At 64.4% G+C, this 218,462-nt stretch overlaps 4 protein-coding genes and 117 non-coding genes across 128 annotated transcripts; 43 read left to right on the forward strand and 78 right to left on the reverse strand.

Moving 5' to 3' along the window:
• The first annotated feature begins 8,245 nt into the window (after positions 1 to 8,245).
• Positions 8,246 to 15,126, forward strand: LOC100337909 (low affinity immunoglobulin gamma Fc region receptor III-A-like). Of its 3 annotated transcripts, none has more exons than XM_002715247.5 (5): positions 8,246 to 8,350; positions 8,954 to 8,974; positions 9,323 to 9,580; positions 12,801 to 13,055; positions 14,349 to 15,126. In XM_002715247.5, the coding sequence occupies exons 1-5, from the start codon at positions 8,311 to 8,313 to the stop codon at positions 14,534 to 14,536; spliced, it is 762 nt and encodes a 253-aa protein (XP_002715293.1). In that variant the 5' UTR covers positions 8,246 to 8,310; the 3' UTR covers positions 14,537 to 15,126. The 3 variants fall into 3 exon arrangements, with proteins under 3 accessions (XP_002715293.1, XP_008262395.1, XP_008262397.1); XM_008264173.4 differs by having other exon boundaries at positions 8,248 to 8,350; positions 9,326 to 9,580; XM_008264175.4 differs by lacking the exon at positions 8,954 to 8,974 and having other exon boundaries at positions 8,268 to 8,350.
• Positions 15,127 to 17,098: 1,972 nt separating this feature from the next.
• On the reverse strand, positions 17,099 to 17,172 carry TRNAN-GUU (transfer RNA asparagine (anticodon GUU)). Its single transcript has one exon. It is a non-coding gene; the product is annotated as a tRNA-Asn (tRNA).
• Positions 17,173 to 23,128: 5,956 nt separating this feature from the next.
• Positions 23,129 to 23,200, reverse strand: TRNAG-UCC (transfer RNA glycine (anticodon UCC)). The gene has a single exon. It is a non-coding gene; the product is annotated as a tRNA-Gly (tRNA).
• Positions 23,201 to 23,821: 621 nt separating this feature from the next.
• TRNAL-CAG (transfer RNA leucine (anticodon CAG)) lies at positions 23,822 to 23,904 on the forward strand. Its single transcript has one exon. It is a non-coding gene; the product is annotated as a tRNA-Leu (tRNA).
• Positions 23,905 to 25,712: 1,808 nt separating this feature from the next.
• HSPA6 (heat shock protein family A (Hsp70) member 6) lies at positions 25,713 to 28,617 on the reverse strand (the record flags this gene model as incomplete). The annotated part of the gene is given in 13 exon segments (XM_008264181.4): positions 25,713 to 26,637; positions 26,640 to 26,728; positions 26,731 to 26,773; positions 26,775 to 27,002; positions 27,004 to 27,054; positions 27,057 to 27,191; positions 27,193 to 27,217; positions 27,219 to 27,287; positions 27,289 to 27,478; positions 27,481 to 27,641; positions 27,643 to 27,764; positions 27,767 to 28,129; positions 28,132 to 28,617. Coding segments are annotated over 13 exon segments (2,109 nt in total), but the record flags the coding sequence as incomplete, so codon positions are not given.
• Positions 25,713 to 38,073, reverse strand: FCGR2A (Fc gamma receptor IIa). 4 transcript variants are annotated; one of them, XM_008264177.4, is made up of 5 exons: positions 37,952 to 38,073; positions 37,602 to 37,622; positions 37,071 to 37,328; positions 33,903 to 34,157; positions 25,713 to 29,163 (listed from the first exon to the last, which is right to left on the reverse strand). In XM_008264177.4, exons 1-5 carry the CDS (start codon positions 38,034 to 38,036, stop codon positions 28,943 to 28,945), a joined length of 840 nt encoding a protein of 279 aa, XP_008262399.4. In that variant the 5' UTR covers positions 38,037 to 38,073; the 3' UTR covers positions 25,713 to 28,942. The 4 variants fall into 4 exon arrangements, with proteins under 4 accessions (XP_008262399.4, XP_051714401.2, XP_008262402.3 ...); XM_051858441.2 differs by lacking the exon at positions 25,713 to 29,163 and adding an exon at positions 31,937 to 32,597; XM_008264180.4 differs by lacking the exon at positions 25,713 to 29,163 and adding an exon at positions 31,937 to 32,854.
• On the forward strand, positions 28,966 to 29,036 carry TRNAG-GCC (transfer RNA glycine (anticodon GCC)). The gene has a single exon. It is a non-coding gene; the product is annotated as a tRNA-Gly (tRNA).
• Positions 29,337 to 29,408, reverse strand: TRNAD-GUC (transfer RNA aspartic acid (anticodon GUC)). Its single transcript has one exon. It is a non-coding gene; the product is annotated as a tRNA-Asp (tRNA).
• A 7,587-nt stretch (positions 38,074 to 45,660) lies between the features above and the next one.
• TRNAE-CUC (transfer RNA glutamic acid (anticodon CUC)) lies at positions 45,661 to 45,732 on the reverse strand. The gene has a single exon. It is a non-coding gene; the product is annotated as a tRNA-Glu (tRNA).
• A 327-nt stretch (positions 45,733 to 46,059) lies between these two features.
• TRNAG-UCC (transfer RNA glycine (anticodon UCC)) lies at positions 46,060 to 46,131 on the reverse strand. The gene has a single exon. It is a non-coding gene; the product is annotated as a tRNA-Gly (tRNA).
• Positions 46,132 to 46,800: 669 nt separating this feature from the next.
• Positions 46,801 to 46,872, reverse strand: TRNAD-GUC (transfer RNA aspartic acid (anticodon GUC)). The gene has a single exon. It is a non-coding gene; the product is annotated as a tRNA-Asp (tRNA).
• A 750-nt stretch (positions 46,873 to 47,622) lies between these two features.
• On the forward strand, positions 47,623 to 47,705 carry TRNAL-CAG (transfer RNA leucine (anticodon CAG)). The gene has a single exon. It is a non-coding gene; the product is annotated as a tRNA-Leu (tRNA).
• Positions 47,706 to 49,065: 1,360 nt separating this feature from the next.
• On the forward strand, positions 49,066 to 49,136 carry TRNAG-GCC (transfer RNA glycine (anticodon GCC)). Its single transcript has one exon. It is a non-coding gene; the product is annotated as a tRNA-Gly (tRNA).
• Positions 49,137 to 50,977: 1,841 nt separating this feature from the next.
• On the reverse strand, positions 50,978 to 51,049 carry TRNAE-CUC (transfer RNA glutamic acid (anticodon CUC)). Its single transcript has one exon. It is a non-coding gene; the product is annotated as a tRNA-Glu (tRNA).
• Positions 51,050 to 52,117: 1,068 nt separating this feature from the next.
• Positions 52,118 to 52,189, reverse strand: TRNAD-GUC (transfer RNA aspartic acid (anticodon GUC)). Its single transcript has one exon. It is a non-coding gene; the product is annotated as a tRNA-Asp (tRNA).
• A 742-nt stretch (positions 52,190 to 52,931) lies between these two features.
• Positions 52,932 to 53,014, forward strand: TRNAL-CAG (transfer RNA leucine (anticodon CAG)). The gene has a single exon. It is a non-coding gene; the product is annotated as a tRNA-Leu (tRNA).
• Positions 53,015 to 54,377: 1,363 nt separating this feature from the next.
• On the forward strand, positions 54,378 to 54,448 carry TRNAG-GCC (transfer RNA glycine (anticodon GCC)). Its single transcript has one exon. It is a non-coding gene; the product is annotated as a tRNA-Gly (tRNA).
• A 2,254-nt stretch (positions 54,449 to 56,702) lies between these two features.
• Positions 56,703 to 56,774, reverse strand: TRNAG-UCC (transfer RNA glycine (anticodon UCC)). Its single transcript has one exon. It is a non-coding gene; the product is annotated as a tRNA-Gly (tRNA).
• Positions 56,775 to 57,416: 642 nt separating this feature from the next.
• Positions 57,417 to 57,488, reverse strand: TRNAD-GUC (transfer RNA aspartic acid (anticodon GUC)). The gene has a single exon. It is a non-coding gene; the product is annotated as a tRNA-Asp (tRNA).
• Positions 57,489 to 58,209: 721 nt separating this feature from the next.
• Positions 58,210 to 58,292, forward strand: TRNAL-CAG (transfer RNA leucine (anticodon CAG)). The gene has a single exon. It is a non-coding gene; the product is annotated as a tRNA-Leu (tRNA).
• A 1,377-nt stretch (positions 58,293 to 59,669) lies between these two features.
• TRNAG-GCC (transfer RNA glycine (anticodon GCC)) lies at positions 59,670 to 59,740 on the forward strand. The gene has a single exon. It is a non-coding gene; the product is annotated as a tRNA-Gly (tRNA).
• Positions 59,741 to 61,977: 2,237 nt separating this feature from the next.
• TRNAG-UCC (transfer RNA glycine (anticodon UCC)) lies at positions 61,978 to 62,049 on the reverse strand. Its single transcript has one exon. It is a non-coding gene; the product is annotated as a tRNA-Gly (tRNA).
• Positions 62,050 to 62,691: 642 nt separating this feature from the next.
• TRNAD-GUC (transfer RNA aspartic acid (anticodon GUC)) lies at positions 62,692 to 62,763 on the reverse strand. The gene has a single exon. It is a non-coding gene; the product is annotated as a tRNA-Asp (tRNA).
• A 721-nt stretch (positions 62,764 to 63,484) lies between these two features.
• On the forward strand, positions 63,485 to 63,567 carry TRNAL-CAG (transfer RNA leucine (anticodon CAG)). The gene has a single exon. It is a non-coding gene; the product is annotated as a tRNA-Leu (tRNA).
• A 1,375-nt stretch (positions 63,568 to 64,942) lies between these two features.
• TRNAG-GCC (transfer RNA glycine (anticodon GCC)) lies at positions 64,943 to 65,013 on the forward strand. Its single transcript has one exon. It is a non-coding gene; the product is annotated as a tRNA-Gly (tRNA).
• Positions 65,014 to 66,874: 1,861 nt separating this feature from the next.
• On the reverse strand, positions 66,875 to 66,946 carry TRNAE-CUC (transfer RNA glutamic acid (anticodon CUC)). Its single transcript has one exon. It is a non-coding gene; the product is annotated as a tRNA-Glu (tRNA).
• Positions 66,947 to 67,267: 321 nt separating this feature from the next.
• Positions 67,268 to 67,339, reverse strand: TRNAG-UCC (transfer RNA glycine (anticodon UCC)). The gene has a single exon. It is a non-coding gene; the product is annotated as a tRNA-Gly (tRNA).
• A 642-nt stretch (positions 67,340 to 67,981) lies between these two features.
• Positions 67,982 to 68,053, reverse strand: TRNAD-GUC (transfer RNA aspartic acid (anticodon GUC)). The gene has a single exon. It is a non-coding gene; the product is annotated as a tRNA-Asp (tRNA).
• Positions 68,054 to 68,774: 721 nt separating this feature from the next.
• On the forward strand, positions 68,775 to 68,857 carry TRNAL-CAG (transfer RNA leucine (anticodon CAG)). Its single transcript has one exon. It is a non-coding gene; the product is annotated as a tRNA-Leu (tRNA).
• A 1,365-nt stretch (positions 68,858 to 70,222) lies between these two features.
• TRNAG-GCC (transfer RNA glycine (anticodon GCC)) lies at positions 70,223 to 70,293 on the forward strand. The gene has a single exon. It is a non-coding gene; the product is annotated as a tRNA-Gly (tRNA).
• Positions 70,294 to 72,533: 2,240 nt separating this feature from the next.
• TRNAG-UCC (transfer RNA glycine (anticodon UCC)) lies at positions 72,534 to 72,605 on the reverse strand. Its single transcript has one exon. It is a non-coding gene; the product is annotated as a tRNA-Gly (tRNA).
• Positions 72,606 to 73,247: 642 nt separating this feature from the next.
• On the reverse strand, positions 73,248 to 73,319 carry TRNAD-GUC (transfer RNA aspartic acid (anticodon GUC)). Its single transcript has one exon. It is a non-coding gene; the product is annotated as a tRNA-Asp (tRNA).
• Positions 73,320 to 74,040: 721 nt separating this feature from the next.
• TRNAL-CAG (transfer RNA leucine (anticodon CAG)) lies at positions 74,041 to 74,123 on the forward strand. The gene has a single exon. It is a non-coding gene; the product is annotated as a tRNA-Leu (tRNA).
• A 1,379-nt stretch (positions 74,124 to 75,502) lies between these two features.
• On the forward strand, positions 75,503 to 75,573 carry TRNAG-GCC (transfer RNA glycine (anticodon GCC)). Its single transcript has one exon. It is a non-coding gene; the product is annotated as a tRNA-Gly (tRNA).
• Positions 75,574 to 77,434: 1,861 nt separating this feature from the next.
• TRNAE-CUC (transfer RNA glutamic acid (anticodon CUC)) lies at positions 77,435 to 77,506 on the reverse strand. Its single transcript has one exon. It is a non-coding gene; the product is annotated as a tRNA-Glu (tRNA).
• A 318-nt stretch (positions 77,507 to 77,824) lies between these two features.
• Positions 77,825 to 77,896, reverse strand: TRNAG-UCC (transfer RNA glycine (anticodon UCC)). Its single transcript has one exon. It is a non-coding gene; the product is annotated as a tRNA-Gly (tRNA).
• Positions 77,897 to 78,529: 633 nt separating this feature from the next.
• TRNAD-GUC (transfer RNA aspartic acid (anticodon GUC)) lies at positions 78,530 to 78,601 on the reverse strand. The gene has a single exon. It is a non-coding gene; the product is annotated as a tRNA-Asp (tRNA).
• Positions 78,602 to 79,322: 721 nt separating this feature from the next.
• On the forward strand, positions 79,323 to 79,405 carry TRNAL-CAG (transfer RNA leucine (anticodon CAG)). Its single transcript has one exon. It is a non-coding gene; the product is annotated as a tRNA-Leu (tRNA).
• Positions 79,406 to 80,782: 1,377 nt separating this feature from the next.
• On the forward strand, positions 80,783 to 80,853 carry TRNAG-GCC (transfer RNA glycine (anticodon GCC)). Its single transcript has one exon. It is a non-coding gene; the product is annotated as a tRNA-Gly (tRNA).
• A 1,861-nt stretch (positions 80,854 to 82,714) lies between these two features.
• Positions 82,715 to 82,786, reverse strand: TRNAE-CUC (transfer RNA glutamic acid (anticodon CUC)). The gene has a single exon. It is a non-coding gene; the product is annotated as a tRNA-Glu (tRNA).
• A 321-nt stretch (positions 82,787 to 83,107) lies between these two features.
• TRNAG-UCC (transfer RNA glycine (anticodon UCC)) lies at positions 83,108 to 83,179 on the reverse strand. Its single transcript has one exon. It is a non-coding gene; the product is annotated as a tRNA-Gly (tRNA).
• A 633-nt stretch (positions 83,180 to 83,812) lies between these two features.
• On the reverse strand, positions 83,813 to 83,884 carry TRNAD-GUC (transfer RNA aspartic acid (anticodon GUC)). Its single transcript has one exon. It is a non-coding gene; the product is annotated as a tRNA-Asp (tRNA).
• Positions 83,885 to 84,592: 708 nt separating this feature from the next.
• On the forward strand, positions 84,593 to 84,675 carry TRNAL-CAG (transfer RNA leucine (anticodon CAG)). Its single transcript has one exon. It is a non-coding gene; the product is annotated as a tRNA-Leu (tRNA).
• A 3,295-nt stretch (positions 84,676 to 87,970) lies between these two features.
• Positions 87,971 to 88,042, reverse strand: TRNAE-CUC (transfer RNA glutamic acid (anticodon CUC)). The gene has a single exon. It is a non-coding gene; the product is annotated as a tRNA-Glu (tRNA).
• Positions 88,043 to 88,363: 321 nt separating this feature from the next.
• Positions 88,364 to 88,435, reverse strand: TRNAG-UCC (transfer RNA glycine (anticodon UCC)). Its single transcript has one exon. It is a non-coding gene; the product is annotated as a tRNA-Gly (tRNA).
• Positions 88,436 to 89,068: 633 nt separating this feature from the next.
• TRNAD-GUC (transfer RNA aspartic acid (anticodon GUC)) lies at positions 89,069 to 89,140 on the reverse strand. The gene has a single exon. It is a non-coding gene; the product is annotated as a tRNA-Asp (tRNA).
• Positions 89,141 to 89,856: 716 nt separating this feature from the next.
• Positions 89,857 to 89,939, forward strand: TRNAL-CAG (transfer RNA leucine (anticodon CAG)). Its single transcript has one exon. It is a non-coding gene; the product is annotated as a tRNA-Leu (tRNA).
• Positions 89,940 to 93,233: 3,294 nt separating this feature from the next.
• Positions 93,234 to 93,305, reverse strand: TRNAE-CUC (transfer RNA glutamic acid (anticodon CUC)). Its single transcript has one exon. It is a non-coding gene; the product is annotated as a tRNA-Glu (tRNA).
• Positions 93,306 to 93,620: 315 nt separating this feature from the next.
• TRNAG-UCC (transfer RNA glycine (anticodon UCC)) lies at positions 93,621 to 93,692 on the reverse strand. Its single transcript has one exon. It is a non-coding gene; the product is annotated as a tRNA-Gly (tRNA).
• A 633-nt stretch (positions 93,693 to 94,325) lies between these two features.
• TRNAD-GUC (transfer RNA aspartic acid (anticodon GUC)) lies at positions 94,326 to 94,397 on the reverse strand. The gene has a single exon. It is a non-coding gene; the product is annotated as a tRNA-Asp (tRNA).
• A 729-nt stretch (positions 94,398 to 95,126) lies between these two features.
• On the forward strand, positions 95,127 to 95,209 carry TRNAL-CAG (transfer RNA leucine (anticodon CAG)). Its single transcript has one exon. It is a non-coding gene; the product is annotated as a tRNA-Leu (tRNA).
• A 1,369-nt stretch (positions 95,210 to 96,578) lies between these two features.
• Positions 96,579 to 96,649, forward strand: TRNAG-GCC (transfer RNA glycine (anticodon GCC)). Its single transcript has one exon. It is a non-coding gene; the product is annotated as a tRNA-Gly (tRNA).
• A 1,847-nt stretch (positions 96,650 to 98,496) lies between these two features.
• Positions 98,497 to 98,568, reverse strand: TRNAE-CUC (transfer RNA glutamic acid (anticodon CUC)). Its single transcript has one exon. It is a non-coding gene; the product is annotated as a tRNA-Glu (tRNA).
• A 318-nt stretch (positions 98,569 to 98,886) lies between these two features.
• Positions 98,887 to 98,958, reverse strand: TRNAG-UCC (transfer RNA glycine (anticodon UCC)). Its single transcript has one exon. It is a non-coding gene; the product is annotated as a tRNA-Gly (tRNA).
• A 633-nt stretch (positions 98,959 to 99,591) lies between these two features.
• TRNAD-GUC (transfer RNA aspartic acid (anticodon GUC)) lies at positions 99,592 to 99,663 on the reverse strand. The gene has a single exon. It is a non-coding gene; the product is annotated as a tRNA-Asp (tRNA).
• A 729-nt stretch (positions 99,664 to 100,392) lies between these two features.
• Positions 100,393 to 100,475, forward strand: TRNAL-CAG (transfer RNA leucine (anticodon CAG)). The gene has a single exon. It is a non-coding gene; the product is annotated as a tRNA-Leu (tRNA).
• A 1,369-nt stretch (positions 100,476 to 101,844) lies between these two features.
• On the forward strand, positions 101,845 to 101,915 carry TRNAG-GCC (transfer RNA glycine (anticodon GCC)). Its single transcript has one exon. It is a non-coding gene; the product is annotated as a tRNA-Gly (tRNA).
• A 1,847-nt stretch (positions 101,916 to 103,762) lies between these two features.
• On the reverse strand, positions 103,763 to 103,834 carry TRNAE-CUC (transfer RNA glutamic acid (anticodon CUC)). Its single transcript has one exon. It is a non-coding gene; the product is annotated as a tRNA-Glu (tRNA).
• A 315-nt stretch (positions 103,835 to 104,149) lies between these two features.
• TRNAG-UCC (transfer RNA glycine (anticodon UCC)) lies at positions 104,150 to 104,221 on the reverse strand. Its single transcript has one exon. It is a non-coding gene; the product is annotated as a tRNA-Gly (tRNA).
• A 1,415-nt stretch (positions 104,222 to 105,636) lies between these two features.
• TRNAL-CAG (transfer RNA leucine (anticodon CAG)) lies at positions 105,637 to 105,719 on the forward strand. Its single transcript has one exon. It is a non-coding gene; the product is annotated as a tRNA-Leu (tRNA).
• Positions 105,720 to 107,088: 1,369 nt separating this feature from the next.
• TRNAG-GCC (transfer RNA glycine (anticodon GCC)) lies at positions 107,089 to 107,159 on the forward strand. The gene has a single exon. It is a non-coding gene; the product is annotated as a tRNA-Gly (tRNA).
• Positions 107,160 to 109,013: 1,854 nt separating this feature from the next.
• On the reverse strand, positions 109,014 to 109,085 carry TRNAE-CUC (transfer RNA glutamic acid (anticodon CUC)). The gene has a single exon. It is a non-coding gene; the product is annotated as a tRNA-Glu (tRNA).
• A 318-nt stretch (positions 109,086 to 109,403) lies between these two features.
• Positions 109,404 to 109,475, reverse strand: TRNAG-UCC (transfer RNA glycine (anticodon UCC)). Its single transcript has one exon. It is a non-coding gene; the product is annotated as a tRNA-Gly (tRNA).
• A 633-nt stretch (positions 109,476 to 110,108) lies between these two features.
• Positions 110,109 to 110,180, reverse strand: TRNAD-GUC (transfer RNA aspartic acid (anticodon GUC)). Its single transcript has one exon. It is a non-coding gene; the product is annotated as a tRNA-Asp (tRNA).
• A 716-nt stretch (positions 110,181 to 110,896) lies between these two features.
• On the forward strand, positions 110,897 to 110,979 carry TRNAL-CAG (transfer RNA leucine (anticodon CAG)). Its single transcript has one exon. It is a non-coding gene; the product is annotated as a tRNA-Leu (tRNA).
• Positions 110,980 to 114,270: 3,291 nt separating this feature from the next.
• Positions 114,271 to 114,342, reverse strand: TRNAE-CUC (transfer RNA glutamic acid (anticodon CUC)). The gene has a single exon. It is a non-coding gene; the product is annotated as a tRNA-Glu (tRNA).
• Positions 114,343 to 114,660: 318 nt separating this feature from the next.
• TRNAG-UCC (transfer RNA glycine (anticodon UCC)) lies at positions 114,661 to 114,732 on the reverse strand. Its single transcript has one exon. It is a non-coding gene; the product is annotated as a tRNA-Gly (tRNA).
• Positions 114,733 to 119,526: 4,794 nt separating this feature from the next.
• Positions 119,527 to 119,598, reverse strand: TRNAE-CUC (transfer RNA glutamic acid (anticodon CUC)). The gene has a single exon. It is a non-coding gene; the product is annotated as a tRNA-Glu (tRNA).
• Positions 119,599 to 119,916: 318 nt separating this feature from the next.
• TRNAG-UCC (transfer RNA glycine (anticodon UCC)) lies at positions 119,917 to 119,988 on the reverse strand. The gene has a single exon. It is a non-coding gene; the product is annotated as a tRNA-Gly (tRNA).
• A 633-nt stretch (positions 119,989 to 120,621) lies between these two features.
• Positions 120,622 to 120,693, reverse strand: TRNAD-GUC (transfer RNA aspartic acid (anticodon GUC)). Its single transcript has one exon. It is a non-coding gene; the product is annotated as a tRNA-Asp (tRNA).
• Positions 120,694 to 122,857: 2,164 nt separating this feature from the next.
• On the forward strand, positions 122,858 to 122,928 carry TRNAG-GCC (transfer RNA glycine (anticodon GCC)). Its single transcript has one exon. It is a non-coding gene; the product is annotated as a tRNA-Gly (tRNA).
• Positions 122,929 to 124,775: 1,847 nt separating this feature from the next.
• TRNAE-CUC (transfer RNA glutamic acid (anticodon CUC)) lies at positions 124,776 to 124,847 on the reverse strand. Its single transcript has one exon. It is a non-coding gene; the product is annotated as a tRNA-Glu (tRNA).
• Positions 124,848 to 125,168: 321 nt separating this feature from the next.
• On the reverse strand, positions 125,169 to 125,240 carry TRNAG-UCC (transfer RNA glycine (anticodon UCC)). Its single transcript has one exon. It is a non-coding gene; the product is annotated as a tRNA-Gly (tRNA).
• Positions 125,241 to 125,900: 660 nt separating this feature from the next.
• On the reverse strand, positions 125,901 to 125,972 carry TRNAD-GUC (transfer RNA aspartic acid (anticodon GUC)). The gene has a single exon. It is a non-coding gene; the product is annotated as a tRNA-Asp (tRNA).
• A 2,167-nt stretch (positions 125,973 to 128,139) lies between these two features.
• Positions 128,140 to 128,210, forward strand: TRNAG-GCC (transfer RNA glycine (anticodon GCC)). The gene has a single exon. It is a non-coding gene; the product is annotated as a tRNA-Gly (tRNA).
• A 1,847-nt stretch (positions 128,211 to 130,057) lies between these two features.
• On the reverse strand, positions 130,058 to 130,129 carry TRNAE-CUC (transfer RNA glutamic acid (anticodon CUC)). Its single transcript has one exon. It is a non-coding gene; the product is annotated as a tRNA-Glu (tRNA).
• A 321-nt stretch (positions 130,130 to 130,450) lies between these two features.
• Positions 130,451 to 130,522, reverse strand: TRNAG-UCC (transfer RNA glycine (anticodon UCC)). Its single transcript has one exon. It is a non-coding gene; the product is annotated as a tRNA-Gly (tRNA).
• A 642-nt stretch (positions 130,523 to 131,164) lies between these two features.
• TRNAD-GUC (transfer RNA aspartic acid (anticodon GUC)) lies at positions 131,165 to 131,236 on the reverse strand. The gene has a single exon. It is a non-coding gene; the product is annotated as a tRNA-Asp (tRNA).
• Positions 131,237 to 135,325: 4,089 nt separating this feature from the next.
• On the reverse strand, positions 135,326 to 135,397 carry TRNAE-CUC (transfer RNA glutamic acid (anticodon CUC)). The gene has a single exon. It is a non-coding gene; the product is annotated as a tRNA-Glu (tRNA).
• A 321-nt stretch (positions 135,398 to 135,718) lies between these two features.
• TRNAG-UCC (transfer RNA glycine (anticodon UCC)) lies at positions 135,719 to 135,790 on the reverse strand. The gene has a single exon. It is a non-coding gene; the product is annotated as a tRNA-Gly (tRNA).
• A 633-nt stretch (positions 135,791 to 136,423) lies between these two features.
• On the reverse strand, positions 136,424 to 136,495 carry TRNAD-GUC (transfer RNA aspartic acid (anticodon GUC)). Its single transcript has one exon. It is a non-coding gene; the product is annotated as a tRNA-Asp (tRNA).
• A 721-nt stretch (positions 136,496 to 137,216) lies between these two features.
• On the forward strand, positions 137,217 to 137,299 carry TRNAL-CAG (transfer RNA leucine (anticodon CAG)). The gene has a single exon. It is a non-coding gene; the product is annotated as a tRNA-Leu (tRNA).
• Positions 137,300 to 140,587: 3,288 nt separating this feature from the next.
• TRNAE-CUC (transfer RNA glutamic acid (anticodon CUC)) lies at positions 140,588 to 140,659 on the reverse strand. Its single transcript has one exon. It is a non-coding gene; the product is annotated as a tRNA-Glu (tRNA).
• A 318-nt stretch (positions 140,660 to 140,977) lies between these two features.
• Positions 140,978 to 141,049, reverse strand: TRNAG-UCC (transfer RNA glycine (anticodon UCC)). Its single transcript has one exon. It is a non-coding gene; the product is annotated as a tRNA-Gly (tRNA).
• Positions 141,050 to 141,682: 633 nt separating this feature from the next.
• On the reverse strand, positions 141,683 to 141,754 carry TRNAD-GUC (transfer RNA aspartic acid (anticodon GUC)). Its single transcript has one exon. It is a non-coding gene; the product is annotated as a tRNA-Asp (tRNA).
• Positions 141,755 to 142,480: 726 nt separating this feature from the next.
• Positions 142,481 to 142,563, forward strand: TRNAL-CAG (transfer RNA leucine (anticodon CAG)). The gene has a single exon. It is a non-coding gene; the product is annotated as a tRNA-Leu (tRNA).
• Positions 142,564 to 145,857: 3,294 nt separating this feature from the next.
• TRNAE-CUC (transfer RNA glutamic acid (anticodon CUC)) lies at positions 145,858 to 145,929 on the reverse strand. The gene has a single exon. It is a non-coding gene; the product is annotated as a tRNA-Glu (tRNA).
• Positions 145,930 to 146,244: 315 nt separating this feature from the next.
• On the reverse strand, positions 146,245 to 146,316 carry TRNAG-UCC (transfer RNA glycine (anticodon UCC)). The gene has a single exon. It is a non-coding gene; the product is annotated as a tRNA-Gly (tRNA).
• Positions 146,317 to 146,949: 633 nt separating this feature from the next.
• On the reverse strand, positions 146,950 to 147,021 carry TRNAD-GUC (transfer RNA aspartic acid (anticodon GUC)). The gene has a single exon. It is a non-coding gene; the product is annotated as a tRNA-Asp (tRNA).
• Positions 147,022 to 147,750: 729 nt separating this feature from the next.
• On the forward strand, positions 147,751 to 147,833 carry TRNAL-CAG (transfer RNA leucine (anticodon CAG)). Its single transcript has one exon. It is a non-coding gene; the product is annotated as a tRNA-Leu (tRNA).
• Positions 147,834 to 151,120: 3,287 nt separating this feature from the next.
• On the reverse strand, positions 151,121 to 151,192 carry TRNAE-CUC (transfer RNA glutamic acid (anticodon CUC)). The gene has a single exon. It is a non-coding gene; the product is annotated as a tRNA-Glu (tRNA).
• Positions 151,193 to 151,510: 318 nt separating this feature from the next.
• On the reverse strand, positions 151,511 to 151,582 carry TRNAG-UCC (transfer RNA glycine (anticodon UCC)). Its single transcript has one exon. It is a non-coding gene; the product is annotated as a tRNA-Gly (tRNA).
• A 633-nt stretch (positions 151,583 to 152,215) lies between these two features.
• TRNAD-GUC (transfer RNA aspartic acid (anticodon GUC)) lies at positions 152,216 to 152,287 on the reverse strand. The gene has a single exon. It is a non-coding gene; the product is annotated as a tRNA-Asp (tRNA).
• A 729-nt stretch (positions 152,288 to 153,016) lies between these two features.
• TRNAL-CAG (transfer RNA leucine (anticodon CAG)) lies at positions 153,017 to 153,099 on the forward strand. Its single transcript has one exon. It is a non-coding gene; the product is annotated as a tRNA-Leu (tRNA).
• A 3,287-nt stretch (positions 153,100 to 156,386) lies between these two features.
• TRNAE-CUC (transfer RNA glutamic acid (anticodon CUC)) lies at positions 156,387 to 156,458 on the reverse strand. Its single transcript has one exon. It is a non-coding gene; the product is annotated as a tRNA-Glu (tRNA).
• A 315-nt stretch (positions 156,459 to 156,773) lies between these two features.
• Positions 156,774 to 156,845, reverse strand: TRNAG-UCC (transfer RNA glycine (anticodon UCC)). The gene has a single exon. It is a non-coding gene; the product is annotated as a tRNA-Gly (tRNA).
• A 1,415-nt stretch (positions 156,846 to 158,260) lies between these two features.
• TRNAL-CAG (transfer RNA leucine (anticodon CAG)) lies at positions 158,261 to 158,343 on the forward strand. Its single transcript has one exon. It is a non-coding gene; the product is annotated as a tRNA-Leu (tRNA).
• A 1,369-nt stretch (positions 158,344 to 159,712) lies between these two features.
• TRNAG-GCC (transfer RNA glycine (anticodon GCC)) lies at positions 159,713 to 159,783 on the forward strand. The gene has a single exon. It is a non-coding gene; the product is annotated as a tRNA-Gly (tRNA).
• Positions 159,784 to 161,637: 1,854 nt separating this feature from the next.
• On the reverse strand, positions 161,638 to 161,709 carry TRNAE-CUC (transfer RNA glutamic acid (anticodon CUC)). Its single transcript has one exon. It is a non-coding gene; the product is annotated as a tRNA-Glu (tRNA).
• Positions 161,710 to 162,027: 318 nt separating this feature from the next.
• Positions 162,028 to 162,099, reverse strand: TRNAG-UCC (transfer RNA glycine (anticodon UCC)). The gene has a single exon. It is a non-coding gene; the product is annotated as a tRNA-Gly (tRNA).
• Positions 162,100 to 162,732: 633 nt separating this feature from the next.
• Positions 162,733 to 162,804, reverse strand: TRNAD-GUC (transfer RNA aspartic acid (anticodon GUC)). Its single transcript has one exon. It is a non-coding gene; the product is annotated as a tRNA-Asp (tRNA).
• Positions 162,805 to 163,520: 716 nt separating this feature from the next.
• TRNAL-CAG (transfer RNA leucine (anticodon CAG)) lies at positions 163,521 to 163,603 on the forward strand. Its single transcript has one exon. It is a non-coding gene; the product is annotated as a tRNA-Leu (tRNA).
• A 3,291-nt stretch (positions 163,604 to 166,894) lies between these two features.
• On the reverse strand, positions 166,895 to 166,966 carry TRNAE-CUC (transfer RNA glutamic acid (anticodon CUC)). Its single transcript has one exon. It is a non-coding gene; the product is annotated as a tRNA-Glu (tRNA).
• A 318-nt stretch (positions 166,967 to 167,284) lies between these two features.
• Positions 167,285 to 167,356, reverse strand: TRNAG-UCC (transfer RNA glycine (anticodon UCC)). Its single transcript has one exon. It is a non-coding gene; the product is annotated as a tRNA-Gly (tRNA).
• Positions 167,357 to 168,771: 1,415 nt separating this feature from the next.
• On the forward strand, positions 168,772 to 168,854 carry TRNAL-CAG (transfer RNA leucine (anticodon CAG)). Its single transcript has one exon. It is a non-coding gene; the product is annotated as a tRNA-Leu (tRNA).
• A 3,296-nt stretch (positions 168,855 to 172,150) lies between these two features.
• Positions 172,151 to 172,222, reverse strand: TRNAE-CUC (transfer RNA glutamic acid (anticodon CUC)). Its single transcript has one exon. It is a non-coding gene; the product is annotated as a tRNA-Glu (tRNA).
• A 318-nt stretch (positions 172,223 to 172,540) lies between these two features.
• On the reverse strand, positions 172,541 to 172,612 carry TRNAG-UCC (transfer RNA glycine (anticodon UCC)). Its single transcript has one exon. It is a non-coding gene; the product is annotated as a tRNA-Gly (tRNA).
• A 633-nt stretch (positions 172,613 to 173,245) lies between these two features.
• Positions 173,246 to 173,317, reverse strand: TRNAD-GUC (transfer RNA aspartic acid (anticodon GUC)). The gene has a single exon. It is a non-coding gene; the product is annotated as a tRNA-Asp (tRNA).
• A 716-nt stretch (positions 173,318 to 174,033) lies between these two features.
• TRNAL-CAG (transfer RNA leucine (anticodon CAG)) lies at positions 174,034 to 174,116 on the forward strand. The gene has a single exon. It is a non-coding gene; the product is annotated as a tRNA-Leu (tRNA).
• Positions 174,117 to 175,481: 1,365 nt separating this feature from the next.
• Positions 175,482 to 175,552, forward strand: TRNAG-GCC (transfer RNA glycine (anticodon GCC)). The gene has a single exon. It is a non-coding gene; the product is annotated as a tRNA-Gly (tRNA).
• Positions 175,553 to 177,399: 1,847 nt separating this feature from the next.
• Positions 177,400 to 177,471, reverse strand: TRNAE-CUC (transfer RNA glutamic acid (anticodon CUC)). Its single transcript has one exon. It is a non-coding gene; the product is annotated as a tRNA-Glu (tRNA).
• Positions 177,472 to 177,792: 321 nt separating this feature from the next.
• Positions 177,793 to 177,864, reverse strand: TRNAG-UCC (transfer RNA glycine (anticodon UCC)). The gene has a single exon. It is a non-coding gene; the product is annotated as a tRNA-Gly (tRNA).
• A 660-nt stretch (positions 177,865 to 178,524) lies between these two features.
• Positions 178,525 to 178,596, reverse strand: TRNAD-GUC (transfer RNA aspartic acid (anticodon GUC)). The gene has a single exon. It is a non-coding gene; the product is annotated as a tRNA-Asp (tRNA).
• A 721-nt stretch (positions 178,597 to 179,317) lies between these two features.
• On the forward strand, positions 179,318 to 179,400 carry TRNAL-CAG (transfer RNA leucine (anticodon CAG)). The gene has a single exon. It is a non-coding gene; the product is annotated as a tRNA-Leu (tRNA).
• A 1,353-nt stretch (positions 179,401 to 180,753) lies between these two features.
• Positions 180,754 to 180,824, forward strand: TRNAG-GCC (transfer RNA glycine (anticodon GCC)). Its single transcript has one exon. It is a non-coding gene; the product is annotated as a tRNA-Gly (tRNA).
• Positions 180,825 to 182,705: 1,881 nt separating this feature from the next.
• TRNAE-CUC (transfer RNA glutamic acid (anticodon CUC)) lies at positions 182,706 to 182,777 on the reverse strand. Its single transcript has one exon. It is a non-coding gene; the product is annotated as a tRNA-Glu (tRNA).
• A 2,724-nt stretch (positions 182,778 to 185,501) lies between these two features.
• On the forward strand, positions 185,502 to 185,575 carry TRNAN-GUU (transfer RNA asparagine (anticodon GUU)). Its single transcript has one exon. It is a non-coding gene; the product is annotated as a tRNA-Asn (tRNA).
• Positions 185,576 to 187,527: 1,952 nt separating this feature from the next.
• On the reverse strand, positions 187,528 to 194,673 carry LOC100338913 (low affinity immunoglobulin gamma Fc region receptor III-B-like). 3 transcript variants are annotated; one of them, XM_002715249.5, is made up of 5 exons: positions 194,568 to 194,673; positions 193,944 to 193,964; positions 193,337 to 193,594; positions 189,679 to 189,933; positions 187,528 to 188,305 (listed from the first exon to the last, which is right to left on the reverse strand). In XM_002715249.5, the coding sequence occupies exons 1-5, from the start codon at positions 194,605 to 194,607 to the stop codon at positions 188,118 to 188,120; spliced, it is 762 nt and encodes a 253-aa protein (XP_002715295.2). In that variant the 5' UTR covers positions 194,608 to 194,673; the 3' UTR covers positions 187,528 to 188,117. The 3 variants fall into 3 exon arrangements, with proteins under 3 accessions (XP_002715295.2, XP_008262404.2, XP_008262405.2); XM_008264182.4 differs by having other exon boundaries at positions 193,337 to 193,591; positions 194,568 to 194,672; XM_008264183.4 differs by lacking the exon at positions 193,944 to 193,964 and having other exon boundaries at positions 194,568 to 194,660.
• A 14,889-nt stretch (positions 194,674 to 209,562) lies between these two features.
• On the forward strand, positions 209,563 to 209,645 carry TRNAL-CAG (transfer RNA leucine (anticodon CAG)). Its single transcript has one exon. It is a non-coding gene; the product is annotated as a tRNA-Leu (tRNA).
• Positions 209,646 to 211,776: 2,131 nt separating this feature from the next.
• On the reverse strand, positions 211,777 to 211,848 carry TRNAE-UUC (transfer RNA glutamic acid (anticodon UUC)). Its single transcript has one exon. It is a non-coding gene; the product is annotated as a tRNA-Glu (tRNA).
• Positions 211,849 to 213,030: 1,182 nt separating this feature from the next.
• Positions 213,031 to 213,113, forward strand: TRNAL-CAG (transfer RNA leucine (anticodon CAG)). The gene has a single exon. It is a non-coding gene; the product is annotated as a tRNA-Leu (tRNA).
• The last annotated feature ends 5,349 nt before the right edge of the window (positions 213,114 to 218,462 follow it).

Here is a 218,462-nt window from a genome sequence, read left to right on the forward strand (position 1 = left end):
GTGCAGGGCCCAAGCACTTGGGCCATCCTCCACTGCACTCCAGAGCCACAGCAGAGAGCTGGAGTGGAAGAGGAGCAACCGGGACAGAATCCGGCGCCCCAACCAGGACTAGAACCCGGTGTGCCTGCGCTGGTGGAGGATTAGCCTAGTGAGCCACGGTGCCGGCCGGCTGATAGTTTGTTATTAAAGCACGAGTTTCATGCTTATAACTAATGCTTAACCCTTAGAGGTAAATTGGCCAGCTCTGCTAGAAAATCCCATTGCTTCCCAAAGCTGCCGATTGGCTTTCCCCGGGATTTTGAGAAGACAAAGGCTACTTCCGCAGTGTCTGGACCCTAGCGCTGGAACCAGCTTTGGGATCAGCTTGAGTGCGTCCACTTGCAGAGAGGCAGCGGTCCTCGGGAAGGAAGGGCCTTGAGGTCTCAGCCCCGTCAGACTGAAACCGAGACCCGGGCTTCCTTCCTGTAGCACGCCACCCGTGCTCCTCTTCTGAAACTAAACTGTGCGGTTTGGGCAGTCTAAGATGCTCTGAGGTGCGGTGACACACAAGATAGGGTTTATAAGCCACTCTCCCGGAAAACATCAAATTTCTGGAAACTTCTTCGTGTCAGGCACTAGTTTAGTAACCAAAGCCAGCATAAGCAGGCTGTGGGTTAAGCTGCACCGCCAGGGCGGTTTGATTCCCTGCAGTTCTGCTCCCTTGCGTCTGCCTCTGCCCGTGTCTGGCGGTGATCTCTCCGTGGGCTCGGGGCTGCGGGGGATGCGCCTCTGGGACGTCTGTTTCCGCACCTCTCTGTGCGCCTTGTGCTGGGGCGTGTTCCAGCTGTTGCTAGGACCCGGTGTTTGTGAACCTGCGCTCCTTCCTTCCAACTTCCTTTCTTGTTCTGGGGTTTCATCTGCCTCAGTTTCCCCATTGGTTCCCCTCGGCCTCCCACCCCCATGTAAAGTCTTCGTCTCTTTTCCTCCGGCACCACGGCTTTCCTCTCCGATTCTTTCCCTCGCTGTAGAAGACGTGGAACAGTGACTGCTCTCTAGTAAGTGATTTGCTGCCTGTTGCATTTGTAGCTCAGAGCCTACTACGTCTCCTGATGGATGCGAAACAAGCAAGTGCTGAGAGGCAACGAAACGTCTCTGTGCCTCTCTGTTCCCATGGTGGAGCAGTGGTGCCGCCAGCAGCAAGGTCGGGGAGCCCTCTTCCCTCCATGTGACGCTCACGCGCGTTTGGCCACAGGGGATCTTGGCAAACATCCTGTCCACTTTCTCAATGCAGAGACGGAGGGGCTGAGCTCCGGTCAGCTTCCACAGCTGACCCCGAGTCAAGTGGCCAGGCCTGGAGCTCCCGGCCTCCGGGTCTGTCTCCCTCTTCTCCACTAAGAGAGCCGCTTCCTCTCCTCTGCGCCATTAGCTCCTCTGGGGAGGGAGCTTCTGACCGGCGCAGCAGCAGCCGCTCGGAAGACACCCGTGTACTCAGAGGGACGGCTGCGACTGAGGGTCACAGCTGTGACTTGCACTGCCTTAAACGGTGAGGAAACCTACTTCCCATCGTGAGATACCTGGACAGGCTGCTTCGGAGGCCCGGTGATGTGACTGACCCCACTGGGGTCGCCCTTGGACGTGAGCAAGCGCCTCCTCTTCAGGATTTAGCCTTCCGGGAGAGACACTAATGGGCCAAGCCTGGGTTGCCCGCCTGTCCCCCACCCCAGCTGCCTGGCTGTCTGCTGGGGCTGCCGCCACCAGCACACAGAACGGTGGCCTTGACAGCAGCTGTGTCTCCTCTCTCGGCTCTGGGAGCTAAGGCGTGAGCCCCAGGTGCAGGCACCCACTCTCCATTCTGCCCTCCAAGGTGCTGTGGCTCGGGCCTCAGGGTGGCCCTTGAGTCCTAAGATCTGAGAAAGCGGCCCTTGACTCCATCCCGAGGGTGAGAACCCTGTCTCCCGAGCAGGGCTTCCCTTCTACCTGCTCAGACCCACGGAGGACAGGGTCCTCCCTTCCTCCAGGAAACCAACAAAAGCCAGGGCTTTGCCACACCCTGAGTGGCTCAGATCAATCAGGTCCCACCTGAGCATATGGAGATGCAGTAGGATCCTGAATAAGGGGCCGGCACTGTGATACGGCAGGGCAGGTTAGGCGGAGTCCCGGCTGCTCCACTTCCCAGCCAGCGTCCCTGCTGAGTCCTCGTGGACAAACACTGCCAGTGCTGAGGATTCGCCCAGCCACGAATCCAGAACCTCCGAGCTCAGCGAGGCCCCTGGCGTTGCTTGACAAGCCTTTTCCCGTGGTTGGGAACCTCGGTGACCCCTTCACATAGGAGCAGTCGCCCCTTTCCCATTCACCACAACGACTGCCCTGCATCTTCTCTAGGGCCCAGGTCCTTCCTGACCACATCCTTCACCCGTTCTTTCTCCAGCAGTGCAGACCCCCCACCCCCAACCCCAGTCAGGGAGATCAGGGCTGTCAGATATAAACTGCTCTACTTACTCAGTATCTCAGAATGGACTCGCGTGTGCATCTCACCCTGTCCCCCATGCCATCAGCTCCGAGGGAGAGGTAACTGGTTCAGAAGCAGCTCTTGTTATACCCAGTTCGATTGTCCCCAAAGACCACCAAGGAGCCGATACCGCTGTAAAACACATGAGAGTTTTATTACAGGTCCGGGCCTGGGCTCTCAACTATCACCGATGCAGTGGATTTGAATTGAGAGCCCCGACTCTTGAGTTAACAGGGTTTTTATAGGGTTTTTAGAGGCATTCTATACGTTACAGTACCATTTAGCAAATCATCTCATTCCGTGGGAAATTCAAAGAACCTCTCTTGGAACTGATTAGTGCATCCAGTGGCGGGCATGGGCCTAGTAAAGGTGGTTGGATGGCTTTGGGGCTGATGTCTTTTAAATTGATTGGCTGAAGTACAGGGTCCGAGCTGCTGGGGTGTAGTGCCAAACCGTAGGGTCTTGGGAAGTTATCAGTCACCTTAATTGCCTTGAGAAGACACCAGGAACTCTAAGTATTTCTCTGTTATCTGCTAATTGGCTGTTGCTAGGAGAGTTTATTGGAAGGGGAGTTCATTGATTTATTTTTAGGAGCTTCTGGCTCAGGGTTCAGGGCCTGGTCAAGGCTGAGTTACAAGATGGAGGCCTCTTTTAAAATAGTTGCACCTTGATCCAGGCTCAGGTCTCTCACTCCCCACCCTGTTCTGTTCCAGTCTCTCCAGGAGTCACACTTACTTCGCCAGGACTCTCCCTGGCAGGCATCCAGCTTCTCCCGTTCTGTTGTCTTCTTCCCGAGGACATAGAAACACATTCCAGCTTCACCTCCGTTACAACGAGCTCTGTTTCCTTGGTCCCCTTCAGTTACCACCCTTGCTTTGCCATTTTTTTTTTTTTTTTTTTACAGGCAGAGTGGACAGTGAGAGAGAGAGAGACAGAGAGAAAGGTCTTCCTTTTGCCGTTGGTTCACCCTCCAATGGCCACCGCTGCAGCCGGCGCACCGCGCTGATCCTGGCAGGAGCCAGGAGCCAGGTGCTTTTCCTGGTCTCCCATGGGGTGCAGGGCCCAAGCACCTGGGCCATCTTCCACTGCACTCCCTGGCCATAGCAGAGAGCTGGCCTGGAAGAGGGGCAACCGGGACAGAATCCGGCGCCCCAACCGGGACTAGAACCCGGTGTGCCGGCGCCGCAAGGTGGAGGATTAGCCTATTGAGCCACGGCGCCGGCCTGCTTTGCCATTCTTAACGTGTGGCTTGTGACCCTCAGTTGTAAGGAACTGCATCACGATCAGACGTCTGGAGCAAGGGGGTTTCTTGGCTGGAGACGAGACAGGTCAGCCCCTGCAGCTGCGGTGCCGACTGGAGTCTCAAGCACCTCCCGTCCTCCCACGCGACCTCCCGTCCTCCCACGCGGATCTTCTTTCCAAGCAAGCAGGTGTCGCTTCCTGAGGATTCAGAAGAGACGCTGGTGGGCCAGGCCTAGTCCCAGGGCTGCCCGCCAGCTGCCTGTCGATCTTCTGGGGCGGCCACAATAAATGGCACAGAATGAGTGGCTTTAGCAACAGACATTTCTGTGCTCACGATTCTGGAAGCCTAAGTCTGAGATCAAGCTGCTGGCGGGGCTGCTTCTCTGAGGCCTCTCGCCCTGGCTTGCAGATGCTCATCCTCTTTCTGTGCTTATCTGTATCCTAAAGTCCATAGGTGTTAGGTAGGAAGTCAGAAATGAGCTTATGTGTGTGTGACAAAGGCCTAAGGAGTTGACATCTAGGTCCGGCACCCGCATCTCAAAGTCATCCCAATAACCTTCCAGGTGCAGCCCAGTATCTGCACTTCAAACATCCTGTCTCTCCCACACAATAACCATCCTTCCTCTAAGGCCAGGCAATGCCAGCCAGGCTTGTCCCCTGTCTGATTACTTCAGGGGGGAAACTCAGAAAGGAATTTTTCGTGTTTACATCCAAAAAGTCCTTTGTTCCAGGAGGAGAAGAGGCGGGAAGGCAAGGCCCATCCTCTTAAAAACCCTGGCCTCAACTGGACTGTGCGCTCAGCCCTCTGCCTCCCTGCTGAGCCGCCCGCCTGGCCTGCCCAGGTGTAATCTCTCCACTCAACCATGTAACCTCGCTCTCCCCCAGTCCGAGTGACTGGGCACTCTCTCCCAGGTTCTATCTGGAGAGGAGCCCATCTGTTCTTACGGATGTCCCTTCCCTAATAAACCTTGCTATTTTGCTTTCCACTACTCTCTATCTCATGCCTGAATTCTTTCTTGTGCAAAGACAAGAACCCTCGCTTTCTCAGGTAACACTAGCAAGGAGAGGGGAGTGGACAGCTGGGAGAAATGTCCCCTCCTCCCCCACAGTGGAGGTTCTGCACAGGAGTGGCAGCTCACCGAAACACTTCATTTCTTCTCAGTCTTCAACCCCAAGAGATCACACTTCTGTCACCCAAACCTGTAATTGGATGGCAGCTGAGGCAGGCCAGGCAGAGCTCCGTACAGTGCCCGTGGCCACATGGAAGGCACTTTCTTGAGCAGGTTTCTACAAACGCTGGTGCTGTTGGCAAAGCCCTCCTTGAGGATGGGCCCTCCGCGAGCTTCCCTGTTCTTTCTCTGGCTCCTCCTGCCCAAACCCCCTGGCCAGTTGTTCCTCCTTTGCACGCTCTGTGAAGCAGCCTGTGCTTACCTCTGCTTCTCCTCCACTCAGGCCTTCCTGCCGTTCCTGCTCCACACTCTCAGAGTTGGAGAAACTGCATCCATGGCGTGTCTCAACAGAGGACCCAGGCCTGGGTAGATCCACGTGGAGCTTTCTCAATGAGTAGGCACCTGCTATGTGTATTTGCAACTTTTCTTAAAAGAAGAACTAAAGCTTTCAACACAAGTGTTGTGTGTGTGTTTTTTTTAAAGATTTATTTATTTATTTATTTACACAGAGAGATAAGGAGAGGCAAAGACAAAGAAGAGTCTCCCATCTGCTGGTTCACTCCCCAAATGGCCACAACAGCCAGAGCTGGACCGATCCGAAGCCAGGAGCCAGGAGTCTTTTCTGGGTCTCCTACATGGGTGCAGGGGCCCAAGGACTTGGGCCATCTTCCACTGCTTTCCAAAGCCATTAGCAGAGAGCTGGATCGGAAGTTGAGCAGCCGGGAGTAGAAACGGCGCCCATATGGGATGCCGCACTGCAGGCGGCAGCTTTACCCACTATGCCACAGCGCCGGCCCACAAGTGTTGTTTTTAAGATTCATTTATTTTCAGTTATCTGAAAGGCAGAGCAACAGAGGGAGAGCCCAATCCACGGACGCACCCCTCGAAATGGCCACAACAGTGAGGTCTGGCCCAGGCCAAGGCCAGGAACCAGGAGCTCCATCTGGGTCTCCCACATGGGTGGCAGGGACCGTAGTACCTGGGCCATTGTCCTCGGCCTCCCCCAGACTCATTTGCAGGAGAGCTGGTTCAGATGGGGCGGGGCTAGGACTCAGACCTGCACTATGGGAAGTGGCAGCTTAACCAGTGCCGGGCCCCTTCAGAGTTCCAAGCATTTGCCACGTTGGGGTCCCCTACACTGTGTCTTCAGTCCCGCCGCCCTGTCGTCTGAGTTCCCGGGCCGCGTGTCTGGACGCCTGCTTGGCACCTTCCCCTGAGGTCTCCACGACCAACCGAACTCAACCGCGCCCAAGGCTGAGGTCATTACCTCCTCCCCGAGTGTGCCCCCGTGAGCAGAGGGGCGGAGGGTGACTCAGAGGCTGTGCCACTGTTTCTCTCTCTCTGCCTGGGTCACTTCCCCTTCCAATCTGATGCATCCCCGGCACTGCATTGGGGGCCACAGGCAGAAGCTGAGTCAGAGCAGGAAATGAAGCCTCGGAGAAGGAAAACGAAAGGGGACGGCCGCCTCGCACCCCGCGTCACGGGGCTGAAACCACTTGCGGAACTGGGAAGAACTGAGAGAGCTGAGGGACGCCCCCGCCCGGCTCAGCGATCGCCCGCAGCCCCGGAGGGGCCTCTGCTGTTGCAGTTTCCCGAGGAAGCAGCTGAGGCACTTGAGCAAGGAGCCTGAGGCTTGCGTTACTGCTCTGGCCTTGCTCGCTCCCGGCCATGTTTGCGGCTGCTCTCGGCGGGGGGCCGTCCCGCATCTAAGGCAGGAAGATGGTGGCCACAAAGAAGGCGAACACGTCCCCGGCGTTGATCAGCTCCGGGCTCGGCATGTTGTGGAAAGGGGAGATCACGTGCTGGGGCTACGCCGACTCTGAAGATCCTCACCGGAGGGAGAGCGAAGCCGGGCATCCTCGCCACCACCGCCCCCGGGAACTGGAACCACACCACGCCGGGTGGGCCCAAATGGGTGTGAGCGCTGCAGCGGCCATCCCTGTGATGGGGGAGGTGCTGCGGGGTTCACCTGGCTGTCACTGGCCCAGGGATTCTCCCACCCTTAGAAGCCCAACTCAACACACCTGAGAAGTACGCCGTGCGCTTTCTTTTAAAACATAAACCTGGTCAGAGCTTGTTTTTAAAGTTTCCACATACTGGCCCTGGTCTGGATTTTTGCAAGATGTAAAGGAACCACTTGAGAAGCAGTAGGGTGGCCACTGTCCAAGGCCCAGTGGGGGAGGGGTCGCTGCAAGAACAGGTGGGTGGCGTGGATGGATGGCGATGGGAAGGAGCATTAACTCCACGCAAGCACGAAACAGGACCAACCAACCCCGAGAAGCAGAGCTTCTGTGATTCGGGGTGGGAAGGGCATGAGTCGGAAGCAGCGGGCAGCTGCGCCTGTGCCAGTCCCTGCCTCCACTCCACGCCCAAGCATCAGGGCCACACCTGTCTGCTCCTCTCCTCCTAGACTTTTCCAAGACAATGACACCTGCCCGGACTCTCAGGAATTCCTGGGAGAGTAGCTCCACCAAGCACAATCACTGGATTGGGGTCTGGGGCCTGGACTGGGGAGGGTGGGGGAGGGTGGGTGCATCAGGGGATGAGAGAGGTCAACAAGCTTCCCACTTCCTGCACCGTTGCTGGTTGGCAGCCCTGGAGCCCTTGGCCACCAGGCCCAAAGACCAGTCGAGGCCCATGGGCCCCTGAGGGGTCTGAGCTAACCTGAGCCGCTGGGGCACAGCACAGCCCTGGGGCCACCGAGGCAAAGGTGAGAGCTGCTGCCCTCGCCTCCCCACCCTGCCCCACCTGTCTGTGCCCCTTTCAGCCTGGCACCAGCGGCTTTGCCCCCTTTGGTCCAGCGCTCGCTCTCTCTCGCTCTCTCTCTCTCTATCAAGGCCCAGCTTTCTTCAGTGTCACACAGAGCAGGTGGAATCCCCTGTGGATTACAGACCCTGGGAAAGGAATCTTTTGCAAGAGACACAGCCAGTGGGCTGAAGATTTAAACACCTCCTTCCTGCCTGCAGGCCGGCCCTGGCTGGGGTGGAGGTGGTTCTGGGCCAGGCAGGAGGGTGAGAAATTCTGAGAAAGGCCCACTGGGCCCCAGCCTGCATCTCAGCTCCAGGCTCTTGCTGCCCACTTCTTGGCACTGGGTGCCCCAAACCCAGCAGAGGGACACAAGCATCCTGATTGCACCTGCTCTGCCAGGTGCCACGTGTCCAGACGGTCAGCTGGACACCCGGGGCAGCAAGGGGGTGCATCCACCCCGGCTGCTCCCCCGGGCTCTTTCTTCCTGTTCCTGCCCTGAGAGAGGCTCGCTTCTCAGAATCTGGAGTCCAGAATCAGATGGGCTTCCTGGAAAAGGAACATGGTGAGTGGCGGACTGGCGGGAGGGGAGGGGCTGTTTCCTTCCTCTTTTCTGGTCCGTGAGTCCCTGCTGTCTGTGTGACTGGCTCACTACAGTGCATCAGCATGGGGCAGCCGCTGCCCCCAGTGGCTCTGCTGCTTCTAGGTAAGTCTTGGTTGCCCCGACTGAGGGAGAAGCTCCAGCTGTCCTGGGTTCAGCATGGACTCCTTTCCATACCGAGGTGGGACCGCCAGCCAGGGACGGGACCTGTACCGTGTCTACCACCGCATTTAGCTTCCAGGACGAACCTGACCCCTGGGGGATGAGAGAGGAGGAACCAGCCGGTTCTGACTGGGGCATAATCAGGGGGTGCAGGGTGAGTGTGAGGCCACTCACCTCCCTCAGGCCTCAGTTTCCCCTGCGGGCACTGAAGAGTGTGGCCAAGGGGGGCTGAGGGCTGGCCTTCCGGGGCCCCTCCGTGAGTTTTCGTTTCCAGCCTTCCCAGGGGCTGGGGTTGAGGTTGTGTCTGTGATTGATCAGGGATCCGTCTGTGTCCTGAATCTGGGAGTTTGCTCAGGGAGCGAGGAGTAGGCAGGGCGCAAGGGTCCTGGTGCAGGTCGGTGCCCAGGGGCAGGCAGCAGCACAAGTGTCCATGAGCGCTCTCTGGGCGCCCAGGGCAGGCGTGAGCGGGGGTCCCAGTTCAGTCCCCACCCGCCGCCCCCGATGGCCGCCGCTGCTCAGGGTCTCATGCGCTCTTCTCTCTTGCAGTCTCAGCTTCCTCGCGGGCTGGTGAGTTTGCTTCATGTCTGGGATTGATCAAGGGAGGCACGTGAGAGCTGGTGGCCACAGGTTGTTGGCAAATGACCATCGCATGGGCAATGGCTGAGGTGGGGCTGGCGGGGACGGTTCCCCCAACATGGTGGGCCTCGTCCCCGGGCTCGTCTGGCCAGTTTTCCTCAAGAGACAGGACAGCCCCAAAGTGGGGCTCCAGGCCAAGACGCTCACAGGCTGAGTCAGTGGCTCTGGCTGAGCTGCCCACGGTGGTTGTGCAACAGGCTCCTTGGGCTTCTCCCGGGGCAGGGCCAGCCGGGCCCCGCCAGCCCCGCGCCCTCACCCCGTGTTCTCCCACCTCTGCAGCAGATGTCCCCAAGGCGCTGGTGCTCCTGGACCCTCCGTGGGCCAGCGTGCTCAAGGATGACCATGTGACTCTCAAGTGCCAGGGGCTTCACCCTGCTGGGGACAACACCACACAGTGGCTGCACAACGGGAGCCTCCTCTCCAGCCAGGCCCCCGCCTACACCATCACAGCTGCCAGGGCTGAAGATGGGGGCGAGTACAGGTGCCAGACGGGCCTGTCCTCGCTCAGCGACCCGGTGCAGCTGCATGTCCATCTCGGTGAGTCTGCGCAGGGAAGAGGGACTGCACTGCTGACAGGGGAGGCGAGCAGCCCTGAAACGCAGGGGAGTCAGGAGCTGATGGAACCAGAGCAAGACGAGGGCATTGCAGACAGAGCAGCCATTCTAGCCGTCCACAGGCCTTCGCAGATGTCCACAGACAGGTCTGGGGCCTTCGCCCCTGCAGGAGTCCCGTCCACACAGCGTGCACACAGGGCAAGGTGCCACCGGAAGTCAGGGCACGGCACTGATGCTGGGGCTGCGACACACAGATCCCTAAGCCACCTCCCAAACCACCCCGAATCCCCTGGTGACGTCTCGCCCCTCCCTGCCCGTCATGCCACACTCAGACGTGCCCTGCAGATAAAGCTGGCCATGTCTCCCCACTCTCAGTGCACGGCTACCATTAAGCATGGAGTGGGAGTCTGTGTGCTCCTAGCAGCATCCAGGCATCAGGTGCGTGGAGGGGAAATATTTGGAGGCAGGGTCTTCCCTGGTATCAGCTTGCAAGCCTGGCTCCCCTTCCATGGCTGCCTCATTTGTGCAACATGTGTGAGTGGAGCAAGCCCGGAGGGAAGGCAGGTGCAGTAGACAGAGGCAGATTTGTAGCCGAGGTTCCGTGAACTGGGCTCATGCAGCTGGGGTGTGTGGCTCCTTTGTCTCTGACCGCCCAGCAGACACGGCCCTCACTCCCCAGAGCTCCAGGAAGGAAGTCAGTGGCCACCTAAGTCCAAATAAAATGGGAAATTGTCAAGAGGCAGCAATAGAGAAATCAAGCCTAGGATTCCTGGGCCTTGAACTCGCTCTAGATCCTGGCTATAGACGTCAGCCCACAGGCTGCAGTAGCCTTGGCCGTGAGCATGACGGTCACCAGGCGACCTCCTGGTCACCCCAGAGGACTCAGTTCTTGGTGTCTCCCTCTGAGAAGCTTTCTGCGCTGGCTCAGGTGCAGTGGCTTTGCTGCACTCTCGCGGGGCTGCAGCCGCTGTCCTCGGCCTGCTGTCACTTACCACAGTGCACTCTGATGACTTCTGAGAAGTGAGTTTCTCTGCAAGACTGTGGATTCCGTGAGGGTGGGGACCACGTGTCTCAGTCATGTGGGCCACCCAGTGTGCACACTGCCTGCACGTTGTGAGTGCTCAATAGAAAGTCGCTGGCCGAGTGTACGCGTGGACATTCACTGAGTCCATGATCAGACTGACTGGAACAGGTGTGGCCCCCAAAGACCACCAGACTACCCTTCAGCCATAGCCTAGCCTCTCTCCTCTGGAAATGTCAGAGATATATACAGCCGTGGCCTTTCTTGGTAATGCTGTATCTTTTTAAATAAAATATTTATTTGAAAGGAAGAGTGACAGAGAGAGACAGACAGAAGACAGATGCAGGCATAGAGAGAGACATAGAGAGTTAGACCCGTTGGTTCATTCCCCAAATGCCTGCAGCAACTTGGGCTAGGCCTGACGCAAGCAAGGATCCAGAGATGGGCCTCCCACCTGTTTGGGCCATCATCTTCTGCCTCCCAGGGCAGGCATGAGCAGGAACTGCATCTGCAGTAGATTCAGCAGTCGCTTCTGGGCCCTCTGATACAGGCCGCACGTGTCCCAAATGGCAGCTTAGCCCATTATGCCACAATGCCTGCAAAAAATGCTGTATTTAGTAAGTAATACAGATTACCTTCTGTTCAGTAAATCTTCCTGCTAGAGAGTCTTCATCAAAACATTTCTACCAGTTTGGTTTAGCGTGAGGCAGAAGACTTTCTAAATTATAGTAAATTTTAGTTGGTCCTTCCTTATTATAAAAGTCATTTGGGTTCAACATAAAAATATATATGAAAATAGGGGCCTGCAGTGGCAACATCCCATATTGGTGCTGGTTCAAGTCCCAGCTGCTCAGCTTCCAACCCAGCTCTCTGTTAATGTGCCTGAGAAAGCAGCAGAGTACGGTCCAAGTACTTGAGGCCCTGCCACCCACAGGGGAGGCCTAGATAGAGTTCCAGGCTCCTGGCTTCCACCTGACCCAGCCCCAACTGTAGTGGCCATTTGGGAACTGAACCAGAAGATTGCAGATTTCTCTCTTTGTTGCTCCCTGTCTCTATGTAACTCTGCCTTTCAAATAAATAAAATTACATATATATATATATATATACACATACATATATATATGGAAGGAAATGGACTTGATTAAAAATATCTGTTTGAAAGGCAGAGGTACAGAGAGGGAGCTCTCCCATCTACCAGTTTGCCTCTCAAATGGCCTCAACAGGTAAAACCAGCAGTCAAGAGTTTCTTCCAGTCTCCCAAGTTACTGCAGGGGCCCAAGGACTTCCGCTGCTTTCCCGGGTGCATGAGCAGGGAGCAGGATTGGAGGTGGAGCAGCTGGGACTTGAACTGGCACCCATATGAGAGACTGTACAGGTGGTGACCTAATCTGTTAGGCCACAGTGCTGGCCTCCTTTATGAATATTCTTTATATTCTACCATTTTCACTGAACATTGTCTCGGGAATGCGTTCTCGTGTCACTGTGTTCAGGTGCCACATCATCTTACATTTCCGGGCCCCTCTTGACCATGACTTCAGGTTCTGAGTCCGACTACTTGGACGGTGGGGGAACAGCTGGCCTGGGGACGTAAGGATTCTCTCCTCTGAAGGCTGTGCTCAGAGATAAGAGGCCCTCGCTGGGGCCTGGATGCTTCAGACACCGCGATTATCGCGGGCACCCCAGCCCCGCCCCCCCATGGTAATACAGCACCTCCTCCAGGGTCCTGCAGCCGCCACCCAGCCACCTTACCCCTGCCTGCTCAGCAGTCTTTCAATAGCTCTACAACTGCCTCTTCCTTCTAAAACCCACCTCTTCTCTAAGGGGCAAATCGGCACTTGCACGGGCAGCGTTCACTGTCTGATCCAGGACCTGCTGTAGTTCCCGGTCCCTGCCATTGCGGGTCCGGGTCCAGCGCGTAGGCAGCCTGCAGAGGGAGACCCCGGCCTCGCTTCTCAGCCACCTCAGCGCTCAGCCCTCTGCGCTCTCCTCACATTCTGACCACGTGGCTGTGTGTCCTCTTCCCCGTTAGATGGAAGGCCTTGGTGGGACGTGCGCGCTGGGGCCCGGCCAGCTTTTCCCCAAAGGGAGCCAGCTGAGCGTGGCCCTGGGGTCCGGCGGTCCGTGTCCCCTTCACAGGAGCTCGCCGTGGAGAGCTGAGGCAAGCGGGTGTCTGTGGTTTCAGGCTGGCTGGTGCTCCAGGCCCCGCGGTGGGTGTTCCAGGAAGGGGAGCCCATTCAGCTGAGGTGCCACAGCTGGAAGAACAATAAGCTGCACAAGGTCACCTATCTCCAGAATGGCAGAGGCCTGAGGTATTTCCATCAAAATTCCGACCTCCACATTCCAGAAGCCACGCGCAACCACAGTGGCTCCTACTTCTGCAGGGGCCTCATCGGGCACCACAACATGTCCTCGGAGACTGTGACCATCACTGTTCAAGGTGAGGACCGCTCAGCCCTAGCGAGCCGGGCCCGTGTGTGGAGCCGGCACTGCCCTCCCCCACCCCCGGGAAGGCAGACTTCTCAGTGTGGGTTCCTCCTGAGACCCTGAGACCGCCAGGGAGGCCGAAGTGCCTGAGGGCGGGGAGGCTTGGCCACTGTGCGTCAGCCTGTTCCTCTCGCATCGCTTAGACGTGTCATCGACTCTGCAGTGGGACAGAGGAGCAGAAGCCACAGCTCCTCCCCTATAAGCACACATGTTCTTGCCACAAGCCATGCTGGGTCCCTATCCTGCTGGCCCATCCCTCCGTGCCCTCCTCAAGGCCCAGCCAAGATGCACCCTGGCAGGAGCCCCTCATCCCCTCGCAGACAGAGTCTGGCTCCACCCTGCCCCTGACTCACCATGGGCCCAAGGGTGGGCCCCCTCATCTGCCTGAGCCTTCTGGGCCTCTCCTGGAGCGGGGCAAGTCGGCCTGCGCTGGGCACCTTTCGCTCTGCACAGTGATGCCAGCTGCACCTCATGACCAGCACGGCGGGCCTGTGCGACGTCGTGGGGTTGCTAATGCTGACTCCACTTACAGGGATGCAACAGAGACGCAGTCAATAAACCAATAATAAAGAAAGAAAGGTGTCTCTAAGGCCATACCAAGAGCTCCAGTGCCTGTGTGTTTAGCCACCAGGAAACATGTAGGAATTGGACAGGCTCCAGAAGCCTACGACAGAGTCCCTCGGGAGACACATCCCATTTTACAGACGACACAGTTATTTGACAACTTCCCAACTGTCACACAAAAGCCAGCTCCAGCCTGACCTGCTGAACACTCCTGTCACCTCCCCACCTGGCAAGCAGAGCTGTGGCCCAGGGTTTGGTGACTGCGCCCGCTCGGGGAGCACTAAGCAGGAGTCAGTAGGAGGAAGCACAGACTTCCCCCAGACATCCCCCCCCCCACTCCCTAGGGCCTGTCTCTTGGCAGGTGTGAGGAAGACCCCCCACTCCCTAGGGCCTGTCTCTTGGCAGGTGTGAGGGAGATACCCTCCCCCACTCCCTAGAGCCTGTCTCTTGGCAGGTGTAAGGAAGATCCCCCCACTCCCTAGGGCCTGTCTCTTGGCAGGTGTAAGGAAGACCCCCCACTCCCTAGAGCCTGTCTCTTGGCAGGTGTAAGGAAGACCCCCCACTCCCTAGGGCCTGTCTATTGTCAGGTGTAAGGATGATGGCCCCTGGTGACCTCACTGATGACTCCACATGTCTGCCTGAACGACTGTCATTGTTCTCATCTCTCTGTACCTCCTCCCAGGTCCAGCAAATCCAGTCATCTCGTCCTCCGTTCTCCCCTGGCACCAGATCGCCTTCTGCCTGGTGATGGGACTCCTGCTTGCAGCAGACACGGGGCTGTACTTCTCCGTGCAGAGAGACCTCCGGAGCTCACAGAGGGCCAGGAAGGAGCACACACTGGGGTGGAGCCTGGGCTCTCAGGACAAGTGACCCCTGACCCTGGGGGAAATGAAAGGGCGGTGGCAGCATCAGAGCTCCGAATGTCCCCCTGAGTTTGCCATGCCCTCATCCCCACCCGGCATCTCTGCCGGCAGGAAGAAGCCCGCAGGGCCCTCCCCAGTGGAAGGAAGAGGCCTGTGATCTCCAAGTGCCAACAGTGATGCCCGGGGGACCCAAATCTCAGAGATTCACAAACCCTCTGTCCAGCCCAACCACTCCCTTGCAGCAAATCAGCTCTGGATGGTGACCCTTTAAATGTGCAGAAGTCGGTGCTGGCCCTGTGGCTCAGTAGGTTAAACCATTGCACACAGTCATCCTGTATGGCCGCACGTTCTAGTCCCAGCTGCTCCTCTTCTGACCCAGCTCTCTGCTATGGCCTGGGAATGCAGTGGAAGATGGATGAAATGCTTGGGCCCCTGCACCTGTGTGGGAGTCCCAGCTCCTGGCTCCTGGCTCTGGATCAGCTCAGCTCTGGCCATTATGGCCATTTGGGGAGTGAGCCAGTGGATGGAAGACCTTTTTCTCTCATTGTCTATAACTCTACCTCTCACATAAATAATAAATAAAATCTTTTAAAAAAATGCATAGACGTTGCTCCTACAAACATGGGTAAGTAAATCAGTGAAGGAATGGTTGCAGTGGAGCCCAAAGCACAGCTGTTGCTGGTTGCTGGTCAGAGACCCCCAGACTCCCTGCAGACAGAGCGTGGGAGCAGCAGGGGACCTCGGCCAGGCAGCAGAAGGCTGAGAAGGAGCAGGGTGGTCCCAGGCAGGCAGACTTCTCTGAGGAGAACAGGGGCCTGGGTGGGGACAGGGGACTGGGGGTGGGGTGGGGGATGGAGAAGAGCACAGCAGCTCGCTGCCCCGCGTTGACCCAAGTGGACAGAGACTTCTCGGTGTCTGGACCGAGAAAGCAGGGCCCGGGAGAGGCACCCAGGAGTGCCGGGGAGGAGCAGGCTCGGGCTGAAGACACTTTTGGGGGGAGATTACAGCGAGGACAGGCAAGGACAACGAAACCAGCTTTCCTGCTTCGGTGTGGAAATCAGGTGCAGCTTGGTTCATGGCACTGATGGCACCAAGGTTCGACCACCAACAGCAAAGGTACTGAGCTCCCCGGAGTTAAGTGACGGCACCACGTCCCTCGGCAGCCAGCTCCCATGGGGGTGGCGGCTGGGGTGGAGAGGCCGTCGTTGCCCACGGAAGAGAGCTTGAGCTCAGCCCCGCTGTTTCCGAAGTCGCAAACAGAGCACTGGGTGATTCCATGAAGCTCTTTGCAGGGTCTTGCCTGCTGCTCTCACCGAGAAGGAAAAAGCCGTGGGAACAAAGCACGAGCAGTCCTCTCTCGCTTTCAGTTCTTGATCAAAATGCCATCAGAGCTTGGCTAGGGTTGATGAGAAGCCCTCTTCCCGCAGCAGCCATTGCCCCACGGGGGGCGTGGATCCGCCAGCACCCTTTCCACAGCTGCCCAGGGGGTGCTGCGGGGGGTGTAGCCGGCGGCGCGGGTGGGCATCCGAGGGGCTCGGAGCACTGGGGCGGGAGGGGGAAGCCGCGGCCAGGCAGGAGGTGGAGGCCTGGGCCCTGGCAGAGCCACAGCCTGACTGCCTGCGTGGTGCGCTATAAAGCAAAGCAATTCGGGGCGATCTGCGACTATTCGGTGAGATTGAGGGCCACACAGGGGCGTTCGGAAACCACGGGCACTCAGCTCACACGTGTTAGTCTAAGCGCTGAAGAGACCAGATGGGCGCAGGCGCCATTCCGTGCAGCAGCTTAACTTCTAGCGGGAAAGACAGGGCCACAGAGGGGGCGCAGGGCAGCGGCTGGAGCTTCGGTCTGGTGGCGAAGGATGCAGAGCAGTTGGCTAGGCCAAAAAGTGGAGAAAGGCCAAGGGTCCCTGGGCCAGGATTTAAAGCCCGAGCCCGGGCAGAAACCAGCGGTTTGGTTCTGTAGGGATCGCAGGGCCAGGGAGGGACGGGAGACAGTCCCGGGGCCCATCAAGAGGGGCACCGCCTCGGCGCCGAGGAAATCATGTGGGGCCCCGCGAGCCGCGGAGGGAGCTTGAAGACCTGAGGTTTGTCTCCCAGGCCTCTCTGGCCGCAGCTAGGAGGGCGGACGCGGAGGAGAGCTGGAGCCAGGGAGGCGGGGAGGCGGGCGCAGCAAGTGCGGCGGCCCCAGCAAGTGCGGCGGCCCCGGGGGAAGCGAGGGTGGGGACGAAGGAGCGCGGTCCCCCGACATCCAGGCGCCGACTCCGGGGGGTGCAGGCAGCGGGGCGCCGCGGGGTAATCCCGGGCTCGCCAACTCGTGCTCAGGTGAGAGCTGCAGGGCAAAGGCGGGCCAGAGCTTTTCAACTTCCTGGTAGCGGCGCCGCCCTCCCTTTCCTGCCTTCATGGTCCTGCAGCCGGCTGGAAGGCGCACTGATGCGAATCAAAACAGTAATTGGGAACCTGAGGGCCGGCCGGCCGAGGTCCCGGCAAGCGCACGGGCAGAGGTCAGAAGTCACAAGTCACAGAGCGGCCGGGCCCCGCCACCAGCGAAGGGCTCATAAAAGAGGTGGGCACGTCCCTGGGTGGGCTCGAACCACCAACCTTTCGGTTAACAGCCGAACGCGCTAACCGATTGCGCCACAGAGACAGGCGGGGGCCGTTGCTGCCGCCAAGTCAGTTCACCGAAAACGCAATTGACGGCGCTGCTTTCGTCTGCGAGTCCTGGGCTCTGCGAGCGCCGCGGAGCCCGCGGGGGCGCGGCTGCTAACCCGAGTGACTCAGGGCTTTTGTCGGCGTCACCGTCCGCTTAGCTCTGCGCCGGCAGCCGGCTTCTACCCAGGAGAGGCCGAGGAAGGGGGAGCAGCAGACGACGAACAAACGAAGCAACTCCGGGAATCCGAAACTGACGGGCTCCGGGGTCCAGGCGCTCAGCTGCTTTCGCTGTTTGAAGATGAACGCCACTAAGCCTTTTGGCTGATCTACATGATTCATGTGTGCATGTGTTCGTGCGTGTTAATTAGCTTATTTGAGAGAAAATCAAAAATGTACTATCGTGGGTCCAGTTTTGTCTGGCAAACGTATCTAAGTCAAGAACAGCGCAGCTGTGGGGTCTTAGCCTCCTGGACAGAACGCAAATGCCTGTAACTTAAGGACCCTGGTAGTCACATATCCAGGTCCCAGTGTCTGACGGCAGAGACCCCTCCCCCTCTAGTTCCTCCCTCCTCAACTAAGGGATCTTCCTCAGAGCTGGGCCCAACAGCCACTCTCCACATTGCCCAAGTCCCAGGGCCCACGCACAGCCTCCTTCCTCTCTGTCTCCACCCCCTGCGCAGTGGGCTCCAGCGCAGGTGCGGGTCAAAGTTTGCAGTGATCCTCAGGGAAGTGAGGATGCATCAGACATGGGTATGCAGGTGCAGTGATTCATACACATGTGTACACGCACACGAGGGAGCCACAAAAAAACTCGTGTACAGATGGAAATAAAAGAGAATTCCAATTAGGAACATGTTGAAGCCCTGGCATATGCTTGCTAATGGCTTTTAAACTGAAATATGGAATTTTATCCTGAGAACTTCTGTGTGAAACAAAAAAATCCTTTCTTTTACAATATTAGGATAGATGATGCTTGTTGTAGCTGTAGTTGTTTCAGTAATTTCTTAAAACAGGAAGCTGCCAAAACAGGAGGGAGGGATTTTGCTCATGTGTGAAGTCCAACTTGAGCTTGACCTCCTTTGTCAGATTAGACACAGAAATAGGACGTTATTACTTTCCAGATTATTCTAAAGACAGACATTTTCTATGCTTCACTTCACGTGTACATAAAAGCAATCTAAAAGAAGGAAGGGAAAAGAGATATTAAGCAGCATTTAGAAAGAGCAAAAGACAAATGCAGGCCAAAAGAAAGCACAAAATGGGGTAGAGAAATAAATCTAAACCACACCGGTTAAAAGTTGAAGCTAATTGTAATCAGTTTTATTCTGCTTAGCAGAGTGATATTAAGATATAAAGAGTCAGAAAGATCACATGGAAAAGAATGGGAAAAGATGCAACTGAAATATTCTAAAAAAGGGGGGGGGTATGGCTAAAAACTATCAGACAGGGATGAAGATGACCACCATATAATAATAAACATGAAACTTAGGATGAACATATAATAATTCTGAATGTCTATATCCAATAAAATCTCATTAAAATGTCAAAGCAGAAATTGTTAGGCAAAAACCAAAATGCACCCTGGTGACCACAGTGAGAGGGTGCCTTGGATTTCTTGCCACACTGGACAAGTCAAGCAGAGAAATGGAAGACATGTATAGCCAGTGCCTATTCTGATTGGTCTGTGCCATGCCTATTAAACCCCTCAAGAAAAGAATCACCTTTGGGGTTCCTCCTTTAGCTCTCCCTTGCACCCCCAAAAGCCAGCCCCCACACCTCTGCTGGCCACAGGAAATTTTAGGCGGCCATTTCTGGGAAAGCCACTCAATGCAACCCATTCTGAAGGCCCTGGACATAGGTCTCCAGGACAGGGCAGTCTAAACTCTGGTCCGTTAGTGGGTGTCCAGTGTCAGCCTGGCCTCTGAAGACTGTGGGGCCTACTAAGAGTCAGTATTACCCTGCAGTCACCCCTGTTTGTGGCTGCTTGTATGCAAACTGCAGCCTCTGTGGGACCTCAGGACTAAAAGTTAGCAATTATAGGGAAAGCAGGCAGGCCACACTGAAGGCATTGGCCAGGTACTGTGGCCTCTGCTGTCACTGCTGGTCCTTCTGGGACAGGACAGAGGCTAGGGGGCCATTGGGAGCAAAAGGGAGGTTTGCATCTAAAGAATGGCTGACGTGTGAGTGAGACTTTTTTAAAAATATTTTTTATTTATTTATTTATTTGAAAAGCAGAGTTATAGGCAGAGAGTGGGAGGGAGGGAGGGAGAGAGAGAGAGAGAATCTTCCATCTGCTGCTTCACTCCCCAAATGGCTACAACAGCCAAGGCTGAGCCAAGCCAAAGCCAGGAGCCACTTCCAGGTTTCCCACGTGGGTGCAGAGACCTGAGCATCCGGGCCATTTTCTGCTGCTTTCCCAGGCACATTAACAGGGAGCTGGACTGGAAATGGAACAGCCAGGACTTGAACCAGCAGCCAAATGGGATGCTGGCGCTGCAGGTGGCAGTTTAACCCTTTGTGTTACAGTGCGGGCACTGGGATAAGACTTTTTTAAAGTCCAGATATCCTGTCACCTCAGGTCTTAACAACATTCATTTAGTAATAGAAAGGATAAACAATACTTGCTCACTGCCAGGCTCCATTCTAAACACACATCACACCTTTTGAGAAATATAATTGTCATGATTATATTACCTGCTTTGCAGGTCAGGAAGTTGAGACAAAGAGAGCCATGCTTGGAACATGGGTAGCACAGCAGAGTTCACAGCTTGTAACCACTACGCTCTGTTGCTTCATCCAGCCTGAATGGGTGGTGCTAACCTAGTTATATATTCAATCCACTAATTAACTTCTGTATAAAAGAGATGGCAAATATATGAAACCTTCAGACAATATTTTAAAGGCTGGAAAATCTGTGAATATAGTTGTTCTTAGTTCAACAGAGGACAAAGGATTCAGCATCATAAACACTACCTTAGGAAAAAATGTCTACTGACTAAGAATATAAGTCACCTAATGACTATGAGTTAATTGAGAATTGGAGGAATGTGGTCCCCAGCAAAAATGGGGCCTTGCCTCTCTCCCAAAGAACTCAGCTCCAACTCCAAATCTCATTCGAGTACATGTGATTGGTGAAACCTAAGTCATGCCCACCCACCATGATCCTAAACAGAAAAAAAAAAAAAAAAAAAAAAAAAAACAAACCCAATTTAAAGAAATAACCTTCCTGCCCCATCCCAACATGGAACCATTAGGGAATGAGGAGACAAAAATTTTTAGAGAATGAGATAGTGGTAGACCACAAATATGAGTATACTGCATAGACTGAGGCAGGGCTGTGTGCACGAACCTGTGCTTAAAAGACAGCCTGTAGCAAGGCGGTAGCAGCAAGGCACATGTTGAGTCCACCTGCCTCCATCCAAAGCCCTGTAGAAAAGCCTCCGACAAGTGCCATAGAGAAATCTTTATACAATCTTAATCACTGGCAATACCCAAGAGAAATCCTGCAATGCCTTGGGTTTCTGACAAGCATGTTGTGACCCAAGGTGAGTCTGGAGACAAAACCATCCTAGAAATCAAAACTATGTGCATCACTCACACAGTTTAATGTCACCAAAGAGGAGCCGGAAATGATGCAAGGGACAGCGGAGCAAAGCGCAAGCCACTGGCTCACAACATCCACCGGCGAGCTTGACGACTTCCGGTTTCACCATTAACTTCTGGTGGATCCAAGGGATGGGACGGGAATCAAGGGGGGAGGGGGGCAGAGTGGGTATTCTGCTTTCTTGTCGAGATGTGGATGTGTAGGTGAGGACCCCCGACCCTGCCACTTGCAATCAGTGACTGAGAAACAGGCTAGTGCATCAGGCGAACCGAGAACCATCAGGTAGGAGTGGGGAGGAGAGTTACAGACTTACTTCATGTCACATCTGAAGCCAATTTCCAATTTAATCAGAGAGATAATGCAATAATAATAATAATAAACAAAAAATCACCATTTTTTTAAAAGTTAAAAACTGATCTGCTATTGAGGTGAGAAAGACTTTTTCCAGGGCTGAACAAGAAAGACACTCTCAGGAAAAATATATGACTACATAAAAACTGAAAACACCAGAACACCAGGTACACTGTGAATAAAAGCAAAAAGCAGTTCTAGTTTCCATTACGGTGGAGTAGCTGGCGTGCACCTAGTGAGAAAAAACAACAAAAGACTCTAGATAAAGCTTTCATAAGAATCTGTTTGAAGGCTGTAGAGCAATCAAATGAGACGGAAAATAAAGAGCATCCAAGCCTTTCAGGTGTCGTTTCTGCGGGCACTCAGGCTGTAGGTCAGCCTGGTTCAAACTTACACAAAAATACCACCTTACGGGTCATAAGCGCCAGGGGAGTGTTGAGAGCTGCCGGGTAGGCTGGAAATTGAAGGAGTAAACCTCAGAAAGGAGAGAGCCACGCAGAAGGAAAACTACCCTGCAAACAAGTCTCTCCCCAAATCCTTGCCTCCTCCCTAAATTGGCAGAGGCTGAGCAGAGATTCTAGGGAGAATGAAGTTAAATTCACAGCAGTGAGGCTAAAAGCTGCTAGGCAGAGATTTTCAGAAACCGCCGCACCAGAGAAGAGTAAAACCCTGGAAACAACACAAATGTTCAAAAACCTGGAGGTTTGTTAAAACAATTACGATGCAGCTGCATAGGAGAGCTCAATGAAATTATGGAAGTTTTAGACCAACATTTGACGTCCCTGGAAACACATTTCTAATTAAGCAGGCTGGAAACCACGTTATTGCACAGGTACCTAAAGCCACAAAATGCACGCCGCCAAGAGTGAGCCCACGTGTAAACCGTGGACTGGGGGCGATGACACGTCCGAGTAGACTCATCAGTTCTAAGAAATGTCCCGCGGTGGTGGGAACAGTGAGCGTGGGAGAGGCTATGCGAAGGGGTAGGTGCTTAGAGGAAATCACTGAACGGACTAGTCCTCACATTATTGCTATGAACTAAAACTGCTTTCAAGTACCACTTTTTGGAAACTACGCAGCATGGTTCCAATTTGGAGCTTAAAAACGACACGGAGTAACACAGTAAAAAGCTCAGTGTCTCCCCGTCGGGGAATCGAACCCCGGTCTCCCGCGTGACAGGCGGGGATACTCACCACTATACTAACAAGGACTACCGCTACCTTTGCGTCCTAATATCTGCTTAGGAAAAGGTATTCCAAATTGCCAGCTCAACTTGGTGCGCTGCACCTCTGCTGTCCAAACCATTACGTTATAACAGAAACATAAAACGAGGTCACATGCAAACTTTAATAACCACATTGCATGGTAAAAAGAAACAGGCAATAATGATTTTAACAATACATCTATTTAACGCACTTTCTCAAAAATAGCAGTCGTATTCCAACCGTAAGCAATTCCAGTATTATTGATAAGATGTATTTTAACCCTGGTCTTCAAACTCTGGTATGTATTTTACACGTGCCGGCAACACACTTTACTTGACACGTTAAATTTTCGTCGGAAAAACTTTAGACTTCCAAATTTATAATGAAATAATGCAGTGTCTTAGATTCACTCTCCAACTTCAAGGGCTTACTAGTTCATGGCCACCCTAGGAACCTCTCAGAGAAAAGGAGCCCGTTTCTGAGGCTGGGATTTAGACAAGAGATTCCCAGAATCCGGAAAATCGCAGGTTCCCCCAGAGCTGGCAGTTTCAAAAGAGAGGGAGGAGGGGAGGAAACAAGGAACTCTTTAGAACCTAGTTGCACCGCGTAAAAACAGCAGGGCAGAGACAGAAGGGCAGAAGCATATCTGGATGTGAGGAGAGAGGCAGCCCTGCAGTTCAGTTTCCGTCACGCACAAAATACTTGGAGCATGTATGTTTGTATCTGCTGCGCGCTCACCAGAAAGCAATTAGCGAAAAGAATTAAAAAAAAAAAAAAAACAAAAACACACTTGCGTTGGCCGGGAATCGAACCCGGGTCAACTGCTTGGAAGGCAGCTATGCTCACCACTATACCACCAACGCCGTTAGTTTCGGTTTCCTACAATTCTGTATATAAGAGAAGTGACAGCTGCGCCTCTACGGTCAGTTCCGTCTCTAAAATGCCGAGGGGGAGCCCGCGGACCTTTCGCCCTGTGAGAACCTGTCGACTTCCCTGGTCAGCCCCGCCAGGACGAGGCGTGGGGCTGCGGAGGCGGAGACCGATCGTGCCGCGAGCCGGAGGCTGGGCTCAGCGCGGAGGCGGGAGAGAAAGGCGAACTTAGCTTCCTCAGCCCCTCAGAGCACGGCGCTCGCGGGGGCCGGCTCCGCGTCTCCGCGTCTCCGCACGCCTCAGCACCGCATCCCCTGCGTGAATTTCGGCGACGGCGATTTGTGGCGGAGGGCTTGAGGGAGACCCAGCCCGGCGTGACTGGACCCCTGTTAGAGAAGAGCAACGCTCGAAGGGGCGCCAGGGAGAACGGAGCTTTACGATTTAAAGTGATGAGGAAGTGGGAAACAAGCAAAACTGTCCGAAACAGCTTTATTTTTCCTGCTTTTCGAGGGAATCCAGGGGGCGCGAACAGTAAATAAATACGAAGCCAAACTCTGACAACTTGCTCTGGCAGTCGATGACAAAAGGAAATAAGGGCAGGAACGTTACCACCTGTCAGGATGGCCGAGCGGTCTAAGGCGCTGCGTTCAGGTCGCAGTCTCCCCTGGAGGCGTGGGTTCGAATCCCACTCCTGACAAAGTAATTTCTTTTGGCTGCCTTTCGCGATTCGATGCCTTGGAAAACCGAAAAAGAGAAATCAACAGACTGAATGCCAATGGCAGGGGAGGATATTAATGGGGAAAAATAAACTCTTGAGCTGGTTGTTTCCCAAGAAAAACAATTTTCAGAGATGATGGCAAAAGTGCCACATTCTGATTTGGGAGGAGGCGGATGTGGAAAAAGACTCGTTGACCTCTTAGCAAGAGGGGTGAGGGTGAAGATGGAAGCCTCTTTAGGTTGACTGCAACTTTAGGTTGCAGTTTGCCAACCACAGCTACATTCTCTGTGACCTTCGGAAAGTCATTTGATCCCTCGGAGCCTTACTCTGCTGCCCATAAGATGTAGAATGGATGCAGAATGGATTGAGATATCCCAGGAACTCGTTAGAAATGCACATCTCAGGTCTCCTGAATCTGCATTTCCACATTTCCGCGTGCACAGGACTGTTCGAGAAGCGCTGGATTATCCAGTTTAGGTGCCCGGGGCCAGGAGGACCTTTCACCTGGAGAAACGCCCTCCCCGTTCATCTCACCGTGACCTTTCACTCACTGTCATTCAAGGGTTTTGCGTAATGTGACACTGTTCTTAGGACAGCGTTCACAAAGTTAAGTTAAATATTGTGTCTAAATTACAGAGGATAATGCATCGGTAAGATGAATATGTAAAAAAGTTAGCTGGACCTCAACCAACTGTTCAAGGTTGACACTGCCGGTGATTATCGTGCCAGTATTCTGTATCCCCTGGTGTAACCTGAGCAACACGAGCCCTTCACCGCCTTGGTTTTCTTTGCCACACCTCTGTCTAATCATGAAAAAAGATCAGACAAACCCAAATCAATCAACAATCAACAAAACACCTGACCAGTTCTCTTCCAGAGTCAGGAAAAATGAGAGAAGACAGAAAAGCTGCCATCAACAGCAGGAAAGGAAGGCATACAGTAAGCGAATGCAACGTGATACTTTGCAACAGAAAAAGGACATTGATGGGAAAAAAAAAAAAAAAAAACAACATTTGAATAAAGTCCAGGGTTAATAGTTTTGTACCACTGTCTGCTTCTTAGGTTTGATAGGTTTTGTCGAGTGAGAACAAAGAAACAGAACCACGGCGGGGTGGGGGTGGGAGGGAGTGATGGGCCCACATCAGGTTACTTTAGGTTACTTTCGTTTTGGTAAGGACTAAAGCAGATAGACTTCTTGTTATGCTGACTCGGGCGGACTGTAACCTCAAGTTTCAGAAAAACACTGTTGTTCTGGAATCTGCCTGTCCCCTTTAAGTTTCAGTTCAGTTATAGAGCATTCAGCATGAGTGACTCCATTTCAGATTGGTCTGGTCTGTTGGGGCTCATTGCAGGATCTCAGACCAAAACAGTGGCCTTCCATAATTTCAAGAGAAACTATATACATGCTGTGGGTGTCGTTGTTCCCCCTTGGGGAATACAAGCAGGTTGAGGCAGTCAGTGGTGGAAATTGTGGGAAAATCCAGGAAATGGAGACTGTAATACAGGGCATGTGTGGAACGCCATCCTTTTCTGCAGCTTCTTTCAGGATGAAGCCGGCTGGCACAGGACTTGGGCCAGGTGAAGAGAAAAAAGAACCATTAAAACTAGGAAATGACAACTGAGGACGTGAGCTGTCAGTGCAACCTTCCCACTACCGGCAAGAGAGCTCTCTAAGCTAAACATAATATAGCCTTGCTCTAGCCAAGCCCACTTCATTTCTAAGATAAAAATTTTCTCATTTCTCATAGGATAGATGTAGTGTATATGCCAAAAAATGATTTATTTAAGGATTTATTTTATTTATTTGAAAGAGTTACAGAGAAAAGCAGAGACAGAGAGAGAGGTCTTCCATCCACTGGTTCACTCCCCAAATGGCTGCAATGGCCAGAGCTGAGCCCATCCGAAGCCAGGACCCAAGAGCTTCTTCCGGATCTCCCACGTGGATGCAGAGGGCCAAAGGGCTTGGGCCATCTTTTACTGCCTTCCCAAGCACATTAGCGGGGAGCTAGACCAGAAGTGGAAGCTTAAGCTTTTCTCTTTTCTCTTCTCTTCCGACTCCACCCTCCTCCTCCTCTTGCACTGTCCCCACGCTCTCCTCCCTATCAGCCCTCACACTTCAGCACGGTCTCAATGTGTCTGCCTCAACCCCTTCCCTTTTTCCTGTTTTCCCGGAGAGAAATCACACAGCCTTGTGAATTTCCTTCACATTCCTCTTTCCTCACCATTTTTCTGCTTCCGAAAGCCGAAGCCCCGTCGTGTGCTTAATCAGCTGGAAGGAAAACCAGGGAGTGTTCAGTTTATTTAGATCTGTAACTATATTTCACATAACAAAATCCATACACACAAGTCAGAGACTATGCAAAAAAGGAGAAAATGATGTTAAAGCGCTACCAAAATGTTAATAAAAATTAATCACAAATTCGTTATTGGCTCTGCTGGCTGGGGATACTAAGTAGGAAAAGAGAATTAAAGAGAAAAAAGTCAGATGACAAAGCCTTCAGTTATTAAACATGCTGAGAAGGCAGCTTCCAGCTTTAGGGGGGAAGTCTCCCCCACCTCCCGCAGTTACGGGCAGCGGAAGATGAAGGCTACAGCCAGAGCGGACTTATCCTGAGGGGGCATTCGGTCTACCTCCTCCATAACAGGGCCAGGACTGGGCCGCCCCTGGCACACTGGAGCCCTACAACTGCTGCCCCCAGGGATGCCAGCCCCCCACCCCAGAGCCTAGAGAAGGTGGGGCGACACACTGGCCCCAGCTCGCTCTTCTGATGCTCACACACCTCCCTCTCTTACGGCTGGCTGGGCTCAGCCAGGCGAGGACTTCCTGACACTTGTCTTTGCACTTGCAGCCGGCCCTCTTTGGGAATCTTGCCCTCTTGGGCTTTCATCTCCAAAGGAGCCCTTTCCTGGAAGACGTAGGCCTCCTGGGAATTTTTGGCGGTCGTGCTTGGAGCCTCATCCTCTGCTTTGTACTGCTCAGCCTGACCCACCATCCCCTCCACCTCCTCTTGGCTCAGCTGGCCCCCGTCATTGGTGATGGTACTCTTGTTCGCCTTGCCTGTGCCAGTGGCCAGGACAACTCAGGATGCCGTTGGCATCAAGGTCAAAGGTCACCTCAAACTGGGGGGGGGGGGTCCACGTGCGGCAGGAGAGATGCCAGGAGCTCAGGGCGCCCCCAGCAGGTTGCTGTCGCTGGTCATGGCTCTCTCACCCTCACACACCCGGATCAGGAGCCCAAGGCTGGTAGCAGGGTAGGTGGTGAAGGCCTTGGGTTTGCTTGGTGGGGATGGTGGATCAGCATGGTCATCACCCCACCTGCTGTCTCCAACCCCAAGGGCAGGGGGGCCACATTCAGCAGCAGCCCTGTAGGCCAGGGCCTCACTGGGGTTGGTGCTCTTGTTCAGGCCCTGACAGTTGAAGAATTCCTGAAGCAGCTTGGGGATGCGGGTGGAACCACCCACCAGGATGGGGTCTTGGATCTGGGCCTTGTCCGGCCTGGCTTCCCACAGGGCCTGCTCCACGGGCTCCAGGGTGCTGCGGAAGAGGTCCGACAGTTCTCTAAGCGGGCCTGACTGATGGACGCATGCAAGCCCACGCCCTCCAACAGCGAGTAGCTCTCCCGGGCGGCCTGGGCGGTGGAGGGCAGGGTGCGCTTGGTACACTTGCTGGCGCTCACGTCCTCCCGTGCTTTCTGCGGAAACTCCGCCTCTAAGTGGGTCACCACCCAGGTGCGTGTCTCCGGCCCTGGCCTTCCGCTCAAAGACACCAGAGTGGGTAGTGAGGACCGGCACGTCGAAAGCGCCCCCAGCCAGGTCAAAAGCGAGAAGGTTGCGCTCCGAAGGTTGCGCTCCGCAGCGCTTTGCTGGTGCAGCCCCTAGGCGATGGCGGCCGCCGTGGGCCCGTGGATGATCCTTAGTACGCTGAGGCCTGCGATGGCACCCGCGTCCTCGGTGGCCTGGCGCTGCGCGGCGTCGAGGTAGGCGGGCTCCATGATCGCAGCGTGCCTCAGGGGCTGGCCCAGGTACTCCTCGGCCGTCTCCCTCATCCCGCCTGGCACCATGGCCAAGATCTCCTCGGGGTGCACGGTCTTGTCCTCCCTGCGGTGGGAAACTAGCACCTTGAGCTGGCCGCCCTTGCTCACCACCTGAAAGGGCCAGTGATTTAGGTCAGACCGCCCGGTCACGTCCGTGCACCTGCGGCCTATCGGAGCCGCTCTGCGTCGAACGCCATGTTGTGTTGTGCGTTCAGGGCCGCCTGGACCCGGGCGATGGAGGCCCCGCAGCTGGGCGTGGTGCGGTTGCGAGGGTCGTTGGAGAGGTTCTCCACCCGCCCGCGCCCAGGTCGTGGCGCCCAGGTCCATGGCCACCGCCGTTTGCCCGCGGGCGGACATGGTCCTGGCTTCCCGGGCTCCAGAGGGCGAGCGGGACTCCAGGCCACGGGAGTCGGGGTTGCTCGGCCGCACGGGCGCGCTCGGCGGGGCTGGGCTCCTGCGCTCCTCTCACGCGCCGCGCCCACCGGCTTTCCATCCGGCTCTGGGCACCTGCCGCCGCGACCCTTCCCGCGCTCTCTCGGCGGGCCGGGAGCCCTCAGGCCTGACTGACTCCGCGCCCGGCGCCGCCAGCGGACGCGGCCCCTCGAGGCGGGGCGCCGGGCGGCAGGGCCGGCCTGGCCGCCTCTGACTCGGAGGTGCCGCTAAGAACCGCGGAGAACGTTCGAGCTTCTCGCGCCTGCTTCCGAGGCCAGTTCCGGCGCTAGATTCCCGACCACGCGTTCCTCCTGGGTGGTCGGAGACCGACCCCCGCTGGCGGGCTGCCTCAGAGCGCCGGCCGGAGGTCCGCGGCTCGGGATAAGCCCAACGCGTGTTACCCTGCAAATGGCGACACAGCCTCAGAGCCAGGCGTTAACAGTTGGTTGTTTGCTTAAGTCTTAAAATTTTTATCTTAGTACATGAAGGTAGTGTTTCCAAAAACACTTCGTGGAATGGAACCAGAGACAGAACTTAGGTTAAGAAGGGTCTTTACACACTTTCCCCCGCCTCGGGCATTGGTGGTTCAGTGGTAGAATTCTCGCCTGCCACGCGGGAGGCCCGGGTTCGATTCCCGGCCAATGCACAGTATATTTTTCTTTTCATTTTATTTTTCTTGAGGTTCCCTAAGTTTTGAATTTTAATATGTACAAGCAAAGTCAGCCGAAGACATTGGAGAGTGAACTGCTGTAGTCCCCTGTCCATGCTATGACCTGAAGGGCAGAGAACAAAGTATATTCAGTGGACAGCTTTGCGAACTGAACTGACTTCTTTAATACAGAACATTTTATTAGAGTATTCCTAGTGTTTGAATCTGTACTAAAAGTCAAAACAGACATTGTACGGACATGAATCGAAAGATTCTGAGTAGTAAAACAATCACAACCTCCCCGTCGGGGAATCGAACCCCGGTCTCCCGCGTGACAGGCGGGGATACTCACCACTATACTAACGAGGACGGTGCTGGTAAGCTGTCTCAGCCAAAGAACATGTAGGATATTGTGTTATTGCCCTGCCTCACCCCCCCCCCCCCCACCGGCGTGTTCGCAGATTTTGAAGCTGATTTTCATTTAATAGATTGTTATTTGCTTGACTCAAAATAATTTTCTAATTTTTCAAAAGAGATACTAAAACCTTCTGCTCAGTAAGTGGCTGTTTTCTCCTGTACGGGTTGGAACCCACTGGGAGGCTTTCGGGCGCTTTGTAACAGGGAGGCGCCCCTGAGCCCGATCCCTTGGTCTGCCCTCTCCCGGTGAGCTGGCCAGGAAGAGCCCGCAGTTTGCTGCTTCAGAGGTCAGTTGTATAGGTGGGCGGCCCAGGGAAGAAGGGAATGTTTGAAGATGTGTGCAATGAATTGCTTCCACAGCGGAAAAATCAGACTGCCCTCAACGAGAATCTGTTTCCTAACTGGTGGGAGAGAAGCTGTCGATTTTCGATCCAGGCACTCTTAGAAAAGTCTTGGCCTGCCAGGGGTGGGTGCCAGAGTCGAAGTATGTTAGCCAGGGGCCTGGCAGAATCTTCACCTGGGAAGGGAAAAGATGGCTGTGCGCTGGGGTCTGTGCCTGCCTGTTCAGGGACAGACCCTGAACAGGGACAGACCCTGACAGACCCTGCAAGCCTCAAAACTCTACCCATCAGTGCACAGCCCCAGACCAGGCTGCATATGCGACTGCTTGCGTGGCATCATACAGACGTTCAAGCATAGGAGAGTTTATGAGGTACAACTTTTATACACATACTTAATCATATCCATTTATGCGTAGTAGCTTAGTTTGCTATCTTCAGAAGTGAAATAACGGGGCCTGCAGTGCCGGCATCCCATATGGGCACCGGTTCGAGTCCTGGCTGCTCCACTTCTGATCCAGCTCTCTGTTGTGGCCTGGGAAAGCAGTAGAAGATGGCCCAAGTCCTTGGACCCCTGCACCCACGTAGGAGATCTGGAAGAAGCTCCTGGCTCCTGGCTTTGGATTGGCCCAGCTCTGGCTGATGCAGTCATTTAGGGAGTGAACCAGTGGATTTGAAAGACCTTTCTCTCTGTCTCTCCCTCTCACTGTAACTCTACCTCTCAAATAAATAAATAAAAATCTTAAAAAAAAAAAAAAAAGCAGTGGAATAACTGTTGAAGTCATGACTTCAATACATATTGTGAAGTGGAGGGATGAAGTGCTAATGACAAGTACAGGAAAACCAAGCTGTAGACCACTCTGCCTGTCAAAAAATAAAAAAAAAAAAAAATAAAGTAAAAGGTGGGCGCCGTGGCTCACTAGGCTAATCCTCTGCCTTGCAGAGCTGGCACATCGGGTTCTAGTCCCGGTCAGGGCGCCGGATTCTGTCCCGGTTGCCCCTCTTCCAGGCCAGCTCTCTACTGTGGCCAGGGAGTGCAGTGGAGGATGGCCCAAGTGCTTGGGCCCTGCACCCCATGGGAGACCAGGAAAAGCACTTGGCTCCTGCCATCGGATCAGCGCGATGCGCCGACTGCAGCGGCCATTGGAGGGTGAACCAATGGCAAAGGAAGACCTTTGTCTCTGTCTCTCTCTCACTGTCCACTCTGCCTGTCAAAAAAAAAAAAAAAAAAAAAAAAAAAAAAACAAGGTAATCCAAACTGTATAGTGAGGATACTTCAAAACATTCATGGACAAATAGAATTAAAAGGCAAAATTTATTTTGATACAAATTTTGACATCCTTGGACTGGTTTTTCATAATACGCATACTCATGAACTTTGTTGAAAGACCCCTCACGTAAAGATCTGTGACACCCTACTGTATGTTCTTGAGTAGGCCATTTCACCTATCTGGGCTACAGCTGCCTCAAATTTAAAATGAGAAGATTGGATTCTGTTGTTGCTAAACTCCCCTGGAGCTCAAGTTCTGTTGGGGAGTGGGAGAAGAATTCAGCCAACAGACAAATAAATAAGCATACAGTACATCACATCATGGCAAAAACAAGGGTGAAAAATAAAGCCGGAGAGGGGACTGGTAGTACGGAGAAGTCCCAAAAAGACAAATATCACATGTTTTCCCTGATAGGTAGTAGTTTACATAGAATACAAAAACAATGTATAAGAATGCAATTGACATCTTCCGATTTGATTATTGTCTTTAGCCATTGTCTATACCCCTGTGGAACAGTCATCCTTCTGCTTTTTATTCGTTGAATATTATGGCTAGTGGTGCATCAAGCTTGTGGTTATAAAGCAAACTGAAGTTATGTTGTTGCAAAAATTAAAGGAAAAAGATTGGAAGGAAAGGAGGGACTGGGGGAGGGAGGGAAGCATGGTTATCATCTCACAACTGTATCTGTGAAATACATGAAATATGTTCTCTTTATATTTATAAAAATTTTTAGAAAGGAATATGGTAGAATAAGATTGGATTAAATCATCAAGATGACCTCACTGATAATGTGACATTTGGAGTAAAGTCCTAAGGAGCATTGTCTTAGTCCACTGGCTATTGCTATAACAGAACACCTGCAAGGGGGCAGTTTGTTAAGGAAAGAGCTTTATTTACATCACAGTTCTGGAGGCTGGGGACCCAGGAACCGGCAGCTGCATCTGCTCAGCTTCTGGTGAGAGCCTCATGCTGCTCCACGCATGGCAGGAAAGCAACACAGAAAGGGGACCGTGCTCGTGCAGCAACCAACCCACTCCCACAAGAAAAGCCCGAATCCACTCACAAGGGCTCTGTCCCCATGACCCAACAGCTCCCACCAGGCCCCACCTCCCAACATTATCACTGCACTGCCGACTAGGTCTCCACATGAGTTTTGGTGGCAACAAACCCCACATTCAAACCACAACATTCCAACCTGATAAAGCATGATGTGGGTATTCTTAAGAAAAAAAAAAAAACTCAGACACAGGAAGTAACATAGGCTCTAGGCAGAAGCGTAATTGGCATATTCAAGGAGGAGCCAAAATGAGCAAGACTGTGGGCGAGCAGCAGGGGCTGAGCCCAGTCGGCAAGCCACTGCAGTGGTCTGAGTGACAGCTAACATGCCTCGGCCCAGTGTCGTAGGAGTAGAATCCTGAGAAGCAGTCAGATTGCTGGGTGTATGTTGATGGAGAAGCAAGATCTACTGAGGAGCTTCAGTCCAGGGGCTGCAGCCCAAATGGTGGAGGGAGTCTCCTTGGAACCAGGTGACTCTGAAGGAAAGGCATTGGGGGAAGGAAAGGTGTGGCCTGGGAGATGCTGCCTCTGCTGTCGTCGCGTGGAGCGAGGACTCGTGTGTCCTGAAGGCCCTGTCTCCATCAGACTTTGCGATTCCTCCTGTCCCTCACTGAGCTCTGAAGATCTCCCCGCACAGAGAAATACAGCCCTGTGTTGACTGCAAGCAGGAGTCCCATCACCAAGCAGAAAGTGATTTGGTGCCAAGGTGGAGAGATGGGTAGAACTGCCGGACCTAGTGGGAGAGGCAGAGGGAGCGAGGAATGCAGAAAGTTGCAATAAACCGTGAGCTCCCAAGTGGGGAGCCGACTCTGTAAAAGCCACTCGAGCCAGGGGCTGGGGCAAGGCAGACAGGTAGATCAGGAAGTCTTCAAAGGATCTCTCGGACTTCCCAGACCAAGCGCGAGACAAAGTGATTCCTAAATGGTGACCTTGCGCTCATCTGTTCTGAAGTTAATGTTTGTGTGGGCATCTAGGTTTGGCAAATGCTATAGGAAACAGTGTAAACACATGTTTCTGTTTTTCATTTTTTTTTTTTTTACAACAGTGCTTCTCGAAGCCTTTACTCTGTAATCTGAGCACTAAAGGAGAAGAACACATAGCCCATTCTGTATTCGTCTGAAAAGAGAACCCTTCATTGGGAAAAGCCCCTCACGGAGTTGGGTGACTGGGGAGCCATCGCCAGGCCACCTGGAACCAGGGATCCACACCAGGGCAGCACATCTTCACTCGTCTCCTCTGAGCCCGGGCTGCATTGTATTCACTGAATGTGTCCATCAGAGCTGGCTTGCGATGCCTTCTGAAAAGGCATGAAGAGGACCCCACACTACACAATTTCTCAAGAACGCACAGAGGCCGGGAGCAGGAAAGAGATGCCCAAGCCGACCTGTTTGCCCTCAGCCTGGACTGAGATGGCCAGGAAGCAGGCACAGGCCTCAACACCTGAGAGACAGCGGGATGTGCAACCAAGCGGAGTGGTAGAAAGGGGGAAGGGGGATGATGGATGTCTCTGCTAGATTTTTCTGTGGGGAGGTAAACATGGCTTCTGTCCCTGAGAGTTGAAGCCCCAAGTGAACAACACCCGCTTCTATAACCCAGACGCTAAGCTGGAACAGAGCTGCACGTCCACACTGGGATCAGCTCAGCCAGAATGTTCGGGGATCCCTCAAAGGTCAAAGAGGCCCACTCAGCGGGGTGGAGGGGCTAAAGCCCAAATGGGTAACCTCCTCCCTCCCCCACAGCTTTCCAAGGCCCAAAGCTCCTTGGGCAGCCTTGATCCTCACCTTGGACAGTGATGGTCACAGGCTCTGATGAGTAGGTCAGCTTTCCTATGTTTCCTTTGCAGTAGTAATCACCACTATGGCTACGGTTTGCTTGAGCGATGGAGAAGTTGGTGTCATCATAGGAAAACTTCTTGGCTATTCCATTCTGGTAGAATGTGACCTTGTTCACAGTCTTGTTCCTCCAGCCGTGGCACCTCAGCACGATGGATTCCCCCTCCTGGAACACCAGCTGAGGCGTCTGGAGCACCAGCCACTCTGAAAGACACAAACAGGCAAAGAAAAAATGCTAGGACAGCACAGCCTTTGTATCCTCATGCTCCGGGCTGCATGACTCACAGAACTTGTTGGGCTGTTGTGCAGGGAGAATGGAAGATGTGTCATGCAGACGTGCCCATTCTCTTACAGGCAAAGTATGCTGTTATGTCTATGGGACCCCTAGATAGAAGGTTCCAGAAGTTCTAAAAATGCAGAGGAGATATTAACGATTTTGAAGAATTTACAGCACAATACTTGATTAGGAGAATCAGTGCATTTCAGTAACCGGGGATACAGTATTTGTGGTCTGGGGATTACTAATAAGAGTAACTTATGGGGGTTGGTGCTGTGGCACAAGCAGGTTAATGCCCTGGCCTGAAGCGCTGGCATCCCATATGGGTGCTGGTTTAAGACTCAGCTGCTTTGCTTCCAGTCTAGCTCTCTGCTATGGCCTGGGAAAGCAGTGGAAGATGGCCCAAGGCCTTGGGCCCCTGCACACACGTGGGAGACCCAGAGGAAGCCCCTGGCTCCTGGCTTCAGATTGGCACAGCTCCGGCCATTGTAGCCAGTTGGGAAATGAACCATCAGATGGAAGACCTCTCTCTCTCTCTCTCTCTCTCTCTCTCTCTCTCTCTTTCTCTCTCACTCTTTCTGTGTGTGTGTGTGTGTGTGTGTGTAACTATGACTTTCAAATAAATAAATAAATCTTTAAAAAAAAAACAGTAACTTATGAACAAGTTTCGGGAAGCCAAGGTAGGTTGCCAGTAAGTATATTAGCAATGAAGTAGAACCTTAATGCTGCCAGCCAATGTGTCCTTTTGGGCTGCTATAGCAAAGCATGATAAAATGTCACTACAGAACTGTGCAATCTAAGATCAAGTCACCAGCAGCTTCTGCATCTGGTGAGGGCCCACACCCTGGTTCTTGCTGTGCCCTCACAAGGTGGAAGAGGACAACAAGCTCCCCTGGGTTTCTCTCTGTGTGCGTCTCTCTTAGATTTGTTTATTCATTTTGAAAATCAGAGAGAGACAGACAGACAGACAGACAGATCATCCATCTGCTGGTTCACTCCCCAGATGGCTGCAGTCTCCAGGGCTGGGCCAGGTTGAAGCCAGGAGCCAGAAGCTTCATCCAGGTCCCCCACATGGGCAGTAAGGGTCCAAACTCTTGGGATATCTTCCGTAGCTTTTCCCAGGCCATTAGCAGGGAGCTGAATTGGAAGTGGAGCAGTCAAGACACAAACCGGTGCCCATATGGTGGTGGTTTTTCCCCACTGTGCCACAATGCTGGCCCACCCTTGGCCTCTCCTATAAGGGCATTCATCCCATTCACAGGGACTCCACCCTCATGACTCAAACACCCCCAAACGTCCACCTGCTCACACCATTACCTTGGGGGTCAGGATATCAACATATGAACTCTGGGAGTACATAAACATTCCCGCCCCAGCATACCCTGCGTGCAGTCTTTCATCTACGTAAGACATGAAATGTATGACTGAATTCAGCATTCCATTGTGCCTGACAGGCTGTAAAGAAAGCTTTTAAACTTAAAATCACATTTCCTTCGTGACCTACAAACACCGTCACTCCCACCACCTGCCCCCCTCCGTGAGGGCAGAGCACTCAGATTCCATGATCCAGCTGCCCTGAAAGACAACGCTTCAGTCAACTTACTCCAGAAGGAAACCCAACTGATCTGTGCTGGAAATCAACGCCATAATTGACGATGTCATATTTAAACGAAAATTCACTTGAGGCAGTATTCTGTATAGGAATAATGTCTCTGAGACAGCATGAAACAGAAATCTAAAGTTAGGGTTCTGATTCTGACTCCGTTATTCACCACTGAGCTCTTGGGTTTCACCATCTTAATTGATGAGACTAGATGGTTCCTCATCCTTTGGATGAGGTTTTTTGTTACCTATGTTTTTAGATTTTCACAGGAAAATTCAGAGGTGCCATTGACTGTTTCTAGAGAGGCACTAGAGAGAGGAAGTGTCGCCGCGACGTTGTCATGGGGGGGGGGGGTGAGATTGACCCAGAATTAATCCCATCTCCTTAGAGCACCATCAACATAAAGTGACCCTGTCGTCAGAAACTCTGCAGTAGAGCAACGTCGGGGGATGGCAGAAAAAGTTCACTCTTGGTGTTAAACAGGAGACTCTAAAACACTGGATGCTTATGTAATCTTCAGGGTCTATGCACATAGTGCAACTGAAGCACACTACAATATAAAGGTACTTACAATTTTAGACACTCAGAGGCATGAAACATAGTATCTAAGGGCATTTTCTCTACAGAAGCTACTGAGCTGAATACCATCAGATGGTTACATGGCCCTAAAGCAGATCGCAAGCCTCCCTTAATTCAAACCATCTCATGAATTCTCTTCTGGGTCAAGGCCATTGTAACAGTCTGCGGGAGCTCTACAGGAGCTGTCCTACCGGTGCCCCTCACCTCTGCCCTCACCTTCCACACTGACTGTCTCCTGCCTGCTGCTCTCCAGGCAGAAGGACCTCCTCATCTTTGCCAAGCAAGTTCCTGGCTCGGGAACCTGGCCGCTGTGTGTGCCTCCAACTGCTCTGCTTTTACCCACCGCCATCAGAGTACAGCAGATTTGCCGAGTCAATATTTCCTTCTGCTTCTCTTATACCCCGCTGCTGGCTTCTTGCTCAATCAGGACTGAAGCAAAAGCAACCTAACAAATGCTGATAAGGTTGCTAGTTCCCATCCTCCACATGTATACCCAGCACAGGGCCGGGTGGAGCGGGAAATGAGCGGCCAAAATGGCTCCAAGCGGCTCACAGTGCGGCTTCCCGGGAAGCAGGCACCTCCACCCCCACCCCCACCCCCACCCTGCAGGCCCCGTCTCTGCTGCCCCGCCCACCCCTCCCAGCCTTCCTCCACTGACCCGAAAACACGTGCAGCTGCACGGGGTTGCTGAGCCTGCTGGGGCCTGTCTGGCACCTGTACTCCCCGCTGTCGTTCTTCTTGGCCTTAAACGTGTAGCTGGGCTGCACCTGGCTGGGGATGGCAATGCCGTTGTGGAGCCACTGGGTGGAGTGGTTCCCGGGGCCGTGGGCCCCCTGACACGTCAGGGTCACGGAGTCCTCCTGGAGCACCCGGATCCACGGCGGCTGGAGCTTCAGCACGGCCTGCGGGACCTCGGCTGAGGGGCGGGGGAGCAGGAAGAGATATGAGGGACCCTGGACTTCAGAGGAGCTCCCAGGGGAAGGTGGGGACCTGAGAGCCCTAGCACAGACTCCTTCAAAGATCTGTGTGCTTGCAAGCAGCCTCATTCCCTTAGGTATTTGATGTGTCCAGTGGGAATCGCACCAAGAATCAAATCCCAGGCGTATGTGGGACCCAAACTTGATGCTTGGTGGAACAGACTTGTGGCTTCGCATTGTGGGGGAGGCAAGAAAGCCAGGCGCAGACTCACCAGCTGTCCTGTCCGCAGAAGCTGTAAAAGGAGAGACTGAATGAATGAAGAGCAGAGGAAAAGAGCAAATGGAGTTCTGCACGTGGTGGTGGTGGTGGGTCTATGTGATATCTTGGACTTCTTTCCCCAGGAGCTGTCTCAACAACTTGCCCCCAGTTGGTCTCTTTTAAGGTCTTTTTTAACTCTTCCCCATCCCTTTGCATGGCTATAAATGTTTGGGACAGAATGGACTTCCCAAGGGGTGTGACAGCAGCCCTGACCTTAGCAACCCCTGAAACAGAACACAGCGTCCCCCTCTCTCCTTGCAGTCTGTTCCAAGCTTCCAGGGCCCAGAAGGACCTCCCACTCACCGAACAGCAGCAGAATTGTCAGTGGCTGAAGCAGCCATGGGCTGCCGCGATCCACATTCTGAAACATGTGGTTCTTCAGGGTCATCGCGGAACTGAATCCGCCTTCAGTGGGGTTCAGGAGAAAACCTTAGAAAAGAGGAAGGAAATGACCTCATCTTGTGTAGCCATCACTTATCACCAGACTGTATGTCTGCTAAACACTCAGTAACAAACCAAAGAAGGTGAGTCTGTTGTCAGATAAAGCTCTCTATCCTGTAGCCCCTGTTACGCCCTGTGAAAGCCCTGGAGAGAGGTCGTGGCTGTGCCAGTGAAGACCCTCCTAGAGGAACACCCAGGAACAGACGGACGTCTCAGGTCAACGCTATTCCCACCACACTCCCTGTCCTGTCTTGCTGGCCTTACACAGAAAATTCCAAATGAGTTTCAACCCAGGCAAGACACAGAGCCCTTAAGTCTGCAACCAACAGGCACCAACACTAAACAAAATGGGGTAGCTATCTGCAGAAGACATTTGATCCCAGAGGATCTCTAAATATACCACAGGCCTCTGCCCCTTTAACCCCTACCTCTGCCCCTTTAACCCCTACCCTGCCTCTGCGCCTTTAACCCCTACCCTGCACAGAGACAAGGTTTTCAAGCATAAGAAAGAATTTTGTCAAGAAAACCACAGAGCAATTTCAAATACTATCATACAAAGGAAAACACTGCTTCTCTATACACTTACGTTCTCAACACTTCCTACACCAAATGTGAGGCTTTTTCCAAGCCCAACAATCCTGCAACACCAGCCAGACGCCGTGCAGTTCAATTCCATTCTAACGCTATCTACCTGGAGGCAGAGTCAGATGGCACGGGTGAAGGGCTCAGCCCCACAGGAAACACTTAGGCTTACCCAGTTATTATAGAATAAAGGACACAGACAATGAGGTCTGGAAGGATCCCACATGCAAGAGTTTTTGTCGCTGGGAAGTCGGGGTGCACCCACCACCGGGCATATAGATGCGTTCATAAACTGGAAGCTCTCTGGAACCTCTCTTTTAGGGATTTTTTTAAAAAGATTAATTTATTTGAAAGGCAGAGTTACAGAGAGGTAGAGAGAGATCTTCCATCTGCATCTGCTGATTCACTCCCCAGACGGCCACAACAGCTGGAGCTAGGCCCATCCAAAGCCAGGAGCCAGGAGTTTCCTCCAGGTCTCCCCACACTGAGGACTTGGACCATCCTCTGCTGCTTTCCCAGGTGCATTAGCAGGGAGCTGGATGGGAAGTAGAGTAGCCCATATGGGATGCTAGCACTGCAGGCAGCAGCTTTACCTGCTACGCTACAGCACTGCCCCCTTCTGGAGATTTTTATGGAGACTTCAACATGTGTATAAGCAGTTATTAACTCTTCCCTGGGGGATGGAGGTAGGACTGAAAGTTCTACTTCTCTAACATGGCTTAATTTGTCTGGCAACCAGCCCCTATTTGGAAGCTAGCCAAGAGCCCACCTAAATTAGAACAAAGGCCCTCCTATCCATCAGCAAATCACAAGAGTTTTCAGAGCTCTGTACCAAGAGCTGAGGGCAAAGACAAATACACTGTAGATTTCACATTATTTCACAGCTATATTTTGTACAGATGATTGGGTGGGATAGTTGGGTTGGACAACATGGTGGAAGGGACTCCATGGTTAAAAGTCAGACTATGGATACCATAAGAAGAAAAATAAACAAGTAGAGCCTGGCATCGTGGCATAGCTGGTAAAGCCACTGCCTGCAATGCCAGCACCCCATGTGGGCGCTGGTTCATGTCCTGGCTGTTCAACTTCTGGTCCAGCTCCCTGCTAATGTGGAAAGCAGCAGAATAGGGCCCACGTATGTGAGAGACCTGGATGGAGTTCCTGACTCCTCGTTATGACCCGGCTCAGCCCTGGTTGTTGCAGTCTTTGGGGAGCGATGGAATGTATGGAAGATCTCTCCCTCTTTCTCTCTCTCTCTGTAACTTGATTTTAACTAAACAAATATTTATTTAAAAAAAAATAGACAAGTGGAATGATATTAACCTTAAAACTTGCTATGAATCAAAGGACAAAAATCATCAGGGCAACCTATAGATGGAAGAAAGTATTTGAAAATCATATATGAGGAAAAGTATATCCAGAATATATATAAAGAACTACAAAAAGGTAGTTACAATACCTGACAACTTATAACCTGATTTTAAAAGGGCAGAGGGGCTGGTGCTGTGGTGTAGTGGGATGCTGGTTTGAGTCCCGGCTGCTCCACTTCCAGTCCAGCTCTCTGCTATGGCCTGGGAAAGCAGCAGAAGGTGGCCCAAGTGCTTGAACCCCTGCACCCGTGTGGCAGACCCGGAGGAAGTTCCTGGCTCCTGGCTTTGGATCAGCCCAGCTCTGGTTGTTGCAGCCATTTGGGGAGTGAACCAGCATATGGAAGACCTCTCTCTCTCTCTCTCTCTCTCTCTCTCTGTGGCTCTTACCTTTCAAATAAATAAATAAATTCAGATGCGAGACAGAGAGTAGCAAAGTTTAATGAAGAGAAATACATCTGATAGGCCAGGTGGGTGTCTCAGGAAAGAGCTGAGCTCTGTATTCAGACTGGACTTTTTATGGATACAATTATGGGGCTCCCATTTCTCCTCCCCTTGCCTCTTCTGGGAGGCAGCTGGGTGGAGGGCTTTCTGGGCATGGAATTCCTGAAATCCCTTTTGGGAATTCATCAGCACCAAGTTAGTGGACCTAAGAGTGCCCCCTGGTGCCAGGAAGGGAAGAGTTCCCAAAGCTGTCCCTGAAGGGCTTGGGCTCCACCTACCAACCTTATGGAGCGAGGGCAAGACATCTGATGTATAACTGGCCTGCTTTCAAGGCTTGCTTCTGCATTTTTCCTCACTCACTCCACTACACAGAAATTCCTATTTTCTTCCCCAAGAATCCCCCATTTTCTTAGGTCCTTCTTCCACACATGGGGGCTCATGTTTACTTAGCTACCTAACATAATCATTAGAGAAATGGAAATCAAAACCACAATGAGCTATCAGCTCACACCCATTAGGAGGGCTGCTATTAAAAAATACAGCAACAATACAGAAAATAGCAAGTGCTGGCAAGGACGTGGAAACATCAGAACCCCTGGGCACCGGTGGTAGAAATGTAAAATGAAGCCATTGTTATGGAAAACAGCATGGAGGGTCCTCAAATAATCCAAATAGAATGATCTGATCATGGGCTATGGTTACAGCAAGCCTTGGCTCCTGGACTCATGCAGACATTTAATCACCAAAGCCAGAAGTTAATGCTACTGAGAAGATGAGAACCTCAATCAATTACAGTGTTCGGGTCACTGGGGGGCATGCTCTTTGAAGGTGGATGTTGAGAGGGAGTTGGTTATAGGAGCTTGGGTCAGGCCCAGCCATTCTCTCTCTCTGTTTCCTGGCTTGCCATACGATCATTCCTCTGCACACACACTCCTCCTCCATTGCCATCCTCCAACCTCACCAGACAACCAAACCAAGCTGTAAACCTCCAAAACTGTGAGCCAAAACAAACCTCGTCCCTTCACAACTGGCTTGTTGTACGTATTTCATTGTAATAACCAAAAAGCTGGCCAATACACCATATGATCCTGCAATCTCATTTCTGGGTACATATATATCCCAAAGAAAGAATCTCAAAGACATATTTGCATACCACGTGTATTAACAGAATTATTAGACCAGCCAAGAGATAGAACAAACCCAAATGTCCATCTACAAGTGGAGCAATGAAGAAAATGTGGCATATACATGCAATCGGATATTAGTCAGCCTTAAATAAGGAGGGCAGGCATTTGGTCTAGCAGTTAAGAAGTCTTGGAACGCTAGATTCAATACCTGGCTCCACTCCTGACTCCAGCTTCCTGCTAATACAGACCTGGGAGGGAGCAGTGAGGGCGTAAGGGGTTGGGTTCCTGCCACCTGTGTGGAAGATCTGGACTGACTTCCTGGCCCCTGGCTTCAGCCACAGTTGGGGACCACCGCAGGCATTTAGGGAGTGAACAAGTGAATGGGAGCTCTCTCTCTCTCTCTCTCTCTCTCTCTTCCTGTCTCTCTGTGTCTCTCTGCCTATCAAGTAAATAAATTGAAAGAGAAGGAAATCCTGCCATATGCTACAACATGGACGATCCTCACAGACATTGTGCTAAGTAAACTAAGCCAGTCACAGACAGATATTTGCTGTATGATTTCAAGAGTCAAACTCATAGAAACAGAAAATAAAATGGTGATTGTCACGAGAGGGAGAGGGAAGTAGGGGTTCTTCAGCGGTTATAGAGTTTCTGTTTTAGCAATGAAGAAGGGATAGAGATCTGTTGCACAATAATGTGAATGTGCTTAACACTACTGAACTGTACACTTAAAAACAGTTAAGATTATAAAATTATACATTAGGGGCCAGTGCTGTGGCACAGCGGGTTAACGCCCTGGCCTGAAGCGCTGGCATCCCATATGGTTGCCGGTTCTAGTCCTGGCTGCTCCTCTTCCAGTCCAGCTCTCTGTTATGGCCTGGGAAAGCAGTAGAAGATGGCCCAAGTCCTTGGCACCCACAAGGGAGACACAAAAGAAGCTCCTGACTCTTGGCTTTGGATTGGCACAGCTCTGGCCATTGTGGCCATCTGGGGAGTGAACCAGTGGATGGAAGACCTTTCTCTCTGTCTCTACCTCTCTCTGTAACTTTGTCTTTCAAATAAATAAAATAAATCTTTAAAAGAAATTATACATTACGCATTTTCTCCCACAAGTACAAATATTTTTCAGAGAAAAATGAGGAGATTTTAGAACCATCCATAACCTTTCAAAGCTTCAACAGAGAGCACTTTTTATTTATGTGAGTGTTACCAAGCATAGCTAACCTTTGATTTTTCTGGAAGAATTGATTATTTATGATAATTCCTGGTCAAAACCTCAGTACAAGGCACTGGAGTTGTTTATTCTCTGTGGGAGCCAAAGAGAAAGGGTCCACCTACAGCCAGCAATGCAGCAGCCCTGGGGGTATGGGGGCCAGAGCCCGAAGGGCAGAAATTCAAAGTAGAGGATTGTTTTGTTTCTCACAATATTTTCCCCATGGGAATTATAAGTGGTTCTCCCACTCTGGGTTTTTTCATTATAGGAATTGTAAAGGACCACTGATGCTGAGCAGTTGATCTGCACACACATTTATGTATTTCAAAAATGGGACACTAGGGCTGTTGCTGGTGTAGACAACTGACACTGTTGACACTGGTGTAGAAGGTTAAGTCTCCATCTGCAGCACCAGCATCCCATATGGGTGCTGGTTTGAGTCCAGGCTGCTCCACTTCCAATCCAGCTTCCTGCTAATGCACCTGGGAAAGCAGCAGAAGATGGCCCAAGTGCTTGGGCCCCGCATCCATATGGGAGACTTAGGAGAAGCTCCTGCCTTTGGTCCGGCCCAGCTCCAGCTGTTTCAACCATTTGGGGAGTAAACCAGCAGAAGGAAGCTCGCTCGCTGTCGCTCTCTCTCTCTCTCACCCTCTCTCTCTGCATCTCTGCCTTTCAAATAAATACATTTTTAAAAATGAGACACAAATCATGGAATTATAAATTGATGAACATTTTTGGAGGATATCTTGTCATTATTTTTTGAAATTTGTAATCATTATCATCTCATAATTCCATCTCAGACATATGTCTGAAGAAGCACTTAAATGTGAAACAATATCAACAAGATTATTCACTGTAGATTGTAGTATAAAGGAAAAAACTTAAAGACAGAAGATCCTAGTTGCTACTGAGACTCAGCCTGCTTCTCACTTGAAGTGTTGTGAAACCTTCCAGGCACCGGCCTTGAATTTTTGTATTGTGGTTTTCCTAAGCAACGTCAAATAGGGGAGCTTGCAGCCCTCGGTGTCTGGCACCAATGACTGTGGAGGTTGGAAAGTCCAAAATCAGCAGGGGAGGGGCTGGGACCCCACACTGGAGCCCCTGTTCAAGCCCCCTCTGCTCCACTTCTGATTCAATCACCTGATAATGTGTCCAGAAAAGCCGCAGGAGATGGCCCAAGTGCTTGGCTCCCTGCCACCAACATGGGGACCAGTGCTGTCAGCTGCAGCCATTTGGGGAGTGAACCAGCATATGAAAGATCTCTCTCTCTCTCTCTCTCTCTCTCTCTCTCTCTCTCTCTCTCCTCTCCCTGCATCAGTCTGCCTTTCAATTAAATAAATAAACCTTCAAAACAAAAGTTAGCAGGTTGGAGATCCAGGGAAGAGCTGAAAGCAGTCTGAAGACAGAACTCCCTCTGCGCGTGTCTATGTCCTAATCTCACAGAGACAACAGCCATCGCATTGAGGCCCACCCCAAGGACCTCACTTAACCTTAGCGTCACCATCTCCAGGGACAGTCACACTCTGAGATACTCAGGGGACAAGTAGGACCTTGAGAGGAACAGTACCGTGGAGGAATTGTAGACTCAGAGCCAGGGATGTGGAAGAACGAGTTTGCAGTGGTTTCCTACAGCTAGGGGTGGCTGTGCTTGGAGTTACAAACCGGTGACTCCAAGATGCACTGAGCATCGAGAGCCGAGGGAGCCTGAGTCCACCTAAGAAACGATGCCTTCTGAAACATGACTCCTGGCTGTCCAGCAGGAGTCCGTTTCAGAAGGTTTAAAAGCCAGCTCCTCATGGCGAGTGTTTATGCCCATCTCCCACAGTCCCAGCTCCACTTGCAGTCCAGTCCTATGCTTAAGATGACACTGGAAGGCAGGAGGTGACAGCTGAAGTGCTTGTCCCTGCCACTGGTGTGGTAGATCCAATTGGACCTCTGGGCTTCTGGCTTTGGGCAGGCACAGTACTTGATCCTGTGGCCATTTGGGGAGTGAATCAGCAAATGGAAGATATATCTCTGCCTTTCAATTAAAATGGATATGAATTATGAATATATATTTGCAATTAAGTATACTTTTAAAAAGCCAACTTTTCTAAAGTCTCTAATCCCAAATGAAGTCACACAGACCAGCATTAGATTAGGAGCCATAGATCACCTCATGGTAGGAAAACCAGAGCATCTGCACCTGGAGTAGCGACTCTGAGATGCAACAAGGCCCTTGCACCTGCACCTAATCAAATCCTCAGGGAGAGAAAGCCTAGCCAGTGTGTGTGAGTGGGTCTGCACGCGCGAAAAAGTGTGAGTGGGTGTGCAAACCTGGGCTGCGTGCCAGCGTTGATTTGACAAGTGAAGACATAGGCCAGAGTGCGTGCAGCAACGGCCCCTGTGTGTGAGTGGGGTGCGACTGTTCCTGGATTGCGGCGTCCTGGGTGTGCGGGTGGACGTGTGTTGGTGCATGCGAGCCGGCACAGCCACGGCCACGTCTGGGTTGGGGGTGTTCCGGCTGCCCAGGAGTGTCGCAGAAAGGCTGGCAGGGGCACTTTGGACTGGGCAGGGGAGGCGCGGGAGCAGGGGGACAGCGAGCAGCCTGGAGGTGGGGAGCGGCCAAAGGTCCTGAGGTGGCGCAGCTGGCGAAAAGGACAGCAGCTGAGGGCGGCCGCGGAGGCAGAGGCACAGGGCTGGGGCTGGGGCTAGGGCAGGGCAGGGCAGGGCAGGGCAGGGGCGCGGTGTGCGTTGCCCCATTGCACAAGCAGTTGGCTGCGTGGTTGTGCAAAAGTGGGCGGGCTGTACTGCGGGAGGCAGAGCACACACGCCGGCCCTCCGAGGAAGAAGAAAGGCTTCCCTGACCGGGAATCGAACCCGGGCCGCGGCGGTGAGAGCGCCGAATCCTAACCACTAGACCACCAGGGAGCGTCGGGCTGCGCGTCTGGCCTGGGCCTCTGCCTGCTGCAGCCGGCGCCTGGGTGCCAATGGGCGGCAGCAGCAGCAGCAGCAGCAGCAGCAGCAGCAGCAGCGCCTGGCCTGTCGCGCTACTTCCACGGCCAACCCCCCGGCTGTCCTGCCCGGGCCGGCCGACGGGCCCCCGCCCGCCATCCGCCCTGACCTCAAAAACACACGGCGCGCCTCCGTCTCCTGGCCCCCGCGCACGCCCTGCCCCGCCGCGCTCAGCCGAGTCCGCCCCACCTGGGCGGCCGGGCGCGCGCCACGACCACCGCCTCTGCCAAAAGGTGGGCGCGCTGCGTTGGCCGGGAATCGAACCCGGGTCAACTGCTTGGAAGGCAGCTATGCTCACCACTATACCACCAACGCCTCCCGCCGAGGCCGGCCTGGCCACGCGCCGCCCGGCTTGCCCGGAGCGCCCCGCCGCCCCCGTGCCCCGACGGCGCGCCTCGCCCGCACTTCCCCGCTGCCACCCCAAGGCCGCCCGGCGCCCCGCCGGCCAAGCCCAGCACGCCTGCCCGATCCACGCGCGCGCCCTCGCGCATCCACACGCACGCCAGCCGCTTCTCCGTCTGCGCACGCGCCCGCCTCCGCCCAGCGCCTCCCGGTCTCCTTACTCCTGGGAACCGGCCTCCGGATCCAGCGGAGCCCCGGCGGCGCGCGCGTCCGTATCCGTATCCGTCTCCGCGTCCGCCCTCAGCTGGCTCGTCCAAGCCCTCGTGCACCAGAGGTCCGACGGCCAGGCGACCGACCGCACCCGCAGGCTCGCTCCCCGGCTCGTCCGCGCCCCCTCACCCAGCGCACCTAGCGCACCTAGCGCACCAAGCGCACCTAGCGCACCAAGCGCACCAAGCGCACCAAGCGCACCAAGCCCTGTCGGTCGGTGGCGACCGACCGTGGGCGAGCGAAAACTCCTCGCGCGCGCCGCGCCCTGTGCGCCCAACACGGGTGCGTGTCCGGGGCCCGCAGGCCACACGGTCCCTGGTGCTCCGCGTGCGGGGGCCGGCGTGCGGGGCCTGGCCAAAAAGGGCGGCTTGCCTCCCCGTCGGGGAATCGAACCCCGGTCTCCCGCGTGACAGGCGGGGATACTCACCACTATACTAACGAGGACGGCGGCGGCCACCCTCGGGTCCCCTCGACCCCTCTGCGTCCGCCCGCCCGCCCGCCCGCACCCGACCCCTGCCCTCCACCGCCCACACACCGGCTCCAGGGCCAACCGCCACCCGTCCCCAGTGCCCAGGCCCCGGTCCCCGCAACCTAGTGCCTTCAGCCCCACGTGGACTCCCCGGCCCGGGACCACAACATGCTAGCTTCCAGGAGCATAGAGCCAACCAACCGGAGGACCCAGGGGAAGCCAGGGAGGAGGATGAAGATGAGGAAGAGCAGCAGCAGCAGCAGCAGCAGCAGCAGCAGCAGCAGCAGCAAGAGGAGAGGGGAGAAGAGCCAGCGGAGGGGCACAGCGAGGAAGAGGAGGAAGAGCACCACCAGGAAAACCCAGAGGGAGAGGAGGAGGAGGAGGAAGACCACGACGACCCGGTGGGCGGGGCACAACGAGGGCGGGGGCAGCGCTGCGAACTGGAAGGAGCGGGCGGCCCGTCTGGGATGCGTCCCGGGGGGTGCTGCCGGGTGCCCCGTGCGGCCTCCAGAACCGGGCAGCGGCGCCCTGCAAGCCCCGGGAACCGCGCGGAGCTGCCCCGGGAACCGCGCAACCCGCGCGCCCCGCGCGCCCCGCGCGCCCCGCGCGCCCGGCGGCCTGCGCCCTGGCCCCGCAGCCCAGGGCCCAGGCGGCGCGACGGACCAAGGCCGCAGTCCCTGGCGCGCTCCCCCAGCCAAGGGAACGGCCGCGCCACCCGGCCCGCCGTCAGGATGGCCGAGCGGTCTAAGGCGCTGCGTTCAGGTCGCAGTCTCCCCTGGAGGCGTGGGTTCGAATCCCACTCCTGACAAGCACGCCTTTTTGGCACGCCCGGGCCAGCCTCGCGCCCGTCGTGCAACACGCCGCTCGCCGCTCCGGCTCTCCAGCCGTCGCGAGCGAGACCCCGCCTTGCCGGCCCACACGTGGGACTCGCCACAGGGACCCCGCTCCAACTGGCCAGCGCGCAGGCACTCCCGCCCACCTCTCCCCACCACACCGCTTCTCGGGACCCACCTGCCTCCGAGTCTTCCTGGCTCCTCCGCTCCTCTGCCGCCACCCTCTGCCGCTACCTTCCGCACATTCACGGCCCTCCGCCTCCCAGCCCCAGTCCCCAGATCTCCTCCACCTCTCCCCGCCACCTGCCAGCCCCAGAGCGCTGAACCGACGGGCGGCCCGCCCAGAGTCCTCCCGAGCGTCCCCTAAACACCTGTCTGCAGCCAGCCCACCGAGAGCAGCGCACTTCGGCCGCGTCCCACCTCCTCGCCCTCGCCGCGCACTCCCGCCTCCCGCCTCCCGCCTGCCAGCCTGTCTGCCTGCTCGGGACAGCGCGCTGCCCGGGATCCTGCTCCTCGGAGCCCTTGGCTGACCCCGTGCTCCCGCCTCTCTCGGCCTCAGCACAGCTGCCTCAGGAGGCACAGAGGCCACGAGTCGGGAAAACCACCCGGGGCAGTGGTTGGTGGCCGGCCGAAGGCCCAGGCGCCCTGCGGTCACCCAGCTGCACACGTTGGCTCTCCTCCACGACCCACCGCCTCCCCAGGGGCGGGGCGGGGGGCTCCATGGGCAGGCGCGCCCCACCCAGCGTGGCGGCCGGCCACACACCCGCCTTCAGCCGGTGCTCCTGTTGCAGCCGTGGCTCACACCCGAGCCCACCACCACGGGGACCGCCCCGAGTCACCTGCTCTGACGGGGACCTGGGCAGAGGGCCGGGTCTGGCCGGCTGCATCCTGGCTCTCTCTGGGCTCCAGCGCCCCTCCTTCCCCGTGCCCTGGGATGCAGACAACAACCCAGCAGGAGCTGAAGCTCTGTGCTTCTCTCTCTTTCTCTGTCTGCCTGCCTCTTGCTCTCTAGCTCGCTCTCTCTCTCTCTCTCTCTCGTGTGTGTGTGTGTGTGTGTGTGTGCCTCCCTCCCAAACCCCACCCACCCATCCATCCAAGGCCAACCACCACCACACCACACCACACCACACCCCCTCCAACCCCACCCCAGCCAACCATTCCGCCCATCCTCAACTCTAGGCAGCTTGCCAAGCAGCCTGGGCCCTAGAGGCGCGTGGAGCAGCTCCTTCTGCTTGCGCGTGGTCGCCCTGCTCCACGGAAAGCGGCTGCAACGGAGCAGCTCGTGGTGATCAGCCTGCGGGCCTGTGGCGGCTCCTGGCGGCGCCCGCCGACGGTGCATGGGTGGTTCAGTGGTAGAATTCTCGCCTGCCACGCGGGAGGCCCGGGTTCGATTCCCGGCCCATGCAGCTCCTGCTCCCCTTTTGCTTGGGCAGCCCCAGCAGTGCCTCTGCGCAAGCCGCTCCCTCGGGCTCCTCTCTGGCCAGCCTTGCACCAGCACTCTTGGCACACGCGCTCCCCAGCCCCCCTGGCCGCCGAACCCCGCCTAGCCCAGCGCCAGTGCCTCAGCTCTCGCACCCCTGCCTCCTTCCTAGCCTCTGCCTCTCCTGATACCCACTTCGGGCCCACGCGCTGCACTTCCGACCTCGCCGCTCTGCCGGCCGGCCACTGAGCCGCCAAGCCCCGCCGCTTCGCCTCCCCACACCCTGCTCTCACAACCAACCATCGCCAACGCGCGGCTGGCCCTAGCACCCTTCCACGACTCCTCCCGCCTTCCGGCTGCTGGACAGATGCCGGCCCCCGTTGGGGGCTCACGCCCTGGCCCTAGGCTGCTTGGGATGCCAGCCTCCAGAACGGACACCCGACTCCAGCCCTGCCACGCGCCCCACACACCGCCCCCAGTGCCCAGGGCCGGGCCCCTCCCAACCCACTGCACGGGAGGCTCCACGCCTGAGACTCTGCCCTCTGAGTCCCGTCGACCTGTCGCCCCCGAGACCTGCCCTAAGCGGCTGGGCAGCTCCGCCCTTGCCCTGGAGGTCCTGTGTGGGCACAAGGAGCCGGAGCCGCTACTTGACGAGGGCCGAGCCGGCACAGAGTAGGGCGGAGAACCGCATGCAGGGATCGAGGCGTCAATCGGGACGCAGAGCTCAGAGATGAGGCGGGGATTGGAACGTGCTACCAAATCCGTGGTGGCGTGGCCCGCGACGGGGACCGGGAGGGTCGGTTCCCTCCCGTGTGGAGAGAGCCCACGGTGAAACACCAGCGTATGCCGCTCCCCTCTCCTCCACCTTGTCCCCACACACTGGCTGGCTGTCATTTCGGCTCTCGGGCTGTCCGCAAGCCCTCTCCCACCTCCTCCCGGAGGAGGAGGCTCCCTCACCTATGGCCAGCCGCCGGCATTGCCCAGGGCTCCAGCTTGCCGGCCCTCTCCAGCCTGCTGGTCTCGCATCTGCATCCTGCATCCTGCATCCTGCATCCTGCACCCTGGGGGGTGGAGGCGGGGAGGGGTGCCAAGTGCAGGGCCCCTCTGGGACAGCTCCCACGTGTTCAAGCCCCGAGCCCACCTGGGAGCCTGGATCGGCTCACGGTGGGAAAACCAAAGCAACTGCACCCTGGGCTGCTTGGTGACTCTCAGACCCACGGAGGCCATGGCACGCGGCACCTGGCACCTGGCCCAACGGGCAGGGAGAGAAGGCGTGCCCTCTGTGTCTCTGTGTGTGTGTGTCTGTGTGTGTGTGAGTGTGTGTGTGCGCGCGCACGCAGAAGCACACGCGTTCCTGTGCGTGGTGCCGGCGGCGGTGATGTCGTGAGTGAGGACGTGAGGCCGAGTGCGTGCAGGCACCGGTCCCTGTGTGTGGAGTGGGGTGCGGCTGTTCCGGAATTGTGGCATCCTGGGTGTGCGGGTGGATGTGTGTTGGTGCGCGCGTGCCCACGTCTGGGTTGGGGGTGTTCCGGCTGCCCAGGAGTGTCGCAGAAAGGCTGGCAGGGGAGGCGCGGGAGCAGGGGGACAGCGAGCAGCCTGGAGGTGGGGAGCGGCCGAAGGTCCTGAGGTGGCGCAGCTGGCGAAAAGGACAGCAGCTGAGGGCGGCCGCGGAGGCAGAGGCACAGAGCTTGGGCCGGGGCCGGGGCTGGGGCGCAGTGTGCGTTGCCCCATTGCACAAGCAGTTGGCTGCGTGGTTGTGCAAAAGTGGGCGGGCTGTACTGCGGGAGGCAGAGCACACACGCCGGCCCTCCGAGGAAGAAGAAAGGCTTCCCTGACCGGGAATCGAACCCGGGCCGCGGCGGTGAGAGCGCCGAATCCTAACCACTAGACCACCAGGGAGCGTCGGGCTGCGCGTCTGGCCTGGGCCTCTGCCTGCTGCAGCCGGCGCCTGGGTGCCAATGGGCGGCAGCAGCAGCAGCAGCAGCAGCAGCAGCAGCAGCAGCGCCTGGCCTGTCGCGCTACTTCCACGGCCAACCCCCCGGCTGTCCTGCCCGGGCCGGCCGACGGGCCCCCGCCCGCCATCCGCCCTGACCTCAAAAACACACGGCGCGCCTCCGTCTCCTGGCCCCCGCGCACGCCCTGCCCCGCCGCGCTCAGCCGAGTCCGCCCCACCTGGGCGGCCGGGCGCGCGCCACGACCACCGCCTCTGCCAAAAGGTGGGCGCGCTGCGTTGGCCGGGAATCGAACCCGGGTCAACTGCTTGGAAAGCAGCTATGCTCACCACTATACCACCAACGCCTCCCGCCGAGGCCGGCCTGGCCACGCGCCGCCCGGCTTGCCCGGAGCGCCCCGCCGCCCCCGTGCCCCGACGGCGCGCCTCGCCCGCACTTCCCCGCTGCCACCCCAAGGCCGCCCGGCGCCCCGCCGGCCAAGCCCAGCACGCCTGCCCGATCCACGCGCGCGCCCTCGCGCATCCACACGCACGCCAGCCGCTTCTCCGTCTGCGCACGCGCCCGCCTCCGCCCAGCGCCTCCCGGTCTCCTTACTCCTGGGAACCGGCCTCCGGATCCAGCGGAGCCCCGGCGGCGCGCGCGTCCGTATCCGTATCCGTCTCCGCGTCCGCCCTCAGCTGGCTCGTCCAAGCCCTCGTGCACCAGAGGTCCGACGGCCAGGCGACCGACCGCACCCGCAGGCTCGCTCCCCGGCTCGTCCGCGCCCCCTCACCCAGCGCACCTAGCGCACCTAGCGCACCAAGCGCACCTAGCGCACCAAGCGCACCAAGCGCACCAAGCGCACCAAGCCCTGTCGGTCGGTGGCGACCGACCGTGGGCGAGCGAAAACTCCTCGCGCGCGCCGCGCCCTGTGCGCCCAACACGGGTGCGTGTCCGGGGCCCGCAGGCCACACGGTCCCTGGTGCTCCGCGTGCGGGGGCCGGCGTGCGGGGCCTGGCCAAAAAGGGCGGCTTGCCTCCCCGTCGGGGAATCGAACCCCGGTCTCCCGCGTGACAGGCGGGGATACTCACCACTATACTAACGAGGACGGCGGCGGCCACCCTCGGGTCCCCTCGACCCCTCTGCGTCCGCCCGCCCGCACCCGACCCCTGCCCTCCACCGCCCACACACCGGCTCCAGGGCCAACCGCCACCCGTCCCCAGTGCCCAGGCCCCGGTCCCCGCAACCTAGTGCCTTCAGCCCCACGTGGACTCCCCGGCCCGGGACCACAACATGCTAGCTTCCAGGAGCATAGAGCCAACCAACCGGAGGACCCAGGGGAAGCCAGGGAGGAGGATGAAGATGAGGAAGAGCAGCAGCAGCAGCAGCAGCAGCAGCAGCAGCAGCAGCAGCAAGAGGAGAGGGGAGAAGAGCCAGCGGAGGGGCACAGCGAGGAAGAGGAGGAAGAGCACCACCAGGAAAACCCAGAGGGAGAGGAGGAGGAGGAGGAGGACCACGACGACCCGGTGGGCGGGGCACAACGAGGGCGGGGGCAGCGCTGCGAACTGGAAGGAGCGGGCGGCCCGTCTGGGATGCGTCCCGGGGGGTGCTGCCGGGTGCCCCGTGCGGCCTCCAGAACCGGGCAGCGGCGCCCTGCAAGCCCCGGGAACCGCGCGGAGCTGCCCCGGGAACCGCGCAACCCGCGCGCCCCGCGCGCCCCGCGCGCCCCGCGCGCCCGGCGGCCTGCGCCCTGGCCCCGCAGCCCAGGGCCCAGGCGGCGCGACGGACCAAGGCCGCAGTCCCTGGCGCGCTCCCCCAGCCAAGGGAACGGCCGCGCCACCCGGCCCGCCGTCAGGATGGCCGAGCGGTCTAAGGCGCTGCGTTCAGGTCGCAGTCTCCCCTGGAGGCGTGGGTTCGAATCCCACTCCTGACAAGCACGCCTTTTTGGCACGCCCGGGCCAGCCTCGCGCCCGTCGTGCAACACGCCGCTCGCCGCTCCGGCTCTCCAGCCGTCGCGAGCGAGACCCCGCCTTGCCGGCCCACACGTGGGACTCGCCACAGGGACCCCGCTCCAACTGGCCAGCGCGCAGGCACTCCCGCCCACCTCTCCCCACCACACCGCTTCTCGGGACCCACCTGCCTCCGAGTCTTCCTGGCTCCTCCGCTCCTCTGCCGCCACCCTCTGCCGCTACCTTCCGCACATTCACGGCCCTCCGCCTCCCAGCCCCAGTCCCCAGATCTCCTCCACCTCTCCCCGCCACCTGCCAGCCCCAGAGCGCTGAACCGACGGGCGGCCCGCCCAGAGTCCTCCCGAGCGTCCCCTAAACACCTGTCTGCAGCCAGCCCACCGAGAGCAGCGCACTTCGGCCGCGTCCCACCTCCTCGCCCTCGCCGCGCACTCCCGCCTCCCGCCTGCCAGCCTGTCTGCCTGCTCGGGACAGCGCGCTGCCCGGGATCCTGCTCCTCGGAGCCCTTGGCTGACCCCGTGCTCCCGCCTCTCTCGGCCTCAGCACAGCTGCCTCAGGAGGCACAGAGGCCACGAGTCGGGAAAACCACCCGGGGCAGTGGTTGGTGGCCGGCCGAAGGCCCAGGCGCCCTGCGGTCACCCAGCTGCACACGTTGGCTCTCCTCCACGACCCACCGCCTCCCCAGGGGCGGGGCGGGGGGCTCCATGGGCAGGCGCGCCCCACCCAGCGTGGCGGCCGGCCACACACCCGCCTTCAGCCGGTGCTCCTGTTGCAGCCGTGGCTCACACCCGAGCCCACCACCACGGGGACCGCCCCGAGTCACCTGCTCTGACGGGGACCTGGGCAGAGGGCCGGGTCTGGCCGGCTGCATCCTGGCTCTCTCTGGGCTCCAGCGCCCCTCCTTCCCCGTGCCCTGGGATGCAGACAACAACCCAGCAGGAGCTGAAGCTCTGTGCTTCTCTCTCTTTCTCTGTCTGCCTGCCTCTTGCTCTCTAGCTCGCTCTCTCTCTCTCTCTCTCTCTCTCTCTCGTGTGTGTGTGTGTGTGTGTGTGTGTCTCTCCCTCCCAAACCCCACCCACCCATCCATCCAAGGCCAACCACCACCACACCACACCACACCACACCCCCTCCAACCCCACCCCAGCCAACCATTCCGCCCATCCTCAACTCTAGGCAGCTTGCCAAGCAGCCTGGGCCCTAGAGGCGCGTGGAGCAGCTCCTTCTGCTTGCGCGTGGTCGCCCTGCTCCACGGAAAGCGGCTGCAACGGAGCAGCTCGTGGTGATCAGCCTGCGGGCCTGTGGCGGCTCCTGGCGGCGCCCGCCGACGGTGCATGGGTGGTTCAGTGGTAGAATTCTCGCCTGCCACGCGGGAGGCCCGGGTTCGATTCCCGGCCCATGCAGCTCCTGCTCCCCTTTTGCTTGGGCAGCCCCAGCAGTGCCTCTGCGCAAGCCGCTCCCTCGGGCTCCTCTCTGGCCAGCCTTGCACCAGCACTCTTGGCACACGCGCTCCCCAGCCCCCCTGGCCGCCGAACCCCGCCTAGCCCAGCGCCAGTGCCTCAGCTCTCGCACCCCTGCCTCCTTCCTAGCCTCTGCCTCTCCTGATACCCACTTCGGGCCCACGCGCTGCACTTCCGACCTCGCCGCTCTGCCGGCCGGCCACTGAGCCGCCAAGCCCCGCCGCTTCGCCTCCCCACACCCTGCTCTCACAACCAACCATCGCCAACGCGCGGCTGGCCCTAGCACCCTTCCACGACTCCTCCCGCCTTCCGGCTGCTGGACAGATGCCGGCCCCCGTTGGGGGCTCACGCCCTGGCCCTAGGCTGCTTGGGATGCCAGCCTCCAGAACAGACACCCGACTCCAGCCCTGCCACGCGCCCCACACACCGCCCCCAGTGCCCAGGGCCGGGCCCCTCCCAACCCACTGCACGGGAGGCTCCACGCCTGAGACTCTGCCCTCTGAGTCCCGTCGACCTGTCGCCCCCGAGACCTGCCCTAAGCGGCTGGGCAGCTCCGCCCTTGCCCTGGAGGTCCTGTGTGGGCACAAGGAGCCGGAGCCGCTACTTGACGAGGGCCGAGCCGGCACAGAGTAGGGCGGAGAACCGCATGCAGGGATCGAGGCGTCAATCGGGACGCAGAGCTCAGAGATGAGGCGGGGATTGGAACGTGCTACCAAATCCGTGGTGGCGTGGCCCGCGACGGGGACCGGGAGGGTCGGTTCCCTCCCGTGCGGAGAGAGCCCACGGTGAAACACCAGCGTATGCCGCTCCCCTCTCCTCCACCTTGTCCCCACACACTGGCTGGCTGTCATCTCGGCTCTCGGGCTGTCCGCAAGCCCTCTCCCACCTCCTCCCGGAGGAGGAGGCTCCCTCACCTATGGCCAGCCGCCGGCATTGCCCAGGGCTCCAGCTTGCCGGCCCTCTCCAGCCTGCTGGTCTCGCATCTGCATCCTGCATCCTGCATCCTGCATCCTGCATCCTGCATCCTGCATCCTGGGGGGTGGAGGCGGGGAGGGGTGCCAAGTGCAGGGCCCCTCTGGGACAGCTCCCACGTGTTCAAGCCCCGAGCCCACCTGGGAGCCTGGATCGGCTCACGGTGGGAAAACCAAAGCAACTGCACCCTGGGCTGCTTGGTGACTCTCAGACCCACGGAGGCCATGGCACGCGGCACCTGGCACCTGGCCCAACGGGCAGGGAGAGAAGGCGTGCCCTCTGTGTCTCTCTGTGTGTGTGTCTGTGTGTGTGTGAGTGTGTGTGTGCGCGCGCACGCAGAAGCACACGCGTTCCTGTGCGTGGTGCCGGCGGCGGTGATGTCGTGAGTGAGGACGTGAGGCCGAGTGCGTGCAGGCACCGGTCCCTGTGTGTGGAGTGGGGTGCGGCTGTTCCGGAATTGTGGCATCCTGGGTGTGCGGGTGGATGTGTGTTGGTGCGCGCGTGCCCACGTCTGGGTTGGGGGTGTTCCGGCTGCCCAGGAGTGTCGCAGAAAGGCTGGCAGGGGAGGCGCGGGAGCAGGGGGACAGCGAGCAGCCTGGAGGTGGGGAGCGGCCGAAGGTCCTGAGGTGGCGCAGCTGGCGAAAAGGACAGCAGCTGAGGGCGGCCGCGGAGGCAGAGGCACAGAGCTTGGGCCGGGGCCGGGGCTGGGGCTGGGGCGCAGTGTGCGTTGCCCCATTGCACAAGCAGTTGGCTGCGTGGTTGTGCAAAAGTGGGCGGGCTGTACTGCGGGAGGCAGAGCACACACGCCGGCCCTCCGAGGAAGAAGAAAGGCTTCCCTGACCGGGAATCGAACCAGGGCCGCGGCGGTGAGAGCGCCGAATCCTAACCACTAGACCACCAGGGAGCGTCGGGCTGCGCGTCTGGCCTGGGCCTCTGCCTGCTGCAGCCGGCGCCTGGGTGCCAATGGGCAGCAGCAGCAGCAGCAGCAGCAGCAGCAGCAGCGCCTGGCCTGTCGCGCTACCTCCACGGCCAACCCCCCGGCTGTCCTGCCCGGGCCGGCCGACGGGCCCCCGCCCGCCATCCGCCCTGACCTCAAAAACACACGGCGCGCCTCCGTCTCCTGGCCCCCGCGCACGCCCTGCCCCGCCGCGCTCAGCCGAGTCCGCCCCACCTGGGCGGCCGGGCGCGCGCCACGACCACCGCCTCTGCCAAAAGGTGGGCGCGCTGCGTTGGCCGGGAATCGAACCCGGGTCAACTGCTTGGAAGGCAGCTATGCTCACCACTATACCACCAACGCCTCCCGCCGAGGCCGGCCTGGCCACGCGCCGCCCGGCTTGCCCGGAGCGCCCCGCCGCCCCCGTGCCCCGACGGCGCGCCTCGCCCGCACTTCCCCGCTGCCACCCCAAGGCCGCCCGGCGCCCCGCCGGCCAAGCCCAGCACGCCTGCCCGATCCACGCGCGCGCCCTCGCGCATCCACACGCACGCCAGCCGCTTCTCCGTCTGCGCACGCGCCCGCCTCCGCCCAGCGCCTCCCGGTCTCCTTACTCCTGGGAACCGGCCTCCGGATCCAGCGGAGCCCCGGCGGCGCGCGCGTCCGTATCCGTATCCGTCTCCGCGTCCGCCCTCAGCTGGCTCGTCCAAGCCCTCGTGCACCAGAGGTCCGACGGCCAGGCGACCGACCGCACCCGCAGGCTCGCTCCCCGGCTCGTCCGCGCCCCCTCACCCAGCGCACCTAGCGCACCTAGCGCACCAAGCGCACCAAGCGCACCAAGCCCTGTCGGTCGGTGGCGACCGACCGTGGGCGAGCGAAAACTCCTCGCGCGCGCCGCGCCCTGTGCGCCCAACACGGGTGCGTGTCCGGGGCCCGCAGGCCACACGGTCCCTGGTGCTCCGCGTGCGGGGGCCGGCGTGCGGGGCCTGGCCAAAAAGGGCGGCTTGCCTCCCCGTCGGGGAATCGAACCCCGGTCTCCCGCGTGACAGGCGGGGATACTCACCACTATACTAACGAGGACGGCGGCGGCCACCCTCGGGTCCCCTCGACCCCTCTGCGTCCGCCCGCCCGCCCGCCCGCCCGCACCCGACCCCTGCCCTCCACCGCCCACACACCGGCTCCAGGGCCAACCGCCACCCGTCCCCAGTGCCCAGGCCCCGGTCCCCGCAACCTAGTGCCTTCAGCCCCACGTGGACTCCCCGGCCCGGGACCACAACATGCTAGCTTCCAGGAGCATAGAGCCAACCAACCGGAGGACCCAGGGGAAGCCAGGGAGGAGGATGAAGATGAGGAAGAGCAGCAGCAGCAGCAGCAGCAGCAGCAGCAGCAGCAAGAGGAGAGGGGAGAAGAGCCAGCGGAGGGGCACAGCGAGGAAGAGGAGGAAGAGCACCCCCAGGAAAACCCAGAGGGAGAGGAGGAGGAGGAGGAAGACCACGACGACCCGGTGGGCGGGGCACAACGAGGGCGGGGGCAGCGCTGCGAACTGGAAGGAGCGGGCGGCCCGTCTGGGATGCGTCCCGGGGGGTGCTGCCGGGTGCCCCGTGCGGCCTCCAGAACCGGGCAGCGGCGCCCTGCAAGCCCCGGGAACCGCGCGGAGCTGCCCCGGGAACCGCGCAACCCGCGCGCCCCGCGGCCTGCGCCCTGGCCCCGCAGCCCAGGGCCCAGGCGGCGCGACGGACCAAGGCCGCAGTCCCTGGCGCGCTCCCCCAGCCAAGGGAACGGCCGCGCCACCCGGCCCGCCGTCAGGATGGCCGAGCGGTCTAAGGCGCTGCGTTCAGGTCGCAGTCTCCCCTGGAGGCGTGGGTTCGAATCCCACTCCTGACAAGCACGCCTTTTTGGCACGCCCGGGCCAGCCTCGCGCCCGTCGTGCAACACGCCGCTCGCCGCTCCGGCTTTCCAGCCGTCGCGAGCGAGACCCCGCCTTGCCGGCCCGGCCCACACGTGGGACTCGCCACAGGGACCCCGCTCCAACTGGCCAGCGCGCAGGCACTCCCGCCCACCTCTCCCCACCACACCGCTTCTCGGGACCCACCTGCCTCCGAGTCTTCCTGGCTCCTCCGCTCCTCTGCCGCCACCCTCTGCCGCTACCTTCCGCACATTCACGGCCCTCCGCCTCCCAGCCCCAGTCCCCAGATCTCCTCCACCTCTCCCCGCCACCTGCCAGCCCCAGAGCGCTGAACCGACGGGCGGCCCGCCCAGAGTCCTCCCGAGCGTCCCCTAAACACCTGTCTGCAGCCAGCCCACCGAGAGCAGCGCACTTCGGCCGCGTCCCACCTCCTCGCCCTCGCCGCGCACTCCCGCCTCCCGCCTCCCGCCTGCCAGCCTGTCTGCCTGCTCGGGACAGCGCGCTGCCCGGGATCCTGCTCCTCGGAGCCCTTGGCTGACCCCGTGCTCCCGCCTCTCTCGGCCTCAGCACAGCTGCCTCAGGAGGCACAGAGGCCACGAGTCGGGAAAACCACCCGGGGCAGTGGTTGGTGGCCGGCCGAAGGCCCAGGCGCCCTGCGGTCACCCAGCTGCACACGTTGGCTCTCCTCCACGACCCACCGCCTCCCCAGGGGCGGGGCGGGGGGCTCCATGGGCAGGCGCGCCCCACCCAGCGTGGCGGCCGGCCACACACCCGCCTTCAGCCGGTGCTCCTGTTGCAGCCGTGGCTCACACCCGAGCCCACCACCACGGGGACCGCCCCGAGTCACCTGCTCTGACGGGGACCTGGGCAGAGGGCCGGGTCTGGCCGGCTGCATCCTGGCTCTCTCTGGGCTCCAGCGCCCCTCCTTCCCCGTGCCCTGGGATGCAGACAACAACCCAGCAGGAGCTGAAGCTCTGTGCTTCTCTCTCTTTCTCTGTCTGCCTGCCTCTTGCTCTCTAGCTCGCTCTCTCTCTCTCTCTCTCTCGTGTGTGTGTGTGTGTGTGTGTGTGTGTGTGTGTGTGTGTGTCTCCCTCCCAAACCCCACCCACCCATCCAAGGCCAACCACCACCACACCACACCACACCACACCCCCTCCAACCCCACCCCAGCCAACCATTCCGCCCATCCTCAACTCTAGGCAGCTTGCCAAGCAGCCTGGGCCCTAGAGGCGCGTGGAGCAGCTCCTTCTGCTTGCGCGTGGTCGCCCTGCTCCACGGAAAGCGGCTGCAACGGAGCAGCTCGTGGTGATCAGCCTGTGGGCCTGTGGCGGCTCCTGGCGGCGCCCGCCGACGGTGCATGGGTGGTTCAGTGGTAGAATTCTCGCCTGCCACGCGGGAGGCCCGGGTTCGATTCCCGGCCCATGCAGCTCCTGCTCCCCTTTTGCTTGGGCAGCCCCAGCAGTGCCTCTGCGCAAGCCGCTCCCTCGGGCTCCTCTCTGGCCAGCCTTGCACCAGCACTCTTGGCACACGCGCTCCCCAGCCCCCCTGGCCGCCGAACCCCGCCTAGCCCAGCGCCAGTGCCTCAGCTCTCGCACCCCTGCCTCCTTCCTAGCCTCTGCCTCTCCTGATACCCACTTCGGGCCCACGCGCTGCACTTCCGACCTCGCCGCTCTGCCGGCCGGCCACTGAGCCGCCAAGCCCCGCCGCTTCGCCTCCCCACACCCTGCTCTCACAACCAACCATCGCCAACGCGCGGCTGGCCCTAGCACCCTTCCACGACTCCTCCCGCCTTCCGGCTGCTGGACAGATGCCGGCCCCCGTTGGGGGCTCACGCCCTGGCCCTAGGCTGCTTGGGATGCCAGCCTCCAGAACAGACACCCGACTCCAGCCCTGCCACGCGCCCCACACACCGCCCCCAGTGCCCAGGGCCGGGCCCCTCCCAACCCACTGCACGGGAGGCTCCACGCCTGAGACTCTGCCCTCTGAGTCCCGTCGACCTGTCGCCCCCGAGACCTGCCCTAAGCGGCTGGGCAGCTCCGCCCTTGCCCTGGAGGTCCTGTGTGGGCACAAGGAGCCGGAGCCGCTACTTGACGAGGGCCGAGCCGGCACAGAGTAGGGCGGAGAACCGCATGCAGGGATCGAGGCGTCAATCGGGACGCAGAGCTCAGAGATGAGGCGGGGATTGGAACGTGCTACCAAATCCGTGGTGGCGTGGCCCGCGACGGGGACCGGGAGGGTCGGTTCCCTCCCGTGCGGAGAGAGCCCACGGTGAAACACCAGCGTATGCCGCTCCCCTCTCCTCCACCTTGTCCCCACACACTGGCTGGCTGTCATCTCGGCTCTCGGGCTGTCCGCAAGCCCTCTCCCACCTCCTCCCGGAGGAGGAGGCTCCCTCACCTATGGCCAGCCGCCGGCATTGCCCAGGGCTCCAGCTTGCCGGCCCTCTCCAGCCTGCTGGTCTCGCATCTGCATCCTGCATCCTGCATCCTGCATCCTGCATCCTGGGGGGTGGAGGCGGGGAGGGGTGCCAAGTGCAGGGCCCCTCTGGGACAGCTCCCACGTGTTCAAGCCCCGAGCCCACCTGGGAGCCTGGATCGGCTCACGGTGGGAAAACCAAAGCAACTGCACCCTGGGCTGCTTGGTGACTCTCAGACCCACGGAGGCCATGGCACGCGGCACCTGGCACCTGGCCCAACGGGCAGGGAGAGAAGGCGTGCCCTCTGTGTCTCTCTGTGTGTGTGTCTGTGTGTGTGTGAGTGTGTGTGTGCGCGCGCACGCAGAAGCACACGCGTTCCTGTGCGTGGTGCCGGCGGCGGTGATGTCGTGAGTGAGGACGTGAGGCCGAGTGCGTGCAGGCACCGGTCCCTGTGTGTGGAGTGGGGTGCGGCTGTTCCGGAATTGTGGCATCCTGGGTGTGCGGGTGGATGTGTGTTGGTGCGCGCGTGCCCACGTCTGGGTTGGGGGTGTTCCGGCTGCCCAGGAGTGTCGCAGAAAGGCTGGCAGGGGAGGCGCGGGAGCAGGGGGACAGCGAGCAGCCTGGAGGTGGGGAGCGGCCGAAGGTCCTGAGGTGGCGCAGCTGGCGAAAAGGACAGCAGCTGAGGGCGGCCGCGGAGGCAGAGGCACAGAGCTTGGGCCGGGGCCGGGGCTGGGGCTGGGGCGCAGTGTGCGTTGCCCCATTGCACAAGCAGTTGGCTGCGTGGTTGTGCAAAAGTGGGCGGGCTGTACTGCGGGAGGCAGAGCACACACGCCGGCCCTCCGAGGAAGAAGAAAGGCTTCCCTGACCGGGAATCGAACCAGGGCCGCGGCGGTGAGAGCGCCGAATCCTAACCACTAGACCACCAGGGAGCGTCGGGCTGCGCGTCTGGCCTGGGCCTCTGCCTGCTGCAGCCGGCGCCTGGGTGCCAATGGGCAGCAGCAGCAGCAGCAGCAGCAGCAGCAGCGCCTGGCCTGTCGCGCTACCTCCACGGCCAACCCCCCGGCTGTCCTGCCCGGGCCGGCCGACGGGCCCCCGCCCGCCATCCGCCCTGACCTCAAAAACACACGGCGCGCCTCCGTCTCCTGGCCCCCGCGCACGCCCTGCCCCGCCGCGCTCAGCCGAGTCCGCCCCACCTGGGCGGCCGGGCGCGCGCCACGACCACCGCCTCTGCCAAAAGGTGGGCGCGCTGCGTTGGCCGGGAATCGAACCCGGGTCAACTGCTTGGAAGGCAGCTATGCTCACCACTATACCACCAACGCCTCCCGCCGAGGCCGGCCTGGCCACGCGCCGCCCGGCTTGCCCGGAGCGCCCCGCCGCCCCCGTGCCCCGACGGCGCGCCTCGCCCGCACTTCCCCGCTGCCACCCCAAGGCCGCCCGGCGCCCCGCCGGCCAAGCCCAGCACGCCTGCCCGATCCACGCGCGCGCCCTCGCGCATCCACACGCACGCCAGCCGCTTCTCCGTCTGCGCACGCGCCCGCCTCCGCCCAGCGCCTCCCGGTCTCCTTACTCCTGGGAACCGGCCTCCGGATCCAGCGGAGCCCCGGCGGCGCGCGCGTCCGTATCCGTATCCGTCTCCGCGTCCGCCCTCAGCTGGCTCGTCCAAGCCCTCGTGCACCAGAGGTCCGACGGCCAGGCGACCGACCGCACCCGCAGGCTCGCTCCCCGGCTCGTCCGCGCCCCCTCACCCAGCGCACCTAGCGCACCTAGCGCACCAAGCGCACCAAGCGCACCAAGCCCTGTCGGTCGGTGGCGACCGACCGTGGGCGAGCGAAAACTCCTCGCGCGCGCCGCGCCCTGTGCGCCCAACACGGGTGCGTGTCCGGGGCCCGCAGGCCACACGGTCCCTGGTGCTCCGCGTGCGGGGGCCGGCGTGCGGGGCCTGGCCAAAAAGGGCGGCTTGCCTCCCCGTCGGGGAATCGAACCCCGGTCTCCCGCGTGACAGGCGGGGATACTCACCACTATACTAACGAGGACGGCGGCGGCCACCCTCGGGTCCCCTCGACCCCTCTGCGTCCGCCCGCCCGCCCGCCCGCCCGCACCCGACCCCTGCCCTCCACCGCCCACACACCGGCTCCAGGGCCAACCGCCACCCGTCCCCAGTGCCCAGGCCCCGGTCCCCGCAACCTAGTGCCTTCAGCCCCACGTGGACTCCCCGGCCCGGGACCACAACATGCTAGCTTCCAGGAGCATAGAGCCAACCAACCGGAGGACCCAGGGGAAGCCAGGGAGGAGGATGAAGATGAGGAAGAGCAGCAGCAGCAGCAGCAGCAGCAGCAGCAGCAGCAAGAGGAGAGGGGAGAAGAGCCAGCGGAGGGGCACAGCGAGGAAGAGGAGGAAGAGCACCCCCAGGAAAACCCAGAGGGAGAGGAGGAGGAGGAGGAAGACCACGACGACCCGGTGGGCGGGGCACAACGAGGGCGGGGGCAGCGCTGCGAACTGGAAGGAGCGGGCGGCCCGTCTGGGATGCGTCCCGGGGGGTGCTGCCGGGTGCCCCGTGCGGCCTCCAGAACCGGGCAGCGGCGCCCTGCAAGCCCCGGGAACCGCGCGGAGCTGCCCCGGGAACCGCGCAACCCGCGCGCCCCGCGGCCTGCGCCCTGGCCCCGCAGCCCAGGGCCCAGGCGGCGCGACGGACCAAGGCCGCAGTCCCTGGCGCGCTCCCCCAGCCAAGGGAACGGCCGCGCCACCCGGCCCGCCGTCAGGATGGCCGAGCGGTCTAAGGCGCTGCGTTCAGGTCGCAGTCTCCCCTGGAGGCGTGGGTTCGAATCCCACTCCTGACAAGCACGCCTTTTTGGCACGCCCGGGCCAGCCTCGCGCCCGTCGTGCAACACGCCGCTCGCCGCTCCGGCTTTCCAGCCGTCGCGAGCGAGACCCCGCCTTGCCCCGGCCCGGCCCACACGTGGGACTCGCCACAGGGACCCCGCTCCAACTGGCCAGCGCGCAGGCACTCCCGCCCACCTCTCCCCACCACACCGCTTCTCGGGACCCACCTGCCTCCGAGTCTTCCTGGCTCCTCCGCTCCTCTGCCGCCACCCTCTGCCGCTACCTTCCGCACATTCACGGCCCTCCGCCTCCCAGCCCCAGTCCCCAGATCTCCTCCACCTCTCCCCGCCACCTGCCAGCCCCAGAGCGCTGAACCGACGGGCGGCCCGCCCAGAGTCCTCCCGAGCGTCCCCTAAACACCTGTCTGCAGCCAGCCCACCGAGAGCAGCGCACTTCGGCCGCGTCCCACCTCCTCGCCCTCGCCGCGCACTCCCGCCTCCCGCCTCCCGCCTGCCAGCCTGTCTGCCTGCTCGGGACAGCGCGCTGCCCGGGATCCTGCTCCTCGGAGCCCTTGGCTGACCCCGTGCTCCCGCCTCTCTCGGCCTCAGCACAGCTGCCTCAGGAGGCACAGAGGCCACGAGTCGGGAAAACCACCCGGGGCAGTGGTTGGTGGCCGGCCGAAGGCCCAGGCGCCCTGCGGTCACCCAGCTGCACACGTTGGCTCTCCTCCACGACCCACCGCCTCCCCAGGGGCGGGGCGGGGGGCTCCATGGGCAGGCGCGCCCCACCCAGCGTGGCGGCCGGCCACACACCCGCCTTCAGCCGGTGCTCCTGTTGCAGCCGTGGCTCACACCCGAGCCCACCACCACGGGGACCGCCCCGAGTCACCTGCTCTGACGGGGACCTGGGCAGAGGGCCGGGTCTGGCCGGCTGCATCCTGGCTCTCTCTGGGCTCCAGCGCCCCTCCTTCCCCGTGCCCTGGGATGCAGACAACAACCCAGCAGGAGCTGAAGCTCTGTGCTTCTCTCTCTTTCTCTGTCTGCCTGCCTCTTGCTCTCTAGCTCGCTCTCTCTCTCTCTCTCTCTCGTGTGTGTGTGTGTGTGTGTGTGTGTGTGTGTGTGTGTCTCCCTCCCAAACCCCACCCACCCATCCAAGGCCAACCACCACCACACCACACCACACCACACCCCCTCCAACCCCACCCCAGCCAACCATTCCGCCCATCCTCAACTCTAGGCAGCTTGCCAAGCAGCCTGGGCCCTAGAGGCGCGTGGAGCAGCTCCTTCTGCTTGCGCGTGGTCGCCCTGCTCCACGGAAAGCGGCTGCAACGGAGCAGCTCGTGGTGATCAGCCTGTGGGCCTGTGGCGGCTCCTGGCGGCGCCCGCCGACGGTGCATGGGTGGTTCAGTGGTAGAATTCTCGCCTGCCACGCGGGAGGCCCGGGTTCGATTCCCGGCCCATGCAGCTCCTGCTCCCCTTTTGCTTGGGCAGCCCCAGCAGTGCCTCTGCGCAAGCCGCTCCCTCGGGCTCCTCTCTGGCCAGCCTTGCACCAGCACTCTTGGCACACGCGCTCCCCAGCCCCCCTGGCCGCCGAACCCCGCCTAGCCCAGCGCCAGTGCCTCAGCTCTCGCACCCCTGCCTCCTTCCTAGCCTCTGCCTCTCCTGATACCCACTTCGGGCCCACGCGCTGCACTTCCGACCTCGCCGCTCTGCCGGCCGGCCACTGAGCCGCCAAGCCCCGCCGCTTCGCCTCCCCACACCCTGCTCTCACAACCAACCATCGCCAACGCGCGGCTGGCCCTAGCACCCTTCCACGACTCCTCCCGCCTTCCGGCTGCTGGACAGATGCCGGCCCCCGTTGGGGGCTCACGCCCTGGCCCTAGGCTGCTTGGGATGCCAGCCTCCAGAACAGACACCCGACTCCAGCCCTGCCACGCGCCCCACACACCGCCCCCAGTGCCCAGGGCCGGGCCCCTCCCAACCCACTGCACGGGAGGCTCCACGCCTGAGACTCTGCCCTCTGAGTCCCGTCGACCTGTCGCCCCCGAGACCTGCCCTAAGCGGCTGGGCAGCTCCGCCCTTGCCCTGGAGGTCCTGTGTGGGCACAAGGAGCCGGAGCCGCTACTTGACGAGGGCCGAGCCGGCACAGAGTAGGGCGGAGAACCGCATGCAGGGATCGAGGCGTCAATCGGGACGCAGAGCTCAGAGATGAGGCGGGGATTGGAACGTGCTACCAAATCCGTGGTGGCGTGGCCCGCGACGGGGACCGGGAGGGTCGGTTCCCTCCCGTGCGGAGAGAGCCCACGGTGAAACGCCAGCGTATGCCGCTCCCCTCTCCTCCACCTTGTCCCCACACACTGGCTGGCTGTCATCTCGGCTCTCGGGCTGTCCGCAAGCCCTCTCCCACCTCCTCCCGGAGGAGGAGGCTCCCTCACCTATGGCCAGCCGCCGGCATTGCCCAGGGCTCCAGCTTGCCGGCCCTCTCCAGCCTGCTGGTCTCGCATCTGCATCCTGCATCCTGCATCCTGCATCCTGCATCCTGCATCCTGCATCCTGGGGGGTGGAGGCGGGGAGGGGTGCCAAGTGCAGGGCCCCTCTGGGACAGCTCCCACGTGTTCAAGCCCCGAGCCCACCTGGGAGCCTGGATCGGCTCACGGTGGGAAAACCAAAGCAACTGCACCCTGGGCTGCTTGGTGACTCTCAGACCCACGGAGGCCATGGCACGCGGCACCTGGCACCTGGCCCAACGGGCAGGGAGAGAAGGCGTGCCCTCTGTGTCTCTCTGTGTGTGTGTCTGTGTGTGTGTGAGTGTGTGTGTGCGCGCGCACGCAGAAGCACACGCGTTCCTGTGCGTGGTGCCGGCGGCGGTGATGTCGTGAGTGAGGACGTGAGGCCGAGTGCGTGCAGGCACCGGTCCCTGTGTGTGGAGTGGGGTGCGGCTGTTCCGGAATTGTGGCATCCTGGGTGTGCGGGTGGATGTGTGTTGGTGCGCGCGTGCCCACGTCTGGGTTGGGGGTGTTCCGGCTGCCCAGGAGTGTCGCAGAAAGGCTGGCAGGGGAGGCGCGGGAGCAGGGGGACAGCGAGCAGCCTGGAGGTGGGGAGCGGCCGAAGGTCCTGAGGTGGCGCAGCTGGCGAAAAGGACAGCAGCTGAGGGCGGCCGCGGAGGCAGAGGCACAGAGCTTGGGCCGGGGCCGGGGCTGGGGCTGGGGCGCAGTGTGCGTTGCCCCATTGCACAAGCAGTTGGCTGCGTGGTTGTGCAAAAGTGGGCGGGCTGTACTGCGGGAGGCAGAGCACACACGCCGGCCCTCCGAGGAAGAAGAAAGGCTTCCCTGACCGGGAATCGAACCCGGGCCGCGGCGGTGAGAGCGCCGAATCCTAACCACTAGACCACCAGGGAGCGTCGGGCTGCGCGTCTGGCCTGGGCCTCTGCCTGCTGCAGCCGGCGCCTGGGTGCCAATGGGCAGCAGCAGCAGCAGCAGCAGCAGCAGCAGCAGCGCCTGGCCTGTCGCGCTACCTCCACGGCCAACCCCCCGGCTGTCCTGCCCGGGCCGGCCGACGGGCCCCCGCCCGCCATCCGCCCTGACCTCAAAAACACACGGCGCGCCTCCGTCTCCTGGCCCCCGCGCACGCCCTGCCCCGCCGCGCTCAGCCGAGTCCGCCCCACCTGGGCGGCCGGGCGCGCGCCACGACCACCGCCTCTGCCAAAAGGTGGGCGCGCTGCGTTGGCCGGGAATCGAACCCGGGTCAACTGCTTGGAAGGCAGCTATGCTCACCACTATACCACCAACGCCTCCCGCCGAGGCCGGCCTGGCCACGCGCCGCCCGGCTTGCCCGGAGCGCCCCGCCGCCCCCGTGCCCCGACGGCGCGCCTCGCCCGCACTTCCCCGCTGCCACCCCAAGGCCGCCCGGCGCCCCGCCGGCCAAGCCCAGCACGCCTGCCCGATCCACGCGCGCGCCCTCGCGCATCCACACGCACGCCAGCCGCTTCTCCGTCTGCGCACGCGCCCGCCTCCGCCCAGCGCCTCCCGGTCTCCTTACTCCTGGGAACCGGCCTCCGGATCCAGCGGAGCCCCGGCGGCGCGCGCGTCCGTATCCGTATCCGTCTCCGCGTCCGCCCTCAGCTGGCTCGTCCAAGCCCTCGTGCACCAGAGGTCCGACGGCCAGGCGACCGACCGCACCCGCAGGCTCGCTCCCCGGCTCGTCCGCGCCCCCTCACCCAGCGCACCTAGCGCACCTAGCGCACCAAGCGCACCAAGCGCACCAAGCCCTGTCGGTCGGTGGCGACCGACCGTGGGCGAGCGAAAACTCCTCGCGCGCGCCGCGCCCTGTGCGCCCAACACGGGTGCGTGTCCGGGGCCCGCAGGCCACACGGTCCCTGGTGCTCCGCGTGCGGGGGCCGGCGTGCGGGGCCTGGCCAAAAAGGGCGGCTTGCCTCCCCGTCGGGGAATCGAACCCCGGTCTCCCGCGTGACAGGCGGGGATACTCACCACTATACTAACGAGGACGGCGGCGGCCACCCTCGGGTCCCCTCGACCCCTCTGCGTCCGCCCGCCCGCCCGCCCGCCCGCACCCGACCCCTGCCCTCCACCGCCCACACACCGGCTCCAGGGCCAACCGCCACCCGTCCCCAGTGCCCAGGCCCCGGTCCCCGCAACCTAGTGCCTTCAGCCCCACGTGGACTCCCCGGCCCGGGACCACAACATGCTAGCTTCCAGGAGCATAGAGCCAACCAACCGGAGGACCCAGGGGAAGCCAGGGAGGAGGATGAAGATGAGGAAGAGCAGCAGCAGCAGCAGCAGCAGCAGCAGCAGCAGCAAGAGGAGAGGGGAGAAGAGCCAGCGGAGGGGCACAGCGAGGAAGAGGAGGAAGAGCACCCCCAGGAAAACCCAGAGGGAGAGGAGGAGGAGGAGGAAGACCACGACGACCCGGTGGGCGGGGCACAACGAGGGCGGGGGCAGCGCTGCGAACTGGAAGGAGCGGGCGGCCCGTCTGGGATGCGTCCCGGGGGGTGCTGCCGGGTGCCCCGTGCGGCCTCCAGAACCGGGCAGCGGCGCCCTGCAAGCCCCGGGAACCGCGCGGAGCTGCCCCGGGAACCGCGCAACCCGCGCGCCCCGCGGCCTGCGCCCTGGCCCCGCAGCCCAGGGCCCAGGCGGCGCGACGGACCAAGGCCGCAGTCCCTGGCGCGCTCCCCCAGCCAAGGGAACGGCCGCGCCACCCGGCCCGCCGTCAGGATGGCCGAGCGGTCTAAGGCGCTGCGTTCAGGTCGCAGTCTCCCCTGGAGGCGTGGGTTCGAATCCCACTCCTGACAAGCACGCCTTTTTGGCACGCCCGGGCCAGCCTCGCGCCCGTCGTGCAACACGCCGCTCGCCGCTCCGGCTTTCCAGCCGTCGCGAGCGAGACCCCGCCTTGCCGGCCCGGCCCACACGTGGGACTCGCCACAGGGACCCCGCTCCAACTGGCCAGCGCGCAGGCACTCCCGCCCACCTCTCCCCACCACACCGCTTCTCGGGACCCACCTGCCTCCGAGTCTTCCTGGCTCCTCCGCTCCTCTGCCGCCACCCTCTGCCGCTACCTTCCGCACATTCACGGCCCTCCGCCTCCCAGCCCCAGTCCCCAGATCTCCTCCACCTCTCCCCGCCACCTGCCAGCCCCAGAGCGCTGAACCGACGGGCGGCCCGCCCAGAGTCCTCCCGAGCGTCCCCTAAACACCTGTCTGCAGCCAGCCCACCGAGAGCAGCGCACTTCGGCCGCGTCCCACCTCCTCGCCCTCGCCGCGCACTCCCGCCTCCCGCCTCCCGCCTGCCAGCCTGTCTGCCTGCTCGGGACAGCGCGCTGCCCGGGATCCTGCTCCTCGGAGCCCTTGGCTGACCCCGTGCTCCCGCCTCTCTCGGCCTCAGCACAGCTGCCTCAGGAGGCACAGAGGCCACGAGTCGGGAAAACCACCCGGGGCAGTGGTTGGTGGCCGGCCGAAGGCCCAGGCGCCCTGCGGTCACCCAGCTGCACACGTTGGCTCTCCTCCACGACCCACCGCCTCCCCAGGGGCGGGGCGGGGGGCTCCATGGGCAGGCGCGCCCCACCCAGCGTGGCGGCCGGCCACACACCCGCCTTCAGCCGGTGCTCCTGTTGCAGCCGTGGCTCACACCCGAGCCCACCACCACGGGGACCGCCCCGAGTCACCTGCTCTGACGGGGACCTGGGCAGAGGGCCGGGTCTGGCCGGCTGCATCCTGGCTCTCTCTGGGCTCCAGCGCCCCTCCTTCCCCGTGCCCTGGGATGCAGACAACAACCCAGCAGGAGCTGAAGCTCTGTGCTTCTCTCTCTTTCTCTGTCTGCCTGCCTCTTGCTCTCTAGCTCGCTCTCTCTCTCTCTCTCTCTCTCGTGTGTGTGTGTGTGTGTGTGTGTGTGTCTCCCTCCCAAACCCCACCCACCCATCCAAGGCCAACCACCACCACACCACACCACACCACACCCCCTCCAACCCCACCCCAGCCAACCATTCCGCCCATCCTCAACTCTAGGCAGCTTGCCAAGCAGCCTGGGCCCTAGAGGCGCGTGGAGCAGCTCCTTCTGCTTGCGCGTGGTCGCCCTGCTCCACGGAAAGCGGCTGCAACGGAGCAGCTCGTGGTGATCAGCCTGTGGGCCTGTGGCGGCTCCTGGCGGCGCCCGCCGACGGTGCATGGGTGGTTCAGTGGTAGAATTCTCGCCTGCCACGCGGGAGGCCCGGGTTCGATTCCCGGCCCATGCAGCTCCTGCTCCCCTTTTGCTTGGGCAGCCCCAGCAGTGCCTCTGCGCAAGCCGCTCCCTCGGGCTCCTCTCTGGCCAGCCTTGCACCAGCACTCTTGGCACACGCGCTCCCCAGCCCCCCTGGCCGCCGAACCCCGCCTAGCCCAGCGCCAGTGCCTCAGCTCTCGCACCCCTGCCTCCTTCCTAGCCTCTGCCTCTCCTGATACCCACTTCGGGCCCACGCGCTGCACTTCCGACCTCGCCGCTCTGCCGGCCGGCCACTGAGCCGCCAAGCCCCGCCGCTTCGCCTCCCCACACCCTGCTCTCACAACCAACCATCGCCAACGCGCGGCTGGCCCTAGCACCCTTCCACGACTCCTCCCGCCTTCCGGCTGCTGGACAGATGCCGGCCCCCGTTGGGGGCTCACGCCCTGGCCCTAGGCTGCTTGGGATGCCAGCCTCCAGAACAGACACCCGACTCCAGCCCTGCCACGCGCCCCACACACCGCCCCCAGTGCCCAGGGCCGGGCCCCTCCCAACCCACTGCACGGGAGGCTCCACGCCTGAGACTCTGCCCTCTGAGTCCCGTCGACCTGTCGCCCCCGAGACCTGCCCTAAGCGGCTGGGCAGCTCCGCCCTTGCCCTGGAGGTCCTGTGTGGGCACAAGGAGCCGGAGCCGCTACTTGACGAGGGCCGAGCCGGCACAGAGTAGGGCGGAGAACCGCATGCAGGGATCGAGGCGTCAATCGGGACGCAGAGCTCAGAGATGAGGCGGGGATTGGAACGTGCTACCAAATCCGTGGTGGCGTGGCCCGCGACGGGGACCGGGAGGGTCGGTTCCCTCCCGTGCGGAGAGAGCCCACGGTGAAACACCAGCGTATGCCGCTCCCCTCTCCTCCACCTTGTCCCCACACACTGGCTGGCTGTCATCTCGGCTCTCGGGCTGTCCGCAAGCCCTCTCCCACCTCCTCCCGGAGGAGGAGGCTCCCTCACCTATGGCCAGCCGCCGGCATTGCCCAGGGCTCCAGCTTGCCGGCCCTCTCCAGCCTGCTGGTCTCGCATCTGCATCCTGCATCCTGCATCCTGCATCCTGCATCCTGGGGGGTGGAGGCGGGGAGGGGTGCCAAGTGCAGGGCCCCTCTGGGACAGCTCCCACGTGTTCAAGCCCCGAGCCCACCTGGGAGCCTGGATCGGCTCACGGTGGGAAAACCAAAGCAACTGCACCCTGGGCTGCTTGGTGACTCTCAGACCCACGGAGGCCATGGCACGCGGCACCTGGCACCTGGCCCAACGGGCAGGGAGAGAAGGCGTGCCCTCTGTGTCTCTCTGTGTGTGTGTCTGTGTGTGTGTGAGTGTGTGTGTGCGCGCGCACGCAGAAGCACACGCGTTCCTGTGCGTGGTGCCGGCGGCGGTGATGTCGTGAGTGAGGACGTGAGGCCGAGTGCGTGCAGGCACCGGTCCCTGTGTGTGGAGTGGGGTGCGGCTGTTCCGGAATTGTGGCATCCTGGGTGTGCGGGTGGATGTGTGTTGGTGCGCGCGTGCCCACGTCTGGGTTGGGGGTGTTCCGGCTGCCCAGGAGTGTCGCAGAAAGGCTGGCAGGGGAGGCGCGGGAGCAGGGGGACAGCGAGCAGCCTGGAGGTGGGGAGCGGCCGAAGGTCCTGAGGTGGCGCAGCTGGCGAAAAGGACAGCAGCTGAGGGCGGCCGCGGAGGCAGAGGCACAGAGCTTGGGCCGGGGCCGGGGCTGGGGCTGGGGCGCAGTGTGCGTTGCCCCATTGCACAAGCAGTTGGCTGCGTGGTTGTGCAAAAGTGGGCGGGCTGTACTGCGGGAGGCAGAGCACACACGCCGGCCCTCCGAGGAAGAAGAAAGGCTTCCCTGACCGGGAATCGAACCAGGGCCGCGGCGGTGAGAGCGCCGAATCCTAACCACTAGACCACCAGGGAGCGTCGGGCTGCGCGTCTGGCCTGGGCCTCTGCCTGCTGCAGCCGGCGCCTGGGTGCCAATGGGCAGCAGCAGCAGCAGCAGCAGCAGCAGCAGCAGCGCCTGGCCTGTCGCGCTACCTCCACGGCCAACCCCCCGGCTGTCCTGCCCGGGCCGGCCGACGGGCCCCCGCCCGCCATCCGCCCTGACCTCAAAAACACACGGCGCGCCTCCGTCTCCTGGCCCCCGCGCACGCCCTGCCCCGCCGCGCTCAGCCGAGTCCGCCCCACCTGGGCGGCCGGGCGCGCGCCACGACCACCGCCTCTGCCAAAAGGTGGGCGCGCTGCGTTGGCCGGGAATCGAACCCGGGTCAACTGCTTGGAAGGCAGCTATGCTCACCACTATACCACCAACGCCTCCCGCCGAGGCCGGCCTGGCCACGCGCCGCCCGGCTTGCCCGGAGCGCCCCGCCGCCCCCGTGCCCCGACGGCGCGCCTCGCCCGCACTTCCCCGCTGCCACCCCAAGGCCGCCCGGCGCCCCGCCGGCCAAGCCCAGCACGCCTGCCCGATCCACGCGCGCGCCCTCGCGCATCCACACGCACGCCAGCCGCTTCTCCGTCTGCGCACGCGCCCGCCTCCGCCCAGCGCCTCCCGGTCTCCTTACTCCTGGGAACCGGCCTCCGGATCCAGCGGAGCCCCGGCGGCGCGCGCGTCCGTATCCGTATCCGTCTCCGCGTCCGCCCTCAGCTGGCTCGTCCAAGCCCTCGTGCACCAGAGGTCCGACGGCCAGGCGACCGACCGCACCCGCAGGCTCGCTCCCCGGCTCGTCCGCGCCCCCTCACCCAGCGCACCTAGCGCACCTAGCGCACCAAGCGCACCAAGCGCACCAAGCCCTGTCGGTCGGTGGCGACCGACCGTGGGCGAGCGAAAACTCCTCGCGCGCGCCGCGCCCTGTGCGCCCAACACGGGTGCGTGTCCGGGGCCCGCAGGCCACACGGTCCCTGGTGCTCCGCGTGCGGGGGCCGGCGTGCGGGGCCTGGCCAAAAAGGGCGGCTTGCCTCCCCGTCGGGGAATCGAACCCCGGTCTCCCGCGTGACAGGCGGGGATACTCACCACTATACTAACGAGGACGGCGGCGGCCACCCTCGGGTCCCCTCGACCCCTCTGCGTCCGCCCGCCCGCCCGCCCGCCCGCACCCGACCCCTGCCCTCCACCGCCCACACACCGGCTCCAGGGCCAACCGCCACCCGTCCCCAGTGCCCAGGCCCCGGTCCCCGCAACCTAGTGCCTTCAGCCCCACGTGGACTCCCCGGCCCGGGACCACAACATGCTAGCTTCCAGGAGCATAGAGCCAACCAACCGGAGGACCCAGGGGAAGCCAGGGAGGAGGATGAAGATGAGGAAGAGCAGCAGCAGCAGCAGCAGCAGCAGCAGCAGCAGCAAGAGGAGAGGGGAGAAGAGCCAGCGGAGGGGCACAGCGAGGAAGAGGAGGAAGAGCACCCCCAGGAAAACCCAGAGGGAGAGGAGGAGGAGGAGGAAGACCACGACGACCCGGTGGGCGGGGCACAACGAGGGCGGGGGCAGCGCTGCGAACTGGAAGGAGCGGGCGGCCCGTCTGGGATGCGTCCCGGGGGGTGCTGCCGGGTGCCCCGTGCGGCCTCCAGAACCGGGCAGCGGCGCCCTGCAAGCCCCGGGAACCGCGCGGAGCTGCCCCGGGAACCGCGCAACCCGCGCGCCCCGCGGCCTGCGCCCTGGCCCCGCAGCCCAGGGCCCAGGCGGCGCGACGGACCAAGGCCGCAGTCCCTGGCGCGCTCCCCCAGCCAAGGGAACGGCCGCGCCACCCGGCCCGCCGTCAGGATGGCCGAGCGGTCTAAGGCGCTGCGTTCAGGTCGCAGTCTCCCCTGGAGGCGTGGGTTCGAATCCCACTCCTGACAAGCACGCCTTTTTGGCACGCCCGGGCCAGCCTCGCGCCCGTCGTGCAACACGCCGCTCGCCGCTCCGGCTTTCCAGCCGTCGCGAGCGAGACCCCGCCTTGCCGGCCCGGCCCACACGTGGGACTCGCCACAGGGACCCCGCTCCAACTGGCCAGCGCGCAGGCACTCCCGCCCACCTCTCCCCACCACACCGCTTCTCGGGACCCACCTGCCTCCGAGTCTTCCTGGCTCCTCCGCTCCTCTGCCGCCACCCTCTGCCGCTACCTTCCGCACATTCACGGCCCTCCGCCTCCCAGCCCCAGTCCCCAGATCTCCTCCACCTCTCCCCGCCACCTGCCAGCCCCAGAGCGCTGAACCGACGGGCGGCCCGCCCAGAGTCCTCCCGAGCGTCCCCTAAACACCTGTCTGCAGCCAGCCCACCGAGAGCAGCGCACTTCGGCCGCGTCCCACCTCCTCGCCCTCGCCGCGCACTCCCGCCTCCCGCCTCCCGCCTGCCAGCCTGTCTGCCTGCTCGGGACAGCGCGCTGCCCGGGATCCTGCTCCTCGGAGCCCTTGGCTGACCCCGTGCTCCCGCCTCTCTCGGCCTCAGCACAGCTGCCTCAGGAGGCACAGAGGCCACGAGTCGGGAAAACCACCCGGGGCAGTGGTTGGTGGCCGGCCGAAGGCCCAGGCGCCCTGCGGTCACCCAGCTGCACACGTTGGCTCTCCTCCACGACCCACCGCCTCCCCAGGGGCGGGGCGGGGGGCTCCATGGGCAGGCGCGCCCCACCCAGCGTGGCGGCCGGCCACACACCCGCCTTCAGCCGGTGCTCCTGTTGCAGCCGTGGCTCACACCCGAGCCCACCACCACGGGGACCGCCCCGAGTCACCTGCTCTGACGGGGACCTGGGCAGAGGGCCGGGTCTGGCCGGCTGCATCCTGGCTCTCTCTGGGCTCCAGCGCCCCTCCTTCCCCGTGCCCTGGGATGCAGACAACAACCCAGCAGGAGCTGAAGCTCTGTGCTTCTCTCTCTTTCTCTGTCTGCCTGCCTCTTGCTCTCTAGCTCGCTCTCTCTCTCTCTCTCTCTCGTGTGTGTGTGTGTGTGTGTGTGTGTGTGTGTGTGTGTGTGTGTCTCCCTCCCAAACCCCACCCACCCATCCAAGGCCAACCACCACCACACCACACCACACCACACCCCCTCCAACCCCACCCCAGCCAACCATTCCGCCCATCCTCAACTCTAGGCAGCTTGCCAAGCAGCCTGGGCCCTAGAGGCGCGTGGAGCAGCTCCTTCTGCTTGCGCGTGGTCGCCCTGCTCCACGGAAAGCGGCTGCAACGGAGCAGCTCGTGGTGATCAGCCTGTGGGCCTGTGGCGGCTCCTGGCGGCGCCCGCCGACGGTGCATGGGTGGTTCAGTGGTAGAATTCTCGCCTGCCACGCGGGAGGCCCGGGTTCGATTCCCGGCCCATGCAGCTCCTGCTCCCCTTTTGCTTGGGCAGCCCCAGCAGTGCCTCTGCGCAAGCCGCTCCCTCGGGCTCCTCTCTGGCCAGCCTTGCACCAGCACTCTTGGCACACGCGCTCCCCAGCCCCCCTGGCCGCCGAACCCCGCCTAGCCCAGCGCCAGTGCCTCAGCTCTCGCACCCCTGCCTCCTTCCTAGCCTCTGCCTCTCCTGATACCCACTTCGGGCCCACGCGCTGCACTTCCGACCTCGCCGCTCTGCCGGCCGGCCACTGAGCCGCCAAGCCCCGCCGCTTCGCCTCCCCACACCCTGCTCTCACAACCAACCATCGCCAACGCGCGGCTGGCCCTAGCACCCTTCCACGACTCCTCCCGCCTTCCGGCTGCTGGACAGATGCCGGCCCCCGTTGGGGGCTCACGCCCTGGCCCTAGGCTGCTTGGGATGCCAGCCTCCAGAACAGACACCCGACTCCAGCCCTGCCACGCGCCCCACACACCGCCCCCAGTGCCCAGGGCCGGGCCCCTCCCAACCCACTGCACGGGAGGCTCCACGCCTGAGACTCTGCCCTCTGAGTCCCGTCGACCTGTCGCCCCCGAGACCTGCCCTAAGCGGCTGGGCAGCTCCGCCCTTGCCCTGGAGGTCCTGTGTGGGCACAAGGAGCCGGAGCCGCTACTTGACGAGGGCCGAGCCGGCACAGAGTAGGGCGGAGAACCGCATGCAGGGATCGAGGCGTCAATCGGGACGCAGAGCTCAGAGATGAGGCGGGGATTGGAACGTGCTACCAAATCCGTGGTGGCGTGGCCCGCGACGGGGACCGGGAGGGTCGGTTCCCTCCCGTGCGGAGAGAGCCCACGGTGAAACGCCAGCGTATGCCGCTCCCCTCTCCTCCACCTTGTCCCCACACACTGGCTGGCTGTCATCTCGGCTCTCGGGCTGTCCGCAAGCCCTCTCCCACCTCCTCCCGGAGGAGGAGGCTCCCTCACCTATGGCCAGCCGCCGGCATTGCCCAGGGCTCCAGCTTGCCGGCCCTCTCCAGCCTGCTGGTCTCGCATCTGCATCCTGCATCCTGCATCCTGCATCCTGCATCCTGCATCCTGCATCCTGGGGGGTGGAGGCGGGGAGGGGTGCCAAGTGCAGGGCCCCTCTGGGACAGCTCCCACGTGTTCAAGCCCCGAGCCCACCTGGGAGCCTGGATCGGCTCACGGTGGGAAAACCAAAGCAACTGCACCCTGGGCTGCTTGGTGACTCTCAGACCCACGGAGGCCATGGCACGCGGCACCTGGCACCTGGCCCAACGGGCAGGGAGAGAAGGCGTGCCCTCTGTGTCTCTCTGTGTGTGTGTCTGTGTGTGTGTGAGTGTGTGTGTGCGCGCGCACGCAGAAGCACACGCGTTCCTGTGCGTGGTGCCGGCGGCGGTGATGTCGTGAGTGAGGACGTGAGGCCGAGTGCGTGCAGGCACCGGTCCCTGTGTGTGGAGTGGGGTGCGGCTGTTCCGGAATTGTGGCATCCTGGGTGTGCGGGTGGATGTGTGTTGGTGCGCGCGTGCCCACGTCTGGGTTGGGGGTGTTCCGGCTGCCCAGGAGTGTCGCAGAAAGGCTGGCAGGGGAGGCGCGGGAGCAGGGGGACAGCGAGCAGCCTGGAGGTGGGGAGCGGCCGAAGGTCCTGAGGTGGCGCAGCTGGCGAAAAGGACAGCAGCTGAGGGCGGCCGCGGAGGCAGAGGCACAGAGCTTGGGCCGGGGCCGGGGCTGGGGCTGGGGCGCAGTGTGCGTTGCCCCATTGCACAAGCAGTTGGCTGCGTGGTTGTGCAAAAGTGGGCGGGCTGTACTGCGGGAGGCAGAGCACACACGCCGGCCCTCCGAGGAAGAAGAAAGGCTTCCCTGACCGGGAATCGAACCCGGGCCGCGGCGGTGAGAGCGCCGAATCCTAACCACTAGACCACCAGGGAGCGTCGGGCTGCGCGTCTGGCCTGGGCCTCTGCCTGCTGCAGCCGGCGCCTGGGTGCCAATGGGCAGCAGCAGCAGCAGCAGCAGCAGCAGCAGCGCCTGGCCTGTCGCGCTACCTCCACGGCCAACCCCCCGGCTGTCCTGCCCGGGCCGGCCGACGGGCCCCCGCCCGCCATCCGCCCTGACCTCAAAAACACACGGCGCGCCTCCGTCTCCTGGCCCCCGCGCACGCCCTGCCCCGCCGCGCTCAGCCGAGTCCACCCCACCTGGGCGGCCGGGCGCGCGCCACGACCACCGCCTCTGCCAAAAGGTGGGCGCGCTGCGTTGGCCGGGAATCGAACCCGGGTCAACTGCTTGGAAGGCAGCTATGCTCACCACTATACCACCAACGCCTCCCGCCGAGGCCGGCCTGGCCACGCGCCGCCCGGCTTGCCCGGAGCGCCCCGCCGCCCCCGTGCCCCGACGGCGCGCCTCGCCCGCACTTCCCCGCTGCCACCCCAAGGCCGCCCGGCGCCCCGCCGGCCAAGCCCAGCACGCCTGCCCGATCCACGCGCGCGCCCTCGCGCATCCACACGCACGCCAGCCGCTTCTCCGTCTGCGCACGCGCCCGCCTCCGCCCAGCGCCTCCCGGTCTCCTTACTCCTGGGAACCGGCCTCCGGATCCAGCGGAGCCCCGGCGGCGCGCGCGTCCGTATCCGTATCCGTCTCCGCGTCCGCCCTCAGCTGGCTCGTCCAAGCCCTCGTGCACCAGAGGTCCGACGGCCAGGCGACCGACCGCACCCGCAGGCTCGCTCCCCGGCTCGTCCGCGCCCCCTCACCCAGCGCACCTAGCGCACCTAGCGCACCAAGCGCACCAAGCCCTGTCGGTCGGTGGCGACCGACCGTGGGCGAGCGAAAACTCCTCGCGCGCGCCGCGCCCTGTGCGCCCAACACGGGTGCGTGTCCGGGGCCCGCAGGCCACACGGTCCCTGGTGCTCCGCGTGCGGGGGCCGGCGTGCGGGGCCTGGCCAAAAAGGGCGGCTTGCCTCCCCGTCGGGGAATCGAACCCCGGTCTCCCGCGTGACAGGCGGGGATACTCACCACTATACTAACGAGGACGGCGGCGGCCACCCTCGGGTCCCCTCGACCCCTCTGCGTCCGCCCGCCCGCCCGCCCGCCCGCACCCGACCCCTGCCCTCCACCGCCCACACACCGGCTCCAGGGCCAACCGCCACCCGTCCCCAGTGCCCAGGCCCCGGTCCCCGCAACCTAGTGCCTTCAGCCCCACGTGGACTCCCCGGCCCGGGACCACAACATGCTAGCTTCCAGGAGCATAGAGCCAACCAACCGGAGGACCCAGGGGAAGCCAGGGAGGAGGATGAAGATGAGGAAGAGCAGCAGCAGCAGCAGCAGCAGCAGCAGCAGCAGCAAGAGGAGAGGGGAGAAGAGCCAGCGGAGGGGCACAGCGAGGAAGAGGAGGAAGAGCACCCCCAGGAAAACCCAGAGGGAGAGGAGGAGGAGGAGGAAGACCACGACGACCCGGTGGGCGGGGCACAACGAGGGCGGGGGCAGCGCTGCGAACTGGAAGGAGCGGGCGGCCCGTCTGGGATGCGTCCCGGGGGGTGCTGCCGGGTGCCCCGTGCGGCCTCCAGAACCGGGCAGCGGCGCCCTGCAAGCCCCGGGAACCGCGCGGAGCTGCCCCGGGAACCGCGCAACCCGCGCGCCCCGCGGCCTGCGCCCTGGCCCCGCAGCCCAGGGCCCAGGCGGCGCGACGGACCAAGGCCGCAGTCCCTGGCGCGCTCCCCCAGCCAAGGGAACGGCCGCGCCACCCGGCCCGCCGTCAGGATGGCCGAGCGGTCTAAGGCGCTGCGTTCAGGTCGCAGTCTCCCCTGGAGGCGTGGGTTCGAATCCCACTCCTGACAAGCACGCCTTTTTGGCACGCCCGGGACAGCCTCGCGCCCGTCGTGCAACACGCCGCTCGCCGCTCCGGCTTTCCAGCCGTCGCGAGCGAGACCCCGCCTTGCCGGCCCGGCCCACACGTGGGACTCGCCACAGGGACCCCGCTCCAACTGGCCAGCGCGCAGGCACTCCCGCCCACCTCTCCCCACCACACCGCTTCTCGGGACCCACCTGCCTCCGAGTCTTCCTGGCTCCTCCGCTCCTCTGCCGCCACCCTCTGCCGCTACCTTCCGCACATTCACGGCCCTCCGCCTCCCAGCCCCAGTCCCCAGATCTCCTCCACCTCTCCCCGCCACCTGCCAGCCCCAGAGCGCTGAACCGACGGGCGGCCCGCCCAGAGTCCTCCCGAGCGTCCCCTAAACACCTGTCTGCAGCCAGCCCACCGAGAGCAGCGCACTTCGGCCGCGTCCCACCTCCTCGCCCTCGCCGCGCACTCCCGCCTCCCGCCTCCCGCCTGCCAGCCTGTCTGCCTGCTCGGGACAGCGCGCTGCCCGGGATCCTGCTCCTCGGAGCCCTTGGCTGACCCCGTGCTCCCGCCTCTCTCGGCCTCAGCACAGCTGCCTCAGGAGGCACAGAGGCCACGAGTCGGGAAAACCACCCGGGGCAGTGGTTGGTGGCCGGCCGAAGGCCCAGGCGCCCTGCGGTCACCCAGCTGCACACGTTGGCTCTCCTCCACGACCCACCGCCTCCCCAGGGGCGGGGCGGGGGGCTCCATGGGCAGGCGCGCCCCACCCAGCGTGGCGGCCGGCCACACACCCGCCTTCAGCCGGTGCTCCTGTTGCAGCCGTGGCTCACACCCGAGCCCACCACCACGGGGACCGCCCCGAGTCACCTGCTCTGACGGGGACCTGGGCAGAGGGCCGGGTCTGGCCGGCTGCATCCTGGCTCTCTCTGGGCTCCAGCGCCCCTCCTTCCCCGTGCCCTGGGATGCAGACAACAACCCAGCAGGAGCTGAAGCTCTGTGCTTCTCTCTCTTTCTCTGTCTGCCTGCCTCTTGCTCTCTAGCTCGCTCTCTCTCTCTCTCTCTCTCTCTCGTGTGTGTGTGTGTGTGTGTGTGTGTGTGTGTGTGTGTCTCCCTCCCAAACCCCACCCACCCATCCAAGGCCAACCACCACCACACCACACCACACCACACCCCCTCCAACCCCACCCCAGCCAACCATTCCGCCCATCCTCAACTCTAGGCAGCTTGCCAAGCAGCCTGGGCCCTAGAGGCGCGTGGAGCAGCTCCTTCTGCTTGCGCGTGGTCGCCCTGCTCCACGGAAAGCGGCTGCAACGGAGCAGCTCGTGGTGATCAGCCTGCGGGCCTGTGGCGGCTCCTGGCGGCGCCCGCCGACGGTGCATGGGTGGTTCAGTGGTAGAATTCTCGCCTGCCACGCGGGAGGCCCGGGTTCGATTCCCGGCCCATGCAGCTCCTGCTCCCCTTTTGCTTGGGCAGCCCCAGCAGTGCCTCTGCGCAAGCCGCTCCCTCGGGCTCCTCTCTGGCCAGCCTTGCACCAGCACTCTTGGCACACGCGCTCCCCAGCCCCCCTGGCCGCCGAACCCCGCCTAGCCCAGCGCCAGTGCCTCAGCTCTCGCACCCCTGCCTCCTTCCTAGCCTCTGCCTCTCCTGATACCCACTTCGGGCCCACGCGCTGCACTTCCGACCTCGCCGCTCTGCCGGCCGGCCACTGAGCCGCCAAGCCCCGCCGCTTCGCCTCCCCACACCCTGCTCTCACAACCAACCATCGCCAAAGTGCGGCTGGCCCTAGCACCCTTCCACGACTCCTCCCGCCTTCCGGCTGCTGGACAGATGCCGGCCCCCGTTGGGGGCTCACGCCCTGGCCCTAGGCTGCTTGGGATGCCAGCCTCCAGAACAGACACCCGACTCCAGCCCTGCCACGCGCCCCACACACCGCCCCCAGTGCCCAGGGCCGGGCCCCTCCCAACCCACTGCACGGGAGGCTCCACGCCTGAGACTCTGCCCTCTGAGTCCCGTCGACCTGTCGCCCCCGAGACCTGCCCTAAGCGGCTGGGCAGCTCCGCCCTTGCCCTGGAGGTCCTGTGTGGGCACAAGGAGCCGGAGCCGCTACTTGACGAGGGCCGAGCCGGCACAGAGTAGGGCGGAGAACCGCATGCAGGGATCGAGGCGTCAATCGGGACGCAGAGCTCAGAGATGAGGCGGGGATTGGAACGTGCTACCAAATCCGTGGTGGCGTGGCCCGCGACGGGGACCGGGAGGGTCGGTTCCCTCCCGTGCGGAGAGAGCCCACGGTGAAACGCCAGCGTATGCCGCTCCCCTCTCCTCCACCTTGTCCCCACACACTGGCTGGCTGTCATCTCGGCTCTCGGGCTGTCCGCAAGCCCTCTCCCACCTCCTCCCGGAGGAGGAGGCTCCCTCACCTATGGCCAGCCGCCGGCATTGCCCAGGGCTCCAGCTTGCCGGCCCTCTCCAGCCTGCTGGTCTCGCATCTGCATCCTGCATCCTGCATCCTGCATCCTGCATCCTGCATCCTGCATCCTGGGGGGTGGAGGCGGGGAGGGGTGCCAAGTGCAGGGCCCCTCTGGGACAGCTCCCACGTGTTCAAGCCCCGAGCCCACCTGGGAGCCTGGATCGGCTCACGGTGGGAAAACCAAAGCAACTGCACCCTGGGCTGCTTGGTGACTCTCAGACCCACGGAGGCCATGGCACGCGGCACCTGGCACCTGGCCCAACGGGCAGGGAGAGAAGGCGTGCCCTCTGTGTCTCTCTGTGTGTGTGTCTGTGTGTGTGTGAGTGTGTGTGTGCGCGCGCACGCAGAAGCACACGCGTTCCTGTGCGTGGTGCCGGCGGCGGTGATGTCGTGAGTGAGGACGTGAGGCCGAGTGCGTGCAGGCACCGGTCCCTGTGTGTGGAGTGGGGTGCGGCTGTTCCGGAATTGTGGCATCCTGGGTGTGCGGGTGGATGTGTGTTGGTGCGCGCGTGCCCACGTCTGGGTTGGGGGTGTTCCGGCTGCCCAGGAGTGTCGCAGAAAGGCTGGCAGGGGAGGCGCGGGAGCAGGGGGACAGCGAGCAGCCTGGAGGTGGGGAGCGGCCGAAGGTCCTGAGGTGGCGCAGCTGGCGAAAAGGACAGCAGCTGAGGGCGGCCGCGGAGGCAGAGGCACAGAGCTTGGGCCGGGGCCGGGGCTGGGGCTGGGGCGCAGTGTGCGTTGCCCCATTGCACAAGCAGTTGGCTGCGTGGTTGTGCAAAAGTGGGCGGGCTGTACTGCGGGAGGCAGAGCACACACGCCGGCCCTCCGAGGAAGAAGAAAGGCTTCCCTGACCGGGAATCGAACCCGGGCCGCGGCGGTGAGAGCGCCGAATCCTAACCACTAGACCACCAGGGAGCGTCGGGCTGCGCGTCTGGCCTGGGCCTCTGCCTGCTGCAGCCGGCGCCTGGGTGCCAATGGGCAGCAGCAGCAGCAGCAGCAGCAGCAGCAGCAGCGCCTGGCCTGTCGCGCTACCTCCACGGCCAACCCCCCGGCTGTCCTGCCCGGGCCGGCCGACGGGCCCCCGCCCGCCATCCGCCCTGACCTCAAAAACACACGGCGCGCCTCCGTCTCCTGGCCCCCGCGCACGCCCTGCCCCGCCGCGCTCAGCCGAGTCCACCCCACCTGGGCGGCCGGGCGCGCGCCACGACCACCGCCTCTGCCAAAAGGTGGGCGCGCTGCGTTGGCCGGGAATCGAACCCGGGTCAACTGCTTGGAAGGCAGCTATGCTCACCACTATACCACCAACGCCTCCCGCCGAGGCCGGCCTGGCCACGCGCCGCCCGGCTTGCCCGGAGCGCCCCGCCGCCCCCGTGCCCCGACGGCGCGCCTCGCCCGCACTTCCCCGCTGCCACCCCAAGGCCGCCCGGCGCCCCGCCGGCCAAGCCCAGCACGCCTGCCCGATCCACGCGCGCGCCCTCGCGCATCCACACGCACGCCAGCCGCTTCTCCGTCTGCGCACGCGCCCGCCTCCGCCCAGCGCCTCCCGGTCTCCTTACTCCTGGGAACCGGCCTCCGGATCCAGCGGAGCCCCGGCGGCGCGCGCGTCCGTATCCGTATCCGTCTCCGCGTCCGCCCTCAGCTGGCTCGTCCAAGCCCTCGTGCACCAGAGGTCCGACGGCCAGGCGACCGACCGCACCCGCAGGCTCGCTCCCCGGCTCGTCCGCGCCCCCTCACCCAGCGCACCTAGCGCACCTAGCGCACCAAGCGCACCAAGCCCTGTCGGTCGGTGGCGACCGACCGTGGGCGAGCGAAAACTCCTCGCGCGCGCCGCGCCCTGTGCGCCCAACACGGGTGCGTGTCCGGGGCCCGCAGGCCACACGGTCCCTGGTGCTCCGCGTGCGGGGGCCGGCGTGCGGGGCCTGGCCAAAAAGGGCGGCTTGCCTCCCCGTCGGGGAATCGAACCCCGGTCTCCCGCGTGACAGGCGGGGATACTCACCACTATACTAACGAGGACGGCGGCGGCCACCCTCGGGTCCCCTCGACCCCTCTGCGTCCGCCCGCCCGCCCGCCCGCACCCGACCCCTGCCCTCCACCGCCCACACACCGGCTCCAGGGCCAACCGCCACCCGTCCCCAGTGCCCAGGCCCCGGTCCCCGCAACCTAGTGCCTTCAGCCCCACGTGGACTCCCCGGCCCGGGACCACAACATGCTAGCTTCCAGGAGCATAGAGCCAACCAACCGGAGGACCCAGGGGAAGCCAGGGAGGAGGATGAAGATGAGGAAGAGCAGCAGCAGCAGCAGCAGCAGCAGCAAGAGGAGAGGGGAGAAGAGCCAGCGGAGGGGCACAGCGAGGAAGAGGAGGAAGAGCACCCCCAGGAAAACCCAGAGGGAGAGGAGGAGGAGGAGGAAGACCACGACGACCCGGTGGGCGGGGCACAACGAGGGCGGGGGCAGCGCTGCGAACTGGAAGGAGCGGGCGGCCCGTCTGGGATGCGTCCCGGGGGGTGCTGCCGGGTGCCCCGTGCGGCCTCCAGAACCGGGCAGCGGCGCCCTGCAAGCCCCGGGAACCGCGCGGAGCTGCCCCGGGAACCGCGCAACCCGCGCGCCCCGCGGCCTGCGCCCTGGCCCCGCAGCCCAGGGCCCAGGCGGCGCGACGGACCAAGGCCGCAGTCCCTGGCGCGCTCCCCCAGCCAAGGGAACGGCCGCGCCACCCGGCCCGCCGTCAGGATGGCCGAGCGGTCTAAGGCGCTGCGTTCAGGTCGCAGTCTCCCCTGGAGGCGTGGGTTCGAATCCCACTCCTGACAAGCACGCCTTTTTGGCACGCCCGGGCCAGCCTCGCGCCCGTCGTGCAACACGCCGCTCGCCGCTCCGGCTTTCCAGCCGTCGCGAGCGAGACCCCGCCTTGCCGGCCCGGCCCACACGTGGGACTCGCCACAGGGACCCCGCTCCAACTGGCCAGCGCGCAGGCACTCCCGCCCACCTCTCCCCACCACACCGCTTCTCGGGACCCACCTGCCTCCGAGTCTTCCTGGCTCCTCCGCTCCTCTGCCGCCACCCTCTGCCGCTACCTTCCGCACATTCACGGCCCTCCGCCTCCCAGCCCCAGTCCCCAGATCTCCTCCACCTCTCCCCGCCACCTGCCAGCCCCAGAGCGCTGAACCGACGGGCGGCCCGCCCAGAGTCCTCCCGAGCGTCCCCTAAACACCTGTCTGCAGCCAGCCCACCGAGAGCAGCGCACTTCGGCCGCGTCCCACCTCCTCGCCCTCGCCGCGCACTCCCGCCTCCCGCCTCCCGCCTGCCAGCCTGTCTGCCTGCTCGGGACAGCGCGCTGCCCGGGATCCTGCTCCTCGGAGCCCTTGGCTGACCCCGTGCTCCCGCCTCTCTCGGCCTCAGCACAGCTGCCTCAGGAGGCACAGAGGCCACGAGTCGGGAAAACCACCCGGGGCAGTGGTTGGTGGCCGGCCGAAGGCCCAGGCGCCCTGCGGTCACCCAGCTGCACACGTTGGCTCTCCTCCACGACCCACCGCCTCCCCAGGGGCGGGGCGGGGGGCTCCATGGGCAGGCGCGCCCCACCCAGCGTGGCGGCCGGCCACACACCCGCCTTCAGCCGGTGCTCCTGTTGCAGCCGTGGCTCACACCCGAGCCCACCACCACGGGGACCGCCCCGAGTCACCTGCTCTGACGGGGACCTGGGCAGAGGGCCGGGTCTGGCCGGCTGCATCCTGGCTCTCTCTGGGCTCCAGCGCCCCTCCTTCCCCGTGCCCTGGGATGCAGACAACAACCCAGCAGGAGCTGAAGCTCTGTGCTTCTCTCTCTTTCTCTGTCTGCCTGCCTCTTGCTCTCTAGCTCGCTCTCTCTCTCTCTCTCTCTCTCGTGTGTGTGTGTGTGTGTGTGTGTGTCTCCCTCCCAAACCCCACCCACCCATCCAAGGCCAACCACCACCACACCACACCACACCACACCCCCTCCAACCCCACCCCAGCCAACCATTCCGCCCATCCTCAACTCTAGGCAGCTTGCCAAGCAGCCTGGGCCCTAGAGGCGCGTGGAGCAGCTCCTTCTGCTTGCGCGTGGTCGCCCTGCTCCACGGAAAGCGGCTGCAACGGAGCAGCTCGTGGTGATCAGCCTGTGGGCCTGTGGCGGCTCCTGGCGGCGCCCGCCGACGGTGCATGGGTGGTTCAGTGGTAGAATTCTCGCCTGCCACGCGGGAGGCCTGGGTTCGATTCCCGGCCCATGCAGCTCCTGCTCCCCTTTTGCTTGGGCAGCCCCAGCAGTGCCTCTGCGCAAGCCGCTCCCTCGGGCTCCTCTCTGGCCAGCCTTGCACCAGCACTCTTGGCACACGCGCTCCCCAGCCCCCCTGGCCGCCGAACCCCGCCTAGCCCAGCGCCAGTGCCTCAGCTCTCGCACCCCTGCCTCCTTCCTAGCCTCTGCCTCTCCTGATACCCACTTCGGGCCCACGCGCTGCACTTCCGACCTCGCCGCTCTGCCGGCCGGCCACTGAGCCGCCAAGCCCCGCCGCTTCGCCTCCCCACACCCTGCTCTCACAACCAACCATCGCCAACGCGCGGCTGGCCCTAGCACCCTTCCACGACTCCTCCCGCCTTCCGGCTGCTGGACAGATGCCGGCCCCCGTTGGGGGCTCACGCCCTGGCCCTAGGCTGCTTGGGATGCCAGCCTCCAGAACAGACACCCGACTCCAGCCCTGCCACGCGCCCCACACACCGCCCCCAGTGCCCAGGGCCGGGCCCCTCCCAACCCACTGCACGGGAGGCTCCACGCCTGAGACTCTGCCCTCTGAGTCCCGTCGACCTGTCGCCCCCGAGACCTGCCCTAAGCGGCTGGGCAGCTCCGCCCTTGCCCTGGAGGTCCTGTGTGGGCACAAGGAGCCGGAGCCGCTACTTGACGAGGGCCGAGCCGGCACAGAGTAGGGCGGAGAACCGCATGCAGGGATCGAGGCGTCAATCGGGACGCAGAGCTCAGAGATGAGGCGGGGATTGGAACGTGCTACCAAATCCGTGGTGGCGTGGCCCGCGACGGGGACCGGGAGGGTCGGTTCCCTCCCGTGCGGAGAGAGCCCACGGTGAAACGCCAGCGTATGCCGCTCCCCTCTCCTCCACCTTGTCCCCACACACTGGCTGGCTGTCATCTCGGCTCTCGGGCTGTCCGCAAGCCCTCTCCCACCTCCTCCCGGAGGAGGAGGCTCCCTCACCTATGGCCAGCCGCCGGCATTGCCCAGGGCTCCAGCTTGCCGGCCCTCTCCAGCCTGCTGGTCTCGCATCTGCATCCTGCATCCTGCATCCTGCATCCTGCATCCTGCATCCTGCATCCTGGGGGGTGGAGGCGGGGAGGGGTGCCAAGTGCAGGGCCCCTCTGGGACAGCTCCCACGTGTTCAAGCCCCGAGCCCACCTGGGAGCCTGGATCGGCTCACGGTGGGAAAACCAAAGCAACTGCACCCTGGGCTGCTTGGTGACTCTCAGACCCACGGAGGCCATGGCACGCGGCACCTGGCACCTGGCCCAACGGGCAGGGAGAGAAGGCGTGCCCTCTGTGTCTCTCTGTGTGTGTGTCTGTGTGTGTGTGAGTGTGTGTGTGCGCGCGCACGCAGAAGCACACGCGTTCCTGTGCGTGGTGCCGGCGGCGGTGATGTCGTGAGTGAGGACGTGAGGCCGAGTGCGTGCAGGCACCGGTCCCTGTGTGTGGAGTGGGGTGCGGCTGTTCCGGAATTGTGGCATCCTGGGTGTGCGGGTGGATGTGTGTTGGTGCGCGCGTGCCCACGTCTGGGTTGGGGGTGTTCCGGCTGCCCAGGAGTGTCGCAGAAAGGCTGGCAGGGGAGGCGCGGGAGCAGGGGGACAGCGAGCAGCCTGGAGGTGGGGAGCGGCCGAAGGTCCTGAGGTGGCGCAGCTGGCGAAAAGGACAGCAGCTGAGGGCGGCCGCGGAGGCAGAGGCACAGAGCTTGGGCCGGGGCCGGGGCTGGGGCTGGGGCGCAGTGTGCGTTGCCCCATTGCACAAGCAGTTGGCTGCGTGGTTGTGCAAAAGTGGGCGGGCTGTACTGCGGGAGGCAGAGCACACACGCCGGCCCTCCGAGGAAGAAGAAAGGCTTCCCTGACCGGGAATCGAACCCGGGCCGCGGCGGTGAGAGCGCCGAATCCTAACCACTAGACCACCAGGGAGCGTCGGGCTGCGCGTCTGGCCTGGGCCTCTGCCTGCTGCAGCCGGCGCCTGGGTGCCAATGGGCAGCAGCAGCAGCAGCAGCAGCAGCAGCAGCAGCGCCTGGCCTGTCGCGCTACTTCCACGGCCAACCCCCCGGCTGTCCTGCCCGGGCCGGCCGACGGGCCCCCGCCCGCCATCCGCCCTGACCGCAAAAACACACGGCGCGCCTCCGTCTCCTGGCCCCCGCGCACGCCCTGCCCCGCCGCGCTCAGCCGAGTCCACCCCACCTGGGCGGCCGGGCGCGCGCCACGACCACCGCCTCTGCCAAAAGGTGGGCGCGCTGCGTTGGCCGGGAATCGAACCCGGGTCAACTGCTTGGAAGGCAGCTATGCTCACCACTATACCACCAACGCCTCCCGCCGAGGCCGGCCTGGCCACGCGCCGCCCGGCTTGCCCGGAGCGCCCCGCCGCCCCCGTGCCCCGACGGCGCGCCTCGCCCGCACTTCCCCGCTGCCACCCCAAGGCCGCCCGGCGCCCCGCCGGCCAAGCCCAGCACGCCTGCCCGATCCACGCGCGCGCCCTCGCGCATCCACACGCACGCCAGCCGCTTCTCCGTCTGCGCACGCGCCCGCCTCCGCCCAGCGCCTCCCGGTCTCCTTACTCCTGGGAACCGGCCTCCGGATCCAGCGGAGCCCCGGCGGCGCGCGCGTCCGTATCCGTATCCGTCTCCGCGTCCGCCCTCAGCTGGCTCGTCCAAGCCCTCGTGCACCAGAGGTCCGACGGCCAGGCGACCGACCGCACCCGCAGGCTCGCTCCCCGGCTCGTCCGCGCCCCCTCACCCAGCGCACCTAGCGCACCTAGCGCACCAAGCGCACCAAGCCCTGTCGGTCGGTGGCGACCGACCGTGGGCGAGCGAAAACTCCTCGCGCGCGCCGCGCCCTGTGCGCCCAACACGGGTGCGTGTCCGGGGCCCGCAGGCCACACGGTCCCTGGTGCTCCGCGTGCGGGGGCCGGCGTGCGGGGCCTGGCCAAAAAGGGCGGCTTGCCTCCCCGTCGGGGAATCGAACCCCGGTCTCCCGCGTGACAGGCGGGGATACTCACCACTATACTAACGAGGACGGCGGCGGCCACCCTCGGGTCCCCTCGACCCCTCTGCGTCCGCCCGCCCGCCCGCCCGCCCGCCCGCACCCGACCCCTGCCCTCCACCGCCCACACACCGGCTCCAGGGCCAACCGCCACCCGTCCCCAGTGCCCAGGCCCCGGTCCCCGCAACCTAGTGCCTTCAGCCCCACGTGGACTCCCCGGCCCGGGACCACAACATGCTAGCTTCCAGGAGCATAGAGCCAACCAACCGGAGGACCCAGGGGAAGCCAGGGAGGAGGATGAAGATGAGGAAGAGCAGCAGCAGCAGCAGCAGCAGCAGCAAGAGGAGAGGGGAGAAGAGCCAGCGGAGGGGCACAGCGAGGAAGAGGAGGAAGAGCACCCCCAGGAAAACCCAGAGGGAGAGGAGGAGGAGGAGGAAGACCACGACGACCCGGTGGGCGGGGCACAACGAGGGCGGGGGCAGCGCTGCGAACTGGAAGGAGCGGGCGGCCCGTCTGGGATGCGTCCCGGGGGGTGCTGCCGGGTGCCCCGTGCGGCCTCCAGAACCGGGCAGCGGCGCCCTGCAAGCCCCGGGAACCGCGCGGAGCTGCCCCGGGAACCGCGCAACCCGCGCGCCCCGCGGCCTGCGCCCTGGCCCCGCAGCCCAGGGCCCAGGCGGCGCGACGGACCAAGGCCGCAGTCCCTGGCGCGCTCCCCCAGCCAAGGGAACGGCCGCGCCACCCGGCCCGCCGTCAGGATGGCCGAGCGGTCTAAGGCGCTGCGTTCAGGTCGCAGTCTCCCCTGGAGGCGTGGGTTCGAATCCCACTCCTGACAAGCACGCCTTTTTGGCACGCCCGGGACAGCCTCGCGCCCGTCGTGCAACACGCCGCTCGCCGCTCCGGCTTTCCAGCCGTCGCGAGCGAGACCCCGCCTTGCCGGCCCGGCCCACACGTGGGACTCGCCACAGGGACCCCGCTCCAACTGGCCAGCGCGCAGGCACTCCCGCCCACCTCTCCCCACCACACCGCTTCTCGGGACCCACCTGCCTCCGAGTCTTCCTGGCTCCTCCGCTCCTCTGCCGCCACCCTCTGCCGCTACCTTCCGCACATTCACGGCCCTCCGCCTCCCAGCCCCAGTCCCCAGATCTCCTCCACCTCTCCCCGCCACCTGCCAGCCCCAGAGCGCTGAACCGACGGGCGGCCCGCCCAGAGTCCTCCCGAGCGTCCCCTAAACACCTGTCTGCAGCCAGCCCACCGAGAGCAGCGCACTTCGGCCGCGTCCCACCTCCTCGCCCTCGCCGCGCACTCCCGCCTCCCGCCTCCCGCCTGCCAGCCTGTCTGCCTGCTCGGGACAGCGCGCTGCCCGGGATCCTGCTCCTCGGAGCCCTTGGCTGACCCCGTGCTCCCGCCTCTCTCGGCCTCAGCACAGCTGCCTCAGGAGGCACAGAGGCCACGAGTCGGGAAAACCACCCGGGGCAGTGGTTGGTGGCCGGCCGAAGGCCCAGGCGCCCTGCGGTCACCCAGCTGCACACGTTGGCTCTCCTCCACGACCCACCGCCTCCCCAGGGGCGGGGCGGGGGGCTCCATGGGCAGGCGCGCCCCACCCAGCGTGGCGGCCGGCCACACACCCGCCTTCAGCCGGTGCTCCTGTTGCAGCCGTGGCTCACACCCGAGCCCACCACCACGGGGACCGCCCCGAGTCACCTGCTCTGACGGGGACCTGGGCAGAGGGCCGGGTCTGGCCGGCTGCATCCTGGCTCTCTCTGGGCTCCAGCGCCCCTCCTTCCCCGTGCCCTGGGATGCAGACAACAACCCAGCAGGAGCTGAAGCTCTGTGCTTCTCTCTCTTTCTCTGTCTGCCTGCCTCTTGCTCTCTAGCTCGCTCTCTCTCTCTCTCTCTCTCTCGTGTGTGTGTGTGTGTGTGTGTGTGTGTGTGTCTCCCTCCCAAACCCCACCCACCCATCCAAGGCCAACCACCACCACACCACACCACACCACACCCCCTCCAACCCCACCCCAGCCAACCATTCCGCCCATCCTCAACTCTAGGCAGCTTGCCAAGCAGCCTGGGCCCTAGAGGCGCGTGGAGCAGCTCCTTCTGCTTGCGCGTGGTCGCCCTGCTCCACGGAAAGCGGCTGCAACGGAGCAGCTCGTGGTGATCAGCCTGTGGGCCTGTGGCGGCTCCTGGCGGCGCCCGCCGACGGTGCATGGGTGGTTCAGTGGTAGAATTCTCGCCTGCCACGCGGGAGGCCTGGGTTCGATTCCCGGCCCATGCAGCTCCTGCTCCCCTTTTGCTTGGGCAGCCCCAGCAGTGCCTCTGCGCAAGCCGCTCCCTCGGGCTCCTCTCTGGCCAGCCTTGCACCAGCACTCTTGGCACACGCGCTCCCCAGCCCCCCTGGCCGCCGAACCCCGCCTAGCCCAGCGCCAGTGCCTCAGCTCTCGCACCCCTGCCTCCTTCCTAGCCTCTGCCTCTCCTGATACCCACTTCGGGCCCACGCGCTGCACTTCCGACCTCGCCGCTCTGCCGGCCGGCCACTGAGCCGCCAAGCCCCGCCGCTTCGCCTCCCCACACCCTGCTCTCACAACCAACCATCGCCAACGCGCGGCTGGCCCTAGCACCCTTCCACGACTCCTCCCGCCTTCCGGCTGCTGGACAGATGCCGGCCCCCGTTGGGGGCTCACGCCCTGGCCCTAGGCTGCTTGGGATGCCAGCCTCCAGAACAGACACCCGACTCCAGCCCTGCCACGCGCCCCACACACCGCCCCCAGTGCCCAGGGCCGGGCCCCTCCCAACCCACTGCACGGGAGGCTCCACGCCTGAGACTCTGCCCTCTGAGTCCCGTCGACCTGTCGCCCCCGAGACCTGCCCTAAGCGGCTGGGCAGCTCCGCCCTTGCCCTGGAGGTCCTGTGTGGGCACAAGGAGCCGGAGCCGCTACTTGACGAGGGCCGAGCCGGCACAGAGTAGGGCGGAGAACCGCATGCAGGGATCGAGGCGTCAATCGGGACGCAGAGCTCAGAGATGAGGCGGGGATTGGAACGTGCTACCAAATCCGTGGTGGCGTGGCCCGCGACGGGGACCGGGAGGGTCGGTTCCCTCCCGTGCGGAGAGAGCCCACGGTGAAACGCCAGCGTATGCCGCTCCCCTCTCCTCCACCTTGTCCCCACACACTGGCTGGCTGTCATCTCGGCTCTCGGGCTGTCCGCAAGCCCTCTCCCACCTCCTCCCGGAGGAGGAGGCTCCCTCACCTATGGCCAGCCGCCGGCATTGCCCAGGGCTCCAGCTTGCCGGCCCTCTCCAGCCTGCTGGTCTCGCATCTGCATCCTGCATCCTGCATCCTGCATCCTGCATCCTGCATCCTGGGGGGTGGAGGCGGGGAGGGGTGCCAAGTGCAGGGCCCCTCTGGGACAGCTCCCACGTGTTCAAGCCCCGAGCCCACCTGGGAGCCTGGATCGGCTCACGGTGGGAAAACCAAAGCAACTGCACCCTGGGCTGCTTGGTGACTCTCAGACCCACGGAGGCCATGGCACGCGGCACCTGGCACCTGGCCCAACGGGCAGGGAGAGAAGGCGTGCCCTCTGTGTCTCTCTGTGTGTGTGTCTGTGTGTGTGTGAGTGTGTGTGTGCGCGCGCACGCAGAAGCACACGCGTTCCTGTGCGTGGTGCCGGCGGCGGTGATGTCGTGAGTGAGGACGTGAGGCCGAGTGCGTGCAGGCACCGGTCCCTGTGTGTGGAGTGGGGTGCGGCTGTTCCGGAATTGTGGCATCCTGGGTGTGCGGGTGGATGTGTGTTGGTGCGCGCGTGCCCACGTCTGGGTTGGGGGTGTTCCGGCTGCCCAGGAGTGTCGCAGAAAGGCTGGCAGGGGAGGCGCGGGAGCAGGGGGACAGCGAGCAGCCTGGAGGTGGGGAGCGGCCGAAGGTCCTGAGGTGGCGCAGCTGGCGAAAAGGACAGCAGCTGAGGGCGGCCGCGGAGGCAGAGGCACAGAGCTTGGGCCGGGGCCGGGGCTGGGGCTGGGGCGCAGTGTGCGTTGCCCCATTGCACAAGCAGTTGGCTGCGTGGTTGTGCAAAAGTGGGCGGGCTGTACTGCGGGAGGCAGAGCACACACGCCGGCCCTCCGAGGAAGAAGAAAGGCTTCCCTGACCGGGAATCGAACCCGGGCCGCGGCGGTGAGAGCGCCGAATCCTAACCACTAGACCACCAGGGAGCGTCGGGCTGCGCGTCTGGCCTGGGCCTCTGCCTGCTGCAGCCGGCGCCTGGGTGCCAATGGGCAGCAGCAGCAGCAGCAGCAGCAGCAGCGCCTGGCCTGTCGCGCTACTTCCACGGCCAACCCCCCGGCTGTCCTGCCCGGGCCGGCCGACGGGCCCCCGCCCGCCATCCGCCCTGACCTCAAAAACACACGGCGCGCCTCCGTCTCCTGGCCCCCGCGCACGCCCTGCCCCGCCGCGCTCAGCCGAGTCCACCCCACCTGGGCGGCCGGGCGCGCGCCACGACCACCGCCTCTGCCAAAAGGTGGGCGCGCTGCGTTGGCCGGGAATCGAACCCGGGTCAACTGCTTGGAAGGCAGCTATGCTCACCACTATACCACCAACGCCTCCCGCCGAGGCCGGCCTGGCCACGCGCCGCCCGGCTTGCCCGGAGCGCCCCGCCGCCCCCGTGCCCCGACGGCGCGCCTCGCCCGCACTTCCCCGCTGCCACCCCAAGGCCGCCCGGCGCCCCGCCGGCCAAGCCCAGCACGCCTGCCCGATCCACGCGCGCGCCCTCGCGCATCCACACGCACGCCAGCCGCTTCTCCGTCTGCGCACGCGCCCGCCTCCGCCCAGCGCCTCCCGGTCTCCTTACTCCTGGGAACCGGCCTCCGGATCCAGCGGAGCCCCGGCGGCGCGCGCGTCCGTATCCGTATCCGTCTCCGCGTCCGCCCTCAGCTGGCTCGTCCAAGCCCTCGTGCACCAGAGGTCCGACGGCCAGGCGACCGACCGCACCCGCAGGCTCGCTCCCCGGCTCGTCCGCGCCCCCTCACCCAGCGCACCTAGCGCACCTAGCGCACCAAGCGCACCAAGCCCTGTCGGTCGGTGGCGACCGACCGTGGGCGAGCGAAAACTCCTCGCGCGCGCCGCGCCCTGTGCGCCCAACACGGGTGCGTGTCCGGGGCCCGCAGGCCACACGGTCCCTGGTGCTCCGCGTGCGGGGGCCGGCGTGCGGGGCCTGGCCAAAAAGGGCGGCTTGCCTCCCCGTCGGGGAATCGAACCCCGGTCTCCCGCGTGACAGGCGGGGATACTCACCACTATACTAACGAGGACGGCGGCGGCCACCCTCGGGTCCCCTCGACCCCTCTGCGTCCGCCCGCCCGCCCGCCCGCCCGCCCGCCCGCACCCGACCCCTGCCCTCCACCGCCCACACACCGGCTCCAGGGCCAACCGCCACCCGTCCCCAGTGCCCAGGCCCCGGTCCCCGCAACCTAGTGCCTTCAGCCCCACGTGGACTCCCCGGCCCGGGACCACAACATGCTAGCTTCCAGGAGCATAGAGCCAACCAACCGGAGGACCCAGGGGAAGCCAGGGAGGAGGATGAAGATGAGGAAGAGCAGCAGCAGCAGCAGCAGCAGCAGCAGCAGCAGCAAGAGGAGAGGGGAGAAGAGCCAGCGGAGGGGCACAGCGAGGAAGAGGAGGAAGAGCACCCCCAGGAAAACCCAGAGGGAGAGGAGGAGGAGGAGGAAGACCACGACGACCCGGTGGGCGGGGCACAACGAGGGCGGGGGCAGCGCTGCGAACTGGAAGGAGCGGGCGGCCCGTCTGGGATGCGTCCCGGGGGGTGCTGCCGGGTGCCCCGTGCGGCCTCCAGAACCGGGCAGCGGCGCCCTGCAAGCCCCGGGAACCGCGCGGAGCTGCCCCGGGAACCGCGCAACCCGCGCGCCCCGCGGCCTGCGCCCTGGCCCCGCAGCCCAGGGCCCAGGCGGCGCGACGGACCAAGGCCGCAGTCCCTGGCGCGCTCCCCCAGCCAAGGGAACGGCCGCGCCACCCGGCCCGCCGTCAGGATGGCCGAGCGGTCTAAGGCGCTGCGTTCAGGTCGCAGTCTCCCCTGGAGGCGTGGGTTCGAATCCCACTCCTGACAAGCACGCCTTTTTGGCACGCCCGGGACAGCCTCGCGCCCGTCGTGCAACACGCCGCTCGCCGCTCCGGCTTTCCAGCCGTCGCGAGCGAGACCCCGCCTTGCCGGCCCGGCCCACACGTGGGACTCGCCACAGGGACCCCGCTCCAACTGGCCAGCGCGCAGGCACTCCCGCCCACCTCTCCCCACCACACCGCTTCTCGGGACCCACCTGCCTCCGAGTCTTCCTGGCTCCTCCGCTCCTCTGCCGCCACCCTCTGCCGCTACCTTCCGCACATTCACGGCCCTCCGCCTCCCAGCCCCAGTCCCCAGATCTCCTCCACCTCTCCCCGCCACCTGCCAGCCCCAGAGCGCTGAACCGACGGGCGGCCCGCCCAGAGTCCTCCCGAGCGTCCCCTAAACACCTGTCTGCAGCCAGCCCACCGAGAGCAGCGCACTTCGGCCGCGTCCCACCTCCTCGCCCTCGCCGCGCACTCCCGCCTCCCGCCTCCCGCCTGCCAGCCTGTCTGCCTGCTCGGGACAGCGCGCTGCCCGGGATCCTGCTCCTCGGAGCCCTTGGCTGACCCCGTGCTCCCGCCTCTCTCGGCCTCAGCACAGCTGCCTCAGGAGGCACAGAGGCCACGAGTCGGGAAAACCACCCGGGGCAGTGGTTGGTGGCCGGCCGAAGGCCCAGGCGCCCTGCGGTCACCCAGCTGCACACGTTGGCTCTCCTCCACGACCCACCGCCTCCCCAGGGGCGGGGCGGGGGGCTCCATGGGCAGGCGCGCCCCACCCAGCGTGGCGGCCGGCCACACACCCGCCTTCAGCCGGTGCTCCTGTTGCAGCCGTGGCTCACACCCGAGCCCACCACCACGGGGACCGCCCCGAGTCACCTGCTCTGACGGGGACCTGGGCAGAGGGCCGGGTCTGGCCGGCTGCATCCTGGCTCTCTCTGGGCTCCAGCGCCCCTCCTTCCCCGTGCCCTGGGATGCAGACAACAACCCAGCAGGAGCTGAAGCTCTGTGCTTCTCTCTCTTTCTCTGTCTGCCTGCCTCTTGCTCTCTAGCTCGCTCTCTCTCTCTCTCTCTCTCTCGTGTGTGTGTGTGTGTGTGTGTGTGTGTGTGTCTCCCTCCCAAACCCCACCCACCCATCCAAGGCCAACCACCACCACACCACACCACACCACACCCCCTCCAACCCCACCCCAGCCAACCATTCCGCCCATCCTCAACTCTAGGCAGCTTGCCAAGCAGCCTGGGCCCTAGAGGCGCGTGGAGCAGCTCCTTCTGCTTGCGCGTGGTCGCCCTGCTCCACGGAAAGCGGCTGCAACGGAGCAGCTCGTGGTGATCAGCCTGTGGGCCTGTGGCGGCTCCTGGCGGCGCCCGCCGACGGTGCATGGGTGGTTCAGTGGTAGAATTCTCGCCTGCCACGCGGGAGGCCTGGGTTCGATTCCCGGCCCATGCAGCTCCTGCTCCCCTTTTGCTTGGGCAGCCCCAGCAGTGCCTCTGCGCAAGCCGCTCCCTCGGGCTCCTCTCTGGCCAGCCTTGCACCAGCACTCTTGGCACACGCGCTCCCCAGCCCCCCTGGCCGCCGAACCCCGCCTAGCCCAGCGCCAGTGCCTCAGCTCTCGCACCCCTGCCTCCTTCCTAGCCTCTGCCTCTCCTGATACCCACTTCGGGCCCACGCGCTGCACTTCCGACCTCGCCGCTCTGCCGGCCGGCCACTGAGCCGCCAAGCCCCGCCGCTTCGCCTCCCCACACCCTGCTCTCACAACCAACCATCGCCAACGCGCGGCTGGCCCTAGCACCCTTCCACGACTCCTCCCGCCTTCCGGCTGCTGGACAGATGCCGGCCCCCGTTGGGGGCTCACGCCCTGGCCCTAGGCTGCTTGGGATGCCAGCCTCCAGAACAGACACCCGACTCCAGCCCTGCCACGCGCCCCACACACCGCCCCCAGTGCCCAGGGCCGGGCCCCTCCCAACCCACTGCACGGGAGGCTCCACGCCTGAGACTCTGCCCTCTGAGTCCCGTCGACCTGTCGCCCCCGAGACCTGCCCTAAGCGGCTGGGCAGCTCCGCCCTTGCCCTGGAGGTCCTGTGTGGGCACAAGGAGCCGGAGCCGCTACTTGACGAGGGCCGAGCCGGCACAGAGTAGGGCGGAGAACCGCATGCAGGGATCGAGGCGTCAATCGGGACGCAGAGCTCAGAGATGAGGCGGGGATTGGAACGTGCTACCAAATCCGTGGTGGCGTGGCCCGCGACGGGGACCGGGAGGGTCGGTTCCCTCCCGTGCGGAGAGAGCCCACGGTGAAACGCCAGCGTATGCCGCTCCCCTCTCCTCCACCTTGTCCCCACACACTGGCTGGCTGTCATCTCGGCTCTCGGGCTGTCCGCAAGCCCTCTCCCACCTCCTCCCGGAGGAGGAGGCTCCCTCACCTATGGCCAGCCGCCGGCATTGCCCAGGGCTCCAGCTTGCCGGCCCTCTCCAGCCTGCTGGTCTCGCATCTGCATCCTGCATCCTGCATCCTGCATCCTGCATCCTGGGGGGTGGAGGCGGGGAGGGGTGCCAAGTGCAGGGCCCCTCTGGGACAGCTCCCACGTGTTCAAGCCCCGAGCCCACCTGGGAGCCTGGATCGGCTCACGGTGGGAAAACCAAAGCAACTGCACCCTGGGCTGCTTGGTGACTCTCAGACCCACGGAGGCCATGGCACGCGGCACCTGGCACCTGGCCCAACGGGCAGGGAGAGAAGGCGTGCCCTCTGTGTCTCTCTGTGTGTGTGTCTGTGTGTGTGTGAGTGTGTGTGTGCGCGCGCACGCAGAAGCACACGCGTTCCTGTGCGTGGTGCCGGCGGCGGTGATGTCGTGAGTGAGGACGTGAGGCCGAGTGCGTGCAGGCACCGGTCCCTGTGTGTGGAGTGGGGTGCGGCTGTTCCGGAATTGTGGCATCCTGGGTGTGCGGGTGGATGTGTGTTGGTGCGCGCGTGCCCACGTCTGGGTTGGGGGTGTTCCGGCTGCCCAGGAGTGTCGCAGAAAGGCTGGCAGGGGAGGCGCGGGAGCAGGGGGACAGCGAGCAGCCTGGAGGTGGGGAGCGGCCGAAGGTCCTGAGGTGGCGCAGCTGGCGAAAAGGACAGCAGCTGAGGGCGGCCGCGGAGGCAGAGGCACAGAGCTTGGGCCGGGGCCGGGGCTGGGGCTGGGGCGCAGTGTGCGTTGCCCCATTGCACAAGCAGTTGGCTGCGTGGTTGTGCAAAAGTGGGCGGGCTGTACTGCGGGAGGCAGAGCACACACGCCGGCCCTCCGAGGAAGAAGAAAGGCTTCCCTGACCGGGAATCGAACCCGGGCCGCGGCGGTGAGAGCGCCGAATCCTAACCACTAGACCACCAGGGAGCGTCGGGCTGCGCGTCTGGCCTGGGCCTCTGCCTGCTGCAGCCGGCGCCTGGGTGCCAATGGGCAGCAGCAGCAGCAGCAGCAGCAGCAGCAGCGCCTGGCCTGTCGCGCTACTTCCACGGCCAACCCCCCGGCTGTCCTGCCCGGGCCGGCCGACGGGCCCCCGCCCGCCATCCGCCCTGACCTCAAAAACACACGGCGCGCCTCCGTCTCCTGGCCCCCGCGCACGCCCTGCCCCGCCGCGCTCAGCCGAGTCCACCCCACCTGGGCGGCCGGGCGCGCGCCACGACCACCGCCTCTGCCAAAAGGTGGGCGCGCTGCGTTGGCCGGGAATCGAACCCGGGTCAACTGCTTGGAAGGCAGCTATGCTCACCACTATACCACCAACGCCTCCCGCCGAGGCCGGCCTGGCCACGCGCCGCCCGGCTTGCCCGGAGCGCCCCGCCGCCCCCGTGCCCCGACGGCGCGCCTCGCCCGCACTTCCCCGCTGCCACCCCAAGGCCGCCCGGCGCCCCGCCGGCCAAGCCCAGCACGCCTGCCCGATCCACGCGCGCGCCCTCGCGCATCCACACGCACGCCAGCCGCTTCTCCGTCTGCGCACGCGCCCGCCTCCGCCCAGCGCCTCCCGGTCTCCTTACTCCTGGGAACCGGCCTCCGGATCCAGCGGAGCCCCGGCGGCGCGCGCGTCCGTATCCGTATCCGTCTCCGCGTCCGCCCTCAGCTGGCTCGTCCAAGCCCTCGTGCACCAGAGGTCCGACGGCCAGGCGACCGACCGCACCCGCAGGCTCGCTCCCCGGCTCGTCCGCGCCCCCTCACCCAGCGCACCTAGCGCACCTAGCGCACCAAGCGCACCAAGCCCTGTCGGTCGGTGGCGACCGACCGTGGGCGAGCGAAAACTCCTCGCGCGCGCCGCGCCCTGTGCGCCCAACACGGGTGCGTGTCCGGGGCCCGCAGGCCACACGGTCCCTGGTGCTCCGCGTGCGGGGGCCGGCGTGCGGGGCCTGGCCAAAAAGGGCGGCTTGCCTCCCCGTCGGGGAATCGAACCCCGGTCTCCCGCGTGACAGGCGGGGATACTCACCACTATACTAACGAGGACGGCGGCGGCCACCCTCGGGTCCCCTCGACCCCTCTGCGTCCGCCCGCCCGCCCGCCCGCCCGCCCGCCCGCACCCGACCCCTGCCCTCCACCGCCCACACACCGGCTCCAGGGCCAACCGCCACCCGTCCCCAGTGCCCAGGCCCCGGTCCCCGCAACCTAGTGCCTTCAGCCCCACGTGGACTCCCCGGCCCGGGACCACAACATGCTAGCTTCCAGGAGCATAGAGCCAACCAACCGGAGGACCCAGGGGAAGCCAGGGAGGAGGATGAAGATGAGGAAGAGCAGCAGCAGCAGCAGCAGCAGCAGCAGCAGCAGCAAGAGGAGAGGGGAGAAGAGCCAGCGGAGGGGCACAGCGAGGAAGAGGAGGAAGAGCACCCCCAGGAAAACCCAGAGGGAGAGGAGGAGGAGGAGGAAGACCACGACGACCCGGTGGGCGGGGCACAACGAGGGCGGGGGCAGCGCTGCGAACTGGAAGGAGCGGGCGGCCCGTCTGGGATGCGTCCCGGGGGGTGCTGCCGGGTGCCCCGTGCGGCCTCCAGAACCGGGCAGCGGCGCCCTGCAAGCCCCGGGAACCGCGCGGAGCTGCCCCGGGAACCGCGCAACCCGCGCGCCCCGCGGCCTGCGCCCTGGCCCCGCAGCCCAGGGCCCAGGCGGCGCGACGGACCAAGGCCGCAGTCCCTGGCGCGCTCCCCCAGCCAAGGGAACGGCCGCGCCACCCGGCCCGCCGTCAGGATGGCCGAGCGGTCTAAGGCGCTGCGTTCAGGTCGCAGTCTCCCCTGGAGGCGTGGGTTCGAATCCCACTCCTGACAAGCACGCCTTTTTGGCACGCCCGGGACAGCCTCGCGCCCGTCGTGCAACACGCCGCTCGCCGCTCCGGCTTTCCAGCCGTCGCGAGCGAGACCCCGCCTTGCCGGCCCGGCCCACACGTGGGACTCGCCACAGGGACCCCGCTCCAACTGGCCAGCGCGCAGGCACTCCCGCCCACCTCTCCCCACCACACCGCTTCTCGGGACCCACCTGCCTCCGAGTCTTCCTGGCTCCTCCGCTCCTCTGCCGCCACCCTCTGCCGCTACCTTCCGCACATTCACGGCCCTCCGCCTCCCAGCCCCAGTCCCCAGATCTCCTCCACCTCTCCCCGCCACCTGCCAGCCCCAGAGCGCTGAACCGACGGGCGGCCCGCCCAGAGTCCTCCCGAGCGTCCCCTAAACACCTGTCTGCAGCCAGCCCACCGAGAGCAGCGCACTTCGGCCGCGTCCCACCTCCTCGCCCTCGCCGCGCACTCCCGCCTCCCGCCTCCCGCCTGCCAGCCTGTCTGCCTGCTCGGGACAGCGCGCTGCCCGGGATCCTGCTCCTCGGAGCCCTTGGCTGACCCCGTGCTCCCGCCTCTCTCGGCCTCAGCACAGCTGCCTCAGGAGGCACAGAGGCCACGAGTCGGGAAAACCACCCGGGGCAGTGGTTGGTGGCCGGCCGAAGGCCCAGGCGCCCTGCGGTCACCCAGCTGCACACGTTGGCTCTCCTCCACGACCCACCGCCTCCCCAGGGGCGGGGCGGGGGGCTCCATGGGCAGGCGCGCCCCACCCAGCGTGGCGGCCGGCCACACACCCGCCTTCAGCCGGTGCTCCTGTTGCAGCCGTGGCTCACACCCGAGCCCACCACCACGGGGACCGCCCCGAGTCACCTGCTCTGACGGGGACCTGGGCAGAGGGCCGGGTCTGGCCGGCTGCATCCTGGCTCTCTCTGGGCTCCAGCGCCCCTCCTTCCCCGTGCCCTGGGATGCAGACAACAACCCAGCAGGAGCTGAAGCTCTGTGCTTCTCTCTCTTTCTCTGTCTGCCTGCCTCTTGCTCTCTAGCTCGCTCTCTCTCTCTCTCTCTCTCTCGTGTGTGTGTGTGTGTGTGTGTGTGTGTGTGTCTCCCTCCCAAACCCCACCCACCCATCCAAGGCCAACCACCACCACACCACACCACACCACACCCCCTCCAACCCCACCCCAGCCAACCATTCCGCCCATCCTCAACTCTAGGCAGCTTGCCAAGCAGCCTGGGCCCTAGAGGCGCGTGGAGCAGCTCCTTCTGCTTGCGCGTGGTCGCCCTGCTCCACGGAAAGCGGCTGCAACGGAGCAGCTCGTGGTGATCAGCCTGTGGGCCTGTGGCGGCTCCTGGCGGCGCCCGCCGACGGTGCATGGGTGGTTCAGTGGTAGAATTCTCGCCTGCCACGCGGGAGGCCTGGGTTCGATTCCCGGCCCATGCAGCTCCTGCTCCCCTTTTGCTTGGGCAGCCCCAGCAGTGCCTCTGCGCAAGCCGCTCCCTCGGGCTCCTCTCTGGCCAGCCTTGCACCAGCACTCTTGGCACACGCGCTCCCCAGCCCCCCTGGCCGCCGAACCCCGCCTAGCCCAGCGCCAGTGCCTCAGCTCTCGCACCCCTGCCTCCTTCCTAGCCTCTGCCTCTCCTGATACCCACTTCGGGCCCACGCGCTGCACTTCCGACCTCGCCGCTCTGCCGGCCGGCCACTGAGCCGCCAAGCCCCGCCGCTTCGCCTCCCCACACCCTGCTCTCACAACCAACCATCGCCAACGCGCGGCTGGCCCTAGCACCCTTCCACGACTCCTCCCGCCTTCCGGCTGCTGGACAGATGCCGGCCCCCGTTGGGGGCTCACGCCCTGGCCCTAGGCTGCTTGGGATGCCAGCCTCCAGAACAGACACCCGACTCCAGCCCTGCCACGCGCCCCACACACCGCCCCCAGTGCCCAGGGCCGGGCCCCTCCCAACCCACTGCACGGGAGGCTCCACGCCTGAGACTCTGCCCTCTGAGTCCCGTCGACCTGTCGCCCCCGAGACCTGCCCTAAGCGGCTGGGCAGCTCCGCCCTTGCCCTGGAGGTCCTGTGTGGGCACAAGGAGCCGGAGCCGCTACTTGACGAGGGCCGAGCCGGCACAGAGTAGGGCGGAGAACCGCATGCAGGGATCGAGGCGTCAATCGGGACGCAGAGCTCAGAGATGAGGCGGGGATTGGAACGTGCTACCAAATCCGTGGTGGCGTGGCCCGCGACGGGGACCGGGAGGGTCGGTTCCCTCCCGTGCGGAGAGAGCCCACGGTGAAACGCCAGCGTATGCCGCTCCCCTCTCCTCCACCTTGTCCCCACACACTGGCTGGCTGTCATCTCGGCTCTCGGGCTGTCCGCAAGCCCTCTCCCACCTCCTCCCGGAGGAGGAGGCTCCCTCACCTATGGCCAGCCGCCGGCATTGCCCAGGGCTCCAGCTTGCCGGCCCTCTCCAGCCTGCTGGTCTCGCATCTGCATCCTGCATCCTGCATCCTGCATCCTGCATCCTGGGGGGTGGAGGCGGGGAGGGGTGCCAAGTGCAGGGCCCCTCTGGGACAGCTCCCACGTGTTCAAGCCCCGAGCCCACCTGGGAGCCTGGATCGGCTCACGGTGGGAAAACCAAAGCAACTGCACCCTGGGCTGCTTGGTGACTCTCAGACCCACGGAGGCCATGGCACGCGGCACCTGGCACCTGGCCCAACGGGCAGGGAGAGAAGGCGTGCCCTCTGTGTCTCTCTGTGTGTGTGTCTGTGTGTGTGTGAGTGTGTGTGTGCGCGCGCACGCAGAAGCACACGCGTTCCTGTGCGTGGTGCCGGCGGCGGTGATGTCGTGAGTGAGGACGTGAGGCCGAGTGCGTGCAGGCACCGGTCCCTGTGTGTGGAGTGGGGTGCGGCTGTTCCGGAATTGTGGCATCCTGGGTGTGCGGGTGGATGTGTGTTGGTGCGCGCGTGCCCACGTCTGGGTTGGGGGTGTTCCGGCTGCCCAGGAGTGTCGCAGAAAGGCTGGCAGGGGAGGCGCGGGAGCAGGGGGACAGCGAGCAGCCTGGAGGTGGGGAGCGGCCGAAGGTCCTGAGGTGGCGCAGCTGGCGAAAAGGACAGCAGCTGAGGGCGGCCGCGGAGGCAGAGGCACAGAGCTTGGGCCGGGGCCGGGGCTGGGGCTGGGGCGCAGTGTGCGTTGCCCCATTGCACAAGCAGTTGGCTGCGTGGTTGTGCAAAAGTGGGCGGGCTGTACTGCGGGAGGCAGAGCACACACGCCGGCCCTCCGAGGAAGAAGAAAGGCTTCCCTGACCGGGAATCGAACCCGGGCCGCGGCGGTGAGAGCGCCGAATCCTAACCACTAGACCACCAGGGAGCGTCGGGCTGCGCGTCTGGCCTGGGCCTCTGCCTGCTGCAGCCGGCGCCTGGGTGCCAATGGGCAGCAGCAGCAGCAGCAGCAGCAGCAGCGCCTGGCCTGTCGCGCTACTTCCACGGCCAACCCCCCGGCTGTCCTGCCCGGGCCGGCCGACGGGCCCCCGCCCGCCATCCGCCCTGACCTCAAAAACACACGGCGCGCCTCCGTCTCCTGGCCCCCGCGCACGCCCTGCCCCGCCGCGCTCAGCCGAGTCCACCCCACCTGGGCGGCCGGGCGCGCGCCACGACCACCGCCTCTGCCAAAAGGTGGGCGCGCTGCGTTGGCCGGGAATCGAACCCGGGTCAACTGCTTGGAAGGCAGCTATGCTCACCACTATACCACCAACGCCTCCCGCCGAGGCCGGCCTGGCCACGCGCCGCCCGGCTTGCCCGGAGCGCCCCGCCGCCCCCGTGCCCCGACGGCGCGCCTCGCCCGCACTTCCCCGCTGCCACCCCAAGGCCGCCCGGCGCCCCGCCGGCCAAGCCCAGCACGCCTGCCCGATCCACGCGCGCGCCCTCGCGCATCCACACGCACGCCAGCCGCTTCTCCGTCTGCGCACGCGCCCGCCTCCGCCCAGCGCCTCCCGGTCTCCTTACTCCTGGGAACCGGCCTCCGGATCCAGCGGAGCCCCGGCGGCGCGCGCGTCCGTATCCGTATCCGTCTCCGCGTCCGCCCTCAGCTGGCTCGTCCAAGCCCTCGTGCACCAGAGGTCCGACGGCCAGGCGACCGACCGCACCCGCAGGCTCGCTCCCCGGCTCGTCCGCGCCCCCTCACCCAGCGCACCTAGCGCACCTAGCGCACCAAGCGCACCAAGCCCTGTCGGTCGGTGGCGACCGACCGTGGGCGAGCGAAAACTCCTCGCGCGCGCCGCGCCCTGTGCGCCCAACACGGGTGCGTGTCCGGGGCCCGCAGGCCACACGGTCCCTGGTGCTCCGCGTGCGGGGGCCGGCGTGCGGGGCCTGGCCAAAAAGGGCGGCTTGCCTCCCCGTCGGGGAATCGAACCCCGGTCTCCCGCGCGCGGCGGGGATACTCACCACTATACTAACGAGGACGGCGGCGGCCACCCTCGGGTCCCCTCGACCCCTCTGCGTCCGCCCGCCCGCCCGCCCGCCCGCACCCGACCCCTGCCCTCCACCGCCCACACACCGGCTCCAGGGCCAACCGCCACCCGTCCCCAGTGCCCAGGCCCCGGTCCCCGCAACCTAGTGCCTTCAGCCCCACGTGGACTCCCCGGCCCGGGACCACAACATGCTAGCTTCCAGGAGCATAGAGCCAACCAACCGGAGGACCCAGGGGAAGCCAGGGAGGAGGATGAAGATGAGGAAGAGCAGCAGCAGCAGCAGCAGCAGCAGCAAGAGGAGAGGGGAGAAGAGCCAGCGGAGGGGCACAGCGAGGAAGAGGAGGAAGAGCACCCCCAGGAAAACCCAGAGGGAGAGGAGGAGGAGGAGGAAGACCACGACGACCCGGTGGGCGGGGCACAACGAGGGCGGGGGCAGCGCTGCGAACTGGAAGGAGCGGGCGGCCCGTCTGGGATGCGTCCCGGGGGGTGCTGCCGGGTGCCCCGTGCGGCCTCCAGAACCGGGCAGCGGCGCCCTGCAAGCCCCGGGAACCGCGCGGAGCTGCCCCGGGAACCGCGCAACCCGCGCGCCCCGCGGCCTGCGCCCTGGCCCCGCAGCCCAGGGCCCAGGCGGCGCGACGGACCAAGGCCGCAGTCCCTGGCGCGCTCCCCCAGCCAAGGGAACGGCCGCGCCACCCGGCCCGCCGTCAGGATGGCCGAGCGGTCTAAGGCGCTGCGTTCAGGTCGCAGTCTCCCCTGGAGGCGTGGGTTCGAATCCCACTCCTGACAAGCACGCCTTTTTGGCACGCCCGGGACAGCCTCGCGCCCGTCGTGCAACACGCCGCTCGCCGCTCCGGCTCTCCAGCCGTCGCGAGCGAGACCCCGCCTTGCCGGCCCGGCCCACACGTGGGACTCGCCACAGGGACCCCGCTCCAACTGGCCAGCGCGCAGGCACTCCCGCCCACCTCTCCCCACCACACCGCTTCTCGGGACCCACCTGCCTCCGAGTCTTCCTGGCTCCTCCGCTCCTCTGCCGCCACCCTCTGCCGCTACCTTCCGCACATTCACGGCCCTCCGCCTCCCAGCCCCAGTCCCCAGATCTCCTCCACCTCTCCCCGCCACCTGCCAGCCCCAGAGCGCTGAACCGACGGGCGGCCCGCCCAGAGTCCTCCCGAGCGTCCCCTAAACACCTGTCTGCAGCCAGCCCACCGAGAGCAGCGCACTTCGGCCGCGTCCCACCTCCTCGCCCTCGCCGCGCACTCCCGCCTCCCGCCTCCCGCCTGCCAGCCTGTCTGCCTGCTCGGGACAGCGCGCTGCCCGGGATCCTGCTCCTCGGAGCCCTTGGCTGACCCCGTGCTCCCGCCTCTCTCGGCCTCAGCACAGCTGCCTCAGGAGGCACAGAGGCCACGAGTCGGGAAAACCACCCGGGGCAGTGGTTGGTGGCCGGCCGAAGGCCCAGGCGCCCTGCGGTCACCCAGCTGCACACGTTGGCTCTCCTCCACGACCCACCGCCTCCCCAGGGGCGGGGCGGGGGGCTCCATGGGCAGGCGCGCCCCACCCAGCGTGGCGGCCGGCCACACACCCGCCTTCAGCCGGTGCTCCTGTTGCAGCCGTGGCTCACACCCGAGCCCACCACCACGGGGACCGCCCCGAGTCACCTGCTCTGACGGGGACCTGGGCAGAGGGCCGGGTCTGGCCGGCTGCATCCTGGCTCTCTCTGGGCTCCAGCGCCCCTCCTTCCCCGTGCCCTGGGATGCAGACAACAACCCAGCAGGAGCTGAAGCTCTGTGCTTCTCTCTCTTTCTCTGTCTGCCTGCCTCTTGCTCTCTAGCTCGCTCTCTCTCTCTCTCTCTCTCTCGTGTGTGTGTGTGTGTGTGTGTGTGTGTGTGTCTCCCTCCCAAACCCCACCCACCCATCCAAGGCCAACCACCACCACACCACACCACACCACACCCCCTCCAACCCCACCCCAGCCAACCATTCCGCCCATCCTCAACTCTAGGCAGCTTGCCAAGCAGCCTGGGCCCTAGAGGCGCGTGGAGCAGCTCCTTCTGCTTGCGCGTGGTCGCCCTGCTCCACGGAAAGCGGCTGCAACGGAGCAGCTCGTGGTGATCAGCCTGTGGGCCTGTGGCGGCTCCTGGCGGCGCCCGCCGACGGTGCATGGGTGGTTCAGTGGTAGAATTCTCGCCTGCCACGCGGGAGGCCCGGGTTCGATTCCCGGCCCATGCAGCTCCTGCTCCCCTTTTGCTTGGGCAGCCCCAGCAGTGCCTCTGCGCAAGCCGCTCCCTCGGGCTCCTCTCTGGCCAGCCTTGCACCAGCACTCTTGGCACACGCGCTCCCCAGCCCCCCTGGCCGCCGAACCCCGCCTAGCCCAGCGCCAGTGCCTCAGCTCTCGCACCCCTGCCTCCTTCCTAGCCTCTGCCTCTCCTGATACCCACTTCGGGCCCACGCGCTGCACTTCCGACCTCGCCGCTCTGCCGGCCGGCCACTGAGCCGCCAAGCCCCGCCGCTTCGCCTCCCCACACCCTGCTCTCACAACCAACCATCGCCAACGCGCGGCTGGCCCTAGCACCCTTCCACGACTCCTCCCGCCTTCCGGCTGCTGGACAGATGCCGGCCCCCGTTGGGGGCTCACGCCCTGGCCCTAGGCTGCTTGGGATGCCAGCCTCCAGAACAGACACCCGACTCCAGCCCTGCCACGCGCCCCACACACCGCCCCCAGTGCCCAGGGCCGGGCCCCTCCCAACCCACTGCACGGGAGGCTCCACGCCTGAGACTCTGCCCTCTGAGTCCCGTCGACCTGTCGCCCCCGAGACCTGCCCTAAGCGGCTGGGCAGCTCCGCCCTTGCCCTGGAGGTCCTGTGTGGGCACAAGGAGCCGGAGCCGCTACTTGACGAGGGCCGAGCCGGCACAGAGTAGGGCGGAGAACCGCATGCAGGGATCGAGGCGTCAATCGGGACGCAGAGCTCAGAGATGAGGCGGGGATTGGAACGTGCTACCAAATCCGTGGTGGCGTGGCCCGCGACGGGGACCGGGAGGGTCGGTTCCCTCCCGTGCGGAGAGAGCCCACGGTGAAACGCCAGCGTATGCCGCTCCCCTCTCCTCCACCTTGTCCCCACACACTGGCTGGCTGTCATCTCGGCTCTCGGGCTGTCCGCAAGCCCTCTCCCACCTCCTCCCGGAGGAGGAGGCTCCCTCACCTATGGCCAGCCGCCGGCATTGCCCAGGGCTCCAGCTTGCCGGCCCTCTCCAGCCTGCTGGTCTCGCATCTGCATCCTGCATCCTGCATCCTGCATCCTGCATCCTGCATCCTGGGGGGTGGAGGCGGGGAGGGGTGCCAAGTGCAGGGCCCCTCTGGGACAGCTCCCACGTGTTCAAGCCCCGAGCCCACCTGGGAGCCTGGATCGGCTCACGGTGGGAAAACCAAAGCAACTGCACCCTGGGCTGCTTGGTGACTCTCAGACCCACGGAGGCCATGGCACGCGGCACCTGGCACCTGGCCCAACGGGCAGGGAGAGAAGGCGTGCCCTCTGTGTCTCTCTGTGTGTGTGTCTGTGTGTGTGTGAGTGTGTGTGTGCGCGCGCACGCAGAAGCACACGCGTTCCTGTGCGTGGTGCCGGCGGCGGTGATGTCGTGAGTGAGGACGTGAGGCCGAGTGCGTGCAGGCACCGGTCCCTGTGTGTGGAGTGGGGTGCGGCTGTTCCGGAATTGTGGCATCCTGGGTGTGCGGGTGGATGTGTGTTGGTGCGCGCGTGCCCACGTCTGGGTTGGGGGTGTTCCGGCTGCCCAGGAGTGTCGCAGAAAGGCTGGCAGGGGAGGCGCGGGAGCAGGGGGACAGCGAGCAGCCTGGAGGTGGGGAGCGGCCGAAGGTCCTGAGGTGGCGCAGCTGGCGAAAAGGACAGCAGCTGAGGGCGGCCGCGGAGGCAGAGGCACAGAGCTTGGGCCGGGGCCGGGGCTGGGGCTGGGGCGCAGTGTGCGTTGCCCCATTGCACAAGCAGTTGGCTGCGTGGTTGTGCAAAAGTGGGCGGGCTGTACTGCGGGAGGCAGAGCACACACGCCGGCCCTCCGAGGAAGAAGAAAGGCTTCCCTGACCGGGAATCGAACCCGGGCCGCGGCGGTGAGAGCGCCGAATCCTAACCACTAGACCACCAGGGAGCGTCGGGCTGCGCGTCTGGCCTGGGCCTCTGCCTGCTGCAGCCGGCGCCTGGGTGCCAATGGGCAGCAGCAGCAGCAGCAGCAGCAGCAGCAGCGCCTGGCCTGTCGCGCTACTTCCACGGCCAACCCCCCGGCTGTCCTGCCCGGGCCGGCCGACGGGCCCCCGCCCGCCATCCGCCCTGACCTCAAAAACACACGGCGCGCCTCCGTCTCCTGGCCCCCGCGCACGCCCTGCCCCGCCGCGCTCAGCCGAGTCCACCCCACCTGGGCGGCCGGGCGCGCGCCACGACCACCGCCTCTGCCAAAAGGTGGGCGCGCTGCGTTGGCCGGGAATCGAACCCGGGTCAACTGCTTGGAAGGCAGCTATGCTCACCACTATACCACCAACGCCTCCCGCCGAGGCCGGCCTGGCCACGCGCCGCCCGGCTTGCCCGGAGCGCCCCGCCGCCCCCGTGCCCCGACGGCGCGCCTCGCCCGCACTTCCCCGCTGCCACCCCAAGGCCGCCCGGCGCCCCGCCGGCCAAGCCCAGCACGCCTGCCCGATCCACGCGCGCGCCCTCGCGCATCCACACGCACGCCAGCCGCTTCTCCGTCTGCGCACGCGCCCGCCTCCGCCCAGCGCCTCCCGGTCTCCTTACTCCTGGGAACCGGCCTCCGGATCCAGCGGAGCCCCGGCGGCGCGCGCGTCCGTATCCGTATCCGTCTCCGCGTCCGCCCTCAGCTGGCTCGTCCAAGCCCTCGTGCACCAGAGGTCCGACGGCCAGGCGACCGACCGCACCCGCAGGCTCGCTCCCCGGCTCGTCCGCGCCCCCTCACCCAGCGCACCTAGCGCACCTAGCGCACCAAGCGCACCAAGCCCTGTCGGTCGGTGGCGACCGACCGTGGGCGAGCGAAAACTCCTCGCGCGCGCCGCGCCCTGTGCGCCCAACACGGGTGCGTGTCCGGGGCCCGCAGGCCACACGGTCCCTGGTGCTCCGCGTGCGGGGGCCGGCGTGCGGGGCCTGGCCAAAAAGGGCGGCTTGCCTCCCCGTCGGGGAATCGAACCCCGGTCTCCCGCGTGACAGGCGGGGATACTCACCACTATACTAACGAGGACGGCGGCGGCCACCCTCGGGTCCCCTCGACCCCTCTGCGTCCGCCCGCCCGCCCGCCCGCCCGCCCGCACCCGACCCCTGCCCTCCACCGCCCACACACCGGCTCCAGGGCCAACCGCCACCCGTCCCCAGTGCCCAGGCCCCGGTCCCCGCAACCTAGTGCCTTCAGCCCCACGTGGACTCCCCGGCCCGGGACCACAACATGCTAGCTTCCAGGAGCATAGAGCCAACCAACCGGAGGACCCAGGGGAAGCCAGGGAGGAGGATGAAGATGAGGAAGAGCAGCAGCAGCAGCAGCAGCAGCAGCAAGAGGAGAGGGGAGAAGAGCCAGCGGAGGGGCACAGCGAGGAAGAGGAGGAAGAGCACCCCCAGGAAAACCCAGAGGGAGAGGAGGAGGAGGAGGAAGACCACGACGACCCGGTGGGCGGGGCACAACGAGGGCGGGGGCAGCGCTGCGAACTGGAAGGAGCGGGCGGCCCGTCTGGGATGCGTCCCGGGGGGTGCTGCCGGGTGCCCCGTGCGGCCTCCAGAACCGGGCAGCGGCGCCCTGCAAGCCCCGGGAACCGCGCGGAGCTGCCCCGGGAACCGCGCAACCCGCGCGCCCCGCGGCCTGCGCCCTGGCCCCGCAGCCCAGGGCCCAGGCGGCGCGACGGACCAAGGCCGCAGTCCCTGGCGCGCTCCCCCAGCCAAGGGAACGGCCGCGCCACCCGGCCCGCCGTCAGGATGGCCGAGCGGTCTAAGGCGCTGCGTTCAGGTCGCAGTCTCCCCTGGAGGCGTGGGTTCGAATCCCACTCCTGACAAGCACGCCTTTTTGGCACGCCCGGGCCAGCCTCGCGCCCGTCGTGCAACACGCCGCTCGCCGCTCCGGCTTTCCAGCCGTCGCGAGCGAGACCCCGCCTTGCCGGCCCGGCCCACACGTGGGACTCGCCACAGGGACCCCGCTCCAACTGGCCAGCGCGCAGGCACTCCCGCCCACCTCTCCCCACCACACCGCTTCTCGGGACCCACCTGCCTCCGAGTCTTCCTGGCTCCTCCGCTCCTCTGCCGCCACCCTCTGCCGCTACCTTCCGCACATTCACGGCCCTCCGCCTCCCAGCCCCAGTCCCCAGATCTCCTCCACCTCTCCCCGCCACCTGCCAGCCCCAGAGCGCTGAACCGACGGGCGGCCCGCCCAGAGTCCTCCCGAGCGTCCCCTAAACACCTGTCTGCAGCCAGCCCACCGAGAGCAGCGCACTTCGGCCGCGTCCCACCTCCTCGCCCTCGCCGCGCACTCCCGCCTCCCGCCTCCCGCCTGCCAGCCTGTCTGCCTGCTCGGGACAGCGCGCTGCCCGGGATCCTGCTCCTCGGAGCCCTTGGCTGACCCCGTGCTCCCGCCTCTCTCGGCCTCAGCACAGCTGCCTCAGGAGGCACAGAGGCCACGAGTCGGGAAAACCACCCGGGGCAGTGGTTGGTGGCCGGCCGAAGGCCCAGGCGCCCTGCGGTCACCCAGCTGCACACGTTGGCTCTCCTCCACGACCCACCGCCTCCCCAGGGGCGGGGCGGGGGGCTCCATGGGCAGGCGCGCCCCACCCAGCGTGGCGGCCGGCCACACACCCGCCTTCAGCCGGTGCTCCTGTTGCAGCCGTGGCTCACACCCGAGCCCACCACCACGGGGACCGCCCCGAGTCACCTGCTCTGACGGGGACCTGGGCAGAGGGCCGGGTCTGGCCGGCTGCATCCTGGCTCTCTCTGGGCTCCAGCGCCCCTCCTTCCCCGTGCCCTGGGATGCAGACAACAACCCAGCAGGAGCTGAAGCTCTGTGCTTCTCTCTCTTTCTCTGTCTGCCTGCCTCTTGCTCTCTAGCTCGCTCTCTCTCTCTCTCTCTCTCTCTCGTGTGTGTGTGTGTGTGTGTGTGTGTGTGTGTGTCTCCCTCCCAAACCCCACCCACCCATCCAAGGCCAACCACCACCACACCACACCACACCACACCCCCTCCAACCCCACCCCAGCCAACCATTCCGCCCATCCTCAACTCTAGGCAGCTTGCCAAGCAGCCTGGGCCCTAGAGGCGCGTGGAGCAGCTCCTTCTGCTTGCGCGTGGTCGCCCTGCTCCACGGAAAGCGGCTGCAACGGAGCAGCTCGTGGTGATCAGCCTGTGGGCCTGTGGCGGCTCCTGGCGGCGCCCGCCGACGGTGCATGGGTGGTTCAGTGGTAGAATTCTCGCCTGCCACGCGGGAGGCCTGGGTTCGATTCCCGGCCCATGCAGCTCCTGCTCCCCTTTTGCTTGGGCAGCCCCAGCAGTGCCTCTGCGCAAGCCGCTCCCTCGGGCTCCTCTCTGGCCAGCCTTGCACCAGCACTCTTGGCACACGCGCTCCCCAGCCCCCCTGGCCGCCGAACCCCGCCTAGCCCAGCGCCAGTGCCTCAGCTCTCGCACCCCTGCCTCCTTCCTAGCCTCTGCCTCTCCTGATACCCACTTCGGGCCCACGCGCTGCACTTCCGACCTCGCCGCTCTGCCGGCCGGCCACTGAGCCGCCAAGCCCCGCCGCTTCGCCTCCCCACACCCTGCTCTCACAACCAACCATCGCCAACGCGCGGCTGGCCCTAGCACCCTTCCACGACTCCTCCCGCCTTCCGGCTGCTGGACAGATGCCGGCCCCCGTTGGGGGCTCACGCCCTGGCCCTAGGCTGCTTGGGATGCCAGCCTCCAGAACAGACACCCGACTCCAGCCCTGCCACGCGCCCCACACACCGCCCCCAGTGCCCAGGGCCGGGCCCCTCCCAACCCACTGCACGGGAGGCTCCACGCCTGAGACTCTGCCCTCTGAGTCCCGTCGACCTGTCGCCCCCGAGACCTGCCCTAAGCGGCTGGGCAGCTCCGCCCTTGCCCTGGAGGTCCTGTGTGGGCACAAGGAGCCGGAGCCGCTACTTGACGAGGGCCGAGCCGGCACAGAGTAGGGCGGAGAACCGCATGCAGGGATCGAGGCGTCAATCGGGACGCAGAGCTCAGAGATGAGGCGGGGATTGGAACGTGCTACCAAATCCGTGGTGGCGTGGCCCGCGACGGGGACCGGGAGGGTCGGTTCCCTCCCGTGCGGAGAGAGCCCACGGTGAAACGCCAGCGTATGCCGCTCCCCTCTCCTCCACCTTGTCCCCACACACTGGCTGGCTGTCATCTCGGCTCTCGGGCTGTCCGCAAGCCCTCTCCCACCTCCTCCCGGAGGAGGAGGCTCCCTCACCTATGGCCAGCCGCCGGCATTGCCCAGGGCTCCAGCTTGCCGGCCCTCTCCAGCCTGCTGGTCTCGCATCTGCATCCTGCATCCTGCATCCTGCATCCTGCATCCTGGGGGGTGGAGGCGGGGAGGGGTGCCAAGTGCAGGGCCCCTCTGGGACAGCTCCCACGTGTTCAAGCCCCGAGCCCACCTGGGAGCCTGGATCGGCTCACGGTGGGAAAACCAAAGCAACTGCACCCTGGGCTGCTTGGTGACTCTCAGACCCACGGAGGCCATGGCACGCGGCACCTGGCACCTGGCCCAACGGGCAGGGAGAGAAGGCGTGCCCTCTGTGTCTCTCTGTGTGTGTGTCTGTGTGTGTGTGAGTGTGTGTGTGCGCGCGCACGCAGAAGCACACGCGTTCCTGTGCGTGGTGCCGGCGGCGGTGATGTCGTGAGTGAGGACGTGAGGCCGAGTGCGTGCAGGCACCGGTCCCTGTGTGTGGAGTGGGGTGCGGCTGTTCCGGAATTGTGGCATCCTGGGTGTGCGGGTGGATGTGTGTTGGTGCGCGCGTGCCCACGTCTGGGTTGGGGGTGTTCCGGCTGCCCAGGAGTGTCGCAGAAAGGCTGGCAGGGGAGGCGCGGGAGCAGGGGGACAGCGAGCAGCCTGGAGGTGGGGAGCGGCCGAAGGTCCTGAGGTGGCGCAGCTGGCGAAAAGGACAGCAGCTGAGGGCGGCCGCGGAGGCAGAGGCACAGAGCTTGGGCCGGGGCCGGGGCTGGGGCTGGGGCGCAGTGTGCGTTGCCCCATTGCACAAGCAGTTGGCTGCGTGGTTGTGCAAAAGTGGGCGGGCTGTACTGCGGGAGGCAGAGCACACACGCCGGCCCTCCGAGGAAGAAGAAAGGCTTCCCTGACCGGGAATCGAACCCGGGCCGCGGCGGTGAGAGCGCCGAATCCTAACCACTAGACCACCAGGGAGCGTCGGGCTGCGCGTCTGGCCTGGGCCTCTGCCTGCTGCAGCCGGCGCCTGGGTGCCAATGGGCAGCAGCAGCAGCAGCAGCAGCAGCAGCAGCGCCTGGCCTGTCGCGCTACTTCCACGGCCAACCCCCCGGCTGTCCTGCCCGGGCCGGCCGACGGGCCCCCGCCCGCCATCCGCCCTGACCTCAAAAACACACGGCGCGCCTCCGTCTCCTGGCCCCCGCGCACGCCCTGCCCCGCCGCGCTCAGCCGAGTCCACCCCACCTGGGCGGCCGGGCGCGCGCCACGACCACCGCCTCTGCCAAAAGGTGGGCGCGCTGCGTTGGCCGGGAATCGAACCCGGGTCAACTGCTTGGAAGGCAGCTATGCTCACCACTATACCACCAACGCCTCCCGCCGAGGCCGGCCTGGCCACGCGCCGCCCGGCTTGCCCGGAGCGCCCCGCCGCCCCCGTGCCCCGACGGCACGCCTCGCCCGCACTTCCCCGCTGCCACCCCAAGGCCGCCCGGCGCCCCGCCGGCCAAGCCCAGCACGCCTGCCCGATCCACGCGCGCGCCCTCGCGCATCCACACGCACGCCAGCCGCTTCTCCGTCTGCGCACGCGCCCGCCTCCGCCCAGCGCCTCCCGGTCTCCTTACTCCTGGGAACCGGCCTCCGGATCCAGCGGAGCCCCGGCGGCGCGCGCGTCCGTATCCGTATCCGTCTCCGCGTCCGCCCTCAGCTGGCTCGTCCAAGCCCTCGTGCACCAGAGGTCCGACGGCCAGGCGACCGACCGCACCCGCAGGCTCGCTCCCCGGCTCGTCCGCGCCCCCTCACCCAGCGCACCTAGCGCACCTAGCGCACCAAGCGCACCAAGCCCTGTCGGTCGGTGGCGACCGACCGTGGGCGAGCGAAAACTCCTCGCGCGCGCCGCGCCCTGTGCGCCCAACACGGGTGCGTGTCCGGGGCCCGCAGGCCACACGGTCCCTGGTGCTCCGCGTGCGGGGGCCGGCGTGCGGGGCCTGGCCAAAAAGGGCGGCTTGCCTCCCCGTCGGGGAATCGAACCCCGGTCTCCCGCGCGCGGCGGGGATACTCACCACTATACTAACGAGGACGGCGGCGGCCACCCTCGGGTCCCCTCGACCCCTCTGCGTCCGCCCGCCCGCCCGCCCGCCCGCACCCGACCCCTGCCCTCCACCGCCCACACACCGGCTCCAGGGCCAACCGCCACCCGTCCCCAGTGCCCAGGCCCCGGTCCCCGCAACCTAGTGCCTTCAGCCCCACGTGGACTCCCCGGCCCGGGACCACAACATGCTAGCTTCCAGGAGCATAGAGCCAACCAACCGGAGGACCCAGGGGAAGCCAGGGAGGAGGATGAAGATGAGGAAGAGCAGCAGCAGCAGCAGCAGCAGCAGCAAGAGGAGAGGGGAGAAGAGCCAGCGGAGGGGCACAGCGAGGAAGAGGAGGAAGAGCACCCCCAGGAAAACCCAGAGGGAGAGGAGGAGGAGGAGGAAGACCACGACGACCCGGTGGGCGGGGCACAACGAGGGCGGGGGCAGCGCTGCGAACTGGAAGGAGCGGGCGGCCCGTCTGGGATGCGTCCCGGGGGGTGCTGCCGGGTGCCCCGTGCGGCCTCCAGAACCGGGCAGCGGCGCCCTGCAAGCCCCGGGAACCGCGCGGAGCTGCCCCGGGAACCGCGCAACCCGCGCGCCCCGCGGCCTGCGCCCTGGCCCCGCAGCCCAGGGCCCAGGCGGCGCGACGGACCAAGGCCGCAGTCCCTGGCGCGCTCCCCCAGCCAAGGGAACGGCCGCGCCACCCGGCCCGCCGTCAGGATGGCCGAGCGGTCTAAGGCGCTGCGTTCAGGTCGCAGTCTCCCCTGGAGGCGTGGGTTCGAATCCCACTCCTGACAAGCACGCCTTTTTGGCACGCCCGGGCCAGCCTCGCGCCCGTCGTGCAACACGCCGCTCGCCGCTCCGGCTTTCCAGCCGTCGCGAGCGAGACCCCGCCTTGCCGGCCCGGCCCACACGTGGGACTCGCCACAGGGACCCCGCTCCAACTGGCCAGCGCGCAGGCACTCCCGCCCACCTCTCCCCACCACACCGCTTCTCGGGACCCACCTGCCTCCGAGTCTTCCTGGCTCCTCCGCTCCTCTGCCGCCACCCTCTGCCGCTACCTTCCGCACATTCACGGCCCTCCGCCTCCCAGCCCCAGTCCCCAGATCTCCTCCACCTCTCCCCGCCACCTGCCAGCCCCAGAGCGCTGAACCGACGGGCGGCCCGCCCAGAGTCCTCCCGAGCGTCCCCTAAACACCTGTCTGCAGCCAGCCCACCGAGAGCAGCGCACTTCGGCCGCGTCCCACCTCCTCGCCCTCGCCGCGCACTCCCGCCTCCCGCCTCCCGCCTGCCAGCCTGTCTGCCTGCTCGGGACAGCGCGCTGCCCGGGATCCTGCTCCTCGGAGCCCTTGGCTGACCCCGTGCTCCCGCCTCTCTCGGCCTCAGCACAGCTGCCTCAGGAGGCACAGAGGCCACGAGTCGGGAAAACCACCCGGGGCAGTGGTTGGTGGCCGGCCGAAGGCCCAGGCGCCCTGCGGTCACCCAGCTGCACACGTTGGCTCTCCTCCACGACCCACCGCCTCCCCAGGGGCGGGGCGGGGGGCTCCATGGGCAGGCGCGCCCCACCCAGCGTGGCGGCCGGCCACACACCCGCCTTCAGCCGGTGCTCCTGTTGCAGCCGTGGCTCACACCCGAGCCCACCACCACGGGGACCGCCCCGAGTCACCTGCTCTGACGGGGACCTGGGCAGAGGGCCGGGTCTGGCCGGCTGCATCCTGGCTCTCTCTGGGCTCCAGCGCCCCTCCTTCCCCGTGCCCTGGGATGCAGACAACAACCCAGCAGGAGCTGAAGCTCTGTGCTTCTCTCTCTTTCTCTGTCTGCCTGCCTCTTGCTCTCTAGCTCGCTCTCTCTCTCTCTCTCTCTCTCGTGTGTGTGTGTGTGTGTGTGTGTGTGTGTGTGTCTCCCTCCCAAACCCCACCCACCCATCCAAGGCCAACCACCACCACACCACACCACACCACACCCCCTCCAACCCCACCCCAGCCAACCATTCCGCCCATCCTCAACTCTAGGCAGCTTGCCAAGCAGCCTGGGCCCTAGAGGCGCGTGGAGCAGCTCCTTCTGCTTGCGCGTGGTCGCCCTGCTCCACGGAAAGCGGCTGCAACGGAGCAGCTCGTGGTGATCAGCCTGTGGGCCTGTGGCGGCTCCTGGCGGCGCCCGCCGACGGTGCATGGGTGGTTCAGTGGTAGAATTCTCGCCTGCCACGCGGGAGGCCTGGGTTCGATTCCCGGCCCATGCAGCTCCTGCTCCCCTTTTGCTTGGGCAGCCCCAGCAGTGCCTCTGCGCAAGCCGCTCCCTCGGGCTCCTCTCTGGCCAGCCTTGCACCAGCACTCTTGGCACACGCGCTCCCCAGCCCCCCTGGCCGCCGAACCCCGCCTAGCCCAGCGCCAGTGCCTCAGCTCTCGCACCCCTGCCTCCTTCCTAGCCTCTGCCTCTCCTGATACCCACTTCGGGCCCACGCGCTGCACTTCCGACCTCGCCGCTCTGCCGGCCGGCCACTGAGCCGCCAAGCCCCGCCGCTTCGCCTCCCCACACCCTGCTCTCACAACCAACCATCGCCAACGCGCGGCTGGCCCTAGCACCCTTCCACGACTCCTCCCGCCTTCCGGCTGCTGGACAGATGCCGGCCCCCGTTGGGGGCTCACGCCCTGGCCCTAGGCTGCTTGGGATGCCAGCCTCCAGAACAGACACCCGACTCCAGCCCTGCCACGCGCCCCACACACCGCCCCCAGTGCCCAGGGCCGGGCCCCTCCCAACCCACTGCACGGGAGGCTCCACGCCTGAGACTCTGCCCTCTGAGTCCCGTCGACCTGTCGCCCCCGAGACCTGCCCTAAGCGGCTGGGCAGCTCCGCCCTTGCCCTGGAGGTCCTGTGTGGGCACAAGGAGCCGGAGCCGCTACTTGACGAGGGCCGAGCCGGCACAGAGTAGGGCGGAGAACCGCATGCAGGGATCGAGGCGTCAATCGGGACGCAGAGCTCAGAGATGAGGCGGGGATTGGAACGTGCTACCAAATCCGTGGTGGCGTGGCCCGCGACGGGGACCGGGAGGGTCGGTTCCCTCCCGTGCGGAGAGAGCCCACGGTGAAACGCCAGCGTATGCCGCTCCCCTCTCCTCCACCTTGTCCCCACACACTGGCTGGCTGTCATCTCGGCTCTCGGGCTGTCCGCAAGCCCTCTCCCACCTCCTCCCGGAGGAGGAGGCTCCCTCACCTATGGCCAGCCGCCGGCATTGCCCAGGGCTCCAGCTTGCCGGCCCTCTCCAGCCTGCTGGTCTCGCATCTGCATCCTGCATCCTGCATCCTGCATCCTGCATCCTGCATCCTGGGGGGTGGAGGCGGGGAGGGGTGCCAAGTGCAGGGCCCCTCTGGGACAGCTCCCACGTGTTCAAGCCCCGAGCCCACCTGGGAGCCTGGATCGGCTCACGGTGGGAAAACCAAAGCAACTGCACCCTGGGCTGCTTGGTGACTCTCAGACCCACGGAGGCCATGGCACGCGGCACCTGGCACCTGGCCCAACGGGCAGGGAGAGAAGGCGTGCCCTCTGTGTCTCTCTGTGTGTGTGTCTGTGTGTGTGTGAGTGTGTGTGTGCGCGCGCACGCAGAAGCACACGCGTTCCTGTGCGTGGTGCCGGCGGCGGTGATGTCGTGAGTGAGGACGTGAGGCCGAGTGCGTGCAGGCACCGGTCCCTGTGTGTGGAGTGGGGTGCGGCTGTTCCGGAATTGTGGCATCCTGGGTGTGCGGGTGGATGTGTGTTGGTGCGCGCGTGCCCACGTCTGGGTTGGGGGTGTTCCGGCTGCCCAGGAGTGTCGCAGAAAGGCTGGCAGGGGAGGCGCGGGAGCAGGGGGACAGCGAGCAGCCTGGAGGTGGGGAGCGGCCGAAGGTCCTGAGGTGGCGCAGCTGGCGAAAAGGACAGCAGCTGAGGGCGGCCGCGGAGGCAGAGGCACAGAGCTTGGGCCGGGGCCGGGGCTGGGGCTGGGGCGCAGTGTGCGTTGCCCCATTGCACAAGCAGTTGGCTGCGTGGTTGTGCAAAAGTGGGCGGGCTGTACTGCGGGAGGCAGAGCACACACGCCGGCCCTCCGAGGAAGAAGAAAGGCTTCCCTGACCGGGAATCGAACCCGGGCCGCGGCGGTGAGAGCGCCGAATCCTAACCACTAGACCACCAGGGAGCGTCGGGCTGCGCGTCTGGCCTGGGCCTCTGCCTGCTGCAGCCGGCGCCTGGGTGCCAATGGGCAGCAGCAGCAGCAGCAGCAGCAGCAGCAGCGCCTGGCCTGTCGCGCTACTTCCACGGCCAACCCCCCGGCTGTCCTGCCCGGGCCGGCCGACGGGCCCCCGCCCGCCATCCGCCCTGACCTCAAAAACACACGGCGCGCCTCCGTCTCCTGGCCCCCGCGCACGCCCTGCCCCGCCGCGCTCAGCCGAGTCCACCCCACCTGGGCGGCCGGGCGCGCGCCACGACCACCGCCTCTGCCAAAAGGTGGGCGCGCTGCGTTGGCCGGGAATCGAACCCGGGTCAACTGCTTGGAAGGCAGCTATGCTCACCACTATACCACCAACGCCTCCCGCCGAGGCCGGCCTGGCCACGCGCCGCCCGGCTTGCCCGGAGCGCCCCGCCGCCCCCGTGCCCCGACGGCGCGCCTCGCCCGCACTTCCCCGCTGCCACCCCAAGGCCGCCCGGCGCCCCGCCGGCCAAGCCCAGCACGCCTGCCCGATCCACGCGCGCGCCCTCGCGCATCCACACGCACGCCAGCCGCTTCTCCGTCTGCGCACGCGCCCGCCTCCGCCCAGCGCCTCCCGGTCTCCTTACTCCTGGGAACCGGCCTCCGGATCCAGCGGAGCCCCGGCGGCGCGCGCGTCCGTATCCGTATCCGTCTCCGCGTCCGCCCTCAGCTGGCTCGTCCAAGCCCTCGTGCACCAGAGGTCCGACGGCCAGGCGACCGACCGCACCCGCAGGCTCGCTCCCCGGCTCGTCCGCGCCCCCTCACCCAGCGCACCTAGCGCACCTAGCGCACCAAGCGCACCAAGCCCTGTCGGTCGGTGGCGACCGACCGTGGGCGAGCGAAAACTCCTCGCGCGCGCCGCGCCCTGTGCGCCCAACACGGGTGCGTGTCCGGGGCCCGCAGGCCACACGGTCCCTGGTGCTCCGCGTGCGGGGGCCGGCGTGCGGGGCCTGGCCAAAAAGGGCGGCTTGCCTCCCCGTCGGGGAATCGAACCCCGGTCTCCCGCGTGACAGGCGGGGATACTCACCACTATACTAACGAGGACGGCGGCGGCCACCCTCGGGTCCCCTCGACCCCTCTGCGTCCGCCCGCCCGCCCGCCCGCCCGCCCGCACCCGACCCCTGCCCTCCACCGCCCACACACCGGCTCCAGGGCCAACCGCCACCCGTCCCCAGTGCCCAGGCCCCGGTCCCCGCAACCTAGTGCCTTCAGCCCCACGTGGACTCCCCGGCCCGGGACCACAACATGCTAGCTTCCAGGAGCATAGAGCCAACCAACCGGAGGACCCAGGGGAAGCCAGGGAGGAGGATGAAGATGAGGAAGAGCAGCAGCAGCAGCAGCAGCAGCAGCAAGAGGAGAGGGGAGAAGAGCCAGCGGAGGGGCACAGCGAGGAAGAGGAGGAAGAGCACCCCCAGGAAAACCCAGAGGGAGAGGAGGAGGAGGAGGAAGACCACGACGACCCGGTGGGCGGGGCACAACGAGGGCGGGGGCAGCGCTGCGAACTGGAAGGAGCGGGCGGCCCGTCTGGGATGCGTCCCGGGGGGTGCTGCCGGGTGCCCCGTGCGGCCTCCAGAACCGGGCAGCGGCGCCCTGCAAGCCCCGGGAACCGCGCGGAGCTGCCCCGGGAACCGCGCAACCCGCGCGCCCCGCGGCCTGCGCCCTGGCCCCGCAGCCCAGGGCCCAGGCGGCGCGACGGACCAAGGCCGCAGTCCCTGGCGCGCTCCCCCAGCCAAGGGAACGGCCGCGCCACCCGGCCCGCCGTCAGGATGGCCGAGCGGTCTAAGGCGCTGCGTTCAGGTCGCAGTCTCCCCTGGAGGCGTGGGTTCGAATCCCACTCCTGACAAGCACGCCTTTTTGGCACGCCCGGGCCAGCCTCGCGCCCGTCGTGCAACACGCCGCTCGCCGCTCCGGCTCTCCAGCCGTCGCGAGCGAGACCCCGCCTTGCCGGCCCGGCCCACACGTGGGACTCGCCACAGGGACCCCGCTCCAACTGGCCAGCGCGCAGGCACTCCCGCCCACCTCTCCCCACCACACCGCTTCTCGGGACCCACCTGCCTCCGAGTCTTCCTGGCTCCTCCGCTCCTCTGCCGCCACCCTCTGCCGCTACCTTCCGCACATTCACGGCCCTCCGCCTCCCAGCCCCAGTCCCCAGATCTCCTCCACCTCTCCCCGCCACCTGCCAGCCCCAGAGCGCTGAACCGACGGGCGGCCCGCCCAGAGTCCTCCCGAGCGTCCCCTAAACACCTGTCTGCAGCCAGCCCACCGAGAGCAGCGCACTTCGGCCGCGTCCCACCTCCTCGCCCTCGCCGCGCACTCCCGCCTCCCGCCTCCCGCCTGCCAGCCTGTCTGCCTGCTCGGGACAGCGCGCTGCCCGGGATCCTGCTCCTCGGAGCCCTTGGCTGACCCCGTGCTCCCGCCTCTCTCGGCCTCAGCACAGCTGCCTCAGGAGGCACAGAGGCCACGAGTCGGGAAAACCACCCGGGGCAGTGGTTGGTGGCCGGCCGAAGGCCCAGGCGCCCTGCGGTCACCCAGCTGCACACGTTGGCTCTCCTCCACGACCCACCGCCTCCCCAGGGGCGGGGCGGGGGGCTCCATGGGCAGGCGCGCCCCACCCAGCGTGGCGGCCGGCCACACACCCGCCTTCAGCCGGTGCTCCTGTTGCAGCCGTGGCTCACACCCGAGCCCACCACCACGGGGACCGCCCCGAGTCACCTGCTCTGACGGGGACCTGGGCAGAGGGCCGGGTCTGGCCGGCTGCATCCTGGCTCTCTCTGGGCTCCAGCGCCCCTCCTTCCCCGTGCCCTGGGATGCAGACAACAACCCAGCAGGAGCTGAAGCTCTGTGCTTCTCTCTCTTTCTCTGTCTGCCTGCCTCTTGCTCTCTAGCTCGCTCTCTCTCTCTCTCTCTCTCTCGTGTGTGTGTGTGTGTGTGTGTGTGTGTCTCCCTCCCAAACCCCACCCACCCATCCAAGGCCAACCACCACCACACCACACCACACCACACCCCCTCCAACCCCACCCCAGCCAACCATTCCGCCCATCCTCAACTCTAGGCAGCTTGCCAAGCAGCCTGGGCCCTAGAGGCGCGTGGAGCAGCTCCTTCTGCTTGCGCGTGGTCGCCCTGCTCCACGGAAAGCGGCTGCAACGGAGCAGCTCGTGGTGATCAGCCTGTGGGCCTGTGGCGGCTCCTGGCGGCGCCCGCCGACGGTGCATGGGTGGTTCAGTGGTAGAATTCTCGCCTGCCACGCGGGAGGCCCGGGTTCGATTCCCGGCCCATGCAGCTCCTGCTCCCCTTTTGCTTGGGCAGCCCCAGCAGTGCCTCTGCGCAAGCCGCTCCCTCGGGCTCCTCTCTGGCCAGCCTTGCACCAGCACTCTTGGCACACGCGCTCCCCAGCCCCCCTGGCCGCCGAACCCCGCCTAGCCCAGCGCCAGTGCCTCAGCTCTCGCACCCCTGCCTCCTTCCTAGCCTCTGCCTCTCCTGATACCCACTTCGGGCCCACGCGCTGCACTTCCGACCTCGCCGCTCTGCCGGCCGGCCACTGAGCCGCCAAGCCCCGCCGCTTCGCCTCCCCACACCCTGCTCTCACAACCAACCATCGCCAACGCGCGGCTGGCCCTAGCACCCTTCCACGACTCCTCCCGCCTTCCGGCTGCTGGACAGATGCCGGCCCCCGTTGGGGGCTCACGCCCTGGCCCTAGGCTGCTTGGGATGCCAGCCTCCAGAACAGACACCCGACTCCAGCCCTGCCACGCGCCCCACACACCGCCCCCAGTGCCCAGGGCCGGGCCCCTCCCAACCCACTGCACGGGAGGCTCCACGCCTGAGACTCTGCCCTCTGAGTCCCGTCGACCTGTCGCCCCCGAGACCTGCCCTAAGCGGCTGGGCAGCTCCGCCCTTGCCCTGGAGGTCCTGTGTGGGCACAAGGAGCCGGAGCCGCTACTTGACGAGGGCCGAGCCGGCACAGAGTAGGGCGGAGAACCGCATGCAGGGATCGAGGCGTCAATCGGGACGCAGAGCTCAGAGATGAGGCGGGGATTGGAACGTGCTACCAAATCCGTGGTGGCGTGGCCCGCGACGGGGACCGGGAGGGTCGGTTCCCTCCCGTGCGGAGAGAGCCCACGGTGAAACGCCAGCGTATGCCGCTCCCCTCTCCTCCACCTTGTCCCCACACACTGGCTGGCTGTCATCTCGGCTCTCGGGCTGTCCGCAAGCCCTCTCCCACCTCCTCCCGGAGGAGGAGGCTCCCTCACCTATGGCCAGCCGCCGGCATTGCCCAGGGCTCCAGCTTGCCGGCCCTCTCCAGCCTGCTGGTCTCGCATCTGCATCCTGCATCCTGCATCCTGCATCCTGCATCCTGGGGGGTGGAGGCGGGGAGGGGTGCCAAGTGCAGGGCCCCTCTGGGACAGCTCCCACGTGTTCAAGCCCCGAGCCCACCTGGGAGCCTGGATCGGCTCACGGTGGGAAAACCAAAGCAACTGCACCCTGGGCTGCTTGGTGACTCTCAGACCCACGGAGGCCATGGCACGCGGCACCTGGCACCTGGCCCAACGGGCAGGGAGAGAAGGCGTGCCCTCTGTGTCTCTCTGTGTGTGTGTCTGTGTGTGTGTGAGTGTGTGTGTGCGCGCGCACGCAGAAGCACACGCGTTCCTGTGCGTGGTGCCGGCGGCGGTGATGTCGTGAGTGAGGACGTGAGGCCGAGTGCGTGCAGGCACCGGTCCCTGTGTGTGGAGTGGGGTGCGGCTGTTCCGGAATTGTGGCATCCTGGGTGTGCGGGTGGATGTGTGTTGGTGCGCGCGTGCCCACGTCTGGGTTGGGGGTGTTCCGGCTGCCCAGGAGTGTCGCAGAAAGGCTGGCAGGGGAGGCGCGGGAGCAGGGGGACAGCGAGCAGCCTGGAGGTGGGGAGCGGCCGAAGGTCCTGAGGTGGCGCAGCTGGCGAAAAGGACAGCAGCTGAGGGCGGCCGCGGAGGCAGAGGCACAGAGCTTGGGCCGGGGCCGGGGCTGGGGCTGGGGCGCAGTGTGCGTTGCCCCATTGCACAAGCAGTTGGCTGCGTGGTTGTGCAAAAGTGGGCGGGCTGTACTGCGGGAGGCAGAGCACACACGCCGGCCCTCCGAGGAAGAAGAAAGGCTTCCCTGACCGGGAATCGAACCCGGGCCGCGGCGGTGAGAGCGCCGAATCCTAACCACTAGACCACCAGGGAGCGTCGGGCTGCGCGTCTGGCCTGGGCCTCTGCCTGCTGCAGCCGGCGCCTGGGTGCCAATGGGCAGCAGCAGCAGCAGCAGCAGCAGCAGCAGCAGCGCCTGGCCTGTCGCGCTACTTCCACGGCCAACCCCCCGGCTGTCCTGCCCGGGCCGGCCGACGGGCCCCCGCCCGCCATCCGCCCTGACCTCAAAAACACACGGCGCGCCTCCGTCTCCTGGCCCCCGCGCACGCCCTGCCCCGCCGCGCTCAGCCGAGTCCACCCCACCTGGGCGGCCGGGCGCGCGCCACGACCACCGCCGCTGCCAAAAGGTGGGCGCGGTGCGTTGGCCGGGAATCGAACCCGGGTCAACTGCTTGGAAGGCAGCTATGCTCACCACTATACCACCAACGCCTCCCGCCGAGGCCGGCCTGGCCACGCGCCGCCCGGCTTGCCCGGAGCGCCCCGCCGCCCCCGTGCCCCGACGGCGCGCCTCGCCCGCACTTCCCCGCTGCCACCCCAAGGCCTCCCGGCGCCCCGCCGGCCAAGCCCAGCACGCCTGCCCGATCCACGCGCGCGCCCTCGCGCATCCACACGCACGCCAGCCGCTTCTCCGTCTGCGCACGCGCCCGCCTCCGCCCAGCGCCTCCCGGTCTCCTTACTCCTGGGAACCGGCCTCCGGATCCAGCGGAGCCCCGGCGGCGCGCGCGTCCGTATCCGTATCCGTCTCCGCGTCCGCCCTCAGCTGGCTCGTCCAAGCCCTCGTGCACCAGAGGTCCGACGGCCAGGCGACCGACCGCACCCGCAGGCTCGCTCCCCGGCTCGTCCGCGCCCCCTCACCCAGCGCACCTAGCGCACCTAGCGCACCAAGCGCACCTAGCGCACCAAGCGCACCAAGCGCACCAAGCCCTGTCGGTCGGTGGCGACCGACCGTGGGCGAGCGAAAACTCCTCGCGCGCGCCGCGCCCTGTGCGCCCAACACGGGTGCGTGTCCGGGGCCCGCAGGCCACACGGTCCCTGGTGCTCCGCGTGCGGGGGCCGGCGTGCGGGGCCTGGCCAAAAAGGGCGGCTTGCCTCCCCGTCGGGGAATCGAACCCCGGTCTCCCGCGTGACAGGCGGGGATACTCACCACTATACTAACGAGGACGGCGGCGGCCACCCTCGGGTCCCCTCGACCCCTCTGCGTCCGCCCGCCCGCCCGCCCGCCCGCACCCGACCCCTGCCCTCCACCGCCCACACACCGGCTCCAGGGCCAACCGCCACCCGTCCCCAGTGCCCAGGCCCCGGTCCCCGCAACCTAGTGCCTTCAGCCCCACGTGGACTCCCCGGCCCGGGACCACAACATGCTAGCTTCCAGGAGCATAGAGCCAACCAACCGGAGGACCCAGGGGAAGCCAGGGAGGAGGATGAAGATGAGGAAGAGCAGCAGCAGCAGCAGCAGCAGCAGCAGCAGCAGCAAGAGGAGAGGGGAGAAGAGCCAGCGGAGGGGCACAGCGAGGAAGAGGAGGAAGAGCACCCCCAGGAAAACCCAGAGGGAGAGGAGGAGGAGGAGGAAGACCACGACGACCCGGTGGGCGGGGCACAACGAGGGCGGGGGCAGCGCTGCGAACTGGAAGGAGCGGGCGGCCCGTCTGGGATGCGTCCCGGGGGGTGCTGCCGGGTGCCCCGTGCGGCCTCCAGAACCGGGCAGCGGCGCCCTGCAAGCCCCGGGAACCGCGCGGAGCTGCCCCGGGAACCGCGCAACCCGCGCGCCCCGCGGCCTGCGCCCTGGCCCCGCAGCCCAGGGCCCAGGCGGCGCGACGGACCAAGGCCGCAGTCCCTGGCGCGCTCCCCCAGCCAAGGGAACGGCCGCGCCACCCGGCCCGCCGTCAGGATGGCCGAGCGGTCTAAGGCGCTGCGTTCAGGTCGCAGTCTCCCCTGGAGGCGTGGGTTCGAATCCCACTCCTGACAAGCACGCCTTTTTGGCACGCCCGGGCCAGCCTCGCGCCCGTCGTGCAACACGCCGCTCGCCGCTCCGGCTTTCCAGCCGTCGCGAGCGAGACCCCGCCTTGCCGGCCCGGCCCACACGTGGGACTCGCCACAGGGACCCCGCTCCAACTGGCCAGCGCGCAGGCACTCCCGCCCACCTCTCCCCACCACACCGCTTCTCGGGACCCACCTGCCTCCGAGTCTTCCTGGCTCCTCCGCTCCTCTGCCGCCACCCTCTGCCGCTACCTTCCGCACATTCACGGCCCTCCGCCTCCCAGCCCCAGTCCCCAGATCTCCTCCACCTCTCCCCGCCACCTGCCAGCCCCAGAGCGCTGAACCGACGGGCGGCCCGCCCAGAGTCCTCCCGAGCGTCCCCTAAACACCTGTCTGCAGCCAGCCCACCGAGAGCAGCGCACTTCGGCCGCGTCCCACCTCCTCGCCCTCGCCGCGCACTCCCGCCTCCCGCCTCCCGCCTGCCAGCCTGTCTGCCTGCTCGGGACAGCGCGCTGCCCGGGATCCTGCTCCTCGGAGCCCTTGGCTGACCCCGTGCTCCCGCCTCTCTCGGCCTCAGCACAGCTGCCTCAGGAGGCACAGAGGCCACGAGTCGGGAAAACCACCCGGGGCAGTGGTTGGTGGCCGGCCGAAGGCCCAGGCGCCCTGCGGTCACCCAGCTGCACACGTTGGCTCTCCTCCACGACCCACCGCCTCCCCAGGGGCGGGGCGGGGGGCTCCATGGGCAGGCGCGCCCCACCCAGCGTGGCGGCCGGCCACACACCCGCCTTCAGCCGGTGCTCCTGTTGCAGCCGTGGCTCACACCCGAGCCCACCACCACGGGGACCGCCCCGAGTCACCTGCTCTGACGGGGACCTGGGCAGAGGGCCGGGTCTGGCCGGCTGCATCCTGGCTCTCTCTGGGCTCCAGCGCCCCTCCTTCCCCGTGCCCTGGGATGCAGACAACAACCCAGCAGGAGCTGAAGCTCTGTGCTTCTCTCTCTTTCTCTGTCTGCCTGCCTCTTGCTCTCTAGCTCGCTCTCTCTCTCTCTCTCTCTCGTGTGTGTGTGTGTGTGTGTGTGTGTGTCTCCCTCCCAAACCCCACCCACCCATCCAAGGCCAACCACCACCACACCACACCACACCACAACCCCTCCAACCCCACCCCAGCCAACCATTCCGCCCATCCTCAACTCTAGGCAGCTTGCCAAGCAGCCTGGGCCCTAGAGGCGCGTGGAGCAGCTCCTTCTGCTTGCGCGTGGTCGCCCTGCTCCACGGAAAGCGGCTGCAACGGAGCAGCTCGTGGTGATCAGCCTGTGGGCCTGTGGCGGCTCCTGGCGGCGCCCGCCGACGGTGCATGGGTGGTTCAGTGGTAGAATTCTCGCCTGCCACGCGGGAGGCCCGGGTTCGATTCCCGGCCCATGCAGCTCCTGCTCCCCTTTTGCTTGGGCAGCCCCAGCAGTGCCTCTGCGCAAGCCGCTCCCTCGGGCTCCTCTCTGGCCAGCCTTGCACCAGCACTCTTGGCACACGCGCTCCCCAGCCCCCCTGGCCGCCGAACCCCGCCTAGCCCAGCGCCAGTGCCTCAGCTCTCGCACCCCTGCCTCCTTCCTAGCCTCTGCCTCTCCTGATACCCACTTCGGGCCCACGCGCTGCACTTCCGACCTCGCCGCTCTGCCGGCCGGCCACTGAGCCGCCAAGCCCCGCCGCTTCGCCTCCCCACACCCTGCTCTCACAACCAACCATCGCCAAAGTGCGGCTGGCCCTAGCACCCTTCCACGACTCCTCCCGCCTTCCGGCTGCTGGACAGATGCCGGCCCCCGTTGGGGGCTCACGCCCTGGCCCTAGGCTGCTTGGGATGCCAGCCTCCAGAACAGACACCCGACTCCAGCCCTGCCACGCGCCCCACACACCGCCCCCAGTGCCCAGGGCCGGGCCCCTCCCAACCCACTGCACGGGAGGCTCCACGCCTGAGACTCTGCCCTCTGAGTCCCGTCGACCTGTCGCCCCCGAGACCTGCCCTAAGCGGCTGGGCAGCTCCGCCCTTGCCCTGGAGGTCCTGTGTGGGCACAAGGAGCCGGAGCCGCTACTTGACGAGGGCCGAGCCGGCACAGAGTAGGGCGGAGAACCGCATGCAGGGATCGAGGCGTCAATCGGGACGCAGAGCTCAGAGATGAGGCGGGGATTGGAACGTGCTACCAAATCCGTGGTGGCGTGGCCCGCGACGGGGACCGGGAGGGTCGGTTCCCTCCCGTGCGGAGAGAGCCCACGGTGAAACGCCAGCGTATGCCGCTCCCCTCTCCTCCACCTTGTCCCCACACACTGGCTGGCTGTCATCTCGGCTCTCGGGCTGTCCGCAAGCCCTCTCCCACCTCCTCCCGGAGGAGGAGGCTCCCTCACCTATGGCCAGCCGCCGGCATTGCCCAGGGCTCCAGCTTGCCGGCCCTCTCCAGCCTGCTGGTCTCGCATCTGCATCCTGCATCCTGCATCCTGCATCCTGCATCCTGGGGGGTGGAGGCGGGGAGGGGTGCCAAGTGCAGGGCCCCTCTGGGACAGCTCCCACGTGTTCAAGCCCCGAGCCCACCTGGGAGCCTGGATCGGCTCACGGTGGGAAAACCAAAGCAACTGCACCCTGGGCTGCTTGGTGACTCTCAGACCCACGGAGGCCATGGCACGCGGCACCTGGCACCTGGCCCAACGGGCAGGGAGAGAAGGCGTGCCCTCTGTGTCTCTCTGTGTGTGTGTCTGTGTGTGTGTGAGTGTGTGTGTGCGCGCGCACGCAGAAGCACACGCGTTCCTGTGCGTGGTGCCGGCGGCGGTGATGTCGTGAGTGAGGACGTGAGGCCGAGTGCGTGCAGGCACCGGTCCCTGTGTGTGGAGTGGGGTGCGGCTGTTCCGGAATTGTGGCATCCTGGGTGTGCGGGTGGATGTGTGTTGGTGCGCGCGTGCCCACGTCTGGGTTGGGGGTGTTCCGGCTGCCCAGGAGTGTCGCAGAAAGGCTGGCAGGGGAGGCGCGGGAGCAGGGGGACAGCGAGCAGCCTGGAGGTGGGGAGCGGCCGAAGGTCCTGAGGTGGCGCAGCTGGCGAAAAGGACAGCAGCTGAGGGCGGCCGCGGAGGCAGAGGCACAGAGCTTGGGCCGGGGCCGGGGCTGGGGCTGGGGCGCAGTGTGCGTTGCCCCATTGCACAAGCAGTTGGCTGCGTGGTTGTGCAAAAGTGGGCGGGCTGTACTGCGGGAGGCAGAGCACACACGCCGGCCCTCCGAGGAAGAAGAAAGGCTTCCCTGACCGGGAATCGAACCCGGGCCGCGGCGGTGAGAGCGCCGAATCCTAACCACTAGACCACCAGGGAGCGTCGGGCTGCGCGTCTGGCCTGGGCCTCTGCCTGCTGCAGCCGGCGCCTGGGTGCCAATGGGCAGCAGCAGCAGCAGCAGCAGCAGCAGCAGCAGCGCCTGGCCTGTCGCGCTACTTCCACGGCCAACCCCCCGGCTGTCCTGCCCGGGCCGGCCGACGGGCCCCCGCCCGCCATCCGCCCTGACCTCAAAAACACACGGCGCGCCTCCGTCTCCTGGCCCCCGCGCACGCCCTGCCCCGCCGCGCTCAGCCGAGTCCGCCCCACCTGGGCGGCCGGGCGCGCGCCACGACCACCGCCTCTGCCAAAAGGTGGGCGCGCTGCGTTGGCCGGGAATCGAACCCGGGTCAACTGCTTGGAAGGCAGCTATGCTCACCACTATACCACCAACGCCTCCCGCCGAGGCCGGCCTGGCCACGCGCCGCCCGGCTTGCCCGGAGCGCCCCGCCGCCCCCGTGCCCCGACGGCGCGCCTCGCCCGCACTTCCCCGCTGCCACCCCAAGGCCGCCCGGCGCCCCGCCGGCCAAGCCCAGCACGCCTGCCCGATCCACGCGCGCGCCCTCGCGCATCCACACGCACGCCAGCCGCTTCTCCGTCTGCGCACGCGCCCGCCTCCGCCCAGCGCCTCCCGGTCTCCTTACTCCTGGGAACCGGCCTCCGGATCCAGCGGAGCCCCGGCGGCGCGCGCGTCCGTATCCGTATCCGTCTCCGCGTCCGCCCTCAGCTGGCTCGTCCAAGCCCTCGTGCACCAGAGGTCCGACGGCCAGGCGACCGACCGCACCCGCAGGCTCGCTCCCCGGCTCGTCCGCGCCCCCTCACCCAGCGCACCTAGCGCACCTAGCGCACCAAGCGCACCAAGCGCACCAAGCCCTGTCGGTCGGTGGCGACCGACCGTGGGCGAGCGAAAACTCCTCGCGCGCGCCGCGCCCTGTGCGCCCAACACGGGTGCGTGTCCGGGGCCCGCAGGCCACACGGTCCCTGGTGCTCCGCGTGCGGGGGCCGGCGTGCGGGGCCTGGCCAAAAAGGGCGGCTTGCCTCCCCGTCGGGGAATCGAACCCCGGTCTCCCGCGTGACAGGCGGGGATACTCACCACTATACTAACGAGGACGGCGGCGGCCACCCTCGGGTCCCCTCGACCCCTCTGCGTCCGCCCGCCCGCCCGCCCGCCCGCACCCGACCCCTGCCCTCCACCGCCCACACACCGGCTCCAGGGCCAACCGCCACCCGTCCCCAGTGCCCAGGCCCCGGTCCCCGCAACCTAGTGCCTTCAGCCCCACGTGGACTCCCCGGCCCGGGACCACAACATGCTAGCTTCCAGGAGCATAGAGCCAACCAACCGGAGGACCCAGGGGAAGCCAGGGAGGAGGATGAAGATGAGGAAGAGCAGCAGCAGCAGCAGCAGCAGCAGCAGCAGCAGCAGCAGCAAGAGGAGAGGGGAGAAGAGCCAGCGGAGGGGCACAGCGAGGAAGAGGAGGAAGAGCACCCCCAGGAAAACCCAGAGGGAGAGGAGGAGGAGGAGGAAGACCACGACGACCCGGTGGGCGGGGCACAACGAGGGCGGGGGCAGCGCTGCGAACTGGAAGGAGCGGGCGGCCCGTCTGGGATGCGTCCCGGGGGGTGCTGCCGGGTGCCCCGTGCGGCCTCCAGAACCGGGCAGCGGCGCCCTGCAAGCCCCGGGAACCGCGCGGAGCTGCCCCGGGAACCGCGCAACCCGCGCGCCCCGCGGCCTGCGCCCTGGCCCCGCAGCCCAGGGCCCAGGCGGCGCGACGGACCAAGGCCGCAGTCCCTGGCGCGCTCCCCCAGCCAAGGGAACGGCCGCGCCACCCGGCCCGCCGTCAGGATGGCCGAGCGGTCTAAGGCGCTGCGTTCAGGTCGCAGTCTCCCCTGGAGGCGTGGGTTCGAATCCCACTCCTGACAAGCACGCCTTTTTGGCACGCCCGGGCCAGCCTCGCGCCCGTCGTGCAACACGCCGCTCGCCGCTCCGGCTTTCCAGCCGTCGCGAGCGAGACCCCGCCTTGCCGGCCCGGCCCACACGTGGGACTCGCCACAGGGACCCCGCTCCAACTGGCCAGCGCGCAGGCACTCCCGCCCACCTCTCCCCACCACACCGCTTCTCGGGACCCACCTGCCTCCGAGTCTTCCTGGCTCCTCCGCTCCTCTGCCGCCACCCTCTGCCGCTACCTTCCGCACATTCACGGCCCTCCGCCTCCCAGCCCCAGTCCCCAGATCTCCTCCACCTCTCCCCGCCACCTGCCAGCCCCAGAGCGCTGAACCGACGGGCGGCCCGCCCAGAGTCCTCCCGAGCGTCCCCTAAACACCTGTCTGCAGCCAGCCCACCGAGAGCAGCGCACTTCGGCCGCGTCCCACCTCCTCGCCCTCGCCGCGCACTCCCGCCTCCCGCCTCCCGCCTGCCAGCCTGTCTGCCTGCTCGGGACAGCGCGCTGCCCGGGATCCTGCTCCTCGGAGCCCTTGGCTGACCCCGTGCTCCCGCCTCTCTCGGCCTCAGCACAGCTGCCTCAGGAGGCACAGAGGCCACGAGTCGGGAAAACCACCCGGGGCAGTGGTTGGTGGCCGGCCGAAGGCCCAGGCGCCCTGCGGTCACCCAGCTGCACACGTTGGCTCTCCTCCACGACCCACCGCCTCCCCAGGGGCGGGGCGGGGGGCTCCATGGGCAGGCGCGCCCCACCCAGCGTGGCGGCCGGCCACACACCCGCCTTCAGCCGGTGCTCCTGTTGCAGCCGTGGCTCACACCCGAGCCCACCACCACGGGGACCGCCCCGAGTCACCTGCTCTGACGGGGACCTGGGCAGAGGGCCGGGTCTGGCCGGCTGCATCCTGGCTCTCTCTGGGCTCCAGCGCCCCTCCTTCCCCGTGCCCTGGGATGCAGACAACAACCCAGCAGGAGCTGAAGCTCTGTGCTTCTCTCTCTTTCTCTGTCTGCCTGCCTCTTGCTCTCTAGCTCGCTCTCTCTCTCTCTCTCTCTCGTGTGTGTGTGTGTGTGTGTGTGTGTCTCCCTCCCAAACCCCACCCACCCATCCAAGGCCAACCACCACCACACCACACCACACCACACCCCCTCCAACCCCACCCCAGCCAACCATTCCGCCCATCCTCAACTCTAGGCAGCTTGCCAAGCAGCCTGGGCCCTAGAGGCGCGTGGAGCAGCTCCTTCTGCTTGCGCGTGGTCGCCCTGCTCCACGGAAAGCGGCTGCAACGGAGCAGCTCGTGGTGATCAGCCTGTGGGCCTGTGGCGGCTCCTGGCGGCGCCCGCCGACGGTGCATGGGTGGTTCAGTGGTAGAATTCTCGCCTGCCACGCGGGAGGCCTGGGTTCGATTCCCGGCCCATGCAGCTCCTGCTCCCCTTTTGCTTGGGCAGCCCCAGCAGTGCCTCTGCGCAAGCCGCTCCCTCGGGCTCCTCTCTGGCCAGCCTTGCACCAGCACTCTTGGCACACGCGCTCCCCAGCCCCCCTGGCCGCCGAACCCCGCCTAGCCCAGCGCCAGTGCCTCAGCTCTCGCACCCCTGCCTCCTTCCTAGCCTCTGCCTCTCCTGATACCCACTTCGGGCCCACGCGCTGCACTTCCGACCTCGCCGCTCTGCCGGCCGGCCACTGAGCCGCCAAGCCCCGCCGCTTCGCCTCCCCACACCCTGCTCTCACAACCAACCATCGCCAACGCGCGGCTGGCCCTAGCACCCTTCCACGACTCCTCCCGCCTTCCGGCTGCTGGACAGATGCCGGCCCCCGTTGGGGGCTCACGCCCTGGCCCTAGGCTGCTTGGGATGCCAGCCTCCAGAACAGACACCCGACTCCAGCCCTGCCACGCGCCCCACACACCGCCCCCAGTGCCCAGGGCCGGGCCCCTCCCAACCCACTGCACGGGAGGCTCCACGCCTGAGACTCTGCCCTCTGAGTCCCGTCGACCTGTCGCCCCCGAGACCTGCCCTAAGCGGCTGGGCAGCTCCGCCCTTGCCCTGGAGGTCCTGTGTGGGCACAAGGAGCCGGAGCCGCTACTTGACGAGGGCCGAGCCGGCACAGAGTAGGGCGGAGAACCGCATGCAGGGATCGAGGCGTCAATCGGGACGCAGAGCTCAGAGATGAGGCGGGGATTGGAACGTGCTACCAAATCCGTGGTGGCGTGGCCCGCGACGGGGACCGGGAGGGTCGGTTCCCTCCCGTGCGGAGAGAGCCCACGGTGAAACGCCAGCGTATGCCGCTCCCCTCTCCTCCACCTTGTCCCCACACACTGGCTGGCTGTCATCTCGGCTCTCGGGCTGTCCGCAAGCCCTCTCCCACCTCCTCCCGGAGGAGGAGGCTCCCTCACCTATGGCCAGCCGCCGGCATTGCCCAGGGCTCCAGCTTGCCGGCCCTCTCCAGCCTGCTGGTCTCGCATCTGCATCCTGCATCCTGCATCCTGCATCCTGCATCCTGGGGGGTGGAGGCGGGGAGGGGTGCCAAGTGCAGGGCCCCTCTGGGACAGCTCCCACGTGTTCAAGCCCCGAGCCCACCTGGGAGCCTGGATCGGCTCACGGTGGGAAAACCAAAGCAACTGCACCCTGGGCTGCTTGGTGACTCTCAGACCCACGGAGGCCATGGCACGCGGCACCTGGCACCTGGCCCAACGGGCAGGGAGAGAAGGCGTGCCCTCTGTGTCTCTCTGTGTGTGTGTCTGTGTGTGTGTGAGTGTGTGTGTGCGCGCGCACGCAGAAGCACACGCGTTCCTGTGCGTGGTGCCGGCGGCGGTGATGTCGTGAGTGAGGACGTGAGGCCGAGTGCGTGCAGGCACCGGTCCCTGTGTGTGGAGTGGGGTGCGGCTGTTCCGGAATTGTGGCATCCTGGGTGTGCGGGTGGATGTGTGTTGGTGCGCGCGTGCCCACGTCTGGGTTGGGGGTGTTCCGGCTGCCCAGGAGTGTCGCAGAAAGGCTGGCAGGGGAGGCGCGGGAGCAGGGGGACAGCGAGCAGCCTGGAGGTGGGGAGCGGCCGAAGGTCCTGAGGTGGCGCAGCTGGCGAAAAGGACAGCAGCTGAGGGCGGCCGCGGAGGCAGAGGCACAGAGCTTGGGCCGGGGCCGGGGCTGGGGCTGGGGCGCAGTGTGCGTTGCCCCATTGCACAAGCAGTTGGCTGCGTGGTTGTGCAAAAGTGGGCGGGCTGTACTGCGGGAGGCAGAGCACACACGCCGGCCCTCCGAGGAAGAAGAAAGGCTTCCCTGACCGGGAATCGAACCCGGGCCGCGGCGGTGAGAGCGCCGAATCCTAACCACTAGACCACCAGGGAGCGTCGGGCTGCGCGTCTGGCCTGGGCCTCTGCCTGCTGCAGCCGGCGCCTGGGTGCCAATGGGCAGCAGCAGCAGCAGCAGCAGCAGCAGCAGCAGCGCCTGGCCTGTCGCGCTACTTCCACGGCCAACCCCCCGGCTGTCCTGCCCGGGCCGGCCGACGGGCCCCCGCCCGCCATCCGCCCTGACCTCAAAAACACACGGCGCGCCTCCGTCTCCTGGCCCCCGCGCACGCCCTGCCCCGCCGCGCTCAGCCGAGTCCGCCCCACCTGGGCGGCCGGGCGCGCGCCACGACCACCGCCTCTGCCAAAAGGTGGGCGCGCTGCGTTGGCCGGGAATCGAACCCGGGTCAACTGCTTGGAAGGCAGCTATGCTCACCACTATACCACCAACGCCTCCCGCCGAGGCCGGCCTGGCCACGCGCCGCCCGGCTTGCCCGGAGCGCCCCGCCGCCCCCGTGCCCCGACGGCGCGCCTCGCCCGCACTTCCCCGCTGCCACCCCAAGGCCGCCCGGCGCCCCGCCGGCCAAGCCCAGCACGCCTGCCCGATCCACGCGCGCGCCCTCGCGCATCCACACGCACGCCAGCCGCTTCTCCGTCTGCGCACGCGCCCGCCTCCGCCCAGCGCCTCCCGGTCTCCTTACTCCTGGGAACCGGCCTCCGGATCCAGCGGAGCCCCGGCGGCGCGCGCGTCCGTATCCGTATCCGTCTCCGCGTCCGCCCTCAGCTGGCTCGTCCAAGCCCTCGTGCACCAGAGGTCCGACGGCCAGGCGACCGACCGCACCCGCAGGCTCGCTCCCCGGCTCGTCCGCGCCCCCTCACCCAGCGCACCTAGCGCACCTAGCGCACCAAGCGCACCAAGCCCTGTCGGTCGGTGGCGACCGACCGTGGGCGAGCGAAAACTCCTCGCGCGCGCCGCGCCCTGTGCGCCCAACACGGGTGCGTGTCCGGGGCCCGCAGGCCACACGGTCCCTGGTGCTCCGCGTGCGGGGGCCGGCGTGCGGGGCCTGGCCAAAAAGGGCGGCTTGCCTCCCCGTCGGGGAATCGAACCCCGGTCTCCCGCGTGACAGGCGGGGATACTCACCACTATACTAACGAGGACGGCGGCGGCCACCCTCGGGTCCCCTCGACCCCTCTGCGTCCGCCCGCCCGCCCGCCCGCCCGCACCCGACCCCTGCCCTCCACCGCCCACACACCGGCTCCAGGGCCAACCGCCACCCGTCCCCAGTGCCCAGGCCCCGGTCCCCGCAACCTAGTGCCTTCAGCCCCACGTGGACTCCCCGGCCCGGGACCACAACATGCTAGCTTCCAGGAGCATAGAGCCAACCAACCGGAGGACCCAGGGGAAGCCAGGGAGGAGGATGAAGATGAGGAAGAGCAGCAGCAGCAGCAGCAGCAGCAGCAGCAGCAGCAAGAGGAGAGGGGAGAAGAGCCAGCGGAGGGGCACAGCGAGGAAGAGGAGGAAGAGCACCCCCAGGAAAACCCAGAGGGAGAGGAGGAGGAGGAGGAAGACCACGACGACCCGGTGGGCGGGGCACAACGAGGGCGGGGGCAGCGCTGCGAACTGGAAGGAGCGGGCGGCCCGTCTGGGATGCGTCCCGGGGGGTGCTGCCGGGTGCCCCGTGCGGCCTCCAGAACCGGGCAGCGGCGCCCTGCAAGCCCCGGGAACCGCGCGGAGCTGCCCCGGGAACCGCGCAACCCGCGCGCCCCGCGGCCTGCGCCCTGGCCCCGCAGCCCAGGGCCCAGGCGGCGCGACGGACCAAGGCCGCAGTCCCTGGCGCGCTCCCCCAGCCAAGGGAACGGCCGCGCCACCCGGCCCGCCGTCAGGATGGCCGAGCGGTCTAAGGCGCTGCGTTCAGGTCGCAGTCTCCCCTGGAGGCGTGGGTTCGAATCCCACTCCTGACAAGCACGCCTTTTTGGCACGCCCGGGCCAGCCTCGCGCCCGTCGTGCAACACGCCGCTCGCCGCTCCGGCTTTCCAGCCGTCGCGAGCGAGACCCCGCCTTGCCGGCCCGGCCCACACGTGGGACTCGCCACAGGGACCCCGCTCCAACTGGCCAGCGCGCAGGCACTCCCGCCCACCTCTCCCCACCACACCGCTTCTCGGGACCCACCTGCCTCCGAGTCTTCCTGGCTCCTCCGCTCCTCTGCCGCCACCCTCTGCCGCTACCTTCCGCACATTCACGGCCCTCCGCCTCCCAGCCCCAGTCCCCAGATCTCCTCCACCTCTCCCCGCCACCTGCCAGCCCCAGAGCGCTGAACCGACGGGCGGCCCGCCCAGAGTCCTCCCGAGCGTCCCCTAAACACCTGTCTGCAGCCAGCCCACCGAGAGCAGCGCACTTCGGCCGCGTCCCACCTCCTCGCCCTCGCCGCGCACTCCCGCCTCCCGCCTCCCGCCTGCCAGCCTGTCTGCCTGCTCGGGACAGCGCGCTGCCCGGGATCCTGCTCCTCGGAGCCCTTGGCTGACCCCGTGCTCCCGCCTCTCTCGGCCTCAGCACAGCTGCCTCAGGAGGCACAGAGGCCACGAGTCGGGAAAACCACCCGGGGCAGTGGTTGGTGGCCGGCCGAAGGCCCAGGCGCCCTGCGGTCACCCAGCTGCACACGTTGGCTCTCCTCCACGACCCACCGCCTCCCCAGGGGCGGGGCGGGGGGCTCCATGGGCAGGCGCGCCCCACCCAGCGTGGCGGCCGGCCACACACCCGCCTTCAGCCGGTGCTCCTGTTGCAGCCGTGGCTCACACCCGAGCCCACCACCACGGGGACCGCCCCGAGTCACCTGCTCTGACGGGGACCTGGGCAGAGGGCCGGGTCTGGCCGGCTGCATCCTGGCTCTCTCTGGGCTCCAGCGCCCCTCCTTCCCCGTGCCCTGGGATGCAGACAACAACCCAGCAGGAGCTGAAGCTCTGTGCTTCTCTCTCTTTCTCTGTCTGCCTGCCTCTTGCTCTCTAGCTCGCTCTCTCTCTCTCTCTCTCTCTCGTGTGTGTGTGTGTGTGTGTGTGTGTCTCCCTCCCAAACCCCACCCACCCATCCAAGGCCAACCACCACCACACCACACCACACCACACCCCCTCCAACCCCACCCCAGCCAACCATTCCGCCCATCCTCAACTCTAGGCAGCTTGCCAAGCAGCCTGGGCCCTAGAGGCGCGTGGAGCAGCTCCTTCTGCTTGCGCGTGGTCGCCCTGCTCCACGGAAAGCGGCTGCAACGGAGCAGCTCGTGGTGATCAGCCTGTGGGCCTGTGGCGGCTCCTGGCGGCGCCCGCCGACGGTGCATGGGTGGTTCAGTGGTAGAATTCTCGCCTGCCACGCGGGAGGCCTGGGTTCGATTCCCGGCCCATGCAGCTCCTGCTCCCCTTTTGCTTGGGCAGCCCCAGCAGTGCCTCTGCGCAAGCCGCTCCCTCGGGCTCCTCTCTGGCCAGCCTTGCACCAGCACTCTTGGCACACGCGCTCCCCAGCCCCCCTGGCCGCCGAACCCCGCCTAGCCCAGCGCCAGTGCCTCAGCTCTCGCACCCCTGCCTCCTTCCTAGCCTCTGCCTCTCCTGATACCCACTTCGGGCCCACGCGCTGCACTTCCGACCTCGCCGCTCTGCCGGCCGGCCACTGAGCCGCCAAGCCCCGCCGCTTCGCCTCCCCACACCCTGCTCTCACAACCAACCATCGCCAACGCGCGGCTGGCCCTAGCACCCTTCCACGACTCCTCCCGCCTTCCGGCTGCTGGACAGATGCCGGCCCCCGTTGGGGGCTCACGCCCTGGCCCTAGGCTGCTTGGGATGCCAGCCTCCAGAACAGACACCCGACTCCAGCCCTGCCACGCGCCCCACACACCGCCCCCAGTGCCCAGGGCCGGGCCCCTCCCAACCCACTGCACGGGAGGCTCCACGCCTGAGACTCTGCCCTCTGAGTCCCGTCGACCTGTCGCCCCCGAGACCTGCCCTAAGCGGCTGGGCAGCTCCGCCCTTGCCCTGGAGGTCCTGTGTGGGCACAAGGAGCCGGAGCCGCTACTTGACGAGGGCCGAGCCGGCACAGAGTAGGGCGGAGAACCGCATGCAGGGATCGAGGCGTCAATCGGGACGCAGAGCTCAGAGATGAGGCGGGGATTGGAACGTGCTACCAAATCCGTGGTGGCGTGGCCCGCGACGGGGACCGGGAGGGTCGGTTCCCTCCCGTGCGGAGAGAGCCCACGGTGAAACGCCAGCGTATGCCGCTCCCCTCTCCTCCACCTTGTCCCCACACACTGGCTGGCTGTCATCTCGGCTCTCGGGCTGTCCGCAAGCCCTCTCCCACCTCCTCCCGGAGGAGGAGGCTCCCTCACCTATGGCCAGCCGCCGGCATTGCCCAGGGCTCCAGCTTGCCGGCCCTCTCCAGCCTGCTGGTCTCGCATCTGCATCCTGCATCCTGCATCCTGCATCCTGCATCCTGCATCCTGGGGGGTGGAGGCGGGGAGGGGTGCCAAGTGCAGGGCCCCTCTGGGACAGCTCCCACGTGTTCAAGCCCCGAGCCCACCTGGGAGCCTGGATCGGCTCACGGTGGGAAAACCAAAGCAACTGCACCCTGGGCTGCTTGGTGACTCTCAGACCCACGGAGGCCATGGCACGCGGCACCTGGCACCTGGCCCAACGGGCAGGGAGAGAAGGCGTGCCCTCTGTGTCTCTCTGTGTGTGTGTCTGTGTGTGTGTGAGTGTGTGTGTGCGCGCGCACGCAGAAGCACACGCGTTCCTGTGCGTGGTGCCGGCGGCGGTGATGTCGTGAGTGAGGACGTGAGGCCGAGTGCGTGCAGGCACCGGTCCCTGTGTGTGGAGTGGGGTGCGGCTGTTCCGGAATTGTGGCATCCTGGGTGTGCGGGTGGATGTGTGTTGGTGCGCGCGTGCCCACGTCTGGGTTGGGGGTGTTCCGGCTGCCCAGGAGTGTCGCAGAAAGGCTGGCAGGGGAGGCGCGGGAGCAGGGGGACAGCGAGCAGCCTGGAGGTGGGGAGCGGCCGAAGGTCCTGAGGTGGCGCAGCTGGCGAAAAGGACAGCAGCTGAGGGCGGCCGCGGAGGCAGAGGCACAGAGCTTGGGCCGGGGCCGGGGCTGGGGCTGGGGCGCAGTGTGCGTTGCCCCATTGCACAAGCAGTTGGCTGCGTGGTTGTGCAAAAGTGGGCGGGCTGTACTGCGGGAGGCAGAGCACACACGCCGGCCCTCCGAGGAAGAAGAAAGGCTTCCCTGACCGGGAATCGAACCCGGGCCGCGGCGGTGAGAGCGCCGAATCCTAACCACTAGACCACCAGGGAGCGTCGGGCTGCGCGTCTGGCCTGGGCCTCTGCCTGCTGCAGCCGGCGCCTGGGTGCCAATGGGCAGCAGCAGCAGCAGCAGCAGCAGCAGCAGCGCCTGGCCTGTCGCGCTACTTCCACGGCCAACCCCCCGGCTGTCCTGCCCGGGCCGGCCGACGGGCCCCCGCCCGCCATCCGCCCTGACCTCAAAAACACACGGCGCGCCTCCGTCTCCTGGCCCCCGCGCACGCCCTGCCCCGCCGCGCTCAGCCGAGTCCACCCCACCTGGGCGGCCGGGCGCGCGCCACGACCACCGCCTCTGCCAAAAGGTGGGCGCGCTGCGTTGGCCGGGAATCGAACCCGGGTCAACTGCTTGGAAGGCAGCTATGCTCACCACTATACCACCAACGCCTCCCGCCGAGGCCGGCCTGGCCACGCGCCGCCCGGCTTGCCCGGAGCGCCCCGCCGCCCCCGTGCCCCGACGGCGCGCCTCGCCCGCACTTCCCCGCTGCCACCCCAAGGCCGCCCGGCGCCCCGCCGGCCAAGCCCAGCACGCCTGCCCGATCCACGCGCGCGCCCTCGCGCATCCACACGCACGCCAGCCGCTTCTCCGTCTGCGCACGCGCCCGCCTCCGCCCAGCGCCTCCCGGTCTCCTTACTCCTGGGAACCGGCCTCCGGATCCAGCGGAGCCCCGGCGGCGCGCGCGTCCGTATCCGTATCCGTCTCCGCGTCCGCCCTCAGCTGGCTCGTCCAAGCCCTCGTGCACCAGAGGTCCGACGGCCAGGCGACCGACCGCACCCGCAGGCTCGCTCCCCGGCTCGTCCGCGCCCCCTCACCCAGCGCACCTAGCGCACCTAGCGCACCAAGCGCACCAAGCCCTGTCGGTCGGTGGCGACCGACCGTGGGCGAGCGAAAACTCCTCGCGCGCGCCGCGCCCTGTGCGCCCAACACGGGTGCGTGTCCGGGGCCCGCAGGCCACACGGTCCCTGGTGCTCCGCGTGCGGGGGCCGGCGTGCGGGGCCTGGCCAAAAAGGGCGGCTTGCCTCCCCGTCGGGGAATCGAACCCCGGTCTCCCGCGTGACAGGCGGGGATACTCACCACTATACTAACGAGGACGGCGGCGGCCACCCTCGGGTCCCCTCGACCCCTCTGCGTCCGCCCGCCCGCCCGCCCGCCCGCCCGCACCCGACCCCTGCCCTCCACCGCCCACACACCGGCTCCAGGGCCAACCGCCACCCGTCCCCAGTGCCCAGGCCCCGGTCCCCGCAACCTAGTGCAACCTAGTGCCTTCAGCCCCACGTGGACTCCCCGGCCCGGGACCACAACATGCTAGCTTCCAGGAGCATAGAGCCAACCAACCGGAGGACCCAGGGGAAGCCAGGGAGGAGGATGAAGATGAGGAAGAGCAGCAGCAGCAGCAGCAGCAGCAGCAAGAGGAGAGGGGAGAAGAGCCAGCGGAGGGGCACAGCGAGGAAGAGGAGGAAGAGCACCCCCAGGAAAACCCAGAGGGAGAGGAGGAGGAGGAGGAAGACCACGACGACCCGGTGGGCGGGGCACAACGAGGGCGGGGGCAGCGCTGCGAACTGGAAGGAGCGGGCGGCCCGTCTGGGATGCGTCCCGGGGGGTGCTGCCGGGTGCCCCGTGCGGCCTCCAGAACCGGGCAGCGGCGCCCTGCAAGCCCCGGGAACCGCGCGGAGCTGCCCCGGGAACCGCGCAACCCGCGCGCCCCGCGGCCTGCGCCCTGGCCCCGCAGCCCAGGGCCCAGGCGGCGCGACGGACCAAGGCCGCAGTCCCTGGCGCGCTCCCCCAGCCAAGGGAACGGCCGCGCCACCCGGCCCGCCGTCAGGATGGCCGAGCGGTCTAAGGCGCTGCGTTCAGGTCGCAGTCTCCCCTGGAGGCGTGGGTTCGAATCCCACTCCTGACAAGCACGCCTTTTTGGCACGCCCGGGACAGCCTCGCGCCCGTCGTGCAACACGCCGCTCGCCGCTCCGGCTTTCCAGCCGTCGCGAGCGAGACCCCGCCTTGCCGGCCCGGCCCACACGTGGGACTCGCCACAGGGACCCCGCTCCAACTGGCCAGCGCGCAGGCACTCCCGCCCACCTCTCCCCACCACACCGCTTCTCGGGACCCACCTGCCTCCGAGTCTTCCTGGCTCCTCCGCTCCTCTGCCGCCACCCTCTGCCGCTACCTTCCGCACATTCACGGCCCTCCGCCTCCCAGCCCCAGTCCCCAGATCTCCTCCACCTCTCCCCGCCACCTGCCAGCCCCAGAGCGCTGAACCGACGGGCGGCCCGCCCAGAGTCCTCCCGAGCGTCCCCTAAACACCTGTCTGCAGCCAGCCCACCGAGAGCAGCGCACTTCGGCCGCGTCCCACCTCCTCGCCCTCGCCGCGCACTCCCGCCTCCCGCCTCCCGCCTGCCAGCCTGTCTGCCTGCTCGGGACAGCGCGCTGCCCGGGATCCTGCTCCTCGGAGCCCTTGGCTGACCCCGTGCTCCCGCCTCTCTCGGCCTCAGCACAGCTGCCTCAGGAGGCACAGAGGCCACGAGTCGGGAAAACCACCCGGGGCAGTGGTTGGTGGCCGGCCGAAGGCCCAGGCGCCCTGCGGTCACCCAGCTGCACACGTTGGCTCTCCTCCACGACCCACCGCCTCCCCAGGGGCGGGGCGGGGGGCTCCATGGGCAGGCGCGCCCCACCCAGCGTGGCGGCCGGCCACACACCCGCCTTCAGCCGGTGCTCCTGTTGCAGCCGTGGCTCACACCCGAGCCCACCACCACGGGGACCGCCCCGAGTCACCTGCTCTGACGGGGACCTGGGCAGAGGGCCGGGTCTGGCCGGCTGCATCCTGGCTCTCTCTGGGCTCCAGCGCCCCTCCTTCCCCGTGCCCTGGGATGCAGACAACAACCCAGCAGGAGCTGAAGCTCTGTGCTTCTCTCTCTTTCTCTGTCTGCCTGCCTCTTGCTCTCTAGCTCGCTCTCTCTCTCTCTCTCTCTCTCGTGTGTGTGTGTGTGTGTGTGTGTGTGTGTGTCTCCCTCCCAAACCCCACCCACCCATCCAAGGCCAACCACCACCACACCACACCACACCACACCCCCTCCAACCCCACCCCAGCCAACCATTCCGCCCATCCTCAACTCTAGGCAGCTTGCCAAGCAGCCTGGGCCCTAGAGGCGCGTGGAGCAGCTCCTTCTGCTTGCGCGTGGTCGCCCTGCTCCACGGAAAGCGGCTGCAACGGAGCAGCTCGTGGTGATCAGCCTGTGGGCCTGTGGCGGCTCCTGGCGGCGCCCGCCGACGGTGCATGGGTGGTTCAGTGGTAGAATTCTCGCCTGCCACGCGGGAGGCCTGGGTTCGATTCCCGGCCCATGCAGCTCCTGCTCCCCTTTTGCTTGGGCAGCCCCAGCAGTGCCTCTGCGCAAGCCGCTCCCTCGGGCTCCTCTCTGGCCAGCCTTGCACCAGCACTCTTGGCACACGCGCTCCCCAGCCCCCCTGGCCGCCGAACCCCGCCTAGCCCAGCGCCAGTGCCTCAGCTCTCGCACCCCTGCCTCCTTCCTAGCCTCTGCCTCTCCTGATACCCACTTCGGGCCCACGCGCTGCACTTCCGACCTCGCCGCTCTGCCGGCCGGCCACTGAGCCGCCAAGCCCCGCCGCTTCGCCTCCCCACACCCTGCTCTCACAACCAACCATCGCCAACGCGCGGCTGGCCCTAGCACCCTTCCACGACTCCTCCCGCCTTCCGGCTGCTGGACAGATGCCGGCCCCCGTTGGGGGCTCACGCCCTGGCCCTAGGCTGCTTGGGATGCCAGCCTCCAGAACAGACACCCGACTCCAGCCCTGCCACGCGCCCCACACACCGCCCCCAGTGCCCAGGGCCGGGCCCCTCCCAACCCACTGCACGGGAGGCTCCACGCCTGAGACTCTGCCCTCTGAGTCCCGTCGACCTGTCGCCCCCGAGACCTGCCCTAAGCGGCTGGGCAGCTCCGCCCTTGCCCTGGAGGTCCTGTGTGGGCACAAGGAGCCGGAGCCGCTACTTGACGAGGGCCGAGCCGGCACAGAGTAGGGCGGAGAACCGCATGCAGGGATCGAGGCGTCAATCGGGACGCAGAGCTCAGAGATGAGGCGGGGATTGGAACGTGCTACCAAATCCGTGGTGGCGTGGCCCGCGACGGGGACCGGGAGGGTCGGTTCCCTCCCGTGCGGAGAGAGCCCACGGTGAAACGCCAGCGTATGCCGCTCCCCTCTCCTCCACCTTGTCCCCACACACTGGCTGGCTGTCATCTCGGCTCTCGGGCTGTCCGCAAGCCCTCTCCCACCTCCTCCCGGAGGAGGAGGCTCCCTCACCTATGGCCAGCCGCCGGCATTGCCCAGGGCTCCAGCTTGCCGGCCCTCTCCAGCCTGCTGGTCTCGCATCTGCATCCTGCATCCTGCATCCTGCATCCTGCATCCTGCATCCTGGGGGGTGGAGGCGGGGAGGGGTGCCAAGTGCAGGGCCCCTCTGGGACAGCTCCCACGTGTTCAAGCCCCGAGCCCACCTGGGAGCCTGGATCGGCTCACGGTGGGAAAACCAAAGCAACTGCACCCTGGGCTGCTTGGTGACTCTCAGACCCACGGAGGCCATGGCACGCGGCACCTGGCACCTGGCCCAACGGGCAGGGAGAGAAGGCGTGCCCTCTGTGTCTCTCTGTGTGTGTGTCTGTGTGTGTGTGAGTGTGTGTGTGCGCGCGCACGCAGAAGCACACGCGTTCCTGTGCGTGGTGCCGGCGGCGGTGATGTCGTGAGTGAGGACGTGAGGCCGAGTGCGTGCAGGCACCGGTCCCTGTGTGTGGAGTGGGGTGCGGCTGTTCCGGAATTGTGGCATCCTGGGTGTGCGGGTGGATGTGTGTTGGTGCGCGCGTGCCCACGTCTGGGTTGGGGGTGTTCCGGCTGCCCAGGAGTGTCGCAGAAAGGCTGGCAGGGGAGGCGCGGGAGCAGGGGGACAGCGAGCAGCCTGGAGGTGGGGAGCGGCCGAAGGTCCTGAGGTGGCGCAGCTGGCGAAAAGGACAGCAGCTGAGGGCGGCCGCGGAGGCAGAGGCACAGAGCTTGGGCCGGGGCCGGGGCTGGGGCTGGGGCGCAGTGTGCGTTGCCCCATTGCACAAGCAGTTGGCTGCGTGGTTGTGCAAAAGTGGGCGGGCTGTACTGCGGGAGGCAGAGCACACACGCCGGCCCTCCGAGGAAGAAGAAAGGCTTCCCTGACCGGGAATCGAACCCGGGCCGCGGCGGTGAGAGCGCCGAATCCTAACCACTAGACCACCAGGGAGCGTCGGGCTGCGCGTCTGGCCTGGGCCTCTGCCTGCTGCAGCCGGCGCCTGGGTGCCAATGGGCAGCAGCAGCAGCAGCAGCAGCAGCAGCGCCTGGCCTGTCGCGCTACTTCCACGGCCAACCCCCCGGCTGTCCTGCCCGGGCCGGCCGACGGGCCCCCGCCCGCCATCCGCCCTGACCTCAAAAACACACGGCGCGCCTCCGTCTCCTGGCCCCCGCGCACGCCCTGCCCCGCCGCGCTCAGCCGAGTCCACCCCACCTGGGCGGCCGGGCGCGCGCCACGACCACCGCCTCTGCCAAAAGGTGGGCGCGCTGCGTTGGCCGGGAATCGAACCCGGGTCAACTGCTTGGAAGGCAGCTATGCTCACCACTATACCACCAACGCCTCCCGCCGAGGCCGGCCTGGCCACGCGCCGCCCGGCTTGCCCGGAGCGCCCCGCCGCCCCCGTGCCCCGACGGCGCGCCTCGCCCGCACTTCCCCGCTGCCACCCCAAGGCCGCCCGGCGCCCCGCCGGCCAAGCCCAGCACGCCTGCCCGATCCACGCGCGCGCCCTCGCGCATCCACACGCACGCCAGCCGCTTCTCCGTCTGCGCACGCGCCCGCCTCCGCCCAGCGCCTCCCGGTCTCCTTACTCCTGGGAACCGGCCTCCGGATCCAGCGGAGCCCCGGCGGCGCGCGCGTCCGTATCCGTATCCGTCTCCGCGTCCGCCCTCAGCTGGCTCGTCCAAGCCCTCGTGCACCAGAGGTCCGACGGCCAGGCGACCGACCGCACCCGCAGGCTCGCTCCCCGGCTCGTCCGCGCCCCCTCACCCAGCGCACCTAGCGCACCTAGCGCACCAAGCGCACCAAGCCCTGTCGGTCGGTGGCGACCGACCGTGGGCGAGCGAAAACTCCTCGCGCGCGCCGCGCCCTGTGCGCCCAACACGGGTGCGTGTCCGGGGCCCGCAGGCCACACGGTCCCTGGTGCTCCGCGTGCGGGGGCCGGCGTGCGGGGCCTGGCCAAAAAGGGCGGCTTGCCTCCCCGTCGGGGAATCGAACCCCGGTCTCCCGCGTGACAGGCGGGGATACTCACCACTATACTAACGAGGACGGCGGCGGCCACCCTCGGGTCCCCTCGACCCCTCTGCGTCCGCCCGCCCGCCCGCCCGCCCGCCCGCCCGCACCCGACCCCTGCCCTCCACCGCCCACACACCGGCTCCAGGGCCAACCGCCACCCGTCCCCAGTGCCCAGGCCCCGGTCCCCGCAACCTAGTGCCTTCAGCCCCACGTGGACTCCCCGGCCCGGGACCACAACATGCTAGCTTCCAGGAGCATAGAGCCAACCAACCGGAGGACCCAGGGGAAGCCAGGGAGGAGGATGAAGATGAGGAAGAGCAGCAGCAGCAGCAGCAGCAGCAGCAGCAGCAGCAAGAGGAGAGGGGAGAAGAGCCAGCGGAGGGGCACAGCGAGGAAGAGGAGGAAGAGCACCCCCAGGAAAACCCAGAGGGAGAGGAGGAGGAGGAGGAAGACCACGACGACCCGGTGGGCGGGGCACAACGAGGGCGGGGGCAGCGCTGCGAACTGGAAGGAGCGGGCGGCCCGTCTGGGATGCGTCCCGGGGGGTGCTGCCGGGTGCCCCGTGCGGCCTCCAGAACCGGGCAGCGGCGCCCTGCAAGCCCCGGGAACCGCGCGGAGCTGCCCCGGGAACCGCGCAACCCGCGCGCCCCGCGGCCTGCGCCCTGGCCCCGCAGCCCAGGGCCCAGGCGGCGCGACGGACCAAGGCCGCAGTCCCTGGCGCGCTCCCCCAGCCAAGGGAACGGCCGCGCCACCCGGCCCGCCGTCAGGATGGCCGAGCGGTCTAAGGCGCTGCGTTCAGGTCGCAGTCTCCCCTGGAGGCGTGGGTTCGAATCCCACTCCTGACAAGCACGCCTTTTTGGCACGCCCGGGACAGCCTCGCGCCCGTCGTGCAACACGCCGCTCGCCGCTCCGGCTTTCCAGCCGTCGCGAGCGAGACCCCGCCTTGCCGGCCCGGCCCACACGTGGGACTCGCCACAGGGACCCCGCTCCAACTGGCCAGCGCGCAGGCACTCCCGCCCACCTCTCCCCACCACACCGCTTCTCGGGACCCACCTGCCTCCGAGTCTTCCTGGCTCCTCCGCTCCTCTGCCGCCACCCTCTGCCGCTACCTTCCGCACATTCACGGCCCTCCGCCTCCCAGCCCCAGTCCCCAGATCTCCTCCACCTCTCCCCGCCACCTGCCAGCCCCAGAGCGCTGAACCGACGGGCGGCCCGCCCAGAGTCCTCCCGAGCGTCCCCTAAACACCTGTCTGCAGCCAGCCCACCGAGAGCAGCGCACTTCGGCCGCGTCCCACCTCCTCGCCCTCGCCGCGCACTCCCGCCTCCCGCCTCCCGCCTGCCAGCCTGTCTGCCTGCTCGGGACAGCGCGCTGCCCGGGATCCTGCTCCTCGGAGCCCTTGGCTGACCCCGTGCTCCCGCCTCTCTCGGCCTCAGCACAGCTGCCTCAGGAGGCACAGAGGCCACGAGTCGGGAAAACCACCCGGGGCAGTGGTTGGTGGCCGGCCGAAGGCCCAGGCGCCCTGCGGTCACCCAGCTGCACACGTTGGCTCTCCTCCACGACCCACCGCCTCCCCAGGGGCGGGGCGGGGGGCTCCATGGGCAGGCGCGCCCCACCCAGCGTGGCGGCCGGCCACACACCCGCCTTCAGCCGGTGCTCCTGTTGCAGCCGTGGCTCACACCCGAGCCCACCACCACGGGGACCGCCCCGAGTCACCTGCTCTGACGGGGACCTGGGCAGAGGGCCGGGTCTGGCCGGCTGCATCCTGGCTCTCTCTGGGCTCCAGCGCCCCTCCTTCCCCGTGCCCTGGGATGCAGACAACAACCCAGCAGGAGCTGAAGCTCTGTGCTTCTCTCTCTTTCTCTGTCTGCCTGCCTCTTGCTCTCTAGCTCGCTCTCTCTCTCTCTCTCTCTCTCGTGTGTGTGTGTGTGTGTGTGTGTGTGTGTGTCTCCCTCCCAAACCCCACCCACCCATCCAAGGCCAACCACCACCACACCACACCACACCACACCCCCTCCAACCCCACCCCAGCCAACCATTCCGCCCATCCTCAACTCTAGGCAGCTTGCCAAGCAGCCTGGGCCCTAGAGGCGCGTGGAGCAGCTCCTTCTGCTTGCGCGTGGTCGCCCTGCTCCACGGAAAGCGGCTGCAACGGAGCAGCTCGTGGTGATCAGCCTGTGGGCCTGTGGCGGCTCCTGGCGGCGCCCGCCGACGGTGCATGGGTGGTTCAGTGGTAGAATTCTCGCCTGCCACGCGGGAGGCCTGGGTTCGATTCCCGGCCCATGCAGCTCCTGCTCCCCTTTTGCTTGGGCAGCCCCAGCAGTGCCTCTGCGCAAGCCGCTCCCTCGGGCTCCTCTCTGGCCAGCCTTGCACCAGCACTCTTGGCACACGCGCTCCCCAGCCCCCCTGGCCGCCGAACCCCGCCTAGCCCAGCGCCAGTGCCTCAGCTCTCGCACCCCTGCCTCCTTCCTAGCCTCTGCCTCTCCTGATACCCACTTCGGGCCCACGCGCTGCACTTCCGACCTCGCCGCTCTGCCGGCCGGCCACTGAGCCGCCAAGCCCCGCCGCTTCGCCTCCCCACACCCTGCTCTCACAACCAACCATCGCCAACGCGCGGCTGGCCCTAGCACCCTTCCACGACTCCTCCCGCCTTCCGGCTGCTGGACAGATGCCGGCCCCCGTTGGGGGCTCACGCCCTGGCCCTAGGCTGCTTGGGATGCCAGCCTCCAGAACAGACACCCGACTCCAGCCCTGCCACGCGCCCCACACACCGCCCCCAGTGCCCAGGGCCGGGCCCCTCCCAACCCACTGCACGGGAGGCTCCACGCCTGAGACTCTGCCCTCTGAGTCCCGTCGACCTGTCGCCCCCGAGACCTGCCCTAAGCGGCTGGGCAGCTCCGCCCTTGCCCTGGAGGTCCTGTGTGGGCACAAGGAGCCGGAGCCGCTACTTGACGAGGGCCGAGCCGGCACAGAGTAGGGCGGAGAACCGCATGCAGGGATCGAGGCGTCAATCGGGACGCAGAGCTCAGAGATGAGGCGGGGATTGGAACGTGCTACCAAATCCGTGGTGGCGTGGCCCGCGACGGGGACCGGGAGGGTCGGTTCCCTCCCGTGCGGAGAGAGCCCACGGTGAAACGCCAGCGTATGCCGCTCCCCTCTCCTCCACCTTGTCCCCACACACTGGCTGGCTGTCATCTCGGCTCTCGGGCTGTCCGCAAGCCCTCTCCCACCTCCTCCCGGAGGAGGAGGCTCCCTCACCTATGGCCAGCCGCCGGCATTGCCCAGGGCTCCAGCTTGCCGGCCCTCTCCAGCCTGCTGGTCTCGCATCTGCATCCTGCATCCTGCATCCTGCATCCTGCATCCTGGGGGGTGGAGGCGGGGAGGGGTGCCAAGTGCAGGGCCCCTCTGGGACAGCTCCCACGTGTTCAAGCCCCGAGCCCACCTGGGAGCCTGGATCGGCTCACGGTGGGAAAACCAAAGCAACTGCACCCTGGGCTGCTTGGTGACTCTCAGACCCACGGAGGCCATGGCACGCGGCACCTGGCACCTGGCCCAACGGGCAGGGAGAGAAGGCGTGCCCTCTGTGTCTCTCTGTGTGTGTGTCTGTGTGTGTGTGAGTGTGTGTGTGCGCGCGCACGCAGAAGCACACGCGTTCCTGTGCGTGGTGCCGGCGGCGGTGATGTCGTGAGTGAGGACGTGAGGCCGAGTGCGTGCAGGCACCGGTCCCTGTGTGTGGAGTGGGGTGCGGCTGTTCCGGAATTGTGGCATCCTGGGTGTGCGGGTGGATGTGTGTTGGTGCGCGCGTGCCCACGTCTGGGTTGGGGGTGTTCCGGCTGCCCAGGAGTGTCGCAGAAAGGCTGGCAGGGGAGGCGCGGGAGCAGGGGGACAGCGAGCAGCCTGGAGGTGGGGAGCGGCCGAAGGTCCTGAGGTGGCGCAGCTGGCGAAAAGGACAGCAGCTGAGGGCGGCCGCGGAGGCAGAGGCACAGAGCTTGGGCCGGGGCCGGGGCTGGGGCTGGGGCGCAGTGTGCGTTGCCCCATTGCACAAGCAGTTGGCTGCGTGGTTGTGCAAAAGTGGGCGGGCTGTACTGCGGGAGGCAGAGCACACACGCCGGCCCTCCGAGGAAGAAGAAAGGCTTCCCTGACCGGGAATCGAACCCGGGCCGCGGCGGTGAGAGCGCCGAATCCTAACCACTAGACCACCAGGGAGCGTCGGGCTGCGCGTCTGGCCTGGGCCTCTGCCTGCTGCAGCCGGCGCCTGGGTGCCAATGGGCAGCAGCAGCAGCAGCAGCAGCAGCAGCAGCGCCTGGCCTGTCGCGCTACTTCCACGGCCAACCCCCCGGCTGTCCTGCCCGGGCCGGCCGACGGGCCCCCGCCCGCCATCCGCCCTGACCTCAAAAACACACGGCGCGCCTCCGTCTCCTGGCCCCCGCGCACGCCCTGCCCCGCCGCGCTCAGCCGAGTCCACCCCACCTGGGCGGCCGGGCGCGCGCCACGACCACCGCCTCTGCCAAAAGGTGGGCGCGCTGCGTTGGCCGGGAATCGAACCCGGGTCAACTGCTTGGAAGGCAGCTATGCTCACCACTATACCACCAACGCCTCCCGCCGAGGCCGGCCTGGCCACGCGCCGCCCGGCTTGCCCGGAGCGCCCCGCCGCCCCCGTGCCCCGACGGCGCGCCTCGCCCGCACTTCCCCGCTGCCACCCCAAGGCCGCCCGGCGCCCCGCCGGCCAAGCCCAGCACGCCTGCCCGATCCACGCGCGCGCCCTCGCGCATCCACACGCACGCCAGCCGCTTCTCCGTCTGCGCACGCGCCCGCCTCCGCCCAGCGCCTCCCGGTCTCCTTACTCCTGGGAACCGGCCTCCGGATCCAGCGGAGCCCCGGCGGCGCGCGCGTCCGTATCCGTATCCGTCTCCGCGTCCGCCCTCAGCTGGCTCGTCCAAGCCCTCGTGCACCAGAGGTCCGACGGCCAGGCGACCGACCGCACCCGCAGGCTCGCTCCCCGGCTCGTCCGCGCCCCCTCACCCAGCGCACCTAGCGCACCTAGCGCACCAAGCGCACCAAGCCCTGTCGGTCGGTGGCGACCGACCGTGGGCGAGCGAAAACTCCTCGCGCGCGCCGCGCCCTGTGCGCCCAACACGGGTGCGTGTCCGGGGCCCGCAGGCCACACGGTCCCTGGTGCTCCGCGTGCGGGGGCCGGCGTGCGGGGCCTGGCCAAAAAGGGCGGCTTGCCTCCCCGTCGGGGAATCGAACCCCGGTCTCCCGCGTGACAGGCGGGGATACTCACCACTATACTAACGAGGACGGCGGCGGCCACCCTCGGGTCCCCTCGACCCCTCTGCGTCCGCCCGCCCGCCCGCCCGCCCGCCCGCCCGCACCCGACCCCTGCCCTCCACCGCCCACACACCGGCTCCAGGGCCAACCGCCACCCGTCCCCAGTGCCCAGGCCCCGGTCCCCGCAACCTAGTGCCTTCAGCCCCACGTGGACTCCCCGGCCCGGGACCACAACATGCTAGCTTCCAGGAGCATAGAGCCAACCAACCGGAGGACCCAGGGGAAGCCAGGGAGGAGGATGAAGATGAGGAAGAGCAGCAGCAGCAGCAGCAGCAGCAGCAGCAGCAGCAAGAGGAGAGGGGAGAAGAGCCAGCGGAGGGGCACAGCGAGGAAGAGGAGGAAGAGCACCCCCAGGAAAACCCAGAGGGAGAGGAGGAGGAGGAGGAAGACCACGACGACCCGGTGGGCGGGGCACAACGAGGGCGGGGGCAGCGCTGCGAACTGGAAGGAGCGGGCGGCCCGTCTGGGATGCGTCCCGGGGGGTGCTGCCGGGTGCCCCGTGCGGCCTCCAGAACCGGGCAGCGGCGCCCTGCAAGCCCCGGGAACCGCGCGGAGCTGCCCCGGGAACCGCGCAACCCGCGCGCCCCGCGGCCTGCGCCCTGGCCCCGCAGCCCAGGGCCCAGGCGGCGCGACGGACCAAGGCCGCAGTCCCTGGCGCGCTCCCCCAGCCAAGGGAACGGCCGCGCCACCCGGCCCGCCGTCAGGATGGCCGAGCGGTCTAAGGCGCTGCGTTCAGGTCGCAGTCTCCCCTGGAGGCGTGGGTTCGAATCCCACTCCTGACAAGCACGCCTTTTTGGCACGCCCGGGACAGCCTCGCGCCCGTCGTGCAACACGCCGCTCGCCGCTCCGGCTTTCCAGCCGTCGCGAGCGAGACCCCGCCTTGCCGGCCCGGCCCACACGTGGGACTCGCCACAGGGACCCCGCTCCAACTGGCCAGCGCGCAGGCACTCCCGCCCACCTCTCCCCACCACACCGCTTCTCGGGACCCACCTGCCTCCGAGTCTTCCTGGCTCCTCCGCTCCTCTGCCGCCACCCTCTGCCGCTACCTTCCGCACATTCACGGCCCTCCGCCTCCCAGCCCCAGTCCCCAGATCTCCTCCACCTCTCCCCGCCACCTGCCAGCCCCAGAGCGCTGAACCGACGGGCGGCCCGCCCAGAGTCCTCCCGAGCGTCCCCTAAACACCTGTCTGCAGCCAGCCCACCGAGAGCAGCGCACTTCGGCCGCGTCCCACCTCCTCGCCCTCGCCGCGCACTCCCGCCTCCCGCCTCCCGCCTGCCAGCCTGTCTGCCTGCTCGGGACAGCGCGCTGCCCGGGATCCTGCTCCTCGGAGCCCTTGGCTGACCCCGTGCTCCCGCCTCTCTCGGCCTCAGCACAGCTGCCTCAGGAGGCACAGAGGCCACGAGTCGGGAAAACCACCCGGGGCAGTGGTTGGTGGCCGGCCGAAGGCCCAGGCGCCCTGCGGTCACCCAGCTGCACACGTTGGCTCTCCTCCACGACCCACCGCCTCCCCAGGGGCGGGGCGGGGGGCTCCATGGGCAGGCGCGCCCCACCCAGCGTGGCGGCCGGCCACACACCCGCCTTCAGCCGGTGCTCCTGTTGCAGCCGTGGCTCACACCCGAGCCCACCACCACGGGGACCGCCCCGAGTCACCTGCTCTGACGGGGACCTGGGCAGAGGGCCGGGTCTGGCCGGCTGCATCCTGGCTCTCTCTGGGCTCCAGCGCCCCTCCTTCCCCGTGCCCTGGGATGCAGACAACAACCCAGCAGGAGCTGAAGCTCTGTGCTTCTCTCTCTTTCTCTGTCTGCCTGCCTCTTGCTCTCTAGCTCGCTCTCTCTCTCTCTCTCTCTCTCGTGTGTGTGTGTGTGTGTGTGTGTGTGTGTGTCTCCCTCCCAAACCCCACCCACCCATCCAAGGCCAACCACCACCACACCACACCACACCACACCCCCTCCAACCCCACCCCAGCCAACCATTCCGCCCATCCTCAACTCTAGGCAGCTTGCCAAGCAGCCTGGGCCCTAGAGGCGCGTGGAGCAGCTCCTTCTGCTTGCGCGTGGTCGCCCTGCTCCACGGAAAGCGGCTGCAACGGAGCAGCTCGTGGTGATCAGCCTGTGGGCCTGTGGCGGCTCCTGGCGGCGCCCGCCGACGGTGCATGGGTGGTTCAGTGGTAGAATTCTCGCCTGCCACGCGGGAGGCCTGGGTTCGATTCCCGGCCCATGCAGCTCCTGCTCCCCTTTTGCTTGGGCAGCCCCAGCAGTGCCTCTGCGCAAGCCGCTCCCTCGGGCTCCTCTCTGGCCAGCCTTGCACCAGCACTCTTGGCACACGCGCTCCCCAGCCCCCCTGGCCGCCGAACCCCGCCTAGCCCAGCGCCAGTGCCTCAGCTCTCGCACCCCTGCCTCCTTCCTAGCCTCTGCCTCTCCTGATACCCACTTCGGGCCCACGCGCTGCACTTCCGACCTCGCCGCTCTGCCGGCCGGCCACTGAGCCGCCAAGCCCCGCCGCTTCGCCTCCCCACACCCTGCTCTCACAACCAACCATCGCCAACGCGCGGCTGGCCCTAGCACCCTTCCACGACTCCTCCCGCCTTCCGGCTGCTGGACAGATGCCGGCCCCCGTTGGGGGCTCACGCCCTGGCCCTAGGCTGCTTGGGATGCCAGCCTCCAGAACAGACACCCGACTCCAGCCCTGCCACGCGCCCCACACACCGCCCCCAGTGCCCAGGGCCGGGCCCCTCCCAACCCACTGCACGGGAGGCTCCACGCCTGAGACTCTGCCCTCTGAGTCCCGTCGACCTGTCGCCCCCGAGACCTGCCCTAAGCGGCTGGGCAGCTCCGCCCTTGCCCTGGAGGTCCTGTGTGGGCACAAGGAGCCGGAGCCGCTACTTGACGAGGGCCGAGCCGGCACAGAGTAGGGCGGAGAACCGCATGCAGGGATCGAGGCGTCAATCGGGACGCAGAGCTCAGAGATGAGGCGGGGATTGGAACGTGCTACCAAATCCGTGGTGGCGTGGCCCGCGACGGGGACCGGGAGGGTCGGTTCCCTCCCGTGCGGAGAGAGCCCACGGTGAAACGCCAGCGTATGCCGCTCCCCTCTCCTCCACCTTGTCCCCACACACTGGCTGGCTGTCATCTCGGCTCTCGGGCTGTCCGCAAGCCCTCTCCCACCTCCTCCCGGAGGAGGAGGCTCCCTCACCTATGGCCAGCCGCCGGCATTGCCCAGGGCTCCAGCTTGCCGGCCCTCTCCAGCCTGCTGGTCTCGCATCTGCATCCTGCATCCTGCATCCTGCATCCTGCATCCTGGGGGGTGGAGGCGGGGAGGGGTGCCAAGTGCAGGGCCCCTCTGGGACAGCTCCCACGTGTTCAAGCCCCGAGCCCACCTGGGAGCCTGGATCGGCTCACGGTGGGAAAACCAAAGCAACTGCACCCTGGGCTGCTTGGTGACTCTCAGACCCACGGAGGCCATGGCACGCGGCACCTGGCACCTGGCCCAACGGGCAGGGAGAGAAGGCGTGCCCTCTGTGTCTCTCTGTGTGTGTGTCTGTGTGTGTGTGAGTGTGTGTGTGCGCGCGCACGCAGAAGCACACGCGTTCCTGTGCGTGGTGCCGGCGGCGGTGATGTCGTGAGTGAGGACGTGAGGCCGAGTGCGTGCAGGCACCGGTCCCTGTGTGTGGAGTGGGGTGCGGCTGTTCCGGAATTGTGGCATCCTGGGTGTGCGGGTGGATGTGTGTTGGTGCGCGCGTGCCCACGTCTGGGTTGGGGGTGTTCCGGCTGCCCAGGAGTGTCGCAGAAAGGCTGGCAGGGGAGGCGCGGGAGCAGGGGGACAGCGAGCAGCCTGGAGGTGGGGAGCGGCCGAAGGTCCTGAGGTGGCGCAGCTGGCGAAAAGGACAGCAGCTGAGGGCGGCCGCGGAGGCAGAGGCACAGAGCTTGGGCCGGGGCCGGGGCTGGGGCTGGGGCGCAGTGTGCGTTGCCCCATTGCACAAGCAGTTGGCTGCGTGGTTGTGCAAAAGTGGGCGGGCTGTACTGCGGGAGGCAGAGCACACACGCCGGCCCTCCGAGGAAGAAGAAAGGCTTCCCTGACCGGGAATCGAACCCGGGCCGCGGCGGTGAGAGCGCCGAATCCTAACCACTAGACCACCAGGGAGCGTCGGGCTGCGCGTCTGGCCTGGGCCTCTGCCTGCTGCAGCCGGCGCCTGGGTGCCAATGGGCAGCAGCAGCAGCAGCAGCAGCAGCAGCGCCTGGCCTGTCGCGCTACTTCCACGGCCAACCCCCCGGCTGTCCTGCCCGGGCCGGCCGACGGGCCCCCGCCCGCCATCCGCCCTGACCTCAAAAACACACGGCGCGCCTCCGTCTCCTGGCCCCCGCGCACGCCCTGCCCCGCCGCGCTCAGCCGAGTCCACCCCACCTGGGCGGCCGGGCGCGCGCCACGACCACCGCCTCTGCCAAAAGGTGGGCGCGCTGCGTTGGCCGGGAATCGAACCCGGGTCAACTGCTTGGAAGGCAGCTATGCTCACCACTATACCACCAACGCCTCCCGCCGAGGCCGGCCTGGCCACGCGCCGCCCGGCTTGCCCGGAGCGCCCCGCCGCCCCCGTGCCCCGACGGCGCGCCTCGCCCGCACTTCCCCGCTGCCACCCCAAGGCCGCCCGGCGCCCCGCCGGCCAAGCCCAGCACGCCTGCCCGATCCACGCGCGCGCCCTCGCGCATCCACACGCACGCCAGCCGCTTCTCCGTCTGCGCACGCGCCCGCCTCCGCCCAGCGCCTCCCGGTCTCCTTACTCCTGGGAACCGGCCTCCGGATCCAGCGGAGCCCCGGCGGCGCGCGCGTCCGTATCCGTATCCGTCTCCGCGTCCGCCCTCAGCTGGCTCGTCCAAGCCCTCGTGCACCAGAGGTCCGACGGCCAGGCGACCGACCGCACCCGCAGGCTCGCTCCCCGGCTCGTCCGCGCCCCCTCACCCAGCGCACCTAGCGCACCTAGCGCACCAAGCGCACCAAGCCCTGTCGGTCGGTGGCGACCGACCGTGGGCGAGCGAAAACTCCTCGCGCGCGCCGCGCCCTGTGCGCCCAACACGGGTGCGTGTCCGGGGCCCGCAGGCCACACGGTCCCTGGTGCTCCGCGTGCGGGGGCCGGCGTGCGGGGCCTGGCCAAAAAGGGCGGCTTGCCTCCCCGTCGGGGAATCGAACCCCGGTCTCCCGCGCGCGGCGGGGATACTCACCACTATACTAACGAGGACGGCGGCGGCCACCCTCGGGTCCCCTCGACCCCTCTGCGTCCGCCCGCCCGCCCGCCCGCCCGCACCCGACCCCTGCCCTCCACCGCCCACACACCGGCTCCAGGGCCAACCGCCACCCGTCCCCAGTGCCCAGGCCCCGGTCCCCGCAACCTAGTGCCTTCAGCCCCACGTGGACTCCCCGGCCCGGGACCACAACATGCTAGCTTCCAGGAGCATAGAGCCAACCAACCGGAGGACCCAGGGGAAGCCAGGGAGGAGGATGAAGATGAGGAAGAGCAGCAGCAGCAGCAGCAGCAGCAGCAAGAGGAGAGGGGAGAAGAGCCAGCGGAGGGGCACAGCGAGGAAGAGGAGGAAGAGCACCCCCAGGAAAACCCAGAGGGAGAGGAGGAGGAGGAGGAAGACCACGACGACCCGGTGGGCGGGGCACAACGAGGGCGGGGGCAGCGCTGCGAACTGGAAGGAGCGGGCGGCCCGTCTGGGATGCGTCCCGGGGGGTGCTGCCGGGTGCCCCGTGCGGCCTCCAGAACCGGGCAGCGGCGCCCTGCAAGCCCCGGGAACCGCGCGGAGCTGCCCCGGGAACCGCGCAACCCGCGCGCCCCGCGGCCTGCGCCCTGGCCCCGCAGCCCAGGGCCCAGGCGGCGCGACGGACCAAGGCCGCAGTCCCTGGCGCGCTCCCCCAGCCAAGGGAACGGCCGCGCCACCCGGCCCGCCGTCAGGATGGCCGAGCGGTCTAAGGCGCTGCGTTCAGGTCGCAGTCTCCCCTGGAGGCGTGGGTTCGAATCCCACTCCTGACAAGCACGCCTTTTTGGCACGCCCGGGACAGCCTCGCGCCCGTCGTGCAACACGCCGCTCGCCGCTCCGGCTCTCCAGCCGTCGCGAGCGAGACCCCGCCTTGCCGGCCCGGCCCACACGTGGGACTCGCCACAGGGACCCCGCTCCAACTGGCCAGCGCGCAGGCACTCCCGCCCACCTCTCCCCACCACACCGCTTCTCGGGACCCACCTGCCTCCGAGTCTTCCTGGCTCCTCCGCTCCTCTGCCGCCACCCTCTGCCGCTACCTTCCGCACATTCACGGCCCTCCGCCTCCCAGCCCCAGTCCCCAGATCTCCTCCACCTCTCCCCGCCACCTGCCAGCCCCAGAGCGCTGAACCGACGGGCGGCCCGCCCAGAGTCCTCCCGAGCGTCCCCTAAACACCTGTCTGCAGCCAGCCCACCGAGAGCAGCGCACTTCGGCCGCGTCCCACCTCCTCGCCCTCGCCGCGCACTCCCGCCTCCCGCCTCCCGCCTGCCAGCCTGTCTGCCTGCTCGGGACAGCGCGCTGCCCGGGATCCTGCTCCTCGGAGCCCTTGGCTGACCCCGTGCTCCCGCCTCTCTCGGCCTCAGCACAGCTGCCTCAGGAGGCACAGAGGCCACGAGTCGGGAAAACCACCCGGGGCAGTGGTTGGTGGCCGGCCGAAGGCCCAGGCGCCCTGCGGTCACCCAGCTGCACACGTTGGCTCTCCTCCACGACCCACCGCCTCCCCAGGGGCGGGGCGGGGGGCTCCATGGGCAGGCGCGCCCCACCCAGCGTGGCGGCCGGCCACACACCCGCCTTCAGCCGGTGCTCCTGTTGCAGCCGTGGCTCACACCCGAGCCCACCACCACGGGGACCGCCCCGAGTCACCTGCTCTGACGGGGACCTGGGCAGAGGGCCGGGTCTGGCCGGCTGCATCCTGGCTCTCTCTGGGCTCCAGCGCCCCTCCTTCCCCGTGCCCTGGGATGCAGACAACAACCCAGCAGGAGCTGAAGCTCTGTGCTTCTCTCTCTTTCTCTGTCTGCCTGCCTCTTGCTCTCTAGCTCGCTCTCTCTCTCTCTCTCTCTCTCGTGTGTGTGTGTGTGTGTGTGTGTGTGTGTGTCTCCCTCCCAAACCCCACCCACCCATCCAAGGCCAACCACCACCACACCACACCACACCACACCCCCTCCAACCCCACCCCAGCCAACCATTCCGCCCATCCTCAACTCTAGGCAGCTTGCCAAGCAGCCTGGGCCCTAGAGGCGCGTGGAGCAGCTCCTTCTGCTTGCGCGTGGTCGCCCTGCTCCACGGAAAGCGGCTGCAACGGAGCAGCTCGTGGTGATCAGCCTGTGGGCCTGTGGCGGCTCCTGGCGGCGCCCGCCGACGGTGCATGGGTGGTTCAGTGGTAGAATTCTCGCCTGCCACGCGGGAGGCCCGGGTTCGATTCCCGGCCCATGCAGCTCCTGCTCCCCTTTTGCTTGGGCAGCCCCAGCAGTGCCTCTGCGCAAGCCGCTCCCTCGGGCTCCTCTCTGGCCAGCCTTGCACCAGCACTCTTGGCACACGCGCTCCCCAGCCCCCCTGGCCGCCGAACCCCGCCTAGCCCAGCGCCAGTGCCTCAGCTCTCGCACCCCTGCCTCCTTCCTAGCCTCTGCCTCTCCTGATACCCACTTCGGGCCCACGCGCTGCACTTCCGACCTCGCCGCTCTGCCGGCCGGCCACTGAGCCGCCAAGCCCCGCCGCTTCGCCTCCCCACACCCTGCTCTCACAACCAACCATCGCCAACGCGCGGCTGGCCCTAGCACCCTTCCACGACTCCTCCCGCCTTCCGGCTGCTGGACAGATGCCGGCCCCCGTTGGGGGCTCACGCCCTGGCCCTAGGCTGCTTGGGATGCCAGCCTCCAGAACAGACACCCGACTCCAGCCCTGCCACGCGCCCCACACACCGCCCCCAGTGCCCAGGGCCGGGCCCCTCCCAACCCACTGCACGGGAGGCTCCACGCCTGAGACTCTGCCCTCTGAGTCCCGTCGACCTGTCGCCCCCGAGACCTGCCCTAAGCGGCTGGGCAGCTCCGCCCTTGCCCTGGAGGTCCTGTGTGGGCACAAGGAGCCGGAGCCGCTACTTGACGAGGGCCGAGCCGGCACAGAGTAGGGCGGAGAACCGCATGCAGGGATCGAGGCGTCAATCGGGACGCAGAGCTCAGAGATGAGGCGGGGATTGGAACGTGCTACCAAATCCGTGGTGGCGTGGCCCGCGACGGGGACCGGGAGGGTCGGTTCCCTCCCGTGCGGAGAGAGCCCACGGTGAAACGCCAGCGTATGCCGCTCCCCTCTCCTCCACCTTGTCCCCACACACTGGCTGGCTGTCATCTCGGCTCTCGGGCTGTCCGCAAGCCCTCTCCCACCTCCTCCCGGAGGAGGAGGCTCCCTCACCTATGGCCAGCCGCCGGCATTGCCCAGGGCTCCAGCTTGCCGGCCCTCTCCAGCCTGCTGGTCTCGCATCTGCATCCTGCATCCTGCATCCTGCATCCTGCATCCTGCATCCTGGGGGGTGGAGGCGGGGAGGGGTGCCAAGTGCAGGGCCCCTCTGGGACAGCTCCCACGTGTTCAAGCCCCGAGCCCACCTGGGAGCCTGGATCGGCTCACGGTGGGAAAACCAAAGCAACTGCACCCTGGGCTGCTTGGTGACTCTCAGACCCACGGAGGCCATGGCACGCGGCACCTGGCACCTGGCCCAACGGGCAGGGAGAGAAGGCGTGCCCTCTGTGTCTCTCTGTGTGTGTGTCTGTGTGTGTGTGAGTGTGTGTGTGCGCGCGCACGCAGAAGCACACGCGTTCCTGTGCGTGGTGCCGGCGGCGGTGATGTCGTGAGTGAGGACGTGAGGCCGAGTGCGTGCAGGCACCGGTCCCTGTGTGTGGAGTGGGGTGCGGCTGTTCCGGAATTGTGGCATCCTGGGTGTGCGGGTGGATGTGTGTTGGTGCGCGCGTGCCCACGTCTGGGTTGGGGGTGTTCCGGCTGCCCAGGAGTGTCGCAGAAAGGCTGGCAGGGGAGGCGCGGGAGCAGGGGGACAGCGAGCAGCCTGGAGGTGGGGAGCGGCCGAAGGTCCTGAGGTGGCGCAGCTGGCGAAAAGGACAGCAGCTGAGGGCGGCCGCGGAGGCAGAGGCACAGAGCTTGGGCCGGGGCCGGGGCTGGGGCTGGGGCGCAGTGTGCGTTGCCCCATTGCACAAGCAGTTGGCTGCGTGGTTGTGCAAAAGTGGGCGGGCTGTACTGCGGGAGGCAGAGCACACACGCCGGCCCTCCGAGGAAGAAGAAAGGCTTCCCTGACCGGGAATCGAACCCGGGCCGCGGCGGTGAGAGCGCCGAATCCTAACCACTAGACCACCAGGGAGCGTCGGGCTGCGCGTCTGGCCTGGGCCTCTGCCTGCTGCAGCCGGCGCCTGGGTGCCAATGGGCAGCAGCAGCAGCAGCAGCAGCAGCAGCAGCGCCTGGCCTGTCGCGCTACTTCCACGGCCAACCCCCCGGCTGTCCTGCCCGGGCCGGCCGACGGGCCCCCGCCCGCCATCCGCCCTGACCTCAAAAACACACGGCGCGCCTCCGTCTCCTGGCCCCCGCGCACGCCCTGCCCCGCCGCGCTCAGCCGAGTCCACCCCACCTGGGCGGCCGGGCGCGCGCCACGACCACCGCCTCTGCCAAAAGGTGGGCGCGCTGCGTTGGCCGGGAATCGAACCCGGGTCAACTGCTTGGAAGGCAGCTATGCTCACCACTATACCACCAACGCCTCCCGCCGAGGCCGGCCTGGCCACGCGCCGCCCGGCTTGCCCGGAGCGCCCCGCCGCCCCCGTGCCCCGACGGCGCGCCTCGCCCGCACTTCCCCGCTGCCACCCCAAGGCCGCCCGGCGCCCCGCCGGCCAAGCCCAGCACGCCTGCCCGATCCACGCGCGCGCCCTCGCGCATCCACACGCACGCCAGCCGCTTCTCCGTCTGCGCACGCGCCCGCCTCCGCCCAGCGCCTCCCGGTCTCCTTACTCCTGGGAACCGGCCTCCGGATCCAGCGGAGCCCCGGCGGCGCGCGCGTCCGTATCCGTATCCGTCTCCGCGTCCGCCCTCAGCTGGCTCGTCCAAGCCCTCGTGCACCAGAGGTCCGACGGCCAGGCGACCGACCGCACCCGCAGGCTCGCTCCCCGGCTCGTCCGCGCCCCCTCACCCAGCGCACCTAGCGCACCTAGCGCACCAAGCGCACCAAGCCCTGTCGGTCGGTGGCGACCGACCGTGGGCGAGCGAAAACTCCTCGCGCGCGCCGCGCCCTGTGCGCCCAACACGGGTGCGTGTCCGGGGCCCGCAGGCCACACGGTCCCTGGTGCTCCGCGTGCGGGGGCCGGCGTGCGGGGCCTGGCCAAAAAGGGCGGCTTGCCTCCCCGTCGGGGAATCGAACCCCGGTCTCCCGCGTGACAGGCGGGGATACTCACCACTATACTAACGAGGACGGCGGCGGCCACCCTCGGGTCCCCTCGACCCCTCTGCGTCCGCCCGCCCGCCCGCCCGCCCGCCCGCACCCGACCCCTGCCCTCCACCGCCCACACACCGGCTCCAGGGCCAACCGCCACCCGTCCCCAGTGCCCAGGCCCCGGTCCCCGCAACCTAGTGCCTTCAGCCCCACGTGGACTCCCCGGCCCGGGACCACAACATGCTAGCTTCCAGGAGCATAGAGCCAACCAACCGGAGGACCCAGGGGAAGCCAGGGAGGAGGATGAAGATGAGGAAGAGCAGCAGCAGCAGCAGCAGCAGCAGCAAGAGGAGAGGGGAGAAGAGCCAGCGGAGGGGCACAGCGAGGAAGAGGAGGAAGAGCACCCCCAGGAAAACCCAGAGGGAGAGGAGGAGGAGGAGGAAGACCACGACGACCCGGTGGGCGGGGCACAACGAGGGCGGGGGCAGCGCTGCGAACTGGAAGGAGCGGGCGGCCCGTCTGGGATGCGTCCCGGGGGGTGCTGCCGGGTGCCCCGTGCGGCCTCCAGAACCGGGCAGCGGCGCCCTGCAAGCCCCGGGAACCGCGCGGAGCTGCCCCGGGAACCGCGCAACCCGCGCGCCCCGCGGCCTGCGCCCTGGCCCCGCAGCCCAGGGCCCAGGCGGCGCGACGGACCAAGGCCGCAGTCCCTGGCGCGCTCCCCCAGCCAAGGGAACGGCCGCGCCACCCGGCCCGCCGTCAGGATGGCCGAGCGGTCTAAGGCGCTGCGTTCAGGTCGCAGTCTCCCCTGGAGGCGTGGGTTCGAATCCCACTCCTGACAAGCACGCCTTTTTGGCACGCCCGGGCCAGCCTCGCGCCCGTCGTGCAACACGCCGCTCGCCGCTCCGGCTTTCCAGCCGTCGCGAGCGAGACCCCGCCTTGCCGGCCCGGCCCACACGTGGGACTCGCCACAGGGACCCCGCTCCAACTGGCCAGCGCGCAGGCACTCCCGCCCACCTCTCCCCACCACACCGCTTCTCGGGACCCACCTGCCTCCGAGTCTTCCTGGCTCCTCCGCTCCTCTGCCGCCACCCTCTGCCGCTACCTTCCGCACATTCACGGCCCTCCGCCTCCCAGCCCCAGTCCCCAGATCTCCTCCACCTCTCCCCGCCACCTGCCAGCCCCAGAGCGCTGAACCGACGGGCGGCCCGCCCAGAGTCCTCCCGAGCGTCCCCTAAACACCTGTCTGCAGCCAGCCCACCGAGAGCAGCGCACTTCGGCCGCGTCCCACCTCCTCGCCCTCGCCGCGCACTCCCGCCTCCCGCCTCCCGCCTGCCAGCCTGTCTGCCTGCTCGGGACAGCGCGCTGCCCGGGATCCTGCTCCTCGGAGCCCTTGGCTGACCCCGTGCTCCCGCCTCTCTCGGCCTCAGCACAGCTGCCTCAGGAGGCACAGAGGCCACGAGTCGGGAAAACCACCCGGGGCAGTGGTTGGTGGCCGGCCGAAGGCCCAGGCGCCCTGCGGTCACCCAGCTGCACACGTTGGCTCTCCTCCACGACCCACCGCCTCCCCAGGGGCGGGGCGGGGGGCTCCATGGGCAGGCGCGCCCCACCCAGCGTGGCGGCCGGCCACACACCCGCCTTCAGCCGGTGCTCCTGTTGCAGCCGTGGCTCACACCCGAGCCCACCACCACGGGGACCGCCCCGAGTCACCTGCTCTGACGGGGACCTGGGCAGAGGGCCGGGTCTGGCCGGCTGCATCCTGGCTCTCTCTGGGCTCCAGCGCCCCTCCTTCCCCGTGCCCTGGGATGCAGACAACAACCCAGCAGGAGCTGAAGCTCTGTGCTTCTCTCTCTTTCTCTGTCTGCCTGCCTCTTGCTCTCTAGCTCGCTCTCTCTCTCTCTCTCTCTCTCTCGTGTGTGTGTGTGTGTGTGTGTGTGTGTGTGTGTCTCCCTCCCAAACCCCACCCACCCATCCAAGGCCAACCACCACCACACCACACCACACCACACCCCCTCCAACCCCACCCCAGCCAACCATTCCGCCCATCCTCAACTCTAGGCAGCTTGCCAAGCAGCCTGGGCCCTAGAGGCGCGTGGAGCAGCTCCTTCTGCTTGCGCGTGGTCGCCCTGCTCCACGGAAAGCGGCTGCAACGGAGCAGCTCGTGGTGATCAGCCTGTGGGCCTGTGGCGGCTCCTGGCGGCGCCCGCCGACGGTGCATGGGTGGTTCAGTGGTAGAATTCTCGCCTGCCACGCGGGAGGCCTGGGTTCGATTCCCGGCCCATGCAGCTCCTGCTCCCCTTTTGCTTGGGCAGCCCCAGCAGTGCCTCTGCGCAAGCCGCTCCCTCGGGCTCCTCTCTGGCCAGCCTTGCACCAGCACTCTTGGCACACGCGCTCCCCAGCCCCCCTGGCCGCCGAACCCCGCCTAGCCCAGCGCCAGTGCCTCAGCTCTCGCACCCCTGCCTCCTTCCTAGCCTCTGCCTCTCCTGATACCCACTTCGGGCCCACGCGCTGCACTTCCGACCTCGCCGCTCTGCCGGCCGGCCACTGAGCCGCCAAGCCCCGCCGCTTCGCCTCCCCACACCCTGCTCTCACAACCAACCATCGCCAACGCGCGGCTGGCCCTAGCACCCTTCCACGACTCCTCCCGCCTTCCGGCTGCTGGACAGATGCCGGCCCCCGTTGGGGGCTCACGCCCTGGCCCTAGGCTGCTTGGGATGCCAGCCTCCAGAACAGACACCCGACTCCAGCCCTGCCACGCGCCCCACACACCGCCCCCAGTGCCCAGGGCCGGGCCCCTCCCAACCCACTGCACGGGAGGCTCCACGCCTGAGACTCTGCCCTCTGAGTCCCGTCGACCTGTCGCCCCCGAGACCTGCCCTAAGCGGCTGGGCAGCTCCGCCCTTGCCCTGGAGGTCCTGTGTGGGCACAAGGAGCCGGAGCCGCTACTTGACGAGGGCCGAGCCGGCACAGAGTAGGGCGGAGAACCGCATGCAGGGATCGAGGCGTCAATCGGGACGCAGAGCTCAGAGATGAGGCGGGGATTGGAACGTGCTACCAAATCCGTGGTGGCGTGGCCCGCGACGGGGACCGGGAGGGTCGGTTCCCTCCCGTGCGGAGAGAGCCCACGGTGAAACGCCAGCGTATGCCGCTCCCCTCTCCTCCACCTTGTCCCCACACACTGGCTGGCTGTCATCTCGGCTCTCGGGCTGTCCGCAAGCCCTCTCCCACCTCCTCCCGGAGGAGGAGGCTCCCTCACCTATGGCCAGCCGCCGGCATTGCCCAGGGCTCCAGCTTGCCGGCCCTCTCCAGCCTGCTGGTCTCGCATCTGCATCCTGCATCCTGCATCCTGCATCCTGCATCCTGGGGGGTGGAGGCGGGGAGGGGTGCCAAGTGCAGGGCCCCTCTGGGACAGCTCCCACGTGTTCAAGCCCCGAGCCCACCTGGGAGCCTGGATCGGCTCACGGTGGGAAAACCAAAGCAACTGCACCCTGGGCTGCTTGGTGACTCTCAGACCCACGGAGGCCATGGCACGCGGCACCTGGCACCTGGCCCAACGGGCAGGGAGAGAAGGCGTGCCCTCTGTGTCTCTCTGTGTGTGTGTCTGTGTGTGTGTGAGTGTGTGTGTGCGCGCGCACGCAGAAGCACACGCGTTCCTGTGCGTGGTGCCGGCGGCGGTGATGTCGTGAGTGAGGACGTGAGGCCGAGTGCGTGCAGGCACCGGTCCCTGTGTGTGGAGTGGGGTGCGGCTGTTCCGGAATTGTGGCATCCTGGGTGTGCGGGTGGATGTGTGTTGGTGCGCGCGTGCCCACGTCTGGGTTGGGGGTGTTCCGGCTGCCCAGGAGTGTCGCAGAAAGGCTGGCAGGGGAGGCGCGGGAGCAGGGGGACAGCGAGCAGCCTGGAGGTGGGGAGCGGCCGAAGGTCCTGAGGTGGCGCAGCTGGCGAAAAGGACAGCAGCTGAGGGCGGCCGCGGAGGCAGAGGCACAGAGCTTGGGCCGGGGCCGGGGCTGGGGCTGGGGCGCAGTGTGCGTTGCCCCATTGCACAAGCAGTTGGCTGCGTGGTTGTGCAAAAGTGGGCGGGCTGTACTGCGGGAGGCAGAGCACACACGCCGGCCCTCCGAGGAAGAAGAAAGGCTTCCCTGACCGGGAATCGAACCCGGGCCGCGGCGGTGAGAGCGCCGAATCCTAACCACTAGACCACCAGGGAGCGTCGGGCTGCGCGTCTGGCCTGGGCCTCTGCCTGCTGCAGCCGGCGCCTGGGTGCCAATGGGCAGCAGCAGCAGCAGCAGCAGCAGCAGCAGCGCCTGGCCTGTCGCGCTACTTCCACGGCCAACCCCCCGGCTGTCCTGCCCGGGCCGGCCGACGGGCCCCCGCCCGCCATCCGCCCTGACCTCAAAAACACACGGCGCGCCTCCGTCTCCTGGCCCCCGCGCACGCCCTGCCCCGCCGCGCTCAGCCGAGTCCACCCCACCTGGGCGGCCGGGCGCGCGCCACGACCACCGCCTCTGCCAAAAGGTGGGCGCGCTGCGTTGGCCGGGAATCGAACCCGGGTCAACTGCTTGGAAGGCAGCTATGCTCACCACTATACCACCAACGCCTCCCGCCGAGGCCGGCCTGGCCACGCGCCGCCCGGCTTGCCCGGAGCGCCCCGCCGCCCCCGTGCCCCGACGGCACGCCTCGCCCGCACTTCCCCGCTGCCACCCCAAGGCCGCCCGGCGCCCCGCCGGCCAAGCCCAGCACGCCTGCCCGATCCACGCGCGCGCCCTCGCGCATCCACACGCACGCCAGCCGCTTCTCCGTCTGCGCACGCGCCCGCCTCCGCCCAGCGCCTCCCGGTCTCCTTACTCCTGGGAACCGGCCTCCGGATCCAGCGGAGCCCCGGCGGCGCGCGCGTCCGTATCCGTATCCGTCTCCGCGTCCGCCCTCAGCTGGCTCGTCCAAGCCCTCGTGCACCAGAGGTCCGACGGCCAGGCGACCGACCGCACCCGCAGGCTCGCTCCCCGGCTCGTCCGCGCCCCCTCACCCAGCGCACCTAGCGCACCTAGCGCACCAAGCGCACCAAGCCCTGTCGGTCGGTGGCGACCGACCGTGGGCGAGCGAAAACTCCTCGCGCGCGCCGCGCCCTGTGCGCCCAACACGGGTGCGTGTCCGGGGCCCGCAGGCCACACGGTCCCTGGTGCTCCGCGTGCGGGGGCCGGCGTGCGGGGCCTGGCCAAAAAGGGCGGCTTGCCTCCCCGTCGGGGAATCGAACCCCGGTCTCCCGCGCGCGGCGGGGATACTCACCACTATACTAACGAGGACGGCGGCGGCCACCCTCGGGTCCCCTCGACCCCTCTGCGTCCGCCCGCCCGCCCGCCCGCCCGCACCCGACCCCTGCCCTCCACCGCCCACACACCGGCTCCAGGGCCAACCGCCACCCGTCCCCAGTGCCCAGGCCCCGGTCCCCGCAACCTAGTGCCTTCAGCCCCACGTGGACTCCCCGGCCCGGGACCACAACATGCTAGCTTCCAGGAGCATAGAGCCAACCAACCGGAGGACCCAGGGGAAGCCAGGGAGGAGGATGAAGATGAGGAAGAGCAGCAGCAGCAGCAGCAGCAGCAGCAAGAGGAGAGGGGAGAAGAGCCAGCGGAGGGGCACAGCGAGGAAGAGGAGGAAGAGCACCCCCAGGAAAACCCAGAGGGAGAGGAGGAGGAGGAGGAAGACCACGACGACCCGGTGGGCGGGGCACAACGAGGGCGGGGGCAGCGCTGCGAACTGGAAGGAGCGGGCGGCCCGTCTGGGATGCGTCCCGGGGGGTGCTGCCGGGTGCCCCGTGCGGCCTCCAGAACCGGGCAGCGGCGCCCTGCAAGCCCCGGGAACCGCGCGGAGCTGCCCCGGGAACCGCGCAACCCGCGCGCCCCGCGGCCTGCGCCCTGGCCCCGCAGCCCAGGGCCCAGGCGGCGCGACGGACCAAGGCCGCAGTCCCTGGCGCGCTCCCCCAGCCAAGGGAACGGCCGCGCCACCCGGCCCGCCGTCAGGATGGCCGAGCGGTCTAAGGCGCTGCGTTCAGGTCGCAGTCTCCCCTGGAGGCGTGGGTTCGAATCCCACTCCTGACAAGCACGCCTTTTTGGCACGCCCGGGCCAGCCTCGCGCCCGTCGTGCAACACGCCGCTCGCCGCTCCGGCTTTCCAGCCGTCGCGAGCGAGACCCCGCCTTGCCGGCCCGGCCCACACGTGGGACTCGCCACAGGGACCCCGCTCCAACTGGCCAGCGCGCAGGCACTCCCGCCCACCTCTCCCCACCACACCGCTTCTCGGGACCCACCTGCCTCCGAGTCTTCCTGGCTCCTCCGCTCCTCTGCCGCCACCCTCTGCCGCTACCTTCCGCACATTCACGGCCCTCCGCCTCCCAGCCCCAGTCCCCAGATCTCCTCCACCTCTCCCCGCCACCTGCCAGCCCCAGAGCGCTGAACCGACGGGCGGCCCGCCCAGAGTCCTCCCGAGCGTCCCCTAAACACCTGTCTGCAGCCAGCCCACCGAGAGCAGCGCACTTCGGCCGCGTCCCACCTCCTCGCCCTCGCCGCGCACTCCCGCCTCCCGCCTCCCGCCTGCCAGCCTGTCTGCCTGCTCGGGACAGCGCGCTGCCCGGGATCCTGCTCCTCGGAGCCCTTGGCTGACCCCGTGCTCCCGCCTCTCTCGGCCTCAGCACAGCTGCCTCAGGAGGCACAGAGGCCACGAGTCGGGAAAACCACCCGGGGCAGTGGTTGGTGGCCGGCCGAAGGCCCAGGCGCCCTGCGGTCACCCAGCTGCACACGTTGGCTCTCCTCCACGACCCACCGCCTCCCCAGGGGCGGGGCGGGGGGCTCCATGGGCAGGCGCGCCCCACCCAGCGTGGCGGCCGGCCACACACCCGCCTTCAGCCGGTGCTCCTGTTGCAGCCGTGGCTCACACCCGAGCCCACCACCACGGGGACCGCCCCGAGTCACCTGCTCTGACGGGGACCTGGGCAGAGGGCCGGGTCTGGCCGGCTGCATCCTGGCTCTCTCTGGGCTCCAGCGCCCCTCCTTCCCCGTGCCCTGGGATGCAGACAACAACCCAGCAGGAGCTGAAGCTCTGTGCTTCTCTCTCTTTCTCTGTCTGCCTGCCTCTTGCTCTCTAGCTCGCTCTCTCTCTCTCTCTCTCTCTCGTGTGTGTGTGTGTGTGTGTGTGTGTGTGTGTGTCTCCCTCCCAAACCCCACCCACCCATCCAAGGCCAACCACCACCACACCACACCACACCACACCCCCTCCAACCCCACCCCAGCCAACCATTCCGCCCATCCTCAACTCTAGGCAGCTTGCCAAGCAGCCTGGGCCCTAGAGGCGCGTGGAGCAGCTCCTTCTGCTTGCGCGTGGTCGCCCTGCTCCACGGAAAGCGGCTGCAACGGAGCAGCTCGTGGTGATCAGCCTGTGGGCCTGTGGCGGCTCCTGGCGGCGCCCGCCGACGGTGCATGGGTGGTTCAGTGGTAGAATTCTCGCCTGCCACGCGGGAGGCCTGGGTTCGATTCCCGGCCCATGCAGCTCCTGCTCCCCTTTTGCTTGGGCAGCCCCAGCAGTGCCTCTGCGCAAGCCGCTCCCTCGGGCTCCTCTCTGGCCAGCCTTGCACCAGCACTCTTGGCACACGCGCTCCCCAGCCCCCCTGGCCGCCGAACCCCGCCTAGCCCAGCGCCAGTGCCTCAGCTCTCGCACCCCTGCCTCCTTCCTAGCCTCTGCCTCTCCTGATACCCACTTCGGGCCCACGCGCTGCACTTCCGACCTCGCCGCTCTGCCGGCCGGCCACTGAGCCGCCAAGCCCCGCCGCTTCGCCTCCCCACACCCTGCTCTCACAACCAACCATCGCCAACGCGCGGCTGGCCCTAGCACCCTTCCACGACTCCTCCCGCCTTCCGGCTGCTGGACAGATGCCGGCCCCCGTTGGGGGCTCACGCCCTGGCCCTAGGCTGCTTGGGATGCCAGCCTCCAGAACAGACACCCGACTCCAGCCCTGCCACGCGCCCCACACACCGCCCCCAGTGCCCAGGGCCGGGCCCCTCCCAACCCACTGCACGGGAGGCTCCACGCCTGAGACTCTGCCCTCTGAGTCCCGTCGACCTGTCGCCCCCGAGACCTGCCCTAAGCGGCTGGGCAGCTCCGCCCTTGCCCTGGAGGTCCTGTGTGGGCACAAGGAGCCGGAGCCGCTACTTGACGAGGGCCGAGCCGGCACAGAGTAGGGCGGAGAACCGCATGCAGGGATCGAGGCGTCAATCGGGACGCAGAGCTCAGAGATGAGGCGGGGATTGGAACGTGCTACCAAATCCGTGGTGGCGTGGCCCGCGACGGGGACCGGGAGGGTCGGTTCCCTCCCGTGCGGAGAGAGCCCACGGTGAAACGCCAGCGTATGCCGCTCCCCTCTCCTCCACCTTGTCCCCACACACTGGCTGGCTGTCATCTCGGCTCTCGGGCTGTCCGCAAGCCCTCTCCCACCTCCTCCCGGAGGAGGAGGCTCCCTCACCTATGGCCAGCCGCCGGCATTGCCCAGGGCTCCAGCTTGCCGGCCCTCTCCAGCCTGCTGGTCTCGCATCTGCATCCTGCATCCTGCATCCTGCATCCTGCATCCTGCATCCTGGGGGGTGGAGGCGGGGAGGGGTGCCAAGTGCAGGGCCCCTCTGGGACAGCTCCCACGTGTTCAAGCCCCGAGCCCACCTGGGAGCCTGGATCGGCTCACGGTGGGAAAACCAAAGCAACTGCACCCTGGGCTGCTTGGTGACTCTCAGACCCACGGAGGCCATGGCACGCGGCACCTGGCACCTGGCCCAACGGGCAGGGAGAGAAGGCGTGCCCTCTGTGTCTCTCTGTGTGTGTGTCTGTGTGTGTGTGAGTGTGTGTGTGCGCGCGCACGCAGAAGCACACGCGTTCCTGTGCGTGGTGCCGGCGGCGGTGATGTCGTGAGTGAGGACGTGAGGCCGAGTGCGTGCAGGCACCGGTCCCTGTGTGTGGAGTGGGGTGCGGCTGTTCCGGAATTGTGGCATCCTGGGTGTGCGGGTGGATGTGTGTTGGTGCGCGCGTGCCCACGTCTGGGTTGGGGGTGTTCCGGCTGCCCAGGAGTGTCGCAGAAAGGCTGGCAGGGGAGGCGCGGGAGCAGGGGGACAGCGAGCAGCCTGGAGGTGGGGAGCGGCCGAAGGTCCTGAGGTGGCGCAGCTGGCGAAAAGGACAGCAGCTGAGGGCGGCCGCGGAGGCAGAGGCACAGAGCTTGGGCCGGGGCCGGGGCTGGGGCTGGGGCGCAGTGTGCGTTGCCCCATTGCACAAGCAGTTGGCTGCGTGGTTGTGCAAAAGTGGGCGGGCTGTACTGCGGGAGGCAGAGCACACACGCCGGCCCTCCGAGGAAGAAGAAAGGCTTCCCTGACCGGGAATCGAACCCGGGCCGCGGCGGTGAGAGCGCCGAATCCTAACCACTAGACCACCAGGGAGCGTCGGGCTGCGCGTCTGGCCTGGGCCTCTGCCTGCTGCAGCCGGCGCCTGGGTGCCAATGGGCAGCAGCAGCAGCAGCAGCAGCAGCAGCAGCGCCTGGCCTGTCGCGCTACTTCCACGGCCAACCCCCCGGCTGTCCTGCCCGGGCCGGCCGACGGGCCCCCGCCCGCCATCCGCCCTGACCTCAAAAACACACGGCGCGCCTCCGTCTCCTGGCCCCCGCGCACGCCCTGCCCCGCCGCGCTCAGCCGAGTCCACCCCACCTGGGCGGCCGGGCGCGCGCCACGACCACCGCCTCTGCCAAAAGGTGGGCGCGCTGCGTTGGCCGGGAATCGAACCCGGGTCAACTGCTTGGAAGGCAGCTATGCTCACCACTATACCACCAACGCCTCCCGCCGAGGCCGGCCTGGCCACGCGCCGCCCGGCTTGCCCGGAGCGCCCCGCCGCCCCCGTGCCCCGACGGCGCGCCTCGCCCGCACTTCCCCGCTGCCACCCCAAGGCCGCCCGGCGCCCCGCCGGCCAAGCCCAGCACGCCTGCCCGATCCACGCGCGCGCCCTCGCGCATCCACACGCACGCCAGCCGCTTCTCCGTCTGCGCACGCGCCCGCCTCCGCCCAGCGCCTCCCGGTCTCCTTACTCCTGGGAACCGGCCTCCGGATCCAGCGGAGCCCCGGCGGCGCGCGCGTCCGTATCCGTATCCGTCTCCGCGTCCGCCCTCAGCTGGCTCGTCCAAGCCCTCGTGCACCAGAGGTCCGACGGCCAGGCGACCGACCGCACCCGCAGGCTCGCTCCCCGGCTCGTCCGCGCCCCCTCACCCAGCGCACCTAGCGCACCTAGCGCACCAAGCGCACCAAGCCCTGTCGGTCGGTGGCGACCGACCGTGGGCGAGCGAAAACTCCTCGCGCGCGCCGCGCCCTGTGCGCCCAACACGGGTGCGTGTCCGGGGCCCGCAGGCCACACGGTCCCTGGTGCTCCGCGTGCGGGGGCCGGCGTGCGGGGCCTGGCCAAAAAGGGCGGCTTGCCTCCCCGTCGGGGAATCGAACCCCGGTCTCCCGCGTGACAGGCGGGGATACTCACCACTATACTAACGAGGACGGCGGCGGCCACCCTCGGGTCCCCTCGACCCCTCTGCGTCCGCCCGCCCGCCCGCCCGCCCGCCCGCACCCGACCCCTGCCCTCCACCGCCCACACACCGGCTCCAGGGCCAACCGCCACCCGTCCCCAGTGCCCAGGCCCCGGTCCCCGCAACCTAGTGCCTTCAGCCCCACGTGGACTCCCCGGCCCGGGACCACAACATGCTAGCTTCCAGGAGCATAGAGCCAACCAACCGGAGGACCCAGGGGAAGCCAGGGAGGAGGATGAAGATGAGGAAGAGCAGCAGCAGCAGCAGCAGCAGCAGCAAGAGGAGAGGGGAGAAGAGCCAGCGGAGGGGCACAGCGAGGAAGAGGAGGAAGAGCACCCCCAGGAAAACCCAGAGGGAGAGGAGGAGGAGGAGGAAGACCACGACGACCCGGTGGGCGGGGCACAACGAGGGCGGGGGCAGCGCTGCGAACTGGAAGGAGCGGGCGGCCCGTCTGGGATGCGTCCCGGGGGGTGCTGCCGGGTGCCCCGTGCGGCCTCCAGAACCGGGCAGCGGCGCCCTGCAAGCCCCGGGAACCGCGCGGAGCTGCCCCGGGAACCGCGCAACCCGCGCGCCCCGCGGCCTGCGCCCTGGCCCCGCAGCCCAGGGCCCAGGCGGCGCGACGGACCAAGGCCGCAGTCCCTGGCGCGCTCCCCCAGCCAAGGGAACGGCCGCGCCACCCGGCCCGCCGTCAGGATGGCCGAGCGGTCTAAGGCGCTGCGTTCAGGTCGCAGTCTCCCCTGGAGGCGTGGGTTCGAATCCCACTCCTGACAAGCACGCCTTTTTGGCACGCCCGGGCCAGCCTCGCGCCCGTCGTGCAACACGCCGCTCGCCGCTCCGGCTCTCCAGCCGTCGCGAGCGAGACCCCGCCTTGCCGGCCCGGCCCACACGTGGGACTCGCCACAGGGACCCCGCTCCAACTGGCCAGCGCGCAGGCACTCCCGCCCACCTCTCCCCACCACACCGCTTCTCGGGACCCACCTGCCTCCGAGTCTTCCTGGCTCCTCCGCTCCTCTGCCGCCACCCTCTGCCGCTACCTTCCGCACATTCACGGCCCTCCGCCTCCCAGCCCCAGTCCCCAGATCTCCTCCACCTCTCCCCGCCACCTGCCAGCCCCAGAGCGCTGAACCGACGGGCGGCCCGCCCAGAGTCCTCCCGAGCGTCCCCTAAACACCTGTCTGCAGCCAGCCCACCGAGAGCAGCGCACTTCGGCCGCGTCCCACCTCCTCGCCCTCGCCGCGCACTCCCGCCTCCCGCCTCCCGCCTGCCAGCCTGTCTGCCTGCTCGGGACAGCGCGCTGCCCGGGATCCTGCTCCTCGGAGCCCTTGGCTGACCCCGTGCTCCCGCCTCTCTCGGCCTCAGCACAGCTGCCTCAGGAGGCACAGAGGCCACGAGTCGGGAAAACCACCCGGGGCAGTGGTTGGTGGCCGGCCGAAGGCCCAGGCGCCCTGCGGTCACCCAGCTGCACACGTTGGCTCTCCTCCACGACCCACCGCCTCCCCAGGGGCGGGGCGGGGGGCTCCATGGGCAGGCGCGCCCCACCCAGCGTGGCGGCCGGCCACACACCCGCCTTCAGCCGGTGCTCCTGTTGCAGCCGTGGCTCACACCCGAGCCCACCACCACGGGGACCGCCCCGAGTCACCTGCTCTGACGGGGACCTGGGCAGAGGGCCGGGTCTGGCCGGCTGCATCCTGGCTCTCTCTGGGCTCCAGCGCCCCTCCTTCCCCGTGCCCTGGGATGCAGACAACAACCCAGCAGGAGCTGAAGCTCTGTGCTTCTCTCTCTTTCTCTGTCTGCCTGCCTCTTGCTCTCTAGCTCGCTCTCTCTCTCTCTCTCTCTCTCGTGTGTGTGTGTGTGTGTGTGTGTGTGTCTCCCTCCCAAACCCCACCCACCCATCCAAGGCCAACCACCACCACACCACACCACACCACACCCCCTCCAACCCCACCCCAGCCAACCATTCCGCCCATCCTCAACTCTAGGCAGCTTGCCAAGCAGCCTGGGCCCTAGAGGCGCGTGGAGCAGCTCCTTCTGCTTGCGCGTGGTCGCCCTGCTCCACGGAAAGCGGCTGCAACGGAGCAGCTCGTGGTGATCAGCCTGTGGGCCTGTGGCGGCTCCTGGCGGCGCCCGCCGACGGTGCATGGGTGGTTCAGTGGTAGAATTCTCGCCTGCCACGCGGGAGGCCCGGGTTCGATTCCCGGCCCATGCAGCTCCTGCTCCCCTTTTGCTTGGGCAGCCCCAGCAGTGCCTCTGCGCAAGCCGCTCCCTCGGGCTCCTCTCTGGCCAGCCTTGCACCAGCACTCTTGGCACACGCGCTCCCCAGCCCCCCTGGCCGCCGAACCCCGCCTAGCCCAGCGCCAGTGCCTCAGCTCTCGCACCCCTGCCTCCTTCCTAGCCTCTGCCTCTCCTGATACCCACTTCGGGCCCACGCGCTGCACTTCCGACCTCGCCGCTCTGCCGGCCGGCCACTGAGCCGCCAAGCCCCGCCGCTTCGCCTCCCCACACCCTGCTCTCACAACCAACCATCGCCAACGCGCGGCTGGCCCTAGCACCCTTCCACGACTCCTCCCGCCTTCCGGCTGCTGGACAGATGCCGGCCCCCGTTGGGGGCTCACGCCCTGGCCCTAGGCTGCTTGGGATGCCAGCCTCCAGAACAGACACCCGACTCCAGCCCTGCCACGCGCCCCACACACCGCCCCCAGTGCCCAGGGCCGGGCCCCTCCCAACCCACTGCACGGGAGGCTCCACGCCTGAGACTCTGCCCTCTGAGTCCCGTCGACCTGTCGCCCCCGAGACCTGCCCTAAGCGGCTGGGCAGCTCCGCCCTTGCCCTGGAGGTCCTGTGTGGGCACAAGGAGCCGGAGCCGCTACTTGACGAGGGCCGAGCCGGCACAGAGTAGGGCGGAGAACCGCATGCAGGGATCGAGGCGTCAATCGGGACGCAGAGCTCAGAGATGAGGCGGGGATTGGAACGTGCTACCAAATCCGTGGTGGCGTGGCCCGCGACGGGGACCGGGAGGGTCGGTTCCCTCCCGTGCGGAGAGAGCCCACGGTGAAACGCCAGCGTATGCCGCTCCCCTCTCCTCCACCTTGTCCCCACACACTGGCTGGCTGTCATCTCGGCTCTCGGGCTGTCCGCAAGCCCTCTCCCACCTCCTCCCGGAGGAGGAGGCTCCCTCACCTATGGCCAGCCGCCGGCATTGCCCAGGGCTCCAGCTTGCCGGCCCTCTCCAGCCTGCTGGTCTCGCATCTGCATCCTGCATCCTGCATCCTGCATCCTGCATCCTGGGGGGTGGAGGCGGGGAGGGGTGCCAAGTGCAGGGCCCCTCTGGGACAGCTCCCACGTGTTCAAGCCCCGAGCCCACCTGGGAGCCTGGATCGGCTCACGGTGGGAAAACCAAAGCAACTGCACCCTGGGCTGCTTGGTGACTCTCAGACCCACGGAGGCCATGGCACGCGGCACCTGGCACCTGGCCCAACGGGCAGGGAGAGAAGGCGTGCCCTCTGTGTCTCTCTGTGTGTGTGTCTGTGTGTGTGTGAGTGTGTGTGTGCGCGCGCACGCAGAAGCACACGCGTTCCTGTGCGTGGTGCCGGCGGCGGTGATGTCGTGAGTGAGGACGTGAGGCCGAGTGCGTGCAGGCACCGGTCCCTGTGTGTGGAGTGGGGTGCGGCTGTTCCGGAATTGTGGCATCCTGGGTGTGCGGGTGGATGTGTGTTGGTGCGCGCGTGCCCACGTCTGGGTTGGGGGTGTTCCGGCTGCCCAGGAGTGTCGCAGAAAGGCTGGCAGGGGAGGCGCGGGAGCAGGGGGACAGCGAGCAGCCTGGAGGTGGGGAGCGGCCGAAGGTCCTGAGGTGGCGCAGCTGGCGAAAAGGACAGCAGCTGAGGGCGGCCGCGGAGGCAGAGGCACAGAGCTTGGGCCGGGGCCGGGGCTGGGGCTGGGGCGCAGTGTGCGTTGCCCCATTGCACAAGCAGTTGGCTGCGTGGTTGTGCAAAAGTGGGCGGGCTGTACTGCGGGAGGCAGAGCACACACGCCGGCCCTCCGAGGAAGAAGAAAGGCTTCCCTGACCGGGAATCGAACCCGGGCCGCGGCGGTGAGAGCGCCGAATCCTAACCACTAGACCACCAGGGAGCGTCGGGCTGCGCGTCTGGCCTGGGCCTCTGCCTGCTGCAGCCGGCGCCTGGGTGCCAATGGGCAGCAGCAGCAGCAGCAGCAGCAGCAGCAGCAGCGCCTGGCCTGTCGCGCTACTTCCACGGCCAACCCCCCGGCTGTCCTGCCCGGGCCGGCCGACGGGCCCCCGCCCGCCATCCGCCCTGACCTCAAAAACACACGGCGCGCCTCCGTCTCCTGGCCCCCGCGCACGCCCTGCCCCGCCGCGCTCAGCCGAGTCCACCCCACCTGGGCGGCCGGGCGCGCGCCACGACCACCGCCGCTGCCAAAAGGTGGGCGCGGTGCGTTGGCCGGGAATCGAACCCGGGTCAACTGCTTGGAAGGCAGCTATGCTCACCACTATACCACCAACGCCTCCCGCCGAGGCCGGCCTGGCCACGCGCCGCCCGGCTTGCCCGGAGCGCCCCGCCGCCCCCGTGCCCCGACGGCGCGCCTCGCCCGCACTTCCCCGCTGCCACCCCAAGGCCTCCCGGCGCCCCGCCGGCCAAGCCCAGCACGCCTGCCCGATCCACGCGCGCGCCCTCGCGCATCCACACGCACGCCAGCCGCTTCTCCGTCTGCGCACGCGCCCGCCTCCGCCCAGCGCCTCCCGGTCTCCTTACTCCTGGGAACCGGCCTCCGGATCCAGCGGAGCCCCGGCGGCGCGCGCGTCCGTATCCGTATCCGTCTCCGCGTCCGCCCTCAGCTGGCTCGTCCAAGCCCTCGTGCACCAGAGGTCCGACGGCCAGGCGACCGACCGCACCCGCAGGCTCGCTCCCCGGCTCGTCCGCGCCCCCTCACCCAGCGCACCTAGCGCACCTAGCGCACCAAGCGCACCTAGCGCACCAAGCGCACCAAGCGCACCAAGCCCTGTCGGTCGGTGGCGACCGACCGTGGGCGAGCGAAAACTCCTCGCGCGCGCCGCGCCCTGTGCGCCCAACACGGGTGCGTGTCCGGGGCCCGCAGGCCACACGGTCCCTGGTGCTCCGCGTGCGGGGGCCGGCGTGCGGGGCCTGGCCAAAAAGGGCGGCTTGCCTCCCCGTCGGGGAATCGAACCCCGGTCTCCCGCGTGACAGGCGGGGATACTCACCACTATACTAACGAGGACGGCGGCGGCCACCCTCGGGTCCCCTCGACCCCTCTGCGTCCGCCCGCCCGCCCGCCCGCCCGCACCCGACCCCTGCCCTCCACCGCCCACACACCGGCTCCAGGGCCAACCGCCACCCGTCCCCAGTGCCCAGGCCCCGGTCCCCGCAACCTAGTGCCTTCAGCCCCACGTGGACTCCCCGGCCCGGGACCACAACATGCTAGCTTCCAGGAGCATAGAGCCAACCAACCGGAGGACCCAGGGGAAGCCAGGGAGGAGGATGAAGATGAGGAAGAGCAGCAGCAGCAGCAGCAGCAGCAGCAGCAGCAGCAAGAGGAGAGGGGAGAAGAGCCAGCGGAGGGGCACAGCGAGGAAGAGGAGGAAGAGCACCCCCAGGAAAACCCAGAGGGAGAGGAGGAGGAGGAGGAAGACCACGACGACCCGGTGGGCGGGGCACAACGAGGGCGGGGGCAGCGCTGCGAACTGGAAGGAGCGGGCGGCCCGTCTGGGATGCGTCCCGGGGGGTGCTGCCGGGTGCCCCGTGCGGCCTCCAGAACCGGGCAGCGGCGCCCTGCAAGCCCCGGGAACCGCGCGGAGCTGCCCCGGGAACCGCGCAACCCGCGCGCCCCGCGGCCTGCGCCCTGGCCCCGCAGCCCAGGGCCCAGGCGGCGCGACGGACCAAGGCCGCAGTCCCTGGCGCGCTCCCCCAGCCAAGGGAACGGCCGCGCCACCCGGCCCGCCGTCAGGATGGCCGAGCGGTCTAAGGCGCTGCGTTCAGGTCGCAGTCTCCCCTGGAGGCGTGGGTTCGAATCCCACTCCTGACAAGCACGCCTTTTTGGCACGCCCGGGCCAGCCTCGCGCCCGTCGTGCAACACGCCGCTCGCCGCTCCGGCTTTCCAGCCGTCGCGAGCGAGACCCCGCCTTGCCGGCCCGGCCCACACGTGGGACTCGCCACAGGGACCCCGCTCCAACTGGCCAGCGCGCAGGCACTCCCGCCCACCTCTCCCCACCACACCGCTTCTCGGGACCCACCTGCCTCCGAGTCTTCCTGGCTCCTCCGCTCCTCTGCCGCCACCCTCTGCCGCTACCTTCCGCACATTCACGGCCCTCCGCCTCCCAGCCCCAGTCCCCAGATCTCCTCCACCTCTCCCCGCCACCTGCCAGCCCCAGAGCGCTGAACCGACGGGCGGCCCGCCCAGAGTCCTCCCGAGCGTCCCCTAAACACCTGTCTGCAGCCAGCCCACCGAGAGCAGCGCACTTCGGCCGCGTCCCACCTCCTCGCCCTCGCCGCGCACTCCCGCCTCCCGCCTCCCGCCTGCCAGCCTGTCTGCCTGCTCGGGACAGCGCGCTGCCCGGGATCCTGCTCCTCGGAGCCCTTGGCTGACCCCGTGCTCCCGCCTCTCTCGGCCTCAGCACAGCTGCCTCAGGAGGCACAGAGGCCACGAGTCGGGAAAACCACCCGGGGCAGTGGTTGGTGGCCGGCCGAAGGCCCAGGCGCCCTGCGGTCACCCAGCTGCACACGTTGGCTCTCCTCCACGACCCACCGCCTCCCCAGGGGCGGGGCGGGGGGCTCCATGGGCAGGCGCGCCCCACCCAGCGTGGCGGCCGGCCACACACCCGCCTTCAGCCGGTGCTCCTGTTGCAGCCGTGGCTCACACCCGAGCCCACCACCACGGGGACCGCCCCGAGTCACCTGCTCTGACGGGGACCTGGGCAGAGGGCCGGGTCTGGCCGGCTGCATCCTGGCTCTCTCTGGGCTCCAGCGCCCCTCCTTCCCCGTGCCCTGGGATGCAGACAACAACCCAGCAGGAGCTGAAGCTCTGTGCTTCTCTCTCTTTCTCTGTCTGCCTGCCTTTTGCTCTCTAGCTCGCGCTCTCTCTCTCTCTCTCGTGTGTGTGTGTGTGTGTGTCTCCCTCCCAAACCCCACCCACCCATCCAAGGCCAACCACCACCACACCACACCACACCACAACCCCTCCAACCCCACCCCAGCCAACCATTCCGCCCATCCTCAACTCTAGGCAGCTTGCCAAGCAGCCTGGGCCCTAGAGGCGCGTGGAGCAGCTCCTTCTGCTTGCGCGTGGTCGCCCTGCTCCACGGAAAGCGGCTGCAACGGAGCAGCTCGTGGTGATCAGCCTGCGGGCCTGTGGCGGCTCCTGGCGGCGCCCGCCGACGGTGCATGGGTGGTTCAGTGGTAGAATTCTCGCCTGCCACGCGGGAGGCCCGGGTTCGATTCCCGGCCCATGCAGCTCCTGCTCCCCTTTTGCTTGGGCAGCCCCAGCAGTGCCTCTGCGCAAGCCGCTCCCTCGGGCTCCTCTCTGGCCAGCCTTGCACCAGCACTCTTGGCACACGCGCTCCCCAGCCCCCCCTGGCCGCCGAACCCCGCCTAGCCCAGCGCCAGTGCCTCAGCTCTCGCACCCCTGCCTCCTTCCTAGCCTCTGCCTCTCCTGATACCCACTTCGGGCCCACGTGCTGCACTTCCGACCTGGCCGCTCTGCCGGCCGGCCACTGAGCCGCCAAGCCCCGCCGCTTCGCCTCCCCACACCCTGCTCTCACAACCAACCATCGCCAACGCGCGACTGGCCCTAGCACCCTTCCACGACTCCTCCCGCCTTCCGGCTGCTGGACTGATGCCGGCCCCCGTTGGGGGCTCACGCCCTGGCCCTAGGCTGCTTGGGATGCCAGCCTCCAGAACGGACACCCGACTCCAGCCCTGCCACGCGCCCCACACACCGCCCCCAGTGCCCAGGGCCGGGCCCCTCCCAACCCACTGCACAGGAGGCTCCACGCCTGAGACTCTGCCCTCTGAGTCCCGTCGACCTGTCGCCCCCGAGACCTGCCCTAAGCGGCTGGGCAGCTCCGCCCTTGCCCTGGAGGTCCTGTGTGGGCACAAGGAGCCGGAGCCGCTACTTGACGAGGGCCGAGCCGGCACAGAGTAGGGCGGAGAACCGCATGCAGGGATCGAGGCGTCAATCGGGACGCAGAGAGCGCGAGCTCAGAGATGAGGCGGGGATTGGAACGTGCTACCAAATCCGTGGTGGCGTGGCCCGCGACAGGGACCGGGAGGGTCGGTTCCCTCCCGTGCGGAGAGAGCCCACGGTGAAACGTCAGCGTATGCCGCTCCCCTCTCCTCCACCTTGTCCCCACACACTGGCTGGCTGTCATCTCGGCTCTCGGGCTGTCCGCAAGCCCTCTCCCACCTCCTCCCGGAGGAGGAGGCTCCCTCACCGATGGCCAGCCGCCGGCATTGCCCAGGGCTCCAGCTTGCCGGCCATCTCCAGCCTGCTGGTCTCGCATCTGCATCCTGCATCCTGCATCCTGCATCCTGCATCCTGGGGGGTGGAGGCGGGGAGGGGTGCCAAGTGCAGGGCCCCTCTGGGACAGCTCCCACGTGTTCAAGCCCCGAGCCCACCTGGGAGCCTGGATCGGCTCACGGTGGGAAAACCAAAGCAACTGCACCCTGGGCTGCTTGGTGACTCTCAGACCCACGGAGGCCATGGCACGCGGCACCTGGCACCTGGCCCAACGGGCAGGGAGAGAAGGCGTGCCCTCTGTGTCTCTCTGTGTGTGTGTCTGTGTGTGTGTGAGTGTGTGTGTGCGCGCGCACGCAGAAGCACACGTGTTCCTGTGCGTGGTGCCGGCGGCGGTGATGTCGTGAGTGAGGACGTGAGGCCGAGTGCGTGCAGGCACCGGTCCCTGTGTGTGGAGTGGGGTGCGGCTGTTCCGGAATTGTGGCATCCTGGGTGTGCGGGTGGATGTGTGTTGGTGCGCGCGTGCCCACATCTGGGTTGGGGGTGTTCCGGCTGCCCAGGAGTGTCGCAGAAAGGCTGGCAGGGGCACTTTGGACTGGGCAGGGGAGGCGCGGGAGCAGGGGGACAGCGAGCAGCCTGGAGGTGGGGAGCGGCCAAAGGTCCTGAGGTGGCGCAGCTGGCGAAAAGGACAGCAGCTGAGGGCGGCCGCGGACGCAGAGGCACAGGGCTGGGGCTGGGGCTGGGGCTGGGGCAGGGCAGGGGCGCAGTGTGCGTTGCCCCATTGCACAAGCAGTTGGCTGCGTGGTTGTGCAAAAGTGGGCGGGCTGTGCTGCGGGAGGCAGAGCACACACGCCGGCCCTCCGAGGAAGAAGAAAGGCTTCCCTGACCGGGAATCGAACCCGGGCCGCGGCGGTGAGAGCGCCGAATCCTAACCACTAGACCACCAGGGAGCGTCGGGCTGCGCGTCTGGCCTGGGCCTCTGCCTGCTGCAGCCGGCGCCTGGGTGCCAAGGGGCGGCAGCAGCAGCAGCAGCAGCAGCAGCAGCGCCTGGCCTGCCGCGCTACTTCCACGGCCAACCCCCGGCTGTCCTGCCCGGGCCGGCCGACGGGCCCCCGCCCGCCATCCGCCCTGACCTCAAAAACACACGGCGCACCTCCGTCTCCTGGCCCCCACACTCACACTGCCATGTAGCTGTTAGCCTGCTTCCTAGCCTCTGCCTCTCCTTACACCCATTTCGGGCCCAAGAGCTGCACTTCGACCTCGTCGCTCTGCGGACCACCTCACCGCTTCCTGCTGAGCCTCCATGCCCAGCCGCTTTGCCTCCCCTCAAACTTCGGCTAGGAGACCAGCAAACTTCTGCTCCTCACACTCCACCCTCTTCCGACGCACCCCTCACATCCGGCCTATCCTGAGTTCCCGGTCCCTAGGCTCATACAGCTCCCCTAGTGGTCTTTTGGGCCCGCAGCCCCAGATTCGGCTCTGTTGTCCCTAGTCACACACGTGGCAGGTGCTTGGCTGTCCACAAGCTCCCAATCCCGACCCTCCTCTGATCCTTGCCCTTGCCTGGACCAATTTCCTGTGGAGCCCAGTACCTCTCCGTGTGATGCGTTCCTGACTCAACCACCCTCCTGGACGCCGCCTTGCTCATGGCTTTTCTCTGTCTCACCTGCTACTGCTTCTGTGACGTTCCTTAACCTTGCTATATTGTTTGCTATTTTAATAGCTACATAAATTTTTACAACTATTGCGGTTTTGTTATCTTTTTTGATTTTCAGTGTTACTTTGTGATCGTCTTCATCCTTAGCGAAGCATTGTTTCTTAGCGTTAATTTTGTCTGATTTTGTATAGCTATGTCACAATTCTTGTTGTTAAGAGTATTCCTGGTGAATCCTTTTTCACCCCTTCCCACTCACTATTCGTGCTTCACATCACTTTTGTAAATGAGCAAAATTAATTTTATAGACAACCGTGTGTTTTAACTTGTAAGTTTTGTACATTTATGGTTATTACTGTTGATTATATGTACAGATTTATTTTACTTCTCCATTTTGTACTTTTTTAAAGGTTTATATATTTACTTGAGAGGCAGAGTTATAGACAGAAAGAGGGAGAGAGACAGAGGGAGGGAGAGGTCTTCCATCTGCTGCTTCACTCCCCAAATAGCCACAACAGCCAAAGCTGGGCTGATCTGAAGCCAGGAGCCAGGAGCTTCTTCCAGGTCTCATGCAGGTGCAGGGCCCAAGGACTTGGTCCATCCTCCACTGTCTTCCTGGCACCAGTGCCGCAGGCAGATGCTTATCCTACCATGCCACAGTGCTGCACCCCCCCCAATTTTGTACTTTCTATTGGCCTCAAATTTTAAATTCTTTCTAAGTTCTTCTGTTCTCTCTCTATAGTTTTTTATTATCTTTTAAATCACTATTGTAAACACGGGACGTGGAACATGGGAAATGTTTGTGTATTTAGAATTACCTGGCAAGTATTAACTTTTGACTTCTGCTGCTAATCCAACAAACGTGCTGAATATCAAGTAGTATTTCCTCAACCTGTACTTCATAACTGAGCGAACTGTTCACCATATGTTCGTTACCAATATAGTGTTGCCAATGTTATTTGGCCAAACTGCACAATTAATTTTTTTTAAAAAAAGAAAGAAGCCACATCCACAACTATAATCTATCTCAATTATAATACTAGAAAAGAAACCAAAATTGTAAGTAGGAAGAAAACCCCATAATATATAGAAGGATAGAAGGATGTATCGAGAAATTCGTGGAAAATTGGCTATTATTTCCATTTTTTTCTGTAACACGTTGAGTCCCCCTCATGGGATATACACACACAAGTATAGTGAGTATAATCGCTGCACCTGCATATCTATGTCTGATGCATCCTCACTTCCCTGAGGATCACTGCAAACTTTGACCCACACCTGCGCTGGAGCCCACTGCGCAGGGGGTGGAGACACAGAGAGGAAGGAGGCTGTGCGTGGGCCCTGGGACTTGGGCAATGTGGAGAGTGGCTGTTAGGCCCAGCTCTGAGGAAGATCCCTTAGTTGAGCAGGGAGGAATAAGAGGGGGAGGGTTCTCTGCCGTCAGACACTGGGACCTGGATATGTGACTACCAGGGTCCTTAAGTTATAGGTATTTGCGTTCTGTCCAAGAGGCTAAGACCCCACAGCTGCGCTGTCCTTTAATTGTGCGACACGAAGTTACTTTACCTAGACACATTTTTGTCAGACAAGATTGGACCCACGATATGACATCTTTAATTTTCCCCCAAATAAGCTAATTATACACGCACGAACACAAAAATCATGTAGATCAGCCAAAAGGCTTGGTGGCGTTCATCTTCAAACTGCGAAAGCAGCTGAGCGCCTGGACCCCGGAGCCCGTCCGTTTCGGATTCCCGGAGTTGCTTCGTTTGTTCGTCGTCTGCTGCTCCCCCTTCCTCGGCCTCTCCTGGGTAGAAGCCGGGTCCTGGCGCAGAGCTAAGCCGACGGTGACGCCGGCAAAAGCCCTGAGTCACTCGGGGTTAGCAGCAGCGCCCCGGGCAAGAAGGTGGTGGCCCCGCTGGGTCCACGTCACTCTCAAGGTCCCAGTTTGGCACACAAAGAAAGCGCTAGAAATTTCGACTTCAGTGAACTGGCTTGGCAGTAAGACATGCGCTTGCCTGTCTCTGTGGCGCAATCGGTTAGCGCGTTCGGCTGTTAACCGAAAGGTTGGTGGTTCGAGCCCACCCAGGGACGCAGCTCGCCTCTTTTATGAGCTCTGCCCCCGGGGGGGAGGGGGGAGCCGCGACTGCTCTGTGACTTCTGACCTCTGTCCGTGCACTCGCAGGGACCTCGGCCGGCCCTCAGGTTCCCAATTACTGTTTTGATTCGCATCAGTGCGCCTTCCAGCCGGCTGCAGGACCATGAAGGCAGGAAGGGAGGGCGGCGCCGCTACCACGAAGTTGAAAAGCTCTGGCCCGCCTTTGCCCTGCAGCTCTCACCTGAGCACGAGTTGGCGAGCCCGGGATTACCCCGCGGCGCCCCGCTGCCTGCACCCCCCGGAGTCGGCGCCTGGATGTCGGGGGACCGCGCTCCTTCGTCCCCACCCTCGCTTCCCCCGGGGCCGCCGCACTTGCTGCGCCCGCCTCCCCGCCTCCCTGGCTCCAGCTCTCCTCCGCGTCCGCCCTCCTAGCTGCGGCCAGAGAGGCCTGGGAGACAAACCTCAGGTCTTCAAGCTCCCTCCGCGGCTCGCGGGGCCCCACACGATTTCCTCGGCACCGAGGAGGTGCCCCTCTTGATGGGCCCCAGGACTGTCTCCTGTCCCTCCCTGGCCCTGCGATCCCAACAGGACCAAACCGCTGGTTTCTGCCCGGGCTCGGGCTTTAAATCCTGACGCAGGGACCCTTGGCCTTTCTCCACTTTTTGGCCTAGCCAACTGCTCTGCATCCTTCGCCACCAGACCGAAGCTCCAGCCGCTGCCCTGCGCCCCCTCTGTGGCCCTGTCTTTCCCGCTAGAAGTTAAGCTGCTGCACGGAATGGCGCCTGCGCCCATCTGGTATCTTCAGCGCTTAGACTAACACGTGTGAGCTGAGTGCCCGTGGTTTCCGAACGCCCCTGTGTGGCCCTCAATCTCACCGAATAGTCGCAGATCGCCCCGAATCGCTTCGCTTTATAGCGCACCACGCAGGCAGTCAGGCTGTGGCTCTGCCTGGGCTCAGGCCTCCACCTCCTGCCTGGCCGCGGCTTCCCCCTCCCGCCCCAGTGCTCCGAGCCCCTCGGATGCCCACCCGCGCCGCCGGCTACACCCCCCGCAGCACCCCTGGGCAGCTGTGGAAAGGGCGCTGGCGGATCCACGCCCCCCGTGGGGCAATGGCTGCTGCGGGAAGAGGGCTTCTCATCAACCCTAGCCAAGCTCTGATGGCATTTTGATCAAGAACTGAAAGCGAGAGAGGACTGCTCGTGCTTTGTTCCCACGGCTTTTTCCGTCTCGGTGAGAGCAGCAGGCAAGACCCTGCAAAGAGCTTCATGGAATCACCCAGTGCTCTGTTTGCGACTTCGGAAACAGCGGGGCTGAGCTCAAGCTCTCTTCCGTGGGCAACGACGGCCTCTCCACCCCAGCCGCCACCCCCCTGGGAGCTGGCTGCCGAGGGACGTGGTGCTATCTCTTAACTCCGGGGAGCTCAGTACCTTTGCTATTGGTGGTCGAACCTTGGTGCCATCAGTGCCGTGAACCAAGCTGCACCTGACTTCCACACCGAAGCAGGAAAGCTGGTTTCGTTGTCCTTGCCTGTCCTCGCTCTAATCTCCCCCCAAAAGTGTCTTCAGCCCGAGCCTGCTCCTCCCCGGCACTCCTGGGTGCCTCTCCCGGGCCCTGCTTTCTCGGTCCAGACACCGAGAAGTCTCTGTCCACTTAGGTCAACGCGGGGAGCGAGCTGCTGTGCTCTTCTCCATCCCCCACCCCACCCCCAGTCCCCTGTCCCCACCCAGGCCCCTGTTCTCCTCAGAGAAGTCTGCCTGCCTGGGACCACCCTGCTCCTTCTCAGCCTTCTGCTGCCTGGCCCAGGTCCCCTGCTGCTCCCAGCACGCTCTGTCTGCAGGGAGTCTGGGGGTCTCTGACCGGCAACCAGCAACAGCTGTGCTTTGGGCTCCACTGCAACCATTCCTTCACTGATTTACTTACCCATGTTTGTAGGAGCAACGTCTATGCATTTTTTTAAAAGATTTTATTTATTATTTATGTGAGAGGTAGAGTTACAGGCAATGAGAGAAAAAGGTCTTCCATCCACTGGCTCACTCCCCAAATGGCCACAATGGCCGGAGCTGAGCTGATCCAGAGCCAGGAGCCAGGAGCTGGGACTCCCACACAGGTGCAGGGGCCCAAGCATTTCATCCATCTTCCACTGCATTCCCAGGCCATAGCAGAGAGCTGGGTCAGAAGAGGAGCAGCTGGGACTAGAACGTGCGGCCATACAGGATGACTGTGTGCAGTGGTTTAACCTACTGAGCCACAGGGCCAGCACCGACTTCTGCACATTTAAAGGGTCACCATCCAGAGCCGATTTGCTGCGAGGGAGTGGTTGGGCTGGACAGAGGGTTTGTGAATCTCTGAGATTTGGGTCCCCCGGGCATCACTGTTGGCACTTGGAGATCACAGGCCTCTTCCTTCCACTGGGGAGGGCCCTGCGGGCTTCTTCCTGCCGGCAGAGATGCCAGGTGGGGATGAGGGCATGGCAAACTCAGGGGGACATTCGGAGCTCTGATGCTGCCACCGCCCTTTCATTTCCCCCAGGGTCAGGGGTCACTTGTCCTGAGATCCCAGGCTCCACCCCAGTGTGTGCTCTTTCCTGGCCCTCTGTGAGCTCCGGAGGTCTCTCTGCACGGAGAAGTACAGCCCCGTGTCTGCTGCAAGCAGGAGTCCCATCACCAGGCAGAAGGCGATCTGGTGCCAGGGGAGAACGGAGGACGAGACGACTGGATTTGCTGGACCTGGTAGGAGGTGCAGAGATGAGAACAATGACAGTCGTTCAGGCAGACATGTGGAGTCATCAGGGAGGTCACCAGGGGCCATCATCCTTACACCTGCCAATAGACAGGCCCTAGGGAGTGGGGGGTCTTCCTTACACCTGCCAAGAGACAGGCTCTAGGGAGTGGGGGGATCTTCCTTACACCTGCCAATAGACAGGCTCTAGGGAGTGGGGGTCTTCCTTACACCTGCCAAGAGACAGGCTCTAGGGAGTGGGGGGGTCTTCCTCACACCTGCCAAGAGACAGGCTCTAGGGAGTGGGGGGGTCTTCCTCACACCTGCCAAGAGACAGGCCCTAGGGAGTGGGGGGATCTTCCTTACACCTGCCAATAGACAGGCTCTAGGGAGTGGGGGGTCTTCCTCACACCTGCCAAGAGACAGGCCCTAGGGAGTGGGGGGGGATGTCTGGGGAAGTCTGTGCTTCCTCCTACTGACTCCTGCTTAGTGCTCCCCGAGCGGGCACAGTCACCAAACCCTGGGCCACAGCTCTGCTTGCCAGGTGGGGAGGTGACAGGAGTGTTCAGCATGTCAGGCTGGAGCTGGCTTTTGTGTGACATTTGGGAAGTTGTCAAATAATTGTGTCATCTGTAAAATGGGATGTGTCTCCCGAGGGACTCTGTCGTAGGCTTCTGGAGCCTGTCCAATTCCTACATGTTTCCTGGTGGCTAAACACACAGGCACTGGAGCTCTTGGTATGGCCTTAGAGACACCTTTCTTTCTTTATTATTGGTTTATTGACTGCGTCTCTGTTGCATCCCTGTAAGTGGAGTCAGCATTAGCAACCCCACGACGTCGCACAGGCCTGCCATGCTGGTCACGAGGTGCAGCTGGCATCACTGTGCCGAGCGAAAGGTGCCCAGCGCAGGCCGACTTGCCCCGCTCCAGGAGAGGCCCAGGAGGCTCAGGCAGATGAGGGGGCCCACCCTCGGGCCCATGGTGAGTCAGGGGCAGGGTGGAGCCAGACTCTGTCTGCGAGGGGATGAGGGGCTCCTGCCAGGGTGCATCTTGGCTGGGCCTTGAGGAGGGCACGGAGGGATGGGCCAGCAGGATAGGGACCCAGCATGGCTTGTGGCAAGAACATGTGTGCTTATAGGGGAGGAGCTGTGGCTTCTGCTCCTCTGTCCCACTGCAGAGTCGATGACACGTCTAAGCGATGCGAGAGGAACAGGCTGACGCACAGTGGCCAAGCCTCCCCGCCCTCAGGCACTTCGGCCTCCCTGGCGGTCTCAGGGTCTCAGGAGGAACCCACACTGAGAAGTCTGCCTTCCCGGGGGTGGGGGAGGGCAGTGCCGGCTCCACACACGGGCCCGGCTCGCTAGGGCTGAGCGGTCCTCACCTTGAACAGTGATGGTCACAGTCTCCGAGGACACGTTGTGATGCCCGATGAGGCCCCTGCAGAAGTAGGAGCCACTGTGGTTGCGCGTGGCTTCTGGAATGTGGAGGTCGGAATTTTGATGGAAATACCTCAGGCCTCTGCCATTCTGGAGATAGGTGACCTTGTGCAGGTTTTTGTTCTTCCAGCTGTGGCACCTCAGCTGAATGGGCTCCCCTTCCTGGAACACCCACCGCGGGGCCTGGAGCACCAGCCAGTCTGAAACCACAGACACCCGCTTGCCTCAGCTCTCCACGGCGAGCTCCTGTGAAGGGGACACGGACCGCCGGACCCCAGGGCCACGCTCAGCTGGCTCCCTTTGGGGAAAAGCTGGCCGGGCCCCAGCGCGCACGTCCCACCAAGGCCTTCCATCTAACGGGGAAGAGGACACACAGCCACGTGGTCAGAATGTGAGGAGAGCGCAGAGGGCTGAGCGCTGAGGCGGCTGAGAAGCGAGGCCGGGGTCTCCCTCTGCAGGCTGCCTACGCGCTGGACCCGGACCCGCAATGGCAGGGACCGGGAACTACAGCAGGTCCTGGATCAGACAGTGAACGCTGCCCTTGCAAGTGCTGATTTGCCCCTTAGAGAAGAGGTGGGTTTTAGAAGGAAGAGGCAGTTGTAGAGCTATTGAAAGACTGCTGAGCAGGCAGGGGTAACGTGGCTGGGTGGCGGCTGCAGGACCCTGGAGGAGGTGCTGTATTACCATGGGGGGGCGGGGCTGGGGTGCCCGCGATAATCGCGGTGTCTGAAGCATCCAGGCCCCAGCGAGGGCCTCTTATCTCTGAGCACAGCCTTCAGAGGAGAGAATCCTTACGTCCCCAGGACAGCTGTTCCCCCACCGTCCAAGTAGTCGGACTCAGAACCTGAAGTCATGGTCAAGAGGGGCCCGGAAATGTAAGATGATGTGGCACCTGAACACAGTGACACGAGAACGCATTCCCGAGACAATGTTCAGTGAAAATGGTAGAATATAAAGAATATTCATAAAGGAGGCCAGCACTGTGGCCTAACAGATTAGGTCACCACCTGTACAGTCTCTCATATGGGTGCCAGTTCAAGTCCCAGCTGCTCCACCTCCAATCCTGCTCCCTGCTCATGCACCCGGGAAAGCAGCGGAAGTCCTTGGGCCCCTGCACTCACTTGGGAGACTGGAAGAAGATCCTGACTGCTGGTTTCACCTGTTGAGGCCATTTGAGGGGCGAACTGGTAGATGGGAGAGCTCCCTCTTTGTACCTCTGCCTTTCAAATAGATATTTTTAATCACTCCCCAAAAGAAAAACCGATACAGCGCCCATATAGGATGGTGGAGTCACAAGCAGAGATTTAACCTATGCCACAATGTGGGCCCCAAGATAATCTTTTAAAAAACAAAACCAAAAAGGAAAGTTTTGCATTTATATATCATCTTAGGGAATGGGAGCAAATGCATTTTCATATATATATACACACACATATATATGTAATAAAGATTTATATGATATAAAGATTTGTTTATATATATAATAAAGTTTACTTTTTTGAAAGGCAGAGTTACATAGAGACAGAGAGCAACAGAGAGAGAAATCTGCATCCTGTTTGTTCACTCCCCAAGTGACCACTACAGTCAGGGCTGGGTCAGGTGGAAGCCAGGAGCCTGGAACTCTATCCAGGCCTCCCCTGTGGGTGGCAGGGCCTCAAGTAGTTGGACCGTACTCTGCTGCTTTCTCAGGCACATTAGCAGAGCTGGGTTGGAAGCTGAGCAGCTGGGACTTGAACCAGCACCAATATGGGATGCTGCCACTGCAGGCCCCTATTTTCATATATATTTTTATGTTGAACCCAAATGACTTTTATAATAAGGAAGGACAAACTAAAATTTACTATAATTTAGAAAGCCTTCTGCCTCACGCTAAACCAAACTGGTAGAAATGTTTTGATGAAGACTCTCTAGCAGGAAGATTTACTAAACAGAAGGTAATCTGTATTACTTACTAAATACAGCATTTTTTGCAGGTATTGTGGCATAATGGGCTAAGCTGCCATTTGGGACACGTGCAGCCTGTATCAGAGGGCCTAGAATCAACTCCTGATTCTACTGCAGATGCAGTTCCTGCTCATGCCTGCCCTGGGAGGCAGAAGATGATGGCCCAAACAGGTGGGAGGCCCATCTCTGGATCCTTGCTTGCGTCAGGCCTAGCCCAAGTTGCTGCAGGCATTTGGGGAATGAACCAACGGGTCTAACTCTCTATGTCTCTCTCTATGCCTGCATCTGTCTTTGTCTGTCTCTCTCTGTCACTCTTCCTTTCAAATAAATATTTTATTTAAAAAGATACAGCATTACCAAGAAAGGCCACGGCTGTATATATCTCTGACATTTCCAGAGGAGAGAGGCTAGGCTATGGCTGAAGGGTAGTCTGGTGGTCTTTGGGGGCCACACCTGTTCCGGTCAGTCTGATCATGGACTCAGTGAATGTCCACGCGTACACTTGGCCAGCGACTTTCTATTGAGCACTCACAACGTGCAGGCAGTGTGCACACTGGGTGGCCCACATGACTGAGACACGTGGTCCCCACCCTCACGGAATCCACAGTCTTGCAGAGAAACTCACTTCTCAGAAGTCATCAGAGTGCACTGTGGTAAGTGACAGCAGGCCGAGGACAGCGGCTGCAGCCCCGCAAGAGTGCAACAAAGCCACTGCATCTGAGCCAGCGCAGAAAGCTTCTCAGAGGGAGACACCAAGAACTGAGTCCTCCGGGGTGACCAGGAGGTCGCCTGGTGACCGTCATGCTCACGGCCAAGGCTACTGCAGCCTGTGGGCTGACGTCTATAGCCAGGATCTAGAGCGAGTTCAAGGCCAAGGAATCCTAGGCTTGATTTCTCCATTGCTGCCTCTTGACAATTTCCCATTTTATTTGGACTTAGGTGGCCACTGACTTCCTTCCTGGAGCTCTGGGGAGTGAGGGCTGTGTCTGCTGGGCAGTCAGAGACAAAGGAGCCACACACCCCAGCTGCATGGGCCCAGTTCACGGAACCTCGGCTACAGATCCGCCTCTGTCTACTGCACCTGCCTTCCCTCTGGGCTTGCTCCACTCACACACGTTGCACAAATGAGGCAGCCATGGAAGGGGAGCCAGGCTTGCAAGCTGACACCAGGGAAGACCCTGCCTCCAAATATTTCCCCTCCACGCACCTGATGCCTGGATGCTGCTAGGAGCACACAGACTCCCACTCCATGCTTAACGGTAGCCGTGCACTGAGAGCGGGGAGAATGGCCAGCTTTATCTGCAGGGCACGTCTGAGTGTGGCATGACGGGCAGGGAGAGGCGAGACGTCACCAGAGGATTCGGGGTGGTTTGGGAGATGGCTTAGGGATCTGTGTGTCAGAGCCGGCATCAGTGCCGTGCCCTGACTTCTGGTGGCACCTTGCCCTGTATGCACGCTGTGTGGGCGGGACTCCTGCAGGGGCAAAGGCCCCAGACCTGTCTGTGGACATCTGCGAAGGCCTGTGGACGGCTAGAATGGCTGCTCTGTCTGCAATGCCCTCGTCTTGCTCTGGTTCCATCAGCTCCTGACTCCCCTGCGTTTCAGGGCTGCTCGCCTCCCCTGTCAGCAGTGCAGTCCCTCTTCCCTGCGCAGACTCACCGAGATGGACACGCAGCTGCACCGGGTCGCTGAGCGAGGACAGGCCCGTCTGGCACCTGTACTCGCCCCCATCTTCAGCCCTGGCAGCTGTGATGGTGTAGGCGGGGGCCTGGCTGGAGAGGAGGCTCCCGTTGTGCAGCCACTGTGTGGTGTTGTCCCCAGCAGGGTGGAGCCCCTGGCACTTGAGAGTCACATGGTCATCCTTGAGCACGCTGGCCCACGGAGGGTCCAGGAGCACCAGCGCCTTGGGGACATCTGCTGCAGAGGCGGGAGAACACAGGGTGAGGGCGCGGGGCTGGCGGGGCCCGGCTGGCCCTGCCCCGGGGGGAAGCCCAAGGAGCCTGTTGCACAACCACCGTGGGCAGCTCAGCCAGAGCCACTGACTCAGCCTGTGAGCATCTTGGCCTGGAGCCCCACTTTGGGGCTGTCCTGTCTCTTGAGGAAAACTGGCCAGACGAGCCTGGGGACGAGGCCCACCGTGTTGGGGGAACTGTCCCCGCCAGCCCCACCTCAGCCATTGCCCATGCGATGGTCATTTGCCAACAACCTGTGGCCACCAGCTCTCACGTGCCTCCCTTGATCAATCCCAGACATGAAGCAAACTCACCAGCCCGCGAGGAAGCTGAGACTGCAAGAGAGAAGAGCGCATGAGACCCTGAGCAGCGGCGGCCATCGGGGGCGGCGGGTGGGGACTGAACTGGGACCCCCGCTCACGCCTGCCCTGGGCGCCCAGAGAGCGTTCATGGACACTTGTGCTGCTGCCTGCCCCTGGGCACCGACCTGCACCAGGACCCTCACGCCCTGCCTACTCCTCGCTCCCTGAGCAAACTCCCAGATTCAGGACACAGATGGATCCCTGATCAATCACAGACACAACCTCAACCCCAGCCCCTGGGAAGGCTGGAAACGAAAACTCACGGAGGGGCCCCGGAAGGCCAGCCCTCAGCCCCCCTTGGCCACACTCTTCAGTGCCCGCAGGGGAAACTGAGGCCTGAGGGAGGTGAGTGGCCTCACACTCACCCTGCACCCCCTGATTATGCCCCAGTCAGAACCGGCTGCCTCCTCCTCTCTTGTCCCCCAGGGGTCAGGTTCATCCTGGAAGCTAAATGTGGTGGTAGACACGGTACAGGTCCCATCCCTGGCTGGCGGTCCCACCTCGGTATGGAAAGGAGTCCATGCTGAACCCAGGACAGCTGGAGCTTCTCCCTCAGTTGGGGCAACCAAGACTTACCTAGAAGCAGCAGAGCCACTGGGGGCAGCGGCTGCCCCATGCTGATGCACTGTAGTGAGCCAGTCACACAGACAGCAGGGACTCACGGACCAGAAAAGAGGAAGGAAACAGCCCCTCCCCTCCCGCCAGTCCGCCACTCACCACGTTCCTTTTCCAGGAAGCCCATCTGATTCTGGACTCCAGATTCTGAGGAGCGAGCCTCTCTCAGGGCAGGAACAGGAAGAAAGAGCCCGGGGGAACAGCCGGGGTGGATGCACCCCCTTGCTGCCCTGGGTATCCAGCTGACCGTCTGGAACTCGGCACCTGGCAGAGCAGGTGCAATCAGGATGCTTGTGTCCCTCTGCTGGGTTTGGGGCACCCAGTGCCAAGAAGTGGGCAGCAAGAGCCTGGAGCTGAGATGCAGGCTGGGGCCCAGTGGGCCTTTCTCAGAATTTCTCACCCTCCTGCCTGGCCCAGAACCACCTCCACCCCAGCCAGGGCCGGCCTGCAGGCAGGAAGGAGGTGTTTAAATCTTCAGCCCACTGGCTGTGTCTCTTGCAAAAGATTCCTTTCCCAGGGTCTGTAATCCACAGGGGATTCCACCTGCTCTGTGTGACACTGAAGAAAGCTGGGCCTTGATAGAGAGAGAGAGAGCGAGAGAGAGCGAGCGCTGGACCAAAGGGGGCAAAGCCACTGGTGCCAGGCTGAAAGGGGCACAGACAGGTGGGGCAGGGTGGGGAGGCGAGGGCAGCAGCTCCTCACCTTTGCCTCGGTGGCCCCAGGGCTGTGCTGTGCACCAGCGACTCAGGTTAGCTCAGACCCCTCAGGGGCCCATGGGCCTCAACTGGTCTTTGGGCCTGGTGGCCAAGGGCTCCAGGGCTGCCAACCAGCAACGGTGCAGGAAGTGGGAAGCTTGTTGACTTCTCTCATCCCCTGATGCACCCACCCTCCCCCACCCTCCCCAGTCCAGGCCCCAGACCCCAATCCAGTGATTGTGCTTGGTGGAGCTACTCTCCCAGGAATTCCTGAGAGTCTGGGCAGGTGTCATTGTCTTGGAAAAGTCTAGGAGGAGAGGAGCAGATAGGTGTGGCCCTGATGCTTGGGCGTGGAGTGGAGGCAGGGACTGGCACAGGTGCAGCTGCCCGCTGCTTCCAACTCATGCCCTTCCCACCCGGAATCACAGAAGCTCTGCTTCTCGGGGTTGGTTGGTCCTGTTTCGTGCTTGCGTGGAGTTAATGCTCCTTCCCATCGCCATCCATCCATGCCACCCACCTGTTCTTGCAGCGACCCCTCCCCCACTGGGCCTTGGACAGTGGCCACCCTACTGCTTCTCAAGTGGTTCCTTTACATCTTGCAAAATCCAGGCCAGGGCCAGTATGTGGAAACTTTAAAAACGAGCTCTGACCAGTTTTAAAAGAAAGCGCACGGCGTACTTCTCAGGTGCGTTCAGTTGGGCTTCTAAGGGTGGGAGAATCCCTGGGCCAGTGACAGCCAGGTGAACCCCGCAGCACCTCCCCCATCACAGGGACGGCCGCTGCAGCGCTCACACCCATTTGGGCCCGCCCGGCGTGGTGCGGTTCCGGTTCCCGGGGGCGGTGGTGGCGAGGATGCCCGGCTTCGCTCTCCCTCCGGTGAGGATCTTCAGAGTCGGCGTAGCCCCAGCACGTGATCTCCCCTTTCCACATCATGCCGAGCCCGGAGCTGATCAACGCCGGGGACGTGTTCGCCTTCTTTGTGGCCACCATCTTCCTGCCTTAGATGCGGGACGGCCCCCCGCCGAGAGCAGCCGCAAACATGGCCAGGAGCGAGCAAGGCCAGAGCAGTAATGCAAGCCTCAGGCTCCTTGCTCAAGTGCCTCAGCTGCTTCCTGGGGAAACTGCAACAGCAGAGGCCCCTCCGGGGCTGCGGGCGATCGCTGAGCCGGGCGGGGGCGTCCCTCAGCTCTCTCAGTTCTTCCCAGTTCCGCAAGTGGTTTCAGCCCCGTGACGCGGGGTGCGAGGCGGCCGTCCCCTTTCGTTTTCCTTCTCCGAGGCTTCATTTCCTGCTCGGACTCAGCTTCTGTCTGTGGCCCCAGATGCAGTGCCGGGGATGCATCAGATTGGAAGGGGAAGTGACCCAGGCGGGGAGAGAGAGAAACAGCAGACAGCCTCTGAGTCACCCTCCGCCCCTCTGCTCACCGGGGTAGGGGAGGAGGTAATGACCTCAGCCTTGGGCGCGGTTGAGTTCGGTTGGTCGTGGAGACCTCAGGGGAAGGTGCCAAGCAGGCGTCCAGACACGTGGCCTGGGAACTCAGAAGACAGGGCGGCGGGACTGAAGACACAGTGTAGGGGACCCCAACGTGGCAAATGCTTGGAACTCTGAAGGGGCCCGGCACTGGTTAAGCTGCCACTTCCCATAGTGCAGGTCTGAGTCCTAGCTCCGCCCTTCTGAACCAGCTCTCCTGCAAATGAGTCTGAGGGAGGCCGAGGACAATGGCCCAGGTACTACGGTCCCTGCCACCCATGTGGGAGACCCAGATGGAGCTCCTGGTTCCTGGCCTTGGCCTGGGCCAGACCTCACTGTTGTGGCCATTTCAAGGGGTGCGTCCGTGGATTGGGCTCTCCCTCTGTTGCTCTGCCTTTCAGATAACTGAAAATAAATGATTCTTAAAAACAACACTTGTGGGCCGGCACTGTGGCGTAGTGGGTAAAGCTGCAGCCTGCAGTGCCGGGAAGAAGACACAAAACGGGAGAAGCTGGATGCCTGCCAGGGAGAGAGCCCTGGCGAAGTAAGTGTGACTCCTGGAGAGACTGGAACAGAACAGGGTGGAGAGCTGCTTCTGAACCAGTTACCTCTCCCTCGGAGCTGATGGCATGGGGGACAGGGTGAGATGCACACCCGAGTCCATTCTGAGATACTGAGTAAGTAGAGCAGTTTATATCTGACAGCCCTGATCTCCCTGACTGGGGTTGGGGGTGGGGGGTCTGCACTGCTGGAGAAAGAATGGGTGAAGGATGTGGTCAGGAAGGACCTGGGCCCTAGAGAAGATGCAGGGCAGTCGTTATGGTGAATGGGAAAGGGGCGACTGCTCCTATGTGAAGGGGTCACCGAGGTTCCCAACCACGGGAAAAGGCTTGTCAAGCAACGCCAGGGGCCCCGCTGAGCTCGGAGGTTCTGGATTCGTGGCTGGGCGAATCCTCAGCACTGGCAGTGTTTGTCCACGAGGACTCAGCACCAGCTGTGCTCTGAGCGGCCTCCCAAAACAGCCCTGAGCAGGAACGGGGGTGCACCCACACCCCGCAGCGCCTCCAGAGCAGCTCACCTGGATCCAGGAAACACCCGGAGGAAGGCCCATGGTGTCTGGTGTCGCTGGCTCAGAAGAAGGCCTGAGGTGGCCCTGGCTCATGCTGTTAGGTAGGAAGTCAGCTATGAGCCTATGTGTGAGTGACAAAGGCCTACAGAGATGTCTATGTCCAGCATATGCATCTCAAAGTCATCCCAATAATGTTTCAGGGGCAGCCCAGTGTTCGCATCCTGTCCCGCCCCCTCCTACCCGATAACCTGCTAGGTGGGGGTCCCTGCCCCTTCTGCCTGATAACCCTCCAGGTGCAGCCCAGTATCTGCAATTCAAACTCCCTCCCTGCCCTTCCTGTGACAGGGTTGGTGCCAGCCAATCTTCCTCCTGTCTGATAACTTCAGGGGGAAAACTCAGTTAGGCATTTTTCTATTTACATCCAAAAAGTCCTTTGTTCTAAGAGGAGCAGAGGTGGAAGACAAAGCCCATCTCCTTAAACCACCCCCCTCACCGGCCTCTACTGGACTGTGTGCTCAGCCCTCTGCCTCTCTGCTGAGCTGCCCGCCGGGCCTGGTTAGGTGTACTCTCTGCACTCAAACATGTAACCTCGCTCCTCCCCAGTCCAAGTGACTGGGCCCTCTCTCTCGGTCCCTTCTTGACGCCCTGTCCCCAGTAAAGCCTTATCACTCCGCTCTCTCATGCCTGAATTCTTTCTTGCATGAGGACAAGAACCCCATGGCTTCCCTCTGGTAACAGATCGAGCCTTATTGCCACACATGCCATCTGTGCGCCTGCGTGAACTTGCCCACCCTGCATGTAAGGACCGGAGCTGCCCCTCTCGCACATGTGTTTCCCCCTAAATACACTCATTTCCTCTACTCAGGCAGTCAGGGCTTTGGAAATGATTCCTCACGGTCTCCTTATTCACTGCAAGGAATTTACTTTGTGTGACAAATCCTTGTGGTGCATTTCTTGAGTGACCTCACCAAGAAAGGGGCCCACAGCCTTGGAGGGTGGCTGTGGCACTTTCATGGGATCATCTAAGACAGGGAGCGAAGAGAGGCTCTGTGAGAAAGGCAGACCAGCCTGATTGTCCTTGCTATAGTCCAGGACCAGGATTCCAGTTATCTATTGCCGCATAACAAAGCAACCGAAAGCTAGCGACATAAAACAACAACCCTTTGCTTGTGTAGTTTTGGTTTCTGTGGATTAGCAATTCAGATCGAGCATAGTACGGGTGGCCTCTCACTGACCCACAATGTCTGAGGCCTTCCCTAGGGAGATTCACACAGGTGGGGCTGGAGTCCTTTTGAAGACTCTTCATAACATGTCTGGTTTCTGGACCAGGACGGTTCAAAGGCTGGCTCACTGGGAAGCCTACGTGTAGCATCTCCATGGGGCACCTGGACCTCTTACCTGGGAACTCAGGGTTCCAAGAGCAAACTTCCAACAGAGCAAATGGAAGCTGCCTGGCCTTGAATGAGGAAGGGAGGACCCGTCCTCCATGGGTCTGAGCAGGTAGAAGGGAAGCCCTGTTTGGGAGACAGGGCTCAAACCCTTGCGACAGGGACAAGGGCCGCTCTCTCAGATCTTGTTAAGGGCCACACCGAGGCCTGAGCCACAGCACCTCGGAGGGCAGAATGGAGAGCGGGTGCCTGCATCTGGGGCTCACGCCTTAGCTCCCAGAGCCGAGAGAGGAGACACAGCTGCTGTTAAGGCCATCGTTCTGTGCGCTGGTGGCGGCAGCCCCAGCAGACAGCCAGGCAGCTGGGGTGGGGGACAGGCGGGCGACCCAGGCTTGGCCCATTAGTGTCTCTCCTGGGAGGCTGAATCCTGAAGAGGAGGCGCTTGCTCACGTCCAAGGGCGACCCCAGTGGGGTCAGTCACATCACCAGGCCTCCGAAGCAACCGGTCCAGGTATCTCATGATGGGAAGTAGGTTTCCTCACCGTTTAAGGCAGTGCAAGTCACGGCTGTGACCCTCAGTCGCAGCCATCCCTCTGAGTACACGGGCGTCTTCCGAGCGGCTGCTGCACTGGTCAGAAGCTCCCTCCCCAGAGGAGCTAATGGCGCAGAGGAGAGGAAGAGGCTCTCTTAGTGGAGAAGAGGGAGACAGACCCGGAGGTCGGGAGCTCCAGGCGCGGCCACTTGACTCGGGGTCAGCTATGGAAGCTGACCGGAGCTCAGCCCCTCCGTCTCCGCATTGAGAAAGTGGACAGGATGTTTGCCAAGATCCCCTGTGGCCAAACGCACACGTCTTCGTGAGCGTCACACGGAAGGAAGAGGGCTCCCCAACCTTGCTGCTGGCGGCACCACTGCTCCACCAAGGGAACACTGAGAGGCACAGAGACATTTCGTTGCCTCTCAGCACTTGCTTGTTTCGCATCCATCAGGAGACGTAGTAGGCTCTGAGCTACAAATGCAACAGGCAGCAAATCACTTACTAGAGAGCAGTCACTGTTCCACGTCTTCTACAGCGAGGGAAAGAATAGGAGAGGAAAGCCGTGGTGCCGGAGGAAAAGAGACGAAGACTTTACATGGGGGTGGGAGGCCGAGGGGAACCAATGGGGAAACTGAGGCAGATGAAACACCAGAACAAGAAAGGAAGTTGGAAGGAAGGAGCTCAGGTTCACAAACACTGGGTCCTAGCAACAGCTGGAACACGCCCCAGCACAAGGCGCACAGAGAGGTGCGGAAGCAGACGTCCCAGAGGCGCATCCCCCGCAGCCCTGAGCCCATGGAGAGATCATCTCCAGACACGGGCAGGGGCAGACGCAAAGGAGCAGAACTGCAGGGAATCAAACCGCCCTGGCGGTGCAGCTTAACCCACAGCCTGCTTATGCTGGCTTTGGTTACTAAACTAGTGCCTGACACGAAGAAGTTTCCAGAAATTTGATGTTTTCCGGGAGAGTGGCTTATAAACCCTATCTTGTGTGTCACCGCACCTCAGAACATCTTAGACTGCCCCAAACCGCACAGTTTAGTTTCAGAAGAGGAGTGCGGGTGGCGTGCTACAGGAAGGAAGCCCGGGTCTCGGTTTCAGTCTGACGGGGCTGAGACCTCAAGGCCCTTCCTTCCCAAGGACCGCTGCCTCTCTGCAAGTGGACACACTCAAGCTGGGCTGTGTCTGCTCCATCTCAAAGATTCTCTGATCCCAAAGCTGGTTCCAGCGCTAGGGTCCAGACACTGCGGAAGTAGCCTTTGTCTTCTCAAAATCCCGGGGAAAGCCAATCGGCAGCTTTGGGAAGCAATGGGATTTTCTAGCAGAGCTGGCCAATTTACCTCTAAGGGTTAAGCATTAGTTACAGAAAGTAAATTCATACTTTCACTTAGAAAATATTCAGAACTTATTTTTCTGACTCACACAAATTACACATATTTATGGGATGCCACGTGATGTTTCAATAGCCATATACATTATATAATGTTCAGATCACGGTAAATCTGTCTTGGCAAACGCTTATCATTTCTTTGATTAAAACATTCAAAATCTTTTCTCCCAGCTCTTTTTAAAGAACAGTGCGTTATTGCTATCTATTGTCATCCTATTATGCAATAGGACACCAGAACTTCTAAAAAATTATATTTTTCAAAAAGATATGAAACCATTGTGGTGTATTGTGTTGGGTTTACCAGTGCCTTCCCCCTGGACAAGATGGACAGGTGGGAAATACCAGTGACAGTGTGAACAAGCTCAGAGCTATCCCAAGAGATTCAGTCCCTGTTCCTCTCACCAGGATTTTGCTGTTGCTATTGTTGCTTTAAACACATTCTATCCAAAAATACATATATGATTTATAATATATTCTTGCTGTCAGTAAATGAAACAACTCAGATGTATAAAGTAAAAGTGAAAGCAAGAGGCCTGCATGGTGGTACAGCATGATACACCACGGCCTGTGACACCAGTATCCCATTTGTCCCTGATGTACCACTTCCAATCCCTGCTCATGGGCCCGAGAAAGCAGTGGAAGATGGCCGGAGTGCTCAGGCCCGTGCCCCTATGTGGGAGATCTAAAAGGAGTTCCAGGCTCTTGGTTTCTCTTTGGGGAAGGGCTGCTCTATCAGAGAGCATGGAGTGGCATCCTTGGCCTCTACTCCAAGATGCCAGGAGCAGCCCTCTCCAGTTAACAACCCAAACCGCTGCACACACTGGCCAACACCCCCAAGGGCAGAGCCCTCTCTGGTTGACAGCCCTGCTGTGGAAGCCACAGGTGTGCACAAAATAGTTTCAAAGCAGTGAGAAAAGTACAGCGTCATGTTTCTCAACTCTTCTGCATCTTTTTTTTTTTTAATACCAACTTTTCATCTTTCTTTATCTTGTATTTCACAAGTGGTTTGTCAAGTTCGCATGTATAAAGCTGTACTATAGGGACAGGTATCTGGTGTACTGGCAAAGTTGCTCTTTGGAACATCCGCATTCCATATCAGAACACCTGGGTTCGGTCCCAGATCTGCGTCCTATCCCTGGGAGGCAGCAGGTGACAACTGAAGTGCTTGGTTGAGTCCCTGCCACTCGCATAGACAATCTGGATTGAGTTCTGGGCTCCTGGGTTTGGCTTGGCCCTCCCCTGGCTGTTTTAGGCATTTGAGCAGTGGTTCAAGGGATGAGAGATTTCTCGGTCTTTCTGTCTCTCTCCCTCTCTCTGTCTCTCTAATAAATATTTTTGTGATTCTTTTCTTTAAAAAATTTATAATGCTGAACAGACTTCCAAGCTACCCCTTTCCCTCTCCTGCCCCGTCCTGGGCTGCTACACCCTCTGGGGGAGTCTCCCCATTTAGAACATCACCATAGGAGCGCGTGGAGGACAGGCAGCAGAGCAAAGACTCCGTGTAAGGGGTGGTGGGAGAGCCAGGCGTGCGCAGAGAGAGTAAGAGGAGCTGGAGAGGGGCAGCAGGAGGGCCGTCTGGCTGAGTCGTGCAGAGACAGAGGTGGGTGGCGCCAGGGTGCTCCGCCCTGCAAGCGGCAAGGAGGCGTCGGACCACCCTTACCACCGCAGGTGTTGATGAGCGCCTGCTGAGAAGTCAGAGGACTCTGGGCTCCCTCCCTGGGCATGGAGCACAAGGTCATGCTCTGTGACAGGACCCAGTGCAGCACGGAGGCCGGCTCGGAGGAGGAAGCTTTGAGGTCCAGAAAGAAAAGTGACTTCCTCTTTCCAGGAAGAGGCTGCAGGGGGGAGGGGACCTGAAGTTTGGTCTTGAAGGGAAGACTGGAAACCAGGTCTGGTTCGCAGCTCTCCTGGGAGCAGAGCGCTGTCGGGAGGCCGCTGCTCCATGCTCTGCCTTTGCTCATCTCCATTTGCTACAAGAGTTGGTTCCTAAGTCTCCCAGCCAATTGAGTTGGCCAAGAGGAAGATTTGGATATGTTGACATTTCTTCCAGTAAATATCAGCTCTGCTTATGACCTTGGAGATTTCGCTAGAGTTGGTGACACATCCTAGCTCTCTAAGGTTTTTGACATGAAGGTCTGTTGGTATTTTAATGCTTGTTCTCTTTGTCTTCCATTGCAGCAGTTTGAACACGACACATTGAGGCAGCGTCTGTGTGTGTGTTTAGTCTCTGTGTGTACCTCTGAATTTCTTGTATGTGTTGTCTGATAAGTTCCATTATTTTTGGGAAACATCTCTTCAGATGTTTTCCTGTCCCATTCTTTCTCTCTTTGGGATGTCAGTAACACATACATGGGGCTAGCATTGTGCCTGGGGAAGCAGCGGAAGATGGCCCAAGTCCTTGGGCCTCTGCACCCACATGGGAGACCCAAATGTGGTTCCAAGCTCCTGGCTTTGGCCTGGCCCAGTAGGGGAATGAGCCAGTAGGTTCAAGATTTCTCTCTCTCTCTCTCTCTCTCTCTCTCTCTCTCTCTCTCCCTCTCTATCACTCTGCCTTTCAAATAAAGAAAATAAATATTTAAAGAAAAACCACATATGATCATCACCAGGATGGCAGGGCCCAAGGAGTTCAGGCACAGGAATTAGGTGAAGGTATCGTTTCTCACGTGACCTGACCTTCTAAAGTGGAAGGGTTTTTTTTTTTTTTTTTAATATTTTATTTATTTATTTTGAGAGGTAGCGTTACAGAGAGAGAGGTCTTCCATCTGCTGGTTCACTCCCCAAATGGCTGCAATGGCTGGAGGTGGGCTGATCCAAAGCCAGGAGGAAGCAGCTTCTTCCAGGTTTCCCACAGGGGTGCAGGGACCAAAGCACTTGGGCCATCTTCTATAGCAGAGAGCTGGATCAGAAGTGGAGCAGCCGGGACTTGAACTGGTGCCCATATGGGATGCCGGCACTGCAGGCGGCAGCCTCACCCACTAGGCCAGAGTGCCATCCCCCTTCCTCTTTTTTCCAGTGTAGACACAACACTGGGTTAGAGCTGTGGGTGCTGACTGACTCAGTTACTAGTGGACTCCTGTGAGCTCTTTCTCCCTCACTCAGATTTTGGTGCGATTGCCGCCCTCAGTTTCATTTCCCTGCAGTGATTCTAGAAGCATCGGTGATTTTAGCTTGACTTCTGCATTTCTGCTGGGCACAAGGTCACTCCGGCCCACCCTCCTGCCTCCACCATCCCAGGGCTGCTTCTGCCAACACTGGGGGCCACAGGGAAAGTCAGATGCTGAGCAGGGAGGGACACCAGTGATTTTTCTCACTGGAGACATCTACACAAGGCTACTCAGCCAGCAGCCACACCACTTTCATATCTGTGCTGAACAACTCAAACTCAGAAACCAAGAAAGCAAAAGAACTTTCTTTGCCTAGCCCTTGGCTTGTCATTTGATTAAAGGTTGAAAGGACATTCTCCTCTTGGAAAAATTGAAATCTCTGGGGTTGAAATTGTCCCAGGCATTGGGGAAACGAGGTCACCCTGGCTGATCTAGCTGGCAACCTGCTAACAGATTTGGCTTTTTATCTGGGGCTGACTCCAAAGCCCAAAATCTTCATCATGGATTTTTCATCACTTTTGAATTATTCATACTTTATCTATTGAGAGAAATGTACATCTTCTGTCAATATGCTCCTTTCAAAGAATTCTCCTTTCTGATTGTGAGTTTTTAATAGCATGCCCTATGTTTGCAACCATTTTCTTTTAGAAACATCTCACGTAGGCCGGTGTTGTGGCACAGCAGGTTAAGCCGCCACTTGTGATGTTGGGATTCCATATGGGCATTTATTCAAGTCCCACTTGCTCCACATCCGATCCAGTGCCCTGCTAATGCACCAGGGCAAGCAACAGAACATGGCCCAAGTGCTTGGGCCCCTGCACCCACGAAGGAGAAGTGGATGAAGCTCCCGATTCCTGGCTTTGGCCTGGCCCAGCCCTGGCCACTGCAGACATCTGTGGATTGAACGAGCAGATGAACGATCTCTCTCTCTCTCTCTTCTTCTCTTTCTCTATCTCTGACTTTCAAATAAATCTTCCAAAAAAAAAAAAAAAGTCTCCTATTTTGTGCTTCCCCAGCTGTGATTAGAGAGTCTCCTAGCTCTGGTTTGCTGTAGTGTCCCTGGAAATGCCCTACCTGCCTCTGTGTCTCTCCTTTCGTATGCTTGTACCCGGCTTCCAAATGCCTCCATTTGTAGGGGTGGCACCTGAGCCCCCAAAAGTATATAGATGTAGGGTGTGGAGTGTGTGTGTGTGTGTGTGTGTGTGTAAGATATATATAGAGAGAGAACCGGCCAGGACATCTCAGGGTGAGGCCCATGTATTTCTGGAAGCTCCTCTCGTCCCCTCCCCACCCCTCCCTCTTCCTTCCCCTCCCGAGGATCCGCCGAGCTCCCTGGGGCCCTTGCCCTGGACGTGTGGGCAGAGAAGCGGCCTTCAGCTGAGCAGCCTTCCGTCCTGGGCCTGGCTCCACCCTTGATGTCCCCCAGAGCCCCAGGTGCCTCCAGGTCTGATGCGGGGCCTCTCAGGCTCCTGGAGTGCACTTTCCTCATGCGGCCTGCTCCCCCAGCCCCTCAGCTGATGTCCCCAGATGGCCTCAATGGCCAGAGCTGCACTGACTCGAAGCCAGGAGCCAGGAGCTTCTTCTGGGTCTCCCATGCGGGTGCAGGGGCCCAAGGACTTGGGCCATCTTCTACTGCTTTCCTAGGCCATAGCAGAGAGCTGGATCAGAAGTGGAGCAGCTGGGACTAGAACCGGCGCCCATATGGGATGTTGTCCCCGATGCTACCTTTCTGATGTCGGATCTATACCCCTAACTGCATGCTGAGCTTGTGTCACACACACAACTGAGGGGGCCTCCCTAAAATATGCAGAACTCTTCCTAGAACTCCCCGGATGCTTAATAAGTATGTATAACTGCTCTGAAAGCAAGCATTATAAAACCTGGCACTCCCGGATGTTTAGGGAGCCTGGGAAAATATCTGAATAAAAAATATATAATTTACACAAGAGAAAGCAGGAAAGTAGTAATGTAGAAACAAAGAACATATGGAGACAGGCACCTGGTGAAGCCGTTAAGATACTGCCTGGGGCACCCACATCCCATCAGAGTGCCTGGGTTCAACTCCTAGCTCTGCCTTCCTCATTTCAGTTTCCTGCCAACCTGCCCTGGGAGGCAACAGATAATAGCTCCAGTACTTGGACCACTGCCACTCACCTGGGAGACCTGAGAGAGGTCCAGGCTCCTGGTTTCGGCCTGGTCTCATTCCCGCTTCAAGTGCATTTGGGGAGTGAACCAGCAGATGGATGATCTCTTTCTGTCTGTCTTCATCTGTGTCTCTCTTTCTTCTTTTCAAAAAAAATTTTTTTTAATTTAAAAATATATGGAGCATGGGCCTGACGCTGTAGTGTAGCAGGTAAAGCCACCGCCTGCAATGCTAACATCCCATATGGGTGCCTATTTGAATCTTGACTGCTCTACTTCTGATCCAGCTCCCTGCTAATGCACCTGGGAAAGCAGCAGCAGATGTCCTAAGTGCTTGGGCCCCTGCACTCACATGGGAGATCCAAAAGAAGATCCTGGCTCCTGGCTTTGGCCTGGTTCAACCCTGGCTGTTGCGGCCATTTGTGGAGTGAACCAGCAGATGGAAGACTTCTCTGTCTCTGCCTTTTGCTCTCCTTCTCTCTAACTCTGCCTTTCAAATAAATAAATCTTTAAAAAAATAAATGGAGCAAATAGAAAACAAATAGCCATATATGCCTTATATGATTTAAAACTAATAGTATGGCTACTCATAGTAATTATAAATAGACAGTGCACTGCAGGAGACAGAGACCAGAACTCAAACTGTGTCTCCCACATGAGTAGTAGGGGCCCATGTGCTTAACCATCAAGTACTTGGCTGGTAATGGAGGAGCTAGAACTCAAAACTAGGTAATCCAATATAGGATGGGGTCATCCTAATTATAGCACCAAACACGTACTCCATAAACTTTTCTTTTAACTATTTTTATACAATCTCTTTCAAGTTCCCTCATATACCTAAGAAAAATGGGTGTACACGCCCACCCAAAGAGCATATAACCATATTGTTTTAGCAGTCTTATTTATAATAACTACAAATCGAGGGAATTATCCAAATGTTCCTTTTTAAGAGAATGAATAACCAAACACTGATATATTTATGTAATGGGATTTTCATTGCAATAAAAATATCAGTTGATATCTGCAAATATATGGAGGTGCTTAACCAACATTATGTTGGGCAAAAGAGCTGGACATAGAGAGAAACATGGTATGCTTTCATTTGTATGAAGATCCAAGAACTGACTGATTGTTATTGATATCAGAAAAGTGGCTACTTCTGGAGGGGCTACAATTGGAAAGAAGCAGCAGAGAGCCATCTAGGATGCTGGAAATGTTGTGTCTTCACTTGAGTGGTGATTGTGCAGGTGTACACAGACACACAAATTCACCAAGCTTGAGGTTAGTATTAGTAGACTTAAAATCTCAAGTGAAAGAAAAACTAAACAAAGTACAAAAAAATCCTTAATAATTAGAAATAGACATATCTTTTCACTCATCAATCCCCCCTCTATGATTTGATTCTCCAGCACATTTTATTCTTCTTTTTTTTTAATTTTAAATATTTTAAAGACAGAGTTACAGAGAAAGGTAGAGACAGAGAGAAAGGTCTTCCATCTGCTGGTTCACTCCCCAGATGGCCACAATGGCCAGAGCTGCGCTGATCCAAAGCCAGGAGCCAGGAGCTTCTTCTGGGTCTCCCACATGGGTGCAGGGGCCCAAGGACTTGGGCCATCTTCTACTGCTTTCCCAGGCCACAGCAGAGAGCTTGATCAGAAGTGGGACTCGAACCAGTGTCCAAATGGGATGCCAGCACTGCAGGTAGCAATGGCTTTACCTGCTACGTCACAGCTCTGGCTCCCCAGTCACTTCTTCCAGGATAAAAAATGAGTTTGTTGTGAATCCTTCCAGGCCGCTCTCCATATAATCAGATTCACATGCACCTACACATCTTTACATTCTCTTTATTTGTGTGCTATTGTTTATGTACCACATGACACATACTATTCTGTAGCAATGACTGAACAGCCCTTGTCTCAACTGTTGAGTAGCAGTTTTCTTTTTTTGTGCAAATTGTCAAACTCTTTACTTAGTATAGAGTTGTTCTGTGTATAAAGGAAATTGAAAATGGATCTTAGTGGAGAACGGGACTGGGAATGTGAATGGGAGAGGGAGGAGGAAGAGGGGTGAGAGTGTGGGTGTGAGGGTGTGTATGGTGGGAAGAATCACTATATTCCTAAAGTTGTATTTATGAAAAGCATGAACTTTGTATTCCTTAAATAAAAGGTTTCTTTAGAGGGAAATGTAGCTATTAGGGGTATGTAATATTTCTGGAAGGGTGGACAAGAAGCAGAGACGGATACGACTATGCAGCAGAGAACAGAAATGTTAAGAATTTTCACCCAACGTTTTGATGTGACTTAGAAATACACAAAGTTTTTGCTCATTGTTTTAAAACGTTAAAAATAAACACCAGGGAAAGAATTAAAAGAGTCCAGCTTGTCAGATGGGGAAAAAGAGACCAGGGCTCATAAGGAAAAGGACAGTCAAATGGGAGAAATAACAACTCAAGAAATAACAACTCCAAAAGAAATAACCCAAGACAGTTTTGCTTTACTCTAGAGGAGTATTTCAGGGTGGGAGCACTCATCGGGCACTAGCAGAACAATGAGGGTGGTAAGGAAACAAGAGGATGGGGAAATAATCATTGTAACTTAACACAGAACCAGTTAGTGCCTTGCGACTCCGGAAGTTAAAAAGACTTCTTCTACCTCCCCGTCAGGGAACCGAACTCCAGTCTCCCACGTGACAGCCGGGAATACTCACCACTATACTAACAAAGATGACAAAACGAAGGCTTTGCACTTAAGTACCTGTCTGAGCCCGACGGCCTGGCCCTACGCTCCACCACTATCGATTGTCCCAACACCGACGCTCCGGCACAGCTTCCTCTGCGCTGTCGCACGCCACGCAGCCGCTGCACCCAACAGAACATCCTCGCACTCCGCGCAGACCCCGACCCGACCACGCACCCGAACGCTGCCCGAGGGCGTGGCCCAATCACCCCCAGCGCCCTGCCTGATGCATCCCACGTGGGGATCTCACCGATTAAAGGCAGCGCAGGCAGGCAAGCAAGCGAGGCTGCGAGGAGGACCACGAGGCGGCAGGGGCGCGCCCAAGACAGCCCAGGGGCCGCCTCCCGCCCGCCGGGGTACCAGCCGACCAAAGAACACAGGCTATGGCGTGCAGTTCAAGGAAGTGAATGAGAACCTTTAAAGGTCTGTTGTCAGGATGGCCGAGCGGTCTAAGGCGCTGCGTTCAGGTCGCAGTCTCCCCTGGAGGCGTGGGTTCGAATCCCACTCCTGACAAGGCCATCTTTTGGCACGCCCAGCCTTGAAGCCGGCCTGGACCACGCCTGTGGCCCCGCTCCACGCCGGCTCACTCAGCAACACGTATACGCTCTAACGCACCGACTCCTCCTGCAACCCATCTCTGCAGCCCACCTTTTGGCTTCACCCCATATCCCACTACCACGCTCCAGCACCGCCTCCCCCACCCGCACACGCACTCCTACCCACCGCCACGTCCCGCCCACTTCTCCCCACGACACTTCTCGGGACTTGGGTCTGTATCTTGCTGGCTCCTTGCCTCCTGGCCTCCTCTCACCACCCTCTCCCCCTGCGTTGGACACCGCCACGACTCTCCGCCTCCCAGCCCCCAGAGCTCCCCGACCCTACCCCGCCAAAGCGCCAGCCCCAGAGCGCTGACCCGACGTGCGGCCTGCCCAGAGCCCTCCCAAGCATCACCCACCGGCTCCCGCCCCCCGGCTCGCGGCCAGGCCATAGAGAGCAGCGCACTTCTGCAGCGCCCCACTTCCCAGCCCTCTCGGCGAACCCCTCGCACCCCACCCGTGCGCTCGGAAGGTGGCGGTGCCCGGCCTGCTACACCGCGGTGCCCGGGCTTCTTCCCCCCGGAGCCCTTCGCTGACCTCAAGTTCCCGCCTCGCCGCGGCAGCACAGACGCTGCAGGCGGTGCAGACACCCACAGAGGGCCGGCCGGGTTCTAGGTGTCCGGAATCCGTTGGCGAATGTTTTGTCTCCGCGAGGACCACGTGGGCTTCACATAGCAGCCCCACGCACGAGGGAGCATTGCAGCGCGACCGGAGACGCAGCCGCCACTCTGCCCCAGTGCTCTTCCAACCATGCCGGAGCTCCAGCCTCCCTGGCACAGGGCAGGCAGCAAGACCCCTAGTGCCAGCTGTCGATCAGAGCTCAGAAGCGAGAGCCGCCACAGCTGCGCTCTTCAACATACACACGCAGGAGACCAATTCAGCCACCTGGAAGGACACCCTGGGTAGGGGACGGGGTCCTTAATCGGAACAGTCAAGCCCACTCCGAGTCACCTGCTCCTATCGCCATCGCAGATGGGGGCGCACTCCTAGCCCTGGGCGGCTGGCGAGACGCTGCGTGTACTGAGTCTGTCTCTGTCTCTCTCTCACGTCTTTGCTGCATCCCAGAGTAAATCGAGGCTATCCTGTTTGCACCATCGAGAGGCAGTGTACGCTCAACTGGAAGTGCTTAAGGTAGATTTGGTCAGGGACCAGCGGAGGGTGACCAGCTGTGGCGGCGTTTGTCCAATACTGCCACTAGAGCATGGGTGGTTCAGTGGTAGAATTCTCGCCTGCCACGCGGGAGGCCCGGGTTCGGTTCCCGGCCCATGCAGCTGGGTACTAGTTTTGGGGCCAGAGCCAGGGAATGAGACCAGCATCCTCATCCTTTGCTTTTTAGCTTAGAATCCGAACTGCCGTCGCAAGCCTTGCACACTGCCAGAACATCACTTGGCCATTCACATTTCCTTGCTACTTCGCCACCCCACACTCTGTACCCAAGAAATCCAGAACATGTAAGGTCCCTGATTCTCGCAAAATCTGCACAATCACTGCCCAACCTGCCATTCACACCATGCCTTGCAGCAAACCGGCTCTCACCACCAGCGCCTTGAACAACTCCTCCCACCTAATAGCAGGCAAACTGCCACCCACCCTTTTGGGACTCACCCCCTGGGCCCTAGGCTGCTCAGAATGCCATTCGACAAAAGGGACACCTTCCTCCGTCTCTGGCTCCCGAACACTGCACACATAAGCTGTGCACCGGAGTCCGGCCCCTTAGAGTTGCGCCCTAAGCAGATCATCAGCTTTGCCCGGGAAGGACATTTGTGTGCACAAGGAGACTGAGCTCTGCACTTCACTTTGGCCGAGCAGTTAATAAAATAGAACTGAATGGATCCAGGGACCAGCAGCATAGCAGAGACAGGAAAGAGAAAATGCTACCAATGCCATCATAAATGAGGGCTCGAACAGGGACCTGCTTCCTTCCCCTTTGCAGAGGGCCCATAGTGAAATGCCAGTGTGTACTGCTCCATCTCCTGGTGTACTGCTCCATCTCCTGGGACCTGTCCTCATCTCCGATGTTGGGTCGTTTGCAAAGGAAGAAAACTTTCTTCCCTGACCGGGAATCGAACCCGGGCCGCGGCGGTGAAAGCGCCGAATCCTAGCCACTAGACCACCAGGGAGATGCTGCTAGGTGCCTTGTTATATGCCTCCTGCAGCCAGCATGTGTGGTACCACGTGCTGGGCAGACTCATAAGAAAACGGAAAGGTCTGGTCCTGCCATCCAAAACAACCGAACTGGCTGCGTTGGCCGGGAATCGAACCCGGGTCAACTGCTTGGAAGGCAGCTATGCTCACCACTATACCACCAACGCCCCGCAGGCGCCATCTTGTCACACTGAAGGTATTTTGGAGTTTCCAGAGGTGTTCAGCCACCCGAAGCCTTGTGTCACCGACCCGGGGAGACACTGAAGACCTTCTTTGCGCTGCATTCACCACCTCCAGCAGGGGGCCAGGGCCCCCAGGGCTCTCCGTCCACCCTCGCGCCCGCCTCTGGAGACCCTCTCACTGTCTTGCTGCTCCTGGGCTTTACGCTTCCGACACAGCGCGCCCCCTAGGCATGCATCCTCACTCACTTGCCCAGCGAGGTGACAGCCGGCACCCACAGGGTCCTTCACTCACCCGCCTCCCACCGGTCCCGGGCCCTGGCGGTCGCACGGAGGCCATACCCACACCCACATGGGGACGCGGCCAATCAGGCACCGTGGGGGCGACAAAGCCCCCAGAGACAAAGAGGACTGGTGGCATCCCGGCAGGCCCGGCGGTCCCTGGTCGTTTGTGTCTGGGTCCAAGATTCTGAGGCAGTGCGGCGGGCAGCCAAAATGTACCTCTGCCTCCGCACGCCCCCGTCGAACCCTCATGACAGGAGGAGCTATCACAGTACTATCCAGGACGGTGGCGGCCAGCCTTGGAACGCCTGGACCCCTCTGCGCCTGCTGCTGCCCGGCCCTGCCTTCTACCGATACCTGCCGGCCGGTGTCAGTTGCTTCTGTCGCTGCCCGCGACCCCCAACAGAGCACCCTCCCACCTTACCTGGACCCCATCCCGGGCCGGTACCGCGCTCCGACAGCCTCCCGGTGGAGTGGAAGCAACCACTCCAAACTCCCGGCCTGGTTCCTCCCAAGCAGGAATCGCAAGCCATCGAGGAGGCTGCGTTGGCTACGCTCTGAAGAGGCGCAAGGGGAACCAGCTACAACTGCCAGGCGCCCACCGGCTGAATCCAGGCCGGGGACATGGGCACGCTGCAGGACATGGCTTCAGCACGGAATCCCAGTTAGACGAACGACAACACTTTCAGGCCTGTTGTCAGGATGGCCGAGCGGTCTAAGGCGCTGCGTTCAGGTCGCAGTCTCCCCTGGAGGCGTGGGTTCGAATCCCACTCCTGACAAGATCCTTTTTTGACACAAGATACCCCAGGCGCACACACGCACCTCCGACCTCACCCCAAACAGCTGTGAGAAGCAATTGTACTTAAAACCCCAGTGCCACAGGGTCCTTTGAGTTTTTTCCTCTCTTAGAAGCCCTCTGGCTGGAGCATGGGCCCCTCTGGCTGGTGGTCTTTGACTCTAATATATCTTGCTTTTTAAATCTCTGCTCATCCGCTTGGAAATTCTTCCATGTCAAAGAACCGAGGTAATAATAATTTCTCCACCACCGTTTCCCCGTAACACTGCCACTTTTCAGGACTTCGCTCTGCATCTTCCTCCTAGGCTCATTTTCTCCTCCTCATTCACAAGGCAGTGGGACCCTCCGCCCCCATGCTCCCATCCACATCTCTCCCCCACCCCTAAAGCTGTATCCTAACAGCCTTGACTGTTAGGTATAAAATCAGACATTGGCTTATGTATGTGAAAGGGACAAATGCCAAAAAAAAAAAATTAAAAACAAAAGGAACTTGGTGCGCTTGGATGAGGGAAGAAGCAGCTGGAGGCGTGTCTGGGAGGCGGCTGCACATCAAAAGCCCAAGTCCAATAAACAACCTTGTTAGGTGGGTCCCAGCTTTGGGGATGTGGGCAACTTCCGGGACTCTTTCCCTGCCCTTCACCGCTGTTAGGAGCAGAAACACTGTGCTGATACAGCCCGGGGAGGAATTCCATGCCCGCTCAACAATAGCCTAGAAGAGGGAGCCAGGAGGAGAAACGGTGGACTCATCGCTATAAAAACTCTCGTGTAAATCAGACTCGGCTCTCGTTTCTGCACTGAGATGCCGCGCTGGCCCGTCAGCTGTATTCTCTTCATTGACTTTCGACGCCATGCTTACTGCTACTCTGTCTCGCGCCTGAAAAGCTTTCCCTGTGCCATCACCAGGACCTCCGAACGTCCTCCCCAGCGGCTCCCTTACGCAGAACAGCCAGCCGCTCTGAGAGCAAGCCGCTCCGGCAAACCGCGAGTCCCTATGCGACGTCCCCGTCCTGTCGTCTTGGGAGTTCGCGGTTCCAAACTGCTATGCCGCGGGGCCAGGGCTTCTTCACCTTGGGAACCCTTCGCTGACCACAGGCTCCCGCCTCTCCGACCACAAGCACAGACGCTTCTGGGGACGGAGATGCCATGAGCAGGCAGCGACTGCGCTGGGCAGTGGTCGACGTAGCCCTGGGTGCCGGTCACCCACCGGCCGAGGTTTCCTCTCCGCAGGTACACACCTCATCCGCACACACAGTCTCCGCGGGCGAGCGCGCGCGCGCGCGCGCACACACACACACACACACACACACTCCGAACAACACACCGCATCCGCATGAGCCAGAGCTGCCTGGGCAGTCCCCACCGAGCAACGCAGCGCGGCCAGGGAGCTAGCCGACCCCCACCTCCCCACCGCGCGCTCCTCCCCACCGCGTCTCCTCCCAGCTCGCCCAGAGCAGGCAGCGAGAACCCTGGTTCCAGTCGGAGGGCTGAAGCGAGTCCCCTTAGTTGAGCTCTTCTGCTAATCCACAGCTGGGATCTGCTCCCACTCGGAACACGGGCAGCCAAGCCCATCAGCCCGTAAGGGCACTTTGGCATTATAAGGAAGAGGGCGCAGAACAGATAGGAGACAGGATCTGAACTCACAGCCAAAATGAATTTATTCAAGAAAAATAGATTCCCAGAGATGCCAACTGCCAGGGTGCACACAGACCGAACACGTGGCAGAGGGCTCAGCCCCCCCCCCCCCAGCTGCCTGGGCCTTATATATCTTAAGGTGGGCTAAGAGGGTGGGGCGCGGTGGGGGGAGGGCAGTAGTCGGATATGAGTTTCTTCATACAGGTTTGGGGGGCTTACAAACCTAGAAAAAGCATGCAGAGGGTGGGTGGGAGAAGGTACAGGGTGTGAGGCTGAACCGGTCTCGAAGAATGCAGGGGTGACACAGTGCATTAGAGAATTTAATTTATTTTCAGGCCAGGCTCTAAGATGGCTGAGGCTTATATGCTTGTGCCACCAGGTGTGGGGCCCGGGGTCTCTGAGGGGAACAGCAGTGGCAGTCAGCGCTGGACTCCCACATTCATCTGCCCTTCCTGGGTCTGGGTCTGACTCCGCTCCTGGCTTCCTCTGACATTGAACTTAGTCTCTTGGCCCTGGGCGGCCCAGAATGGGCAGAAGATTCCTTGTCTGTTTGACTCTTTGGAGCAATTTCATAGTCCCTCCCCACCCCACCCCCACACACACAGTAGTGTGGCTGTCGGAAAGCTAGTGTTTTCTCAGGCACATTTGTACCTTCTTGTCTTGACCTGAAAGGGCAGTAAGTGCCCATTAATCCCCTGCTTCAGCTGCAGATGTGTCTTTTGACACATAATTTAAATGTTGAAAATTGTTATTTTCTTTTCAGACTAGTTACCAAAAGCATTGGTGCCTGGGGATGGGGTAGTGGTGGTGGGAGTGGGGGCATATACCTAAGGTGCCTGTGTCTGGCCAGGGTAGACGGTGGGTTGTGTTCCCAGGGCAGGCATGGGAAAGAGGGGTTTGTAGCTGGGTGAAAGACTCCCAGATTGCAAGTCAGCAGTCATTCTTGGTCAGAAAAGCACAGCTGAGGCATAGGTGGCTGGGAAAAGAGAGAGAGGCAGCTGAGGGGTAGTGGAGGAAAGAAGGCAGAGATGGGGAAAGAGGGGTCTGGGCGAAGTTGGAAAGTCTCTCTCTCTCTCTCTCTCTCTCTCTCTCTCTCTTTCTTCCCCTCCCTCATGAATAAGAACATAATATTTTTTTAAAAAAAAAGAAGGGACCAACACTGTGGCGTAGCATGTAAAGCCACCATCTGCGCTGCCTGCATCCCATATAGGTGCCGGTTCAAGTCCCAGCTGGCTGCTCCACTTCCAATCCAGCTCTCTGCTATGGCCTGGGAAAGCAGTAGAAGATGGCCCAAGTCCTTGGGCCCCTGCAATTGCGTGGGAGACCTGGAGGAAGCTCCTGGCTCCTGGATTCAGAGCAGCGCAGCTTCGGCCGTTGCATCCAACTGGGGAGTGAACCAGCGGGTGGAAAACTGCTCTCTCTCTGCCTCTCCTTCTCTCTCTTTGTGTAACTCTGACTTTCAAATAAATAAACAAATCTTTAAAAAGAAGAAAATAGGGGTGGGGAGTCGTCTTTTGGCCTAGTCTTTGTCCCATCAGAGGGTTCAGTTCTGATCTCTGTCTCCTGACTCCAGCTTCCGGGCAATATGGACCCAGGGGACAGCAGTGATGGCTCAAATAGTTGAGGCAATGCTGCCCACATGGGAGACTTGGACTGAGTTCCCAGCTTTCGGCTCTTGGTCCCAGCCCAGCCCCAGTCCCAACCCTTGTGAGCATTTGAAGAGTGAAACAGCAGATGTTTCTCTCTCTCTCTCTCCCTCCCTCCCTCCCTCCTCCCCTTAAATTAAAAAAAAAAATAAGAAAAGAAAGTGGTGATGACAAATATGGCTACACTTTCAAAAACCACAAAGTAATGACAAAAGGTAAGTGAATGTATGAGGACCAGGGACCTCTGAGATTAAAATAGTCTAATCACCCAAGGTAATATGTGATTCCAAATCAGAAAGAGAGAAGTTACCTCCCAGACTATAGTCAAAAGTTGTATCCTGGGGTGAACCTGCTGTAACCGGGTAACCTTGACTAGCTCTGGTCATCCAAATAAAAAATCTTTGGATGTCACCTGTCAACTGGGACCCCCTAATACAACTAACCAATTTCACTTCTAATTTTTGTAAAAACATGCATTTATTTATTTGAAAGGCAGAGTTATAGAGAGACAAAGCCAGAGGCAGAGAGAGGTCTTCCTTCTGCTGGTTCACTCCCCAGATGGCCACAACAGCCAGTGTTCCACCAATCCAAAGCCAGGAGCCAGGAGCTTCTTCCCAGTCTCCCATGTGGGTACAGGGGCCCAAGGACTTGTGCCATCTTCTACTGCTTTCCTAGGCCACAGAAGAGAGCTGGATCAGAAGTGGAGCAGCCAGGACTTGAATCAGCCTCCCTGATTTTTATAATGTGGCTGTCAGCAGATATGTCCTGACTTTTGTGGATATGATAACCATGTAGGAATGTTGCTGTTTTAGCATCATGAACAGGCTACTGTGAATTCTGATAACTCTGATCCTCTTGAGTGTGTGCTAAATAAATATATTTGCTTAACCCCCCCCCCCCTTTTAATGCTTTGGTCTCTAAACCTTTGCTAATTTGAGGAGAAAGAGGACTTAATGCAGCACATTTCACTCACTGGTGTTCGGGGGACAGTCTAGTGGACAATGGAAGGATCAGTCACCTGAACATTCTAGGAGTTTGATCTAAAGAAAATGAAAGTGCCTTAAAAGTGGGCTCAGGGGGCCGGCACTGTGGCTGCCTTTCCAATAAATAAATAAATATTTTTTATAAAGTGGGCTCAGAATTAATGTCCCTCTAACCTTTCTTGCCCCTCTCTCACCAAGAGCAGGGAGAAGTCTCTCTGGAATTCCCCCTATCTGTAATAAGACCAGACTGCTAAAGGGAACCCAGGTGCCTTCCATCACTGCCCTGAAACCCCATTGTCTCAGAAACAAGGACTGAAGAGTGTAACTGCACCTAGGCGGATGTCCATCACAAGATAATGTCGGTCTCTTGGGTTCATTCATATCCCAAATAGGGGTCTCCAGACCTTTCCTTCCCCTGCTAATGATTCACAAGCCTTCAAAATTGCATTCCCTATCCTCCCCCTCCTCTAAGGAACAGATCCATGTAAGTCTTGGAATCATGTTAAGCAGGTGAGGAATCACACTCCAGCAAATGTCCCCTTTAGCATGCTGATCAATGCATATGCCTTTTTCTCATTTAATTGTCAACTGAAATAATCAGAGTCTGATTGGGAAATCAAAGTTAAAGTTTATTCAGTTAGTCAAACTGAGGATTTAAACACCCAACGATCAGTCAGTTGTCTGAACTGGCTGTCCCATGAGCCTGAGTTTGATTATAAATGGGTAGGCAGGCAACTAGTGATGGCGAGAAGTGGACTGCCAACACCCAAGCGGCACATGTCTTCCATGCTGAACATGGCTGAAGACTTGGTACACCCACTCTCCATCAGCAGCTAAGCCTCACTTCCCATCATGCACCAGATGCCATGACACCTTCCCAGAGATCACCCTCTGTGCTGCAGACCCATGCCAAACCCTGCCTCCTTTGAATATTCTATCAGACTCTGCCCCGAACACCAGCCTTTACCCTAAAAAGAATGTTTCCAGCCTGGGGCAGGGGGATTCTGCCTCATGAATTTGCCCACACTCACATGAGCGTGTTCCTATCCCTTTACATTTTGATAAATCCTG

Source organism: Oryctolagus cuniculus, chromosome 7 (genome assembly GCF_964237555.1).
Source record: "Oryctolagus cuniculus chromosome 7, mOryCun1.1, whole genome shotgun sequence".
NCBI classification, from domain to species: Eukaryota; Metazoa; Chordata; class Mammalia; order Lagomorpha; family Leporidae; genus Oryctolagus; species Oryctolagus cuniculus.

Excerpts from the sequence above, each read along its gene's own strand:
- LOC100337909 (XM_002715247.5), top strand. The coding sequence starts at position 8,311 with ATGGGGCAGCCGCTGCCCCCAGTGGCTCTGCTGCTTCTAG. Across the intron at positions 8,351-8,953 it reads AGTGGCTCTGCTGCTTCTAG|TCTCAGCTTCCTCGCGGGCT; the intron begins GTAAGTCTTGGT and ends TCTCTCTTGCAG. Across the intron at positions 8,975-9,322 it reads CTCAGCTTCCTCGCGGGCTG|CAGATGTCCCCAAGGCGCTG; the intron begins GTGAGTTTGCTT and ends CCACCTCTGCAG.
- FCGR2A (XM_008264177.4), bottom strand. The coding sequence starts at position 38,036 with ATGACCCTGAAGAACCACATGTTTCAGAATGTGGATCGCGGCAGCCCA. Across the intron at positions 37,623-37,951 it reads GACAATTCTGCTGCTGTTCG|CTTCTGCGGACAGGACAGCT; the intron begins GTGAGTGGGAGG and ends CTCCTTTTACAG. Across the intron at positions 29,164-33,902 it reads TGTGACCATCACTGTCCAAG|GTCATAGCATGGACAGGGGA; the intron begins GTGAGGATCAAG and ends TCTGCCCTTCAG.
- LOC100338913 (XM_002715249.5), bottom strand. The coding sequence starts at position 194,607 with ATGGGGCAGCCGCTGCCCCCAGTGGCTCTGCTGCTTCTAG. Across the intron at positions 193,965-194,567 it reads AGTGGCTCTGCTGCTTCTAG|TCTCAGCTTCCTCGCGGGCT; the intron begins GTAAGTCTTGGT and ends TCTCTCTTGCAG. Across the intron at positions 193,595-193,943 it reads CTCAGCTTCCTCGCGGGCTG|CAGATGTCCCCAAGGCGCTG; the intron begins GTGAGTTTGCTT and ends CCGCCTCTGCAG.